Here is a 224813-nt window from a genome sequence, read left to right as displayed (position 1 = left end):
TATTGCAGCGCGTGCCACATACTGCACGCTTTTCCACGCAGGACGAAGTTGGTCAAAAATGCTGAGATACTGACGACTAATCTTAGAGCAAGTGGATTTCGTTGTAGCAATTCATTGTTGAAAACGACATAACATTTAAAAAAAATAAAAAATAAAATAAAATAAAAATGAACCTGAAATCAACAAAGGTAGTGATAAGTCAGTTTTATTTTATTTTATAAATGATTATTATTGAATTAATAAATAAAAAATTATAAAATTGTGTAGTAACGATAAAAAACAGGAAAAAAATAAATTGGGTATAAACTGAACAACAGCTATCAAAGGACTGATCCATAGGATCTGACTAGTTGCATCAGTTTAAATCATAAGAACCCTTTGTCTAATTTTATCCGCTAATTGAAATTTTTTTCGTCCTATTTCAAAGTTTTCTATCAAATATGACCGAAAATATAACACGCTCTGTTTCTGAATTAAAAATTTATTTAAAAAAAGAAAGAAATGGAAAACAGAGTTCGGTGTACAGATAATTTTTCCTGCATAGTGTATATGAAGCAAGGAGGTAATTTTATTATTATTTTTTATTTTTTTATATTTAAGCAATAAATGACTTCAACTTTCATTCGAGATATATTGAAAATAAACTTTTTACACCCCTTTTCCTATTCAAGCTATTATAGATAGAGTATGTAATTTTTTTAAAAAAATGCAAACAATGATAAAAATAAAATAAAATAGGGAAAAAAAAGGTGGTTAAGCATGATAATATCTGTGCATAATTTTTCCTTTTTGGTTGTCACATTGCTGTACTCTTAACAATAACAAAGTTATTTATCACGTGTCTTTCAAAACTGGCTGATGTTTATTTCAGGGACGCACTACAGAATTGATAAGAAGCCTCGCGCAAGAGTCACGCTACACGCGAACCTTAACAATTAAGTTTGTAGCTTGCTTTTTTTTCCCGTTTTTTTTTCTTTTTTTTTTTGGTTGTTGTAATGTACATTCTCGATAGAGTCAACTGTAGGCAAAGCACATAATGTTTATTTCAAGCTATAATTTCGTTAGTTTACTGTTGCAAAGCACGTAACGGATGACAGCATACGCCATCTGCTGGGAATAATATAATAGCGATCAAATTAGAATAAAAAAAAATTGTTGATACTTTAGATCCGTAACTTACAATAAAATACCGATTTATACATACATTTTAGAAGCCATGAGCGACTATAGTGTTAACAGGAAAAGGAATATCAATGAGAAATTATTAATTTTATGAATTGTCAATAAAAAAGATAAGTATAAATAAAGATAATTGCTCGAATATCGTCAGGTATTATGGTTTAATGGTTTCGTAGAAACAATCTATTACATCCAACAATATATATGCGTCGCCCTTCACCTATTTCTTGCTATATCCTAATAGTCACTGGTGAAAGAAATACGATTTCGACGTTGTACAATATGTTTATTTATCCATCCTGGTCGTCATTTCTTTTTGATCTTTGGTCGTTTCAATGAACACTTACTTAAATCCCTATAATTTATCTCCCTAGTGACAGAAATATAATCCCATTAACCCAGGCTTAAATGAGAACGCCGTTTCCGGATTCTTAGCTAGGCTCAGTGACATGCATTTAATGATGTTTATTTATGAGATGCACATAATAGGTTTCAAGCAGAAACTATCTCTGTTACATGTTGCATATAGAAACCACTGTTGGAAAGGTTACTCTACCCTCAACCCCTAGCCATCATTTCTGATATTTCATATTTAAAAAAAAAAAAAAAAAAAAAAAAAAAAAAAAAAAAAAAGGTTATGCCAGCAGCAAAAAATAGCTGAATAGTGTACGGGTTTATATCAAAGGTGGCATGTTTACGACTTTTGGTTCAAATGTAAAGGGTCGTAGGGGGTTTCCATAAGAGGGAGAGGGATTGCGTTTGAGAAATAAACAAAGGGGAATATGGCAGCTAAAAGATTACGTATATGAGCATATTGTTATTTTTTCTGTTTTCTATTTGTAAAAGGGATTCATGGCAATTCTAATCGCGTAGCTGTTAAAAAATTTAAATTTATAAATTTAAAATCAGTGATGCTCAAACTACTGCCCGTGTGGACCAGATCCAGACTAGCCAAACAGCTTTAAAAAATATATATAATAATAATAATGAGTGGTTTCAAATTCGAAGAGAACCCTAACTTTTTTTTTAAATTAATTTTCTACATTTTTCTTTTAATCATCCAGCAATTTCGATCACCCTAGTAAACAGAATTGCAGAGAAGGATTCAAAATCAAAGGCTCCATGACTTTAGACCACTGAAACTGAACAAAAGATCGGTGAAAATAATATTAAAATTATACCGCAATACTCAGGTTATTTTTTGAATGCAGTTGGAAACAGTTTTAAATAAAATAATTGTAAATGTTGTAAACAGTTGTCGTAAATAGTTTAAAGGAAAGATTTATAATTAATTTTGTCAAAATTTCACATCTTTTAGCGCAATAAATTTATTTAATATTTAAGTTCTCGAGGTTAGCCTGGTGGCTATGCGCTTCACAACCATATGCCTGGGAAAGGAGTATCCTGGGTTCGATTCCCGTCGCCAACGTGAGGAGCTTACGGATCTTTCTCAGACATAACCAAGTGGACAGCAGAGTTTTTCTTCCCAGTTTATCTGGGGTTTTTTCCTCCCGCAAGCAGGCAAACCGGCCCAGTGAACACACGCAGCTACAGCCATAGAATATACCGGGAGGCATAGGGCTAATCACCTTATTCTCGGGACAGGTACGACTTAGAAGAGCTGAAGTTTATATCAAAGCTGAAACTTTGATATAAACTCGCTACTACGTATTAGGACCAGTGGTCCTAATACGTAGTAGCGAGAAGAAGAAGAATTTAATATTTTCCTATCAGAATAATACTGAAATATAAGTATTATGGCTGTAGCTCCTTAGACTTATGAAGAGAATGATTTCTTTTCTCTGATAAAAAAAGAAAGAAATAAAAAGTCAAAAGAAATCATTAATAAGAAATATTCATTACGAAATACGTTAGAATCAAATCTGAATTCAGTTAAGCGCCTCCGTAGTTCAGTGGATAGAAGCTCTTTGGTTGGATCGATATGGATTCGTATCTCATCTAGGACGCAAAGAATCTTTATAAGGGACTTTCAAATGAAACTAAGTTAGCTTATCTCATACTGACATGGCGAAGTTTTCCGTCCCGAAAAATCGTTTTTTTTTATCCGAAAACAGACAAACCAGCCATTGAACACACACACACATGTATATAACCATGATTTTCTCCCCTCTTACCACAACGTTTCAATGGCCTTCTTAAGAACTTCTATATTCACCCGTTTATAGTTTTCGTATGGGTTCTGAGCACTATCATTGGGATGACTCTCCAGGGGGCCCACGTAAAGAATTTTTAAGATTTTATATATTTACTGATCCCTCTGGCACATGTAAAACAAAATAATAATAATACAGTAATAATAATAACAACAATAATAATAATAATCTCTTATTTTGTTCTATTCAAAAGACGAACATTGGTAGTGTTAAGTTGGATTTTATCATTTAAGCAGATTTGCCTGTTAACAGTAGCCATAGAACTACGCCACAATCCTATTGTGTTTAAAATATTCCATAGAATAAATTAAAATTTATTTAACCAAAAAATGTATCCATTTAAATTCAATTATGAAATATTTATCAATTACTATTTGCTATTCCAGTTTTGAAATAAATTTCAAAACTGGAATAGTAAAATTGTACTTGATTAGAGATAATAATGAGTATTGCTGAAAGGTATCCGAATAATAAGTGAATTCTTCCTGAAGATGTGTGGATTTCCCTTACTTGACATTAAACTGACGTGGTGTTGAGTAAATCCTCGACACATAACGTTAGTTTAATATCCCACGATGAGTCTTGGACTCCACTGAGATGCTAGAACAGTTCTTGACGCTCTCTCAGAGTAAAAGGGTCCTGTGTTTTAGGAAAAAGCAGCTAGAGTGTGAGAAAGAAGAAACACTCTTACTTTAATATGTAATTTAATGCGTTTAATATGTAATCATTGTGGACTTTGAAATTTGGGTTGAAACTGATAAGTGGTTCCATACGGTAGCATTAAATAGAATGTAAATTTGCCTCCGGTTGATAAGATTCCGGTTTTCTAATCTCATCTAGGACGTGAGAAACTTTTATAGAGGTAAACAAAGTTTTATAGGAAGTAGAAGGTTCTCCCTCTTAGAAATTTGAATTATCCTCATAAAACTGAACAAGCCAGCCGGAGAACACACCTAGATAATAGACGTGATATACTGGCCTAATAGGCTCATTGACCCTCCCATTGTCCCTAACAAAATTGAAAGATTGTGAATAAACTAACCCCCCCCCAAAAAAAGAGGGAAAGTTGCTAAGAGACATGAGAAACTAATAAAAGTATTCTAACAAAAGAGCAACTATTGATTCATATGTTTAACTGTGCGTTATTATTATTATTATTATTATTATTATTATTATTATCCCCAAAACACAATATGGTTTTCAGAAAAATAAGGGAACAACATCTCTCTTGGAAGACTTTACAGACGTAATTAATACCGCCTTAGACAAAAACAAAATTGCAATGGTAGTCTTTATTGATCTAACTAAAGCGTTTGATACACTTACACATCAAACCTTGTTAGAAGAGCTAAGGCATGTTGGAATAGACGGGCTTCTTCACAGGTGGTTTACAAACTACCTTCAAAATAGAAAGCATATCACACGTATCGGGTCAAACCGAAGCAGAGAGCTACCAGTAATCTGTGGAGTACCACAGGGTGCTGTACTCTCCCCAACTCTATTCAACATTTACACGCACGATATTAATCAGCTACCCCTCAAAGGTAAGATATTCCAATACGCAGACGATACAGCAATAATATCCATCCATAATAACGCAAGCATAGCCCAAACAAATATGCAACATGACATAAATCTGATCACAGACTGGCTCACGAAAACCTCCATACACCTAAACTCAGATAAGACAAAATTAATGATATTCAGAGATCCACTGACTCCACCAGTTGATAACAAATATATAACCATCCAACATCCACTCTCCAACATAAAAAAACACACAGAACACCACTATAATCACTCAGATTGATACAATACGATACCTTGGAATTTACTTCGATGCAGATATGAACTGGAATAGCCACATGAATCATCTACACAACAAACTCCGAATAATAACTGGCAAACTCTACAGGTTAAAAGACATAGCTCCCATACGCCTAAAAACACTAATATACAAAGCACTCTGCCAAAATATACTAAGATACGCTATAACAACGTATGCTTTCTGTGCACCCTACAAACTAAATAGATTAATCTCGTTACAGTACAAAATGATAAAACTGATCTTTTGAGAAGAAAGAGACAATAACGACTTCATATACACTGCAATGTCAGAACACAAAATACTGACAGCAAAACATTTATGCCACTATGCAGCCTTGTTAAAACATTATTTCGATGCCAACTACAGGACAGTTAGAAATAAGACCTCAGACAACTAATTATATCACATATAAATACAATAATCACTACGGAAAGGCCACGCGAAACTTCTACATCCCAGACATGATAACCAAATTACCTTTTGAATTTATGCCTAATCAGAAACCTTACAAACTATGATAGCCTGAAAATAGCTCTAAGACCATACTATGAACAAGAAACACGCACCCAAAATACCATACAAACTTAATAAAACACAATATATTCGTTCAGGCTTCCTGTTCAGCGACGTATCAATACATTCCAAGTCATCGTGTGTGTGTGTGTGTGTGTGTGTGTGTGTGTGTGTGTGTGTGTGTGTGTGTGTGTGTGTGTGTGTGTGTGTGTGTGTGTGTGTGTGTGTGTGTGTGTGTGTGTGTGTGTGTGCGTACGCGTGCGTGCATGCACGTGCCGGAATATTTCTCAATTATAGATTTCGTAGCTTGTTAACACACAGCAAACAAACCAGTAAATAATAACCAACTGGTATCGTCCTCATTAGATAAACTTACAAATAAGCTTCGAGGATAAAAGTTGAGAAATTAGATCTCATCCAAGACAAAAAAAAAAAAAAAAAAAATATATATATATATATATATATTATTATTATTATTAGACGACACTCAATGCCTAATCCTTTCTTTTTTCTCTCTTTTTGGGCTGATGAATTTAATAATAATAATAATAATAATAATAAAGACACTATTGGAAAACGAAACAGCAAAAATTCTCTTGGACTTTAGAATACAAACTGATCGGCATTTGGAACACAACAGGACTGACATCACAATTATCGAACATCGACAGGTTTGGATTATCGATATCGCAGTCAGGGCCGCGCCAACCCGATGGCGCAAGGGGTGCACCGCACCCGGGCGACAACATTGATAGGGCGTCATATTAGCTAATATCTAATTTGGATTATACAATGCAGTATTAGGGGCGGCCGATAAAAGTTTGCACCCGGCTGCAAAAGCCCTTGGCGTGCCCCTAATCGCAGACCCAGTGATAACATTAACAACAAAGAACTGGGAAAAATTACTAAATATCGAGATCTGGCAATCGAAGTTGGCCGACTGTGGCTTAAACACACAAAAAACAGCTTTACTTAGAACAATCCATATTTTACGACGCCACCTGACGGACTATTCTTAGATTCTTGGGTGGAATCTGAATTGTTCTGTATCACCAGCCAAAATTGTTGTTTAAATCTTGTTTGACTGTGTATCAATTATGTGAATAAAGTAATAATAATATTTGTGATGGTACCTAATGCATAATTCAAGTACTCTTAAGGTAAGATAATAAAATCTTACCAACATAAGTCTCAAATCAGTTCCTTATTTTCGCAAATGGAATTTTGATTTAAGCTTCCCACTACGGAGTTTAACCTTTGACCTTTGAACCCCATTTGGACCAATACTGGTTCGATCAACGTATAAAACCAGCTCCAAGAGACATGTGAACAAGGTAAAGATTTTGGACTGAAATGTGCCAAATTTGAGTTGATTGGTGATACGTGTAGACCAGAAAGACAAATCCACAAATAGACATTTGTCCTTATTATGTAACTACCAGCGAGGTATCACAGATTCAAAAACAAACAAATGAAGATTTATTTTTCTTGTTGAAAGACTTTTAATGTGAGTGGAAAACTAATTTATCTGTAAACGTCAAATAAATTTTTAAGTATTCGATATTAATGTTGATCACCTCTTGACCTTCAGAACCAGCCATATTGACGATTTTTCATTTTGTAGAACGCTAAAAATAGTTACTTGGAGGAACAACCCTTTTGGTTGAAGAAGCTCATCTTAATGTCATCAGAACAGAGCCGGAAAAAAAAAAAAAAAAAAAAAAAAAAAAAAAAAAGATAAAAAGTGTCACTACAGCGAGGTATCACAGATTCAAAAACAAACAAATAAAATAGACGAAGTCAAGTTTGGAGAAAAACTTCCCCTAAAATTGGAACTGGCAATCCTCCCTCACTATTTACCAAGAATTATTCGGTTTCCTCAGATAATTTAATAAAGTCTCGTGCTTGTCACTGTCACATGAAACACTAAAACGATTATGCTGGCTGAAATTTTTCCACTCTGTCAATTCGGAGCACCACACGGCAATCACACAAACCCACTGCGTGCGTACTTAGGCCTAAATTCTATTTGAAATGCATTAGGATCGAGGCAAAGGATCATTTTAATTTTCTCTTGTCGTCTGCTGGTCTGAGTCAATGACGTAGCAAGAGAGAGGAGACGCCAGCGAGTACATGTATGGAAGGGTGCTGTTCAAGTTCGCTTTGGCAAGCGTTCTTCTTTTTTTTTTTCTTTCATTTTTTTTTTTGTTCGCCAAATTTCAAAAGAACTTCATTTTCTTGCTTTTTTTTTCTTCTTTCGTTTTTAAGAAGGATTACAGATTTACTTGACTCTATTGAAACAGGTGTGCAAAATCACTTATTATTTACTGTGTCATTAACAATACGCCTTTGTTTCGTGTTTTTTTTTTTTTCTTACGTCATTGACATTTGTCGTAATTTGTTGTAAACAGAAGATAAAATGCGAAAGAACCTTTCATATCAAATACTTCAGAGGAAAACCAAGGCGGAATATCAAAAAAAGAATTTAACATCAGGAAAAATACTATGACTGAAATATCGACGTTGTTAGATGTGTCCTATGGGTGTTGCCAGGCCAAACTTATCTGACTATGCCTGATCTATAAGGAAGACCACAGCAGGAGAAAATGTACCAGTCCAAATCAGTTAAACAGTTATTATTATTATTATTATTATTACTTTATTCACATAACTGATACACAGTCAAAACAAGATATCATATAAACAACAATTTAACTATTGATACAGAGCAATTCAGATCCACCCAAGAATCTAAGAATAGTCCGTCAGGTAGCGTCGTAAAATATGGACTGTTCCAAGTAATGCTGTTTTTTGTAGGTCATACGGGGTCACTTCGTTGATGTTTAATTGCTGTAAATATTTGGATAGCCTCTTTGAAGTTGCACCAAGTGCACCGATAACTATTGGGATAACTTTAGTGTGTTTAAGCCACAACCTGCCAACTTCGATTGCCAGATCTCGATATTTAGTAATTTTTTCCCAGTTCTTTGTTGTTAATGTTATCACTGGGTACTGCAATAGCGATAATCCAAACCTGTCGATGTTCGATAATTGTGATGTCAGGTCTATTGTGTTCCAAATGCCGATCAGTTTGTATTCTAAAGTCCCAGAGAATTTTTGCTGTTTCGTTTTCCAATACTGTCTCTATTTTATGCTCCCACCAGTTATCAGAAGTAGGAAAGCTATATTTTTTTGTATACATGCCAATGAATTATTTTGGCCATTTGATCATGGCGGTATTTATAGTCCGTTTGAGCTATTTTGCTACAGGCATTGATTAGATGTTCTACAGTCTCATCTTTCTGATCGCATAATCTGCATTTACTGTTATTATTGATGTTCAAAATTTTGCTTTGATTGCATTAGTTTGTAATGCCTGTTCTTGTGAGACTGGAATAAATCCTTCTATTTCTTTTTTAATATATCTATATTGTAGCCATTGCCACGTCTTATTCACGTCAATTTTCTCCTCAGTATTTTGAAGAAATTGACCATGCAAGAGTTTATTTTTCCAGCTTAGATATCTGTTGTTTTGCTGTTCCTTTTTGTAATCAGATTTGTTTCCTGTTGCTTTTAAAAGGCTCTCTTGTGTAATTGTTTGAAGCATTCGCTCAAAGCTATTGTTGATGTAACTTTTTAATCCAATTTCTTCTTCTTCCACAGTCTGTCTCACTTGCAGTAGACCTCCACTCATTCTCCTTCGTAGGTACAACTGGTCAACATCACTTCGTGAATGTAATGCATGATGCATAGTCTTTAGTTTTCTAGTTTTTCGGTCCAGTTTGTCCAGATCTTCTTTTGCCCAATCTATTATGCCAGCTGTGTATCGCATCGCTGGTGTATAGCCAAAGAATTCATTGCTCTAATTGTGTTTAATCCATTTGGTTTTGTTTTCAGGCTATTTCTAACTCATTGGTGTAAGAGTGGAGCATATCAATGGCTTCTAATATTCCTAGACATTTATAGGGTTCGTCAGCTAAAATTGCTTTTATACATTCCTCTTGATCAAAATTAAAACTGCTAGTGTCATTAATTTTTCCTCGTTTAATAGATAAAATTGCGCATTTATCTAAACCAAATTCAATTTTCATATCCTGACTGAAAATACGAACTGTATTTAATAAAGAGTCTATTTGCTGGGTCGATTTTTCATATAACTTCAAGTCATCCATATACAACAGATAGGAAATTTTAATATTACATTTAGGAATTTCATATCCAAGCTTTGTTTTCTTCAAAATCATTGACAAAGGTATCAAAGAAATGTTGAAGAGCAATGGTGACAAGGAATCACCTTGGAAAATTCCATGTTTAATGCTGATATCTCCGAATCGTTCATTATTCACTATTAATGTTGTTTTCCATGATTTCATAGCAGCAGCCAGAAACGAACATATTTTTGCTAATTCAAAATATGTTTAGTGATTTTAGGATCCAGGAGCGTGGGAGGGAATCGAATGCTTTCTTGTAGTCTTTCCATGCCATGTTTAAATTAGTTTTTCGTCTTTTTGAGTTTCTGAGAATCATTTTATTAATAAAGATCTGGTCTTTTGTTCCACTAGATTTTTGAAAATTGCCCTTTTTGTTCAACCGAATAAATCTGATTATCTGATAAGTAGTGGTATTATGGAATTTGCTATGATTGCAGGGAACAGCTTAAGCATAATTAGTAGGCATATTATTGGACGATTACTTGATCTGCACCTTTATCCTTATCTTTCATGAAGAGAAAAGTGCGCCCAGATATCATCCAGTCTTCCACTGAGCCTGACTGCAACAAATAATTATAAATCCAGTTTTAGAATTTTCTAGCTTGTGCGCTGACCATTTCTTTAGTAATAATGACATTTTGCATTTGTTTTTGTTTCGTTTCTGATTCTATTTCCTTAATCCATAAGGCATCTTTATTATGTTCAATAAGATTATCCCAGATGAACTTCCAAAATTTGAGTGTTTCCTCTTTTTCTGGTGAATGATTGTTTGTATTTGTATTTCTCTGGAGAGACTGAAAGAAATGACGTTGGTTTTGTCGAAATTGCATATTTTGTACATATTGTTTGGTACACATTTATTATATAATATATAAAATGCATTATTATCATTTTTTTATTTTAAAAATTTATTTATTATTATTTTTTTATTATTCCAAACATGATTCAGTATGGGAATATATTGCTATCGCGAAGTACTGGATGAACAAGTAATACGTTATGTGAAGAATCACAAACAAATCCATCACTAGCAATTTAACTCGATATCACAATGACTATTAATACTAATTGTGTACTAATATTAAAATTAGCATTGATTACAAAGGATAAAATTTTAGGGTGACTAGGTGAATGGTATGAAACGTAGAGTATTAGCTCAACCAATTTTATCCATAAAGCGGGCAATACATTATAAATGGAAAAGACAAAATGCCGATAAATTAGTTACAATAAATAAATAAATAACGTATAGTATATATTCATTAACCTAGGTGCAAATTCTGTTTATAAAAGTAATTACTAAATAAAGAGCTAAAAGGCTTCATTTCGGCGATGCAAAATTACATAAACAAAGTGGATATCAAATCCAACATTATTTCAAAGCCGAATGTTTGTAGAGACTATGAAAGTTTCGTAAGTTGACCTGAGAGCTCACGAAAATACAATCCTCGACATCCCCGAGTTACATTAGCTTGCACTACTTAAAAGACAAGGCGATAATATGGACGCTTAGGCAGCGCTCATGTCTTTTAAGCAGTCCAAGCTAAGGCAACTTGGGAACCGATCAGGACAGTCTTGGAGAAGCCTATCATACTGTTTATTACAAACTTCGATTTCTTAAATGTGTCTTTTAATAACAAAAACATCAAGAATTTAAAATAATCACAAGAATTTCAAGCAAAGTCTTGTGTTGATTAACTCATACAGATCACTTTGATATTATTTATCAATTTTTTTTTATTATTCGTATGGGAATTCCTCCCACCCCCGTTCCCGGATTGGTCGAGCCCTCCTAGTGAAGGATTAAGTATGTATTTTATGACTGTAGATCCGTGTGTGTTCACGGGCTGGTTTGTCTGTTCTTATCGTAATAATTTATCAATTATTAAATATGTTTGTTATTGAAGAATTCCAGTTTAATATTTGTTCAGAAAAACATTAAAGTGGATCTCTGATTTCTGTCTTTGCATGCTAAATCTTAATTTGTGATTACCCTGTTTCTTCTGATCTTGACACAGAGAGAAAGATTAAAGAAGAAAGACATTTTCTGAATCTCGACGAAGTTAGAGGATGGATATACTCTTCTACATATTCTCCTCCTGTAACCTCTTATATTTCATATCATAATGTCAGTACTTGCTTCATTTGCAAATGTCAATTCAAACATCATCCAAAAATGCATTACCAAGAAAAAAAGATACTTTAGAAACATATATGTATATAGACTAAGATATCATATAAGAATAAAGAGTACCTTGCTGATGAAATTATGCATTTTTGTTATATTAAAGACTCCTAAGTTAATGTAATGCATTTTTATTCAAGTATATCGAATAACCAGCACCGGCATTAGTGGTTTTTCTTTAAAAAATAACATTAAATTAAAAAGTTATATTACATTTCCATTTAAATGGTTTCCTGTACTCATTACAAATAACTTCAAATTAATTTAGGATATATGTGTTCATGTTATATATAATTTATTTTTATACTAATTGCAAAAAGGTGTATTTACATTTTTCTAAAAAAATATTTAAAACCTTAATTAATATTTAATTAAAATTTTTATACTAAAATAACAATATTTATTAATATATTTTATATAGGAGTCTATTAATTACTTTGAAACTTTATAGTTTATATATAAAAATGAAGCGAGATATATATTTCTACAGCATTTAAATCTCTTGATCAATGTTCATTTGAACACCAGATGGCGATTGTGATTATATATATTATGTTTAGCTGAGTTTGAATAAAGCTTTGGCAGTGATTGTAAAAAAAAAAAAAAAAAAAAATTAAAAAAAAAGCCTAAATAAAAAAACGAAGACAAAGCATTTGATTGACTATTTGTTTCGTTTACTTGGTTTACTTATTAAATTATTGCATTTTTTTTTTTTTTTTGCTGTTGCTATTTGATTTCTATTTCTTGCCGCGGGTTTTTTTTTTTTTTTTTTCACTGATTTTTCTCAGACCGGATCAGCGTCTATCTCTAATCTCTCCCTGCGATCTACCCTACACATTAATACCAGAGGGAGGCTACACAAGGTTTTAATTAGGGGTGTTTAGAAGAAGGCTTCGTGAAATAAATCAGAGAAGTCAAGCTACAGAGGTTGTTCCGAAGAACTATTTCGGAGATTTTTTAAGGATATCGAAGTACCGCGTAAGTGTCAGGGATTAAGAGCGTGACGGGAGGATTACTGAAAACTAGAATCAGAGGTCAAAGGTCGCTACAGGTAGCTATTAATTATCCTACTGGAACATATACAAGAAGAAAGAAGTACGAAGCCAGAACATCATAAACTATTCCCAAGTTGATCCTCATCATCATTGCTTCGATTTCATTAGAACAAAAACTTCATTGCTATAATTAAAAAAAAAAAAAAAAAAATCATGTAAGGCCATGTAGAGGTACAGCAGAATCTAAATATGTCCATAATATCAATTGCTGGAACGTTGCATCGAACGGTTGCGACCCTGTAGCGCCATCTTTCGTCGATAAGTATTATAAATCAAAGAAATTTGTGTTGAGTGGAAAAAATGAATTAAAAATTCCAAGGAAGTGATCATTAATTTTGGATTACGTGGAGTTCCAACATTATTTAAAGTCTTCGCTCCATTTCCCAAAATAATAACTAAAGTAAAAGAACACAGGAATCCCATTTGAGCTTCTTTTTTTTTTATTATTATTTTTTTTTTATGACGGACTCCTGTTTTCTTGTTTCAAAAAATTTTTGTACTTGTTTAAATATCTCTTTGTTTTTTTTTTTAATTAAAAGAGTTGGAGGGAATAGTTTATATATTTTTATTTTCAAAAACTTATTTCAAGGGCACATATAATCAATTTACATCAGAAACATTACATTAAGTTTGGGAACCACTGATCTAAGCTATAGAAAGCAGAATATCATAGCAAGTTTCTTTCTTTTTTTTCTTTTTTTTTTTTTTTTTTTGCATATTCCAGTCATTGCATACGCAGAAGTCGTAAAAATGTTACACCTAGAAAAGTGCGTAAAATTGATTAATAATAAAGACATTAAAAAATGACATCATACAACTTCAATAGTGCGAACAGTTTATTGCATAATACATACGGTAGAGTAGCTAATACTAGTATTAGCTACTCTACCAAAACTGCTTATAAAAAAACACGAAACACAAGCAACGTGTAGTGAAAAACCTTAATTTTAAAAGTGGAATTGAAATGAGAAGAAAAGAACTCTTTTAAAAAGGCACAATTGGAATAAACTTTTGAGATGCAGAAAATATTATTATTAATCAATTTATTGTCATGTGAAAGCGTTAACAGTAATCTGAAGCATCTGTGATTATTGACTTTAGCTTCTTTTCCTAAAGGGAAAAGCTAATTTAGCACATTACAAAAATAAACAAATAATTAATTAATAAAAAAATTAATTATGATTTCTATGTATGATATATTATATATAATATTATATTATGTAATATTATATATATATATATATATATATATATATATTAATTTCAAGGATTTTAAAATGCACAGAACTATTCAGTATTAGCGAAACGTGCAAAAAGTTTTGCAATCCAGCATGAAAAAAGCATGAAAAACTGGAAAACAACGTTGGTTCTGAATAGAGAAGAAATCGGAGATGTAAATATAAAAAGAGGCATCTCTTTCAAGGAGACTCATTATCTCCTCTATTGTTTATCTTGTAATTGACCCCTTAACTAGAATTTTAAATAAAACTGCTCATGGTTAACAAACTGCGCAAAATAGTGCAAAGATATCTCGCCTTTTATACATGGACGATCTGAAGTTGTATGCAAAATCAGAGAATGAAGTCGGATTTGCTAAATACTGTGCACATATTCAGTCAAGATATTTCAATGGATTTTGGCTTAGACAAATGTGCAACTGCTGGAATAACAAGAGGAAAGTTTGAAGACCTGAACAAAATCGAACTGCTCAATGGTGAAATAATCAAGGCAATAAAATTCAAAGATAGCTACAAATATTTGGGAATTTTAGAAGCATCAGAAATTTTGCACAATAAGATCAAAGAAAGAATTAGAGCAGAATACATAAGACGATTAAGAAAACTCCTTAAGTCAATGCTTAATGCTGGAAATTTGATAAAAGCAATTAATACCTGAGCCATACCTGTTCTGAGATATTCAGCAGGTATTGTTGAATGGACCCAGCTAGAGATGGAAGATTTAGATCGAAAAACTCGGCAATTAATGACAATGCACCATGCCCTCAATCCTGGCAGTGATATTGATAGGCTCTATCTATCACGCAAAAAAGGAGGTAGAGGATTATTACAAGTGAAGCAAGTTATTGAAGAAGAAAAACGAAATTTAAATGATTATCTGCAGCAAACAACGGAAAAATTTCTAATTGAGGTAAGGAAAGAGGGTTTATTTAAACCCTAAATAAGACGATACAGTGCACGCATTGAAGAGTACAAGCAAAATTGAATTGCTGCAGGAATGATAATCTTAAAAAAAAATATATAAATATAAATACCAGAGACAAAGAAAATACACTTAAATTTTGGAAAAACCTATGGGACAATCCTAAGAGGCACAATAACAAGGCAAAATGGATTGAACAAATTACGAACGAATCTCAAGAACGAAAAATGGACCAACTGAAAACAACAAACTGAAATGGTTCAAAAGCAAGCAAAAAAGATAAAAAATTGGTCAACACCCGGAAAGAATGAATTACATGGCTACTGGTTGAAATATCTAACAGGCTTACACGAAAGACTTGCTAACCAATTTTATGATGTTTTAGAAGGAAAATGCAAAGAAGAGTGGCTCACAGCAAGGAAAACATTTTTGATCATAAAGGATAAAGAAAAAGGTCCAAACCCAGAAAACTTCCGACCAATAACCTGCATGCCAACAACCTTTAAGCTACTCACAGGCATACTAGCTGATAAAATATACATGATAAAAAAAAAAAAAAAAAAAAAAAAAATATATATATATATATATATATATATTAGGATAGCCAAGTTATTTTATAAACTTGGTTATTTTAACTCTTAATCCCAAGTATGCAAACAATTAAGTTTGCGCCTGAAACAAAGTTCAAGTCTAAAGATGGTACAACACCAGGGCAACTCATTGTAAAGGTACGTAAAGCTCTGATCACTATTCTTAGTATTTTTCCATAATGTAAAGCACATCTCACTAGAAGATGTTTACTGCAATGCATCATGGGTGGGGTCACTACCCAGACCGGTTTCAACCTTTTTTGAGGTCTCCTCAGTGAGTAGCTAGACCCTAAATATACCAAGGTTCTTATAGTTCTTATAAGAACTGGGCGATGGACGATGACGAGATAAAGAGTCCTTGACTCTTTATCTCGTCATCTGAATGAAGTAAATCTGTGTGGATGGAGTGTTATTGAACTAAAAAGCTCTAGTCATGGCTGGGTAACGGCAATAGCCGAGCCTCAGTTAAAACTTCATTGGCTACAGCATTGCCATTTGTTACCCTGGAAGTCCTAAAAATGACTTTTTCACCTCGTTCTTTTCACCCTAAATACCAAGGTGATAGTAATACGGAGCCTTATCAACTTTACCTATAGAAGTTGCAACAAGATGTTTTTATTTTTAATAAAAATCTCTGGAGGAGATTTATTTATTTATTATTTATTTATTATATATATATATATATATATATATATATATATATATATATATATATATATATATATATATATATATATATATATATATAAATAATAAGTAAATTTATTATTAAGGTTTAGAACTTCCGGCATAAATAAAAATTGAAGAAAACATGGTACTAGATGGCACCACGTTTCAGACCGGATATTGCTTTAAAAGAATAAGTAAAGAATATTAAGAATATTACGTTTGAGAACTTCCGGCATAAATAAAAATCGAAGAAAACATGGTACTAGATGGCGCCACGTTTCAGACCGATTGCTTCAGCTTTGATAGTGTGATCGTTGGTGGCTTGCATTCTGATTATCATTCATTCGAATTGTTTTAAATAGCAAATTGTGGATTTCAAAGTATTAATTGCACAGTTTCACTGCAGATATAAATTAAGTTTTTACATGATTTAAGTTCCACTGCTTACAGACATGCATGAAAATACTAAAAAAGAAAGAATAAAAGCGATTTTAAGATAAAATCAAGTATGGAGAAAGTACATTTGGTTCGTAATGATTTAAAATAATAATGATATTTTAACGAATGCATGGTATAGTTAGCGATAGAAACGAAGCAAGATTAAAAAAAAAATAAAATATCTGCTGCTGTAATAGCTATGATCACAAAATATTTTATCCCCATAACAATGAGAAAAGCGTTTTTTGTTTGTTTTTTTCGACACTATTTGTATTTTTTCCCTCTATATTTTTTATTTATTTTTATTTTTATATATATATATTTTTCAATATCCTCATTTATCAGTCGACTGCTGCTAATTTTTAAATTTCTTTTGTGTCATCGTGGCAGTGGAGTAGCTAGAGGTGGTGGTGGTGGTGTGTGTGTGTGGGGGGGGGGGGATCCGCCCCGAGCGGCACTTTGAACCTTTTTGAACTTTTACAGTTAATTCTAAAATACAATCTCGAGAACTCAATTCCAAATATTGTAATACTGCTGCGAATTTTCCTCATAATTGCTGCAAGTGTTGCTAGTTGAGAGGAGTTTTTCTAAATAATATTGATTAAGAATTACCTACATTGCTATGAAATAGTCTTCGCCAATGTCATCGATGATTTTGCTAACAGCAAGCAAGAAATATTATTTGCCGATGATATTATTTGCAAAATATTTGCAAATAATATCATCGCAATGATATTAAATGCAAATAATGGCATTGCAATTATTTGCAGTGGTATTATTTGCAAACTATTTCATTAGGCCCTAACATTCCAAATGAGATGTTAGGGCCTAATAAAAAGAGAAAAGAGAATTTTGAAGTTATTTGATATTTATTAGAATGGAATGAACCTTCTTTTTTGACTATTGCTGTCAATTTTTCATTAATGAGATCATAAAGGTACTACTTGAACAGATACAGATACTTGAACAGTTCATAGAGATACTACATTTCTAACAACTGCTGATATATAGTTTTAAATTAACTAGCAAAAAACTCATTGTTTATTATCAAACGTATAAGTTCAAAACTAAATACAAACAAACGAAGCATAATAATAAAAAAATGAAATAAAAAAACATAATTTCCCTTCCTAACACGAGATGGCAGCAGTTGTCAGCCAAGAAAGATTGTAAATCTCTAGTACAAGGTATCGTAGTGAGTTAAGGATTTTTTCAGTCTTTATTATTAATTTTCTTTTTACATAATTTAGCAACCCCGCTCTAGAGACTAAACATGGAATTTTTAAGGCACTTGAAAAAGTTCCTCCAATAAGGGAAATAATCTGTTGTGCAGGCGATGAAATTCATCTCCCACGTAAAAACAATCACAACCATGCCCATAATCAAAACGAACAATGCAAGGTATTTTATGATGATATCTCTCATCGTATTGAAAATGATTAAGGATTTTTAAGTCTTAATTTTTATATAAATGATTATTATTATTATTATTATTATTATTATTATTATTATTATTACGTGACACCTCCAGGGAGTCCAAGGACTCATCGCGGGACGGCAATCTATTCTACTTCGCTAATACTCAGGGCACTAAAATGTCTTAAGTCTTCATACCTTTGTCAGGAATGAAAATGATCTTTGGTTGGAAAGACTGTAGGGGTTTACGCAATGTTAATTAATGTATTGTGGAATGGTCAGAGGAAGTAGAATAGTGTAGTTGGAGCTGCCTCTCGCGATGAATCCTAGAAGTTTATGTAGGTACCATTTAACAATAACAATATTCAGAAGTACAGTAATTATAAATTAGTAAAATGAATTATAAAAAAAAAAAAAGAGGGAAACTCGATTCAGTATTTTTAAAAAAATATCTTCCATATCCTCCCCCCCCCCCCCCAAAAAAAAAACGTGACACTTAAAAATCATCGAAATTAACGGGTAGAAAGCATTATTTAATTTTCTTTATATAAAGGAAATTAAACTTTATGAAATATTCATTGCCTTTACATTTTAGACAAAATTGAATTAAAAAATTAATTATAATTAATAAAATTCCAAGTGACCTTTCGGTAATGATAAATTTAAATAGCAAACTAAAACTGCTAGTGATCGTGTTCGTCATTTTAGCAGCACCGCATTTGAAACGGCTGAAAATTTAGAAAAATGTATAATTCACTGAATGTGACAAAACGAGGAATACAAGCAAATATGTAGTTAATGAAACAGTCCCACACAAAAGTTAATTTTTGACATTGGCTGTTGCTTTATAGATTTAGAGCTGCACCTCACAGGAATAATATAATATGGTGCTTCTGACATAGCTGGTCTGCCATTGCTACAGATACGTAATAAATATTGCTAATATTAATTTTGGATGACTAATTAGACAGGACAATATATTAAATTGAATATCGATATTTAAAAAAATTATAAGGCTTTTGTTTTTTCAAATTAATTGTGAGTGTTTTATTAAATGGATGTTAGCTTGGAGACACGAGAATGTTATGTGCATATCAAAATAAGCAGAATTCATTCATAATGAAATATTAAGAATAAAAATGAATATTAAATAAAATAAGAATATTTCCAGTTATAAAGCATAGCGTGTAATGGGTTATCAGGAGAGTTATATCCAAGTCCTCGGTAGTATAGTGGTTAGTATCCCCGCCTGTCACGCGGGAGACCGGGGTTCGATTCCCCGCCGGGGAGGATTTTTTTTTTCCCTTTTTATTATTGCATAATTTTTCTCCCTCTCATCTGCTGGATATCTTTGCTAACTTGGACTTTATGTCCAAAAAGAACAACAATTATGAATTAAAAGGCGAAATGTGTTTATTTCCTTTAATAATTATATATAAGTAAATTACGAAACCTTGTGATAATAAATAAAAAGATAAAACAGTATTTATTAAGATTTTGTAATTTGGGTCAGGAATTTAAGTTTAGACGCAATTCCACTCATCCAAGAATGCGCTGGATAAAGAGTGTGTACCAAAAATGTTTCAAAATATTTGTAAAAAATTCTTGATATTGCACACAAATATATATTCATAGAAGATGAAGTATGAATTATGTACAACCAATTCAAGACAAAACTTGACTCCTTTTATAAAAACAGAACTGTTACCCCCAAGGATAGGGGAAAGTTTTGATAAACACCTAGAAAAAAATTAATTAATTTTATTGTCTTCCTTTATCCTAAAAGAAAAGATATTTTATGAAAAATTTTTTTTTGAAAAAATTTTTTGAAATGTTTTTTTTTTTTTCAAAAAACATTTTTGCATTTTTTATATGAAAAAAACATTTTTGTTTTGGTGTTATCAGAACTTTCCAGATCCCCCCCCCATATATATAAGGAATCCCCCCATATATATATATATATATATATATATATAATTCACCTTCTGAAAAATTTGAAAAATTCTATAAATTCAAGGACAAACTGAATGTGTAAAGACAATAAACAACAGGCCAATATTAGGCAGAATACTTTTTATGTTATTATTTTATTTTATTTTATTTTTTGGTAACCTCCATGGAGTCAACAGACTAATTATGGGAGGCCTACACAACCAGCAATATGTCTATCATAATAAGTTTTGAAGTTCTTTACACTACCTGCATTCACAATGCAGGTAGCGTAATTTAAAAAAAAAGTAAACTTTCATTTTCAAATATTTTTTACAAATATTTTATATCAATAATTTGCAACAGAAAAGCATCTAAAGAGTCATAGAAAATAATGTAAAAATACTGATTATGCTGAGAAAAATGGAACAATAATTTTAGAAGACAGAAGTGAAAGAGAAAGAGATGGAAGGACTGATTTAAATAATTAGGTAGAGAGAGAGAGAAGATTCATACAAATGTACGAATCTTCTCTCTCTCGTGAATTCAAAACTTTCTTCAGGTTTTGCACGATATTCTATAATGTCAAACTCTAATTCTTATGCTAATTATTTAGGCTACAGCTAACAATTTTTGTTTAATAGAATCATAAAAATACATTGTAATTACATCCTTGTGGTACTCATTTGACAAAAAAAAAAAAATTATATATATTTTATGTCAATACTACCCATAAAAGCCTTTTAGCTATATAATGTATTGTTATTACGCTGAGTGATAGATAATCTGGAAATTCTGATCTAGAAATCAAACGTAGAACTTTTTTTTTTTTTTTTTTTTCAAGAAGATACTTTAACCTCAAATAACCAGGGTGGTCGTCTTGCACTGGGCAACATCATCTACTTGTGTACAGACCAGCATTTCCCACACTGTGTTCAATAAGATATGAATAAGTGTTCTGTGAAAATTGTAATTAATTTTAATTATTATTAAAAAATAAAAGTAATTTTGCATAGTTGTAACATATGCCACTTTTGTATCATTATAATTATGCCAGCATGGTTGGCCAAGTGGTTAGCGTATTCACTTTCCTGCCAAAAGGTTGTAGGTTTGAATCCTGCATATGGGCATGGATGTTTGTGAGTGTCTGTGAAAATACTAGTGGTGCTGGTGGGTGGATGGTGTCGGTGTAGTTGGTGGATTGAGTGGTGAAGACAGAGAATTGAAGAGTAGGTGCCCTCCCTCGATGAGTCTCTGGATTCCTTGGAGGCGTCATGTAATAATAATAATTAATAATAATTTTAACATTCTCTTTTGGCATATACTAATAATCAAATAGTCAGCAGAATACTTAATTTTCGTAGGGTTTGCATAGAAATAATATAAGCTAACTTTCATGTTGTACTTTAATGGAATAGTTTACAGCACAAAAATAAATAATTAAACAACAAGTTGATTTCAATATTTCATTTCAGTGAAAAAGAGACATCATCAGGAAACCAATGTTAAAATTGTAATAACACACACACAAAAAGCAACAAGTGGAAGAAATGAGATAGAGTAAATAAAGACTAAAATCCTATGAGGGGGAACCCTCTATGGGCATGGTTGTCCGCAGAAAATTTTCCAGGGGGGGGAAGCTTACAGTATTGTAGAATACAGTATTGTTAATACAAAAACACATAATGTATATTATGAGATAAATGCGAGAGAGTAAAAATTGTAGGATTACTATCTAGATATGATAGTACTGAGTTAAGAAGGAGCGATGATAGCAAATGATTTCACGCGCAGGCTATGTAGAAGATATGGACGTGAGTTTTTAGACATGTGGGGTGTGTGTTTGATGGCAGAAAAGATTTGTATAAGAATAATGGCCTGCACCTTGAATTTATTTGGCATCAGAAACCTGGAGAAATTACTTCTTGGTATGAGACTTAATGCAGAGAGTTAGAGAAACTAGATCATCAAGGGAGGAATGGAAAAAATGTGTGTGAAAGTTCAGCTATGGTATACAAACGAGATAAAGAACTAAATGCCTTTGAACATGGTTATGTATGTGGCATAGGAGTGGAAAAATATGCTTTGAGTTCAGACCTTTTAAGTATGTCTGGGGAGGGAAAAGAGAAAATTCTAGAACAAGACCAAATACATTGCATATCTAATTATAAGAATAGGCTAGGTCGTAATTTATTATGTCTATACACAAATGCCAGGAGCATTAGAAACAAAGGGGTTGAATTTGTTGCTTGATTGAATAAGATGTGGCCTAAGATTGTTGGCATTAGTGAAACCTGGCTATCAGAATATTTACCATATCAGAATCAGATATGATAAGTAGGATCAAGTGTAACAGATATACTATTTTTAGGAATGACAGAAGAGGTAGGAGAGGAAGAGGAGTGCTACTAATGATATCAGATGACTTAAGTCCTGTTAGGGTAGAAATACAAGAAAACAATGTCCCATGTAGTGATGAGTTTGAGTCTATTTGGTGTGAAGTGGAGGTTAACAGAGTGAAATATATGGTGGGGTGTTGCTACAGACCTGGCAGCTCAGTTGTAGGGGACGAAGAAATGCATCGCCAATTTAGCCTTATGGGTGCCAAGCGAATGATCATTATGGGTGACTTTAATTTTCCAAACATTGATTGGGGAGAAGAGAAATCTCATGATCAGAAAGAACAGGAATTTATTGAATTGTTGCGGGATAACTTTCTCAAGCAGCATGTGAAAGAAGGAACTCGAGGTCAAAGAGTGTTGGATTTGCTCATAGCGTCAGAAGGGATCTCTGTCAAAAATATAGCTATTTTACCACCAATTGGTGACAGTGATCATGCTGTTCTTTCTTTGGAAGTATCTACTTGTATTGAAGCTCCGATTAAAACAGGCTACATGTTGAACTACAAAGCTGGAAATTATGATCGACTTAGAAGAATACTATCTTTGGTCCTATGGTATCAGTTAATGAATGGAAAAAATGTCAGCTATGCATGGGAATCTTTGAAAAAGTGCTTGAATGAGGCGGTATCTGAATGTATCCCTAGCGTTCGAAGAGTAAATAGGTTGGGTGTGAAATAGATGTGCAGGCTTATTAAGCTAGAAATCCACAAGAAGAAGATGATGTGAAAAGAGTATCGTGAGAATAAGAATGAGAGGAGTTATGAAATATATAAAGCTCAGGCCAGAAAAGTAACGAGTATTGTGAGAAAAGCTAAAATGGAGTATGAAAAGAAATTGACCATGCAAGCTAAAGGCAATCCAAAAGAATTTTATCGTTATGCCGCAAGCAAAAGAAAGAATGAATGTGGAAGAATAACTTTATTGAATGCAGATGGTACACGAGTGTCAGAAGCTAAGGAGATTGTTCAGTTAATGAGTGCTCACTTTTCTAAGATATATCAACCAGGTGTATGTAGTATGGTGCACAGTGCTACTGCTACGTTGGATGAAGAGCTAGAGGTTCATGAAAATGAGGTTGAAGAGCTTTTGTATAAACTGGATAAGAATTTGTCAATAGGGACAGATGGAATATCTGCCTGTTTGTTAAAGGAATGTTCAGCTGAATTGGCTAGGCCTTTCACACATTTGTATAACTTGAGTCTCAGCTCAGGAATGATACCACAGGAATGGAAGGAATGTAATATAGTTCCATTGCACGAGGGTGGTGCAAAAACTGATGTGTCTGACTACCGACCTATTAGTATTTCTGGTGTAGTAGTGAAGATTTTAGAGAAGTTAGTAAGAACTCCCATACAGAAATGAGTAGACAATCATTCTATCCTCTGCAGGGAACAGCATGGGTTTACTAAAGGAAGGTCATGTTTTAGCAATTTGCTCATATTTTATAACAATGTTACGGCTGAGTTGGATAAAGGAAATGGATACACTCTGATAATGTTGGATTTTTCTAAGGCATACCACACGAGAGGCTGTTGCGTAAACTGGAGAATATGGGATTGGAACATAATCTATTGACTTGGATCAGGGAATGGTTAACAGACAGATATCAAAAAGTGGTATACAGTGGGTGTGAATCTGCAAGATTTGAGGTAACCAGTGGTGTACCTCAGGGTTCAGTCCTTGGGCCATTAATGTTCAATCTGTACATTAATGACTTCAAGCAGGGTCTATCATCAGATTTGCAATTGTTTGCTGATGATGCGAAGATAGGCAGGGCAATCAGGGATGCTGCTGATATTCAGCAATTACAAAATGATTTGAATAGACTGGAAATCTGGGCAAACGAAAATGGCTGTCGGTTTAATGTTAGTAAGTGTAAAGTTATGCACTTTGACATGATTAGAGATCCAGCAGCATATTATATTAGTGGGGTTATGCTACAAGAAACTGAAGAGGCAAGGGATCTTGGTGTATTGGTGGATAATAACTTAAAGTTCAACGGTCACATAGCAAAAATTGCAAATACAACTCGGAGGATAATTTCTATGCTGAAGCAAACCTTGACATGTAAGGATAAGGAAGTAATTTTGCCTCTTTATAAGGCTTTGATAAGACCACACTTGGATTACTGTGCGCAGATTTGGTCTCTGGGGTTCCAAGGGGATAAAGAAGCTGTGGAAAGGGTGCAAAGAAGATTTACAAAGATTATATCTGGATTATGGGATTTAGATTATGAGGACAGATTGAGAGTATGTGGATTATAGATTCTGGTTAACAGGAGAAAGAGGGGTGATATGATAGAGGTCTATAAACTTTTGAATGGGTGTTATAGCATTTCAAATGATGAAATTTTTCGTTATATGGAAGGCGGGGAAAGAACACGGGGGCATCCATGGAAGTTAAGGTTGTTCTCAGTCAAGAAAGGGGTAAGAGCTAGGTTTTTCTCTCAGAGAGCAGTGAGTGAGTGGAATAATTTGCTGTTAGGGGTAGTGAGTGCATCTAGTGTAAATGAATTTAAGGGAAGGTATGATAGCTGGGTTGGATAATTTACAGCCTCCCTCGATGAGTCCTTGACTCCCTGGAGGTCTCAGATAATAATAAAAAAATAATAATATAATATAAATTTACAATATAAAGGAAACAAGAATATATATATAGATAATAATAATGTCAATAATCCATATCGTATAAGAATTGAATTCTCTGTCTATTGCTTGCAAACCTATTGATGACATTTTCAATAAATTTCTTCTAGTTTCTTCCTCTGCACACTAATCATACATAAACCTGATAAGCACATTTCTGAGATAGTGGGCCGTAACCATGTTTTCACACACCTCAAGTTGCTGAAGCGTCTTTCAATGGTACAGATAATAGTCTTCCAGGATAATTGTATCTATATTTCTGTATGGAACATTGTCTAAGTATTTGTGTTTTTATTGTTAATTTTTCAGCCATATCTAGTGAAGGTTACATATCTCAATCACTTTTACAATTATAATTTGTGGAATTTTTTTACTTGATCCTAGGGGGAGGCAAGTGCCCCATTACCCCCCCCCCCTCTGCAGACACCCATGTCTATGGGTGCTGTTGGTTAGTTTAGATGTTGTACAGCAGGCCTAAGAATTAAAGTTTCCCAAATTTTGTGATGCTTAATGCAACCATATTTATTAAGATTGAACCTTCCACCCCCTCACATCCCTTTCAACATAGACCAGTAATACCATTACTATTCCCTATTGTCTGGGGCATGTCAGAAAAAATAGCCAGAACTTTGAAGAAATATAATCTCTCCACTGCTTTCAAACTTTATTTGAAGCTGGCTTCCTTTCTCTGCTCTCCTAAGGATACACTTCCTCTCCTCTCTATTCCTGGTGTTTACAAGGCTCCTTGTTCTTGCAAATGATCATATTATGGTCAGACTGGGATATCTGCTAACATCCATAACCCCTAATTGGTCAGTAGGTAAAGCAAACCATGCTTTGGATGCCATACATGGAATCAGATGGAAGAAAACCACTATGCTACATTGAAACAAATACAAACTTGAAAGACTCTTTTTGAATCTGCAGCAGACTTAAAAAAAAAAAAAATTAAAAAAAAGCCTAATCTTAATAAATATGGTTACATTAAACTTCCCAAAATTTGGGAAACTTTAATCCTTAAGCCTCCTGTCAACATCTAAGGCTAGCAAACAGCACCTATAGAGATTGTCATTCATAGAACTTTAGTCTTTATTTATTCTACCTCATTTCTTCCACTTGTTTCTTGTGTGTGTTATTACAATTTTAACATTGTATTCCTGATGATGTCTCTTTGACTGAGATGAAATATTGAAATCAATTAAATTTGTTAATTATTTCTTTTTGTGTTGTAAATTATTCTATTAAAGTGCAGCATGAATGTAAACCAGCATCTAAGCCTAAATTGAACTGTTGCGAAACCACTCATCACAATATTAATTTCTGTGGAATAAAGAAATGTTGCTGTCTGTATTAACAAAAGAGGTTGATAGATGGCGTATATGGGCTGATGTGCCAGTGTCACGTGACTAAACGCAAGCTTGTTTCGGCGTGCCTATGAGCCGCGACCAGTCATCGAAATGGAAGCGTCCTTGGAACAGTGTTATGTGATTAAATTTTGTGTGCATTTGCAAAAATCGGCATCAGACACTTTTAACATGATACGCGAAGCTATCCACGATGAAGCAATGTCAAGGGCAAGTGTTTTTCGCTGGCATAAAACTTTTAAGGGAGGCAAAATGTGGAAGATCTTGAACGTGAGGGAAGACCTTCAACGTCCATCACAGAGACAATGATCAACATGGCAGCGATTATCATCAAGGAGGATCGCAGAATTACAGTACGCTAGCTGCATGTTGTCCTGAATATTTCTGTGGGAAGTGTTCACTCAATCATGGCTGAACATTTGGGACTGAAATGTGTTTGCGCCCGATGGATTCCCAAACTCTTGACACCGGAGCAAATGCAGCATCGAGTGGATGTGTGCACAGAATGGAAAGAAAGACTGGAACAAGAAGGCGACAACTTCTTAAAATGCATTATTACAGCAGATGAAGCTTGGTTGTATCACTATGACCCTACAATGAAACAACAAAGCAGTGAATGGAAGCATCTGTCTTTGCCTCCCCCAAGAAAGCAAAAACTGTAAAATCGGCTGGTAAAGTTATGACCATAATGTTTTTTGACTACAAAGGCATTGTTTACCAACACACTGTAGAACCTGGGAATACTGTAAACGGCTCATACTATGCGGATGTTTTATGGACAATGGTACAGCACGTCAAAAGGAAGCGTCCATTGCTGAAGAATGGCTTCTTATTGCACCACGATAATGCAAGGCCACATATTGCTGGTTGTGTAGTGGACATTTTGCAGAAGAACAACATAGATATCCTACCACACCCTCCATACAGTCCTGATCTTGCGCTGTGCAATTTCTGGCTGTTTCCTCAGCTCAAGAAACCACTAAGAGGCCGCCATTTCGAAAGCAACAAAGCATGTGTAAAAGCTGCGGAGGCAGTTTTGAAAGAACTCTCAAAAAACGGACTTTCACATGTGTTTAAGAAGTGGACGCAACATTGGGACAAATGCATCACGTTTCATGATAGTTACTTCGAAAAAGACCATGTAAATGATGACGATTAAAGGTAATCTGTTTTCTGTATAAATATAGTCTTATAACTTATTGAACAGCCTACGTATAAGTGAACATGTTCCATAAATACACTGTGAGATGAAAAGTGTTCTGTGACTGAAAAGTTTGGGAAATGCTAGCATAAACATTCAGGAAACATTCACACCCCAGTAGAATATTAATTTTTAATAATTTATTTTTATCTGAAAAAGGGTGGGCAATACTTTCATTTATGAAACACATAATAATAATTATTATGTGAAATATTACTGAGAAATTACAATTTCTCTATGACATACTAATTATCATAATTTATAATAATTATTGGTTTTAATTAGTTTTTTTGTATCTATAAGAAGCAGTGCATTAAAAATTGAACTTATATAATATGATTAGATCTACAAAATATCAGAATATATGTGATGTAATAAGTTCATTTGTGAGAAATTATTACTCACTGAGAACACAGAAAGTCAGTGTGAAGTTTATTAGGAAAAGAAGATATTAGCCCAAATGTTTGTTTGAAAGAAACAGTAAAGATTTTCTTTTTGAAGAGTTGCGGATTGGAAATACTTTTTTGCAGTAGGCTGTTCTAGAAGACGGAGATAGATGGAATAAAAGAGGAAGCAGAAAAGCAGGTTTGGTGTGTTTGCAGTTGCACAGTAAACGGTGTTGGGCAGCTACTGCTTTTTCACAACAGAAAGTGGAGGAATAATGGTTACCAGTTGAGTGGAGCAATGGCTATTGAAGTACCTGTAGAATAAGCACAGAGTTGAAACACTGCATCTGTGAGATAGAGGTTGAAGTGAATCTGTAAGAAGGGATTGTCTATGAGCCAAACTGTTCTCCTCTGGACAGCATCAAGAATTTTTTAAAGTTTTAGGTGCTTCCTCCAAATGTAAGCAGTATTCTAAGCATGGGCAGATTGGGATATGTATTTATATTGTTAAGAGTTGGTTGGGTGTAAAATAGCATCTTGAACAAAAAGAATGGCTAGTTTTGGATGCTGAAAAGCTATTGTTGGTGTGTTTGTGCCAGGAGAGGTTTGTGGTGAATGTTAGTCCAAGCAGAAAGACAAACCTGATCTTGCCAGGTGATTTTTGTATTACTGAGATTAAGGGAGAATGAGCTGAGATTCTGAAAGTTTATTTTTCACTTGGTTAGACTATAATAAATTTAGTTTAATCCTTTATCCAAGTGTGAGCAAACAAAGTTTGCGCTTGAAAATATCTTCAGGACTGGGGTAAGGTAGTACAAGGTCTCTTCGGTGGGAGCCAGGCCCAATAGTGGTATCTCCACTATTGGGCCTGGCTCCCACCGAAGAGACCTCAATAAAGGTCAAAACTAGTCTGGGTAGTGGCCCTTCCCTTAATGCATAACATTATACATATCTGCAAGGAGATGTGTATTGCATTATGGGAGATACTGAGATAGGAGGGATGTTAGCTTGGTCCACCTTTGCTACGAGTTGCCTGGTGTTGTACTACCTTACCCCAGTCCTGAAGATATTTTTCAGGTGCAAACTTTGTTTGCTCACACTTGGATAAAGGATTAAACTAAATTTATTATGAGCTCAGATTTCTTTTGCAGAAGTAGTAATACTTATAGGAAATATAATAATTAATAAAATTTTTATCAGTTTTATATATATCATCAATAATAAACCAACAACACACACTGCCACAATCTAGTTCTCTTGAATTAGAAGAGAACAATTAGATTGCCTATTACTTCGTCAACCAGTTGGTAGCCTTCACTTCTCAATATTCAGAAAGAAAGCACATACTAGACTTCTCTTATCCTCTTTCACACCATCATAATTGTCAAAAATCTGGCACCATTAAGATTTTAGTACACCAAGCACACTCTTTTTGCTCCACTGAATTACTGCTTTCCCAAGAAATAGATCACATCAAGTACACCTTTTTTGCTAACGTCTTTACTAAATTGTATGTCAACATTCACCTGATAATAATACAGATAATTCATAACTATAGAGATTCCTTGTCATCTGCCTCTCATTGAGATAGTGATACAGAGGTGGTCCACACATCACCATTCCCTGTGTTAAAGGCACCTCAGAAGGTATAGCCAAAGTACTTAGATTGGTTGGCATCCAAGTGTCTTCCCATCCTGTCAACAAGATCTAAATTTCTAGGCTCAGCTGAAGAGAAACTTCTGCCTTTAGCCCATCCTGGAGTGTATCAAATTCTTTTTTCAGTGTGGATTATCATATTTTGGCTAAACAGGTAGATTTGCAGTCATGTGTTGTGATGAATATTTAGACTGTGCTTCCACAAGCCAGAGCAATTGGAATTTGTCAAGCATGCTGGCACCACCAGACACCAAGTTTTTTAGAAGAAAATTAAGGTTCTCCATAAAAGTAATGATCTCTTGGAACGTTTATACAAAGAAAGTTAGAAAGTTGGTGTATGTGAGACCTTGCTATATTGATCAGATCGAAATAGAAATGATGGATAATGCTCTACAATTAAATGTACTTGCAGTTCTCCCATGTTGCTGTTGAACATACTGGTTTTTTGTTCTTGTTTTTTAATTTGGAGTCATACTGAAGATGCCCTTGATACAAAGATAAAAATTTTTTACTAATAAAAATATATGCACAAGTTAAATCCATTTTATGTTATTTATTAATTATCATGTCTTATGTAACTTTATGTCGTTATGAACATAAATGATAAAGATCAGCATTGTAAAATGGCATCACACATGGAGCAGCATAGTCCTAATCATAGTTCATTCTAGTAACAAAACTTTTTATTTATTAATTACATTTATTTATTTTCGTTATAATGAAATACAGAACCTGGATATATATATATTTTTGTTAATTATGAAAAATCACATCATGTAAATGCTTTCATTTTGTCGGTCTGGTTGGCCGAGTGGTTAGCATATCTGCTCTCTAGCCAAAAGGCTGTGGGTTTGAATCCCGCTGTGAGCATGGATGTTTATGATTGCCTGTGAAAATACTAGTGGTGGTAGATGGCGTTGGAGTTGCAGTTCATTGGAGTTGGTGAATTGAGTTCAGGTGGAGATAGTTGTAGAGTAGGTGCCCTCCCCTCGATGAATCTATGGAGTCCCTGGAGGTGTCAAGTAATAATAATAATTCAATAATAATTGGAAGAGCTATCCTGGAGGAAGTAGGGGAAACAAGAGTTCTGGGGGGGGGGTGATGATTGATAGAAAACTGAAATTCAGGGAGCATGCTGCAAAGGTTTCACCACCTTGGTGAAGGTAACCCAGAGAATTGCTGCAATACTGAGAAGGACGCTGACCTGTAGAGATAAAAGAGTTATCATTCTGTTGTATAAGACCCTGATCAGACCACACTTAGACTATTGTTCTCAAATTTGGTCCCCAGGATTTGAAGGGGATAAATTAATTGTGGAAAGGGTACAGAGGCAGATAACAAAGATGGTTTCAGGACTGTACAATGTCAGTTACAAAGATTGACTGAGGGAATGTGGACTGCAGAGTTTGGTGGATAGAAAAAGGAGAGGTGATATGATCAAGAATTTTAAACTGTTGAGAGGCAGTTACAGGGTAAACATTGGGGAGTTCTTTCACTTGGTGGAATGATGACAAGGGGTCATCCCTGGAAGTTACGAAAGGAAACTGTGAGGAGTGGTTTCTTTGCATGGAGGGTGGTTGAACCATGGAATGCATTACCTGAGAGAGTGGTTAGAGCAAGTATGGTCAATGAGTTCAAAGAGTGGTATGATAGGCTTTGTGTTTCCTAAGAAGGACCTCCCACAATGAGTCTTTTGACTCCATGGAGGCCTGAATAATAATAATTTTCAGCTTCACAAAGACAAGCCCTTTCTATGGCATGTTCCATGACACAGTAGTTAATGTTCTGGCTGGCACCCTAATTTCTGCATGAATGTTCTCCTGTGGGAGAACATTCATGCAAAAATTAGGGCACCTGAAAGAAAGAGTGTATGTGAACAAGTCCCAGACAATCTAACAGCTGGAGGAGAATGTTTGTCTAGAAATTAGGGTGCTGCAGCCAGAAACATGAACTGCTTTCATGAAAGATGCCATAGAAAGGGAAATTTTCTTTGTGAAGCTGAAAATGGAAGGCATTTATGTGTAGTTTTTCATAACTAATAAAAAAAATATATATATCCAGGTTCTGTATTATATTATAACAAAAAAAAGAATAAAAATAAATAAATAAAAAAGTAATTAAATGTTTAAACCCCTTCATGACTTATGGGTCACCCTGTATAATGGAGATATAAGCAGAGTCCATCAGATCTGTTCACATTTGGCAAATGTGATTGTTAATACTAAGATAATTCATAGACATAATTAAATTACTACACGTATAAACTACATAAGAAAAATAATGAATTTAATATAAATATATTAAATATATAGTTTTATATATTTAATATAACTATATTAAATATTAAAACTAATATATAGACTAATATTTCATGATAAGTGTCTCGTTACATCATTAGAGAGAATACACAGAGAATGGACTGCTACATGAAACAAGAAAGGAATCAACAAAAGTTATAGAATGCTTCTATTCTACCACTCTCAAACCCATGGGAATTGAGAATATAGTCATTTACATAGTTGTAGACAAACATAACATAAAGAAATAAAAGGGTTATCATTCTGTTGTATAAGTCTCTGATCAGACCACACTTAGACTATTGTTCTCAGATTTGGTCCCCAGGATTTGAAGGGGATAAATTAACTGTGGAAAGGATACAAAGATGGATGACAAAGATGGTTTCAGGACTGTACAAGCATAGTTATGAGGATTGGCTGAGGGAATGTGGACTGCAGAGTTTGGTGGATAGAAGGAGAGGCGATATGATTGAGACTTAAACTGTTGAGAGGTGGTTACAGGGTTGACACTGGGGAGTTCTTTCGCTTGGTTGAACAGCGGGAGGGAGTGATTACAAGAGGCCATCCCTGGAAGTTATGAAAGGAAACTTTGAGCAAGAGGGTGAGGAGTGGTTTCTTTGCGTGGAGGGTGGCTGAACTGTGGAACGCATTGCCTGATGGAGTGGTGAGAGCGAGAACGGTCAATGGTCAATGAGTTTAAGGAGTGGTATGATAGACTTTGTGTTTCTTAAGGGGGACCTCCCCTCGATGAATCTTGACAGACTTTATGTTCTTAGGAAGGACCTCCCACGATGAGTCTTTTGACTCCATGGAGGCCTGAATAATAATAACCAAAAGGCAAAACTCACAACAAGATGTAAAAGTGTATAGTGCAGAACAAGTTTAAAAAGAAAATAACTAACTTAAAAATAAGATATTTGGATATAGAATTGCAAATAGAGACCTATATAATTAATTAATATTTGTGCAAAGTGAATAGAAAGTGTACATAAGACATGCCGAATAAATCAACCAAAGAATTCATATATTTATATGTAATAACACCCATTTTATGTGTTTTTGGCAGTTCATATAGTCTATGTATTCTGGCATGAAAAATCTTTAACTTTTTTTTTTTTTTTTTTTTTATGGTGTTCAGCATCCAACAAATCGGTATTGTCTAGCAACTGATTTAACTTGTTTACATGTGATGTGGCAGGATCTCTAGTAACAAGTTTGTAAGTAGAAATAATATCAGAGAAGAATGCTAATCTTATGATTATATTAAGTTGAATCCATGATAATGGTGCAATTTCTCTTGTCCACTTTAGAAATCATAATATTGTGGTTACTCTTTAGTGATTGTAAAGCTTTTATTTCACTGGGAATGTTTTAAGGTGGTAATTTTTCCAAACAATACCTAGAACCAAATGATATTAAAGCAACTGATATAACCACAAGAAAGAACATACTAGGAGCAGAGTTATGAAGGTAACTTATGTTCTCATATTCTTATATCCTTGTATGTTTTTTCTTGTGATTAGATCAGTTGCTTTAATCATTTTTGTTCTAGGTGTTTATCAGAACTTTCCAGACCCCCTTGTATATAAAATATGCACTACTTCAAAACATAATTCGTTCACTAAATCAGAAGGCAGATCACATAGATTCCTTTTAATTTGCAGTTCACTACAACTGGTAAAGAGGAAAGTGGATGACTCTCTCAGCTTTTCCATTTATAAGATGCAAAAGTTCACCAGAAGATATTTTTCATCCACATTATATTATAATGCAGCTTGGACAATTATTCTCTAACTTGCCTGCATGTCATATACATCTCTGTTGCACCCTTTGGCCTATATTAGTAACCACCTACAGTAATATCTTAATTACATGCTATACTATAATTACATAGTAACTAATTCAAGGTTTGGTTACTGAATGTTGTATAATTGAGAAATCATGGTGCACACGCACACACACACACAATGCCAAAATATTTTCACTCACATTCCTGATACTTCTGGCTTAGTATACATTAACTGCAATATTCCCTTGAGCCCACATGTATTCTTATGTATTTTAACAAGTGTGTCCCATTTAGATTTCAGATATGAGAAACTATATTCAGGCAATCTTTGATCTTTCTCACTTTCACACACTTGCCTTGAGAATGTCTATGCACATGTTCTCCCCCCCCCCCCCCCCCAAAAAAAGTATCTTTAGTTCCCTGATTTTGCACCTAATTCCAGATCCATTCAAGTGCAATATATCAGTCATATATGAGTCCTTTCATCCTCAAATTAACTTCATATATCTAAATGAGTAATCAAGAATTAGTTTAATCTTTAAAAGGTACCTATAGCATAATGATCAAACAATGAAAATAACATAACCACAGTAATAAACTTTAATAAAAAGCACAGATGTTTCGTACTGAAATTAACCGTACATCAGCAGTGTGTGGAAACAACAAGCGATTCAAGGTAAATACAACAGCCAGTTTGCCAATTAAAAACAGATGCCATGTACTGGAGAAATAATATTTTTTTTAAAAAAAAGAAAAAAGTCATCTAGCACAGCATAATATTCATACTAAACATGGTATCCTGTGAGATGAAGCTTGTCTTCTCCATGGTTTTAAATATGAACACCTTCTTAAAGAAAGTTATGAAGCCCTTTTACACTGGCCTAATCTGAATTAGAATGACTCTCTCTCTCTCTCTCTCACTCCGAAAAGTGTGGGAGATATTCATCTTATGTAAATATCAAAAAGTTGTCTTTTTTCTTTTTAAATATCTTTATTTTTAATTTCTCTAGCATGCGGCAATCATGTTTAATTGGTAAACTGATTGTTGTATTTACCTTGTATTCAGGATCAAAGCCAAATACCTGGGAGGAGACCTACACATTGCCAATCAGGAATGTGGAGAACAAACTGACCTAATGTTTAATCCTCACCTTCATGTGTTGTGCTCTGTTAGTAAGTATCTACTGGGTACTAAACGAATGAGGACAGGATGGCAATTTGAGACTTAGCCAACCAGACTGTACTCTCTTTTCTTAAACCACAAATGCATTTGATGATATTTCCTGTTCTTTGAATTGCTTGTTGTTTCCACACACTGACAATGTATTGTTAATTTCAGTCCAAAATATCCGTGCTTTCATTAAAGTTTATTACTGTGGTTATTGTGTTTTCGTTTCATTGTTTCAAGGGCTTAGTTTACAAAGTTTAGATAGTTTAAAAAGTAAAAACCTCTAGCAGTAAAAGTTTTATAGACCCATAGAAATTTACCACAAACCGGTGGTTAGAAAACAGCTGCCATATAAACTTTTATAAATTTTAACATGCACAGATGTTTTACTGAGAAATGCATAAACCTGTATTTTGTGCATCCCAAAATTAAAGAAATATATTTAGAATTAAAATTATCCATTCATATCTCACTAACAAGAAAGATGTATAACAAAATGAACCACCAAAAAAATATAGACTACACAGACTATTTATTATAAAAACTTTAATAATTTATTTCAGACAATTTTCCAAATATTACAAAAACAAACACTAGAACTACACATTATGTACATTGTGAAAACAGATTATATCTGTTTATGTTAAAGAAGCATGACAGTTACATGAATGATAAACATTTACTTTGATAAATTATGAAGACTAAAGTAATTATTCTTAACACAGTTGTAATTTCCTGATATTTCAACCTTCATGTTAAGGTCATCAAATGGAGTATACATATATATATACATATACACACTCCATTTGATGACCTTAACATGAATGTTGAAATGCAAGGAAATTAAAGTGATTATTCTTAGCATGGTTGTAGTCTCCATGATAAATATGAATGATAAACATTTACTTTGATAAATTATGAAGACTAAAGTAATTATTCTTAACACAGTTGTAATTTCCTAACATTTCAACCTTCATGTTAAGGTCATCAAATGGAGTATACATATATATATATACATATACACACTCCATTTGATGACCTTAACATGATGTTGAAATGTTAGGAAATTAAAGTGATTATTCTTAGCATGGTTGTAGTCGCCATGATAAATATGAATGATGAACATTTACTTTGATAAATTATGAAGACTAAAGTAATTATTCTTAACACAGTTGTAATTTCTTGACATTTCAACCTTCATGTTAAGGTCATCAAATGGAGTATACATATATATATATATATATATATATATATATATATATATATATATATATATATATATATATATATACATATACACACTCCATTTGATGACCTTAACATGAATGTTGAAATGTTAGGAAATTAAAGTGATTATTCTTAGCATGGTTGTAGTCTCCATAATTTATCAAAATGAATTATACTGATTGCTAATTTTTAATATAAAAGTATTGGTGTCAATTTTAAGTTTCTTAAACAAATCCCATTAGACACATTCCATCCATCTGTTTCGTTTGAAACATCTTTAGAAATAACATTGTTTAATCATTTAAAATTAACAATCCATAATTAAAAATTAAAAAATTATTTATTATTTAAGTGCATCTTTTATGACTAATGAGCTAATTTTTTTTTATTATATAAGAAGCATCAACAAAAAAAAAAGTGGAACTAACAGAAGAATTACAGAAATACCACACTGGCATACGAGTAGAAAGGCTCATGTACTGGTAGTGCATGTTAGTTTAACAGTATTGATTACAACACAGAATGATAAGAAATAATTAATATTTATTAACTTATTTGCTGATATTACATCCAGCATCTTCAGAGAACAAGAACAAAATTGTCACACTACGTGAAACAACAACAATTTAGTGTAATAGTGGGACTAGCTTAAAAAAAAAATTGTAACAGACAACGCGAGGAACTAAAGCCCTAACTGGAACCATCTATTGTTGGAAAAAGAGAGAAAACAAGTATTAATTAGATCTTAAAATAATGGTCTCCCATATTTTTGGTAAATTTATTCAGCCATATACTTGAGGTTTGGAGTATGTTTTAAAGTTGCTGTTGATTCCAAAAACAATCTCTCTCTGACTTATAATGACTTCTGTGTAGCACTTTTGTTTTCTTCCATTTGATCCTATGTGAAGGGGGTATCCCAAAGCATGGTCTGCTAGATCCAACTTGCCATAATGATAGTGCTTAATGTATTTTTTATATTCACCAAGGCAGATGTCAACATGTCAACAGTATGGTTTAAATATGGCACATAGCTGATATTTATTAATATCAGCTATGCACTATATTTAAACCATATGTCAAATTGGCAACTCTCATCCATTCACCTAAGGACAAACTCTCTTCTTTATCACATCCAGGAGTTTATGAAGTGCCCTGTTCTTGTGACCTGACTTACTATAGACAGACTATTGGCATCTGCCTTGATGAACATAAAAAATACATTCAGCACTATTGTTATGGAAATTGGGGCTAGCAGATCATGCCTTGGATCAAATGAAAGAAAACAACAAAAGTGCTACACAAGGAAAAGTCCAATTAGGACTTTAGTTCCTTGTGTTGTCTGATACGATTTTTTTAAACTAGTGCTTTGAAGCTGGATATAATACTAGCAAAATATCAGCTAAGTTAATAAATATTAATTCTTTTCTTATCATTCTGTGTTGTAATCAATACCATTAAAATAAACTAACACAGTGGAATAATTGGTCTTACCAAAACAAAGAAGAGAAAAACAGGTAAGATTCTTCTAAATAACAAATACAATAAATAATGTTATATTTGTTATTTAGAAAAATTTCAGATTTGCACTGTAGAATAGCAGTCAGAGAGAAACCAAGACTGAAAACATTGGTCTATCATGGAACAAATAGAAGATGTTATATTTGGACATTAATGATCAGCAAAAGAAAGGAGTTAGTTATATGAAGCACTAAGAGTGATGTGGGCACACATCAAAATGGGGAATTGGAAAATTAGATTTATTTGTGTCTATGATCCCACAGAAGGTTCAACTGAAGAAGAAGAGTAATCTTTTGTGTCATCAAAAAAAGGCAACTAACAAGGAAAATGGAGAAGTTGGTCCTTGTTGGAGATCTAAATAGTAAAATAGGAAATAAGGAAAAAAAGTATATAGAATAAGTGAGAAATTAGAAAGAGGGATTTTCACATGACTAATGGTATATAAGAAAGTGTTCAAGCTAATTTTATCTTATGGATTTAGGAGCTAAGTTAGAAATAACACGTGACTAGAGACCACAGATATGAGTTTTCTGTGAAACGTTTCTGAAAGTGGCATCACTTTCAGAATCATGTGAAAATCCCTCTGGGAGATATAAGCCTAAGTGGATTGATGCAGGTCAGAAGTACCTCAGAAAACCAAAATATAAGATCTCACATTAGTTAGAAGTGCCTTAGAAAACAAAATAAGATCTGACAATACTGGTGTCCTGACAAAAAAAGAGTAATTTGGAGGAAAATTTTTGACAGGAAGTTAGTAATAATGCAAACTTTTTCTATCACAATATCCTGATATCCCTTGAGGATGCATATCAGGAATTTGATCAGGAAGATATGAGAGTTTTGAGGAAAATTAGGGAAGTAAACAGATGATAATGGCAGAGTCACATTAAAAATTAAGATATTAGAAAGAAACTTGACATTAGAAGTAAAACAGAAAAGGTTAGCATAGCTGATGTCAAATGGCAGAAGAAGCCTTAGATGATGACTAAAATATGGAGAGGCAGATATTGGCTAGTAGTGCCTTAGAGGATTGAAATATAAGATGTGATATATTGAATACCTGTAAATAACAGATGAATTTGCTAAAAAAAAATTGCTAATGGGAAGCTAATAAAATAATGTATACTTAATTATGTAATACAATCACAGTACAATCCTTGAAATTACCTATAAGGAAATAATGACAATAGTGATGCAGTATGAAAAAATTAAAGATGGTAATCTCATCATGCAGTAAATATCTTAAAAATCAGAAAAAAAAAATATTTTACAAACCAGCAGTAGTACTAGTATCTAGTACTACAGATATATTATGAAACAAGTGAAACATTTTCTTTGGGTGTTCTATTCATCTTTTCTAATGGTTCTGATATACTTTTCAGTCCTAACATTTTTATAATTTACTTCAACATTTTTTTAAAATTCTTGAAGACTCGATATTTTTTTCAACTGTATAATATTAATTTTCATTTTTTTTCCAATCAAGTTCTTTATATTGTATCTCATCTTCTTCAATAGAGGGAGTACTAATTGTGAAATTGGTTAACAGTTCGGTTACATTATAAGAAGTATCTGTGAGTGCTTCACTGATTCCTGAAAAAGAAAAAAGATGACCAAGAATGGTGTTAAAAAAAATATAAAAAATAACCAAGTATGGTTTCATTTACTAAAAATAGTTATTTTATAAAATAAAAATTATTTAGTAATTAAATACTGCTTAAAATTTATTTTAAATACATTTTTTACTAAATAATTTAAGGAAATTACAACGTCAACTAGGATATACCCTGAAGTTACATGGTAGGTGAGACCAACAAAAAGTGCACAAGTCAAATTCGTGTAACTCTGGGTATAATTTTGCATATAATTTATATATACAAACATACAATTGGGACCAAAGGTTTACAAAAACACCTATATTTTTTAAGAAATATAATCATAATTGTAGTTTTTCGTACATGAAAAAAAGAAAGTTATTTCGATGTCGATGGTTTCATAAAATCTAATAGATTCGTCTGACAGCATAATGTCTTTTTCTTGTCACGCAAAATTTCTTCATAGCATGCTAATGATTTTTTTATTCCTTACCTTGTGGTTACAATTCATTCCTCGTTAGAATCTATGTCCTCCAAAATCTGTAAACCTTTCTTTTATGATTGTTCTTACTGTGGATTCCTGTAGATCGAACTTCTTTGCTAGCTCACAAATTTTCATTCTGCCTTCAAAATCCTTAATAATGTTGAGTTTTATTTCCAAAGTCAATGCTTTTCTTTTCTTGCTAGCAGTAGAAGAATCAGACTTGCTTCTTTTGGATGACATTATTAATTTTTATGTGATAAAATTTTTATCGAGACCATAACATTAAACAATCGCAAGGTTTGTAGACCATAAAAATCGTGTGTGAATGAAGATGGCGTGAAGCACGTCAGTGCATGTTCACAGCATGTGCGACACTGGCGAATGCGGCTGGCGCCTGAAAGATACGACTAGTGGTGAGACGTGAAGCGGGATGGGAATACGTACATATAAGAAACCATATAACTCTGGATTCGCATAAGTCAGGGTATGACTGTACATTAAAATAAATTTTAATATACTTCAATATTTCGGCAACGTCACGTTGCCATTTTCAAGAAACTTAAGAACAAGACACGTGCATGCAGGCACAACAAACAGTAAGTGAGGAAGACGCAGGAAGCTATTATTTCTCCCAAAGTTCTGATGGTACCCCCTAGCGGGCAATGTTGGTATTTTTTGGCGATTGGGCTGAAGGTCTTCTGATATAGGTTTCCCAAATTTCAGGCAGTCTTATGCAGCCAGTTGAGGTTTGGATTGTTTCTTAGGGCTGAAGCTGATTCCATGAAAAGCCTTTCATATTTGTATTTACTATGGTGTATTATCGTGGCTTTCTTCTACTGTATTCTATGGCAGGTAATCTTGGTCAGCACATGGTCAGCAAGACCAGAGTGGCTGTATTGGTGAAACCAGATGTAGTCCTTGTGTTCTGAAATTCTGATATTTGCTGTCCTGCCTGTATGGACAAAATAGGACAGCTTACAGCTGCAAGGGACCTTGCAGCTGTAACTGTAACAGCTGTAACGCGGGATACGACACCTTCCAAACCACGTCGCCAATGATATTAGACTGGATGTGGCTTGTGTTCTGACCAAAGCTAAACCACCAAAAGCCAACATACCCAGTAAGGAAATTAAATCTCTACTAGAATTAAAGAAAATAATAATCACCAAAGCTGATAAAGGGAACGTCACAGTATTGCTTAACCAAAAGGATTACACAGATAATCTGAAAGCTCTATTGTTAGATCGGGCTACTTACCTGCCTATCGAGTACAATCCCACCAACTCACAAATTAGAAAACTCCACAGGCTCCTTAAGAAGATCACTTCTTGGCTTGTGGAAATTGCTAACAAATTAAAACCATTTAACTCCATACCCTCCCCCCACCCCCTTATTTATGGACTCCCAAAAATACATAAGGAAAATGTGCCATTACATCCCATGGCATTGATTTCCCCCCCCACACACACACACACATACAAACTAGCTAAATATTTGGTCAAAGCTCTCTCACATTATACTGGCAACACACCTTCACACATAAAAAACTCAGCCCACTTCAAAGCCAGCATAGAAAACCTTACACTCAAACACACTGACATAATGGTCAGTTTTGATGTCTCCTCCTTATTCACAAATCCCACTCAAAGAATCCTTAGAGCTAATCTAAGCTAAATTTCCTCCCGATATCACAGCCCTATTTCAGTTTACAATGAACTCAGGCTATTTTGTTTGGCAAGGAAAATTCTACAAACAAATAGAGGGGACAGCCATGGGTTCTCAACTCTCCCCACCCTTGGCCAACTTTCATATGGAGACTTTTGAAGAGAAAGCCTTAAACTCTGCCCCACAAAAACCAACCATTTGGCTTCGCTATGTGTATGTTGTGTTTGCTATTTGGCCACATGGCTCCGATGCATCCTCTCCTTCCTAACACACTTAAACAACCAACACCCCAGAATCAAATTCACCCTGGAAGAAGTAAAAAACAACTGCCTTCCTTTCTTAGACACACTAGTCACCCACCAGCCTGATGGAACCTTGGTTTTCTCAGTCTATAGAAAACCCACCCATACAGGCAGATACATTCACCAACAATCCCACCACCCCTCCTTGCAACAATATGGAGTCATTAAGACACTACACAACAGGGCTAAACTTATCTGTTCAAATGACAATGCCCTGACCACAGAACTAAACCACATTCTCAACACTTTCTCAGCCAATGGCTTCCCCCCCCCCAAAAAATATTGAAACCAGTAAACCACAACCCCCCTCCTCCCTCGCAACAAGGATTACTCTAAATCCATCACCATACCCTATATCCGAGGCACCTTGAAAAAAATTACAAAAATCCTAAAAAAAACATGACTTAACTTCTTGTTACAGACCATATAAAAAATTGGCATCCCTTATCTGCTCTACTAAAGACCAACCTCCCTCCCAGACCTACCTGGTGTATACCAGGTCCCTTGCAGCTGTAAGCTGTCCTACTTTGGCCAAACAGGCAGGACAGCAAATATCAGAATTTCAGAACACAAGCACTACATCCGGTTTCACCAATACAGCCACTCTGGTCTTGCTGACCATGCACTGACCAAGATTACCTGCCATAGAATACGGTGGAAGAAAGCCACGATAATACACCGTAGTAAATACAAATATGAAAGGCTTTTCATGGAATCAGCTTCAGCCCTAAGAAACAATCCAAACCTCAACAAATTTGGCTGCATGAGACTGCCTCAAATTTGGGAAACCTACATCAGAAGACCTTCACAGCCCAATCGCTCAAGAATACCAACATTGCCTGCTAGGGGGGGGGGGGGCACCATCAGGACTTTAGGAGAAATAAAAGCTTCCTGCTTCTTCCTCGCTTACTGTTTATTGTGCCTGCGTGTACGTGTCTTGTTCTTAAGTTTCTTGAAAATGGCAACGTGACGTTGCTGAAATATTGAAGTATATTAAAATTTATTTCAATGTATATCCTAGTTGACGTTGTAATTTCCTTAAATTATTTAGTAAAAAATGTATAACCAACGTCTAAGCCTTTCCACGAGTATTTTAAATACAAGTTTAAAAGCATTAATTAGTATAATCACCTTGGAGTCAAAATACCATAAGTTTGTGCTTCTTTTTCCTAATCTGATTTAAGTGGTTCTTTTAAGGACATAACAGACATTGATCATGAGATGACTTTCAACACCTTGCTCATTTTAAGAACACATCTTTAAAATAGATCTGTATGCTAGCTAACAAAGAGCAGACTAGACTGAAGCAAAGTAATTTTTAGTAATTCTATTCATTTTTTGATTAACTAGGAAATAAATGTCTGCAGGAAGTTGGGACAGAATTACTGGTGAAGAAATGGGGTGGGGGGGTGAGCACTATTGAGGTCATATATTGAAGGAGTCAGTACATTTTTTTAAAATATATTAGTGTTATAATTATTTTAGGCCTTCAATAGGCTCAAATGATCATAGCTCTCCATCCCCCTTTCCTACCCTTTCCTATCTTGTGTGTGTCTGTGAAGATTCACAGCACATTCGCCTGTTTTGCCCCCTCCTAATTTTGTTCAGTAAGCTTCTATTTTGCTTTGCTCTTTCAAATACATCTCCCATATACCATTTTTTGATATCAGTCTATCATCCTCTTATCAACACTAATATTTTATACTCTCCATCATATATTCTCCAATTTATATGTCTTCCATGCTGTATTCTGTCCAAAGCCTAATAGTTAGAATAGGTGAACATATCTGTTCCACCTTATGTAACTCAAGGGTAAATTTATTATAGAATGTGAACAAGTTGCTTAAACATGATCTTCCCTCAGTAAACCCATGCTGTTCATTGCAAAGTATAGATTCTCTGTCAACCCATTTTGTATGCAAGTCTTAACCAACTTTTCCAAAATCTTTGTCCACCCACCCCACTCCAGAGATATTGATAGGTCAGTAGTTGGATACATCAGTCTTTGCACAACCCTGTGCAATGGGATTACCATACACATTTCTGTCCATTCCTATGGAATCTTCTCTGTTCCTGGTCAGAGGAATAACCAGTTCAGCTGAACACCCTTTTAATATGTGCTGATATCCTATCAGTCTCTATTGCCAAATTCTTATTCAGTTTGTGCAACAGCTCTAGTACCTCCTCCTCCTCCTCATACACCTGAGTTTCTTTGTCCTGTGAAGAGGTGGCACTGAGCTCAATGTTGATAGCCTTTTAGTAAAATGGACATTCTTCTGCATCTGTCACCTGCATTCAATAATTATTCTTTCATAATCATTCTTTCTTTTACTTGCAGCATAGTGATAGAATTCTTTTGGATTGTCTTTAGCTGGCAGAGCCAGTTTCTTTTTCATACCCAGACTTTGCTTTCTGTACAACAGTTGTAACTCTTTTGATCTGTACTTTATCATTTTCATAACTGACATCATCCTTATGCAATCCTTAACAAGATTATACATTCATCTCACCCTTACCCTATTTATTCTTTTGAAGTATTTAAGTATTTATTTTAAATATAATTTTAAAAATATTATTAAATATCATCATTTAAGTATTTTTTAAACACTTCTCATGCATTGTCGACATCCTTCCCATCCAACAACCAATACCATGGCACAGAACCCTGCATACTACTCCTCAACTGATCATAATTTTCTGCCATGTAGGTCAGCAGCCATTTCGCAAGTCAGTACCACATGATCACTGTCACCAACTCAGAGGCAGAATAGTTATGTTTTTAACTGAAACACTCTCCGACACTATAATCAGATCTAACACTCTTTGACCTCAAGTTCCTTCTGTCACATGCTGCTTGAGGAAATTGTCTTGCAACAGCTCAATAAATTCAGTTTCATTTTTCTCATGAGATTTTACTGCTATGCAATCGACGTTTTGATAATTATTACTCATTTCACAACAATCATTCTTATTTGGTTATGCATTTCTTTGTCACTAGCAACCAATCAGCTAAGTCTGTAACAACCCCCATTCCTGTATTTGATCTTGTTACACTCAACTTCACATCAGAAGGCTTCAAACTCACTGCTGCATGGAAAACTGTTGGTAGAATTGCAATCATAGGTCTCAACTCTAAATGGATTCAAATCATCCAATATCATTAGCAGCACACTCCTTCTCCTAAACTGTCTATCCTTCTTCACACATGCTGCAAACTTATGTCAGGCATTAGCGAGACCTGGCTATCAGAGGCAGATCTCGCTAATGCCTGACATAAGTTACCATGCTAAAATAATAAGTTACCTGCATGCTTTTTTTGCATAATCTTCTGTGTAGTCTGTGACACACAGTTGGAACTTGCAGATCTTTGTTATCTAGTGCCTTACTTATGCAGATATCTTTGCATATGATTAAAAAGTACAAATCATATGAACACAAACTCTTTCTCTCCTCATAATCATTTCCACGATAATGCACATTCCCATCATTAGCAAAGTTGCATAACATTGTTGCGCTTCCACACAAATTCTTAACACAGTAAATTATCACGGATACAGATAGAGATCACAGTAAATTATCACAGAAATGTTGCACTCACCATGACTAAAACTTTTCCAGTGTTTAATTAAACCTTGTACAATCCTTTTAATTGCTGTTGGATTAACTATTCGGAGCGATGCGGTGATCTTTTCTGTAAGAACATATTATAAAGGTTATATTTCATAAGTCATTATGAGATATATTCAACTTTATTAATGCTAATAATGCTATTTAAAAATTTGTTCACATTAAGCCCTTTTTAGAAATCTTAACAAAACAAATGCTCTTCCAGGTTCAGTTTGAAATGTAAGAATTTTGCTATTGCCAATTTGATTAAATTTTACTATTCAATTCAAGCATTCTGAAGCAGCAGCAGTGGTGGTCTTTTTTTTAAGAGGCATGTGATGTGTTATTTTGGTCCAGTTTCAAAAATTTTATATCACAATAGTTTGAGTAAAACTGATATTAAAAATAAGCAAAATTTAACTAGAGTTTGTTAAAATTTAATAAATTCTGACATTTAAATTGATCATTTAGTGTGAAACTTTTTGTTGCATTTTGGATGCGAATCATTATTAGGGTAGTTGCTTTATATTACATAGTTCAATTCATACATGAATCTGTAGCATCTTACGGGTGTTAGGTATAGGTTTCTATGTGGAGGTTGTGGTCTACACAGGTAGATTGATAGAATGAAATAGAAGAAATTAGTTTGCTGAATTGAAGTTAATTCCATTCACAGTACAATTAGCAGTTGCATACAGATTTTTAGGAATAGAGGAAAGTGGAGGAATGATGAAAGCCAGTAAAACAGTGCCCATAGACACTGGCTTACTGAACTGACTTTAGATGATTAGAGAAAGCCTGTAAGAGAGGGCCAAAATAGAAAAATGATTATGATTAGAATATTTTAATTTTTTAAAATAAAATATTAAGCAGTACAATAAAAAAAAAAGTTCATTCTTGAACACATCTGTCAAAAATCTTTGGCTCTTTCATAGGAAAAAATGTTAATTGATTTATAAAAGTAGTTGTTCAGTATAATAGTATATACCTCATAACATACTAATGAAATTTTATTTCATTGTTTCAGCTTATAATGAAAAAATGTATAATACATACCTCTCAATGTTTTTGCCAGTCTCTTTAGAAATTCCTTAAATTTTCTTACCACTATGTGATCTGTAAGAGAAGATTACAATAATTTTAGCCAATATGTAGATATTGGCTAAATAACATGAAATAAGTTTTATCTACTTTCACCATACTTCAAAAACTTCTATGGTACTAAATTCAAAGCATTCTCGATATAAAAATAGCTGATGGTCTCTTTTATATACTTTAAAAAAAACCAAATAGTTTTTGCATATTGCTTTGCATATTTCTGCTCGTATGACATTTTCGAAAAGTGTGAGAGCAGAAATTTCATAATTACCTACAGAAGTTATAAGTAATATGAGAACATATATATATATATATATATATATATAATTGTAAAAGTGGTGCATGCACTGCACCACTTTTATTTCAATGTATGGGAAACACCTTCAAGAAAAAGCAAACTGAAGTTTCTGAAAAAAACAGAAAAAATATTTTTTAGAAAAAAAAACAAAACTAATCAACCATTACAAATGCATTAGAAAATGTGAAATTTGACTTAGTTTGGGTATGCTCAAGTGTTATATGAGAATAAAAATTATGCAATTAACCAGACAAATTTACACTGAAAACATAAAAAGATTTTTTCTTTTTATGCAAATAAGTACATTATGCAATTAAATGTTATACCTACTATATACCACTAGTAGCATGCAAGTTCACCTCTCACCTTTCTGTGGTTATGGCCTGTTTCAACAAATAGGGCTCTTTTCAGACAAGTATTCCATGAGGTGAGTGGGTGTGAAATTGACCAACAAGTGCAGAATCTAGTCTCTCAAGACAAAATATTGAATAGAATAGTCAATTCAGGAAGCAAAGGTGGTTGAGAGCCCAAAGGGATGTTGCAGTTTCTATATATTAATACTAGAAGTATTAGGAACAAGAGGGAGGAGTTTTGGGCACTGCCCAATGCCAAAAACTCCTCCCTCTGTTCCTAATACTTCTAGTATTAGTATATACTAGAAGTATTAGGAGCAAGGATATAGCATTTTCAGGGAGGATAGAGAAGATAAGATGGGAGGGGGGGGTTACTGCTGATGATAGTAGATGAACTGTAGCCAAAAAAAAAAGGAAATAGGTGGAAAGGTGGCTATTCATTTGAAGCAGTCTAGTGTGAGATTAAGGCCAGTAAGACAAAATATACAGCTGGTTGTTGCTATAGGGTAGGGAGTTCCACATATGATCTTGAAGACATGCATTGCCAAATTAGTACAATGAGTGCAGGCTGAGTGATTATTATGGGATACTTTAATTATGGTGCTATAGATTAGAAGGAACAGAGATCACATAGCAGGAAAGAAATGGAATTTATACACCTACTGAGAGATAATTACTTGAGGCAGCATGTGATAAAGGGGACTAGGAGAGTGAGAGTATTGGATCTGGTCCCAGGATCAGAAGAGCTATCCATAATAGCTCTTCTGATTGGTGAAAGTGCCTATGCAGTCTTGAGTTTGTCAAAAATGAGGAACATGCAATTACAAGGCAGATGGTTACGACAACTTTAGGAGGAAGCTTGAAGCTGCACCATGGTATAAAATCCTGCAAGAGAAGAATGTTAGTGGTGCATAGGAGATAGTTAAGAGGTATCTAGAGGAGGCTATACTAAATTGAATACCTAAGGAAAGGAGAGATAATCAGGTAGGAGTTATATAGATGAGTAATATAATTAAGCATGAGCTTCAGAAAAAATAAAATGCTGTGAAAGGTATATAAGGAGAAACGTGATTAGCAAACCCGTGAACAGTACAAGGGTCAGACAAGAAAGGTGACCAGCATGGCAAGGAAGGCAAAATCAGATTACGAGAAGAATCTAGCTGTACAGGTGCCAAAGGAAATCCCAAAGAATTCTTTCATTACGTGGCAAGTAAGAGGAAGAATGACTATGGAAGATTAACCTCAATGAGTGATGATGGTCATGAGGTGACGGAAGCACATGAAATAGTTGGGTTACTGAGTGAGGTACACTTTTGCAAAGGTATATCATCCAAGTGAGGTTACTGCTTTAACATGTGTGACAAACACTAATGTGGAAACACAGGTGGATGAATTGGAGGTTCTTGGGATACTACAGAATCTCAATGTGAATATAGCTATGGGATTAGATGGATATCATCTTGCATTTTGAGGGAATGTGACTACGCCTCTGACTAGGCTGTTTAACTTAAGTCTCAGCTCAAGTAGATTTCCAAGGGAGTGGAAGAAGTGCAAAATAATTCCCTTGCACAAGGGAGGTGCTATGACTGCAGAAGATTTTGCAAATGCAAATACCACATGGAACTCTTTTCAGATTAGAACAAATGATGATGGATATGACACTGGTTATGTGGATAAGAGAGTGTCTGCTGGACAGATATCAAAAAAGTGGTCTATGGAGGGCAGAATCGAGGCAAAAGCTGGTGGTTTGCCACAAGGTTCAGTGCTAGGACACTGAACCACTACTGTTTAATTTGTACATAAATGATATAGAAAATAACCTGAAAGGAAATATACAGTTGTTTGTTGATGATGCAAACTTAGGTAGAGTAATAGTGAATCATAGTGATGTGGAGAGTTTGCAGCATGATGATTGACAGCACGAATAGGCTATCAATATGAACAAAAGGTAACGGGTATCAGTTCAACGTGGAGAAATGTAAATACATATATTTTGGGGGTAAACAGATTAAAAGTTGTGTACCATATATATTGATGGAACTGTACTCCAGGAAATAGATGAAACTAGGGATTTAGGAGTGGTAGTAGTAGACAGAGAGTTGAAGTTTAGAGGACATATTGTTAAGGTTGCTCAAAAGATTATTCAACTATTGAAGAATACATTAACAAGTAGAGATAAGGAAGTTGTTATTCCTCTTTATAACGCCTTGATGCATCCACATCTGGATTACTGTGCTTAGGTCTTTTCTCCTGGGTTTCTAAGGAAGGGGGGGGGGAGAAAGTGGTGGAGAGGATTCAGAGGTGAGAAATCAAGATGGTGAGTAGTCTATGGAACATTCCGTCTGAGGATAGATTGAGTGTGTGAACTGCAGAAGTTGGTTGATAGGCAAAACAGAGGCAATATGATATAAACATTTAACTTACTTGAAGGGTTTTACAGAAATGATGCAGAAAATAATAGGTATCAGTTTAAGATAATGGGTATCAATTTTCATTTTTATCATTTTCCATAGAAATTGTTTCAGCATTTAGCTAGAGGGAGCAGAACAAGTGATCATCCCTGGTAGTTGAGTAAAAGTGTGGTTAGTAAGGGTGTTAGGACTAGATTTTTCACTTGAGTTGCAAATGAATGGAATCAGTTGTTAGCATACTGTCAGTTAATGAGGTCAAGGAGAGGTATGATATATTGTGTGGATAAATTGGGTCTCCTATGATGAGTCTTTGGACTCCATGGTGGTGCCCATAAATAGTAATAATAATGATAAGTATTGGCTGCCTTATAAGTATATATATCCTAGTTGGGGGAAATGCCAACTAGACCTCTAGGTGGTAGATGAATTTCATTTTTAAATAAATTATAATACTGAAATTAACTCACTTAAAATATTATTTATTAGTATAATTTTTGCCTGAATATCAAAGGCATCTTCAGTACAAAGCTAATAGAACAATAACTGACAATTCCAAAAGGTACCACCTAAGTAGCTAATGTAAGATAACTAAAAAAGGTCATTAAATTTCTTAACTTATTAAAAATAAATAAATAAATAAATAACACACACACACGCACACACACGCACGCACGCACGCACACACACACACACGCACACACACACACACACACACACACACACACACACAACACACACAATTAAAAAAAGTTAGGAAAGATTAGCTGATTTAAAAAGTACTACCTCCCACAAAAGGGATAGACGTAGACCATCGGATCTGTTTAAGTTAGGAGAGTGAAGTAAAGTTTCACATGTTTCTTTATAAAGCTGTTCCATGAGGAACCGACTTTTGTGAAGGACTGTCTTGTTCCAGTGAACTCTATGTCTAGTGCTGATGGCATGGTCAGCAAGTCCAGACTGTTCAGGTTCAAGGTATTGAATATAAGACTTGACAGTTCTTCTAGCTAAATAAATAAAGATCTTCCTGTTTGTCAGAAATAAGATAACCCACAAGAGCAAGGAATCTGGTAGACACCTGGATAATTAAGATGTGGAAGCTTGTCCTTTGCAGAAGTGAGAAAGATGGAGATTTTTATGATGGGCAAAAGGCAACAAAAATATTCAGTGGTTTTAAAACTTTTGCTATGTGTTCATTAATGCCTTGCACATAAGGGATAGGAATAAGAGTTATTTCTTCTGTATTCAAAGAGGTAGAGATACCAAAACTACTCAAAGCTTTTTTGATAAAAGAATTCTTATAACCATTAAATAAAAAAGTGGAAATAATTTGTTGCAATTCTTTCTGTAATAGCTCACCTGAAGAACATAAGGAGTGGGCCGGATGAATCAGTGTTTTAATAGTTCTAGCCTTTTGACTGAGATGGTGCTGAGATTCAGCATGGATATAATGACCTGTATGAGTCTTTTTCCTAAAAACTGAGAAATGTAGGTTACCATCTGGTTGGCAAAGAATTAAAAGATGTAAAAAGGCTAACTGCTTATTTACTTCTTCTTCTAGGGTGAATTTGGATCCTTGCATTTAATTTAGAAAGAAACTGTTGTAATTCATAAGAAGAGCCATTCCAGATAGCAAAAATGTCATCTACATATCTGAACCAATGAGTAGGTCTAAGTAGAAATGTTGTCAAAAATACATTGTTCAAAATGCTTTGTAAAGAAGTTGGCGATAGCAGGAGAAATAGGATTGCTCATTGCTGTTCCTTCGATTTGTTGATATAACTTGTTTTTAAAGGAAAAATAACCAGAATTACAAATTCAGAAAGGTTGTCATACTTATAAAATTTGAAAATTTTTATCAAATTTACTCACTTCAACTAGAAGAACTGCTACTTATATAAAAAATACTTTGGAATTTAAAAATAAAATTTCGGATCATTTGAACACTTCTGATATTATGATTAGTTTAGATGTTGTTTCATTATTTACTAATGTTCCTTTATCTGACAGCACTGAATTACTTACTGTCTGCATTACAGACATTGTTAAAATATTATTTTCATGGCTAATGTAGCCTACTTTTGTTTAGGAATGCCCCTTTTTCATAATGCCATTGGCTCGTTACCCAAAATTCCAGGGCATTAATGAAGTGTTATAAAACTAATAAAACTAATATATGAAGAATAAAAAATAGGAGAAATAAAGAGCCAAAAGGCTCTTTATTTCTTTATTTTGGGCATAACTTTTTGGATGTTGTTTTCTATCTCCTTTATTCCAGCGATGTGCCTTCATATGCTGTTAAAGGAAGAGGTTTTTTTTTTTTGGGGGGGGGGGGGGTAAAGCAACGTGTGGGGGGAATTATTTGAAAAAACCTGGGTTTTTTAATATGTATAATATTATTATTATTAAGGATGGAATGGATAAAGAGCATTCGCCCTAGAATAGTGGGGGGGGGGGGGGGGGGGGGGGAAGAGAAGGATCTGAAGATAGAAATCATTGCCTTGTCGATTTGTGAGGTATGTTTTTGTTTAAGGGCATGGACTGCTATCTCAGTTTTTTCTGTACATTAGACATACAAAACAATGAAACAATGCTTAGAATATCGGAAACAATAGCTATAAAATGTGACAAAAACTGAATAAATGTCCACCGACTCTACATAATCTCTAAGAGTTGGAAGCTCCACAACATAAAAATTAGTTCACGACTCCGACCAATAGGAAACAACACAAGTAACCAAAGACAGAAACACCTAACAGACATGACATAGCATCCACTTCTCCCACGTGTTCTGAAGATGACGGTTGTTGAAACGGCTCACCCCATCCCTTCCACCCCTGACTTTTTCCCTTAAATCCCTCCTCTTCCCCAAAAAAATAATTTCTATCTTCAGATCCTTCTCCCAAAGCTCTCTCTACCCACTCTTAATAATAATAATATTATACATATATTAAAACCCAGGTTTTTTGCAAATAATTCCCCCCCCCCACTTCCCCCAAAAAACTCTTCCTTTAACAGTTTAACAGCTTAACTTCAAAAATGCCCTTATGAAGCACATCGCCAGAATAAAGGAGACAGAAAACAACATCCAAAAAGGTATGCCCAAAATTTCTCCTATTTTTTATTCTTCATATATTAGTTTTATAACACTTCATTAATGCCCTAGAATTTTGGGTAACCAGCCAATGACATAGTAAAAAAGGAGCACTCCTAAACAAAAATAGGCTATATATTAGCCATTAAAATAATAGTTTATTTTTAGAGGAGTAACACGGGAATTTTTCCAAAAATAATACCTATTGTTAAAATATTTGATTTTGTAATACATTCTGTAATACATTTTGCAATACATTCATACCAGTGGACCCATACAGTTCAAACATCTCGATCAGTGGTCAACTGTAGTTAAATTTGGACATCCTGATATTTTATTAGCTTTCAGGGACTGTTCTTTTACTTCATCCTGTGTTATTATTCACTTTACATGTTTATTCCCAGGTATTTAAATTATTACTTGTTCTGATTGGTTTTTTTGCAGTTACCATTGTTTTTGATTTCTCTGTTGATATATGCATGTTAAAACTGCTACATATCTGTTGGAGTTTGAATAATTGCTTTTGGAGATCATCTTCATTTTCTGCAAGTAATGATACATCGTTTGCATATCCAACCAAATTTAATTTTTTTTCAAATTTTTATTCTATTTAATTTTTGTTTCTTAAATTCTATTATCATATTGCCCATGCTTATGTTAAATAAACATGGATTTAAAGAATCACTTTGTCTGATCCTTTTCCTTATAGGGATTTTTTTGTGTATTTGCATTCTGATTTCTTATTACACATTCATTTTACATATATATCTTAGACCAGTGGTGTTCAACCTTTTTTTACTACACGAGCTACTTTTCTATAAAAATTTATTCGGCAATCTACTCTCTTATATAGATCACGTTCCCCCAACCTGATATCTGATTATGCACAAATAAACAACTAAAAATAAATAACTAAAAAAAAATACACAACTAAATAAAAATTTATTCGGCAATCTACTCTCTTATATAGATCACGTTCCCCCAACCTGATATCTGATTATGCACAAATAAACAACTAAAAATAAATAACTAAAAAAAAATACACAACTAAAAACTTTATTTGTGTATTTAAAAATCTATTAATCACTTTTAATTATTTTAATACGACAGAACAAACAAACAAATATATTGGAATAAAATATTTATTTCTCTATTTTGGAAAACCAAAGTTAGAAAAAACAAAAGATCGATTATAAACTCACAAGTTACAGGAAATGCTGGTTGATTAAAAAAATAAATAAATAAATAAAAAATAAAATAAAATAATGTGAAATTTGGCATTGTTTGGATCTCGCAATATTTTCATAGTCAAGTTGATATAAAGAAGTGACCAATCGCATACAATCATCCAAATGATCGTTTGTAATTTGGTTTCTTAATTGATTTTTTATGACGGGCATATTTGAAAAAGCGGATTCTGACAAGTATGTCGATCCGAAACACAACAGAATTTTTCGCGCAATATCAGTTAATATTGGAAATTTTTCATGTGCATACTTCCAAATGACTTCATTGTTTATTGATTTTAAATGTAAACTATTCTGAATGTTTATTATCTCAAGTTCTACTTCAACTTGGTTTATATCAAACAGCCCACTAATTTTATTTGAAATTTCTGTGATGTTCAAGTTTTCTTGAAATGGATTATTGATAAAAGATACAATCATTTCAGTTTTATTAAAATCTTTAAATCTTGAATTTATTTCTTCCTCAACTAATTCTATTTCATGAATAAATTCTTTTAAATCATAGCAAAGCATTTCTTGATTTTGTTCAAAAAATTTTAATAAATATGGGAGACGTCTAAATTCGTGGTCATTTATATTTTTCTTTAATAAAAGTAAGTATTGTTGGAAAGTTTTTATTGAACTTAACATGTCAATTAAATTTTTATCTCTACCTTGTAACTCTAAATTTAAATTGCTTAATTTCATACAGAAATCTACTAAAAATGATAAGTGTAACAACATTTTATCACTCAGTGTGGATAAATATCTCCTTTTTCATCAAGAAAAATTTTATATCATTAATTAATACAAGAAATCTTTCTAAAAATTGACTTCTGCTGAGCCAGCGAACATTACTGTACAACAGAAGTTCCCTATCATCTGCCTGTAATTTAAATAACTGCCATTGTAGGGCTTTTCCTCGAACAGAATTTACAATTTTAAATGTAATATCCAAAACATCTTTTGTGTTTAATCTTCTACTACACACTTATTGGTCTATAATATAGTGGTACGTTAAAAAATCTGGATATTTGTCATCATTTTTATATAATGAAATGAAGCCTGATTTATTACCTATCATTGCAGGAGCACCACCCAATGGTAATAGACACAAGTTTAAAAAGCGAAAGTTTGTGTTGTTTCACAAATTCATCAAATGCCGAAAAAATTTCTTCTCCCCTAGTCCTTCCCAATAATGGTATAATTTTCAAAAGTTCTTTACTTGAATAATCTTGAAATACCATGCGAATAAATACCATTAGCTGAGCGATATCAATGAAGTCGTTTGAGTCATCAAATTATAATAAAAATGCAACACACTGGTGAATGTCTGACATTATCTTGGCCTGGAAACTTTTCTCAGGCAATTGGAACTCTTCCTTTCGGCAATTTGAAACCTTGTCTGCAGCCTAGAAGTAGTCTCTCTCTCTCTCTAGTGATGTCTCGAACCGAGAAGCTCCTTTCTGGAAGCTGGAAACTCGTCTCTCAAGCAATGTGGATCCGGGCAGTCTCTCTGACGGTGACTCTGGACCAGGCGACCTCTTCTCTGACAGCAATTCTGGAACCAGGACCCCTTCTGCTTGTTTCAGTCCCTTTTTATTAGGCCTCCTCTGAGACCTCACATGAAGTTTGGCAACCCCCAAAGAATCGGTATGAGTCTTTCATCTTAGGTTTCAAGTGTGGCGTGCCTTTTGTTCTCTTCCGCTTTCTTTTGATTATAAGTTGCCAGCCATCGGAAAGTTGTTTGAACTCTTTCTGACTGACTTCAGAGATGTTTACACTTAGAGCCTGCAAGCCTTTCTCATACATACAAATTTCAATCTTTCAATCTTTTCAATCTTTCTAATGCCGACATGTACAGCTTTGGCGACAAAAACATTGCCTTTGTTTTTAACACTCTAACATATTCTTATTAACGCAGTATATGCAGTTAGCTTCAAAAGAGTTATTTACAAAAACATCTAATACAAACTATACCGAGACAAACAAAGTTTATTTTTTTACAATATTCACATGGGACTTAACCTAAGTAAAAAAATCGATGTAATGTGCTTTGGAATATTTAATATTTATGCTACAATCGAGTTTTTACACTTTGCTTATAATCGTATTCACTTGGCTCACTGTTTGACTTCCACTGCAAATTAAATTTGCATCCAAATTTAATTCATTTACCCGGACTTATAAGAAAATTACTCATATAACAATTTTAACGAAAAATAAATAAACGATAGCAATACACTTAAAGCGAATTAAAAATAATACAAAATAATGATAAATAAAATATTATGTTTTCAGTTTTAATTAAATTTGTAAGTAAATAGGAATACACAAGAGATTGACCAAAAATCGCTCTGCGATCGACGGGTTGAACACCCCTGTCTTAGACTATTTCAATGATTTCCAGTGGCAGTGGCGCACCCATAGGGGGGGGGGGGCAACGGGCCTGGGCACCCCCCAAAGAAAAGGAAAAAACACTAGAAAAATTTCCAAAAATCTTTTCCTAATTAAAATTCATTTTTTTTATTTATGTTGTGTGCTACTTATGAATTAGTGATAACTGCAGATGCTCAGTTATAGGTAGTATGCGATGTGTAGTGCGTATTCACAAAACGTCTACTCAACTCGCCCCCCCCCCCCAAAGGTTAAATCCTGAGTGCACCACTGTCCAGTGGTATCTTTCTTGATGCTAGTACTTTCAGGACATCCTGTCATCTAATTCTATTGAAAGCTTTCTCTAAGTCAGGGCTTTCCAACCTTAGGTAATCTGAGGGCTGCATTAAAAAAAAAAAAAGATTTATCCAAGGGCTCTATCACAATGCATACCTAGTAATTTGGTGAGCAGCATCGACACAACCTTGATAGCTGAACAAACGAACACCACCAATTGCACACTCACATTCCCCATGAGCACCCAGAGCATGCACGTTGAAACAAAACGGAGTAATAACGCTTCTTTGACATGTCTAATATTTGAAAAACATATGGGTTTTATATAGTGATGTAAAAAAACCAAATAAAATTACCAATATCGAGCTTATCGATTAGCAATAGAATTAAAATATATAATATGCATTCGATTCAAATTGTTATTTTATTTTTTCCTCATGAAAATCAAAACCACAGGTGGGCCACACAAAATCACACTGCAGGCAGTGTTTTGGACAGCTCTGCTCTAAGTCAATGAAACAGATAAATATTGGTTTGTAAAAATTCTGTTCCTTTATTTCTTTTCTTTGTACATAAGTACATAATCTTTCTTTACAGAATCCATGTTGTTCAATAAAATAAAAAATAATAAACAATAAAACCATTATCATTTATTCTTTTATGGTCATGTATTGAAAGAACTGTATGTTTTTTTTTTCTTGACTTGGTTGGCTAAGTGCTGATCATTGCACTTTTGTCTTCCTTATAAACTAAACTACTTCTTCCTAACCTGCTTTTTTATATTTATTATATGACCAATTATTGCCTTCCACGCGGAACTGGTTATGTTATTTTTGCAGGCTGAATTCATACAGTGAGCCGGAAGGAGCTTAAGTCATCTTATTGTACTATTCATGAAATTTATAAAACTTTTAGTATCTTCAGAACAGCAAACAAGTATAAATTTATAGCTTACATTTTCTTAGCCTAAAACCATTTTCTTTCTTAGGAATTTCTTGACTGCTTTCAGATAACTGATAATCAGTATTCAGATCAGCTGGGTCAGAGGCATCTGTATTTCAAAAAAAAAAAGTATATCATAATTTCTAGTACGACAACACCAAATGTATGCAGCAAACTGCTTTTTCTGGGTTATACAAACTAACTAATGAAACTTTTTTTAAAATAAAAACAAAAATGTGATGAAGTAATAGATAAGTATTTTATCTATATGTTTGTTGAAGTATTTTAAAATGAACACAACATAAAACTAAGACATACATATATAATCTAAAGAAAAAAAAATACTGATTCAATGATTTATTACATGATAAATCCATACTTTGCTGGTCAGGTTGATTGAGTGGTTACTGTATCCAATCTCCACCAACAGACTGTGGGGATTAGAATCCTGTTGCTGACATGCATGTTTGTGATTGTCTTTAGGTGAAGGAGAATTTCATCACTAGGTGATGAAATTCAAGGCTATTGCTTTGCTTATTGCAGGTTTGAAGAAGTTCCATGTTTGATTTCTAATAGGATGTTTAGCTTATGTGCCAAATAAAAAAATATTTGGCACATAATCTAAACATCCTAATTTATATATATATATATATATATATATATATATATAAATTAATTAATAAAATTAGAAAAAATATACTTAACCTACCCATGGTACTAATATACTATAGATTTACAACCTTTTTGTAAAAGTAAGAATCATAAAAAATAACTCAAAAAATACTTTTCCATGCATATTCTTCCGATGATAAGGTCATCCTCTTTCATAGAATGCCCTTCACTCAACGATTCTCAACTTTAAGTCTTCTGGGATTACACCTGCCCTGTTCTAAAGGAGTTACTGAAATTATCCTCACTGTAATGTAGTCCTTCATTCCCATTCTATTAAAAATTCCCACTCTATCTCAGCCACAATTTAACAAGTGTGCTAAGTCAGTCCAAAAGAAAAAGTCAACATATCATAAGTGATTTAAGACAATAAATACACTGAGAATAAGGGTGTATGGTGAAGTATGCAATAAATGCAAAACAATCATCAATAAATCCAAACTGAACCGAGAATCTAAATATCCAGGAGTCACTTCCTGTACAAACTGTAGTCAGGCCTTCTAGTGGCCCACATAACTTTGGCTTATCCGAGAAAGACTGCACAGAAGCAGAATAATAAGAGGGAGGAGAAGCATGAGAAGGAGGTTGTGAAAGTACTGGGCAAAGTGAAGAATATGAGAGTGGCAATTCGATGAGTGAAGAGGCAGGAAAATTTAACTGATCAGAGTTGAGCAAGAGTAAAATAACCATAATAAATAGAGAGAGAGAGAGAGAGAGAGAGAGAGAGAGAGAGAGAGAGAGAGAGATGATGTGAATGGGGTTATCTTAAATAAAGTGAGATCAGTCATATCCGAAGGTGCATGGAATGGTAGTGATGATATGAAGTTGGTAACATAGACTGGTGATGCAGCAAAAGACAGTAATGTCAGAACATGGCTTTTTAATCTTCCTATGGGAAGATTATATCAATCCTACCCACAAAAGGTCAATAATGTACAGCATATTTAGTATCATGGTGAGGATGCAAGGTTAAATAATCTCAGAACTGTTATAAAACATGTATGGAACGTTTTCATACTTGTTATATAAATAAGCAACCTAAAAGACCACGTTCACATTTTAACTTTCACAAATATCCATGCCACAGTAGAATTTGAAAACTACAGTTGATTGAGCATGCAAATCCTACTATACAGGCAGGAATAGAAATAGATGGATGCATAATATTCTGAGAGGAGAGTACTCTTAATGATAGCCAAGGAATTATGCTCAGTCAGGGTAGAAGACTGCATAATATATTTTAGGTTGCAAGATTAAGATGAATAGAACATCATATCTAAGAGACTGCTATTATAAGATTGGGCATGCAGAGGACATCACCTATGAAATGTTCAGATAAATTGCTTGGAGGATTAAAAGCATAGTGATCTTAATAGAATTTTAATTATGAAAATATGAATTGGAAAGAGGAGTAGCATATGGAAGAAAAGAGTGAAATTTCTGATGTTCCTGCAGAATAATTTATGTTAGTTTTTTTTTTTTTTTTTAAATGTGACTCCTGCAACAAAAAGTCAAAACCTATAGTACAGAGATAGACTAAGGTTTTAATTAGTTTCTATTTTATTTATTTTTAAACTATTTATTTTAATTTGTAAACATAATCTAGAAACTCTGCTCTAGGGACAACATATGGAACTTTTTTTCAAGCCACTTCAAGGCATCATTCTGTATCCAAGACAGGATTCAAATCCACAGCCATTGGCTTGAGAGTTAACAATTAAATTTATTAAATATGCAACATGTTTCATCGGAGTGGCCAACTTCTTCAGGCGTGAGAGAACATAGAAAGCAAATAAAAACACTATAAAGAAGCATTGATCACTATAAAACTATAAATTTGACTATAACACACAGTTAACTTTGAACTGGAGCTACAGTCCACGTTAAAGTTCTATTGTTAGATACCTGTGCGCGTGTGGCTTCATGAGTGCACCAATATCTGACAGCAGAGCTGAATAAGTCCGGTAAATTGTAGCTGAGGTTACTGTTTATATGAAGAGAGTCCATGACAATTTCTCTAAACTTGACTATGCGGCGTTCTACCTCATCGTGGCATATGTGAAGGTTTAAAGTTGTTGTCCAATTTATCTTATGTTGGCGGCCTTCATTATTTGTATTTACTGAAAACAGGACATGGCTTGAGAGGGCACTAGCTGTGGTTCTTTTGTAAGCAATGTCTCTTTGGTGTTCTTTGAGACGTAGCAGGATGGATTTTTCTGTTTGGCCATAGTATGGTTTTCCACAGTCACGTGTGATTTTGTACACACCTGGGAATTGTAGATGGTTGTGAGCTTGTTTGTATTTGCTTAAACTTGATCTTAGTTTGGGAAGAGTAGAGAAGCATGTTTTTATGTTAAACTTTCCCAGAATTCTTCTTAGTTTCTTGGAGAGCATGCTGATGTATGGCAAGGAGATATAACCTTTGGGATCATCTTGTGTTTCTACGTTGTTTCATTGATGGTGGTATAGTTGTTTATTGATAGTTTTTGAAGAATAGCCATTGTTTTTGAAGGTCCTTTTAAGATGTTGTAGTTCTTCATCTGACAGTACAGATCTGGCACGATGCGCTAGAGTTGAGATGATACCCATCTCCTGTGCCGGATAGTGATGTGAGGATGCATGTAGGTGTGTGCGTAAGTTTTCTAAAGATGGAGATTTTTATGGAGTTAGATGTCTTAGTAAGTTTTACGTCCAGAAATCTTTAGAAAACTTACGCACAGATTTTTATGGAGTTAGATGTCTTAGTAAGTTTTACGTCCAGAAAAGGTAGAGATCTATTTTCTTCAATTTCCATGGTTAATTTGATGTCTTGGTGGAAGTTGTTTAAGTGATTTAGAAGAGTGTGAAGATTGTTTATATATATATATATATATATATATATATATATATATAAAATTAACAAAAAAAAAAAATAAAAAATCCTTACCCAGCCCATGGTATGAATGTTGTGTAGGTTTTCAAAAAACCATTTGTGGGTGGGATCAACACATAAAAAAAGTACTTTCACTTCACTAAGAACTTTATCTTTCTTTGTAGCAACTGTAACAATGGTAGTGTAATGCTACAGCAGTAGTGTGAAGTTTAGCCTACAGCATCTCTCAGTGTTCAAGACGCCATCATCACTAAATTTAAGCATTTTAACCTTAGTATCTTAATATCTAAGTTTACATGTCTTATTATTATTATTTTTTTTTACTGGAAACAACAGCACCCTTACTTTGAATTTTACCTGACATTATTAACAAAGAAATAAAATAATAGTTATAAGTTTATAATTCACAGCATCAAAACACACGCACGCACGCACGCACAGAAAGAGAGAGATGTAGTGAGCAATGATGTAAACAAACAGTTCATGAAAACTATCCATTGGTTGATTCAAGGGAGTGTCATGTCACTAAAACTGTTCTATGCACAAATGCAGTTATCATATAAATGGGCACTGGCCCAACTGAGATGCATCTGGAGTGAATGCAGCATTATATTTGCCAGCTTGGTTGACCGAGTGGCTAGCATATCTGATCTCCAGCCAAAAGGCTGTGGGTTCGAATCCTGCAGTGGGCATGGATGTTGGTGATTGTCTGTGAAAATAGTAGTGGTGGCATTGATGGAGATGATGATAATGGTAGTTGCGGTTCATTGTAGTTGGTGGATTGAGTAGTGGAGACGGAGAGTTGTAAAGTAGGTGCCTTCCCTCGATGAGTCTTTGGACTCCCTTGAGATGTCACATAATAATAATAATAATAATAATAATAATAATAATATAAACAGTCATTGATCATAACTTAAAAGTGTCATAAAGTGCCATATGCAGATCATCATAAAGTAGGGTATTACTATGCATGGAATTTAAATTTAATGATACCATTTTGTAGTGCTTACTTGCACAAAAATTGCCTTTTCCACTTATTTCATTTGTAATTGAAAAAAAGTATTTTTTTCTTCCTTTACAAATAAGGAAAATTCACATATAACACATTATTTAGATATAATAATAAACCAATATTAGTTTAGCATTTATTGATAATTATAGCAATTAAAAATTATTAAAAATTTTTAATGTACTGTTTAAAAATATTAAAAAAAAACTATATACAACAATAAACGCAGTTGTCATGTGTAACTATGGCACTGCACATAAAAATCTTTTCCTTAACAGCAGTCTCTCAAAACAATAAAGAAGCATAAATTTATAGTCACTCACACATTTTTTGTTGAAAGCCATCAGCATTTTCCTCAGAATTTCCCTGAATGCCTTCTGACATCTGGTAGTCATTATTAAGAATAGATTCCTCAGAAGCATCTATGAAAGAAAATACTATGAAATGTAATAAGGAAACTATAATAGCAGTTTTAAGTTGTTGTTTTTTTATTAAATTTCAATATGACTTACTTTACATTAATAACTGATACTGTATATATAGCAGAAAGTATTTATAATACATTCTCTCAATTATCCAGTCAGGAGTAAGAAATTAATTTCCTAGTCAGTGCAGCAGTTACAAAGACTAGGTAATATGAGAAATCACCTGATGTGCTATCCAATTCAATAAGATCAAATGTCAGTTAACTGACAGCTATTTGAGGATTGAATAATTTAAAGATCACCATATAGCAAACAAACAAATGAACTGATACCATTTATTCAAAAGTTTCCTGATTTCAATCAATTTATAAGAAAGATGATAATGTTAAGGCTGAGTAATATAAACTTTGGATAAAAATGAAATTCCTAAGATTAGAAAAAATATTTATATAATGATTAAAAATTTAAAAAAAGAGTAAAAAAAATCTTGAAAGTTTTAGTTAACTTTACCATAGTCATCTGTAAAGTTGATGGGAAGGAACATCCTGGACATGTTAAGCTCCATAAGCTGCAAGAACTCTAAACCAAAAAAGAAAAGGGGAAATATATCAAAAAATTGAATATCATCTGAAATTCTCTCCATCAAATGTTTATTGACATATTTATTTATTGGTAATACAAATCAATCTTTATTCAAAGCTACAAAGGTAAGGATTAACATGCAGACACTCCCTGACTTACAAAAACATTCCATTTTGCAAACTTTTTCATAAGTTTATGGTAGTGATGTGGCTATTGGTTTACGTTACTTTAACATTAAAGGGCAATTAGGAATAAACCAGAAACACTGAAAAAAAAATAATTTAATTAACTATTTATTAGTCATCAATCAATAGTTAGAGTAGTGGATGACTTGCAAAGTAGAAGGTTGTTGTGATGTAGCCTGGTTAGATCTTCCTGAAGATCTTATCAAGCGATGACTAGATACTAGCCTTTTTCTTCACTTTATAAATTCTTGATAACAGGCTAACATATCATCTCCCTCCCTCCCTACTTAGGCTGTTCAAGAACCATGTAACTTTGAGATTCATCCTCTGATATGTGATAATATGTGTGGCTTTTCTTGGTTCTTGAGAACCTCAGCTTGAGTGGTTTCTATTAACTTATGTAAATATACAGATGCTCCTGGCATTTGTATATTCACATAAGTTAATATACAAATGCTCTGATGCTCCTGGCATTTTTATATTAACTTATGTGAATATAGAAATACCAGGAGCATCAGGGACAAAGTGAGTGAGTTTGTTGCCTTGGTGAATACATTGTTGGCACATTAGTGAAACCTAGCTCTCAGAGTCAGATGTGGTCAGATTCATGCCTATAACTAACAACCAGAATCAAGTCACAGGTTTAGTATTTTCAGAAAGGACAGAAATAGGAAAAGAAGGGAGCAAGATTACTACTTATGGCATCAGATTATTTGAGTCCAGTTAGAGCAGTGTTTCTCAACGTAGGGCATATGCCCCACAGGGGGGGCAATTAGAAAATGTACATGTACATATTTGTATTATACGTTTTCAGAACTTGGCTGACTATTATGCTAGAGGGGGGGGAGGGGGCATCAAAATCTTTGAGGTGTTGAGGTGGGGCATGATCCAAAAAAGGTTGAGAAACACTGAGTTAGAGTAAAAACTCATGAAAGCAATAATGGTAACAATGTTCCATGCAGCAGTGAGTTTGAGGCTATCTCATGTGGAGGCTAACAGGATCACATACATGGTGGGGTGTTGCTACAGATCTGATGTTCAGTTGCTGAGGATGATGTGGAAATGCACCACCAGATTACTCTTATTGGTACTAATCATTATGGATGACTTAAATTATCCAAATATTGATTGAGTAGCAAAGAAGACCCATAAGAATGAAGGAACATTTATTGAGCTGTTTCAAGTAGCATGTTAAAGAAGAAACTCAAGATCAAAGAGTGCTGGATTTGTTCACAGCATCAGGTGGGGTCTCAGTTAAGAATGTGACAATTTTGTCTCCAGTTAGTGAGCATGATCATGCTCTAATGACCTGAGAAGGATGTTCCAATTTGAACAGGTAATATGCTGAATTACAAAGCTGGAAATCAGGAAAATTTTAGGAGAATACAGTGTTCCATTCTGTGGTGTCAGTTACTGAATGAAAAGAATATCAGTTCATAAGAGGAAGCAAAAAGTTGTTTAAATAATGCAGAATCTGAATGTATTCCAAGAATCAGAAGAAAAAATGGGATTGGAGTGAAATGGATGTGCATCCTTATTAAACAAGAGATCCATAAGAAGATGATAATGCAGAAGAATATTGTGAGAATAAGGATGAGAAGAGTTATGAAATATATACAGAACAGGCCAGAAAAGTTATAAATATTATATGGATATGAAGCTAGAATATAAAAAGAAACTGGTTGAGTAGGCTATGGACAACTGAATAGAATTTTATCATTATGCTGCAAGTAAAAGAAGGACTGAAAGTGGAAGAATAGCTTTATTGAATGCAGATGGTGCACATGTTTGAAGCAAATATGATTGTACACATAAGTGCTTACTTTGCCAAGATCTAGTACAGCACTACTATATTGGATAATGACAGAGGTGCATGAAAAGGAGGCTCTAGAGCTGGTGTATGAACTGGCCAAAAATTTGCTAATAGGAACAGATGGGTTATTAGCATGTATGCTAAAGGGATGTTCAGTTGAAGTGGTTGGGTCCTGGACAACCAGTTATATAGTTTGAACCTTAACTCAGAAAAGAGATCGCAAATGAATGGAAATAATGTATAATAATAATGTTGTAAAAGAGTAGTGCAAAATTTATGTGTAACTACTAATATTTCAATATCTCTGGGATGGTGGTGAAGATTTAGAGAAGTTAGTGAGAACTTACAGAAATGGGTTAACAGACAAGCTATACTTTCCAAGGATCAGGATTTGTTTACTAAAGGGAGGTCATTGTCTGAGTAATTTACTTTATAATATTTTATAATAGTGTTACATCACATCTGAGTTAGAGAAAGAGAATGGATACACTATGATACCATGGGACTTTGCTAAGGCATTTGACAGGATACCACATGAAAGGCTGTTGCGTAATTTGGGTTTTTCATCCCACATTACGCAATGCCTAAAACCGAACATAGTTGGACTGCAGATGGAAATGGTTTGAGGATGGGGGGGAGGAATAAATGGCGAGTCTGCCAGATTTAGGATGGAGTCAGTGGTGTACTCCATGGATCAGTCCCTTGTGTACCTATCCCTTGGACCATTGTTGCACAATCTATACCTTACATTCATGCAGTGCTGCATTTTGTATGTATGCCACATCTAGCAGGAACATACTTGATTGCATAACATGTTTTCAACATCAGACAGGCACATTTTTTATACATTTATCAATATATATGACATGCAAGTTTCAAGTTTTTTTTAGCAGAATTTTTATTTTTGCAAATTAGTTGAGCAAGTGCAAAGTGAGTGATCATTATGGGGAACTTTAATTATAACAACATAAACTGGGCAGAGGAAGCAGCATACAGTAATAAGGGAACTGAATTTTTAGACTAGTGGGGAAACAAATGTCTTAAGCAGCATGGAGTGTAACACCACAATCAAGACTTTGGACTTTGTCATAACATCAGAGGATCTGACTATGACTGAGATGTCATACTTGTCCTTGTGTGGTCAAAGTGACCATGTAATTCTGACTTCGAGGATGAATAGGAATGCAGAAGTATCAAGGCAAGAGAAACCAATTAAGAAAAATGTGTTAACAACAGTCACAGATTGTATTCCTTGAGTGAAAAGACAAAGTAATTAGGAGTAAAATGTATGACCAGGGAACTTAAACAGGAATTGCAGATGTAAAAGAGGTTATGGAAGGCACATAAAGAAGAGAGGTAGAGAGCAGTTGAATGAGGAATATAAAGCTCAGGCTGGGAAAGTGACTAGTATATTAAGGAGAGAAAAATTAGAATATAAAAAGAAACTGGCATTGCGATTCTTTTTCTGTGGCCAGTAGGAAGAAAATGACTCGAAAATGGATGGATAAGCAGTCAGTGACCAAGATAGATGATATAATAGCACTATTTAATGATCACTTTATTAGGGTATGTAGCATATGTGCTCTCCAGCCAAGAGGCTGCAGGTTCAAGTCCCACCATGGGCATAGATGTTTGTGATTGTCTTACTAACTCTGTGTGGAAGAAGTATCTGTGACCCTACCACTTCTAGCAGAAGGCTTCACTTCCAAAACCCTGTGAAGTATGGTAGTGATGATATGGCATCTACTGACACCAATGTGAATAACAAACTAACTTATTAGAATGTTCCAACCTGGTAAAGCAAGCTTTATTCCTAGAGGAATAAGGAAAGGGGAAAGATTAGAAGTGAATAAAGCACTCTAGATGTCAATTAGGCAGTGAAAATAGATGAGAGTTTACATTTTAAGAGAATGTGCTAAGGAAATGAATGTACTATTAACCTGGCTACTTTAGGAAAGTCTTGTAATAGGACAAGTTCCCGAGGAGTGAAAGCAGGAGTAAGATAGTGCTGTTGCACAAGGGTGGTGGTAGAATGCAGGTATTGAAATGTACACATGTTTGCATTTCTTCAGTGATTGTTAAGATTTGGAAAAAATTGGTAAGAACTGGTATACAGAATTGGACAGACAAGGGCAATGTTATTTATGATCAGTATGAATTTGTTAAGGAATGTGCTTTTGTTTTAGTAATCTGATTACTTTTTATAATGGAAAAACAAGAGCAATGGATGAGAATAAGGCATACACTGGTTTTTTTTTTTTTTGTTTGTTTTTGTTTTTGCAAGGGCATTTGATAAGGTGCCACACAACAATTATTTAAAGTGCAATTAAGTTGTATTTAAGTTTCCACATATAATATAACATGTAATGTTGTTGTTGTTGTCAAGTCCACTGAAGAGCTTGTAGATATAACCATGGATCTGTAGAACTGCTTTGGCCATCTGTTGAACTTTGATGGAGTAGAGCTTTTCTCTATGGTTATTGTCAATTTTCTGTAGAGCAGCAGCAATTGCTGGGCAAGAATAAATATGGACAGGTGTTAGTTCAACTCCTGGACAGTTTTTGCATATTTCATAGCTCCTACTACCATCTGGCTGAATTTTCATGCCTTTAAAATGTTCCGTCCTTAGTCTAGTGATGACTGTGGTTATTTCTCTATTTTCATTCTTCTTCTTGATAGTTTGTTTTACCAATCTTATTTTGGTGACAGCGTTAGCATCAGTCAGTGATAATAGGTGTAATTTTTGAGTTAAGTATCTTGCTTCTTTGGTTAGTCTGTCTGCTCTTTCACTGCCTTCAATATTTACATGGGCTGGTATCCATTGCAGTGTGCAGTTCTTATTTTTCAAATTTAAGATAGTTAATAGTCATGAATTTTCTGTGTGTGATTTGTTTTTCCATTTTTTAATGCCTCAAGTGCAGATTTTGAGTCACTGTAGATGGTTATTCCTTCTGTAATGTTTATTACTGGATTTGAGAGATAGAATTTGAGAGCTATTTGTAAAGGTTGGTTGATTGGTAGAGCCTCCTAATGGCTCGCAAAAAGTTAAGCAAGTTAGAGCACGGTTAGGGGATCAATCATTCGATGCTGTTGGCACACTCTCCCTCGATGAGTCTTTGGACTCCCTGGAAGTGTCACATAATAATAAATTCACAAGTGAAGTTTGAAGCTATTTTGCCAGCTGTAGTTTTCATTTGCATTTCTTCACCTCCAGGTAGAGTTAGAAAAACTCTTGAACCTCCTTGGTTGAGTGCTTCATCAGGCGATCCATCAGTGTAGGCAATGACATGGTTTGGATTGTTCAAGTGATAAATAGTGTCAAGTCCTTTCCTTTTATTTTCTTGCTCTGAATCCTTTTTTGAACAAGGTTTCGAGGAGATTTAAGTTTATCATTGTGTTTTTTGTTAGAATAGTGGAAAAGAATGGCTCTTTGCTTATTTCAATGGATAGGTGCTCTAAGTCAATCTGTTTTCTAATTTCATGATCATATTGTAACACAGATGATCTCTTTAGTCTAGAATAAGATGTAATATAATATATAAATAGAACACTTATTTAAGTTGCACCATATGGTCTTGAATATCAAGTTAGTGGATTAGATTGGTAAATGAGTATTAAGTATTTCATCTGTGGATCCCAAATTTCTAAACTTTACATTTATCTATATTAAACTGAATCTTCATTCATTTGCCCACCTTTTCAGCATAATCGAATCATCCTGAATCAGCACTATTACAAATAACTCTCCAAGCTTCATATAATCTGTGAACAACCGAATGTCTCCCAGTAATCCAGTGACAATACTGATGATATAGTAATGATACTGCTCCTCAACATACAACTCTGATCTATCTCTAGCAGACACATAGATAACTTACTGTCTGATATCTGTCAGAGAGTTCTGTATGGGGGAATGGAACAGTATTAGAGAGAAGGAAGGTTACAAGTAGAGTTCCACAGGTATTGTGTCCATTACTTTTCAGTCTTTATCAGTGATATTGTCATTGGATTACAAGGAGATATTCAGTTGTTCATAGATTATATGCAGCTTGGAAGTGTTATTAGTAATAGTACTTTTGTGCCTATTCAGGATGATTTTAATAAGCTGAAAAGGTGGACAAATGAATAGGGATAGTCAGTTTAATACAGATAAATGTAAGGTTTTGAAATTTACGATCCACAAATGAAATACTTCATACTTGGTGAAGTTATAGTGGAAGACGTGGAGAAAAAAGCAAGGGATCTTGGAATGACTGTGGATAGAAATCTGAAATTCAAATGATACTGCAAAAGTTGTGGAGACACCCCAATGGACAGCTGCAATATTGAGGAGAACAATGATCAGCAGAGATAAAAGGTGGTGGTTCCATTGTATAAAGCTGTAATCAGATCAGATTATATCTGAATTACTCTGTTCAGATCTGGTCATTGGTATTTGAATAGAATGAAGTAATCTTGGAGAGGCTGCAGGGGTAGATAATGAAAATGATATCAATACTGTATAAAGTTGGTTATGAGGATAGACTGAGGGCATGCAGACTACATCATTTGTGGATAGAAGACAAAGAGTGGAGTTTGTGATTGAAACATTTAAGATGTTGAGAGGAATTTACTGGATTGGCATTGGGAGTTTTTCATATGGTGGAAGGAAGAAAGAAGGGTAAGGAGCCATTCCTGAAAGTTTCAAAAGGAAATAAAGGGTAAGTTTTTTTTGCATGGAAAGTGGGAGGAGCATGGAATGCATTGCTTAAGAAAATAGTGAGAGTACAACACAACAGTGTCTGAGTTTAAGAGTGGTATGATAGAGTATGTTGTCCAAGGTGGGCCTCCCATCTAGAAACATTCAGAAACATCCATGCAACAGTGGAATTTAAACCCACAGCTTCATTGACAGGAGAGGAGATACTGTTCACTCACATAAAGGCATTCACAAACATTGATGCCAAGTGGAATTTGAACCCAGAACCTAATGAACGGAGATGACACACTGTCCATTCACCTAAAGACATGCACACACATCTCTGGCATACTGGAATTAAAACCCACAGCCAATTAATCAGAGAGAGAGAGAGAGAGCAGCGACACTATCCAGTTGGCCAAACAGGTTGGCAATAGAACTTAAATAATAACTGAAAAACAGACAACAAATAAAGCACAACAATGTAATTTCATTACATGATCATCATCATATATGATAGTATTAGACTGACTAGCATAATAAAATCTTACCAGGCTTATATTCTTCAAGGACTTCAGGTTCTTCATTTAATGCATCCAAAAATAACCGATTATCTATAAAAGAAATGTAAAATATAACTTGTATTATGTTATAATAATTTCTCTAAATCCAGAGTCATTTAATTAATAAGGTGAGACACCTTTTGGCAACTCGTATAGGTAAAGATGACTTCTCCATTGCTTCCACCTTGGTATCACCACCTGTGGGTCTGGCTCCCACTGATGAGACCCCAATAAAGTTCGAAACTAGTCTGGGTAGTGGCCCTTCCCTTAATGCATAGCATTATGGGAGATACTAACACAAGAAGTGATGAGAGTTTGGTCCACCTTTACCATGATTGCCTCAGTCCTGAAGATACTTCAGGCACAAACTTTTTTTTGCTTACACTTGGATAAAGGATTAAACTAAATTTATTATAATAATTATCAGTTGAAACTTGAATAATGATTATTTTTGATCAAAATAAAGTTATGAGAAAATAACAACTAGATATACAGACAAACCTCAACTTATATAAATTCAAATTACACAAATTATCCAGATATGGCCATGGAAAAAATTTGAGTGATAAAAATTTTACTTACCATGCCTACATTACTCGCATGTCACCTAATGGTGGTCTTTTCATATGTGCACTTTTCATGGTCTCATTGTGAACAAAATGAGACCAAGAAAAGTACATGCATGAAAAGATGAACATGGGTGTGCTGTATGCTTGTATTCATACATTAATAATTTCTAGTATTTATATACACTGTGGTAGAGTATAATCATGACAGGAACAGAAATCGAAAAAGTGAATCCATGTGTAAATGCATGAAAACTGATCTAGAGATGAAAAAGAAATTTATAAAGGAATTAAAGAAAGAGAGAAATTATGGAGGAATAAGTTTATTAGATACAGGTTACAAAATTTACAGTAACATCCTGAATAAAAGACAGAAATATTGCAAACAATCTACTTTCAGAAGAATAAAAATGGTTTCGGACATGACAGATCATGTATAGACAATATTTATGTGTTAAAAGAAACTATTGAAAAAAAAAAAAAAAAGACAAAAATTTAATTTAGAGACTCATATGGCCTTTAGAGATTCCAAGAAAGCTTTTGATAAAAATACACAGAGAAAAACTATGTAATATAATGAAAAAACAAGTATATCCATTACATTTGGTACAAGCTATACAAAGTTTATATAAAGATACAAAAATACAGTTACAATTAGGTAATAAATTAACAGAATAAATTAAAAGTCAGGGCGTCAGACTGGGATGTAGCTTATCTCCGACTCTATTCAATATATATATTGATCAGATTATTAAAATATGGAAAACAATAAAACAAGGTATCCAGTTAACCAGAAGAACTTTATCAATATAATGCTGTATGCAGATGATCAGGTTATATTATAAGACAATGAAGATGAACCATTAAACAAAATAAGCCAACAATACAATTTAAAAATTTCACAAAAAGAAATCAAAAGTCATGGCATTTAAAGATGAAGATCATGTTAGATAATTATGATAGTAATGGTGTAACTTTTTCATGTAGTACTGTTGGATTCTGAATGAAGAGAAATTTAAATTATTAATACTCTCTCAGAATCCAACATAATCCACCATGGCAAAGGCTACATTTGTAAATATTATTTAATGTAAATCACTTGTTTATAATTTAATATTCATATAACTACCTTTAATTTTATCTAATATTTAATTATTTAATCAAGAATATATGTATTAATAGTAGAAAAACTCCATGTTAAAATATTATCACGCTATTTAGCTTATTTCTATGTTAATATAGAATTTATATTTGGTAATTTAACTGTGCATTAATTGAAATGTAAATATTCTCTATTTACTCCTGTTTGTAGAAGTTTAACGTTATGTAATAGCTCAATTTTATTATGTTTTGTTTTGTTGTCATGTAGACGCATGTAAGTAAGCGAGTGCGAGTTGGAACACCACGTGAGGAGAATGTTAAAAATTATTGAATAGAGTTTTAGTCAAAGAAATGAGAATAATTTAGGCGGGAAGAATGGATATAAAAAGGGAAGAACGCTGAAAAAATTAGGGAGAGATAGATTAAGAGAGAGAGAAAGGAGAGGATTGGCATTAGGTTGGAATCGGAGCATTCGGCATTCGGGAATCACAGTGCAATAATAGCGAGTCGGCAAGTCACTCAAGCAGCTAAATAAAGTCTACTAGTCGAGAGGCGGTTAGCTAATAAGTTGTATTAGAAAGAGATAGATTAAGAGAGAGAGAGATTATTAAGAGAGAGAGAAAGGAGAGGATTGGCATTAGGTTGGAATCAGAGCATTTGGCATTCGGGAATCAGAGTGCGATAATAGCAAGTCGGCAAGTCACTCAAACAGCTAAATAAAGTCTACTAGTCGAGAGGTGGTTAGCTAATAAGTTGTAGAATAACAATTATAGCTAAGGAAGACAGCTGAGTGACTACTAAATAGACTAGCAATACTTGAGTTGAGATTTAATTTCAGGGCCGACCTGTCAAGGACACACAGAATCTTGAAATAAAGCACGGAGTTACTAGAGAATAGTAGAGCTGTAAAGTTGAAGTTTACCGATAGCTGTGTTTAGAATTGTAGTGTTTAAGAATTAATTGAATGATGGAAGAGTGAACAACTGTGCATATAAAGCCTCAAGTTAAGGAATTATTGTGTGTTGTCTTATTTCATGAGTGATCAGTAGTACTTTATGCAACAACATTTATTTATGTGTATTGTGACCGATGATTAATTCAGTTATTGCTTAGAAGAATTATTTTAATGAGTGCCATTTATTGTTAAAACAGTTTACGGTTATAAAAAGTGTTTATGTATAAGTTGATGAAGATAGAAGATTATCAGTAAGATTATTCCAACCATTAATATTCCTATACAGAGAAGTGTGTGAGTTTCATCCTAGAATTTTCCTATACTAACAGTAACTATTGGTGAAAATTAGCTGAAGTGTAAATTTAAAAGTGTTTGTTTGTGAGGAAGTGTTACTGCAATTTTTGTCATATTTGGAACTTAAAGAACTGTGAGAAGACTGTATTAGAGATAACAGATTTACCATTATCTGAGTTTGTATGACAGTATTATCAGAAAGGCTGAAGTGTTTATAATAACTTATTTAGTATTTTGATCTTAAGTGTATAATTTGTGATTATAAAATTAAATGTTTGTTTTTAGGGGTGTTTAAGGGTCAAAGCTGTATAACTGAGAGGAGACCTCCACATAGCCTTTAAAGGAATGAGGAGAACCGACCAGAGCTTCTGACCTAATGTCCAATCCTCACCTTCTCGTGGTGCACCCTGTTGAGTATCTATTTGGATACTGAACGAACGAGGATGGGCTGGCAATTTGGGATTTAGCTGACGAAATTGTATTCTTATTGGTTAAACCAAAATAAAAAACGATGGTACAACATGACAAAATTTCATGCCGGCTGGGGCGTCGCCCAGTTAAACAAAACCCATTGTTTTCGCCAGGGAACCAGGGCGAACAGCGAAAAGTCAGCTACTGGAACAAATCTGAAAACAAACCCCAACTCATCATCACCAGAGTTAAAGATCGGTACTATAAATGTAAGAAGCCTGAATGGCAAAGAAATGGAGCTAGCTGAGGAATTAGATAAGTACCAGATCAACATAACAGGGATGACTGAAACAAAAAAGACAAAAATTGGTGAGATCTTTCTGAGCAATAAATACAAAATGTTATATTCAGGCAATGACAATCAAGCAAAAGAAGGTGTAGCCATAGTATTCAACACAAAATACGAGGCTAATCTTCTTGAATGGCAGTCAGTCTGAAGTAGAGTAGTGTGGGCAAATATGAGAATGGGGAACTGGACAATGAGACTTATTTTTGCCTATGGTCCCACAGAAGGTTCTACTAAGGTAGAGGTGGAGGAATTTTTTGAGGCTTTAGAAAAAGCAACTGACACAATGAAAAATGAAAAGTTGGTCCTTGTTGGGGATCTAAATAGCAGAGTAGGAAATGATTGTGAGACATGCAAAAATATTTTGGGAAAGTTTGGAGAAAAGACCAAAGCTAATAATAATGGCAAATATCTGTTGGATTTCTGCTCAGGACATGGACTGGTTATTACTAACACCATGTTCCAACATAAAAATGTGCACAAATTTACATCGAGAGAGAAGAGGCTAGGAATAAGAAAACTTTCATTGACTATGTTATTGTTGATAGTGATGCTTTCTCCCTGGTGCAGGACAACAGAGTGTACAGAGGATTTGAAATTGGAAGTGATCACTATTTAGTCTTGAACAGGATAAAATTGAATTTCATATTGAAAAGAATAACATGTAAGAAAGTTTTAAAGCAAATAAAAGTTGAGCAGCTCTCAGATGTGAACTGTAGACTAAAATACACAAAGATTATCGAAGAAAAAATGAAAGAGTTTGAGAACAGGAATCAAACCTTGGAGATTCAGTGGCAAACTCTGAAGAAAACATTGATTGATTCTGCCAGAGAGGCATGTAGTGAGGTTGTCTGTAAGGATAAAAAAATCAGAACTCCCTGGTGGACACAGTAAGTTAAAGAGGCAGTAAAGGAAAAGAAGAAAGCATATCAAAAGTTCCTGTCAAATAAGTCAGCTAGTGCTCTTAGAGAATATAGAGACAAATGCAAGAATGCTAAACACTGTGTAAAACTAGCTAAACAAAAGTCATGGGAGGACTTTGGCAAGAATATAGAAAATAAATATCAAGAAGGTGGCAAAATATTCTGGAGGTTGTTGAAGAAGCTTAGGAATGGAGGAAAGAGTGCTGTAAAAGGAATTAGAGATGATAAAGGTGACATTAAAACGGGAGAAAAAGATATCCTTGAAGTATGGAGTAATTACTTTGAAAAACTGCTAAATGAAACAAGCAGTGATGATAGCACAGTGGTAAAAAACACTGACCAGGCATGCAGTCAGGAATATGTATCCATACTTGAAGTAGAAAAAGCCATCAAAGGCTTGAAATGTGGAAAGGCAGCAGGAGTAGATGATATTCGACCAGAAATGCTGAAGTATGGTGGTATAAGAGTCTTACAGTGGTTGCACTGCATAGTTCAGAGAGCCTGGACAGAGGGACAAATTCCCGATGATTGGAGTAGAGCTCTCATAGTACCCATATATAAAAAGGGAAATAAAACTGAATGTGAGAATTACAGAGGTATTTCCCTACTGAGTGTTCCTGGCAAGATCTATGCAAGTATACTTCAGAAACGGTTGAGAAGAATTGTGGAAGAAAAACTTGTTGAAGAACACGGTGGATTCAGGCCAAATAGAGGCTGTCAGGATCAGATCTTCACTTTATGACAAATAGTCGAGAAAGTATGGGAATATAAGAAAGATCTGTGTTTATGTTTTGTCGATTTGGAAAAGGCATATGACAAGGTGCCAAGAGAGAAGCTATTCAATACGCTGCAGTTATATGGTGTCAATGGGGCATTATATCAAGCAATACTTAGTCTTTATTTGAGTTGTAAGTCAGCAGTTAGAATTGAAGGAAGTACGGGAAGATGGTTTAATGTTGAATCTGGTGTGAGACAAGGATGTACATTATCCCCTCTGTTATTCATTATCTATATGGATCACATTATGAAGGAAAGTGGTATTAAACATGATATCAAAATTGGAGATGTTAATGTCAGCTCTTTTGCTTTATGCGAATGATGTTATACTTCTAAATAAATCTGTTACAAGTCTGCAAGATTCTCTGACTAAATTGAATAGCTGTTGCAATAGATATGGTATGAAGGTCAGCAATAAAAAGACAAAGACAATGAAAATAGTCAGAATCATTGAAAATGTCAACTGTGTTGTGAAATGGAGAACTTGTGGAACAAGTAAAACATTTCAGCTATTTAGGCACGATTTTTACTGAAGATGGTAAATTAAATATAGAAATAGACAACAGAATCAGCAAAGCTGGTATGGTGGGAAGTCAATTGAATAAATTCATATGGAATAAGAGAGAAATTAGTCAGAACACTAAATTAGCTGTATACAAGACGGTATTCAAACCAGTTTTAACTTATGGATCTGAGAGCTGGATCAGAAGTAAAACACTTGACCAAAGACTAGAGACCACAGATATGAGAGTCCTGAGAAAGATTATAGGCATGAACAGATGGCATCAATGGCAATATCATATTAAAAATGAGGATATTAGGAAAGAACTTGACATTGTCAGCATCCAGGAATGTGTTAGCAGAGCTAATCTCAGGTGGTATGGTCACTTAAACAGAATGGGCGAGGAAAGATTAGCAAAACAAGTGTTCTCTGGCAGGTTAGCAGGAAAAAGACCCAGAGGAAGACCAAGATATAGGTGGATTTATACAGTAAAAAGTGCCTTAAAAGATAGAAATATAAGATCTGATAATGTTGGAGTCTTGACAGGTAACAGACTGATTTGGAGGAAAATTGTAGATAGGAAATTAATAATGATGTAATTTTTTTCATGTAGTACTATCATATCCTGTACACCCCTTGAGGGTACATGGCAGGAATTTGATGATGATGATGTTTGTTTTTGTTAATCTAAAGTTGTATTTTGCCTGAATCTCTTTTACTGCACCATTCATAAAATATTCTAACCAAAGTGGGTAAATTAAGTAAGTCAAATATACTTGGCCAGTATATATAATATTAACACCTAAAAGGAGAGATAGTTGCGAGTTGGTTTATCTTCAATTCTTGAACTAATTCAGATATAAACTGGCGTAGCCTTTAAATACAAATTTTCTTTATATTTGCATTAGAAATCAACCAGCAATTATTTTTTTAGGTTAAGAACATTGTAATAACTAAATGTCGGATCCAAAGTATAGATTGAGACGAAGTAGAATCCAACAGTACTAACTTCTGATCAATAACTTTCCTACAAATTAATCTATTATCTGTCAAGACTTCAACGTTATCAGATCTTATATTTCAGTCTTTTAAGACACTTTTTACTGTATCAATCTCTCTATATCTTGGTCTTCTTCCTGCCAACCTAGCAAAGAACACTTATTTTGCTAATCCTTCCTCTCACATTCTATTTAAGTGACCATTCCACATAAGATTAACTCTATTAACACATTCCTGGATGTTAACAATGTCAAGTTCTTTCCTAATATGATATTGCCATTGATGCCATCTGTTCACTCCACTAATCTTTCTCAGAACTCTCATATCAGAGGTCTCCAAGTCTTTGATCAAGTGTTTTATTTCTAACCCAGATCTCAGATCCATAAGTTAAAAATAGTTTGAACGCTGTCCTGTATACAGCTAATTTAGTGTTTTGACTAATTTATAAATTTATTCAGCTGACTTCCTACTATACAAGCTTTACTAATTCTGTTGTCTATTCACATATTTAATTTGCCTTCTTCACTAAAAAAATTGTGCATAAATAGCTGAAATATTTTACTTGCTCTATAGGCTCTTTGTCTTTTTATTGCTGATTTTCATACTAAATAAATAATTTAAATTTATTACAACAGTTTTCAATTTAGTCAGGGAATTTTGCAGACTTGTACTAGATTTATTTATAAGTATAACATCATCAATTTTAATATCAGATTTAATACCATTTTCCTTAATAATGTGATCCATACAGATAATGAATAACAGTGGAGATAATGTGTGCCCTTGTTGCACACCTGATTTAATATCAAACCATCTTCTTGTACCTTCTCCAATACTAACTGCTGACTTACAGCTTAAATAGAGACTATGTATTGCTCGATATAATGTCCCATTTACACCATATAACTGTATCAGTCTGAAGAACTTTTCTCTTGGCACCTTGTCATACGCATTTTCCAGATCAACAGAATATAAATACGAATCCTTGTTGTATTCCCAAGATTTCTCAACTATTTGTTTTAAAGCAAAAATCTGATCCTGACAACTTCTATCTGGGGCTGAATCTGGCTTGTTCTTCACCAAGTTTCCCTTCCATAATTATTCTTAGCTGTTTCTCAAGTATACTTGCATAAATCTTATTAGGGAAACTCAGAAGGGAAATACCTCTGTAATTCTCACATTCAGTTTTATTTCTCTTTTTACACACGACTGCTCTACTCCAATCATCTGGAATTCGATCCTCTGACCAGGCTTTCTGAATTATGCAGTTAGCTCTGTTTTTAAAACTTTTATACCTCCATATTTGAGCATTTCTGGTCGAATTTCATCTACTCCAGCTGTTTTTCCACATTTCACGGTTTTGACGACTTTTTTCTACTTCAAGTATGATATATATTCCTGACTACATTCCTGTTGGGAGTTTTCCACCACTGTGCTGGCACTGCTTGTTTCCTTTAGCAGTCTTTCAAAGTAATTACTCGAAACATCGAGTAATTACTTTGAAACATCAAGATCTTCAGTTTTCATGTCACCTTTATCATCTGATTCCTTTTACAGTAATTTTTCCTCCATTTCTAAGCTTTTTCAATAGCTCCAGAATATTTTGCCACTTTCCTGATATTTATTTTCTATTTTCTTACCAAAGTCTTCCCATGACTTTTGTTTAACCAGTTTTACGCAGTGCTTCACTTTCTTACATTTTTCTCTGTATTCTCTAAGAGCAAAAGCTGACGTACTTGCTAGGAACTTTCTATATGCTTACTTCTTTTCCTTGACAGCCTCTTTATCTTCCTTAGTCCATCATGGAGTTCTGATTTTTTTGTCCTTACAGACAACCTCACCACATCTCTGGCTGAATCAATCAATGTTTTCTTCAGGGTTTGTCATTCAATCTCCAAGGTTTGGTTCTTGTTTTCAAACTCTTTCATTTTTTCTTCAATGATGTTTGTGTATATGAGTCTACAGTTGAACTCTGAAAGTTGCTCAACTTTTATTCATTTTAAAACTTTCTTACACACACACACTCTTCTTTTCAATATGAAATTCAATTTTATCCTCCTAAAAACTGAATAGTAATCACTTCCTATTTCAAATCTTCTATTATACTCTTGTGTCCTCAACCAGTGAGAAAACATTACTGTCGACAATAACACAGTCAATGAGACTTTTCTTATTCCTTGCACCTTCTCTCTATATGAATTGTGCATATTTTATGTTGGAACATAGTGTTAGTAATAACTCATCCATGTCCTTAACAGAAATTCAACAGGCATATACCATTATTATTAGCTTTGAGCTTTTTTCTATATGTCTGGTAATCATTTCTGCTGTTTAGATCTCCAAGGACCAACTTTTCCTTTTTTCATTGTGCCTAGCTACATTCTCTAATGTTTCAAAAAATTCCTCTATTTTTTCCTTGTTAGAACCCTCTGTGGGACCATAATATTTGCCCCCATCACTCACTACTTGATATCACCTTCCATTCAAATTAAAAATTTTTTGAAAAACTTTTCTGTTTGCTCATTCTATTTATACTATATTATATTACTTTGCATTAATAATATAATTACATATTTAAATATAATTTATGTGAGCCATGCAAATGACACTAAACAGAAATAACCTTTAAAGCATGTTAATGATTTAATGCTGATGTAAACAGTAAACCAGGGGTTCCCAACCTTTTTGTTTCCTAGAGCACATTCTAAAATACCGATAGAGTGACAGGCACCGTCTATTTTTTCAAGCAAATTTTTTGAATTCGTTTGTTAAATGAATACATACAAAGTTTACATTATAATCAAATGTTTTATTACTTAAAAGTTTACATTATATAAAAATTTAAATATATATATGTGTGTGTGTGTAAGTTAGTGTGATCTTTGGCATTGCATTTCATTGGCCAGTGCTTCTTAATTAGGAGAATATGATGATATTCCAGTTCTTAAACTGGAATGAACAACTTCGAATGTGCGTCTACTTTACATGTTATGCGTTTAATACTCGTCATGTGTCATTAACGCATGCGTCATATAGCATGCCATGAATTATTGCGTGATTATTTCAAACTATACGGCACACGGTTGAACAGCGGCGGGCACACACAAATTGATTGACGGGCACCATGGTGCCCGCGGGCATAGGGTTGGGAACCCCTGATGTAAGCAATAAGGTGTGATTAGCAGGTACAGGTGGGTTAAATCCAACTTGCATAAAATTTGTGTTAGTAAAGTTTGTGAAACATAACTCTTACATAGACCAAGGTTAGTGTTTTAATCATAATGTGTTTTAATCATAATCCTATATATATGTATATAGTTGACAGATTGAAGAACTATATCGAGAATATATTTGAATACCTTCAGGCCATCATTTTTACAGAAAAAGGAAAGCTTCTAAAGAAAAGAAACAGTGTTTGAAGAGGAAAGTTAGTTCAGTTAGTTTTGAAAACAGAACAAGAATGAATAGCCACTGCTAAAAACAAAAAAGGGGCAAAACTGCAGATATATACAGTGGCTTGGTTTCATGTGCTTCTTTGCAAGAATGGGATGATACAAGGTTATGTGCATATGTTACTGCTATTTAATTACTGTTTGACTTTTATACTGATTCAGCTGTTTGCTGATGATGCAAAGCTAGGCAGAGGAGAGAATAATAGGATTGAAATCTGATGTAGAAAGAAAATTTAAAGACTGGCAATGAGAATGGATCAGTTCAGACAGAGAGAGAGAGAGACTAAATGCACTAACAATGAATGAATTTAAGGAAAAAGTGAACATAGTGACAAAATGGATCTCCTGTGATGAGTCATGGATTCACAAAAATTAATTACATAAGGAGCTGTCCATAATTATGTACTGTTCTTAGGGATGGATAACTGCTACAGTATGTGACAGCAAGACAAGAAGAGATCTAAGAATACGTGTCTAACAAAATGTTACATCTTCAGGTGTAATAGCAACCTAAAGTGTAATAACAATATAGGTGGTAGACACGCTTCAGTGCCCAGTGTGAAACCAGCATCCTACCACCATGCTTGTAGGAAAGTAGCTTGGAAAAAGTCCCCATGTTTGGTATCTAGATCAGAGAAACTGGATTATTCAGTTCATCTGCTCTAGATACCAAGATACCTTAACTCAGCCCAAGATAATAATATACAATAGGTTTACAATGTTTCTAAGATCGATTCACATAAGTTAAAAAAAAAAAAACCTTCTCTCATTTTTTAAGAAATATTCTGGCCAGAAGTGGCTTGAAGAAAAATTTTACATTTGGTTTCTAGAACTAGATTAACTAGCCAGTAATCTTCTGAGTACAGCCAAAACCAGGGATGAAATGTCAAATAACAGAGAAAGGACAACGGCTAGGGCATCCCTCGTAAGCACGTGCAGTTCTGTTGCCCGAGGACTGTGAGAAGTGGGCTTGGGCTACCGAACCAAGGACGGGTTCAGCTAAAGAAGCGAGTCCAACAGAAAGAGAGAGTGTGTAAAGTAAGAATCGGGTCGCTGAATGTGGATACAATGAATGAGAAGAGTAAGGAGATAGTAGACATGATGAGAAGAAGGAAGCTGAAGATCTTGTGCGTGCAGGAGACAAGGTGAAGGGCAATAAAGCAAAGGAGCTGGCAGAAGGATATAAACTGTTTTATAGCAGGGTGAATGAGAATGGAAGAAAGGAGTTGGAATCATTATCGACAAGGAGCTGAAGGGTGGAGTCTGCGAGGTGTGCCGGAAGAACGATCGGATTATGAGTGTTAAACTTGAGATTGGAGGAAGCATGGCTGTGATAGTGTGTCAGTACACTCCACAAGTAGGTTGTGATGAGGAGGAGAAAGAGGCATTCTGGAGAGACCTAGACCGGGTAGTAATGGGAATCCCTGATGGTGAGAGAGTGATCGTCGGAGCAGACCTGAATGGACATGTAGGAAGGCGACAAAGTAGTGAAGAAAGGGTGCACGGGGGTTAGAGTAGTGGTGAAAAAAATGAAGAAGGTAAAAGAATCATAGAGCATGCTGTGGCCTTCGACCTGGCTATAGCTAACACGTGGTTTAAGAAGAGAGTTGGACACCTGATAACTTATAAGAGCGGGGATAGCATGAGTCAGATTGACTATATTATGTGCAGAAGGAAATATCTGAAGGAGGTGAAAAATTGTAAAGTGATTAACGGAGAAAGTTTAGTAGCACAGCACAAGTTGGTTGTGGTAGACTGTGATATAAAAGGGGAAAATAAGAATAGACAGAAGTGGCAGAAAGATAGGAAAATAAAGTGGTGGAAACTTGAAGAGGAAGGTCCAAGGAATGAATTTAAAGGTATTGGAAGGAATGAAGTTACCAGAGGATGTGGAAGAATGGTGGGACATAAATAGTCGGAATATTAGAAAAATTGGAGAAGAGGTGCTCGTATAACATCAGGAAAGGGGCCACCTGAGGATAAAGAGGCATGGCGGTGGAATGAGGAGGTGCAGTTGGAGATCAGGGAAAAGAAAGAGGCAAAGAAAAAATGGGACATGACTGGAACCAGAGCCGACAAGGAGGCATATAGATTAGCCAAGAAAAGTGCAAAGAGAGCTGTGGCAAGGGCGAAGGCGAGGGCAGTTGAAAAGGTTTATGAAGTACTGGAGAGAAACGGTGGTGAAGCTAAGTTGTTGAGAATAGTGAAAGCTAGAGATAAGGCCTCGAAAGACATAACATCAGTTAAGCAGATAAAGGATGCCACAGGAGTAGTACTACAAGAGGATGACAAAATCAGAGGAAGATGGGAAGAATATTTTCGTAATCTACTAAATGAGGAGAATCCAAGAGAGCGGTGTGAGGATGAAGAGGCAAACGAAGGATCGGTGCAGGACATAAGCAGAGAGGAAGTGTACTGGGCACTGAGAAAAACAAAGAATGGAAAGGCTGTGGGGGCAGACCAGATGCCTGGAAAAGTGTGGAGAAGCTTGGGCAGTGAGGGCATAGACATGTTATGGGATCTGATGAGGAAAATAGCCCAACAGGAAAAGATACCAGAGGAATGGAGGAAAAGCATTCTTGTCCCAATCTACAAGGGAAAAGGAGATGTTCAAGATTTTAGCAACTATAGAGGGATCAAGCTGATGTCACACATGTTGAAGATATGGGAAAGAGTAATTGAAGGAAGGATATGGTGGGAAACAAAAATTGGTGAGGAGCAGTTTGGATTTATGCCAGGAAGAGGGACAACGGATGCAATATTTGTGCTAATGCGATTGATGGAGAAATATAGGGAAATGCAGGCAGAGCTACATATGGGGTTTATAGACCTGGAAAAGGCATACGACAGAGTGGCCAGACAGGACAGGTATGGAGGTGTATGAGGAAGAAGGGGGTGTCAGAAAAGTAAGTGAGGTTGGTGAAGGAGACGTATGAGGGAGCGAAAACTCAGGTCAGGTCTAGTGTCAGTGACAGAGGGGTTCCCCATTATCGCAGGGCTCAATCAAGGATCAACTCTGAGCCCCTACCTCTTTGATCTGGTCATGGATGTACTAGTGGAGAACGTCAAGAAGGAGGCGTCAGGGAGCATGATGTTTGCCGATGATATTGTTCTCTGTGAATCATCCCGAGAGAAGCTTAAAAAGACCCTGAAAGAGTGGAGAAAGGTATTGGAGGAGAGAGGCATGAAAATTAGCCGGAAAATTGACATATACCGAATATATGTCAACGGGATTCATCCCGTTGACATATATTCGGGTAAAGACCGAATATATGTCAACGGGGAGTGACAAGGATATGATCATATGACTCCAGGGTGAAAGGTTAACTTTAGGGAAGAAATTCAAATACCTTGGGTCGGTCATCGAGAGGAATGGTGACCTGGATGAGGAAATACAGCACCAAATAACATGCGGCTGGATGAACTGGACGAAGATGAATGGGGTCCTGTGTGACAAGAGAGAATGAGTTGTAAGATGAAAGGAAAGCTGTATAAGATGGTGGTGAGGCTGGCAATGCTCCATGTCATGGAGACGTGGCCTATAACAAAGGCACAGGGGAGGAAAATGGAGGTGGCAGAGATGCAGATGTTGAGATGGATGAGTGGTGTGACAAAGAAGGACAGGATAAGGAATGACTACATCAGAGGAACGATCAAGGTGGGACCGATCGGTAAGAAGGTACAAGAAAGCAGGCTGAGGTGGTTTGGTCATGTAGAGAGAAAGAGTGAGGAGTTTCGGTCATGTAGAGAGAAGGAGTGAGGAGTATGTTGGTAAACAGGTGGAGCATATGGAGATGGAGGGAAGGAGGAAAAGAGGCAGGCCCAAACTCAGATGGAATGATAAGGTGGCAGAGGATCTTAGGGAGAAAGGATGGAGTCAGGAAGATGCCCTGGACCGGAGAATCTGGAAGAAGAAGATTAAAGATGTGAACGCCGACCCCGTTTAACATGGGATAAGGCATAGCGAAAGAAGAAGAATCTTCTGAGTACTGATGTATGGTACATTAGGTTCACAGTCTTTTATTAGTGATATGAATATAATTATGAGTTTTAAAGATAGAAAGAAGTTTTTATCATTCTTTACAATTAAAAATTAAGAAAGATAAATATTTGCATATAATTAATACTTTTTCATTCAGTAAACATAAGAAATGGAAACTAATGGATAATATGGTAACTATTGTTTGGAAGAAAAATCAAGATGTACAATAGCATGGCTAGGATAAATTGGAACTTATTGGTCTGCCTGCATAACATTCAACCAACCAACTGGCCATGACATATTTTAATGTCAGTCAAAACATGAATATGAAGTGTAACATTGAATTTAAAATACCATTGAAATAACATAAATATTATAATAACAGTCAATATACAGTAGAACCTCGGTTGTCGAACAATTCGGTTCCCAAACATATTTTCCAAACAGAATTTCGGTTCCTGAACAGATAAACAGCAACCACGTGCTCCGTGTGCTGAGCTGTAAGGCAGGAAAGCATCAGTTACACAGCAGCTTTCATTCAGTGCAGACACCTGCTCACATTTGCAGTGAGTTTTCTTGATTTTCTTTGTGTTTTGTTGTTTTTTTTCATAAATTATTATTAATTAAGCCACCATGGTGATAGCAGCAAAGCGAAAAGAAAAGTTGTCAGAACCACGATAGAGATGAAAAAAGAAATCATATCCAAACATGAAAATGGTGTTTGTGTCTCAGATCTTGCTATGCAGTTCAGTATGGCGAAATCAACGATCTGTACAATACTCAAAAATAAAGAGGCGATCAATTTTTGTCTATATTTTATCTATTTATTGTGTTTATTCTTTTTATGTAAGATTTTATGCATTTTCATTATGTTTGTATATGTTCTTATGCACAAAGTACTGTTGTAAAGGTTTAAATAAACAATCATCTGGGGTTCAGGAACAGATTAATCCATTTTACATTAATTCTTATGGGAAAATGGTTTCAGTTTTCGAACAATTCGGTTTCTGAACAGCCTTTGGAAACGAATTAGGTTCGACAACCGAGGTTCCACTGTATTTCATCCACCATGACTAGTTTTGCAGTTAAATAATTGTCATTCAGTAAATGAAATGTAGAGTGACATCAGATTCATCTCATAGTTCATCAACAAAGCATAATAAACTAAAGATACCAAATGAAAATTATTAAATAAAATAAATTACTGCTATACTATTAGTATATGTACATCATAAAAAAGCATATCCAATATATAAAAAAGTGAGTCAGGTACTGAGAAAGCAGGAGGCTGGATGAAATTTAGAAGTGGTTATATTAGCATTAATAAAAAAATTACTAGTTGGATTGTTGTTCTACAGTGTATAGCTTGAATTTCAAAAGGTGGTTCTTTTGAAATTTTTGAAATTAGCCAATAAGGTAACTTTTTTTCATCTCCTTTTTTCAAGCTAGTTGATCTTTGGCACAGGCAAATAATTTTATTTTATATTTTTATTTTACATTTTATTTTTGCAGTTAAAAACCAGAAACATGGATTCCACAAATCAGATAAAATGACTCTAGAACTCACACTATTTCAGACAGTAATAGGAACATGATAACAGGGTTTAGGAACATGAGATGGCAGTTATCTGCCATTTCAAAGTCTTCAAAATCATCAGTAGCCATGAATGCAATTATCACTGGTGACTAAGGATGGAGACCACCTGCCTACTGATTTACAAAGTTAGAACTAAAGAGTTCTGCCTCATGCCTTTGGGGTATATATTTGGAAAAAAATCCAAATCAAGCTTTGAAAGGACTAAGTGCAGAAAACTTGCCTCCTACTCAAATAGCAGCTGAACTTTAGGTTCTCTCACTAAGACCATCTGGCATAATTTCTGTCCTTCTAAATTTCCACCTCTTTTTCTCTCTCATCCAGATTGTATAGATAGTTCTATTGTAATATCACCCAAAGTTTAACCTCTTGGCATCATCCCATCAACTCCTTGCATAGATTACAAAGAGAAAGTATTCCCACTTCATTAAATACAGCTCAGTGCAGGTCTCCTCTGGTCTTCTATCGGAAGAACATGAAAGAAAGCTAAATAGCTTGTTATCAACAAGCCTGGAAGTATCTTCTCAAATGTGCTCAAAACTTGTGCTACTCAATTAATTCCCATTCTGTATCATCTGTACAATATCTGTTCTACAGCTTGAAAGCAATATATAAAATAAAAATAAAATAAGTAAAAGGACAAAGATAAAAATAAGTAAAAGATAAAAGTAAGCTATCAAACTATTGCTCCATTGTCCTCACCTTAGTTCTCTCAAAAGTAATGAAGAAACTGATTAGCTGCTTCACCATCTGATGGCACAGAGATTAATCAGTGCTTCTGCTGCTTTCAATGCACAACAGATCTTACCAACACTACCCATCTTTAGAAACAAGCCATAGAAACATATGGAGAAACTCCAGTAGTAATTCTTGACAATGCTTGGAGAAACATGACAGTTGGTTCTTCCAGACATTTGATCATTTTTTTTTTCAACATAGGAAATGATTTGACAGGAAATATTCAGTTATTTGCTGATGATACTAAACTTGAAGGATCAATGATAAATGAAGGTGATGTTGATATCCTGCAGGAAGACTTAATAGACTAGCATTATGGACAAAGGTAAATGGTGCCAGTTTAATGTAGTCAAGTGTAAGGTGATGCACTTTGGAAAGAGATCACAAGCTGTGCTCTATATTGATGGAACTGAACTGTAGGAAACTGATGAAGCCAGGGACTTGGGAGCAATTGTGAACAGGAAGTTGAAGTTTAGAGGTCATATTGTGAAGGAAACTAAAACAGGAAAACTGTACATCAGATTACCTGGTTGTTGAAGAACACACTAACAAGCAGGGATAGAGAGATTACTGTTTCCCTATATAAGGCTTTAACCTTCCTACTGGCCGATGTGGATGAAATAGTGAGACCAAATTGCACTTCTTATCCATGTTATTCAATGGGTGTTAAAGAATCGTATCCAGATTTAGCTGGACGTCTTTGGACATCGTAGCTGGTTTGGGGGGGGGGGGGCGGTAATAAGGCCACATCTGGACACCCAGATTTCATGGGGATAAGAAGTGGTAGAGAGGATCCATAGGTGAGTGGCAAAGATCGTAACAGGTCTATGGAATGCTCTGTATAAGAATAGACTGATGGTCTCTGGGCTTCGGAAACTAGCTGATAAGAGTGTAAAAAAGAGGAGACATACAATGATATACAAAAGGAGACATAACATGCATACAATTATATAGGATTAACACTGAAGATTTTTTTCAGTGCATGACAGGAAGGGAGAGAACAAAGGATCATTAGTGGAAATTCGGTAAGAGTGCAGTTAGCAAGGGTGTTAGGGTTATATTTTTTGCTTTTATTGTGAATTGGTGGAATGGGTTGGCAGAAGTGGTTGTGGGTGCTTCATCAGTAAATGAGTTTAAGGAGAGGTATGACAGGTATTGAGTCTTTTGATTTCATGAGGATGCCTGAAAAATATTTCTCATGACTAATAATGATAATAATAAACATTTACCTCTGCCATATTCCAATAGAGTTAAAACAACCTCATCAACTTCAGATCAGATCTTTCGTGGACTGACTTGCATCTCTAGCCTTCCTGGCATAAACATATATTCACAATCCTCTCACCATCAAAAATACCAAGTGTCCAATTTTTGGTCAAGATTTACAACTTCTAACATTGCTTAAATTCACAATTCATTCTTCTTTAGAATATTACTCTAACATTTGGACAGTGTACCAAAAACCACCTAAAATGCTTGATGCTATTTGGAAGAGGACAATCTGAAATTGGTTAAGTGATGACCTCTCTCTCTCTCAGACTCATCCCTTCACTCCAGCTGCTTTCTCATAGATTTCCTGTTTCTGCCTTATGTCGTCTACCACTATTTTCACATGTTATTCTGTTAAACTGGTTGCCACCATCCTCACTTTCATTCAATCCTGTTAACACACCAGTAGCTGCTAATTGACATCCATTCACTATTTTGTTTCAAACCTGTCAAATCAACTTCATTCCATCTACCTCTGTTTTCTAACAGTTTCTCATACCATTTTCCCCAAGGACTATCTCCAAATTGTTCCAAAACACATACGTATCAATTTTTATTCTTCTTTCACTTGCCCTTGCATGGCACAGATGTGCTATAGTACTTTAAATCTCTCATATGTTGGGTCTGATAATAATAAAACTATTTAAGTATAGTTTTTTAATAATTACACATAATTATAATTTCAATATATTTATAACTATGCTCTCTCTCTCTCTCTCACACACACACATACAAAAATACAAAAGATTGCAAAACATATAGTACAGTATGCTATATGTTTCACAAAGAATTCTTTTGCAAAAATTTTGCCACTTCAGGCTATAAATATCTACCTGATATGTCTAACTTATCAAATACTTATATGTGTGATAAGATAATAAATAAATTCTTTTATTTCTTACACTTATTGTGTTACTGAACATCAATTAATTGATGTTCAGTAACATCAACTTAAAGCTTACTGAAAGTTGAAGCACCACTCCAAGTAGCACTGTATCACAGCAAATGATTTCCAGCCATCTTGGCAAAGAATGCTGGAGAGGAAAAGTTATGCTAATCTTTTCTGTCCAATTCTGCTCAAGTGACCATACCATGTGAGATTATATCTGCTAACACATTCCTGAATGCTAACAATATCAAATTCTTTTATAATATCCTAATTTTTAATATGATACTGCTATTGTTGCACCTGTTCACTCCACCAATCTTTCTCAGAACTCTCATCATATGCAAGAGTTCTGAGAGTCTCCCACCTTTGATCAAGTATTTTAGTTCCAACCCATCTGTCAGATCTGTATGCAAAAATTGGTTTGAACACTGTCTTGTATATAGTTATTATAGTGTTTTGACTAATTTCTCTCTGATTTCATAAAAATTTATTCAGTTGACTTCCTACTATACCAGCTCTGATAATTCTATTGTATATTTCTATATTTAGTGAAAGCTATGGGGGTGCTTAAGGGTCAAAGCTTTATAATTGAGAGGAGACCTCCACATAGCCTTTAAAAGGAATGAGGAGAACTGACTAGGGCTTCTGACCTAATGTCCAATCCTCACCTTCTTGTGGTGCACCCTGTTAGGTATCTACCTGGATACTGAACGAACGAGGATGGGCTGGAAATTTGGGATTAAGGTGACCAAATTGTATTCTTATTGGCTTAAACCAAAATACAAAATGATGGCACAACATGACAAAATTTCATGTCGGCTGGGGCGTCGCCCGGTTAAACAAGACCCCCCCCCTCGTTGTTTTTGCCAGGGAACCAGGGTGAACAGCGTAAAATCAGCTACTGGAACAAATCTGAAAACACACCCCAACTCAACATCACCAAAGTTAAAGTTCGGTACTATCAAAATAAGAATGGCAAAGAAATGGAGCTAGCTAAGGAATTAGATAAGTACCAGATCGACATAATAGGGATGACTGAAACAAAAAAGACAAAAACTGGTGAGATCTTTCTGAGCAATAAATACAAAATGTTATATTCAGGCAATGACAATCAAGGAAAAGAAGGAGTAGCCATAGTATTCAACACAAAATACGAGACTAATCTTCTTGAATGGCAGTCAGTCTCGAGTAGAGTAATGTGGGCAAATATGAGAGAATGAGGAACTGGACAATGAGACTTATTTGTGCCTATGGTCCCACAGAAGGTTCTACTAAGGTAGAAGTGGAGGATTTTTTGAGTCTTTAGAGAAAACAACTGACACAATGAAAAAGGAAAAGTTGGTCCTCTTTGGGGATCTAAATAGTACAGTAGGAAATGATTGTGAGACATACAAAAATATTTTGGGAAAATTTGGAGAAAAGAGCAAAGCTAATAATAATGACAAATATCTGTTGGATTTCTGCTCAGGGGATTGACTGGTTATTACTAACACCATGTTCTAACATAAAAATGTGCACAAATTCACATGGAGAGAAGAAGCAAGGAATAAGAAAAGTCTCAGTGACTACGTTATAGTTGATAGTGATGTTTTCTCCCTGCTGCAGGACACCAGAGTGTATGGAGGATTTGAAATTGGAAGTGATCACTATTTAATCTAGAGCAGGATAAAATTGAATTTCATATTGAAAAGAATAACATGTAAGAAAGTATTAAAACGAATAAAAGTGGAGCAGCTCTCAGATGTGAACTGTAGACTAAAATACACAAAAATTGTTGCAGAAAAAATGAAAGAGTTTGAGAACAGGAATCAAACCTTGGAGCTTCAGTGGCAAACTCTGAAGAAAACCCTGATTGAATCAGTCAGAGAGGCATGTGGTGAGGTTGTCTGCAAGAATAGAAAAATCAGAACTCCATGGTGGACACAGGAAGTTAAAGAGGCGGTGAAGGAAAAGAAGAAAGCATATCAAAAGTTTCTGGCAAATAAATCAGCTTGTGCTCTTAGAGAATACAGAGACAAATGTAAGAATGCTAAACACTGTGTAAAACTAGCTAAACAAAAGTCATGGGAGGACTTTGGCAAGAAAATAGAAAATAAATATCAAGATGGTGGCAAAATATTCTGGGGGTTGTTCAAGAAGCTTAGAAATGGAGGAAAGAGTGCTATAAAAGGAGTCAGAGATGATACAGTGACATGAAAATGGGAGAAAAAGATATCCTTGAAGTATGGAGTAATTACTTCGAAAAATTGCTAAATGAAACAAGCAGTGATAGTACAGTGGTAAATAACACTCAACAGGCATACAGTCAGGAATACATATCCATACTTGAAGTAGAAAAAGCCATCAAAGGCTTGAAATGTGGAAAGGCAGCAGGATAGATGATATTCGACCAGAAATGCTGAAGTATGGAGGTATAAAAGTCTTACAGTATCTACACTGCATAGTTCAGAAAGCCTGGACAGAGGGACAAATTCCTGATGAATGGAGTAGAGCTCTCATAGTACCCATATATAAAAAGGGAAATAAAACTGAATGAGACAATTACAGAAGTATTTCCCTACTGAGTGTTCCTGGTAAGATTTATGCCAGTATACTTGAGAAACAGTTGAGAAGAATTGTTGAAGAAAAGCTTGGTGAAGAACAAGCTGGATTCAGGCGAAATAGAGGCTCTCAGGATCTTCACTTTATGACAAATAGTTGAGAAAACATGGGAATATAACAAAGATCTGTATTTAAGATTTGTTGGAAAAGGCATATGACAAGATGCCAAGAGAGAAGCTATTTAATACGCTACAGTTATATGGTGTCAATGGGATATTATATCAAGCAATACTTAGTCTGTATTTGAGTTGTAACTCAGCAGTTAGAATTGAAGGAAGTACAGGAAAATGGTTTAATGTTAAATCTGGTGTAAGACAATTATGTACATTATCCCTTCTGTTATTCATTATCTATATGGATCACATTATGAAGGAAAGTGGTATTAAACATGATATCAAAATTGGAGATATATTAATGCCAGTTCATTGCTTTATGCGGACGATGTTATACTTCTAAATAAATCCGCTACAAGTCTGCAAGATTCCCTGACTAAATTGAATAACCCTTGTAATAGGTATGGTATGAAGGTCAACAATAAAAATAGTCAGAATCATTGAAAATGTCAACTGTGTTGTGAAATGGAGAATCTGTGGAACAAGTAAAACATTTCAGCTACTTAGGCACGATTTTTAGTGAAGATGGTAAATTAAATATGTTAATAGACAACAGAATCAACAAAGCTGGTATGGTAGGAAGTCAATTGAATAAATTCATATGGAATAAGAGAGAAATTAGTCGGAACACTAAATTAGCTGTATACAAGACAGTGTTCAAGCCAGTTTTAACTTATGGATCTGAGAGCTGTGTAAGAAGTAAAACACTTATCCAAAGACTGGAGACCACAGATACGAGAGTTCTGAGAAAGATTAGGGGCAAGAACAGATAGCATCAATGGCAATATCATATTAAAAATGAAGATATTAGGAAAGAACTTGACATAGTCAGCATCCCGGAATGCGTTAGCAGAGCTAATCTCAGGTGGTATGGTCACTTAAACAGAATGGGCAAAGAAAGATGAGCAAAACAAGTGTTTTCTGCCAGGTTGGCAGGAAAACGAACCAGAGGAAGACTAAGATGTAGGTGGATTGATACGGTACAATGTGCCTTAGACGATATAAATAAGATCTGATAATGTTGGAGTATTGACAAGTAACAGACTGATTTGGAGGAAAACTGTAGATAGGAAGTTAGTGATAATGTAAATGTTTCATGTGGTACTATCATATCCTGTACACCCCTTGAGAGTACATGGCAGGAATTTGATGATGATGATGTGAAAGCTATTTTGCCATCTTCACTATGCCAAAATAGCTAAAATGTTTCATTTGTTTGGTAGGTTCTCCATTCAAGATGCAGTTGATGTTTTCAATGTTTCTGCTTATTTTCATTGTCTTTATCTTTTTAATGCTGATTTTTATACCAAATTTATTACAGCAGTTATTCAGTTTAGTTGAGAAATCTTGCAGATTTTTACTGGTTGCAGATTTCAAAGTATAACATCATCTGCATAAAGTAAACAGCTGAGATTAACATCTCCAATTTTGATATGAAGTTTAATACTACTTTCCTTTATTATGTGATGAATAACAGAAGAGATAATGTGCACAGTTATCTCACACCTGACTTAACATCAAACCACCTTCCTGTATACCTACTTCAATTCTAACTGCTGACTTACAAAACTCAAATATAGATGATGTATGGCTTGACATAATATCCCATTTACATTGTATAACTGTAGCATGTTGAACAGCTTTTCTCTTGACACCTTGTCATATGCCTTTTCTAGATCTACAGAATTTAAATACAGATTCTTATTATATCCTCATGATTTCTCAACGTAAAGTGAAAAGCCGAACTTGAACTCAGCTTGTTCTCCAAGTTTCTCTTCCAAAATTTTTCTTAGCCTTTTCTCGAGTATACTTGCATAAATCTTATTGGGAACACTCAGTAGGGAAATATAATAAGGATTACAACACTAGGAAAGAATAGCTCATTTGAATTATTAAAAAATGTTTGAGGCACATAAAAAATGAAGCTTGCATATTTACCTCGTCCCAAGACTGTCCGAAAAGCTCCAAGCTGTTCATTCATCATTGTTAGTGAAAGAGATAAATCTAAATAAAAAAGAAAAAAAAATCACTTTTTCATGAAATATAAAAATACACATTTAAAAAAAAAAAAACTATATATTTTGATTGGGTTGGCTTGGAGTAGAAAATTCTCCTTCCAGTTATTATTTTGAGCTCTACATCTATCATTTTAAGTTTAAGCTAATACTGTGTATATTTAATTTAGGTGAGATAACGGAGAGTTTATTTAATATATAATTTAAAAAAAAGGTATTGTTTAAGGATCAAAGCTAGATAACTGAGAGGAGACCTCTACATAGACCATTTCTTATGGGCTATGTGGAGACCTCTACATAGCCCATAAGAAATGTGTAAAACCAACCAGGGCTTCTGACCTGATATCAAAACCTCACCTTGTGGTATATCCTGTTATTTTCCACAAGGTATCCACCTGGATAATGAACAAATGAGGATGGGTTGATAATTTGGGACATAGCTGGCTAACTTGCTTTCTGTATTAGCTTAAACCACAAACAAATATAATAGCATAACATGTTATTACTGCTGGGTCATTATCTAGTTAAACAAGGCCCTCACTGTTTTTGTGAAGGAACTAAGGTAAACAGTGAGATCAGAAAAACTCAAAAAAATTGGAGAAGATCAGGATCCATCAATATTAGACGTATCAAGGAAAAAGAGATGATCTAGCAGAGAAATTACAAGAGTACTCCACCATAATTGGTGTTATCAAGAAGTTGACTAAAACAGGTACGATACTGTTGACAATACGATGCTATATTCAGTCAATAATGATAATGATCAGGAAAAGGAAGAAAGGACTAGCTATAATGTTCAACACCAAAACAAAAAGAGATAAATTTCTTGACTAATGAGCAATTTCAAGTAGTCAGTTGAACAGATTTCAAAGTGAGAAATCGGACAATGAACATATATGAAAAGATGTTTTTTCCGGAGGTCTAAACAACAGAGTAGGAAATTAATCCCAGATATATAGAAATATTTGGGGAACTCTCCATCCATCTATTCATTGGACATCAACAGATGCCATATGGTTACTCAGATGTTCAATGATGTGCCACACCAGTCCTTGCTATCTGGCGGTTTCAACTGTCTGAAGATCAGTCACTCCACGCACGCAAGCACGCACGCACGCACGCACACGCACACACACACACACCATCCATCCATCTCACTGATGATCTATCCCTTTCTCTTTTTCCAGGAACTTTTCCTTTTGTTACTGTTCTGAGAAGTCCTCCTTCCATCTTTTCAAGGTGCCCAAAGTATTTCAACTTTCTTCTGTCAACATATGTTAACGCCTCTGTAATGCAATTGGAAGAACGACGGTACATTGCGCCCTTTGATTAGAATAGGCCTAAGTTCGATTCTCATCGTAATGAGAGGAATCTTTATGTAGACTTTTTCAATTGAAGGTGAGTTAGCCAATCTCATATGGAGGTAGCAGGGTTTTTCTCCCGGAAACTTGGGTTTTTCATTCCGCATACAGACAAATCGGCCCTTCAGAACACATGCAATTTACAGACAAAAAATACTAGTTGTGGTGGTGGTGGATGGTGTTGATGGAGATGATTGTTAGTAGAGGTTCGGTGTAGTGGTGGAGATGGTTGTATAGTGGGTGTCCTCCTGCGATGAGTCTTTGGACTCCTTGGAGGTGTCACGATAATAATGATAATAATAATATCCTTAAGGAGTCTTAAAGTTCTACTGATTCTTTCTAGCACCCATCCATTTATCTGCCATTCAATATATGAAATCCTCCAGCCTTCTGTAACACCACATCTCAAAAGCAGCTATCCTTTTCCTATCAGACTTCTTTTTGGGTTCCAAGTCTCATATTCATAAGTCGCTGTTGGTAATACAGCAGCATCCAAAATCCTCAAATTTGTTCCCGTGGAGATAGATCCATCCTTCCAGATATTAGACAAGTGTCTGACTGTTGTTTTAGCCATTCCTTTTCTTTTTCTGACATCTTCTGAACAGAAATTCTTCAAATTAATAATGGATCCCAGGTACTCAAACTTGCTGACTTTCTCAATTCTTTCTCCATTAAGGTACATTTGTTTCTCAGGAGTTTCCCTGTCTGTATTTCCTTTGAGAACCATAATCTTTATCTTGTTAGGATTGAGCTGAAGTTCTCTTACTGTTCTTACTGATCTCATTAACTTTGTCAAGAATTTGTTCTAGTTTTTCCTTGTCATTACAGAAGAGTATCATCAGCATACCATAGATTACTGATCAATCTACCACCCATCCTAATTCCTGTCTTGAGTTCATCCAATACTACATGCATGATGTTCTCAGCATAGATACTAAACAAGTGAGGAGAAAGTAGACATCCTTACCTAACTCCCTTTCCAACCTGAAGCCAATCAGTTAATCTATCACCTGTTCTTACTGTGGATGCCGTTGTACTTGTACCTTCTTGTACAAGTTAACTATCGGGCCTGATAGTGTGTTGAGGAAAACCCATTTTTTCATTACTTTCCATAATTTCACATGCTGAACACAAAAGCTTTAGAGTAATCTGTGAAACACATGATCATTGGGAGTTTAAATTCTTTATACTTTTCTATGACTGTCTAAGGCAAAGGATCTGATCTCTGGTTTACCTTTCCTAAAACTTGCTTATTCCTCTGACATCTCTGCCTCAACTTTGGCCTCAATCCTATTTAGAATGATCTCTTGCTTGCATAAGATATTAAACTAATAATTCTAGAGTTCTTGCAATAATTCACATCTCCCTTCTTATGCAGTGGTGTGAAAACTGACCTTCCAGTCTCTAGGCCATGATGCAGTCTCCCATATCCCTGTAATCAATCTATGAAACAGTCTTATCCCTCCATCCTTTGTAGCCTTAATTAATTCTATGGGATTCCATCTGCACCTGGGGCCTTATTGCTATTAGGCGGTTTAACTGCTCTTTCAACCTCATGCCTAACTGGAGGAGGTTCCAAATTGAATTTTTCCTGGTGAGATGGTTTCTCCAAATTTTCTTTATCCTCTCTGTTGTACAGTTCCTCACAGTATTCTTTCCATCTATATTGGAATCCCTATATGGGCTTTTTCAATTGAAGGTGAGTTAGCCAATCTCATACGGAGGAAGCAGGGTTTCCCCTCCTGGTAACTCAGGTTTTTCATCCTGCATACAGACAAATCAGCCTTCAGAACATACGCAATTTACAGACAAAAAATCTGTCATTGGTGTGTTGATGGTAGTAGTGTTGTAGTAAGAGAATTAAGTAGTAGTGGAGAGGATGAGATGTATTTAGCAAAGTAGAGTAGAGTAGAGTGCCCTCTCTGCAATGAGCCCTTGGACTCCCTTGAGTGTCATGTAATAATAATAATAAATCTGTTTTTGATTTCCAGTTCTGTCAGTATCGTTCCACTCCTGTCTTCGATTGCATTCAATTTGAGCTTAAACTTGTGCTTTAGGTCACAAACTAAACAAAACATCCTTTTATAATTGTGCTTCCTCCTCCTCTGGAACTATCTCTTCACATTTATTAGTATAAAACTTTTCTGTCCTGCCTTCTCTTTCCATCCAGACTTCTGACTTCTCTATGTAATCTCTTACATTCTTCATTCCCTGTGTCTCTTTGTTTTTCCAGCTGCCTTCTTTCAATTAGATCCCATGTTGAATCTGATATTCATGGGTCTCTTGGTCTTCTTATTGGCCCAAGATACTTGGTTGTATTATAATCTTGACTCCTTCCCAAAGCATTTCTGGTGAGTTCTCCTCAGTAGTCTCTAAAAAAATCATCCAACTGAGTTGATATTTCTTCTGCAAATCCACTAGGAATTACTCTAATATCCAGTCTAGTGGGATGTGCCTGACTTGGAAGGTTTCGGAGTCTTATTCTTACTTTGGCTCTTACTATCCAATGGTCTGTACCACAGTCTGCTCCAGGACAAGTATGCACTCTGGAAAGAGAGAAAGAGAAAAGACTACTACTAATAATAATAATGGTTAAGTATCAGCTGGATTTCTATTCAGGGCATGAATTAGATATTAACACAGGAACACTTAGTAGGGAAATATAATAAAGATTACAGCACCAGAAAAGAATAGATCATTTGAATTATTAAAAATTTTGTATATCCTTATGTATTCCAACATATACAAAAATTCACATGTACAGAGAACACAAGAAATAAGAACATCCATTAAGCATTGATGAAAAAGAGATGATCGATAAGAGAGATAGCAGAAAAACTACACACACACACACACACACACACACACACACACACACACACACACACACACACAGATATCATGAGAGAAAAAATAATACAGCTGGGAAGCATTTGGTGAAGCTGTCTTCAAGGGTAGAAAAATCAAAAGTTTATGATGGACTAAAAAGTTAAAAGAGACATTTCTGGAAAGGAAGTAATGAAGTAATCATATCACAAGTTTCTAGCAAGCAAGTCAGCATACTTAGTTTTCTTAATTTTTCTTATAAAGAAAAGCTGTAAGAAAACTACATTATGTGTAAAATAGCTAAACAAATGTCATTGAAGATAAATATCATGAAGCTGGAAAAAATGTACTGGAGGCTATTGAAAAAGCTTAGAAATTGAGGAAAGTATAAGAGATGATAAAGGTGACATAAAAAGTAAAAATATTCTGGATGTATGAAAAAATATATGGCAGAGTGAATTGTGTCTCCACAATCAAACCAATAAATAGGCTGTGGATTTTGAATCCCATGGTATTAATGTATGATAAAGAAAACAGCTTTAGGAAACTGAAATGTGGAAAGGCAGATAGAATACATGATTTTTTTCAAGGTAATTTTTTTTTGTTTAATGTAAATCTCACCAATGAAAGAGTGTAGTTCTAACATACATTAGTACTATGGGATTCAAAATCAACAGCCTATTTGGTTGGATTGTGGAGACATTCTACTAACCAGGCTGGCAAATTACTCATATAATCAGAATATCTTTATCTTTAGTTTTTATGTCACCTTTTTTCATCTCTTATTCCTTTTACAATATTTTCCTCCATTTCTATGCTTTTTCAATAGCCTCCAGTACATTTTGTCAACTTTCTGATATTTATCTTCTGTGATATTTGTTTAGCTACTTTTTTTTACATAAAACTGCTCAAATATTGAGTGAAAAGTTTATAATGGCTACATAACATAATGCAAAAGGCCTTGTTAGAAGTCAGATTCTGAATGATTGGTTTGGAGCTCTCAGTACTACCCATCTATAAAAGGATAAATAAAACAATGTGAGAATACAGAGATGTTTCTTTCCTACTAAGTATTTCATGTATGATTAATGCATGCAGATGGGGCTATGAAAAATTGTGGAAGAGAAACATCCTAGAAGGAAACATCTGCACTGACAACTTTTCTATAAATATGGTTTTGGGGTCAAATTTTTACTTTAAATAATTGAGAAATCATGGTATATAACAAGAAACTATATTTAGGTTTTGTAGATCTGGAAAAGACAATGATATGGTGTGTCAAGAGAAAAAGCTCCTCTAACACTGTAACTTCAGAAATCTACTTACATTTTAAGATAATGTGACAAATGTGTCAGATAAGGAAAATTCATATACGGTAAGTTTCTTGGACTTTGCAAATGCATTTGAGAGACTACCAAATGACAGATTAGTGTATAAGCTGCAGAAGACTGGATAACTGACTGATTAGATAGATTGAAGATTAGCTTTCTGAATGACACCAGCAAGCTGTGTATGCTGAAGCAATGTTTCAAAAGAGGAAAGTGACCAGTAGCATGCCTCAGGGTTCTGTTCTTGGGTCCCTACTGTTTACTTATTTGTTAATGACTTATCAGGAGTATTACTGATGATAAATCCCTACAGGAAGATTTGAATAGCTGGTTATGCAGAGTGGTTGAGGGAATGCAGATTACAGAGTTTGGTCGATAGGATGTAAAGAGGAGACATGATAGAGAGCTTAAAGTTAGTTAAGGGATTCTACAGATTAATACAGAAGAAATTATATTAAAAAAAAGTGGACATTAAGATGAGATATACGAGAGACCATTCCCTGGTATGTTCAATTTTAGTTATAAGTTCATTTTAGTTGTATAGAGATGCCGTAAAGACAGGTGTAAGAAGTAGATGTTTGACATGGAGAGTTGTTGGTGAGTGGAATGCATTGCCAGAGTGCATCGTGAATGCAGTGAGTGTAAATAATCTCAAAGTTCAATATGATAGACATGTTGCTGATTGAGGGGACCTCCCACAATGAGTCTATGACTCCATTATACAAGCAAAATATAGCCTATATATAAGATGTAAATCAACACTTAAACTTGAAGGAGGAACAAGAAGATAGTTTGATGTAAAATTGGGTCTGAAACAATGGTGCATGCTGTCTTCACTGTTATTGTCTACCTGTATCACATTATGAAGGAAAGTGGTCATGTTATAGCTGATATCAAAATTAGAAATATTAACCTCAGCTCTTTACTTTATGCAAATATTATATTCCTCATTAAATCAAGAACAAATTTTCTGGATAACTAAAATGAACAACTGCTGTAAAATCAACAATAAAAAGACAAATACATCAACCATTTTCTCAATGAAAAACCTATTAAACAAGTAGAACATTTCATTATAATTTATGTACAATTTCTATTGAAATGCAAATTAAATGTGGAAATAGATGATACTTTAAGAAAAGTGGTATGACAAGAGTTAGTTGACTAATAATTCAAAATATTGGAAATCACATCTGTAATAAACATGAAAAATTAATTTAAACATATTTTGATATTCCGAGTAGAATTATCTATAAACTGTTTGAAGAGAGAGAGACAGAAGGAATAGGAATAGAAAATTAGCTAATTGTGGATATTTTCTGATATAAATTTAATCATTTGAATGAGAAATTAGTGCATGCTGTGTGTGTGCATGCGTGCGTATGCATGCATATTTAAAAAGTATTTCACTTACCCTCTGAAGGAATAAAAATGCTGTCACTTGATGAACTTGAATGATGTGATGGAAGATTACCTGTAAATCAATAATTATCTAATATTAACTGAAAATTACATTAATTTTATTTCAGAAAAGTAGTGGCAATAAAATGTGTACACACATGTATTTTATTTGTATTTTAAGTATGCATGCATGCATATTTAAAAAGTATTTCACTTACCCTCTGAAGGAATAAAAATGCTGTCACTTGATGAACTTGAATGATGTGATGGAAGACTACCTGTAAATCAATAATTATCTAATATTAACTGAAAATTACATTAATTTTATTTCAGAAAAGTAGTGGCAATAAAATGTATACACACGTATTTTATCTGTATATATATTTACGTGGTATGAAAATTAACACAAAGAAAACAAAAGTGATGAGAGTCTCCAGGAAACCAGGAAGTGTCAAGGTGATGATGAATGGAGAAAGAGTAGAGCAAGTGAGACAATACAAATACCTTCGTAGTATAATACAAGAAAATGGAAAATGTGACATGGAAATAAAAGAAAGAATTAACAAAGGAAAATATGCATTTTATAGCAAGAAAAATTTGTTTATTAATAAAATGAATAAAAATTTAAAGAAAAGGCTTATTAAGTGTTATATTTGGAGTATGACCTTATATGGATCAGAAACATGGACAATTGAGAAGAAAGAGGCTAAAATGTTGAAATGTGGTTATGGAGAAGAATGGAGAAAATAAAGTGGACTAAAAAAATCACCAATGAAGAAGTATTGCAAAGAGTTGAAGAAGAAAGGAATTTACTAAAGACCATAAGATAAAGAAAGCATAACTGGATAGGACATGTTTTAAGAGGAGAGAGCCTACTGAAAAGAATGATAGAAGGGAAAATTGAAGGAAAGTGACCAAGAGGAAGGAGAAGACTAATGATGCTTGATGATATAATGAGCACAAGAGGATATCAAGAAATGAAGGAGGAAGCAAGAGACAGAGGAAATCAAAGGAAGAGAATTTGCTGAGATATACCATTGGACCTGTCAAGAGACAGAACACTAATGATGATGATGATATATTTACAATATTTTATATTTATATTATTATTATCATTATCGGCTACTCTATGTAGTCCTCAGGCTCATCAAGGGAGGCCCTAAACATCATGCCAAACACTGTCCAACATTTGAGCAGTATTTTGTTTTGAACTCATCCACCACCAGACCTATTCTGAAAAACTTCCTCTGTATTAATCTTGTAAAAACCCTTCGTAATTTATATGTCTCAATCATATCACCCCTTTTCTGTCTGTCAATCAATTTCTGTAACCCACAAATCTTCAACCTATCCTCATGAGGTTCATTCCATAGGCCTGCTGCCATCTTAGTCACTTGCCTCTGGATCCTTTTCCACCTCATTTCCATAAAATCCAGATGACCAGATCTGCACAAAGTAGTCAAGATGGGATTTTACCCAAAGCTCTATAAAGAGGTATAATAACCTGCTTGTTAGGGTATTCTTCATACCCACATAATCCGATGGGCTGCTTTAGCCACTTTTGCAATGCCTCTGAACTTTAATTCCCTATCCATTAATCCCCCCCCCCCTCCTGAATCCCTGGTTTCATCAATATCCTGCAGTACAGTTCCATCAATGTGGTACACAGCTGGTAATCTTTTCATCTCAAGATGCATAACCTTACACTTTGCCGCATTAAACTGGCATCCATTCTCCTTTGCCCAGACTTCCAGTTTATCCAAATCATCCTGCAAAATTTTAACATCATCTTTATTAACTATTGATCTAGTCAATTTTGCATCATCAGCAAACAATTGAATAGTTCCTCTCAGATCCTTTCTTATATCATTGACGTATGAATTAAATAGTAGCAGCCCAAGAACAGAGTCCTGTGGCACACCACTAGTTCCAGGTCTTCTACTAAACTTTACTCCTGAAACTAGCTTCTACTCTCTGATATCTCTTCATCAACTTTACACCCATCCCCATGTGCTGAAATTTATTAATTAGAATTCCATATGATATTCTGTCAAAAGCATTTGCAAAGTCCAGCAGTATCACTGTAAACCTCTTATCTTTATCCTATTATAAAGCTTGAGCAAGTTACTGCGGCATGACGTACCCACAAAATCATGTTGCCCACAATACAGTATCCCATTTCTGTCTATCCATTCCTGTATTTTGCTCTTGACCAACTTCTCGAGTACCTTGACAACAACTCCTGATATGCTGATTGGTCAGTAATTTGCTACATCAGTCTTGGTGCCTCCTTTGTGCAGTGGAACTATTTTCCCCTCTTTCTGTCCCCCTTGGGACCAATCCAGAGTTGAGACTTATATTAAACAATGTGGTCAAAAGTACTGCCAATTCCCTAGCACCTTCATGTAAAACTCAAGCTTGTATACCATATAATCCCATAACTGTATGGTTCAAGGTATCAAAGTTCTGTAATATGCTATGCACCTCCAGTTCATTTACCTCAGTTTCATATAAGCCTTTACTTCTCTTATTACTGCAAGAGTATATCACCACCTGGATGATATACTCTTGCAAAGTGTTCACTTAGTATTCTGCTATTTCAACCGATTGAGTTACCTCCCTACCATCAACATTCATTAAAATCATTCTGCCATGGACATTCTTCCTTTTACTTGCAACATACCAAAAGAACAACTTTGGCCTGTACTGCTAATTTCATTTCATACTCTGTTTTTTCCTTTCTTACCATGCTAGTTACCTTTCTGGCCTGTGCTTTGTACTGTTCATGTGCTTGCTGGTCACCTTTCTCTTTGAATTCCCTCTACAATTTTTTTTTTTTTTTTTGTAGTTACAGGTGATGGTATTTGTCCATTTAACTCCCATTGATTTTTTTGCTGACTCTAGGTATGCAGTCTGCTATTACTTCCTTCAAACACTTTACTTCTCATATCCAGCTCCCTTGCAGTTTCATATGCCATGACATTGATCCAAGCAAATGTCCTAAGTTTGTCATACTTACCAGCCTTATAATTCCACATATATACCCCCCCTTCTTAACTAAAAATTCCACACATTTAACCACTTCCCAGGTCAAGACCATATGATCACTCTCACCAATTGGTGGCAATGTGGTCATATTGGTTATGGACAAATTCTTTGATGCAATTACTAGATCCAGAACTATCAAAACCCCTAGTAGTACATTCCATCACATACTACCTCAGGTATTTATTCTTTAGTAACTGCATAAATTCCATTTCCTTCCTCCAGTGTGTCCTTTCCTCCTTCCAATCTATGTTCTCGTAGTTGAAGTCACCCATAATAATTACTTGCCCTCCATTTGCTGATGCATACTATCTCCCCATCATCCTTTCCATTCATGTGTGTATATATATATATATATATAAAATACACTTTACTTCTCACATCCAGCTCCCTTGCAGTTTCATATGCCATGACATTGATCCAAGAATGTCCTAAGTTTGTCATACTTAGGGCATTGTATAAAGTGTATATTAAATATATATAATATAATTGTACATTATATACACACACACACACACACACCTACATACATATTATAGAGGGCATGTTTTATAAAGTAAATAATGGTCAACAGATGTGAAAAACAGATTTATTATCTTGTATTTCATCCTAGTAACCAGGACATTGCTGGAGAGAACAAAAAAGAGAAATGGTAAAACAATATTTAAGCTGATAATTGTTATGCAGTGTGCATTTACTATGCATGTCTTAGTGAATAAAAGTGTGTGTGAATAAATCTGTATGAATAAAAGAACACACTATTAGAGCTCAAAGGAAATAATCAACATCACCTGAATTCAAGATAGTCACCATAAACATAAGCATCAAAAGAAAAGAAGTAGAAGTACCATGTTGACATTGGTGTACTGAAACAAAGAATAATAAACAGATGACATTCTTTTAAAGAACAACTATGAGATACTATATTCAGACAATAATGATTAGGGAAAAGTAGAAGTAGCTATAGTCTTCAAACACTTAAATATCAATTAGAATTATGTGGAGAAACATCAAGGGAATTGTACAAAGGGTTATTTGTGCCTATGGTCCAACAGAAAGTTTGACTAAGGAAGGAATGAAGGAATTTTTTTGTCATTGGAGAAAGAAGCTAATACAGTAAAACTCCTTTTTTTTACACTTTCCAGGGGAACGATGGAAAAAAGTGTAAATAGCAGGAAATGCAAAAAAAAATTAAAAAAAGGGTAAAAGATGGCTTACTGCTAATACATGAGTCTACATACTAGATTTTGTAATAACTGAAAATAAATGAATTTACAATTACTTACATTTATCTATTTTAAAAAAAATCTTTAATTGTTGATTGTTTTTGCTTTTTCTGCACTCCTATAAGTTCCATCTGCTTCTCCTCAGTGTATAAGGCATTAAATGCCCCATCGTCTCCTGATGCACTTGCAATATACTGCCTCAAATCAGAGATAGCTTCCATTTCTTCTTTACTAGTAGGGACGGTAGGTTCTTGATCACAGTCTTCTTCAACCACTTCTTCCTCTTCTTCTTCGCCAAGGTGGTTGGAAAGGATGTCTTCTACACTTGGTACCATTGATGTGATCATACTAGCATCAACATAGTCTTGAAATGAAAAAGACTCATCCATCACATACCAGTTCTTGGGTTCTGACATCTCTTCTTTTTCCTCCTGTAGTTGTTCCTCCTCTTCCACAAACGTAACTCCTGCCTTCCGGAAACAGTTGGATATGGTTTCAGGAGTAACATGCAACCATGCTTTGGCCACATAATGCATGGCATCAAGGATTGATATGATCGTTTGTTTTAGGTCCATACCATTATCATACATAAACACAGTTTTTTCAACAAGCATTTTTCCATATTTCCATTTAAATGCATGGATGATGCCCAGAGCTTATGGCTGAAGCTCACTTGTACAATTAGGGGGAAAGAACACTAATCTAATGTTTTTGAGCTGCCGATCTTCAGGGTGTGCAGGACATTTGTCTAGCAGTAGTAGTAGTATTTTGTGGTGATTTGCCCCCATTTTAGAATCCAGAGCATGCATGGTGGATGTGAAGATGCTGTTGGCATCATACTTAGTAAGCAGATTTTTCACGTTCTTAAAACACCTTGGCTTTTTAAATTTACCAATTACCAGTGGAGGTAATTTTTCTGATCCATCAGCATTGACCATGAGCAAAACAGTTACCAGCTTGCTGAGGGTAACTGTTTAAAGTTACCCTCCTTTAAAACACAATGTTTTACTTGGCAGAATGTTATAAAAGAGCCCAGTTTCATCAACATTGAAAATATTTTTCGGTTTGTAGTCCTGAATAATAATCTTTACTTCCTCCACACACTTGATTATACACAATATTGTGACGAGTCTTGAAACGATCAATCCATCCATTTGACCCAGTAAAACCATTAATCCCCAACCTCGCTGCAAATTCAAGGGCTTTGCTCAGAGTATAGTACCATCGACTGGAATACCCAACGCTCTTGTAGAAACAAACCACTCTGCCACAAGTTTCGTCAATTCATCGTATGTCAATGTCCGGATATATTTTCGTTTTCTTGACATAGCACCAGATTGCTTTGCATTGAGTTCAATGCTTGACCTGTTTTTTACTATTGTGTACAAAGCGGATACGGAGAATCCAAGATCTTTTGCTAAATGAACACGTGTTCCAGCATGCCAATCTACATGTCGCAGAATTGCCATCTTTTCTTCTACCGAAATACATTTTCTGTCTTTTTTCTTCATGTTACTAACATAGATCATCCATCACCGCAATTTGAAAGCAATTATCATACACTAAATTATGTAGCAGAAATTCTGCAATATTAATTCGTACTGTGATTGAAAAATCACGGTATCGCTCATCACTCCATTACTGCTGCAAGCGAGCAAGTCACCGTGATGGTGGATACGGAGAATCCAAGATCTTTTGCTAAATGAACACATGTTCCAGCATGCCAATCTACACGTCACAGAATTGCCATCTTTTCTTCTACCAAAATACATTTTGTCTGTTTTCTCCATGGATCATCCACCACCGCAACTTGAAAGCAACTATCATACGCTAAATTATGCAGCAGAAATTCTGCAATATCAATTCGTACTGTGATTGAAAAATCACAGTATCGCTCATCACTCCATTACTGCTGCAAGCGAGCAAGTCACCGTGATGGTGGAAATGAAACTACAGCCGAAAGCAACGCCATCTGGGAACAGAAATGCGCAGATTTCCACAGAAATCGATTTGAATGAGAGGAAATTCGAAAACCAGTATTGCTACCCGAGAAAAAGCGCAAATCACGGGAAATAACGTCCACATCAAGTTGTTAATGGCGGGAAAACAATATATCGTAAGAATAGGCTTTAAGAACAGGACCAATGGAAAATGACGTAAATGGCAGGAAAACGTAAATTGCAGGAACGTAAAAACGAGGTTTTACTGTATAAAGAAAAAAGATCCCTTAGTCCTTGTTGGAAGTCTAAACAGTAGAGCAGGAAATAAATATCAAACATATAGAAATGTACAGGAATACCTTGTATAGCATGGTTAATTGGTTCCAAGAAGCGTCCGCGCTATGCAAAACCATGTTGTTCGAGGTCTATTTATAAAGGTTTTCAATTTAATTTGTTTATTACAAAAATTTAGGATAATAAACATGTTTAAAAATGAAAAAAAAAAATGTTATTTTTATTAACTAAATAACAAATAAAATCCTTTTAAACTGATATAAAAGTTGTAGAAAACAAAACAAATATTGCTTCAATTTTAGCATACAGTAATTTACTTTTTACTAAAGTAGTCTTTTAGTGTTCGTTGAACCATCCTTGTCTTCTTCAAGTACTAGATCTCTGTAGCATTTGATGGCATTATTGAGACTTTGTCTTACTTTGATGCTTCTTTCCAAATTCAGGTCTGCATTTATGAGAAAGTCGGAAGCTTTGTTGATTTTTCTCACAAAAGTTGAAAGGTCAGGAAAGGAAAATTCTTCAACCATGACATCAGTGGGGTCATCTTCATCTTCTTCTGCTTCATAGGCTCATTGTTGTTGTTCCAACTCCAAAAGGGTTTCATCATCCAGATCATTTGAATGAGAATCAATACATTCGCTCACATTGTTACAATCTAAACTTGTAAAACCAAGATCTTTGCCCATCTGCAAAATTTTTGTTGAGATTTCCTCTTTCTGTGTTGCAAAGGCAACAAATTCCTTTGAACAATGCAACAAGATATTATGCCATACGACTCTCATGTTGCTTTGAGTCACCTCTTGCCAAGATTCATAAATATTTTCAATGGCATCTTTTATGTTAAATTTCTTCCAAAATTCACTCAAAGTCCAAGAATTTCTTCTGCTGCAGCTTTAACAGCTTGAGCAAAAGTTCGTCTTAAATAGTAAGCCTTGAAAGTGGAGATAATGCCTTGATCCATCAGCTGCAGAATTGATGTTGTGTTTGGAGGGAAAAAATGAATCTTGACATTTTCATCTAAGTCAGTCAATAGAGTTGGATGGCCTGGCGCATTGTCTAATAAAAGCAAAATTTTTGAAAGGAATATCATTCTTTTGACAATAGCTTTTAACTTCAGGGCAAAAACAAGTTTTAAACCAGTCTTCGAAAAAAATTGAATAAGTCACCCATGCTTTTTTATTCGAATGTCAATGAACAGATAAATTATTCTTTGTAATGCCCTTAAGAGCTCTTGGGTTTTCCACTCTGTACACTAACAGTGGCTTCAATTTTAAATCACCTGATGCATTACCTCCTAGTAAAAGTGTCAATCGGTCTTTTGACACTTTATACCCAGCTTGTGTTTTTTTCCCTTCTCTGCTAGAAATGTGCGCAATGCCATTCTTTTCCAGAACAAGCCAGTCTCGTCAGCGTTAAAAATTTGATCATCTGTGTAGCCTTCCTTCTCAATAAGCTCCTTCAATTCATTGGGAAATAATTCTGCAGTTTTAGTGCAGAATTATTTCCCAGTGAATAATTCTTTGCACTTGCGCTTTCACCTTGGATTCTTACGTTATGGAGTCCCATATGCTTTTTGAAATTGTAGAACCACCCGCGACTTGCTATAAAAGTTTCGTAAGAAGTAAATGAAGTATACCTCCTTCATTTTCGCTTTCATTTTCTTTTATTTTGTTATATAGACTTGTTGCTTTTGCCTGGATTATCATTTGACTCAAAGGAATATTTTTCTGATTACAATCTTCAATCCAGATCATTAGAACGTTCCATATTTTCCATTGTAGAAGATCGAGTTCTCATGATCACTTTTGACATATAAGAAGTGGTGCTCATTCCATGTTGTTTTCTTTTCTTTGCTCTGAATAATTGTTCATACAGATGACTCATTCATTGAATTCTCATGTGCTATTTCAGCAAACGAAGTGCCATTCTCATGACATTTTATAATTTCAGTTTCTTCTCTAATGTCAACCACTTGCGTTTTTTTGTTACTTCAACAGTGTCTTCTTTGTTTTTGTCTCTTTTCACTCATACTTAAATAATAAAAAAATATTAAATACTAATATTAACGTAAATAATGAAATGCCGCGGGGAAAGAACGTGTCTACGTGAGAGCCAGTCGAATAACTACTGCATAAACGTAGCTCTCGAATGTCACTTGCAGCGCCCGGGAGTCACCAGTCAGTGTTGACAATGTTAGTGTAATAATGATAAGTGTAATAATAAAAACCACGTTAGTCCAAAACCCGCATTGTTCAAAGCCGCGCTATACAAGGTATTCGTGTATTTAGAAAAATTTGGAGAAAAGGGCAAAGTTAATAATAATGATAAGTTATCTGTTCAGAACATGGACTAGTCATCTCCAAAGCTATGCTCTAACATAAAGATGTGTATAAATTTTCATGAAGATACAAGGAATAAGAAAGGTTTCAAGTGCTATGTTATTGTGAATAGCTGTATTGTGGGAAGAGAAAGAACTGGAAAATGAGGAACTTTTTTTACATTACATTAGTATTATTATTTGAGACCTCCAGGGAGTCAAGGACTCATCGAGGGAAGCTATAAATCACTCAAACCAGCTGTCATATCTTCCTTTAAATTCATTGACACTAGATGCACTCACTACCCCTAAAGGCAAACTATTCCACTCACTCTTCTGTGAGAGAAAAACCTAGTTCTTACTCCCTTTCTCGACTGTGAACTGAGACAAGGAGTCATGAGAGCTTGGTCCACCTTTGCTCGGAACTGCCTGGTATTGCACTACCTTACCTCAGTCCTGAAGATATTTTCGGGTGCAAACTTTGTTTGCTTACACTTGGATTAAGGATTAAACTAAATTTATTATAGTCTAACCAAATGAAAAATAAACTTCCATCATCAGACGATATGCTATAACACCCATTTAAAATTTTAGAGACCTCTATCATATCACCACTCTTTCTGTTGTTAACCAGAGTCTGCATTCAACATACTCTTAATCGTCTATCCTCATAATCTAAATCCCATAATCCGGATATAATCTTTGTAACTCTTCTTTGCACCCTTTCCACGGCTTCTTTATTCCCTTGGAATCCGGGAAACCAAATTTGCACATGATAATCTAGGTCAGCTAAATTTTATCAAAGCTTTATGAAGAGGCAAAATGACTTAGTAATGAATTATTGTTGTTATTATTTCGTGACTCTCAAAGAAGTCTTAAAGTCATCGAGGGAGGGCACCTACTCTACAACTCTCCATCTTCACCACTTAATCCACCAACTAAAGCCACTACCATCATCACTACACCAATGCCATCTACTGCTCACCACCACCACTAGTACTTTTTGTCTGTAAATTACGTGTGTTCTGAAAGCTGATTTGTCTGTATGCAGAAGAAAAAACCCTGCTACTACTTCCATATGTGATCAGCTAACTCACCTTCAACTGAAAAAAAAATTACATAAAGATTCTTCTTGTCACGAGAATCAAACTTAGGCCTTTTCCAATTGAAGGCTGCAATGTACTAATGTTCTTCTAATTGTGCTATGGAGGTTATTTGAAGAACTGTGCATTCTATTCCTAGGAAGTGATCACTGTTTAGTTTCTGAGCAAAATAAAACTGAGTATCATATTAGGAGGGAGGGAGATGTAAGAAGAAGAAAAAAAATCAAAGGTAAGAATCTTTCACAGGTGAACTGTAGACTTATGTATACAAATATTATTGGAAGAAAACTGATGGAGTTTGAAAATAATAATCAAAACAGACTCAATGGCAGACACTGAAGAAAAACATTGGTTAATTCAACCAGAAAGATATGTGTTGAAGCTGTCAAGGACAGAATATTCAGAACTCCATGGTGGAAGTAAGTGAAAGAGGTAGTTCTGAAAAAGAAGAAAGCATATCAAAAATCCCTGGCAAGTAAATCAGCAGATATCTGAAAAGAGTGTTTCTCAAACTTACAGTACCCACATACAACTTTTGAATTGTTAGTAACATTAACAAATCCCCTCTTAAGTGGCAATTTGGGAAAAGTTATAATATTTAATTCAAACACAAATAATTATAAAGATATTTATTTTTTAACATTTGCATTATAATAAATCACACATATGAAATTTTAAAAAATTATTAAATACATTTTTAATTATATGAATCCAATATATTACAATCAAAGCAAATAGTATGAAATGTAAATTTTCAATAATAACAGAAGTTTAATCAGATTAATAAAATTTAGTGGAGGGTTCCGACCCATGGGATTTGAACTATCTGAATTTAAACTTTAATGCAAACAGTTCAAACCACGTAGTTAAAACATGATCATGCCAATAACCAGACACAGCCCTAACAGAAGTCAACTGATACTTGCCACGATAAAAATTTTTTAAAACTTCCTTTAGGTTTTTTAGTTATTGAAAAATTAATTATAGAATAGACCCACTTATCTGCAGCAATATGCAGACAAAAATAAAAAATATAAAAGTAAAAAAAATGGGTAACAAGAATTTTTTAAAACATGCCACATTTCTTGCATATTCCCTAGAACAGCGCTTCTCAAACTATGGGCCGTGGCTCCCTTGGGGGCCATCAGGTTTGTTGAGGGGTTTCAAGTTTTAAACACATTTGTTTATATGTGTTTAAAACTTGGAAAACAAATTTTAAACACATTTAAAATTTGTTTTCATGAAATAATGAAAACAAATTTTAAATGTTTTAATACTAAGTGTGCCATGTCAAATGTGTATGTAAGATGCTAAAAATTAATATTTGCATTTGATTTTTGCAATATTCGCTGTGTATGTTTTGTATTGAATATAATTACAATAAATATTACGATCATATATATATATATATCTGTATTATGATTTTTTTTTTCGATGGGGGCCGTGAAATATTTTAATTTTTCCAAGGGGGCCTTTACATCCATAAGTTTAGGAAGCACTGCCCTAGAGGTATGTGTACTATACTATGAAAAATGCTACCATAAAAAAATACAGACAAAAATGTAAGAAACCAAATCAGTGGGCAAAGGTAGCAAAACTAAAGTTTGAGAAGACTTCAAAATCTAAAATAAATATCAGAAAGGCAGCAAAATGTGCTGGAGACCAAAAAAGCTTACAAATTTTAAAATTAACCCAAGATGATAAAGGTGACAAAAATGGAAGATATATCCCAGATGCTGTATTTGGAATAATAATAATAATCATCATCATCAAATTCCTGATATATACCCTCAAAGGGTGTACAGTATATAATAGTACCACATAAAAAATTACATCATTACAAACTTCCTATCTACAATTTTCCTCCAAATCAGGCTATTACCTGTCAAGACTCCAACATTATCAGATCTTATATTTCTATCTTTTAAGGCACTTTTTACTGTATAAATCCACCTATATCTTGGTCTTCCTCTGAGTCTTTTTCCTGCTAACCTGGCAGAGAACACTTGTTTTGCTAATCTTTCCTCTTCCATTCTGTTTTAAGTGACTTTAAAACCTGAGATTAGCTGCTGACGCATTCCTTGATGCTGATCATGTCAAGTTCTTTCCTAATATCCTTGTTTTTAATATGATATTGCCATTGATGCTATCTGTTCCTGCTCCCTAATCTTTCTCAGAACTCTCATATATGCTGTCTCTAGTCTTTGGATAAGTGTTTTACTTCTTACACAGCTCTCAGATCCTTAAGTTAAAATTGGCTTGAACACTGTCTTGTATACAGCTAATTTAGTGTTCCGACTAATTTCTCTCTTATTTCATATGAATTTATTCAACTGACTTCCTACCATACCAGCTTTGTTGATTCTGTTGTCTATTTCCATATTTAGTTTACCATCTTCACTAAAAATCGTGCCTAAGTAGCTAAAATGTTTTACTTGTTCCACAGGTTTTCCGTTCACAGTGTAGTTGATATTTTCAATGCCTGTGTTCATTGACTTTGTCTTTTTAATGCTGACGTTCATACCATATCCATTACAACAGTAATTCACTTTAGTCAGGGAATCTTGCAGACTTATAGCAGATTTATTTAGAAATATAACATCATCCGCATAAAGCAAAGAGCTGTGACCAGATTTAACATTAAACCACCTTCCTGTACTTCCTTCAATTCTAATTGGTGAATTAGAATTGAATATAAATGTAGCATATTGAATAGCTTCTCTCTTGGCAACTTGTCATATGCCTTTTCCAGATGTACAAAACTTAAATACAGATCTTTTCTCATGATTTCTCAACTATCTGTCGTAAAGTGAAAATCTGATCCTAACAGCCTCTATTTGGCCTGAATCCAGCTTGTTCTTCACCAAGCTTCTCTTCCACAATCCTTCTCAACCATTTCTCAAGAAGTATATTTGCATAAATCTTACAGGAGCACTCAGGGAAATATCTCTGAATGTAATTCTCACATTCAGTTTTATTTCCCTTTTTATATATGGATACTATGAGAGCTACTCCAATCACCTGGAGTTCGTCCCTCTGAACTATGCAGTGCAGCCACTGTAAGACTTTTATACCTCCATACTTGAGCATTTCTGATCGAATATCATCTACTCCTGCTACCTTTCCACATCTCAGGCTTTTAATGACTTTTTCTACTTCAAGTATGGATATATATTCCTGACTGATGCCTGGTCAGTGTTTTTTACCACTGTGCTGTCATCACTGCTTGTTTCATTTAGCCATTTTTCGAAGTAATTACTTCAAGGATATCTTTTGCTCCTGTTTTCATGTCACCTTTATCATCTCTAATTCCTTTTACAGCACTCATTCCTCCATTTCTGAGCTTCTTCAATAACCTCCAGAATATAATAATAATAATAATAATAATATATCTTGCCACTTTCTTGATATTTATTTTCTATGTTCTTACCAAAGTCGTCCCATGACTTTTGTTTAGCTAGTTTTACACAGTGTTAGCTTGTGCTCTTAGAGCATAAGCTGACTTATTTACTAGGAACTTTTGATATGCTCTCCTCTTTTCTTTTACTGCCTCTTTAACTTCCTGTGTCCACCATGGAGCTCTGATTTTTCTATCCTTACAGACAACCTCACCACATGCATCGCTTGCTGAATCAATCAGTGTTTTCTTCAGGATTTGCCACTGAATCTCCAAGGTTTGGTTCCTGTAATCAAACTCTTTCATTTTTTCTTCAATTATGTTTGTGTATTTTAGTCTGCAGAGCACATCTGAGAGCTGCTCAATTTTTATATGCTTTAAAACTTTCTTACGTGTTCTTCTTTTCAATTTTATCCTGCTCAAGACTAAATGGTATTCACTTCCGATTTCAAATCCTCTGTACACTCTGGTGTCCTGCACCAATGAGAAAACATCACTTTCAACAATAACATACTCAATGAGACTTTTCTTATTCCTTGCCTCTTCTCTCCATGTGAATTTGTGCACATTTTTATGTTGGAACATTGTGTTAGTAATAACCAGTCCATGTTCTGAATAGAAATCCAACAGGTATTCCATTATTATTAGCTTTGCTCTTTTCTCCAAATTTCCCCAATATATTTTTGTATATCTGACAATCACTTCCTACTGTACTATTTAGATCCCCAAAGAGGACCAACTTTTCCTTTTTCATTGTGTCAGTTGTTTTCTCTAAAGACTCAAAAAAATCCTCCACTTCTACTTTAGTAGAACCTTCTGTGGGACCATAGGCACAAATAATTCTCATTGTCCAGTTCCTCATTTTGATATTTGCCCACATCACTCTATTTGAGACTGGCTGCCATTCAAGAAGATTAGCCTCGTATTTAGTGTTGCATACTATGGCTACTCCTTTTTTCTTGATTATTAATGCCTGAATATAACATTTTGTATTTATTGCTCACAAAGATCTCACCAGTTTTTGCCTTTTTTGATTTCGTTCACCCCTATTATGTTGTTCTGGTACTTATGCAATTCCTCAGCTAGCTCCTGTTTGCCATTCAGGCTTCTTATGTTGATAGTACCAATCTTGAACTCTGGTGATGTTGAGTTAGGGTGGGTTTTAGGATTTGTTCCAGTAGCTGACTTTTCGATGTTTCACTGGCGAAAACAATGGGTTTTGTTTAACTGGGCGATGCCCCAGCTGGCATGAAATTTTACCATCATTTTTTATTTTGGTTTAAGCCAATAAGAATACAATTTGGTTGGCTAAATTCCAAATTGCCAGCCCATCCTCATTCGTTCAGTATCCAGGTAACAAGGTGAACCATGAGAAGGTGAGGACTAGACATTTGGTCAGAAGCCCTGATCAGTTCTATGCATTCCTTTAAAGGCTATGTGGAGGTCTCCTTTCAGTTATATAGCTTTGAGCCTTAAGCACCCCGTATATTTGGAATAATTACTTTGAAAAACTGGTTAAATAAAAAGTGGAAAATTATTCAAGATGAATGCAGCCATGAGTATATATCAGTACTTTTTTTTTTTCATTATGTTGGGCTCACAAACGAAGTTGGTTGGTCAACCTACAGTTTGTTAGTACTGTGTATAGGAAGAGAATTGGAAAATGATGAACTTGTTCACATTAGATGTGAAGAGCTGTCCATTGTATTCCTAGGGAAACTATTTTTATTTAAGTTGTAAGTTTATAAGTCAACAGTTAGAATTAATATGATGTAAATCAGGTTTGAGACAAGTGCACAACTATGACCACTCTTATTTATCATCTATATGGATTGCATTATAGATATTACTATGGTAAATGTTCATCAGAACTATCATCAATAATCCCCCCCCCCCCTCTTTCTCTACCAAATCCATTGAAACACAAGTAGCTACCACCCAACATCTCTTCACAGTCAAACTCCATACTCAGAGAACAAGTTTCTCTTCCTTCTTCATTCCTATGTTCCTATGCTGTGGAAAAGTGGGGGGGACGAAGAGAATCTTCCTCTCAAGAGGATGAGAAATCCCAAGAAACTTGTTCTGTGAGTATGGAGGCCAATTGTGAAGGGGTGTTGAGGGTTAGCTGCATGTGTTTCAGTGGATTTGGTAGGGAGAGAGACAGAGGGTAGGGAGAGAGACAGAATCCATATAGATGAATTATTGATGATAGTTCTGATGAATATTAACTATGGAAATATCTATAGAAGATGCATTCAGTAGGTACAAGATGCCTGTGTGAGGGTGGTTGGAGAGAACTGGTAAGAGATGAGTCATTAATCAGTCTGACTGCTCTCTTCTGCATTGCATTGAGTATTTTTAGAGAGCTTTTAGGCCCCTCCTCAAATGTGTGTGTGTGAGCAGCACTCAACGGATGGGAAATTTGTGATTTATACAGGTTAATAGTTGTTTGGGGGTAAAGTAATGTCTTGAATGAAAGAGGAATCCTAAATTTTAGACAACAGTTGTTATGTCAAGAGTCTTGATGTCAAGGTAATCCCAAGGAGAGAAAGAGATGTCATCTTGCCTAGCAATTTGGGTGTTGTCAAAGGTAAGGCTGGGATAATATGGCTCTTTTTTTGTGGGAAATAAGGCAGAACTGTGTTTTGCAGGTGTTGAAATTGACAAGGTTATCCGAGTCACGTCAAAGAATGATTTGGAGATCATTTGTTGCTCTGTGAGTTGTGGTGGTTTGTTTACTTAGCAATCAAACACCTGAAATGTGGGAAGGGAGGGAGGTGGAGTAGATGATATTTGACCAGAAATGCTCAAGTATTGAAGTAAACAAAAAAATGAGAGTGACTGCATTGCATAATTCAGTAGGTGGTCGGAAGGTTGAATTTCAAAGGATTGGAGTAGAGCTTTCATATTATCTATAAAAATGGAAATAAAAATAAATGTAAGAATTGCAGAGAATTTCCCTCAATGTTCCTAGTAAGATTTATGCAAGTATGTTTGAGAACAGGCTTATAATAATTTGATGATAGTTGACAAGAAATCTGGAGAAGAACAAGACAAGCTAGGTTTTGACAGATAGTTAGGAAATCATGGGAATATAACAAGAATCTTCACTAAATCATTTGTGCCTAAATAGCTGAAATGTTTTACTTGAATGGAAAATGCTTGTTTTTATTTTAAATTAAAAACATAGAATGCAGTTGAAATTTTCTATATTCCTCACTATTTTCATGTTTTTTTTTTCTGCTTTCCATGCCTTAAGGATAATCAATAACTGCTGTTAACAGTTTATTTAATTTAATTGATAACAGCAGTTATCAATTTAGTTAAGCAATCCTGCAATTTTGTACTGGATTTATTTAGGAGTATAACATCACCTGCATAAATTTAGAACACAGATTAAAATCTCCAATTTTAATATCAGGTTTAATGCCACTTTCCTTCATAATGCAATCCATATAGATGATAAATAAGAACAGTGATAGTTGTGCACTTGTCTAACACCTGATTTTACATCAAATTAATTTTAACTGCTGACTTACAACTTAAATAAAAACTGTATAGGTACAATGGTCCATTTATACCATATTGTCACATTGTTTTGAACAACTTTTCTCTTGGAAAATTTGTCCAAAACAATGTGACAATTAGCGAATAAATAGAGTAGGAGTGAGATGGATGAATTGCAAAATCAAGCAAGCAGTGTTACAAAAGAAGTTGTTATGGAGGAAATACAATATAGTTTGTATTATACCTCTCCACAGATGCATGAAGAAATAAAGTGCAGGCCAGAAAAGTGACAAGCATGGTTAAAAAAGAAAGTAGAATATAAGAGGAGATTGGCCAGTCAGATCAAAGCTAATCCAAGAGAATTTTTCTGCTATCTGACAAGCAAGAGGAAAAATAATTATGGCACACTGATACTGGTGGATAGTTATGGTTGCAGAGTAACTGTAGCAAATGATATAGTGAAATTATTTAATGAACACTTCATCAGTGTATTTCATAGCAGTGTGAATGATGCTATGCAACATGTAGACGAGAGGCAAGAATTACGAGAATTAAAGGTGAAAGAATCAGAGGTATATTAAATGTTGCTTTGGGTTAGATGTTAATAAGACTTTTGGAATGGATGACATATCACCATGTATTTTTAAAGAATGTGCAAAAGAGTTAGCTTTGCCCTAGTCCTGGTTATTTAATGAAAGTCTTGCAGTGGGAAGGTTTCTAAGGAACGGAAAGAAGGGCAAAATAATACCTCTCCACAAGCATGGATTGAGAACAGAAGTTTCCAATTACAGACCAGTCAATATATCTGCAGTTGTGATCAAAGTGTTGGTAAAATTGGTTAGAAATAGAATGCAAGACTGAGTTGATGGGAATAAGATTCTCTATGATAGTCAGCATGGGTTTATGAAGGGCAGTTCTAGTTTTAACAATCTGCTTATGTTTTATGATAAGGTGACAAATGCATTGGATAAAGGAGCATCATATACAGTGATATTCTTGGACTTTGCAAAAGCATTTGATAGATTACCACATAGTTGTACCACACCAACTGTGGTACAAGCTACAGAGGATAGAAATAGATAGTATGTTGGTTAGATGGATCACAGACTGGCTCTCTGAATAATACTAGCAAATTGTGTATAATGAAGCAGTGTCTCAAAAAAGGAAAGTGATTAATGGTGTGCCTCAGGGTTCTGTTCTTTGGACCTACTGTTTAACTTATTTCTCAATGATATTTCAATATGGATTGACTGGATATCCTCAAATATTTGCTAATGATGGAAAGCCTAGGTAGAATTATTAGAAATAGTGCTGATGTTAATTATCTACAGGAAGATTTGAATAGACTTTTAGTTTGGACAAATGAATGGGGTTACAGTTGTAATATTAATAAATGCAAGCTATTAGGAGTTTCGGGATCTTGAAGCAATGGTTCCATGTTCTGAGGGCACATTGCATGTGTTGCAAAGACTGTGCATTGTATTGCTGCAATGATAAAAAGTACACCGACATGTAGGAATAAGGAGGTGGTGGTGCCTTTATATAAGGCATTGGTCAGACCACATATGGACTATGCTCAGATTTGGTCATCTGAGCACAATATGATTTGGTCATTATGGAAACACTAGAGAATACCCAAAGATGAATGATCAGAGTGATATCAGGACTCTGGAGTTGTGGCAATGAAGAGTGTCTGAGGAAATGTGGATTACAGAGGTTGGTGGATAGGAGAAAAAGAGGAGATATGATTGAGACCTTCAAGTTAGTTAATGGATTTCATCACATTAATACAGAAGGAATTATAAAACGAGTGGCTATTAAGATGGGAAAAATGAGAGGCCATCCCTGGAAGTTTGTTTAAAGATGTGGTGAAGAAGGGTGTGATGGGCTTTGAATGGAGTGGAATGCATTATTGGAGTACATTGTGAATGCAGGTAGTATAAATAACTTTAACGCTCATTATGATAGACATGTTGCTGGTTGAGTGGACCTCCCATGAGTCTGTTGACTCCATGGAGATTACCAAAAATAATAATAAATATATCAATATTGGCACATGGCTTCATATTTTGGAATGAACCACTAGCAAATCCACCACTGCTGTTGCTAGTAGTTCTCCTAACTGAGAGCGGAGCGCAGTATTATGAACAACAACTGAACTACACTATCAAGTTATTTTTACTCCTTGATATTTTATGGTATGGATGTGTATGCTTAGGAGTATTTCTAGTTACTCCAGCTGCCTTTACACATCTAGATATCTTTATCTTCAGTTTTCATATCATCTTTATCATTATATATAATTTTACTCTTTCCTCTATTTCTAAACTTTTTCAACAGTCTCCAGAATATTTTGCTATCTATCTGATATTTATTTTCTATGTTCTTACCAAAGTCTTCCCACAACTTTAGTTTATTAGTTTTACACAGCACTTTTGATCTCACACTTTTTTTTAAATATTTTGCTTTTTTTTTTTTCTGTATTCTCTAAGAGCATCAGCATACAAATGACTGGAGTAGAGGCAAAGAAAATGCTCTTGGATATATCACGCTTTCCATGGAGTCTGCATAGTAGTACTGCATACTTACTGTGGAAGATTCATTCAACTTACAAATCATATTGAACCTTAAAATCCTTAACACTCCCTGCATTAACAATATATTCTTTAAGCCTTCTTCACCAACAACACCTTCTACTTGTTTTCTAATTCCCTCTGCATTAATCTTCTGTAAAATCCCCTCCCTAACTTAAGCTTCTCTATCATATCACCTTTTCTTCCTATTTATTAAATGCTGTAATTTATATTCCTTTAACCTTTCTCCACAGCCAACATTCCAGATTCTGATGTTGTCTTAGTCACTCATCTCTGGACCTTCAATGTTTTCACATCAAAATGAAAACTAAGTAACCATATCTGAGCACAATGGTGCAAGTGTGGCTGGCCAGTGCTTTATACAGTGTCACAACCACTTCCTTATCCCAACATATCAGTGCACTTCCTTTCATAACAGATATACGATCTGCAACACTTGCAATATGCTCTCTGAACTTCAGTCTACTGTCAACTATCACTTCTAGATCTTGAATTTCATCCACTTCCTGTGGTATAGTTCCATCAGTATAGTATACAACCTTACGTGTCTGCATTCCAAAATACAATATCTTGCATTTATTAATATTGAAACTACTACCCTGCTCATTTGTCCAAGTTAATATTTTCTATTAAAATCTTTCTGAAAGGAATTAGCATCAGCAATGCTCCTTATAATTCTCCCCAACTTTACATCATCAACAACTGAAGATCCCCAATCAATCCACATGAAATATCATTAACAAATAAGTTAAATGGCAAGGGACCCCCAAGAAGAATCCCAGGACAATGAGAAGTGATACCAAAGGGAAGAAAACAATATTAGGCAGGTTTAGAGAACAGAAAAGGAAAGGAAAGTAATCTTATATCATTAAAAATGGTATAAGATTACTTAATATCTTCAAACAATTAAGATATTAAGGTTGGTAATTCATTACCAACATTGTCAACATTGAAATATACATAACTTTGTGTAGTTTGAAGAAGCAAGGCAAAAATCCAATATGAATTACATTATTACAAGACAGATTAGCACTGCTCACTTCGATGATGTCAGATTATATAGAGAAGCAGAATATGGTTCTGATCCCTATCTGCTTAAAATTGAACTGTCATGAACATGACCAGAGCGGGAGCAGTAGAAGGAATCAAATACATGGGGAAGAACTGACTGAATGTAAAAGAAGTCAATTTGCTACAGGATGACAGTATCTAAATGGGCTTGATCAAGCATTAAATGTAACATTTGAGAAGTCAACTGTTACAATATATTCTGTAAAGTAAAAAATGTACTCCTTTAAGCCTTCTTCACCAACAACACCTTCTACTTGTTTTCTAATTCCCTCTGCATTAATCTTCTGTAAAATCCCCTCCCTAACTTAGCTTCTCTATCATATCACCTTTTCTTCCTATTTATTAAATGCTGTAATTTATATTCCTTTAATCTTTCTCCACAGCCAACATTCCAGATGCTGATGTTGTCTTAGTCACTCATCTCTGGACCTTCAATGTTTTCACATCAAAATGAAAACTAATATATATAACATTTGAGAATCAACTGTGTGTGTGTGTGTGTGTGTCACAGATATGGTATATTGTAATGTCACTGTAATATGTTCATAGTTGTTGGAGGAAGGAGACAACACTATCCACTTGACCAACCAGCACTTCTATTTTTAGTTCTACCCTGATTTGTCATGACACCCTTCCTGAATTTTGATGACACCATTTCCAATCACTTTTCACTTGAAATCCCTCCTACACCTGAAAAGGTTAGATGCCACTATCATTTTAAGCATAAAATGAGAAAGATATTGCATTGGTTAGTAGTTTTACCACCTAGCACTTGACTGTGAAAGAGACTTGCATTTAGATACTGTGATGGAAAATTTTGTTAAGCCTTTGCTAGGCAGAATTAGCAGCACTCCCCATCCCCCCACACACCAAATGCATTAGGTGTTTGCTACCAGCTACGAAACAAATAACTGAAAGGCAGTAGACAATATGGAAAGGATATCATAATAAAATTTAGTTGATGAAAGCCAATTTACTTTTAAACATTAATCATTTCAAACATTTATGTCAGGTCCAATGGCAATAAGAAGTGAATGTGCCTAATATATAAATGAAAGATATTAAAAAAAAAGAATATCGTAAGTGAAGTAATGAACATAGCATGTGTTTTCTTTACTTATAAACAGTTGAAAAAAAATTAGAATGAATGCATTTTATAATTGAACTGAACAATTTCCTATGAAAATTAAAATATGGACTCACTGGTTGTTCTTGGTGTAGGATTATTCATTCTAGGTGTTGGATTGCCATCTATCTTGGTCATCCTTGTTACAGGGCTACTGCTTACCCCAGCCGCTCTTGGCATCGGACTGCTGCTTACCCCAGCCGCTCTTGGCATCGGACTGCTGCTTACCCCAGCCGCTCTTGGCATCGGACTGCTGCTTACCCCAGCCGCTCTTGGCATCGGACTGCTGCTTATCCCAGCCGCTCTTGGCATCGGACTGCTGCTTATCCTAGCTGCTCTTGGCATCGGACTGCTGCTTATCCCAGCCACTCTTGGCTTTGGAGTGCTGTTTATCCGAGCTGCTCTTAGCACTGGACTGTTGTTTATCCCAGCCACTCTTAGCAGGCTGCTGTTTGTTTTAGTCATTTTGACAGATTCCGATTTCTCTTTCAGAACTTCGAAATTTTCATGATTTACTCTACCTGTAAAAAAGTTCAGTATTATGAAGATATTCCATTTTAAAAGATCCTAGTGATAATAAAAGCATCTGAAGAAATTTACTAAAAAGGTTGCCTATAAAACTCAAAATATTAAGACCCAGAATGATCTTAAATCATTCTTCTTGACTAACAATCCTTAGACTTCGAAAAAAATTTATTAAATGAAATGATAAGTACCTGGTATTATTTTACATTCAGTATGTAAATAATATTTGTCTTTGAAACTTTAAACATTTCAAAGGTGATTGATTGATTGATTGTACAAAAGTACAGACCTTCAGCATGAGCACTTAATTAACAAACTGGAAAGGCACAAACGTTTCCCAACAGCCTATTTGCTTTTAATTAATGCTTTTTGATTAAGGGTTTCACTACTCTGAGAAGTGCTGGGCAGATATTGTACTTCTTTTGTAATGCAAGATAAATGCAGCTCATGATGAAGGATTGTATTTTCATAAGATCTAAATCTCTTGTTTTTAAAGTTTCGAAGGTAATTATTGATTATTTGCTTAGCTGGTTATAAAAAAATTATTTTTTCATAGGTTTCGATGCTAAAATGAAATTTTTTAGGTTCTTTCCCTCAATAACTATAATGTATTCACTAACTAAACTAAGAATTAATTTATGAAAAACAAATGGCTTTCAAACATAAGTTACTATGATATTCAAAAGACTTCTTACCCTAGTCTCTGATGTTCGTTTGTAAAAAACATATCTTGGATCAGTGAAATTCTTAATTAAAAGCATTAATAAAGACAAATATGCAGACATATATTTTAAGTATTACAATACCAGCCTTGATAAGACTCCATCTAGACTACTGTGCCCAGATATGGGTGCCAGAGTTTCTTCTTGATGGGGAGGAGGTGGAGAGGATCCAGAGACGAGTGACCAAGATGATAGCAGGTCTGTGGAATGAACCTTATGAGAACAGGGTGAAGATTTGTGGGTTGCAAAAATTGGTGAAGGGTTTCTATAGGATTAATCCAGAAGATATTTTTGAGAATAGGATTGGTGGTGGGAGGACTAGGGGCCATACATGGAAGTTGGGTAAGAGTGTGGTTAGCAGGGGTGTTAGAACTAGGTTTTTTTACTTGGAGAGTGGTAAATGAGTGGAATAAGTTGCCAGAGTCTGTTGTGGTTGCTATGACCGTGAATGAGTTCAAGGCGAGGTATGATAGATACTGTGTGAATGTCGAATAGTTGCTCTTGACATGATGTTAGGGCCTCCCTTGATGAGTCTATTGACTCCTTGGAGTTGCCCGAAATAATAATAATAATACCAGCATGGTTCAATCTAAAGAATTCTATTTTCATAAGCTCAACTTTCAAAATTTTAACATTTAAAACAAACATTGTTTGCTCATTATATGCTCAGAGGGTACAAGATACTATGATAATGCTACATCTATACCTTAGCATGATTACTACTATTAATAAGTCTTCTTAGGTACCACTACTGCAACAATCAACCTAGATCTTATGCTTCCTCTAGGTCTATGTTGAAGTTTCTGGAACAGAAATCTACATAAACATTGGAATACAAATAAATAATTTACTGACTAAAATTAATTATTTACAAGCCAATGTTTCACTAGCTCAAGCTGCCATTATCAGAGGCACCTTAACAATGTGTAATCAGTGAAGAAACAAAACAAAATGACTGGATAACAAGAACAGTCACATGCATGGAGGGAGACAATGGACTCTTTGTGGTGAATTCCTGTTATTAATAGTGCCAGGTAGATAAGGTGGAGCAAAATCTATCTAAAATCATACTGTCGGTTCTGTAAAACTTGTGCCGCTTCCAGGAAATTACCGAAGTAAATAATATTTATCCTGATGGTGATGATGATGATGACAGAGAAGTCATCAATAGACTTCGCAAACAACTGAACATGCAGAGAGAGAGAGAGAGAGTCAAAAATAATATAATAGAATTAATGGATTCTATTTTGATAATCCCATCAAAAGTTGATATGGTTATAAATTGGAAATAATTATATATATATATATATATATATATATATATATATATATATATACATGCATACATACATACATACTTGTTATAACTGTGTGCATATATCATCATCAAATTCCTGTCATGTACCTTCAAGGGGTGTACAGGATATGATAGTACTATATGAAAAATTTAAATCATTACTAACTTCCTATCCACAATTTTCCTCCAAATCGGTCTGTTACTTATCAAGACTCCTCCAACATTATCAGATTTTATATTTCTATCGTCTAAGGCACTTTGTACCGTATCAATCCACTTATATCTTGGTCTTCCTCTGCGTTGTTTTCCTACCACACTGGCAGAGAATACTTGTTTTGCTAATCTTTCCTCGCCCATTCTGTTTAAGTGACCATAACACCTGAGATTAGCTCTGCTAACGCATTCCTGGATGCTGACAATGTCAAGTTCTTTCCTAATATCCTCGTTTTTAATATGATATTGCCATTGATGCCATCTGCTCACACCTCTAATCTTTCTCAGAACTCTCATATCTGCGGTCTCTAGTCTTTGGATAAGTGTTTTACTTCTTACACAGCTCTCAGATCCATAAGTTAAAATTGGCTTGAACACTGTCTTGTATACAGCTAATTTAGTGTTCTGACTAATTTCTCTCTTATTCTATATGAATTATTCAATTGACTTCCTACCATATCAGCTTTGTTGATTCTTTTTTCTCTATTTCCATATTTAATTTTCCATCTTCACTAAAAATTGTGCCTAAATAGCTGAAATGTTTTGCTTGTTCCACAGGTTCTCCGTTCACAATGCAGTCGACATTTTCAACGATTCTACCTATTTTCATTGACTTTGTCTTTTTATTGCTGACCTTCATACCATATCTATTACAACAGTTATTCAATTTAATCAGAGAATCATACAGACTTGTAACAGATTTATTTAGAAGTGTAACATCGTCCGCATAAAGCATAGAGCTGATATTAACATCTCCAATTTTTATATCATGTTTAATACCACTTTCCTTCATAATGTGATCCATATAGATAATGAATAAGAAAGGTAATGTACATCCTTGTCTGACACCAGAGTTAACATTAAACCATCTTCCTGTATAAAATTAATAACGGAAAACTCACGTACAAAGATTATTTAATAGTCTTTGTACGTGAGTTTTCCATTATTAATTTTGTATCGATATGTCTACTCACGGTATACCTCTTTTAAAACTCATCTTCCTGTACTTCCTTCAGTTCTATGTTGACTTACAACTCAAATAAAGACTAAGCATTGCTTGATATAATGTCCGATTGACATCATATAACTGTAGCTAATTGAATAGCTTCTGTCTTGGCATCTTGTCATATGCCATTTCCGACAAAACTTAAATATAGATCTTTGTTATATTCCCATGCTTTCTCAATGTTCTTCACCAAGCTTTTCTTCCACAATTCTTAACCGTTTCTCAAGTATACTGGCATAAATCTTACCAGGAACACTCAGTAGGGAAATACTTCTGTAATTCACACATTCAGTTTTATTTTCCTTTTTATATATGGGTACTATGAGAGCTCTACTCCAATCATCGAGAATTTGTCCCTCTGTCCAGGCTTTCTGAACTATGCAATGCAGCCACTGTAAGACTTTTATACCATTATACTTCAGCATTTCTCGTCGAATATCATCTATTCCTGCTGCCTTTCCACATTTCAAGCCTTTGAAGGCTTTTTCTACTTCAAGTATGGATATGTATTCCTGACTGTATGCCTGTTGAGACTGTGCTATCACTGCTTGTTTCATTTAGCAATTTTTTGAAGTAATTACACCATACTTCAAGGATATCTTTTTTTCCCATTTTCATGTGTGTGTGTACACACACACACACACACACACACACACACACACACACACACACACACACACACACACAGAACCTACCACAGGAATAACCACTCAGCCAGCCAGGCTGGCTGGCTGAGTAGTTAGCGTATCTGCTCTCCAGCTAAAAAGTCTGCGGGTTCGAATCCTGCCGTGGGCATGGATGTTTGTGATTGTCTTTGGAAATACTAGTGGCGGTGATCGGCGGTAGATGGCGTTGGCGTGGTTGCGGTTGCTAGATTGAGTGGCTGTGACAGAATTGTAGAGGAAAAAAAAACCTTCCTTCGCTCAATGAGTCTTTGGACTACCTGAAGGTGTCTAATAATAATAATAATAATAATAATAATAATATATATATATATATATATTATATGAACCATAAGAATATGTTATTAGTTAATGTTCTTGAATACTAAAATGTGCACTTCTGCATTGTTATGATTTTAGCAAATTTCACTTTTTGTGTTTATAGTGAAATAATAAAAAAAGGAACAAATTCTAACATAAAATTACTGTACTGTACCTAATAAAGAGTGTACAGTACATACAAAATGAAAAGTTTTGCAAATGAAATCCAAAAGCACAATATGTGTATAGTAAAGAGGTCCTTATTTTCTATGCAACTGATGCTGGGGATCCATATGTTCTCTCATCCACCCTTTCCCTTCTATATATCAGTGACATACTACAGTTGACCATCAATTCAATTCAATAAACAGTTTTGTTGATGACAGTACATTACTCTTCCTCTGACAAACCTTGCACAACACAAATCACCACTACAAATGCCAGAGCATCAACCCCTATTATCCTAAATTCTGACCATCCTCAATGAGATTCAAATCTTTTCAGTTTCAAAACAGTTTTGCCTTATCCCTCACAAAAAATAATCACTTTCTTCCAGTCTTACTCTTAATAACATCCACATCTCTAGACAAGATGAGATCTCTCTCTCTCTCTTTATAGGCTCACTAATACCTCTCTTGGCATAAACCATTATAACTATTGCCTCCTTGGCATCCAAAAATAACGAGGATTTCTATTTCACTCAAGGCATTACTTTACCTCTGAATAGCTTAACCATATACAAATCACAAATCTGTCACCAACTAAATACTCTTCTTACATTTGTGGTGGTGTCTCTAAGAGCTCCCTAATAATACTTGACTCAATACAGAAAAGAGCTTCTCACTAATTCATTCCACCCATTCTCAGAATAAGCATAAGCCACAAATACTTCCCTGGTCACTGTTCATCTGAACTGGTATTAATAATTCCTCCACCTCATTAAATCCATTGAAATATGTGCAGCAACAGCAAAACACTTTTTTGCAGTTCAACACCAAATCACAGAAGAACAAATTTCCCCTCTTTGTTCATCCCTTTTACAGCTACTCTCTAAAACAGTCTCTCTCTCTCTCTCTCCCTTATGTGTTTCTTGAGGAATACAACCCACAACTCTTCAAATCAAATATGAATAAGTTCCTTCTTGCCCATTCACTGTACAATAGGTTGACTAATCTCTTGTGTATGAGGTTTTCATAAAAAATAAATAAAATAAAAAACTCAAATAAAACAATCCTACAGATGCTTTTACAATGAAGAGAGAGATCTCTGTAGTCTGCAAGCTTCCTTTGTTAACAACAATAAATTGTTGCCTTAATTTGCAATTCATTTTTACTAACAAAGACTCACACAGTACTAAATGCGTGACAGATTATCAACTATTTGTGGATGGGGTAGACATTAAAAAAAAAAAAAGATCTTTGACATAGGGCAAGCTACAACACTTGGAGCATTGGAAGTCAGTTTTGCAGAGACTTAAGTTTTGATACACATTTTTCCAGTTCTGAGGGATATGTTTGATTAACGAGGAAGTGCCCAAAGAAAGCTTTGTACCAGAGTGTGTATCCTAATGATAAAAACTGAGGCAGTGATGATGTGGAGAATTCTCAAATGAGTGAAAACGCTTATGTGCTGGTAGTGCATGTTAGTTTATTTTAACGTTATTGATTACAACGTAGAATGATAAGAAAATATTTAATATTTATTAACTTATTAGCTAATAACTTAATAAACTTATTAACTTATCAATACTGTTGTAATCAATACTGTTAAAATAAACTAACAAGTCATGATGTGGAGTTCCTTATCTTGTCATGGTTTGGACCTGCTCTTTGCAGTCCATGGGATCACCACTAGATGCTCTGGATAACTGCGTATGTCCTACATTTGCACTGATTATAAGCAATGATTATAAAATATTCAGTTTAAAGAAAATAACAGCAGAACATTGCAACAAGACTACAATCTGGACCTGATAAAACATCTATGGAACTGCATTTCTGGACTTAGAGAGTGGGCTTAGATCATCGCACTCTTCATTAACCTTACTAATTTAAATTTGAAATTACTAATTTGAAAGAATTTGTCTCTTTAAAATCAACAATAATAACAAAAAAGCATTCTAGCACTATTTATGACATGGAAAAACTATGTGGACATTGTTTACTATGTGGATGGAAGACCAAATCAAAAATACATTCTGCTAATAAGCTTGATGACAATTTAGATGAATGCAAGTCTTCATAAAATTAAAATATCCAGACAGTTCTCAATCTTTTATGGCAAATAGTGGTTGGTTCACCATTCAATCACCTCTTAATAATTTTATAAGGAAGATTGGAACAACCAAATTAGATTTTTCTGTTTTCTTGTACTATTTATACTGTATTATATTGCTTTGCATTAATGATTACATATTAAAATTAAATTTGTGTATGCATCCTGTGAATCTAACAGCAATAACCTTTAAAACATTATTGTGTTACTGTATGCACATACTGTAGCACAATATATATAACCAATACAATGATTAATAGGTGAGGTGTTTTAAATTTGAAGATGGATTAAATTCTGAAGATTTTCTTTTGGTTTAAGAAAGCCATCAGAATTGCAATTCCAGATCAAGGTCTGTGTGGAATAATGCAGTTTATAGTGGCTTAGAAAACTGAAATGTAAAATTTGACAATACTAGAGACTTTAACAAATTAATCAGGAAGAAATATTGTTTAACTGAGTTAAACTGCTTGCAAAGATGAAAGAATATATTAGTGAGGAAGCATTTCAGTTTAAGCTCATGAATTATTTCTATGATTGGATCAGCTGAATGAGGTTAGGCATTATCATGATGCACAAAAAAATATCATTTAATAGCAATTCTCTCTATTTTTCTTTCTGTCACTTTTGAACTTTTCCATTCATTTATACAAATCTTAGATGGCTTGATCATTTTTGTGTGTAAACAGTATGTTGCTCACTAATTACAATAAATAACAGAAATGTTTTCACCACAAGTATATTGAGACAAAAATGAGTACTGGCTACTGGAAAATCATTTCATTAACCACAAAATAAGTATAATGATCTTAACAGAAAGTTCTGACATTCTGTATTATTCTTATATTTTTTTTTAATTCTACAAGTAATAATAATAAATAATATATTAAGAGGAGGAAGAGAAATGCTACAAAACATTTATTTTCTGCAAGACCACTTTATTCTTTAAAGATACAGTGCCATAATTATGAAATAATGAAAATAGCATTCTTTATTAAATACAGTAATAAACTTTAATGAAAAGCACAGATATTTCATATTTTGATTTTCCAATTAAAAAAAAAAAAATTTTTTTTTTTTTTTCGTTAGAGGGTGCCAAAAAATAGGACTTTAGATCTTTTGTCTTTTGCAATTATATTGTTTCACTCACTCACTGTTGCGTTTACATGTGTGTTGTGCTCTGATGATGCTGAGTTGAAAATCAGTGAAATATAAGCGTTAATAAAACATCTTTGTTGTTAAAAGTGTTTGTGGTGTTGTTAATACCGTGAAAAATAAGTCATGAATAACCATCAACACCTAAGCTTATTTGTTAGATTCAATTCAAAATGGTTGTAATGTGCTAGGAAAATAATATTAAAAAAAAAAAACCATGAATGCCTTTTCAAAGAAGGTTGCAAAGTCCTTTTACGCTGGCCTAACCTAACCTGAAAAAATCCCCCCCCCCAAAAAAAAAAAGTTTGGAGACTGTCATTTTATGTAAATATCAAAACTTTTTTTTATTATTTTTTTTTATATATTATTTTTCTAGCAGGTGGCAACTGATTTTTAATTGGTAAATTGATTGTTGTACTTATCTTATGTTATATTCCTGTTTTTTTGAATTGTTTGTTGTTCTTACACACTGATGATGTATTGTTATTTTCAGGATGAAATATCTTGATTTTCATTAAAGTTTATTATTGAATTAATTTTTATTGTTTTAAGAACAGTCTATAGTAATTAGTTCACAAGCTGATTTGCATCAGAAGTATTATCATGGACTGAACATAGAAAGTACATTATTTCAAATATCTAAACTTCCTTCAAATTGAAAAAATGCACTGTTATTCTAATTTGTAATGAAAATATTAAATCAAAATGACAACGACAAAATTCTGGGAACATTCTAAGATATGGACTTACTCATTCTTGATGATGGAAAGCCACTTCTGAGCAATCTGCTGGACTTTGTAACATGCATCCCAACATTTTGTTTATTTTCAAAATTTATCACTCTACCTGAAAAAAAAAATGAAAAAAAACTGATTAACAGTCTTTAACTCCATGGAGTCTTGGGTAATAAATAATTAAAGTTCACATTTTGAAAGGCTGTGAGTGGGTAACTACTCAGCAGAACGATTTAATATTTAACATGGTGTGTGTGTGACAATAGAATTTTATATTGTGCAAAAACCAATGTTAACTCTAAAAGTTGCCACTTGGGTAATACATGGCACTGCAATGCTATAGTGGGTAATTCAAAATGTCACAAAATGTAGGATACACGTGGCAGGTTGTGTGGTTACACAACATGTTGTTGGCAATATTACAACATTGCCAACAACATCGTAATGTTGTTGGCATTACAACATTGTCAGCAATCTGCTAAAATCACATTCTCAGTCACAGAACATAGTTTCACTTGAAATGTTGTGGATATAGCATGTAATGCTGGTCCACAATAGACAACATCTTTGCGATGTTCCCCCCCCCCCTCCCACAGCCAAAAGTCACAGGGGTTCAGATTTGGCAAGCATGCTGGCAACGTTGTAAAATGTTGCCAGCATGCAATATTCTCCTTGGTAAAATGTGTCTGAAGCAATCACTTGACAGGGGTAGCAATGTAAGGAAGGGCACCATCCTGCATAAAAACTGTTGAATCCAGGCGCTCATGCTGTTGATGTCTTGGAATCACCTGATTGGCTAAGACAGATGCATATCGCTGGCCATTAACAATCCAGGTAACAAGACCAGAAGGACCAAGCTCCTCAAAAAGAAAGGTCTGATAATGAATTTTACTATAAAATCAGACCAAAGGAATCTTTGGTCTGGTTTTATAATAAAATTTATAACCTTTGAGGAATCTGTCATGATGTACAGGTATGTGGTTGCCCCAATTCTGCAGTTGTGCATACTCACAGCACCATCCAGATGGAAGTGAGCTTCGTCGGTCCAGAAAATGTTCCATGGCTTTGTGGTCCAGTTCAATCCGAGAAAGAAACTGTGAGGCAAATGTTTCTCATATATCCTGGTCAGGATTAAGCAAATGCTGAAAGGATAAGCACAGAAATTGTCTTATGACTTCGTGAAAAGTGTGCTTACGGGTTTGTCTAAAGACCGTGCAATACACTGTGTGCTGCTGCTGCTTCCTACGACATTTGCCATCCTTTCTTCCTTTAATGCTGTGGCTACTTCCTCCACTGTATGCCATTCGATGGGCTTCCATCCTCTGCCAGGGTCAAATTTCTGGATCATTTTGTGTAAACCATTTGCAATCATCGGGCCAATTTTTAATCCCTTTAATGTTCTTAACTTTTGCAATGCTGACAAGGCAAAGCTCATATTTTGGTAAAAGAACTTCATGAGAAGTGAGCGAGCCTTCGGACATTGCGCTTTAACACTTTTGCTCACAGGCAATGAACTGAATGCATTCCACAGCTACCCACTTTTATAGAAGCTTCTTTCAAATCATATGCCATCGGGGACATTTGTCACTTGCATAAATGGTACAGTCACAATGTTTCACTGCATACCAGGAGTATCATGTGTAATTTACATGTATTGCAGCACCATGTATCACCCTAGTGGCTACTTTTAGAACTAACGTTGGTTTTTGCAGAAATAAAATTCCATTGCTGCACACATCATCGTGTTAAATATTAAAGTGTTCTGAGGAGTAGTTACCCAATTACAGCTTTTCGAAATGTGAACTATAATTATAATCACCCTGTTTATATAGTAAACCATAATATCTGCTTAAATTAAGGGGATATTAAATCCCACATAGTTTTAAAACCGAATAAGAAATTCAAAGATTGGAATCAGAGAGTTTCTTGCCGAATATAGTGAACTATAAAGTATCAGCGACACTAGCGTTAGCAAATGCAAGTGATCCTAGTACGTAGTACAATACCGGGGCAGCTCGTTGCAAAGGTGGAGGAGTTCAGATCGCTATTCTTAGGTATTTTCCATAATGTAAAAACACATTTCCTAGGAAATGTATGCTGTTATTACATTATGGAGGGAGGTCACTACCTAGACCAGTTTCAGCCTTTTTTGAGGCTTCATCAGTGAGTAGCTAGACCTAATACCAAAATATATGTGTATAGCGAAAAGAACTTATATACTCTGCGAACGAGTTATCCAAACAGGTGCAACCATTAAGTTACTTAAATATAAAGAGCTAATAAGCTTCATTTCGGCAATGAAAACATTACTTAAATTAAGGGGATATTAAATCCCACATAGTTTTAAAACCGAATAAGAAACTCAAAGATTGGAATCAGAGAGTTTCTTGCCGAATATAGTGAACTATAAAGTATCGGCGACACTAGTGTTAGCAAATACAAGTGATCCTAGTACATAGTACAATACCGGGGCAGCTCGTTGCAAAGGTGGAGGAGTTCAGATCGCTATTCTTAAGTATTTTCCATAATGTAAAAACACATTTCCTAGGAAATGTATGCTGTTATTACATTATGGAGGGAGGTCACTACCCAGACCGGTTTCAGCCTTTTTTGAGGCTTCATCAGTGAGTAGCTAGACCTAATACCAAAGTGTATAGCGAAAAGAACTTATATACTATTATCCTATATCAATCAATTATCAAGACTATATCAAGCAATTATCCCCTTAATTTAAGTAATGTTTTCATTGCCGAAATGAAGCTTATTAGCTCTTTATACTTAAGTAACTTAATGGTTGCACTGTTTGGAAAACTCGTTCACGGAGTATATAAGTTCTTTTCGCTATACACTTTGGTATTAGGTCTAGCTACTCACTGATGAAGCCTCAAAAAAGGCTGAAACCAGTCTGGGTAGTGACCTCCCTCCATAATGTAATAACAGCATACATTTCCTAGGAAATGTGTTTTTACATTATGGAAAATACCTAAGAATAGCGATCTGAATTCCTCCACCTTTGCAACGAGCTGCCCCGGTATTGTACTATGTACTAGGATCACTTGCATTTGCTAACGCTAGTGTCGCCGATACTTTATAGTTCACTATATTCGGCAAGAAACTCTCTGATTCCAATCTTTGAGTTTCTTATTCGGTTTTAAAACTATGTGGGATTTAATATCCCCTTAATTTAAGTAATGTTTTCATTGCCGAAATGAAGCTTATTAGCTCTTTATATTTATATTTAAGTAACATAATATCTGTGTTATCAATAACTGCATTATAAACTTAGCCAAACAGATATCTGAAATATTTTTTAGATCATAAAAAGATAAACTGTATACTGCAAGGTCTATTCAAAAAAAAGTGTCTGGATTGATGTCATAGTACAAAGGAAAAAAAAAGGATTGGATTTATAATTTGCCTCGTCAAAATACACCCTTTCAGCAGCAATGTTCTGCATAATTGTTTCTGTCAATACAGGAAACATTAATTAAAATCTATTTTTGGAAAATGTCCAAAGTCTATTTGTCAAAATTCATTTAATGGCTTTGATGTCATCAGACAAACAAGAAATAAGATGTCAGGTTATTATTATCTTCACACTGGTTCAGAATGCAAGTGCACAGAAACAATTTCACATATGACATGACTAAATTTAACACACGTGAACCATAGTAGTAGGTTTTTTATTATGTAAATATTTTATCCTAGGTATCTTAGGACATCATCAGTACAGTAGAACAATACTAGGAATGACACAAAGGATGGAGTGTATATGTACAATGGAAATGGAATCTAAATTGCATGCAGTGGTGCATTGCAGCCTGAACTTAGATTAAATTGAATTAAATTAAATAAAAATTAAATTACAGTCAAGTTTTTACACAATTTTGTATGACAATTTCCGATACTTTAGGGATGGCAAGAACATCATTGTGGTTTAGATTTGGTCTGTGAAGTAGAGCTTCAGCACTTTCTTTATATAAGCGTCCATATTTATATGAAGATCTGTGTAGGAGTTTTGTCTTTTCCCAGTGTCTTTTCCCTTATATAAAGAAAGTACTGAAGCCCTACTTCACAGACCAAATCTAAACCGCAATGATGTTCTTGCCATCCCTAAAGTATGGGAAATTGTCATACAAAATTGTGTAAAAATAACTTAACTGTAATTTAATTTTAATTTAATTTAATTCAATTTAATCTAATTTAAGTTCAGGCTGCAACGCACCATTGCACGCAATTTGGATTCCATTGTACGTACGCACTCCATCTTTTGTGTCATTCCTAGCATCGTTCTACTGTAACTGATGATGTCCTAAGATACTAGGAAGAAATATTTACGTCATAAAAAAAACCTACTACTGTGGTTCACGTGTGTCAATTTTAGTCATGAATTCTTCACATGTTTCTCTATATAATCACATATGACATGGTTACTGCTTAGTTTGAGCAGGACAATAAAGAGTACTATATTAAAAAGAAAAATATGTATAAAATTTTTAAAAAAGAATAAAAGGTAAACAGCATTAAGAATGGAACTGTAGACTCAAATATACAAACATTATTGTAGAAAAATTAAAGAGAAGTCAGCATGTTCCCTGAGAGAACATAGAAAAAAATGTAAGACAACTAAACTAAATGTAAAGCAAAACAAGTAATAGGAAGCTGTTGGCAAGAAAACATCAAATGGATATTGTGAAAAGGGAAAAATGTTCTAGAAGCTATTGAAAAGTTAAAAAAAAAAAAAATCAAGGAACATGTAAGTACTGTAAAAGGAATCAGGCATGATAAATGTGGAATAAAAACTAAAGATATGCTGGACGTGTGGAGTAATTACTTTGATATCTAAGAAATGAAAGACTGTTAAATGGGATAAGAAATGATAGAACAGTGGTATAAAATATTCAATAAAAATGCAATTATGAGTACATATCAAATGATGGGTAGAAAAACCCATAAGAAATTCTGAAATATGGAAAGACAGCTGGAAAAGATAATATTTAATTAGAAATGTTCACAATGGAGATAATAAAAGTTTTAAAGTATTCAGAAGAACTGATCAGAAAGTCAAATTTCAGATGATTGGTATAGAGTTCTCATAGTATCCATCATGTTTTTTTTTGTTTTTTTAACAGAACAAAACAAAAAAAACAAAAAAAAAGACAAATAAAATGAATATGAGAAATTTCATACTAAATTCTTAAATGTTCCAGGTAAGGCTAATGCAAGCATTCAGAACAAGTAAAGGCTATGGAAGTGAAGTGAAACTTAATAGAGAAAGAACAAGCTGGGTTAAGATGAAATTGGGATTGTCATGATAAGAATTTTGACTTCAAGAAAAATAGTAAAGAAAACATGACATATAACAAGGATTTGTATTTATGGTTTGGGGATCTAGGAAGGGCATGATAGGTGCCAAGAAAAACTGCTTTCAAAATGCCAAAATTACATGGTCTACATGAGATATTATACAGAGCAATATATATATATATATATATATATAAGGGTTGTTTGAAAAGTTTGGTAAATTTCCAATAGATGGCAACACAGTCTGTTAATTCACACCAGTGTCGGTACGTATCATCTTTTTCATGACCCGTGGCAAAATTTTAGCCACATGCAGCGCGTAGTTCTCATTTGGCAAACGTTTAAAATGACCGTGTTTGCATTTTTCCTCAAAATGGAGAAAAACGAGTAGCAATAAAACATAAAACACTTTCGTGCAGTAATAAAACACTTTTATTTGAAGAAGTGGACAGCTGCACAGATCAAAGCCAAGTTAGATGCAGTTCATGAGGGGCCTCTGCACCAACATTAAAGACTATTTAGCTTTGGATAAATTAGTTAAAAGGTTATCGTAAGTCCATCGAAGATGAAGCAAGTTCTGAACGCCCAACTGAGGTCACTACGAAGGAAATGATTGAAAGCTGTGTGCGCAATAAGTGCCGCGATTGTTGACTGTCGATCAAAATGCATGAATGATATTATACTCCTAAATAAATTCATTACACTTCTTCAGGACTCAAAGGCCATAACAAATTTGGCATGAAAATCAGCAAAAAGAAGATACAAATAGGAAGAAAATGGACATCACCTATATTCTCAATAAAAAAAAAAAACTATCAAACAAGTAAAGCAAGTTAAATAGAGAAATAGATAACTTAATAAGAAAAGCTGGTATGTTGTGTAGCCAGTTGAATAAATTAATAGAAATATGGGAGAAATCGGAGCCTCCATAGCTCATTCGGTATAGATGAAGCCCTTTGGTCGGAAAGATGTGGGTTCGATTCTCGTCAGTAACATGAGGAACCTTTATTTGGTCTCCTTCGACTAAATGTGAGTTAACCAGTCTCCTACAGAGGTGGAGGGTTTTTTCCCTCCCGATAACTTGGATTCTTCATCCCTCAAAAGGCAAACCAGTCCCATGAACACACATGGCTACAGCCATAAGATATACTACGGCAAGGAAGGCAATGGGAAATTACCTTACTCATAATCATCTCCCTAGTATGGTAGCATATATCCCCCCCCACACACACACACCAGCCATATGGCTGAGGGAATAGGATAGGATAGAAGAGAGAAATTAGACAAAGTGAGTTTTAACTTATGTTTCTGAAAATTGGGTTAGAAATAAGAGTTAATTAGGGCTACAGACTATGGATATGAGCATTCTGAGATGGCAGAATAATATTAAAAATAAAGATATTAGGAAGGAACTTGGCATTGTTAGCAGTGCCATAACCAGGCAGGTACAAAGGTGCACAGAAGAAAAGGGGCCCTGAAATGGGCCTCCTATGTATCAAAAAAAAAAAAATCAGTATTATATTTTCAAATTTTACTGCCATGGGAGAGCCGATTCATAAGCATATATCATAATAATATTTATAAACAAAATTTCTATTGTATTTGTTTTTTTTATTTTTTTTTTCCAAAAAAAAAAGGGGGGGTGCAAAAAATAAAGTCTTGCACAGGGCTCATGAAAAGCTAGTTTACAGCAATAATTGTTAGCATTCAACAGTGTTTTGAACAGAGCTAATCTAAGGTAGTATGGTCAATTATTATTATCTTTACATTACACCTTCAAAGAGTCTAAGGACTCGTCATGGGAGGGCACTGTACTTTGGCACAATTTCACCATCTCCATTAATACTTTTAAGAAATTTTAATTCTCCAATGACATGCAACTACAGTACTACCATCAATGCCTTCTGCTGCCACCATCACCACAACAACAGTATTTTTTGCATGTAAATTGTGTTTTTTCTCATGGCAAATTTGCCTGTATGTGAAAAACACCATTTTCTGGGAGAATAAACCCTGCTAAACAGAATGGGAGAGGAAAAGTTAGCAAAACAGGTGAGTGATTCCAGATAGCAATTAGATAGCAAGAAAAAGACGAAGATCTAGGCAGAGTAAATACAGTAACTAAACAGTGGCTTAGAAGACCAAAAGGTAAGATCTGAAAATGTTGAGAATTCAGACAGATAACAGAATAATTAGAAAGAAAATTACTCATACTACTATCACATTATCCTTGAATTTTCCTTGCAGTACATTAGGAATTGGACAAAGATGAAGTCATGAAATCTGTAGCCTTTCAAATATTTCTGGAACTTGAATTGCAATAATAAAGTTTTTCCAAAACAAATTTGATATAGAGGTTCATTCTTTATTTGCAGTTTATTTTATTTTATTATTATTGTTATTTTTTTTTTTTTGGCCAAAGAATGTTTTCTTCTCTGTTATGTAGCAAAACTTGAGGTTTTCCTAACTTAAGAAAGAAATCCACACAGTGAAACATTAAAAAATTAATTAACTAAACAACAACAACAAAAAAAAAATACTTAACCATATTTAAGTATCTCATTACATTATTAAGTCAAGAGCTAAGAAAATCATGGGAAATTCCAACAAACTTGATTCTAGCTATGTTTCAAGCATATACTATGTTAAAACTATGACACACTACTAAGGAACTATGAGACTAAAAACATTTAAAAAAGGTATTGAGAATGAAAGTAGGTTTTAATAGTTGTTAAAATATACTAGAGGTTAATCAAATACCAACTAATTTCCCAGTAAAATGGCTAGTTGCTTCTTAAGAGTTAAAATTATGAACATCGTTTACAGATTAAAACATATCTCACAAACTGTAGAGAGAGATCTTTTGCTTAGTTACAAAGTGTATTAATTCACAAGAAATTATATTATTGTTTTAATCTTTTACCCAAGCATAAGCAAACAAAGTTTGTGCATGAAGTATCTTCACGGCCAATCTACTTGTATATAGAAACTGCTGACTTCACATTACCTCAGTATACCATAATGTAAAAACATTATGGGAAGGGTCACTAATCAAGACTGGTTTCAATCATTATTGAGGTCCCATCAGTGAGAACTAGACCCAGAAGGTACCAATGTAGACGTCAAACATATTGCATCTACATATATTAAAGTGGTACATCATCATATTATTAAATACTGTGGATCAAAGATAGTTGCAGAACGTTTTTCCATTTGGTTACAAAATATATATCATAGTTGACAAGAAATTATATCTTCCTGAGTCTAGCTACCACTGATGAGACCTCAATAAAGGTCAACTGATCAGGGTTAATAACCTTCCCATAATATTTTTGCATTATGGGATATTGAGGCAACTGATATGTGAATAATCTCTATATACAGAACAACCCATAAGTAATGAAGGAGTTTAATAAGTTTTTTATTTATTAATTCTTCTTCTACAGCTTCTCCCACTTAAGTGGGGTCACTGTTTGTTATGCGTCTCCTCCACACCTTCCTGTCTTGGGCTGTCACCACATCCAAGTTCTTCATCTTCAAGTCCTCTTCTACCAGCTCCCTCCATCTCTTCTTTGGCCGACAACGCTTCTGCCTTCCTTGCACATCCATCTGCATGACCCTTCTTCCCACATATTAATTAATAAATAAAAATCAAACTATGATTTTTATTTATTAATTATTTTTGTTTTTTTATAACCTGGAGATTTTTTTATTAGTTATGAAAAACCACATCATATAAATGGCTTCCATTTTTGGCTTCACAAAGAAGGGCCCTTTCAGTGGCATGTTCCATGAAAGCTGCTAATGTTTCTGTCCACAGTGCCCTAATTTCTGCACAAATGTTCTGCTTCAGCAGTTGAATTATCTGGGAGTTGTTCACATACACCTTTTCCTTCAGATAATCCCACAGAAGTTGCGAGCCATCAGATCTGGGGAATGTGATGACCAATTAATTGCAGATCTTCGCAAAATTATTCACTCACAAAAATGTGCCTTAGGAGTTCCGTTGTGGCTCTAGAGGTGTGGGCAGCGGCTCTATCTTACCAATACCACATCTTAGGTCTGTCCTCTACTACAGGGAGTACAAAAATTTTTGATCATGGCCTGATATTGCTCCCTCGTGACTGTCATCATCTTGAAAGAAGTAAGGCCAAAAAAAAAAAAGAGGAAAACGTTGAATGTTTCCTCTGCTCTGGAACGTTGAATGTTTCCTCTGAATAAGGGTCTCTGGGATCATAGGAAGTCACTTACGGAACCCTCTTGCTGGAAACTCTCAATCAAGTGACAAATCATCATTTCCAAGGATTACATTAAAATGATAGTGATATGCTCTTTGCATTAGAATAATTGAATGCTGACTTTCAAAATAAAATTGAATGATTTTAGTTCGTTTTTGTGTAAACTTTTCCATGCTTAATTTCCCAAATTCTACTTAGAATACCTGAAAAAAAAAAATAAAATGAAAAAGTTAATAATCAAAAAACTTATTCACATTTTAAACCCCATTGTGACTTATGAACCAACCTGTACAAGTAGACTAGTTATGAAGATACCCCTCCCACACACACACAGACTTTGTATAATTATGCTTGGGCGAAGGAGTAAAGCAAGAATATAAATTGTTTTAAGGAAACGTGTACGGGACATATTTAGAGATACTTATAAGGCTTATTAAACCTCCGTAGCTTAGTCAGTATAGATGAAGCCCTTTGGTTGGAAACATCCTGGTTCGATTCCTGTCCATGATGTGAGGAACCATTATCTGGTCTCTCTCAACTAAAGAATTAGCCAGTCTCATACAAAGGTAGAAGGTTTTTTCACCTGGAAACTCAGGTTTTCATCCCTCAGAACAGGCAAACTGGCCCCATGAACACACAGAGGTCTACGGTCATGAATACTTACAAAAATGTGGAAGATAGGGTCCTCACCATATTATCCTTACACCCAAAGTCAACCATGAGTCACATCATGGTAGTCAACCTCCTGGATGGAGATGATACATGATGATGATGATGATGATGATGATATGGTTTATACATGTAGAAAAATAATAACATGGACATCAGGGAGAAAGACATTGAAAAGATGAATTTTAAGAATGAACCATGTTGCATGTGCATACTAGCTCATATCTTGGTCATGGTTGATTTGACAGGATAACACTATTAGAGTTCAAAAGAACAACTGTAAAAGTTTATGCAGATTAAAAATAAAAAATAAAAATTATAAACAGCTAATAGTAATCACTTCCCAAAACTTAGAGATTAGTATACAGTCAGATCAATTAAGGTTCAGCTGATTTTGTAGTATTTTACATATTTCAAGGAAAAGGTGATCAAATTTGAACCTGCTGGAGTGAGAAATCTTTGTATAGTTCCATAGAACTCTGGACTAAGTGTCAATAGTATGAGTTTATGAATAAAATTCTATTTTCTATATTTGTAAGCCATAAGTATAAATAAAAATATAAATTCTTATCAGTTATTATATATTCTCGGATAAATTGTTAGAATGGCAAACAATGAGAATAAGGCCCAAAGAATGCATATCATCTGTTCTCCAAGAAGACTTTTGAGCTGATTATTGAAAAAGGAAATCAAGTATGTTAAGGGATCATATTAATAACTTCCAGACATCACTTAAGAAAAATCCCTGATTTTTCAAGGATTTGTATGAGAGGAGGTTATCTTCCAGAAATGAGGGCTGTGTTGTCTATGTTGTGCTCTGCGATGAGTGAATTAATGATATGAAAGATCAGATTTTCTTTTCTTTTGTGTGCCACATTGCGGATATAATATTTCTTTCTTATTTCAAAACTTCTACTAGTCTAACCTACATATGGTAGACCATATAAACAAATTTTATAGAAATACTTTTAAAGGTATTTCCACTGTCCAGCAGTTCCTCATAATCCCCTTCTCCATTGCAAAAGTCATTCCAGGAACCTTCTTGCAACTCTCTGGCTCACACTGCCTCTACAACCTCTTTCTCTCCATGTAAGTTGAGGCCATCCTCTCTTCCGTCTTCCTGGCAGTGACCAATTCATCACTCTCTTGTTTTCAAGACACCAGGATATTTATAGAAGGGGTTACTATCTTTTGGAAATCTTAGGAGGCTTCAGACAGTTTAGATGGGCTTGCAAACAACTCCTGTATTGTTTTATTCAGTAGTGCAGCAATCTTGATGGAGTTGTTGATGTATGGAATGGAAACAGAATTTCTGTATTGAATGTTAGGGCCTTGGTAGGGAAGATTATCAGAGAAGAACAGATTTGAAATAAGAAACAAACATCTCAGTGACATGGCACACAAAAGAAAAGAAAAATCTAGTCTTTCATATCATGCATTTACTCACTCACTTACCCACCATAAATCATAACATAGATTGGATACTGACACCCTGCTTTATCTGGAAAACATCTTCTTCTCGTGTATTAAGGACTCCACTGCTCATACTCACTAATATGGTTTCATCATATAAGATAAACCAGCAATTTATCTTAAATCATATCTGAAAGTCAAAGTGTCAAAAGAAGAGAGAACAAATGATGATGATGATGATGATGTGTGCTACTTAAGCACCACTTGTATCTTGTTTTCATTGCTGTGATTCTAATGGCTTATCCCAGTTATGTTTTAATTTGTAATCTACACTCATCATTTTAATCATTAAGAAATAACTAGCCATTTTGTTGCAAAACTAGTTGGTATTTGATTAACTTCTAGTATTTTAACTATTAAAGTTATGAAAAAGCCGGCAAAGGTTGGTCGATTGGTAGAGCCTCTGCTACTAATGGCTCAGTTAAGTAAGTTTGAGCGCGGTTAGTAGTTGGAAGGGGCCAATCGTTCGATGCTGTTGGCACACTCTCCCTCGATGAGTCTTTGGACTCCCTGGAGGTGTCAAATAATAATAATAATAATAAAAACCTCAAGTTCTGTCACATAACAGAGAGGAAAACATTCTTTGGCCAAAAATAAATAAATAAATAAATAATAATAATCATAACATAAAATAAACCAAATAAAGAATGAACTTCTATATCAAATTTGGCTTGGAAAAACTTTATTATTGCAATTCAAGGTCCAGAAATTTTTGAAAGGCTACAGATTTCATGACATCATCTTTGTCTTGGTATATATATTTTATACCAAGATCCAACTCTTTTTTTAAATAACTTTTTTTCCCTTTGAAATTTAGTGAATTGTGATCTACCACCTGTTAAATAGACTAGTCTTTAGCTCAACTTTAGCTTGAATTCTCTGAATTAACTTCATGTTTTATCCAGCTGCTCGAGGGTATCCTGATATGATAATTATTTCTTTTCAGTTACAATTTAAATTGTTTTTGCAATGATCTAATTGAGTGCTGTTTTATGGAAAGAGAAATTGAAAAACAAGAAACCTGTTCACATTGGATTTGAAAATCTGTGCACTTATTCCTTGGGAAATGCATAGGAGGGAAGACTATTCCACAATACAGCAGCAATGGGGATGAAGGAAGAGGAATTTGTTCTATGAGTTTGGAGTTTGATTGTGAAAGGATGTTGGGTCATAGCTGTACGTGTTATGATGGATTTGATACAGAGAGGAGGAATTACTGATGATAGTTCTAATGAACATTTACCATGGAAATATCTACAGAAGATGCATGCAGTAGACACCAGATGCCTGTGATGATGGTTGGATTGAGTTGGTAAGAAATGAGTCATTAATCAGTATGACTGCTCTCTTCTGCACTGTATTGAGTATTTTTAGGGAGCTCTTAGGGGCACTTATTTAGTGTCTTACCAGAGTTGTAATTTGTGTTCAGAAGATGCTGGTGTGAAATCAAGCAAAATATTAAAAAACAATAAATTATTTATTTATTTTGCTCTTCTGGTGTCATTATACTGTAAGACACTATTATGAATAAACACCAATCACTAAATATATCATTACAATGATAGCCATAATTTTATCACATCAGCAAACAAGTGAATATCAGTTTTAAGATATTAAAACATCATCATTACGTATTTCAATAAGAACAGACCAGAAATTGAAATTTGTAGCAACATCATTTCTTACCCCTCTTTCCTCTGATGTTTCCTCCATAAACAACCATGTGATGTCAATTAGACAGCTATTCTTCCAACAGTACACAAACATCATGTCTTTTCTGCTTTACTCTGCTTTATATCAAAATTAAGTGACAATAACTAGGAAAATGTCCTTTAAACTTGTATGTGAAATTTTATTAAATATGTAAGATTACTGGCAGTGATCTTTTATAGGCAAAAAAAAAAAAATAAATAAATAAAATAATACTGTCAATTTTTATTTTTAAGAAGCATTAAAATCACATATAAACAAAATATCCAAAATATTCATAGAAATATTCCATACCAATATTTTTATATAGTACATACATTTCAAAAATTACTCAGTATCTAAAAAAATGAAACATTCTGAATTTTAATTCTTTAAATTAGCTTCTGCTATTTTATGTGTTTTTAACCTATTAGTCATAAATTTATGATATTTTCTCTTTCAATGTAAAGAGTATATAATACATACTATGAATAATCTCCAGTGTTCGCCTTTCTAGTGTATGTTAGCTGTCATTAAAATCATTGTTTTAATGTACAATAATTATTTTTGGTTTACATATCCTAATGATTACTTCCACAACTGTGTACAAGTGGGATGGATATGATCTATTCAGTAATTAAGTTTAAACTTAAGTTTGGTCATTTTTAATTGTTCACAATTTTTTCGTGAGAGCAGGATCATAATAGACTGTGCTGTCATTGAAATAATCATTGAAATATCATTGAAAGTAAAAATATTCATTTGTAAAAAATTAATTAAAATATTTAAAAAAATAATAAAGAATGAAAAACAACCCTTAGTCCACCCATAAGTATACTATGTTTTATAGGTTTACACCTTTTATAGGTGGAAATGACATTAAAGAGTTTATCAGAAATAAATATTTATTTGCAATTCACATAAAAAGAATAAAATAGGTAGAAATTTTCTTTTCTATTTATTAAACATTTCAACTAATGATCGAATAAAAAATATCTATTAGTATATTGCTAAACATGTCAGAGGCTTAATGGAGTGAAAGAGCACTGAGAAAGGATTAAAAATAATCCTTCTTTTCAGAAGGATTTTAATAATGCTATCATCATCCCCTATGTCTGAGGCACTTCAGCTAAAATAGCCAGAAATACGATCTCTGCACAGCTTTCTAACTCCTACTTGAAACTAGCTAAGTTTATCTGCTCTGCTAAGGACTAAATCCCCCCTCACTCTCTTTTTCTCAGTTCCTGGTATGTATAGAGATCGCCTCTTCTTCCAAGCTGGCCTACTATGGACAGGCAGGAAGGTCAGCCACCATCCACATGAAAGAACATAAAAAATACATCAGCAGTCAAGAGCAAAATACAGGAATGGATAGATAAAAATGGGATACTGTACGGGGGAAGCATGGTTTTGTGAAGGGTATATCATGCCTCAGTAACTCGCTCACGTTTTATAATACAGTGACGGATGAACTGGATAAAGGTAATGGATTTACAGTGATACTGCTGAACTTTGCTAAGACCTTTGACAGGGTACCACATGGAATTCTAATCAGTAAACTTCAGCACATGGGAATGATGTGCTGAAGTTTATGCTGAATGATATAGGGTTGGTGAGATGGATAGGAGGGTGGTTGATGGAGAGATATCAGAGAGTAGTTTATTCAAGAGTGGAGTCCAAAAGAAAGCCTGTTACTAGTGGTGTGCCGCAGGGTTCTATTCTTCGACGACTGCTATTTAATTTGTTCATTAATGATACAGGAAAGGATCTGAGAGGAACTGTTCATTTATTTGCTGGTGATGCAAAGCTTGGTAGAGCAATAGTGAATGCACATGATGTCAAAATTTTGCAGGATGATTTCGATAGATTGGCAGTCTGGGCTAATGAGAATGGATGTCAGTTTAATAGCAAAGTGTAAGGTTATGCATTTTGGGGTGAAAAAATTAGCAGTAGTATATCACGTTGGTGGAACTGTACTCCAGGAGATTGATGAGGCCAGGAATTTTGGAGTATTGGTGGACAAGGAGTTGAAGTTTAGGGGGGGGGCACATTGCAAAAGTGGCTAAATCAGCTCATCAGATCACTTGGTTACTGAAGAATACTTTGACAAGTCGAGATAGGCAAGTTATTTTTCCTCTTTATCGAGCCATGATAAAACCCCATCTTGACTACTGTGCCCAGATCTGGGCCCCTGGGTTTCTTCGTGATGTGTTGGAGGTAGAGAAGATCCAGAGGCGAGTGATCAAGATGATAGCTGGTCTATGGAATGAACCTTACGAGAATAGGTTGAAGATCTGTGGGTTACAGAAATTGGTTGATAGGCAGAAAAGCGGTGATATGATTGAGACATTCAAATTACTGAGGGGTTTTTACAAGATTAATTCAGAGGAAATTTTTCAGAATAGGTCTGGTGATGGGAGAACTAGGGGCCATCCATGGAAACTGAGCAAGAGTGTAGTTAGCAAGGGTGTTAGAGCTAGGTTTTTACTTGGAGAGCGGGAATGAGTGGAATAAGCTGCTAAAGTTTTTTTGTATGCACCATGACTGTAAATGAGTTCAAAGAAAAGTATGATAGATACTGTGCGAATGCTGAATAGTTGTTCTTGATATGATGTTTGGGGCCTCTCTCATAATAATAATAATAATAATAATATCACAAATAATAAAGTAACATGACTGGTCTCAAAATAATGTAATTTAATAAAAAGTAGAACCCTTGAGTTCCCTGAAACACAGTTTAAGAAACACTGGTTTAGCTTACGACAAAGAAAATAAACTTAATAATGCTAATGCATTATCTGTCAGTTACATGTATTCTTTTTATTGGTCTGCCTATGTACAGCATGAAAAACCTGGGAGAAAAAAAAAATTTTTTTTTCACCTTCAATCGAAAAGTCTTCCGAAGAGTTGCGAGTTCTAGAGAAGTCCAATATTGTACTCCTGATGATGTCTCAGTGATGGAAGTTTATTTTCCACTTGGTTAGACTACATATAATAAATTTAGTTTAATCTTTTATCCAAGTGTATGCAAACAAAGTTTACGCCTGAAGTATCTTACTACGAGTTGTGTCAGTCCTGAAGATACTTCAGGCGCAAACTTTGTTTGCTTACACTTGGATAAAGGATTAAACTAAATTTATTATAGTCTAACCAAGGGAAAATAAACTTCCAACATCTTTCTCTAAATCAGTGTTTCTCAAACTTCGGATATCCACGTACCCCTTCTTAAATTTTCATCATTACCAAGTACCCCTAATTAATTAAACTTAATAAATTAATTTAAAATATTAATTAAAATTAAATATCTATTTTATTTGAATTTATATGTTCATGTAAACAAAAAATATGATTTATTTTTAAATTTTGGTTCGCTAGAGATGTCAGATGACACACTCATCAATTTCATTTGATCCAGATGCAATATCAATGTTTTCTTGTTGCTTACAGCTACTTGTATTTGCTATATCGCTCTCTTTTGGGGGTTTTATAAATCCAATCTTTTACCAATGATCCATACGTAAGAATTTGAAAGCTAAAAAAAAAATACTGTATTTATTTGAATATAACTCTAACTTTTTCCCCAAAATTGAAGCTAAAAAATCGTGTTGCAAGATATGTGCGGGAATTTTCGGAATCTAAAGTTTTCAGAAAAAAACTGAAAATGGTGCGACTTACCAATAAGCTCCTACTCGCTATCACTACTTTTGGCATCTAGAACAGTTTCTTTGTGTGCATCGTCAAAGTCATCTACCCAAATAGCATCATCTTCTTTCCCATTATTTCAAGCAAAAATTACCAGTAATTTACAAGACTTGAGATACGTAGAGCAGCGAAGAACTGCATATGATTGGTGCGGTATTAACAAAAGATCGCGTGAACCAAAGACAAATTAGCATTTCAACAGTTGAGTTGAAATGCTAATTCCCTTCAACCGAATTCCATAATATCTGAAGCACATTCACTATATATTTCTTAGTTTTAACACATTAACGACAGGGGTGGTGTCAAGCAAAACCATATGTTCCACCGGCAACATATGGTTTTGCTTGGTCTATACAGCAGTTTCTGTTGGAGAGGGGATGTGATTCATTAGTTAGTGCCGTTTTATCCTGGTTGTCTCTAATTGTACTGTTTGTTGAAAAATATAATGACTCATATGACTCATTATGCATAGCCAAAAATTGCTATGTACCCCCTAACGACCTTTCACGTACCCCCCAGGGGTACGCATATCACACTTTGAGAAACACTGCTCTAAATCCAGAGTTATTTTATAATAAGGTGGTACACCTTTTGGCAACTTGTATAAGTAAATATGACCTCTCCACTGCTTCTGCCTTAGTATCACCACTTCTGGGTTTGGCCCCCACTGATAAGACCTCAATAAAGGTCAAAACAGGTCTGGGTAGTGGCCCTTAATGCATAGCATTATACATATCCGCAAGGAGATGTGCTTTGCATTATGAGAGATACTGAGACAAGGAGTGATGAGAGCTTGATCCACCTTTACTACGAGTTGCCTCATTCCTTAAGATACTTCAGGAGCAAACTTTGTTTGCTTACACTTGGATAAAGGATTAAACTAAATTTATTATAGTCTAACCAAGTGGAAAATAAACTTCCAACATCTTCCTCTAAATCCAGAGTAATAATAAAGTGGTACGACTTTTGGAAACTCGTATAAGTAAATATGACCTCTCCATTGCCTTCTGCCTTAGTATCACCACTTCTTGTTCTGGCTCCCACTGACGAGACCTCAATAAAGGTTGAAATCGGTTTGGGTAGTGGCCCTTCACTTAATGCATAGCATTATACATATCCACAAGGAAATGTGCTTTGTATTATGGGAGATACTGAGACAAGGAGTTATGAGAGCTTGGTCCTCATTTACTACGAGTTGTCTCAGTCCTGAAGATATTTCAGGCACAAATTTTAATTGCTTACACTTGGATAAAGGATTAAACTAAATTTATTATTGATGTCTCAGTGATTGAGATGAAATGTGGAAGAATTAAATATTATTTTTAATCCCTTCTCAGTGCTGTTTCACTCCATTAAACCTCTAACATGAGTTGCTCTGAGCACTTAAGCCTTAACACATGGATTACTGATAATCAGTACAAAATATACTCACATAGCATTTCCTTTATTTTTAGAAATTTGTAAAGTCTCAAAATAAACATTATAACAATCTGCATAAAATGAGTATTGAGACATATAGAAAGGGATATAACAATTTCAATATTAATAAATTAAAACAACTTACGTTGTTTCCATGACATTTCCTGCTGACTTTGACTCATCATCACGTGTCTTCTATGTCCTGTAATCATGGACATAACCTTAAAGTAACATAACATATTTTGTAGTTTTATTATGTTTTGCTGCTATGAAATTCATCCTGTGACCAAAAATAAAAGTAGGATATGTATCAGCCTATTAAAGAGAAAGTACCAACTTTATCTGTTGTAGTGTCCAGACTGCACTATTAAGTAGTAGAGTGAGTTATATGTCATTTAATCTCCTACTGACTGATTTTCTAAATGGGGCTCTCTGCCTTTATAGTGGACTGCAATCTTCTATGTTTGATTTCATATACCAGTAGGTATCAGAAGCATGGTTATTATTATTATTTGACACCTCCAGGGAGTCCAAAGACTCATCGAGGGAGGGCACATATTTTACAACTGTCTCCACCACTCATTCACTAATTATCCACCAAATGACTGCAAATACCTCACTACCACCGACCACCACCACTAGTTTACTCATAGACAATCAAAAACATCCATGCCCACAGCAGGATTCGAACTAGCAGCCTTTTGGCTGGAAAGCAGATATGCTAACCACTTGGCCGGCTATTTGTCATTGTTCATCTTTTGTTTCTGGCTGCTTAAGAGATTTAATACCTAAATAAGGCTTTAATATAATTTAACTAAAAAGCACCTTACACCTTACTTTATTTCCATATTTTTTTAATCATGGAAATAAAGGTATATAATACAGGATACAGAATGTATTCCCTTGGTTTTAACATACTGTAATTCATTTTTAATTATCTTTATTTGTAAAAGATATCCTCTTATCAGTAATTTAAACACAACAATCAAAATAGATAAGACTGACTTCTGCCTTTGATCTTGTAGAAAAGCATACAGGTGGCTATGTAGAGGACTATGTTCTCATCCCCCCCTCGCCGCTCCTTCCATTCCAAATGTCACTTCCCTAAAAAACCTGAAGAGCAAGCTGAAATTACTAAAAAAAAAAAAACTATGATTGTGAAAAAAAAAGGTCATAGTTCTGTGATCTCAACTCAGGACTGTGTAAGGTGTGCTGTCAAGAAATGCCTTTTCTTTTTCTTTTTTTTTAAACTAAAGTTAAAATTAAGTTTGTACATTTGGGCAACCTTGGTTGGTGCTATTCCCTTTGTCTCAGAAGTTATGATATAGCCACTGTTAATCATCAGTGACAATTATAAAATGGGTAATACTACTTTGTCTTAAAAAGTCATGACATGACTATCAACATTCCTGAAAACAACAACAACATCCATGGTAATAGTGGCAAATATGAAGGTGTCTGTGTGAGATAGTCATCATATGTGGAACCTACAGTTAGTGCAGAAGTGGTTTTCTCAGGAAATTTATGGCTAAATGGTATCATTGGAAAAGACTGCTAGCAATGGATTTATTTCCATTGTGCAGTTTAAATATTTAATTCAATATGCCAAACACATTTCAAAATTAGTATCATATTGAAAAAAAAAAATGCAGAAAATTTATAAAAAGAATCAAAGTTGAGCAGCAGTGAACTATAGACTCAAATATACAAATATTGGAGTCCTAGTGGCAAAACCTGAACAAAACATTGGTTGATTAACATGGAGGTAGGCAGTAAAAAAGATTGATAAAATCAGAATTTAATGATAGTGCCAGTCCTAGAAATAAATCATTAGAGTCTAGTAAAAGAATGTAAGCATGTGACCTGAGGAATATAGTTTAACTTTCTTACATTTTTCTCTAAATATAAAACTAGTGAAACAAACAGGGAGGCCTCCAGTAGAATATAGAAAATACAGAAAGAGAAGAATATAGAAAACAGAGAAAGAGAAGAATATAGAATAAAAGAATATAGAAGGATTATTTTCTCAAACACATCCATAGAGTCAAAGGATGTGGGAGGTCTAAACTAACTATTACCTGTTATACTTCTCCTTGAATTCCTTCAACAATCAAACACTCATGATAACTCTGGTAATCTATTTCAACCATTCATCAGTCTCCTTAAGTCATTTTTATAACTATTTTTGGTTATCAGCCTCCCTCATTTGTCTCCATCTTTCTCTGTCGAAGACTTCATGATGCTGCATTCTCCAACCATCTCTACTAGATCATCCTTCCATCTTCTCTCTGGTCATCTAGCATTTATCTTCCTTAATATGGATGCCACTGGATGATTCTCTTTGTCTACTAAATGGGCAGGATATATCACATATCCATGTGATATGGCCTGTTCCCATTTCCATTTTAATTTTAAAATATCTTTCCCTATATGCAACATTTTTGTTTCTTTTCTTATATTTTCATTCTTCATTTTCTTTTGTAGACTGATGTTTAGAATGACTGACTCAGTTTTCCTCATTCTGTCCAGTATTTGTTTGGTTATTAGACATGTCTCTGATCTGCATGTCATAACTGGGATGACACATTACTTGAAAAGTTTGGCTTTATTTTCAGTTTTATTTTACTACATAGGAATTTTTTTTTCAGTTTGCCAAAAGCTGCACAGCCTACCTGAATCCTTTTTATTTCTTCATAAATGCTTCTTTTTTCTAATGTAAAAGCTGTTCTAAGGTACACATATTTTTGTACTTGCTCTATTTACATTTTAATTTTAAAATATATTTGCCTATATCCAATATCACCAACCCAAAAGTTATAGGCATTAACGAGACTTGGCTAACAGCAGATGATGTAGTTATAGGGATATAATGTGAAGGATTTAGTATTTTCGGGGAAGATAGAGAAGATAGGATGGAGGGGGGGGGGGGGATTACTGATGACAGCAGATGAATTCCAGCCAAAAAGAATAAGAGACAGGCAAGAGGGCAGCTGTTCATTGGAAGCAGTCTGGTGTGAGATCAAGAACAGTAAGACAAAATATACAGTTCATTGTTATTATAGGAGAGGGTTCCATGGATGATCTGGAAGATGTGCATCAGCAAATTAGTACAATGAGTACAGGCGAGTGATTATTATGGGGGCTTCAACTATGGAGACATAGACTGGAAGAAAGAAACATTACATGGCAGGAAGGAAATGGAATTTATACACCTACCGAGAGATAATTACTTGAGGCATCATGTGATGGAGGGGACTAGGTGTGTGAGAGTATTGGACCTGGTCATGTGATCGGAAGAGCTATCCATAACCAAAGTGGCCACGTTGCCTCTGATTTGCAAAAGTGACTGTGTGGTCCTGGGAGATTGTAAAACATGAGGAATATTATGTCAAGAAAGGGTATAGGTGGAACTACAAGGCAGATGATTATGACATGCTTAAGAGGAAGCTTAAATTTGTGCAATGGCATAAAACACTGCAAGGGAAGGATGTTAGTAGTGCATGGGAAATAGTTAAGGGTCATCTAGAGGAAGCAATATTAAATTGTATACTTAAGGTAAGGAGGGTTAAATCAGGTAGGAGTTGGATGAGCAATATCATTAAGCATGAGCTGCAGAAGAAGACAATGCTGTGGATGATATATAAGGAGAAAGCTGAACAGCAAACTCATGAGCAGTACAAGGCTCAGGAAAGAAAGGTGACCAGCAATGGAAGGAAGGCAAAATCAGATGAGAAGAATCTTGCCCTGCACTCCAAAGGAAATCCCAAAGAGTTCTTTCATTACGTAGCAAGTAAGAGGAAGATTAACCTCAGTGAGTGATAATGGTCACAAAGTGACAGAAACAGATAAAATAGTTGAGTTACAGAGTGACCACTTTGCAAGGGTATATTGTTCAAGTGAGTGTCAAAAATATGTGACAGACACTGATCTGGGAACAGAGGTGGATGAATTGGAGGTTCTTAGGATGTTGCAAAATCTCAATGTAAATGCAGCTGTGGGATTAGATGGGATATCATCTTGTGTTTTGTGGGAATTTGTAATGGAACTGGCAATTGCCTCTGACTAGACTCTCTAGTTTTAAGTCTGAAAAATACTCCTAAGCCCTTGCTACTATGCCTTTTTTATGTCTGATATCTCATCCATTTTCATATATTATTATTATTATTAGAGTAGCCTCCATAGGGTCAGAAGACTCATTCTGAGAGACCTAATTAGAATGTGTCTAATCATATAAAACCTTGAAATCATTTACACTACCTGCATTCAGAGTGTATTCTGACATTGGATTCTGCTCACCGACTACTCTTCTTCTTTAGAAACACTGTTCTGACAAAAGCTGTCAGATCAGGCAAATCAGATCTCTCCATTTCTTTCTGTCCTCCCAAATTCTTCATTCATGAATACTGTGCCAGTTCAGATCTCTTTTCTGGATCTCTTATTTGGTCTCTCCACCTTTTCTGTGGTCTTCCTCTTCATCTCTTCCACTCAAATTTCATTACATTCTTCTTGGTATTCTTTCTAAGTTCACTCTAATTTAATACAGTTAAAATAAGTTATGAATCTTTCTAAGTTCATTCTCAATAGATGTCCAAATCACTTCAAGCGAGAGTTCAAAGTATTTCTTCAACACATTTTAGCCCTAAACTATTCCTAATGTCCACATTTCTTATTCTGTTTTTCCTTGTTTTATCCAATGTTGTCCTTAATGTTTTCATTTCCATTGCTTGTATTCTATTCATTTCTCTTTTTGTTAGTCTCCACATCTCTGCTGCAAGTCAAAATGGGCAAAAAGTAACTTTTGTTAATCAAAAGCTAGTGCTTAAGTGGAACCTCACTGTCTCAAAGAAGGCTACTTACACTGTTAAAAAAAAGTTTGGCCTAGTGAAATCCTTCCTATTATCTCCTGGACTAAACTTCCATCACTAAACAGTATATATTTCTCAGATATTTGAAGTTTTCACTGCTCTTCAAATCTTACCTATTGAGCCTAGCACCATTAATGTTTACATTTCCATTATGATTTAAAACCATGCTCTTTCTATTTAGAAACTTCTCCCACTATAAGACTTTTTATTAAATATCCAAGTCTAAGCATAGCCAACTCTTTTGCACATTCCTTAAAATATATGGTGATATCATCCCTTTCCACAGTGTCATTAACATCGAACCAAAGCAATGCTTGATATACTTCTGATTCTTTCACTTCTAATTCCTCTATTTGCCACCCTTCCACAGATGCACGGTCATTAATACTAGCAGGATAACACTGAAAAAGTGCTCGTTAAACAACTCCACCTGTATTCTTGCTATAGTCACTTTGGTACCACAGCCATCGACCAGTGTCACCCTTCCATAATTATTCTTCCTCTTTTTTGCTCACAGAAGGTAGAAGAATTCCTTGTAACTACTCTTCAGCTGACTGACAAATCTCCTCCCATTGCACTTTAATTTCTTTATTATTCCTGTCACTTTTCTAGCTTGCACTTTATAATCCTCATACATCTAATTGCTACCAACTATCTTGTATCTCTTCCATAATAATAATAATTATTATTATTGCACGAGTACCTCCATGGAGTCATAAGACTGATTGTGGGAGACTCAAACTATCAATACAATATCTATCATACCTCTCCTTGAAACTGTTAACAGATAAAGAACTCACAAATGACTCAGGCAACCCATTCCATTCATTCGCCACTCTCCAAATGAAAAATCTAGTTCTTATGCCCTTGCTAATCACACTCTTTCTCAACTTCCATAGTGCTCAACTGTTTCCCCTACATCAATTCTATAAGTAATTTAAATGTTTCTATCATATCTCCCCTTTTTCACCCATCAACTAACTTTTGCAATTCACAACCTCTGAATCTATCCTCATAGGAAGCATTCTACAGACCAGTCACAATCTTGATCACCTGCTCTGGATCCTCTCCAAAACTTCCTCATCCCCAAGAAACCCATGTGACCAGACCTGATCAAAGTCATCCAGATGTGGTCATATCAATGCTTCATAAAGAGAAATGATAACTCCCTTATCTCTGCCTTTTAGTGTGTGTGTGTGTGTTCTTCAATAACAAAGTAATTTTGTAAACTACCATGGTTACTTTAGCAACATGCATTTCAAACTTCAACTCTGTCCATTAACCCAAAATCTGTGGCTTCATTTATTTTTTGGAGTACAGTTCTGTCAATGTGGTATACAGTTTGTATCCCAAAATGCATAAATTTACACTTTTCCACATTAAATAGACATTATGTTTTGCATATACTGGCAGCCTATTTAAATCATCCTTGGTTAACCCTACCCAACTTTGCATCACTAGCAAACAACTGAATATCTACCTTCTTAAATAATTTCCTATATCATTTATGTGCAAATTAAACAGCACTGGTACAAGCACAGAGCATTGCAGCACACTACTAGTCACATGCCTTCTCCTGGATTCTGCTCCTCCATATACTACTTTTTTTGGTATCTGTTAATCAACCACCCTTTTATCCATATCACCACTTTCATATCTATCCCCTTGTTGATTGGATTTTAACAGTAAATAATTATTTTCTTATCAATCTGTGTTCGCATCTATACCATTAAAATCCAATCAATATGTGTGACCAACACATAAGCCTTTCCACACACGATTAAATATCTATCCCCATTTGTTGCAGTTTGCATAATGGAGTTCTATGTAGTATCCAATCAAATACCCTTACAAAATCAAGCAGTATCATTGTATAGCCATTCCTTTATTCATCTCAGCTGTCACTCTATTATAAAACAGTTAGTAGATTTCTAAGGCATGACCAATTCTTCATAAAGCCATGCTGTCTGTCCCTCAGAGAGTATCATATTCTTATCCACCCATTCCAATATTCTCTTTTTGACCAACTTTTCCAGTACTTTTATCTCCACTCCTGAGACAGTGATTGGTCTATAATTTGCTGCCACAGACTTAGACCCTCCATTATGCAAAGGAATTATTTTGTCCTCCTTCCACTCTCTTGGGACTTTGCCAGAGCTGTAACTTAAATTAAATAGCCTAGCCAAAGGTATTGCCAGTTCCCCTGCATGTTCTCTTAAAATGCGAGATGATAGCCCATCCAATTCCATAGCTATATTTGCATTTAGATTCTGCTATATCTTAAGTACCTCCAATTCATCAACCTCTGTTCTCACATCAGTCCCTGTCATAACAATATCTTCACTTGGTTGATATACTCTTGCAAAATGGTCACTCAGTAGTTCAACAATTTCATCTGTCTCTGCTATCCCTCTACCATCTTCACTCATTAAAGTTCCATACACATTCCTCCTCCTACTTGCCACATTAAAAAAAAAAACTCTTTGTGATATCCTTGCACCTGCTTGGGTAATTTCTTCTCAGAATCTGATTTTGCTTTCCTTACCATGGTAGTCATTTTCTTGCTCGTTTCTCATACTTTACGAGTTAACTGGTCATCTTTCTCCTTATATACCCTCCACAACATCCTTTTCTTTTTCTGCTCTTGCTTAATGATAGTACTCATCCATCTAACTTCTACCCAATTTACCCTCCTGACCTTGAGTATACAGTGTGATATTGCTTCCTCCAGATACCCCTTAATTATCCCCTATGCACCACGAACATCCTTCCTTTGCAGATCATTATCATCTGCCATGTAGTTCCACATATACCCCTTCTTAACAGGAATTTTCACAACTGCTGACCCCCCAAATTCAAGACCATGTGATCACTTTTTCCAATTGGAAGCGATGTTATGGAGATGACTTCTGATTCCATAACCAAATCCAACACTCTTGAACCCTGAATCCCCTCTATTACATTCTTTTACAAGTAATTATATCTCAGTAAGTGTATAAATTGCATTTCTTTCTTGCCGTGTAATTTTTTCCTCCATCCAGTCTTCCAAAGTCTAAATCCCCTCCTCCCCATAATAATTACTCAACTTGCAATCGTACTACTCTGCTGATTCATGTGTTCCACATCATCCTGAATCCTGTGGCCTAGAGCAACAACCAATTTTATATTTTTTCCCATTGGCCTCAACAACTCCCACCATACTGACTCAAAAGAACTGCCATCTGCCATTCATCTGCTATCATCAGCGGTGCCCCTCCACCTACTTATCCTCTCTTTCTTTCCTGAAAATGCTAAACCTTTCACATTCCGTCTCTGTAACTACATCTGCTCTTAGCCAAGTCTCACTAATGCCACTAACTAATGCCAAACAATCCTCTATCTTATTCCTGATGATTTAGCATCAGTATATATAAACTGTAGCATCCCCTTAGGCCCCAACCACCTTTACATCCTGAATTGACTATCCCATTCAATACTGCTGCTTCAGAGATTAGATTCCATATCTTTTGTTCATTCAAACACTCATTTACTTCATGGGTACTTCCACACACTCATCTGCATCTCCTAATTTCTTTAGTTTTCCTGACTTTGCATTTGCACACTCTCAGTGAACAAAGCACTTGCTAGACACCTAACTTTGAATCCTTTTAAGTGGTCCATCAGCACCGTATACAAATATTTTTGTCCATCAAACTCAGTGCTAACAGTCCACAAACACTACATCATTCCTTCTGCACAACCTACATATTGATTCATTAATTATTACCGCCTTTCTTCTCAGGTCACCTCTATCATAGCATGACAGCAGGCTCACAAACTTCATCCTTGCTCTTCTTTTTTGCTTCTTCCAATAACTCTTTCACATCCTCTCTGTTGCGATACTTCTCCTCTCAGGTCATTGGTTCCAACAAAAACAATCCTTTCACCTTTCCTTTCTGCATTCTAACAGTATTACTAATATTTGCACCAAAGAAACAAGATTCTGTGGCACTTTCATGAACTACTTCCTTAATCACAGTAAAAAAAAATATCTGATTATGCTCTTTCTCTTGTTATTCTTACGATTTTTTTTTGGCTTCAGACCTCTTGCATTTTTCTGTTCTCAGTTCAGCTAAGACAATTTTTATAATATAAAAATATAATCTAAAACATGATGAGGATATCTCACAAATTTTGCACTGGACAAACTCATGCAAATTTAGCTTGCCCAACAAAGACATCCTGGCTGCCATTGTTCTGCTATGCATAAGTGCCATAACAACAATATATAGTCGAAAGAAATACACATGTTATACTTATGACTAAATAACAGTCTATCTCACACACTTAGAAAACAAATAAATACAATAAATTAACTCATCATTATTAGCAAAAATTTGAGAAAAATTACTTATCTTTCCACAGCATTACAAATTGACAACATTCATTAATATCCTCGAACCTGAAGCAAAAATGACTAATTTCACTATTCGTTCATTTCATTCCTAGTCTATTTATTTGCTTAACTCTTGGTATATAGTTATGCATTGCTCATGTCAGATACTGCCTTATCAATTCCATGCACTGTGAACATCTTTTCTGCACAGCTCATTAACCTAATGCATTGATGCTAGTGGATTATGGAGCTTCTCATAATTCACCTTAATTCCACATATATGCTTCTTGACAAAAAAAAAGCTCTTTTCCTGTTTGACTAGCTTCCAAACCAGTACCTCATGATCACTCTTACTAACAGGTCGCAGTGTTGATACCTTATTCACAATCACATCATGTGAGGATATCACCAAATCCAACACCCGAAAATCTTGCATTGCTTCCATCACATGCTGCTTAAGATATTTATTTCTTAAGTAGCATACAATGTTATTTCTTTGATTTATCAACTAATCTTTGATCACTTCCTTTGTCTATTTGATTGATGACTGAAACATATTTCATTTTTTGTTTGTCCATTCTGATTTATCCATATCCATTTTTGGTTTGGTCTTATAAAATGTGCTCATAGCATTCAACTGGTACCTCATTATAATGCTTAACATCATATTTCTTATACGATGGTAACATTATTGATATCTTTCATTATGTTCTCCTATTCCATTTTTTCTTATATACTTGACACGTTCATTTTTATTTTTCCAAAGTTATGAATAAAAATTCCCTAACACTATTGTGTAGGCTGTAGGATCCCATTGTGCTGTGTTGTGTGTAATGTATTCTATCGAATACCATTACAGAATTCTCCAAGTTCTTCACCTTCATAACTGCTGGTTGGTGCATATATTTGTAGGATTTCAATAATTTTCTTTTGCGATGTTTGTACTATGATATATGCTACCCTGATCTGACATTTGTGCATATTTAGTCATCTTCTTTTCCATGCTTTTGTTCATACGACTCTCTCTCTCATATCATTTGATCCTTTCCAATAAAGCACATTTCTTGATGTTAGTGTTACACATACTTCTGATTTTCCTTTCACCCCACTTAGTCCTATTACATCTCATTTCATTTTATTTATTTCATATAAATAAATTTATTATTATTTTATTATTATTATAAATTATGAATATATATATATATATATATATATATACATATATATATAAATATTTTTATTTATATAAATTATATAATTATATAAATATTTATATAAATAAATTTATATAAATATAAATATAAACTTGAATATATATATATCATCATCATCAAATTCCTGGCATGTACCCAGAAGGGGTGTACAGGATATGATAGTACTACATGAAAAAATTATATCATTACTAACCTCCTATTTACAATTTTCCTCCAAATCTGTCTGTTACTTGTCAAGACTCCAACATTATCAGATCTTATATTTCTATCGTCTAAGGCACTTTGTACCGTATTAATCCACCTATATATTGGTCTTCCTCTGGGTCATTTTCCTGCCAACCTGGCAGAAAACACTTGTTTTGCTAATCTTTCCTCGCCCATTCTGTTTAGGTGACCATACCACCTGAGATTAGCTCTGCTAACGCATTCCTGGATGCTGACAATGTCAAGTTCTTTCCTAATATCCTCGTTTTTAATATGATATTGCCATTGATGCCATCTGTTCACGCCTATAATCTTTCTCAGGACTCACATATCTGTGGTCTCTAGTCTGTGGTCAATTGTTTTACTTCTGACCCAGCTCTCAGATCCATAAGTTAAAACTGGTTTGAACACTGTCTTGTATACAGCTAATTTAGTGTTCCGACTAATTTCTCTCTTATTCCATATGAATTTATTCAATTGGCTTCCCACCATACCAGCTTTGCTGATTCTGTTGTCTATTTCTATATTTAATTTACCATCTTCAGTAAAAATCGTGCCTAAGTCGCTGAAATGTTTTACTTGTTCCACAGGTTTTCCATTCAAAACACAGTTGACATTTTCAATAATTCTATCTATTTTCATTGTCTTTATCTTTTTATTGCTGACCTTCATACCATATCTATTACAACAGCTATTCAATTTAGTCAGAGAATCTTGCAGACTTGTAGCAGATTTAATTAGAAGTATAACATCATCCTCATAAAGCAAAGAGCTGATAATAACCTCTCCAATTTTGATATCATGTTTAATACCACTTTCCTTCATAATGTGATCCATATAGATAATGAGTAACAGAGGGGATAATGTACATCCTTGTCTCACACCAGATTTAACATTAAACCATCTTCCTGTACTTCCTTCAATTCTAACTGCTGACTTACAACTCAAATAAAGACTAAGTATTGCTTGATATAATGCCCCATTGACACCATAAAACTGCAGCGTATTGAATAGTTTCTCTCTTGGCACCTGGTCATATGCCTTTTCCAAATCAACAAAACTTAAATACAGATCTTTGTTATATTCCCATGCTTTCTCGACTATTTGTCGTAAAGTGAAGATCTGATCCTGACAGCCTGTATTTGGCCTGAATCCAGCTTGTTCTTCACCAAGCTTTTCTTCCACAATTCTTCTCAACCGTTTCTCAAGTATACTTGCGTAGATCTTGCCAGGAACACTCAGTAGGGAAATACCTCTGTAATTCTCACATTCAGTTTTATTTCCATTTTTATATATGGGTACTATGAGAGCTCTACTCCAATCATCAGGAATTCGTCCCTCTGTCCAGGCTTTCTGAACTATGCAGTGCAGCCACTGTAAGACTCTTATACCACCATACTTCAGCATTTCTGGTTGAATAGCATCTACTCCAGCTGCCTTTCCACATGTCAAGCCTTTGATGGCTTTTACTACTTCAAGTATGGATACGTATTCCTGACTGCATGCCTGGTCAGTGTTTTTTACCAGTGTGCTGTCATCACTGCTTGTTTCATTTAGCAGTTTTTCAAAGTAATTACTCCATACTTCAAGGATATCTTTTTCTCCAGTTTTCATGTCACCTTTATCATCTCTAACTCCTTTTACAGCACTCTTTCCTCCATTCCTAAGCTTCTTCAACAACCTCCAGAATATTTTGCCACCTTCTTGATATTTATTTTCTATATTCTTGCCAAAGTCCTCCCATGACTTTTATTTAGCTAGTTTTACACAGTGTTTAGCATTCTTGCATTTGTCTCTATATTCTCTAAGAGCACAAGCTGACTTATTTGACAAGAACTTTTGATATGCTTTCTTCTTTTCCTTCACTGCCTCTTTAACTTCCTGTGTCTACCAGTGAGTTCTGATTTTTTTATCCTTGCAGACAACCTCACCACATGCTCTCTGGCAGAATCAATTAATGTTTTCTTCAGAGTTTGCCACTGAATCTACAAGGTTTGATTCCTGTTCTCAAACTCTTTCATTTTTTCTTCGATAATCTTTGTGTATATTAGTCTACAGTTCACATCTGAGAGCTGTTCAACTTTTATTCGCTTTAAAACTTTCTTACATGTTATTATTTTCAATATGAAATTCAATTTTGTCCTGTTCAAGACTAAAAGTGATCACTTCCAATTTCAAATCCTCTGTACACTCTGGTGTCCTGCACCAGGGAGAAAACATCACTATCAACAATAACATAGTCAATGAGACTTTTCTTATTCCTAGCCTCTTCTCTCCATGTGAATTTGTGCACATTTTTATGTTGGAACATGGTGTTAGTAATAACCAGTCCATGTCCTGAGCAGAAATCCAACAGATATTTGCCATTATTATTAGCTTTGCTCTTTTCTCCAAATTTTCCCAAAATATTTTTGTATGTCTCACAATCATTTCCTACTCTGCTATTTAGATCCCCAACAAGGACCAACTTTTCCTTTTTCATTGTGTCAGTTGCTTTTTCTAAAGCCTCAAAAAATTCATCCACTTCTACCTTAGTAGAACCTTCTGTGGGACCATAGGCACAAATAAGTCTTATTGTCCAGTTCCCCATTCTCATATTTGCCCACATTACTCTACTTGAGACTGGCTGCCATTCAAGAAGATTAGCCTCGTATTTTGTGTTGAATACTATGGCTACTTCTTCTTTTCCTTGATTGGCATTGCCTGAATATAACATTTTGTATTTATTGCTCAGAAACATCTCACTAGTTTTTGTCTTTTTTGTTTCAGTCACCCCTATTATGTCGATCTGATACTTATCTAATTCCTCAGCTAGCTCCATTTCTTTGCCATTCAGGCTTCTTATGTTGATAGTACCAATCTTTAACTCTGGTGATGTTGAGTTGGGGTTTGTTTTCAGATTTGTTCCAGTAGCTAACTTTTCGCTGTTCGCCCTGGTTCCCTGGCGAAAACAATGGGGGTGTTGTTTAACCGGGCGACGCCCCAGCCGGCATGAAATTTTGTCATGTTGTACCATCATTTTTATATGCATATTATTTTTTTCAGGTAAATTTGTTAAGTGGCTAAGTATTTTTTTAATGTTTCCAATGTGCTGCTGCTGCTATCCTTCCCATCCAGCAATTGATACCATGGACTAACCTAGTATTCCCCTTGGATGGTCATAATTTCCAGCTTTGTAATTCAACATGTACATTTTCTGAATGGAACATCTACAGCATATGCTCAGCCACTTCCCAGGTCATGTGGCATGATCACTATAACCAAATAGAGCCAGGAGAGTCACATCTTTAATTAAAATCCCCTTTGCCACTATAATGAGATTCTAATATGCTTTGACTTCAAGTTCCTTCTGGTACATACTGATTGAGAAAATTGTCTTAAAACAGCTCAGTAAATGTGGCTTATGAGATTTCATGCTATTCAATCAGTGTTTAGATAATTAAAGTCATTCATGATGAGTAATCATCATGGATGAAGGCTTGGTCAGAAGACTATAGTAAAGCTCTCATAGTATCCATCTAAAAAAAAAAAGAAAAAGAAAAGAAAACTGAATGTGAGAATTGCAGAGCAAGTTCCCTACTGGGTGTTCCAGGTGAGATTTACACAAGCATATTTAAAGAAAAGCTAAAAAAAAAAAAAAATGTACAAGAGAAACTCTAAAAACAACAAGCTGGGCTCAAACCAAATAGGCATTTTCAGAATAAGTTTTTCACTTGAAGACAAATAGTTAAGAGAAGAATTTGTATTGAAGTTTTGTAGATTAGAAAAAGGTCACATGACAAGGTGCCAAGAGTAAAGTTATTCAAAATGCTTTGGTTAAATGGTGTAAAATGGGAAATTATATCAAGCAATATATAGTTTATACTGAATCTGATGTGAGGCAAATGTGCATGTTAGCTCGTCTGTTATTCATCATCTATATTTATCATATTATGAAGGAAAGTAGAATTAGGTCAGATATCAAAACTGGAGATGTTAATCTCAGCTCTTTACTTAATGAAAATGATAGATATTATCATGCTCCTAAATGCATCCAGTACAAGTCTGCAGAATAACTGCTATAATTCCCTAACAGAATAACTGCTATAACAAATTTTGCATGAGAATTAACACTAAAAAGACTATGAAAATAAAAAAAATAAAAACCATTAAAAAAAGACGATGAAAATTTTAAAAAAATAAAAATCATAAAAAAAAAAGACTATGAAAATAGGTAGGCACATCAACTACATTCTGAATGAAGAACTACCTAGAGAACAAGTAAGCATTTAGGCACAATTTTTAGTAAAGATAGCAAATTAAAAACTGGAGATAGACAAGTAGAGAGCTAGTTGAATAAATGTATATGGATTAAGATAGAAATACTGAGTTAACTGCAAGATAGTGTTCAAATTAAATTTAACTTATGGATCTAAGAATTGGGTCAGAAATAAAACAGCTGATCAAAGAGTGGAAACTACAAATATGACAATTTTGAGAAAAAATAGGGGAGTAAGGAGACAGCGTCAATGATAAAATCATATTAAAAATGATGATATTAGTAAGGAAACTGACATCATTAGTGTTTATGAGTATGCAGAGTTAATCTCAGATGGAATGGTCATTTAAACAGAATAAGAAAAGAAAGGTTGATGAAACTAGTGTTTGATATAAGGAAAAAAGACTCAGATATAGGAGGACCCAGATCTAGGTGGATTAGATGTAGTTCAAAGTGCCATAGAAAAATGCAGCATCAATCCAAATAGATCTTGGTCTGCTGTTAAATAATTTTTAAAATCCATTATTGAAGTTCATTATAATCAATTACAATGCTTAATAAAATCCATTAGAAGCCCATTATAATCATAATTCACAAACAGTTTAGGTAAAAAAACATTTTCATGATGAATACTCAGTACAGTTAATTTTCCATTCTCTAACATATAAAACAGTGTTTCCCAAACTTTACACAGTTGGAAACTTTTTTCTTTTACATACATAGATGTGATGGGAGGAATCTTTATATGGGCTTTTTCATTTGAAGGCGAGTTAGCCAATCTCATATAGAAGTAGCAAGATTTCTCTTGGAAACTCAGGTTTGTCATTATGCATCGGCCATGAGAACACAGAGAACTTTGTTGTGGTAGTAATAGCTGGAGGATTAAGTGGTGGAGATGGTGAGTTGTGTATAGTGGAGTAGAGTGCCCTCCCGCAATGAGCGCTTGGACTTCTTGGAAGTGTCACGTAATAATAATAATAATACCAGTTGTTGAAATATCTAATATTTTTACTGATATCTGATAAGATAATTGGCCTGAATTAAGTATGTATTTTCTATGTGTGATTATGAACATGTTATTAAATTTGAATAAATAATAGTTACATATGGATTTAGAAAAGGACAATCATGTATAGACCCGGCCTTTTGCCTAAAATTAATAATAGAGAAAAGAAGAGAATACAATTTAGAAACACATATTGCATTTATTGACTTTGAAAAAGCATTTAACAAAGTTAAAAGAAACATGTTATTTAACATATCAAAAGAAAGACAAATACCAAATAATATCCTAAAAGCTATCACAAGTATATATGAAAATAATCAAATACAAATAAGATTAAATCACGAGCTATCATATACGAGAGAGATAAACCAAGGGGCCCGACAGGGATGTCCCCTCTCAGCAACTCTTTTAATATCTACTTAAATGAAATAATAATAAAATGGAATAAAAATTTACATCAGGGAATTAAACTTTCTTCTACAGTGAACTTAAACACTCTCCTTTTTGCCAACGACCAAATAATAATTACAAATTCTGAAGATAACTTACAGAAAGCTATTTTAGATCTAAATGAGATAGCCAAAGATTATGGTATGATAATATCAACAGAAAAATCAAAAACTATGGCCTTTAAAGGACAAGATCTTAGAACAGGTGAATTCATCTAACTACCTAGGATGTATGATCACATATGAAAATGAAAAAGATATAAACACAAGATGCAAAATATTTAAAAATAACAGGTGTAATTAACTCTATATAGGTTTCTAGGTTTGAACCAAACCTAGTTCAAAAACAAACCAGACTAAAAGTATACAATACATTAGCCCTACTAGTCTTAATGTATGGAAGCAAAATCTGGACAATAAAACAAAAAGACAAACAAAGATTAATAACAGCAGAAATGAAGTTTATGAGAAAAACTGCAAAGTATACCCTATTTGATCACAAAAGAAACGAAGAAATTATGAAAGAATTAAACCAAGAACCAGTAATAGAAAAAATTAAAAAATATAAACACAAATGGATGGAACACGTTCAAAGAATGAAAACAGAAAGATTACCAAAACAAGCATTAAAGTACAAGCCATTAGGAAAACGAAAACCAGGACATCCTCTTAAACGATGACTTCTAAGGCCGGAACAGACCATGCTAGGCCTAAATCCTTGATACGGATGATGATGATGATGATAGTTACATACTTTTATCCTTCAATTTTATTTTCTGTCATTTATATCTTGGTTTTCTCTGTCAACAAGTTCATATGCCATAATTGAATTTTTATATTTTCTGAGGACCAGTAAGTATTTACTAAAAACTAGCATTAAGCTGCAAACCACACTTTGGGAAATGCTGCTCAGAACATTAATTCAGAAGTTCAGAATGAATAAATTATTATTATTGCACAGGCATCTCTATGGAGTCTAAAGACTCATCCTGGGAGACCCAAACTATCCACATCTGTTCCATATCCTCCATCGATTCCAATCTGCACAACCGAGTTCCATGTCACATTCCATCAAATGCGCCTGCAAAATCCAGCAGAATCACTGTGCAGCCTATCCAACTCAGTTGTCACTCCATTATAAGAAGTTAGCAAATCACCAACTAGGAAATACACTGATGAAGTGTTCATTAAATAATTTCACTATATCATTTGCTATGGTTACTCTGCAACCATAACTATCCACCAGTATCAACCTACTATAATTATTTTTCCTCTTGCTTACCACATAGCAGAAGAATTCCTTCAGATTAGCATTGATCTGACTGGCCAATCTGCTCTCATATTCTACATTTTCTTTCTTTTTTAACCATAATTGTCACTTTTCTGGCCTGCACTTTATATTCTTCATGCATCCATTCACTGCAAATTGTCTTGTACTTTCTCCTTTGCAACTTCTTCTTGTAACACTGCTTGCTTGATTTCACTGTTCATCCATCTCACTCCTACTCTATTTAATCGCTACTCTTGGTATGCAGTTATGCATTACTCATGTCAGATAGTACCTTATCAATTCCCATGCACTCTCAGCATCTTTTTTACACAATTCATCAATCCAATATATTGATGCTAGCTGACTACAGAGCTTCTCATAATCACCCACCTTATAGTTTCACATACAGAACTTGATAACAACTTTTTCCTGGTTGACTACCTCCCAAACCAATACCTTATGATCACTTTCACCGACAGGTGGCAGTGTTGATACCTCATTCACAATCATCCTGCGAGGATATCATGAAATATAACACAGATGAAAATCATGTTGCTTCCATCGCATGCTGCTTTAGAGAGTTATCCCGTAGAAAAACTCAACCTGTATTCACTCTCCTTGTTACTATACACTATCTTCTTTCCAATTCGCATAATTAAAATCTCCCATTAGGTTCATCTTCCTTTTACTTGCTCTACAGTGTAATACAGTGTAAAAATATTCTTTGTTTTTCTGATCAAATTACTATATCAACAAATTAAGAAAATGAAATTTTTGATCAAAAGAATTAATTGTGCATACCTAAACTTGGTGCAATTACATGTTTATGCTGTGTTTCATAAATTAATTATGAGAAGCAAGGACAAATGAGATTACTAAATCTTTAATAACTAGTAAGTTTCCAGCATTCTGACCTCACTGATAAGGAAATGAAAATTTATTAGCTGAACAGATAAATGGTCTTAAAACACTGATAAATCATGTGCACAGAAAGAGAGATATCATGTTGGAGGCTTAATGGATTTTTTACAACACTCAAAAAGAATTAAAATAGAATTTAATACTTCCTATATTTCGTCCTAGTCACTAGGACATCTACGGGGATTACAAAAACAATTAATGGCATCTACTATAGGCCTGAGTGGGGAATTGGGATAGTCTATAGCAAGGTGCACCAATGCACCTTGCTAGAGACTATCCAAACAGCTGGCCAACTCTCTGATCCCCCTCACCAGAAGGTCCCCTTCCTATATAAAAAAACTCGACCCACTTTAAAGCCCTCACAGAAAATTTAACCTTGAATAAGACAGACATATTGGTAAGCTTTGATATCTCCTCTTTGTTTACCAATATTCCCTTAACTGACATCTTATCTCTCTTAGAAAACGTTTTTCCCTCTAACATCTTGGATCTCTTTTCCTTTGCCATTAACTCTGGGTATTTCTCTTGGAACAACAAAATCTACAAGCAGATAGAGGGAACTGCCATGGGTTCCCCCCTCTCACCCCCCCCTTGCCAATTTCTATATGGAAGATTTCGAAAAACGAGCCATAGACTCAGCCCCACTCAAACCTTCTATCTGGCTAAGATATGTTGATGATGTGTTCTCTATTTGGCCTCATGGCCCAGACACGTTAGACTCCTTCCTTAGTCATCTCAATAGTCTACATCCAAGAATCCAGTTCACTATGGAAAAGGAAAAGAACAAGTGTTTACCCTTCCTAGACACCTTAGTTACACACCTGCCTAATGATACACTTACCTTCACCGTATACAGAAAACCCACACACACAGGCAGATACATTCACAAACTCTCCCACCACCACCCCTCTCAACAATATGGCATTATTAAAACCCTTACCAAGAGAGCCCACAATCTTTGTTCCAGTGGAACCGCCCTCACTACTGAGCTTAACCACATACACAGCACTTTCCTCTCCAATGGCTACAGCAATCACAGTATCAAAAAAATAATCAACTCCTCCCCCATTCCCCGTCCTTCTCGTCAACAAGATTTTAAAAATGCCATCACCATACCCTACATCCGTGGCACATCCGAAAAAATAGCCAAGATACTAAAAAAGTACAACCTACACACAGCATATAAGCCCCACCGCAAACTTGCTACCCTTATCCGTTCTACGAAAGATCAGCTCCCTCCTCTCTCTCTCTGCCTGGAGTTTACAAAGTACCCTGTTCCTGTAAGCTGGCGTACTTTGGACAGACAGGCAGATCAGCATCCATCCGTCTAGAGGAACACAAGTCGTACATCTTCAAACACAACTATGGCCATTCAGGCTTGGCTGACCATGTTTTGGACACCACCCACAGGGTATCGTGGAAGAAAACCACCATGCTCCACCACAGCAAATTCAAGAAAGAGAGACTTTTCTTAGAAACAGCAGCAGCTCTCAAAAACCAACCAAATCTCAATAAATACGGTTGCATTAAGCTTCCGAAGATTTGGGAAACACTCATCACCAGAGTTCCCACCTTACATTCCAGGCCACCTACTACTGCCCTTAGAGGGCGCTCTACCTAGATAGGACTTTAGTGTCACCCACGTGGTTGGGCTTAGTATTGTTTGTTATTTCTGTATATGTTACATTAATTGTTTTTGTAATCCCCGTAGATGTCCTAGTGACTAGGACGAAATATAGGAAGTATTAAATTCTATTTTAATTCTTTTTGAGTGTTGTAAAAAATCCATTAAGCCTCCAACATGATGTCCTCACAGCACTTAAGCCTCTACACACGTAGAAAGAGAGATAGTGCATTCCTAACCTTTTCCCACCCCTCTCCACATGTAAAAACAACATGTAGATCTGTCACGTGAACTTCCAAAATAGTAGGAAGTTCATAAGAAACTTGTCGATAGAAACCATTCTGAAATATTGTGTCAGACTCTACTTCATCTTGTACATCCCTTGATGATACAAATGATGAATATGAAGGTGCTAGTTGTCATCTAATAGGACACTCTTAGGAAATTCTTTGTACATAATTGTTCTCTCTAATGTGTTTGTGATAGTCACAAATAATCAGAGTTAAATTATTTTATTAAATAATTCTTTTTGTCTAGTGCTTTTCATGTTTTAAATAATTTCTCCAGTATAAATCCTTATCTGTTGTATTATTACTTTATTAAGTAAATATAAATTTCTAACAAATGTTTTGATATTCCAATTACCATTTAATAAAGTATGGTCACCCATCTGCACCTTTGGAGCACTCCTAGGACGTGATGCTATAACAAAAAATCATACTTTAGTAGAAAAGATTTATAAAACTATGCACATCATCAAAATAAAATAAAAAGTGATATAAAATATTGTTATTATGATTATTAACACCAGACCTCCATGGAGTCAAAAGACTCATCGTGGGAGGCACACAATGTTCACACAAAGCCCATCAAACTCAATGTATCTGCATTCATCACAATGTCAGGCACTGCATTCCACTCACCAACACTCTCTGCAAAGAACTTTCTCATTGTGCCCCTTCTCACACCCTCCATATATAGCTTCCAGGTATATGTCCCCTTGTTTTATCCCTTCTTCTATTCTATGAAAAATTTCTTCCACGATCCAGTAACAACCCTTTACTAGCATAAATGTCTCAATCATATTCCCTCTCTTCCTCCTATTCACAAGACTGCAAACTGCATTCCCTCAATCTGTCCTCATATCCTACAGCCCAAAGAACAGTTACAATCTTAGTCAGTCTTCTCTGCACCCTTTCTAATCTATCCTCTTCATCATGATAATCAGGGGACTAAAGGTAATCAACACAAGGCTTGATCAAGGCATAGAATGGAACCAGAACCTCTTTATTTCTGCAAGTTACAGTCCTCTGCATCACTGCCATAATCTGATGTGATGTCCACAACTTATGCAATGTGACCTCTGAACTTTAAATCCTTGTCCATTGCCACTCCAAAGTCTCTTATCTTTCTCAATTTCCTTCAAAATTTCCCCACCAAGTGTATAATACTTTGCATTCCAATTGTTGCCTATCAAATTTCAGAACTTTATACTTTGCAACACTGAATTAATAGTTCCATACTGCTGTCCACTCATATACTCTATTCAAGGCCTCCTATAAGGCCACAACCTGTGCTGGATTTCTCATTACTCTCTTCCCAGTTTTGCATCATCTGCAAAGTTGTGCATCACCAGTTAAAACTATTCTAATATCACTAATATACAATTAAATAACAATGGTCCCAATACAGACCCCCCTGTGACACACTACTAGTGACTTTCTTCTTTCGAGATAGGTATCAGCATATTATGCAATCGCATCTGCTTCAGTTTAGTGACCAACTCGTACTGTGGCAATCTATAAAAAGCCTTTGCAAAATCTAAGTCTACCCCCCCCCTGTATATGCATCTCCTTTGTCCAATACATTTGTTACTTTGTTATATAAGCAAGTTGGTAAAACGAGACCTCGCTTTATATATCAATGATTATGATATCCACACATCCATAATCACAAAGAAACTCCAAAGGCATTCTGTAGCTACATTTTTTTTATAGCTACAGTTTTTCCTTGTAGTCAGTGACCTTATTATGCGAAAGATTCAACCTAATTTGGCTTATAGCTATCAGACAGAATACTGATTCCACCAGTCAAGATCTACAGCAGATCTCCTTGCCTAAACTTCAGTGTATGTTGTATATATGTGTGTATATTTCTCAGCAAATACCCAGAAGTGTATTTGCTGAGAAACATCTGCATGGAAAGGTTTAACCTTTCCATGCAGGTGTTTCTCAGCAAATTACTGTCTTATGGTCTGCTGTCTTCAACCTTTTGTAAATGGATTGCCAGTTTATCCTCAGATCACTTCACTTAGTTATGATAAAGGGTGTTCTCTCTTCAGATTTTTCTTACTAATACAGGTATTCCTCAGGGCTCTGATATTTCACCCATTTTCTTTCTCATATATATAAATGACCTCTTGCTGACTCAAAAGTACCTAATCGATAATCAGTACCCTAAACTCTGATCTTCGTACCATCCTTCAACAGAGTGATGACAGCCTAGTCACCTTCTTCACTTCCAAAACATAATTTTTTTTTCTTCTTGCAAAAAAGATCTAGTTCTCCTTCCTTTATTTTTGATAATACCAAGTGAACAGTCAAGATCACACTCTTCTTAACAGAATCTGTCTTACCTCTAACTTTTACTTGCAAAAAACATAATTTCTATAGCATCCTTGGCCTCCAAAAATCTTGACATCCATTTTTGCTCAAAATGTTACTTTTTCATCTGTCTGGCTATTAATTTGTATAAATCTCAAATCTGCCCAACCTTTGAATAATATGATGAATACGAAAAAATTCTTTATGCTGTCCAGAAAAGGGTAGCCCCATTTTTTATTATAGTTCATCATTTAGTACTGAAAAGATTCAGCACTAAATGATGACCCTTCTGTCAAACAATCTCTCTCTCTCATACCACTGTCTTACAGACCATTAGTTTCTGCATTATGTCTCTTTTAAAAATATTTCCATAGGAACTATTCAGCAGAACTGACATCCATCATGTCCCCCCATTTCTGTTAAACCTACAATAATACAAGTAACAGTTCTACATTCTTTTACAATTTAACTGGTGATTCACCAAATTCACTGCTCCCACTCATCTTTCATTCCATCTACCTTGGTTCTGTGGCACAGCCTTCCACATGAAGTAATTCTTAACAACCTTCAGCTCTTCAAAAAGAATATCAGATTTCTTTTCTCTTGACCCCTGCCCACATGGTATTGATTTGCAGCTTTGTGGGGGTGGGGGTTAAAAAAACAAACTTTTGAAAGAATTAAGCCCTTTTGCTGCCCAGTACATTCTAAAAATATCTTCTTATTAGGAGGTGAGACTCTTCAAGAAAGGTTTATATTAAGAATGTTGTTAAGTGGTGTTATTGAAAAGTGATTCTGTTCACTAAATGCTTATTATATATATATATATATATATATATATATATATATATATATATATATATATATAGGACAAGAGGAATCTTTATATGGGCTTTTTCAATTGAAAGTGAATTAGTCAATCTAATACAGAGGTAGAAGGGTGGTTTTTTTTTTGCTCCCAAAAACTCAGGTTTTTCATCCCACATACAGGCAAATCATCCAATAGGACACACACAATTCACAGATAGAAAATACTATTAGTGGCAGGTGGGTGGGTGGTAAATAGTGTTATGTGTTGATGGTAGCAATGTCATAGCATGTAGCAGTAGGAGGATTAAGTAGAGCAAATGGTGATGTTAAATTTGATATCGGCTGCGCCTTTGTAAAATATTCTTAATTATTCTATAATCAGTATTCTATCATCAACTTTATATTGCTATCAACCGTACCTTTTATTCCTTTTGCATGTGCACTTTAGGCCTAACTTATTTCTTCTACTTTACTCAAATAAAACTATAATCTGCTTAATACAGACCTTGCTATTAATCCTTTATAATCTTTTTTTATGTCCACACTGCTAGTGAACGACCTTTGTTATTAGTCTATCCATAATAAACAGGTTACCAACTCTCAAACTATGCAATTTAAAAAAATTTATTTGTTTAACGACTGTGTCATTCTAACTTATATATATAGCTTGAGAATTTAAGTATGGAACATATGCAAGATCAAATTTAGCATACACAATCCTTTATAGCTAGTCGTAACAATTCTTAATTAAACACGCTCACAGGTTCGCTAATTTTTTTGGAGACAGTGCATTGGCAAATAAATCAGGCAAGATAGTTACACAAACGAAACATTTTATTTTAACTTAGTAAAATAGTATAACGCACAACCAAATAGGAAACATTAACTCTCTAAGGCCTATTACAGTCACAGTAAACAAAATATGCGACTGAACACTATATACACAACACTTAGTTAACCCTGTAACAATGTTTAGGTATCTAAATTAGACATGCAGGTGCTTCTTATGTTACACTTAGGCTAAACTTCATTCACCACACACATATAGGTTAATATTTGTTTTCCCTTTGAAAAAAAAATGCTAGTAGTTTACTATCCTTGGACATCCTTCTTACTCGCACAGTCTCTGGTACTTTGTCAACCAGTGTTTATCGGAAACCTACCTTTACTGGCAGATACAATCATAAAAACTCTGATAATCACAACTCTTAAAAAATTGGTGTTATCAAGTCATTAATTAATAGAGAACATAATGTGTGCTCCTCTCCATCAAACTTATAACAAGAGCTTCTTACTATCAAAACTTTAATGGAATTAAATGATTATTATAATCATCATCAAATCCAACAGATAGTTGACTCCTAAGTTCCAACATCTGAAAATTCGTCAACAGACTGCAGGGTTCCAATCCCTTATATCTCTGAACCAATTGGAAGAATTCTGAAAAAAAAAAAAAACTTTAATCCCACATATTTTCCTATCAACAAGATTTCTCATCTTTAGCTGGTGTTTACCAAATCACTTGTAAATGTCATTTGACATATTTTAAACAAACAGGCCATTCTGCAGAAAAAAGAGCTAATGAACATCAATACTACAATTAAATACAGTACACCTCAAATGTCTGGTCTGGCACAGCATAGCATTGACACTAAACACAGCATCCTGTGAGATGCAGCTTGTCCTCCATAGAAGCAGTTAAATATGAATGCTTTTGAAAGAAAGCTATGAAGCCCTTTTACACTGACCTAACCTGAATCAAAATGATTCTCTCTCTCTCAAAAGTTTGGGGAGTCTCATTTTATGTAAACATCAAAAATAGTTTTAATATTATTTATTAATATTACTATTAATATCCAGCATGTGGCATCCATTTTTAATTGGTAAACTGATTGTTGAATGTACATAGTATTTCTGTTCTTTGATTTGCTTGTTATTTCTACACACTGATGTACTGTTATTTTCAGCCAAATATCTGTACTTTCATTAAAATTTATTATTGTGGTTATCATGTAATTTTGTTGTTTTATAGTTATGCCACAGGTACATTCAAAGATTACATCATCCTCTCATAATCATTCTTTCTTCTGCTGGCAGATATTGAAAGAACCTAGTGGACTATTCTTGGCCTGATTGACTCATATTGATGCTGCTCATACTACACTTTCTTCAAACATATCATCTTCCTAGCCTGCTCTTTACATCCTACATTTAACTAATTATTACTCCTGCATTATACTACCTTCTATCAGACCTCACTTTTTTTTTTTTTTTTTTTTAATACCTACCTGTTACATCTGAAATAAATCCAGACATTACTGCTCTGATAATACATAGCAATAATGCACCATTGATTTGGCAATCTATTGTATGGGAGACTGTTATATTTAATTTATTTATTAACCATTCATAAGCAGCACTGATCTCCATTTCAATAATTCTTCATTCCGTACTATGACAGTAAGTATATAATCACAATTCATTTAAGGTGATGTTTATTACATCATATAAACAACAATAAACGGGGTGCTTAAGGGTCAAAGCTGTATAACTGAGAGGAGACCTCCACATAGCCTTTAAAGGAATGTGGAGAACCGACCAGGGCATCTGTCCTAATGTCCGATCCTCACCTTCTCGTGGTGAACCCTGTTGGGTATCTATTTGGAGAATGAACGAACGAGGATGAGCTGGCAATTTGGGATTTAGCAGACCAAATTGTATTCTTATTGGTTAAACCAAAATAAAAAATGATGGTACAACATGACAAAATTTCATGCCGGCTGGGGCGTCGCCCAGTTAAACAAGGCCCCCATTGTTTTCGCCAGGGAACCAGGGCGAACAGCGAAAAGTCAGCTACTGGAACAAATCTGTCAACTAAACCCAACTCAACATCACCAGAGTTAAAGATTGGTACTATCAACATAAGAAGCCTGAATGGAAGAAATGGAGCTAGTTGAGGAATTAGATAAGTACCAGATCGACATAATAGGAGTGACTGAAACAAAAAAGACAAAAATTGGTGAGATCTTTCTGAGCAATAAATACAAAATGTTATATTCAGGCAATGACAATCAAGGAAAAGAAGGAGTAGCCATAGTATTCAACACAAAATATGACGATAATCTTCTTGAATGGCAGTCAGTCTCAAGTAGAGTAATGTGGGCAAATATGAGAATAAGGAACTGGACAATGAGACTTATTTGTGCCTATGGTCCCACAGAAGGTTCTACTAAGGTAGAAGTGGAGGAATTTTTTGAGGCTTTAGAAAAAGCAACTGACACAATGAAAAAGGAAAAGTTGGTCCTTGTTGGGGATCTAAATAGCAGAGTAGGAAATGATTGTGAGACATACAAAAATATTTTGGGAAAATTTGGAGAAAAGAGCAAAGCTAATAATCATGGCAAATATCTGTTGGATTTCTGCTCAGGACATGGACTGGTTATTACTAACACCATGTTCCAACATAAAAATGTGCACAAATTCACATGGAGAGAAGAGGCTAGGAATAAGAAAAGTCTCATTGACTATGTTATTGTTGATAGTGATGTTTTCTCCCTGGTGCAGGACACCAGAGTGTACAGAGGATTTGAAATTGGAAGTGATCACTATTTAGTTTTGAGCAGGACAAAATTGAATTTCATATTGAAAAGAATAACATATAAGAAAGTTTTAAAGCGATTAAAAGTTGAGCAGCTCTCAGATGTGAACTGTAGACTAAAATATACAAAGATTATTGAAGAAAAAATGAAAGAGTTGGAGAACAGGAATCAAACCTTGGAGATTCAGTGGCAAACTCTGAAGAAAACATTGATTGATTCTGCCAGAAAGGCATGTGGTGAGGTTATCTGCAAGGATAAAAAAATCAGAACTCCCTGGTGGACACAGGAAGTTAAAGAGGCAGTGAAGGAAAAGAAGAAAGCATATCAAATGTTCCTGTCAAATAAGTCCGCTTGTGCTCTTAGAGAATATAGAGACAAATGCAAGAATGCTAAACACTGTGTAAAACTAGCTAAACAAAAGTCATGGGAGGAGTTTGGCAAAAATATAGAAAATAAATATCAAGAAGGTGGCAAAATATTCTGGAGGTTGTTGAAGAAGCTTAGGAATGGAGGAAGGAGTGCTGTAGAAGGAGTTAAAGATGATAAAGGTGACATTAAAACGGGAGAAAAAGATATCCTTGAAGTATGGAGTAATTACTTTGAAAAACTGATAAATGAAACAAGCAGTGATGACAGCACAGTGGTAAAAAACACCGACCAGGCATGCAGTCAGGAATACATATCCATACTTGATGTAGAAAAAGCCATCAAAGGATTGAAATGTGGAAAAGCAGTAGGGGTAGATGATATTCGACCAGAAATGCTGAAGTATGGTGGTATAAGAGTCTTACAGTGGCTGCAATGCATAGTTCAGAAAGCCTGGTCAGAGGGACGAATTCCCGATGATTGGAGTAGAGCTCTCATAGTACCCATATATAAAAAGGGAAATAAAACTGAATGTGAGAATTACAGAGGTATTTCCCTACTGAGTGTTCCTGGCAAGATCTACGCAAGTATACTTGAGAAACGGTTGAGAAGAATTGTGAAAGAAAAGCTTGGTGAAGAACAAGCTGGATTCAGGCCAAATAGAGGCTGTCAGGATCAGATCTTCACTTTACGACAAATAGTCGAGAAAGCATGGGAATATAACAAAGATCTGTATTTAAGTTTTGTTGATTTGGAAAAGGCATATGACCAGGTGCCAAGAGAGAAGCTATTCAATACGCTGCAGTTTTATGGTGTCAATGGGGCATTATATCAAGCAATACTTAGTCTTTATTTGAGTTGTAAGTCAGCAGTTAGAATTGAAGGAAGTACAGGAAGATGGTTTAATGTTAAATCTTGTGTTAGACAAGGATGTACGTTATCCCCTCTGTTATTCATTATCTATATGGATCACATTATGAAGGGAAGTGGTATTAAACATGATATCAAAATTGGAGATGTTAATGTCAGCTCTTTGCTTTATGCGGATGATGTTATACTTCTAAATAAATCTGCTACAAGTCTGCAAGATTCTCTGACGAAATTGAATAGCTGTTGTAATAGATATGGTATGAAGGTCAGCAATAAAAAGACAAAGACAATGAAAATAGGCAGAATCATTGAAAATGTCAACTGTGTTGTGAATGGGGAACCTGTGGAACAAGTGAAACATTTCAGCTACTTAGGCACAGTTTTTACTGAAGATGGTAAATTAAATATAGAAATAGACAACAGAATCAGCAAAGCTGGTATGGTAGGAAGTCAATTGAATAAATTCATATGGAATAAGAGAGAAATTAGTCGGAACTAAATTAGCTGTATACAAGACAGTGTTCAAACCAGTTTTAACTTATGGATCTGAGAGCTGGGTCAGAAGTAAAACACTTAACCGAAGACTGGAAACCGCAGATATGAGAGTCCTGAGAAAGATTATAGGCGTGAACAGATGGCATCAATGGCAATATTATATTAAAAACGAGGATATTAGGAAAGAACTTGACATTGTCAACATCCAGGAATGCGTTAGCAGAGCTAATCTCAGGTGGTATGGTCACTTAAACAGAATGGGCGAAGAAAGATTAGCAAAACAAGTGTTCTCTGCCAGGTTGGCAGCAAAATGACTCAGAGGAAGACCAAGATATAGGTGGATTGATACAGTACAAAGTGCCTTAGACGATAGAAATATAAGATCTGATAATGTTGGAGTCTTGACAAGTAACAGACTGATTTGGAGGAAAATTGTAGATAGGAAGTTAGCAATGATGTAATTTTTTTCATGTAGTACTGTCATATCCTGTATACCCCTTGAGGGTACATGGCAGGAATTTGATGATGATGATGATGATGAACAACAATAAACAAAAGTTTATTTTTCACTTGGTTAGACTATAATAAATTTAGTTTAATCCTTTATCCAAGAGTAAGCTAACAAAGTTTGTGCCTGAAAATATCTTCAGGACTGGGGTAGGGTAGTACAACACCGGGCAACTTGTAGCAAAGGTGGACCAAGCTAACATCACTCCTATAGTTGTTTTTTCGGTTATTAACATGATTCTTCAAGTCCTTGAATAGAATTCTGTGAAAAGTAACCAAGTGAAAAATAAACTTTCAACATCTTTCTCTAAATCCAGAGTAATTCAATAAAAAGGTGGCACACCTTTTAGCAACTCCTATAGGTAACGATGATCTCGCTATTGCTTCTGCCTGGTATCTCCACTGATTGATTGAGCAAGATGGCGTCTCGCATGTTAGTGTTTTGTGTTGTGTATTTTTGATGGTGAATTATATGATATATATAGAGGTAAGCGTTCTTCATTTTCTGAAATTTCATATGCTATTGATTTGTACATCTAGTTAATCGCTCGATATTGCTGGCAATCCTTTCCATCTGCAATATCCTCTACAAAATTTCTGCTGGCAGGTCTCAAGACCTGCGGGATTTCTAATTGCGATCATAAGCAATTTTCCAATCACTACCTACTAGATATAACAACAAATAAAGCAGACATGGATAATATTACTGATCTGCTAGAGCATCTAAACAAAGAACAAGCATTAAAATTGTTTAAATTACTGCTTAAAAAATTTGACACTGAATGGCCAGGTTTCCTAAACCTGTACACACAACCGGAAGAATCCGATGGTATGGACGGCGAAGTGGAAGAGATCAATGACACATCCATCTCCCTGCCCGAGAGCCCCAGTCAGACGGTCTTCACAGGAGAACAGACGGGCAAGAGACGGCGAATCGAGGAAGATCATGTGGAAAACGAAACTACCTCACAAACAGTCCCGGAAAAAAGGGAAAAGGTCCCTCCGGTAATTCTCCGTGAAAAGGAAAAATGGACCACAGTTGCAAGAAACCTAAGAGAACATCAAATTGGATACTCCTGGGCCAAAAACACCGACGAAGGTGTAAAAATTCAACCAACAACAGTGACAGACTACAGAGGAATAACAAAAATGATGGATAACAACAAACTACAGTACCACACCTTCGCACTAAGCAGCGAAAGAAATCTGAAGGTTGTACTGCGAGGTGTCACAGAAGGCATTACCTCCGAGGAGATCGCGGCTGACCTTACCCAGCAGGGCCTATCACCTATCAAAGTCAGCCGGATGTACAGATCCGATAAACAACCAATGCCATTAGTATTGGTTGAGATACAGAACACTCAAAGACAAATTTATGACATAACTGCAGTCTGTGGACTTAAAATATCAACAGAGCCACTCAGGAAAAGGGCATCAGCAGGGCAATGCCATCGTTGCCAAAAGTTTGGCCATGCCCAAAGACTGTGTAAAGCTGAGTTCAGATGCCTGAAGTGTGGTGAGAAGCATCAAACCATTACATGCACAAAAGCAAGAACCACACCAGCCAAATGTGCCAACTGTGGAGGTCCCCACCCAGCAAACTATAAAGGATGCAGCCACCATCCCAGAAATCACGGAACTACAAGACCCGTCCAACCTCCCCCTATCTGGACCACCAATCAAAGCATCTCTGCTGCACAGTCATCAAACCATCAAAACCCAAGCCATAAAAGTCAGGAAAGGGCTCAACCTTCCACCAAGACCTATGCTGAAGCAGCCCGCCCAAAAGACACAATACAAAGCAATCAAATAGGCTCCAACATCACAGCAATACTGACTTCTTCGCTAGCCACTATGCTCCAGGAATTCAGCAGAACAAACCCAACTCCATCCTCCACAAAGAGATTCCTGCAAGGAACCCATTCCATACTCACAGCACTCAACTATGAATAAAACAAAAGTAAAACCTAACTCGCTTCTAATTGCAGCCTGGAATGCCAATGGCCTCACCAACAAAACATTAGAACTACAGGAATTCGCACAAAGACACAATCCGGACATAATGCTGATCAACGAGACCCACCTAAGACCTGCCAACAACCCAAAAGTGAGAGGATACACAATATACCGAACGGATAGACTCAGCTCCAGAGGGGGAGGCACTGCCATCTACATCAAACCATACCTCCACCACAATGCCATATCCAACCCACAGACTACAAACCTGGAAACCACAGGAATACAAGTCCACACAAACAATGCTGGAAGCCTCAAGATATTTGCTGCCTACAACTCACCAAGCAATCCTCTACTGACAACAGACCTGGATGCAGTCCTCGGCACCACAGACCCCACCATCATAGTAGGTGACTTGAACGCCAAACACACAGCATGGTTCAGCACCACCAACAACAGAAGTGGTCGCATACTACACAACTATTCAACACTTAACTCAGTTGTGATAGCAGGACCCACTGAGCACACTCATTACAGCCTGCATGGTAGATCAGATGTACTTGACATAGCTATCCTTAGAAACATCAGTTATCAATATAAACTAGAGACGCTCAATGAACTATCATCCGACCACAACCCAGTACTGATCAAACTTGGCACGCAAGATCAACTAGCCCACCAGCACACCTTCATATCGTGGGATAGGCTAGCTAAAATCCTACCAGAATACATTGGTCCTGTACCAATCATCCACAAAAAAGAAGACATAGATGAAGCAATAAGCAATTTAACAAGCCAAATTAAAAAAGCACTAGAAACAGTCACCAAAACCGCAACCAACCACCCATCCGGTCGGCTCCCAGAAAACATAATGGACCTCATCAGAACAAAAAACAAAGCCAGGAAAAGATACCACAACACAAGAGCCCCACAGGACAAGAAGACTCTGAACAAGTTGAACAACCAAGTCAGAAAAGCACTTCAACTCCACAGGAACCAGGATTGGGACAATAAACTATCATCACTCAACCCAGAAGATCACACAATATGGAAATTTCTAAAGATTCTGCGCACTAAACACAATCCCCTACCGCCCATGCAAACTGCTCAAGGAACGGCGCACACGGATAAAGAAAAAGCAGAAGCAATAGCAGAAAACCTAGAAAAACAATGCAGCCCGTCATATGATAATATAAACATCACCCACATATATAAAGTCCACCAGCAGGTCAAGCGTACCTTAAATCAGTCCGAAGACAAACCAGCCAGCATCACCCCCACTACTCCAGTTGAAATGACCAACATCATAAAACATCTAAACAACAAAAAAGCTCCAGGGCCAGATGGAATTACTAACAGAATCATCAAATTACTTCCTAGAAAGGCTATTATGCACCTGGTTAACATAACCAATGCAATATTGAGGATACAACACTTCCCCTCTGCATGGAAAACAGCAGACATCATACCAATAAAAAAGCCAGGAAACAATCCGCAACTCCCGCAAAGCTACCGTCCAATAAGCCTACTCTCCAACCTGGGAAAGATTGCTGAAAAAATTATCCTTTCAAGACTACAAGAAAAATCAGACCAATTAGGAATAATCCCAAACGAACAATTCGGCTTCCGCCGTATGCACAGCACAGTGCAACAAATACACAGAATAGTGGAGCATATCACTCAAGGATACAACTGGAACCTTCACACAGCTGCAGTTTTTCTGGATATTGCCAAGGCCTTTGATAAGGTATGGCATCAAGGATTACTCTATAAACTCATTCAGGCCAACATACCAACAAACCTTACCCGTCTAATAAAATCATACCTCACTGACAGATCCATGCAGATAAAAATAAATGGCACCATCTCAACTAGGCGCAAAATCCTGGCAGGAGTACCTCAGGGATCTCTTTTGGCTCCTTTACTTTTCACAATCTACGTGGCTGACATTCCACAGAACCTGAGGACTACCATCACAGCCCTATATGCAGACGACACAGCCATAATGACAAGATCTCTCCGCCCACACCTGGCCATCAGTCGTCTCCAGGATACTATCACAAAGCTAGAGAAATGGTTCTCCGACTGGAGGATACAAGTAAACCCCGTCAAAAGCTCAGCTATACTGTTCACCAGACGCAAAGCCTTCATCCAAGATGATATTGAACTTCTCGGAAAAAAGATACCATGGCAGACAGAAGCCAAATACCTTGGAGTACAGCTAGACAAAAAGCTAAATTTCAACAGCCATATCAAGCTCATAGGCACAAAGACATCCAGAACCATAGCCCAACTCTATCCCCTGATCAATCGCAACAGCAAATTGGATAAACGCAACAAGCTGTTATTATATAAGATGGTAATTCGACCAGTAATCACATATGCATCCCCGGCATGGAGTCACACATCCAAATCTAACATCCAGAAACTACAGAGGATACAAAACAAATGCCTGCGGATGATCTTAGATGCCCCATGGTTCGTCAGAAACACGCAGATCCACAGAGAAACCGGAACCCCTAACATCCGTTCTCTCCTTCATGACCATGCCGAAAAGTTCTTCAGCAAGGCACATTCTCATCCTAATCCGCTAATCAGACAAGCTTCCAGTTATAGTGAACATGACTATCAAAAACACAAAAGACCCAAGGCAATCCTGCTTTCAGCAGAACAGAGCTAACTCCATAATTCACAAAGTGCGAGCATAAGTCTCACAACCTCCCCCATCAAGCTTCTCCACACAGATAAAGGGGAAAATAAAAAGCATTTTATGCTTCACCCAGCAAGCCAGTAACGTTGTTGTTGTTGTTGGTATCTCCACTTCTGGGCCTGGCTCCCACTGAAGAGACCTCAATAAAGGTCAAAACTAGTCTGGGTAGTGGCCCTTCCCTTAATGCATAACATTATACGTATCCACAAGGAGATGTGTTTTGCATTATAGGAGATACTAGGATAGGAGTGATGTTAGCTTGGTCCACCAAGCTAACAGTTGCCAGGTGTTGTATTACCTTACCCCAGTCCTGAAGATATTTTCAGGCGCAAACTTTGTTTGCTCACACTTGGATAAAGGATTAAACTAAATTTATTATAACAATAAACAAAATGGCAAAAGAAAGATTATCAAAAGAGACATTTGACACAATTATGGCATGAAAAAAATGATTTTTTTTTTTACTTAGAAGATCAAGATATGAACTGATGCAGTTAGCAGTACCTTTTCTTCTTCTTTCCCAGATTCCATCAGGAATATCAGGAGTCTGTCAATGCTTTCCATCAGTTCCTTATACTTGCTATTGGTCTTACTTCAGCAAAACTCTTCTTCTCACATTCTATTAAAGTCGATCTCCTTCATATATTTTTAGTACAGCCATGCTTACTCCTTCCTTGTGGATTCCATTCTAGGGCTGTGTGACAGATTTCTTTGTGATCTTTCCTAAATGTATGTCCAATCCATCTAAATTTTCGTTTTCTGATTTCAAGGTTGACTTTTTGCTGATTTGTTCTTTTCCAGAAGTCTTCGTTAGCAATAATTTGTGGCCATCAAATTCAAAGTATGCTCCACAGACATCAGTTTATGAATGTTTGTAGTTTTCTTTGTATTTCCTTTGAAACCAGTCATGTTTCGCATCCATATAAAAGAAATGATTTAATACATGCATTAAATATTTTTAATTTTGTATCTGTGTGAATATTTTTCATTTTCCATACTCTACTAAGTTTAGCATATAGCAGCAACTTAGAAGACCTAACCAATAACAGATTAATGTGGAGGGAAAATTGTTGACAGTAGTCATAATGAAAATTTAATTGTGTTAGACTATCATAAAAGCAGCGGTACATCCTTGAATGTATTCACTGAGGCTACATATCAAGAAATGATGTTGCTTGAAGCAGATTTTCAATTCTGCAGAGAGGGATTTTTTTTTTTTTTTAAGTTTTCCTTCTGTTTGTTGAGTTCAGAAGTAGACATTTTGTGAATTTATGTTAAAAGATCTAGATCTATCTATTATTTGGGGTATGTTTTTCTGTTTGCTAATAGGGAAAAAAACATCAGCTTACAATCTTCCAGTGGCAAATTCTCCATGCTTGCTGCACAAGCTCATTAATTGAGAAAGAAGTAATATTTATTTGTTAATAAATGTATGCATTTATAAGCATTCCATTTAGGCTTTTATTTTTGTAGACAGAAGACATCTTAAGCTTGCACAGCAGTAATTGAGCTTTGCATTGTGTATTGAAGGCCAATGCTTGCTTGGTTGTCGGAGCTTCCAGGTCCTCGCAACAGCACTGTGATTTCATGCGTGCACATAGCTATTTCACGTAGTCTCACTCTGTTGCTTAAACAGGTCATATGCAGTCAATGTAGCTCTAGCCAGTGAGCTTCAGCCAGCCTTTACAAGTGTGCATGTTGCTTGGAAAATTAAGTTGCAACCAACTTTTTATGACGATGTTATTGACCAGTTCATAAAGAAGAACTGTAGGGTAGAATTTGTATTCAAATAGCTAAATTGAAAAAGATAGAATATCATTTGTAAAATAAATGTATTTGTATGATTGAATGCACATAAATTTCTAAATATATAGTTTTAAATGATCACTAATTCATTATTCCGCTAATCAGACTTCAATCACACCTCTCACTCCCTGAATGATAACAAGAGCAAGTGTGAATTTCAAGACCAGCATTCACCCCTGCAATCTTCCCATGAGTAAGCTCTTTCCGAGACCTACTAACTTGTCATAAAGCCATTAAGGACTAAAATATGTTCTTTGCATCTAGGATTCAATACATAAATCCCTTTGGCAAATAAATTAAATAAATAAAAACTAATAGAAATTTTCTGAATTTACTGTAAAATGAACTGCTTAAAATACTTACAGTTCAAATTAAACTCTTGAATTCTTGAACTCTTGAAATTTAACTCCTCTCGTTTACGAACAGGAGACATCTGAAGTCCTGTTAAAAAACTAAAATAACTGTACTATTGTTGCTAAAGTATTAATATATGCATATTGATGAAAAAAGACAGATTATTTGCAGTGTAGAAACAATTGCATGAAAAGCACTAGATATAATTATTAAATAGAATAACTGCTTTCGTGTGGGTGTCATTCAAGTATACACTTCAGAGAAAGGGAAAGTAATATATACAAAGAATTCTTCTTCTCTACAAGGAATTATCCAAGAATAAGATACTAAGACTGTTAAGTGGTGAAACAAATGACTTAAAAATCACTGGAAAAAAAAATCACACACACACACACACACACACACACACACACACACACACACACACACACACACACACACACACACACACACACACACACACGTGCAATTTAATTAAAAGGGACTACTTCTTGACAGCCTATTATAAGAAGGAATAATCGAAAATAATGCTAGGTCTTGCCAACGTGTGTCTGATTAAAAAAAAAACTCATGACATAAAAGAAATGTATAGTGAATATAATTAAATACTGTTGCTTAATTTGTTAAACAAGATTTTGATGTCTCGTAACAAAAATTTCATCTCTGTCACTGAGAGACCACCGGAGGTTACAATATAAAACTGCAATTTGCATACAGGCTTCTTTGGAATTACACTGAAGCAACTGAGGCTACGATGTCAGTGTATTATGTCTGTTAAATGCATGGTGTTCTGGTAAGTTTGCCTCTTTTATGGGATGAAAAATCCAAGTTAACTGAAGTTAACACAAGAGAAATAAAAATTATTAGATTTAAAGTAAAGCCCAGGAATTGCATTCTCGATGGGTATTAGAAGATATCCTTAGTTGCTGTTGTTGTATGGGAAATCTTAAAATAAAAATTTCCCATATCATAGGAAGTTAAATGCAATCCATATTTATTTAGGTTTTTATGAGTAGCTGCAGAGCACAAAAAAAAAAGTCTTTTATGTTTGCAGTTTTCCTGTGATGAAGCACATTAGCTTTTATTCCATTTAATTTTGTGGATATTGTTTATGGCATGGTCTGCTAGACATCCATCCATAATTTCATCAGATGTCAACAGATATCATGTGGTCTCTCCACAACTTGGTGATGTGTCACTTAAATTCTCACCAGGTGGTCCTACAGTAACTTTTCTTGGTGCTTCAACTTTCTGAAGACCAGTCACTCTTGACACCATCCATCCATTTCACTCATGGTGTACCCCTCTCAATGAACTAGTGAATGGTTTGTCCCTTCTTCTACATAATCCATCCTCTGTTATTACTTCTCAAAATAGCAATCAGGATAAAGTATCCTTTATTACTGTTTTGAGAAGTACCTCTTCCATTCTTTTTTTTGTCAATCCTCTTAAGGATACTTAAAAGTTCTCTCCAGAATTCATCTGTTTGTCCACCAATGTATGAAAAAAAGAAATGACTCTCAACAACCTTCTGTAACATCACATCTGAAAAACAGCTATCCCTTTCCTATCAGACTTCTTTAGGCTCCACATTTCACATCAATATGTTGATACTGAAAAAACAACTCCATCCTCAGTCTTGATCCCGTAATAATGGATTTCTTTCTCATTCCAGACTTTAAGTCTTTGTCTGCTGAAATGACTGCTCGATATGACTTATGGCAGCAGGTGGATTTTTTATATTCTTCCTGACACAAGTTCCAGTCAGTTCAGAATAGACAATTGGAAGTTTTTTCCACTTGATTATACTATAATAAATTTACTTTAATCCTTTATCCAAGTGTCAGCAAACAAAGTTTACACCTGAAGTATCTTCAGGACTGAAGCAACTCGTGGCAAAGATGGACCAAGGCTTTCATCACTCCTTGTCTTAGTATCTCCCATAATGCAAAGCACATCTTGCAGACATGTATAATGCTATGCATTAAGGGAAGGGCCACTACCAGATCAGTTTCAACCTTTATTGAGGTCTCGTCAGTGGGAGCCAGACCCAGAGTTAGTAATACTAACATGAATGCAATGGACAAGTCATATTTACCTATACAAGTTGCCAAAAAGTGTCTCCACCTTTACCACAAGTTGCCTCAGTCCTGAAGATACTTCAGGTGCAAACGTTGTTTGCTTACACTTGGATAAAGGATTAAACTAAATTTATTATAGTCTAACCAAGTGGAAAAAACTTTCAACATCTTTCTCTAAATCCAGAGTAATTTAATAATAAGGTGAGACACCTTTTGGCAACTTGTATAGGTAAAGATGACTTCTCCATTGTTTCTCCACCTTGGTATCACCACCTCTGTGTCTGGTTCTCTACTACACATTCAGTGAAATTGGATAGATCAGAAATCTTTTATAGATACTACAATAAGTTCAAAAGAAAAATATTGGAATCTACAGAAATCATTCTTATCCTGTTTGCCTTAATGTAAACCTCAAATGACAGCAATCCATTTTAAATATAATAACAATTATATTCTTGTAATGTAGAGGTTTTCAAACTGCAGGACATGTCCCACTGGGGGATGAGGAATGAGATCCTTTCTGGAGGAACACGTAGCAACAGTCAATATCACTTTTTTATATAATGAAACATGTGGGATATCCATAACTATAGAATAACACGCATGCCACAGTGAATAACTTTTTTTATTAATTATGTAAATATCAGATATCATCAATACAACTAACTAACAACAATAGGAATTGAATTGAAAAAACAGTAGTGCGCATGCTTAAATTGGAATCCCTCTACATATACAGTCACGTGTTCATGGATTAAAAACTACTGGGCTGAAATTAAAATTACTTAAATTAAATTAAAATATAATAGATAAATTATTGAATACAACAGAGGATAACAATTTCCCAAACTTTTGGAATAGTGATACATAGATCCACATATAAACATGGACGTTTATATAAAGAAAGTGCTGAAGCCCTACTTCACAGATCTAATCTTAATCAAAATGATTCTCACTATTTATTTTTTATTATACTCTTTCTATATATAGAACTCTATGTATACTCTATTATTTATCCATGTTTAACTATTTATCCATAATTCAAAGCTGATTTTATATATCCATCCATAACTATTTAGCCATGTTTGATCTCTAGAGCAAGGTTTCTGGACTTGTAGAAAAAGAAAATACAAAACATATACAATATACAAAATTGATAAAATAGAGAAAAAAAATCCCTAGCCCACCCACAATACAAAATGTACTCTAGGTTTGCAAATAACCTTTCGTAGGTGGGTGCAACAAAAATGCACAGCTAATTTCATTCTTCAAAAGAGAAATACAAAAAAATATATATGTTGCAAGAGAGCAACACTATACATTAAGTCACAAATGTATTGCTGACATTTGAAGATATTCTAAATGCCATAGTATTGTTGAGCATGTTTATGTTGGCATGATCCCATATATGCTAGAGAGTGACAATCAGGGAGGTTATAACTGACATTAATATTAAAGTGGACCACATTGAGGACAGTTTCTACTGATGCAATAATTCTTCTCTCAAGCTCATCATAGCATCTAAAAATATACAAGTAGTGAAAAGGTGCAACACTTTATTATTAAAATACTCTGGATTAGAGCTAGTCGAACATTTTTTTCACTTGGTTATAAAGGATTAAACAAGAATATAATTTCTTGGCATCTTTAATTCTCTCTCTCTCTCTCTCTTTCTTTCTTTCTCTCTCTCTCTCTCTCGCATGCATGTACACACACCCACACACACTCATCTTTGTATCTAATTTCTACTTGTCCTTCGTTAATCTGCTTCTCACTCTCTGATTCTTATCTACACTTCTTATCATACCTCTGTACATTCTCTCACTGAACAGCATTTGCTCCAAATATCCAAACAACAAATCCATCAGCTCATTTATTTTACGCCATTCCAATGGCCTTTCTAAATCACTCTATACATACACTGCATACATACATAGATTCATAAATTTCACACCTTTTCCTTTACACAGCTCAACTCAGCTGTCATGCTGTTCATTATCTCTGCTTGACTTCTCAACTCACTATCATACCTGAGCTACACACCAACCACTTTCCAATTATGCTATTATCTTTCAAATTCTGGAACAACTTCTTCAAATCCCATTCAGTATTATTTTTCTTACCATTTATACTCACAGTCACAACTAAGTGTTACACCCATTCATATTTACGAATGTAGGGACACAAAATACACATGTCGAAATGATTATTTTACTTATTAATAAAATAACACTTGATATTTCAACCCCTGTATTGAGGTCATCATCAGAAAAATACATGTGTATATTAAGACAAGCAACATGCTCTTGCTCTCTACAAAGGTGAATGAATCTATGTTGCTAATTGATCTTTTACTTAGCCTGATCTCTAGTGGTAAAAAAAACAACATAATAAACCCTGCTAAAGTCCTCCCATACTAAGCTTTTCTTCAGGGCTTGTACCATTCAGGTTGCTATTGAATGTTTAAAAAAAAAAAAAAACTTCACCAAGTCTTCTTGTATGGAGATTTTTCTTTGGCTTGTTCTGGTTACCATAATGATTGTAAATGGGTCCTTCACATTCTTGGAATGGTTAGACTGTCATTTTTGTTCAGATTAGGATTGTGTCTGAGCATTTCACATGCTTTTTTCAATTTCTTCTCGAACCAGGTTTTGGTGTGGTGTAGGGACTTGGCACCTTTAAAATCAATTCTGTGGCATGTCTGGAGTGCTTGGTCCGAAAGGCTGGTTTTCCCAAAATGGAGATATTTAATGTGTAGTTTGTGTTCATCCTTCCTAATTGGGATGGTTCGCCCTGTTTCACCTATGTATGGTAAGGTACATGTGCATTGTATTTTGTAAACCCCTGGGTGGGTTAAGTGTGGAAGAGGATCTTTGGAAGAATTGAGTAGGTGTCTTAATTTTGTCGGGGGTTTAAAGGTGGTTTTGATGTATTTGTGTAGTGTTCTCTCTCTATTTTTCTGAAATGTCTCTAACATAAGGAATGGCAATAGCAATGGCATTCTTGAAATCTTTTTTGTTTTTAGTGGTGTCCCTGCTGGCCCAGAATTTATGGCCTGCCAAAAATACACAAAACAACCATGCCATTACATCCGATTGTTGAAGGAATTGACAGCCCGAATTACCACTTAACCAAAAAATTAGCAGCCACACTCAAGGAATTGGTAGGTCATTCCCCTTCCTACATAAAAAAATATACAACAATTCATAAGCAAAATTAAAAACATTACACTTAATGATCAAGATTTATTAGTCAGTTTTGACATAATTGCCCTTATCACCAATGAAATGGCCAGTTATGTCATGGCCCTCTTTGCCCACGTACTCTGCTCCAGATATTTCGTTTGGCAAAACAATTTTTACCTTCAAAAAGAAGGTACAGCCATGGGCTCACCGCTCCCCCCCCCATAACTTTTATATGGAAGACTTTGAGCAACGAGATTTAGAGTCAGCATGCCTAAAGTCCAAAATTTGGCTCAGATACATTGATGATATTTTCATTTGGCCCCATGGCCACAAAGCTAAATACGTTCCTTAGCCACCTAAACACAAACGCAATGAACACAAACGACACATTAAATACCTCCATTTTGGAAAAACTGGCCTTTCAAACCATGCACTCCAGATGCCACAGAATTGATTGGAAAGGTGCCAAGTCCCTACACCGCACCAAAACCTGGTTTGAGGAAATTGAAAAAAGCATGTGAAATGCTCAGACACAATCCTAATCTTAACAAAAATGACAGTCTAACCATTCCAAGAATGTGAAGGACCCATTTACAACCATTATAGTAACCAGAACAAGCCAAAGAAAAATCTCCATACAAGAAGACTTGGTGAAGTGTTTTTTTTTTTTTTAAACATTCAATAGCAATCTGAATGGTACAAGTCCAGAAGAAAATCTTAGTATAACAACCTGAACTGTACAAGTACTGAAGAAATGCTTAGTAGGAGAGGACTTTAGTAGGGTTTATTATGTTTTTTTGTTTTTTTTACCACTAGAGGTCAGGCTAAGTAAAAGATCAGTTAACAGGGTAGATTCAATTTACCTTTACAGAGAGACCTCAATACAGGGGTCAAAACATCAAGTGTTATTTTATTAATAATAAGTAAAATAATCATTTCACCATGTGTGTCCCTAAATTCGTAAATATGAATGCTGATACTGTGTAACCTTAAAAGAAAGAGTTACACCCATTCATTTCCTTTACGTAAAATCTCACTATTCAGTTTTAATTGTCTGTAATCTAGAAGTATTGGTATTTTTTACTGAAGGCTGAAATAAATATAGTACTATATTATTTAAATTGAATATAATCAACTATTAAACAAAAAAAAAAAAAAAATATATATATATATATATATATACATATATATATACAAACATCATTCTACTCACGTGCTCGTGCTGGTAATCGCATGTATCTCTTATGTGGCCAAGCAACGATGACATATGCTGATATCATGAGCAGGAAGCAATTGATACACATATGAAACATCATATCTATAGGAAATTAAAAAATGCTACAATGTAACTTATACAAGCATATATTTGATAGCTCTCTTCAACAGCATGGCTATATGAACACTGATGACTAATTAATTCTACAGAGTACATTCTTAGCAAAATATTTTTATCATTAAAACGTGTCCATGATCACATAATATTGCAAGCATTAATTAGATACTTGTAAGCAGCATTAAAAGTGTCAAATAATAAACAATTATGTACAAAAGAAAAATATGAAAACAATTCTTTATAGTACAAAATGTTTGCACATAAACCAATGTTCTGTGCATCTCTTTTCTTGAAGCAGATGTTAGTTCATTCAAAATCCCCAAATCATTTTGCAGTTATCGTGGGCTGTAGCATAAGCTAAACAAGAGGCCGGAATTTTTACTTAAGTTGAAGTTTTAGCTTGGAAGGCTTAAGCACAACTGTTAAAGAACCAGGATTTAGATAAGGGTCAAGGATTCTGAGTGGAATGGGGAACAAAAACATTCATGCAGGCAAGAATAATCAGAGCAGATGCTCGGATCCAAAAAGCAGAAGCATAATCTGCCTGTGGAAATGAAACATAAAAGTCCCAAAGATCATCCTAGTTGACACCACTGTGTGTCACTGTATTTAAGGCTGAGAATTTCTGTAAGAATGATCTGCAGAAAAAGAGACCTGTGCAAGGTAATAGTCAGATTTTCCAAATGGAGAGCTAACATCAGTGGTTTATTTGGAGGGAGAGCTGATTAAGAAAGTCCAGGGTGTTGGGAGAATGATGAGAATTATCTGGAATTCTGATAGGATAGTGAACATTTTATGTTAAGTCGTTACTGTTAGCAAACAGTTTGGATTCTTTATCAGCTGAATCTACAAAGCTGGAGAATGAAAGCCAGTCAGAATTGTGAATGTTGAAATCACCAAGTAGAATTATCTCACTGTTAGGGTAATCAGACTGCATGTGACACTTTCAGAGTCAAATAGCTCAGTAAAGCCATTGAAATTTGAAGAGCAGAAACAGCAAATGATGGCAACAAAGTGAGATAAGGAAATCTAAGTCAAAGCAGACTAAAAAAAGAGATTCCAGATTCAAAATGATTTGACATGGGGTAGCAGACCTGACAAATGTGCAAGCCCCACTCTTCTTACAAAATGCATGGAATATATAATGAGGAAAATTGAAGTGAGATGATATTACAGAAGATTCCAGTTGAGGTTCAGATGCTTGGATGTCTGTAAGCTGTGGTGTACATCATAGACATTAGAATGAAGACTTTGAATTGTAAAGTTAATCAGGATTTTTTTTTTTTACTGCATGGAATTCTGACAATGTGTTAAATTTATTAGGGATTTTTTTTTTTTTCAATTTTTGGGGAGAATATTTTTGTTTTGTTTTTTCATTTTTTTGGAACATTTTTAATATTCTTATAGATTTTTTGTTAACTGCAGCAACTCTGGAATCTATATTGTCAATCATGATTGCTAGTAAAATAATGGGAAAATTTAAGGAGCAAGGGCATTCAGCAAGGATGAAGGACTCAGAGATCACCACTCAGGTTCTATTCACAATGCAAAACATCTCTTACACCTCTGTTGCCCCTGTACTCTATGAAAAATCTCTTCTACATCCAGTCAATACAGCACAAACTGTTTACCAACTTATATGTTTCAGACATATGCAGTGTGACCATTTAAGTAATGAGATTCGTTTTTTTTTTACAGAACAGTCTTTGAATAAAAGTAACGTGTTTATAGTTTTGACCACTAGAGTGAGTTGTAATTACAAGTGCAACTTTTGAGTCGGATGACACAGCAGTTTTCATGTGGCAACATTGAAGTATGAGTGAAGCATGTCAGAAGTTGTATCATGGAGCAAAGAGTGGTAATGGAAGTTTTTTTTTTTTCAGTTTAACCAAGTGGGAAAAAAAAAAAAACTTCCAACATCTTTCTCTAAATCCAGAGTAATTTAATAATAAGGTGAGACACCTTTTAGCAAATAGGTAAATATGACTTCTCCATTACTTCCACCTTAGTATCACCACCTATGGGTCTGGTTCCCACTGACAAGACCTCAATAAAGGTTGAAACTGGTCCGGGTAGTGGCCCTTCCCTTTGTTAAATCTGGAATGAACACTTAAATTGTCTTTGAATATTTCATTCAGGATTTAACTGAAGTGCAAAGAAATCTTCTAAAAAGAATTACTTGTAAACAGATAATAATAGAAATCCTTGTATATATAGTAATAATAGTCCATTCATGTAATTTCTCTATGAATTTATTTTGTAAATGGTCCTTGAATAACTGACAAGAATTAAGGTAATGTAGAGGTGACATTGTAACAAGGTCAGAGTAAACTATTGTAATCCGATTATAAACATGACCGCAGGCAGTTGCTATATGAACCCAAGGCACGTGCAAGCTGCCCATGAGGAAGCACAATGAGAGGAGAAGGTGCGGTGTGCAAGGAAAATTAGGTGGCATCTGCAAATCTATAACATATTAGGGAGAACAGACACAGAGCATATAAAGTCTTAGCGACGTGAGTTCGCGGTCTTTTTTTTTTTTTTGCCTTTTCATTCCTAGTTCAAGTTTTGGTGTTTTCTTTCCACCTGCGGTTTTCCGTATGGTGGGTCATAGCTTCGAGGAGACAGAGTCGAGTGGAAATCATTCAGCAGTGGTAATATGGTCAAAACAGCGTGCTTGTCCTAGCATAGTCATCCATGCGACGGGACGAACAGCATACGCCGAAACTTCATAGAGCTCCAGCCGTATCGTTCTACCAGACCGATTCTTGGACATAAGGTAAAGAAGTGATCCATGATTGAAATCACCAAGAAGTCAAGGCAAGGAACAAAAGCTCGATGAATAGGGTGATGACTGGAAAGAAACCTACAAGAAGACACGATGAGAAGTATCTCCTAATAAATTCGTCTGGTTGGTAAAGTAAAGCTTTATTTCTTATTGTATTGTGTAATTCTTAGGCCAGAGTGAGCTACAGTGTAAAATTTCCTGTGGATCGGACTTGTTAAGACAAATTTTAGGACTTTAGTACCTATTCCTCTAACAATGATATTTATAGTTATAGAAGTGTAGAATTACAGGAATTGACATTAGTTTAAGGTTAGTTTGAAATCTATGTGTTGTATGTGCATTAATTGAGGAAGAAATAGGGCATTCATCCATATATATTTGTGTTAAGTAATCGGGTTTAAGGACAGTTTGAATTTGTTAATATCACCTAATGAGAGATACCAATTGTGAACTACATCTTGTTTGTAAATTTTTTCATAATTAATTTTAGGGACCTTCATTTAGCTTAGTTTTGATTAACATGTATTGTATTTTAAAATGAATAAATGTCTTTGTTTCTTAACCCAAAATACGTGTATGATTTTCCAAGCCAATGCACCACCTGCAAAAAAAAATATCGAACCTGTATAAGTAAAAACGAGGGGAAACGGTCACGACTGCTATTGAGAAATATTAGTAAGGGCATGTTTAACCTTGATAACCTTTTGGAATCGTGATAATCTGTAGCTCAAATCCCTGACAAGAAGTTCTCTCTTGCATAGGAATCAAGATGGCGCAGCTAAACAAATAAATTTTCTTGATTCCAAAAAGGACTTGACCCGAGAATTTATAGATCATGGAGAATTCTCCTTGTTTGAAGATTCTCCACATGATTTAAGATTGAAGGAAGGGCCACAAAGGATTACAACAAAGGTGCAACAGACAAGGGTTATAGTTGAGGGTTAAACAAGACAAGACATCTTTGAAAGAGTTTTAAGAGAAAGTCAACAAAAATAAAATAAAATAATAACAATATTAAGCATAACATAGCAAACAACAATAAGTATAACACCTTAATGCATAGCATTATACATGTCTGCAAGGAGATGTGCTTTGGGAGATACTAAGACAAGTAATGAGAGTTTAGTCCACCTTTACCACGAGTTGCCTCGATTGTGAAGATACTCCAGGTGCAAACTTTGTTTGCTTACACTTGGATAATGGATTAAACTAAATTTATTAAAAAGCTGTGATAAAATTTTAATGTTAATTAAGAAAACTGCTAAATGAGTGTACCAAGACCTAAAAAAAAGTTTACAGTGATGACTGTCTGAGCTGTGCAGCACAGGTGTTCTGCTGAGCCATGCACAGGTGTTCTACTGGTTTTCTATGTTTAAAGAGGAGGGGGGGGTGGAATCCCTGGAGGATGAGCCACACTGTAAACAGCCAATTTTTGCATGGACAAATGAAAATGTGATGAAAGCTAGGGAAATTGTTTTTCCAGTAAGATAATTGTTGTCTGTGACATGTGAATAACCACTAAACTACTCTCTGTGCAGCTTGGTGTCAGTAACGGAATGGCCAGATTAATCTTAGAAAGGAAGATTTCTTCGAGGTTTGTGCCACACATGCTGACACAGAAACAGAGAGAGAGCACCGGGTTGCATGTTGTCAAAATTTCATCCATATTTAATCAAGATAGTGATGTGCTACAAAGAATTGTCACCAGTGACAAAAGTTGGTGTTTTCAGTTTGATCCAGTAATGAAATGCCAGCACATGGAATGGTGTGAAACATCTTCTCCCTGGCAGAAGAAAGTCAAGTTGCAAAAATCATGTGACAAGACAATGGTCATCATTTTTTTTTTTTTTTTTTTGACACTACTGGAATTATTCACTATGAATTTGTTCCTGAGGGCACCACAGTGAATGGTCAGTATTATATAGGAGTAATGCAATGTCTCTATGCCTACATGCAACATGTCAGGAAAGAACTGTTCCACAACAACAATTGTTTTCTGTTGCATGACAACACACATGTGCACGGCCTGTGAAGCAGTTTCTGGCTTTGAAGTCTATCTGTGTGATCGAACATCCTTTTTTTAACCAGATTTGGTTCCCTCAGACTTTTTTCTTCTTCCCAAAAGATGAAGTATGCCTTGAAAGGGGAAGTGCTTTTGCTACATTAAGGACATCCAACACAGTGTTGCCCAAAGACTGAAGTAGGTTCAGGTTCAAGACTTCCACCATGCCTTCAAACACCTGTTGACAGATGTAAGCATTATGTGGAGTTGGAGGGAGATTATTTTGAATCTGTGTAATTGACAATTCTAAATATAATTATTTGTTTTGATATAATAATTGTTGTCTATACACACTGTGTATAGACAACACCGTGTATCACCTCCTATACACTAGGCTCTGCAAAATGGCATCAAACTGCATTCATACCCAGGGGCGAATGCTGGTCTTGAAATTCACGCTTGCTCTTGTTATCATTCAGGGAGTGAGAGGTGTGATTGAAGTCTGATTAGCGGAATAATGAATTACTGACCATTTAAAGCTATATATTTAGAAATTTATGTACATTTAATCACACATATACAACATTTATTTTGCAAATGATATTCTATCTTTTTCAATTTAACTACTTGAATACAAATTCTACGGACAGTTCTTCATGAACTGGTCAATAACATCGTCATAAAAAGTTGGTTGTAACTTAATTTTCCCAAGCAACATACACACTTGTAAAGGCTGGCTGAAGCTCATTGGCTAGAGCTACGTTGACTGCATATCGCCTGTGTATAAGCAACAGAGTGAGATGATGTGAAATGGCTATGGGTGCACATGAAATCACAGTGCTGCTGCAAGGACCTGGAAGCTCCTAAAACCGAGCAAGCCAAGATAACTTTGACTAGACGAGCAAGCATTGGCATTCGATACACAACGCAAAGCTCAATTATTGCCGCGCAAGCTTTAAGACGTCTTCTGTCTACAAAAATAAAAATCTAAATGGAATGCTTATAAATGCATACATTTATTAAAAAATAAATATTACTTCTTTCTCAAAATGCACAGCAAGCATGGAGAATTCGCCCCTGTTCACACCAAAAAATTCCAGAGACACTCAAAAATACGTTAGTTACTGCTATTCTTTGAATCCTTTCAAAATATCATCCCCCATCCCCTTGAAAACTAGGTGACCAAATCTGCACACAATAGCCCATGTTCAGGCTTTATACCAAAACTATAGCCTCTTTACATTCATTATGCCCTCCTCATCCTCATCATTGTTTTGTCCTCACAATTCTAGGAATGTATCCATCAAATTTCAGGTCCTTTATTCCCTAACTTTCAAGATATCTTCAATAAGATGCATTATTGTATATAAGGCATTCCATGCTTGTCCTCCAAATGTCAAACTTTATACTTCAGAATAATGAATTTGTAGTCCCACTTGTGCCACATAGCCAGTCTATTTCATTCTTCCTGTAGAGTAGCCACAACATACATATCACTCCTCATAGCTCTCCTCCAGCTTTCCATTATCTACAAACAACTGTATATCCTATTTAAATCTCCCCAAAATATCATAAACATATAAGCTAAACAATAACATTTCTAAACCATAACTTTCCTCTTCTGAAAAACTGCTTCCCTACATATAAATGTATGGAAGCAGTTAATTTATTATCTAACATCATCTGTCCTAATTTCAATATCAACTTGTAATGGGACACTATCAAAGGCCTTCACAAATCAAGATGTACTATAGTGTCATATATAAACTCCCCCATCACATAATTATATTGCTATAACATAACCTCCCCCTTTACAAACCAATGCCAACCCTCATAGTAGCAAATCTTGCTACTATCAATTCATTGCTGAATCATAGCCCCTCACCAACTTCAACACCTTTATCACCACTCCTGATATACAGATTGGTCTGTAATTTGCAGCCTCAGTCTTGGCACCCTATCTACATTGTGAACTGGAACAATCCTCTCCTGCTTCTGCTCCTTTGTGTCCCTTTTTGCTGCAAAGCTTTTGTTAAACGAGCATAAACAAATACGTCAAGGCTACAATTATTCTGGAACCATTCCTTTTAATACATACAATGATGATATATCAAGTCCCATTACCACATTAACTTGATTCCTCATATACTGTCCAATTACCCACCACTAGTCCTTCCTCCATATTTGTTAGCTGTAGAAGTTGCATATGCTAAACTTCAGTCTTCTGTTATTATAGATTATGTAACAAGAAATAAAATAAAATAAAATAAAATGAAATGAAAAAGAAATATAAATAATGGCAGCCTACACTTCTCCTAGAAGAGAATCAAATTAGGATTTTTTCTAACTAAAAGGTCTCCTCCTCACCAACGGATTTACAGAAGCTTATAATAAATGCTTTTTTGTAAAATAAAATTCTGTTTAATGTATAGAAATTTAATTTTAAACAGTTATAATAAATTCTCTTTATAAAATATATAAAAAAGTTACACCACTTAGAAAATCATTATTTTTATAATTTCATTAAAAATAATTAGCCTGGATTACATAATTTAATAATAATTTTAGCATAATGAATTATTAAAATACGAATTTCCATTGCTTTGTTTGCTTCTGTGCTAGACAGCCAGAGTTTAAAATTCGGTGGGGTAGGGATAAGTGAAAACCGTCATTTAGCTAAATGAGGAAGCAGTAAGAAGCGTTGTTAAACAGATTAAGGACGCATCAGAAAACAGTAACGCAAGTTATCAACAAGCATCTCTACAATGCTCCAGACTAGATAATAAACATGTCTAGTGGTTTGGACAATGAACTGTTTGCCTTCCTTTATTTGGAGAAGTCATTTGATTGTCATGAAATAATTGTCTGCACTGTGTAAGGGTTAACATTACATGATGTTACACTTTCCGTGGGGGGGGGGAGGTATGGAAAGGCAGATTTTGCCCCTTTTCCAGATCGCGTGAACTTCATAGTATCTATTCATAAACTTTTTTAAATTTTTCTCAACAGAAACAGTCTTTAACATATTTAAAAACCATTGATAAAAATCTATAACAGATTCAGTTATAAAAGTTTGTCGCACGGTTTCAAAATTTGGTAGCGGATATTATCTGCACTTATTTAGTTAAAAAAAAATGCACTGGTTTAATAAATTCAGGTTCAATAAATTAAAGAAAAAAAAAGGAAATCATGATAACCAAAATCTGCATGAATTTTTATGCAATTCGGTAAAATTAAAGAAACGCCCACAAAAATTATAAATAGTTTGATTCAGTTAAAAAAGGGTACATAAAGACAATGGTCAAAATGAGATTGTCAAAGTGCCTCGATGGTCACCCTCTCACAGCAATACAGAGCTCACAACGATGTTTCATACCAATTTAATGGCGTCCGGGAGCTCAGTTGATAATAACAACCGTGACTCCTGCAACCCTCTCCTGAGTTCCTCGAACGAATTTGGGGGGGGAGGGGTCATACGTACAATGGACTCTTCTTGAAGATATTGTTCCGATGAGGAAGAACATTATCGTCTTGTGGGATATGCGTCTTCCCTATCGCACTCCCATATGGGCATTGGGATCCAGGACTTCGTCTCTATAAGTTGCAGCATTCATCCAACGAGATGCCTTCCCAAAACCACCATAAGTATCCCTTTCACGGATATTAGAGGGATGATAACGTGTTCATAGTTGTCTCCAGATCAGATTCTGCTATCGTTTTGCAGAAAAAAAAGAGAAAAATAATAAAAATATATCAAGAATGACTGAATTAATTAGTATTGCACACGTCTCGGACAGTCTATTGATGGCTTGGTAATGTTTGGATGAGTAATAAAATAAAGACATACATAAACAATTCCTGTTAGCGTAGCATGTGCGGAAAGAAGTTTTTCCAAGCTTAAACTGGTTAAAAATTATTTGCGAACAGCAATGACCCAAGAAAGAATTTTTGTCTTATAATCCATTAGGGGCGATATTTAATTGTTTACCTCAAGGCGCGATCTAATCTGGCGACGCCCCTTCCAGATCAAACCTACCAAGTCCACCACTGCAGCTTTTATAGATTTTAGCAAGGCCTTTGACTTTTAACAATGCCTTTCTGTGAAGACAGAAACTCTTTTCCAAGCTTTATCATATTGGAATAGAGGGAAAAGTTCTAAACTGTATTTTTGACTTTCTAAGAAACAGAACAATTGGAGTTAGAATAAATAACGCTTTTTCCAACAAAGTGAAAATCAGACCGAGACTCCCTCAAGGCAGTATTTTAAGCCGACTTCGTTTTTCCATATACTTGAACGACTTAGATAAAAATAAAGAAACAAAGGTAGCTATATTTGCTGATGATTTGGTCCTATTCTCAGCTCATAACAACTTAGAAACAGCAGAAAGTCAATTAAACAAAAACCATTGAAAGTTTATCTATTGTACATACTGTCAAAACTAAAATTAACCCGTTGCTGGTGAGGTGGGAAAATGTAACAAAAGTGATAAGGTTGGGTCCCACAGACCCGCCCAAATAATGGTGTATTATAGAAATCCATATCTTTTAATCAATATTAGTGGATTCTTCCTCATAGTCTTGTTCTGTATCAGACTCATGGTTACTGACTAATTCTAAGTCAATTTCACTATCATTATCTCCGTTAAATGGCTCCTCGTCTCTGTCAAAGCGTCATCTAAGTTGACGTAACCTCTGTTCTTCCTGCTCGTAACTCATCTGGTGAAAAAAAAAAAAAAAAGATACTATTCTCAAAATACCCTCTAAATATTTACGAAAACGTATTTGCTTATAGTTAAAAAAAAAAAAAAATCAGCTAACGCCTTTTTATTTCCGTATACGGGAGTAGGCGAGGCCATTTAGCCCTTTCTAGCTTATAGTTTGTATGCAAAAATATAGAAGACACAGCAGTAACGATATTTTAGTAGAATATACATGAAAACAACTTACGTTTCAGAAGTAAATATAGCCATTTTTTTTAGTAAGGTGAGGTCTGATGGGCCCCAGCACACTTTACACTGCACACCAAACTTGCTTGAGCGCAACAATCTGTCGTCTATGGCGTCGAGTAGCGGGCTAGGGGAGGGGAAGCTATACTGAGGCATGACTCACTGCCACGCGTTAAAAAGTTATAGTCAATTTAAAATCTTTGGGGTTTGTGACACTCCCCACCTTACTAACGCCAGGTTAACCTTCTAAATCAGAAATTTTTGTATTTACTATTAATAATCACCTCAGAAAGTGGTGAGGTAAGCTAAACAATAAACTAATTACATTTAATGAAAACTCCAGTTATGAGTTACTCCATCATTAAGCTTTAATAAACATATCGACAGTGTTGCAGTCAGAGCAAAAAGAAGACTAAACATCATGAAAAGTATCTCTGGTAGAGAGTGGGGAGCTGATGCTAAACCTTAAAAGTCAAGTGCACCTCTATTATCCGACCCACAATGGAATATGCTTTCGCCTATCTAGATGCAAACATCACAAACCAGTTGAGACAAGCTTATAAAAATTCAGAAAAATGCAGCTAGAATCATATGTGGACTAAGGAATACAACCCCTGGAAAAATGGCAGAATTCGAATCCAACTTTGTTCCTTTGAAAATTAGGAGGTAAGAAAATCTTACTAAATTTGTAGAAAAAAGAGCCAACCTTGCACATCATAGAACAAGTGAACTTTTTAAAACGTGGTAAACAACAAACAGAATAAAGGAAAAAAAATCGCCAATGCATAAAATCATGGAAACTAAAATTCCCTTCGACTGTCGAAATAAAATAATCAGCTACCCAGCTATTCTTCCAAATCAAGACAGGAAAAATAATTTTGAAACAGAGAAACACGAGAAAAAAAGGGCCTAGAAAATCCTGAAATTTTGAGATCATTAGCTGTCTCAAATTTGATATCATTAGCTGAAATATGGATCTGATTCAATAAAGGCCTACACAGATAGCTCCAAAAATCCAAATGGCAATTCTGGAGTGGAGTACTCATCTATGGCTCTCAAAATATAAATCTAAAAACAATCAACAGTATAGGTGCAATACTATACAGCACTGCAGCATTTGGATAAACAAAACCAAAGAAATGTATATTTTTCCACAGATTCCTTAGCAGCCCTTCAAGTTGTTAAGAACTGCTACACTAGCCATCTGCAATTTCATTTCCCTTTAATCCCACATGAGATGAAATCCATTGGAAAATTATTTCAGAATCTTTATGTAGTTTGTTTATGTTTTTTGCTGTCTCTAAGTATTTCTTGATGGCTGCTGTAGCAAAAATTGCTGCAACATCAAGTGATACCACAGATTTGGATCTTTTAAAAAAGAAAACGTAAAAAGAATGATTCTCCAGGACATGACTCATCACTGGTATTGTACGCCCACACTTCATAGAACCGAGCTTGGCAATGTGCCAAGAATAGTCCATTCATGCTGAAGGGGAGAAAGAAATAAAGGATGCATGAATTGGTCATCAACACTCGAAATCAAGTGCTTTATACGTAAATTTGCCAACTGTTGTACAAGCAAAATAGTTACCAGTTTAAGAACTAGAATTTTCGCAAAAGAAAAGCTCATTTTCCGACGTGTAATAATAAATACTCATCCCACGAAACGCATTGACTACCCTAATATCGGAATGGATTCTCCTTCTGACATGCGCAGAAGTGTCGAAGGTCTCGCATCTGTGGGAGTACAGTATTCAGCAGAAAAACCAGGAGCTACCATCAACTCCAAGCTTAATTGCTGTGCCACTACCAGGTCCGGCCACACCAGACCAATCAAGTTTAGCAATGGCATAAAAGTCTTCCCCCATCTGCAAAATCTGTAACATCGAGGAAGCCTTATCATTGCATTTACTAACTTGTATGAATATTTCTAAATGTGAACTTTATAACAATACAGAAAAGATACTGTATAAAAAAAAAAAAAAAATGAATTTGACCTCTATAATCTGGTGTAATGATACCATTGGATAATAAATAAATTTAAAAAAAAGTTTTATTATTATTTAGCTTTTTTAAAACAATAAATACGTAAACTTGAAAAAACACAGCCTGTAAATCATTTTGCTTTCCAAGGCGGTGTAGTATGAATAGATATTCTGTGGCTGGTTATTATTTTCTCTTGGAAAATAATTTTGCTTCCAAGAAAGTGTTATATCGATATAGATGTACTATAGTGGATTGCAGGCGTGAGAACAATTCCTATCCTCACTCCCATATCCCTATCGAAGCTTTTGTATTGTTTATTTATTAATCAGTATTTGCAACCTACGTATTTATAAATTCACAGAGTCCGTTATTTATTTTGATTAGAGGACGGGGACAACACGTGTTTGTAAACTTCACGTGAGGTTAGATTTACACTTAGATAGTTAATCGGGTTTCGCAAAAGGAAAAGAAAATACACTTTGAAAGAAAATAAAGATATACATGCGACTGAACAATAAACTACCTCAAAGTAAGAAATCAGTGGAGTATTTATGCGAAATTCCTGGGAGAACGAATGTACTATTTGTTACGAGAAACCATAACAAATAGTACATTTGGTGTTCTTTTATCAGTTTATATGGTCATCAGTTTACAATTGATAATCGTGCACTACGAAGTTGTGCTTTGTTCAACCTTTTTCACAAAGGTTGGCAAAATTATCAAAAAGTTTTAATTTCAGCATAAAAGAACCCGGAATTTTACAGATTTTCTATGCAATTAAACATTCACAAATATTCATGTCTGGATCCTACAACGTGTTGGTTTTAGACTGGATACGATATTAACTGGTTGAAGCTGTAAAATTCCAGGTTCCAGTTATAACAAATGTATGTGACATCACAGTTTCAATTTCCATCAATTTTTGGAGTGTCCATAAAAATTAGCAGACAAATAAACTACAGCAATCCCTCAATTAGTGCACCTAATGCGTTCTTTAAAACAGGCGCATTAATCGAAAATGCACTAATCGAATATAATAACCTATTGGAGAAAGTATAATTCGTTCCTCAGATTTCTTTTTTGAACCTTAATTTTTTTTTTTATAAAAGAATTAAGGTATGTCTCAGGGCCTAGTTAAAGGAAAACCATGAAGCTGAAAGACAATAAAACAGAATTCAGAATATAAATTTTATTATATTCTACTTCTTAACAAAGAATTGAGCTAACGTAGTTTGGCGGACATTTTTTTTTTTTTTTTTTCATACAACCGACGGTATGGACCTATTGCCTCTTCCTCTTCTGCAAATTTTACTGCTTCTCTCTTCATCAGGGTCAGCCTCGAAGCATTGCTGCTTAAAAACTTCGATTGTACAAAAAAATTTTCAAATTGTTTCTGTGAAATCTCTTTTCGCCGACTATCAGTGGTTAAATTTTCTTCATATTCTTCGGGATCTTCCCGCTGCATCTAAGTTTAGCAGGTCGGAATCACTCAATTCATCAGAATGAGATTTAATTAACTCTTGGACGTTATCATTGAAGGGGAGATGAAGGATGTACGAATTGGTCGCCAACAAGCGAAATCACGAAATTTTATAGATAAAATTTCCCAACTATTATACAAGCAAAATAGTTACCACTTTAAAAACTACAATGATCATAAAAGAGAACTTAATTTTCCGACGTGTAATAAAAAACATCTCATCCCAGAAGACGGATTGTCGGATCCCTATTGTCGGAATGGATTCTCCTTTTTGTGACATGCGTAGAAGTGTCGAAGGGTCTCGAATCTGCGTACTATAGCAGACAACATAAATTTTGGTGGTAAAAATCTGGAACCTAGTGTATATGGAAGTAGTGTAGTATACCATTACAAATAACTTTGTAAAATGTTTTAAATCGGTAACTAAATTATTTCATTCTAGTGAGTGATTTTTTAAAATAGTTAGCCATAAAAATGTATAGATAGAAAATTTTTAAAATCTGTAATATTTATTTTTAAGATGTATATAGGCGCAGTAATCGAATTTGGGTATCGAAAAAAAAAATCAAAACGCACTAATCGAGGGATTACTGTATTTACTTATTTTTTATTGAATGCTCTATCTTCTATCCCCCCCCCCCCACGTTGAGAAACATTGGTCTCGACTTTAGAGCAGGATCTAGAGTAGCGTAGCAAGTGCGGAAAGAAGTTTTTCTAAGCTTAAACTGATTAAAAATTATTTGCGAATAGCAATGACCAAAGAAAGATTGCTTGGTCTAGCAACCATGTCGATAGAGGCGGACACGGCTTGTATTTTAAATTTAAAAGAGTTTATAAACAGTTTTATTGTGCGATATCCCCGTAGAGCAAACATTTAATTAATATTAAATGTCTGCTCTAAGGCCTACTTGTCGCAGATATCTTGCCTACTTGTCGCAGATATCCGCCTGTGCTTGAATGGAGCCAACTTGCAAGCTGAGCTGCAGTGGTACGTCGAGTACGCTTTGCTATTATAATCAAAAATCTGCCTTCATGCTACATGGTAGAGCGAGGACGACTTCTTAGTAAACGTCTGGGACACATTCCATTGGTTGGAAATGCTGCCCAGAGCCTGGACACAACACTATCACAACTGTGATAGCGTTGTAAGATTCCAGAATATCTGGCAATATCAGTAATTCTGCGGCCTTGAAGCTTTCCAGCAATTCTTCCCCTCGTGAAATCATCTAGATAACACTTTGAGACATTACAAGACATCCAAGTTTATAACTTTATTCTTTTACGAAAAAAAAAAAGTTTCCTTCAAACACATTTCTTAACGCAGCTTTTTATCCTGTTAAGTGCTACCACGTTACCCTTTTGCGCGTGATTCGAAAATTTGAATGTGTAGTCGAAGAAATCGTCCGTTATACAAATTGCCGCAAGTTGATTCGTCTGAATTTGCGGTTATAATCTTAAGAAATAGTGTTCGTCCTTAGGTTTTGAACCCTAAGGATTAAATGGTAAGTTATGATTCTTGTCGTCTGTCATCTAGTACATGGCAGATATCTTCTCAGTTGTTAGGGCTAAAAGACTGTCACCTATTCCTTCTGAGGGAAAAATTTGACACAGCTGATCTCTCACTTCCTGTCTAAGACAAACTTGTTATGAAGTGTAAAAGATATTCAGTTATTCTATAATATTAAACAATAAAAAATATAATAAACATTGAAAGAATTTTATATTCTGGCAAATGCATTGCATTTTGCAAACTGGCAGTAAAAAAGTAAAGATAAATTCACCCGTTTGGTTGTCCAAGTGCTTCTCTTTCTTACCTGATAGGTGGTGAGTTTCGAATCTCACTACAGGTATGGTGTTTGAGAATGCCTTTACGTAGTTATGATTTATCTCAAGATGTGATACTACCACCATGTTTACTGGAGGCCTGGAGTCTTTCAAAAAGTTTCACGTTCGGTCTCCAGAACTGTATTTCCGTATTATCTGCTATTCCTTAATCCACACAGTACTGATACATGAAGTTGTATACGATGTTTTCGAGGGTTTGTTTTATATATTTTACTGACCATTCCTCACTCATTCTGTTTCAGTGACCATACCACTTAGATTAACTCTGCTCACATAATCTTGAATGATCTTCTTCCTTTACGTATTAGGCCTGATGGCCTGTTATGATTCGAAACCGGAAATCCCACGGGATAAGTTGGTCAATCCTTATTCCCAGATTGTCCTATGTCTGTAGATGCGTGTGTTCAAGGGGCCGATTTGCCTGTTCTGGGGGAACCAAAAACCCGAGTATCCGGGTGAAAAAAAATCCCCTACCGCCGTATGAGACCGGCTAACTCACCTTTCGTCGAAAGAGCCCAAATAAAAAGTTCCTCACGTCACGGACGGGAATCGAACCCAGGTATTTCTGACCAAAGGGCATCTGTATAAATAAAAGTGATTTCATGCACCATTTTCTTACTTCTGATTTTACTCTAATCAACTTAACTTTCATGTACCTCCGTCAAGTCGAACTGCTGACTGACAGTATTAGGCTATATATATATATATATATATATATATATATATATATGGCTTTCTATAATGTCCCACTCCCGCTGTTTTTTCCGAAAAGCTATTTTGCCACCCTTTGGAATTTGTGCGGTGATGCCCTATATCCAGTTAAGTTATCCAAGACAGGATCGATAATACTAGTAGCATAACGGGGGGGGGGGGGGGGGGAAACCGGATCAAGATCGAATTTATTCCGATTTTTAAGTTCCATTGAACGCAAACTTCGAAGCAAAAGGAAGGAAAAAAACTGGAAAAAAATACAATAAAATTGCTGTTTTACCAAACTCTGGTACAAACACACAGTTTTTTTTTTTTTTTTTTTCCTTTTTGGTAAAATTAATAATAGGTACCGATACTCTGCAAGCAGGAGAAGTTGACAGTAGTAAAAATATCAGCAAACTTATATTTTTACTTCATAGTGTGATAATGTTTTTGAAATAAGAACAACATATTTATTAAGTACAGTAATTCGTTACAACAGTAAAAGCATAAATTTATTGTTTAAGTATATATAAAAATATATATTCATATTTTTATATATTTGTATATACAAATATGAATATATTTGTATATACTCACTATAACCGAGACTAGAATAACAATTAAATTTATTCAAAACGCAACATGTTTCATTAGATTGACCGACTTCTTCAGGCGTGGGAACATAGAAAGCAAATAAACACTATAAGAAACATCGTATCACTATAAAAACAACTAATATAAAATTCAGTTAGCTTTGAACTGTAGCTACAGTCCGTGTTGAAGTTCTATTGTTAGACAGCTGCGTGTGTCTGATTTGACGAGTGTGCCAATATCGGATAGCAGAGCTGAGTCCGGTAGATTATAGCTGAGGTTATTATTTATGTGATGAGGATCCATAACAATTTCCTTAGACTCGACTATGCGGCGCTCCACCTCGTCACGGCATATATGAAGGTTTGAAATTGTTGTCCAATTTATCTCATGTTGACGGCCTTCATCATTTGTGTTTACCTACATGGCTTGACAGGTCACTTGCTCTAGTTCTTTTGTAGGCAATGTCCCTCTGGTGTTCTTCCAGACATAGGAGGGTGGATTTTTCAGTTTGGCCATAGTATTGCTTCCCGCAGTCACACGTGATTTTGTATCTTCTTCTTCTACGCGTTATTCCCGCTTCTTATGCAGGGTCCGCGTGTTACTTAGATGCGACTACTTGTTAGTACTACTCCCAACCGACCTGCCTGGTCTGCCGCTGGGGGGGAATATATTTTTGACTGTAGAGGCGTATGTTCACGAGGCCGGTTTGCCTGTTTGCGGGATGAAAAACGCCAGATAAACTGGCGGAAAAAACCCTACTGACCGCGCCCAAGACCGGCTAACTTGGCTATGCCTGAGGAAGATCCTCAAATTCCTCACGTCTACAACGGGAATCGAACCTGGGACACTCCTTCCCCAGACATATGGTTGCGAAGCGCAAAGACACTAGGCTAACCGCGCGGTTCACACGTGATTTTGTATACTCCTGGGAATTATAGATGGTTGTGAGCTTGTTTATTTGCTTAAAATCGATCTTAGTTTAGGAAGAGTAGAGAAACAGGTTTTTATGTTGAACTTTCGTAAAATTCTTCTTAGTTTCGTGGAGAGCGAGCTGATGTATGGTAAGGAGATATAACCTTTGGGGTTGTCTTGTGTTTCTGAGTTGTTTTGATGGCAGTGGTATAGATGCTTATTAATAGTTTTCGACGAGTAACCATTACTTGTAAAGGTTCTTTGTAGATGTTGTAGTTCATTTTTTAGCTCTTCATCATCTGACAGTATAGATCTGGCATGATGTGCTAGGGTTGAGATGATATACCCACTTTCTGTGCAGGATAGTGATGTGAGAACGCATGCAGGTATCTATCTGTGTGAGTAGATTTTCTAAAGATTGAGATTTTAATAGAATCAGATGTCTTAGTAAGTCTTACGTCCAGGAAGGGAAAAAATACACACACACACACACACACACACACACACACACACACACACACACACACACACACACACACGCACACGCACACACACACACACACACACACAAGAAAAGCAAATATCTTAACAATAGACATAGTGAAAATGCAAATAACGTCTTTTTCTCATTTGCATACTACGTAAACGTGTAAAAAGTTATTGTATATTACGAATTTCTAAATATACCGCATACATGTCACTTAAAACAGGTGGCGTTAAGCATTACCGTTGTGTACCGTTCCAAATACTGTATATATGTATATAAACCTTCATCTGTGAATGAGTTTAAGGGGAAGTATGACAGGTATTGTTGTGAATAACGCTTAGTATGTCAATGTTGGGTCTCCCGCGATGAGTCTTTTGACTCCATGGAGGCACCTTATATAATAATAATAATAATAGTATATTTCTTTACGGGTAAATAAGAATTTAGCTGTAACAATTACTAAATTTTAGAAAATCAGATTCACAGCTTTTCGGAATCTTAAGAGATGAGAGCTTAATGCAATGCATCAGCTAAACCTGCCCTTCGCCAACAAGATTGGTCTAAAGTTTAGAGCCAATTACATACAATTCTTTGCAATAAAGAGCCGGATTCCCTCGTAAACACTTTCTTAGGTGATCACAGTATATAGTAATGTTTATATCGGCGAGAAAACATGTACGCCACAAGTGACCTATCTTTACTTTCGGGATTAAGTTATTGGATTTTCGTAATGTTTGGGGGGGAGGGGTGAATTACGAAAATCCAATAACTTAATCCCGAAAATAAAGGTAGTTTTTTTTTTTTTTACTTATTATTTCAGTTTCGTGTTTCTTGTTATGATTTTATAAAAATCCATAAATGGCTAATAAAATTATTATAATTTTAATACAAAAAATAAACACTGAACCTACCAATAATATTTACATACTACTATATACAACATCGCATTATTATTCAAAAGCTTCGTACAAACGAACTGCAGCACGAATTTGTCCATTTTAAATAAACCACCTTGGTTAACCGGATGTTGATATTCATACAAATCACGCGATTTACATAAAGAAATGAACTGAGGTTATTTTCATTAACAGGAGGAACAAAGAATCAAATATATCGATTACATATATAATGATCAAATCGATACACAAATATAAGTCCCTGAAATGAATCAAAACAAAAATAGATTACATACTTTTTGTTGTGTTTTGGTTTTCCTTCTCCGACAGGCAGTCTGGGACTTATCTCTCTATTACACAGTAGTAGCTGCGCTAATGAAAGTTGTAACACACAGGACAACGTCTATTTCCTTCTTTATATCTTCCCTCCAATTGAAATACTACAGCAACAAGGTCATAGGCCAAGTGACAGTTCTCTACAATTCAACGTAAAATCACGAGGTGCTATGGGCGAGTCGTGAGAAAGCCCAAGGGCTACCGCTGAGAAGAAAGGAATAACAAGGTGTCGTAGATAAGGTTTGGAGTTAAAGAAACACCGCCAACTGAACCCCTAGAGTGTAAGGGTAATTTCACGGGATATTCAAGGGCACATTCAGCTTAAATTAATTAGTGTGGATTGACAATTGTTTTTTCACGTTAGTAATGATATTAGCTTATCTTCGATCTTATTTCTTATGAATTATAGATTCATTTACTGAATGCATCTGTTTACTAATGTTATTTATGAGATTAAATTATTTAAGTTTTAACTATACAGTTATTAAACACGAGAAGCAGATTTAACAGAAAGAACAAACAAAAAAAATTTGTCGATCTTATTTCTAATGAATTATAGATTCATTTACTGAATGCATCTGTTTACTAATGTTATTTATGAGATTAAATTATTTAAGTTTTAACTATACAGTTATTAAACACGAGAAGCAGATTTAACAGAAAGAACAAACAAACAAAAAAAGTGTTTTAATTCGTTTTTTACGTTAGTGTGCATTTTAACGCAGGTGGCGCAATATATAACTTTATTCCTACAAATATCCAATTGTTTAATGGATTCCGGAAATGATCAGTTCTTTTCACGTAATGACAAGAATTGAAAATCTTTGCTCTAAACGTTTTCGATGTGTTACTAAATCACTGAATCTAAACTTTTAGAAAACAAAACTATTAAAGATCAGCTGAATTCATAAGCCAAATAATTTGTGTATTTATGTTGGCATCATATGAAGCTATTATTAGGATGGTTATATATAGATATTGCGCCGAAGCAAGTACTGTTTTGCCTCCCCGTAAATTCAGGTAAATATGTTAAAAATAATAATAATAAGCAAACACTATTTTCATGATTGAGATACGATCTTGTCGGTTTTTGCTGCCTTCCAAACTTACCACTTTTACATAGTGAGTTACGATGGCCCTGGTGATTATTATTATTATCACGCGTATAAGTGTCTGTGGGTTCCGCGCATAAGCTTTAAACACAAGCTTTCGGGGAAAATAATGTTACCTCATCAGGAACAAATATTAAAATATGAAAACGATTTCATTTCTTCTAACTACAGTACTGTAAATACATATGCAAGTAATCATAATCAAAATGAGTACAAAAGTTGTAAAAAGTAACATTAGAATTTTTATCTAAATTTTCATTGTACATGGCGTGTATGCACATGTATACACTAGCGCATGTAATGTAAATAGTATGTATGAATAAAAAATTAATTTCTTCCCATTTTTCCCATTGTGTGTTACGCTTAATGGCCTGTCATGTCCAAGTAACTTGGCCTCTTGAAGCCAAAGTAATGTTCTGATATGGCGATTAATTCTACCTGTAGAGTGCGTTATAGTTGTCAAGTTCGTGTTTTCTGGCCAAACTAGCTAACTCCTTTCAGTTAAAAAAAAAAAAAAAAGACCTGGTGAATAATCTTTGCATCCTAGACAGAATTAGAAACCAATAAATTTAACTACACATGCTGTTGATAATTAGAGCAATATCACTATTCAGACACAAAATATTTTTTGGTTCCATCAGATTCTACAGACAGACTAGGACACAGTATCTCAAAAATTAATGATAAAGTTTCCTAGATTAAGCAAATGCGATCTGGAAATATCAAACCCGATAAGAACTGGGATAAGAAATCCCAATTCTTATCGGCAATCATGCTCCAACTGTTAAACCTAATTTTCTAGCAATGCAAATAATCACGTAATCCAAACCGCATTATGGTAAACCAGTTCCACCATCTCGTGGTCCAAATCATTACATATATATTAGATCTCATTAATGGATTATACGGTCGATATTTTTAAGCTACCAGATTAAAATCCCAGTTTCTGGGAAGAACAACCTTATTTCACTGTGCCAAAAATTGACTAACTAGATAAGTGACCAAAGAAAGGTCTAGAAAAAGGTCCTCTAGTCGGCGACTAGAATTACACATACACTATCTACCAATAACTGTACGGACACTCCTTGTTATTTGAAGTTATTAACAAACCTGGAACATTCCAGGTTTGTTAACAACATAAAAACTGGTGTACATATAGTAGGAAGCAGTATTTCATCGTAGCAGTTGAATAGAGGTGGTATGGCAACACGACGTGAACTCAGTGACTTCGAGAGAGGTGTCATCGTGGGCTGTCACATTGGTGTCATGTACATGCGTGCCATTGCCGCTCATCTGGAGCATCCAAAATCAACGGTTAATGATGTGATCAACAAAGGGAGACGTACTGGCATCACTAGTACAGGAAAACAAAAATCGTCTGCAATCGGCACAGACCATTCGTGATGAGTTCCACAGCGCCTGTAACACCATAGTGAGCACTAATACTGTACGAAAAGCACTCCATTTAGGGTTTCCACAGAAGAGCAGCAGCACACAAGCCAAACAGCGCAACAAAGAACAAGGGGGGAGGCTCATCTGCCTGGTGCAAAGAGTGTGTGAACTGGACAATTGAACAGCGGAAAAATGGTACTCTGGAACGATGAATCAAGGTTCACCTCTTTCCAGTCTGATGGCAGCCTGGTGAACGCTTGTTCGTTGTTGTGATGTTTGGCTTGTGTGCTGCTGCTGCTTTTCTGTGGAAACCCAGTAAATGGAGTGCTTTTCGTACAGTATTAGTGCTCACCATGGTGTTACAGTCGCTGTGGAACTCATCACGAATGGTCTGTGACGATTGCAGACGATTTTTGCGTGCCACCCGGTTTAATACCCTTCTGTCCCTATCGGTCATTTGCGGCGGCCACCCTGGGTGTTTTCCTGTATTAGTGATGCCAGAATGTCTCCATTTGTTGATCACATCATTAACCGTTGATTTTGGATGCTCCAGATGAGCGGCAATGGCACGCATGTACATGACACCAATGTGAAAGCCCACGATGATACCTCTCTCCTTCTAAGTCATTGAGTTCACGTAAAGTTTGTTGGTGGAGGAGTACTGGTGTGGGGTGCATTCAGCTGGTTTGGAGTGGGACCACTGGTCGTTGTCCGTTGTTCCATGAAGGCAGCTCAGTACCTGGATAATCAGGTACTGCCTACACCGTGGAGTTTCTATGGAACGGACCCGTGTTACTATAAAGACGACAATGTAGCTGTTATGGAATGGTATGAAGAGATGGATGTTAAACTGCCCTGGCCTGCACAGACCTCAACTCAATGGAACACCTGTGAGACGAACTGGAACGGCGATTGAGGTTCAGAGTAGAATGTCCTCGATTCTGTCACTCAACTGTGCTGCTTTGATGCAGAAGTGGGGACACCTTCCACCTGATGACTGCTGCATATTGGTGGAAAGCTTCCTTCAAAGGGTGGAGGAGGTAATCAAAGCCAAAAGTGGACATACTAACCGATATCAGGGTTCGCTTGCTGGTATCAATTGTAAATTGCTAAAGTGTCCGGACAATTGTTGGTAGATAGAAGTAGACATACACACTACTTCTTTAGGCACATTAGCACTATGGAGACATATGCTATTTTTCACGGGACTACGAAAGATGCCTTATAAGTAAAATATGTCCAAAATCAGAAAGTAAACATCGTATATTTCAAGTCCGAAACATAATAATATGCGATATGGCAAATTCACATTAATTATACACACGAAAAGATGTTGCACATTACTGCTTAATATGCATTATCTGTAAGATATATTATCAAAAAAAAAAAAAAAAAATCTTCCACTATAGCAGTTCTTACTCTGCCGGTGCAAAAACATCCACTATTTAAAAAAGAAAAATACCAAAGCACAATAAGTACTCCATACTAAATCAGACCTAAGCTTTTGTATACTGTATGCTCATCAATAATTGTACTAATTAATATGATGAAGCAAATAAACAATTCTTCTACGTCCCAGACCAACTTTGCAAATATCCATATAGTAAAAAACACATGAGCATCCCATGTGGCGCCGAAACGCAGCTTTGGCTCTCATGTTCAACCGCTGGTAATAATAATGATGGCTTACAACTATTAAACTATTCTACTACTCGTAACATTGCCTGAATCTTAATATTGAAAACTCAGTACATCATTAGTGAGCTTCCCACGCTTTCAGGACTTTGAGCGTGCTAATGTAATAATAATAATAATAACTATATTAAGATGTTAAAATGAAACTTAAAATATATACAGAATCATAAATGATTAAGTGCTTCCAGTTCAGATGTTAAAATGTGATATCATTAATAATAAATCGCCTTATATTCCACAAAGAGTGTAGACGGGATGCTTTTAACCTTCGGAAATTGATGCGCAACTGGCTTATACCTTTTACTGTCACGACTGGTCGAGTTCATGACAATGGTCTTGACGACTTTGGGAAGAGAGTGTAACCTGGCATTCTCTCTAGAGCTTCCGTAGCTCAGTCAGTATAAACGACATCCTTTGTTCGGAAAGACCGGGGTTCGATTACCATCCATGACGGGAGGAACCTTTATCTGGTCCCTTTTGGACGAAAGGTGAGTTAGCCAGTCTTACAGGGAGGTAGGGGTTTTCACCGGAAATTCGGATTTTTCGTTCCCTAGAACAGGCAAACAGGCCCCAGGAATACTTAAGAAAGGGTCCCTCCCAGCCATAGGCCTGATATGTCAGCAATGTCGGTCCCGAGCCGGGATAAAAGGGGGGAATTGAGATAGTGCCGTACCTCCACCTAAAAGTGGCTCACGACCGTTGTATCATCATACGAAATAAATAAATATGTTCTCTAAAAATTGTGTATATCAGCATTGTATTAACCAAAAGTGTAATCATTTGTCACAAATTCTTATTATTTTAATTAGGGAGCATTATGTATCTCAATGGTACTACTTTCAGTATCTTCATACAGTAAGCCAAAACATTGCCTGCAAAAGATTATGCTGTTAAATGTAATTAATATTGCAATACTCAATATTAATTACATTTCTACTGTTAACATTCTCCTTATTGTTGTATAGTGTACAAAAGATGAATACTCAGCGTTTTGTGTTGAATTAAAAAATGTAATACACTGCTTTTCTCTCTCTCTCTCTCTCTCTCTCTCTCTCTCTCTCTGTCTCTCGCTGTTTGTCTCTGTGTGTGTCTTATTGTTTTTTTATTGTGCAAATACTTCAAATGTCATATACTACGCCAGGACACAGGTCACAGGCAGTAGATATTGGCAATTAGTTGTAGGACAATCACAAACATCCATGACCATAGCAGGATTCGAACACGCAGCCTTTTTTGGCTGAAGAACCCGCAGCCTTTTTCGGCTGGTGTGTGTGAGAGAGAGAGAGCGAGATTAAGGAGAAAATGTAGCCTGTTGATATATTTTTTAAAGAGTGGGAGGCTGTACTCAGTAGGAAAAACAGTGTGGGAAGATTGTTCCAAAGAATAGAGGTGGATGGAATTATGGAAGCTGATGAGAAGTTAGTTTGGTGTGCGAATCTGGACAGTGTATGGGTGTTGACGTGGCTGCTCTAGTTCTATAGTCTACTACTCAGCGATAAACCAGTATATCCGTAAATCTAGCTCCGAGCATATATAATATTAAACAGAATAGTCCGTAAATTATGTTTAATATACAATTTGGATAGGAAATGAATTTCAATCCGATGTGAGACCAACAACCCGCTGATTGGAAGTCTGAAGTAGCTTCCAAACGATGTTTGCTCTAATATTAAAACCTCTGATTAAAAAATGTTTATTTTTTTGTGGGGGGGGGGGCATGTAATCAAAAATAACCACCCAATATAGAAGCTGTAAGGGGGAAAAAAAGTATATTAGCTGATTAAATCAACAAGCAGATTAAATTAAAATTCATTTGGGGAGGGGGGGGTGAACTAGGAACATCGCAGACACTAAATAAAAGCTCGAAAACTAAGTTGTTTACTACATATCTGCTGTTATGGCCTTGAAATCAACATTTGAGAAAAAAAGCGAAAGCAGAGAATGTACGTAAACAGGTATTGCAACCACCAGCATCATAATAAATTACTAACAGCTGCTTATCGGATTGATGGAGGGAATTTCGAATTAATATATCTTGTAAGCTGATAAAAAACTATCAAAATACCTGTTCTTTCAGCGGTGTGAGTTTACAATAATATGAAGCAATTATTCAACATTATTTCGTTCACATTATAGCTGAAGCTTAAGTGTTCTTCCTTTCGGAATACATATGCGAAGGTCTTTACTGATACTTACCCTGGAGCAGGCAACCCTCATGGGAGAAACAGCAGGGTTTTAAAGCAATGCCTGTATCGAAACACAGGAAATGTGTTACTTGCAACTTGTTAGTCATCAGGAAGCATACGCCTAATTGGAAACTGGAGGCGTTAAAATTCAAAGGGATAGTTGGATTGAATTAAGGAACGTCTGGAGATGAAAGCACTAGCGTTTTCCACAGCCGGTTAGTAACACCTCTTCTGTATCGCTTATATGGAAGGTTTCTCGCCAGTAACCGTGTACCGTTGCATATAGTTGGCGCCCTCAAGTTTTACATCAGCATGGTTCCTATCAATTTTTAGGTTGATTTTATACGCAGGTATCCTGGAAGCAGTGACAGAATTTAAATATTCTATCGGGTAATTTACTGTTTTATCCTAATTTACATAGACAAGATGCAATATTGTTATGGATTTGTGGATCATTACCTAGGCTTCAAAAGTTACTTAGTGCAGTGTAATCGATTATTTGCGCCTGGTCATTATGGCGTGCTTACAAAGTCACAGATTCAGTTCATTTGAAATATGGAAATCCTTGAACGAAATGCCAGACGAACTTAATCAAGTAGCCTGAAACATATCCACGACCACCATAAACATATTTCCTCCCCCAGTAGCGCACTCAGGATTAAATCTTGTGGTGTGTGTGTGGGGGGGGGGGGTTGAGTAGAAGATTTGAGAATACACACTACGCATCGCATGCGACTTATGACTGAGCATCTGCAATGATCGCTAATTCATAAGTAATATAGAAATAGAAGACATGACACAACATAATTATTAAAAAAATGAATTTTAATTACGAAAAGATTTTTGGAAAATTTTCTAAAGTTTTTTTCATTTTTCTTTGGGGGGAAAGGCCACTTACCATCCCCCTTGCACAAAGATGGTTCAGCCTTTTCTGCGAGGTTTGAATAAACAGACATTTCAGTTTTATTTATATAACTATACTTCAATATTACAAGATATTTCTTAAGCAGAAGAAATATCGTATTTTCTACTTTAAAAAAATCAGGTCAGTAGTTTGAGTAAGTCTCGAATTACACCCAAAATAAGATAAAACGTTTTCGAATATAAAAAAAGAAAATAATAGTTTTCCGATAATTCCATGTTCAAATAATAATAATAATAACAACAATAACATAGACGGTTATTTCTAGAAGTGTGAACAAAAAATTTCACGAAGATTTAAACATTGAGGCAACCGATACCGCATGCATGCAGAGTGCACCTGGAAGTATTAATCGATCAGACGGTTACCAATTAACATTTATAATGCTTGTTTGATACTTTGAAACTTAGCATTGATTTATGAGAAGACATTTTAAGACTTAAAGGATGGTTGATCTTGTATTGAAACTAAGATCACTCTTTATTTTCTCATTGGTTATCTGATTAAAAAAAAAAAAGAAAAGAAAAGTTAGTACTGTATATAAATGTATCGATTCCTCTTTTTCAAAATAATAAATAACAAAAAAATGGACGGTATACACTGAAAAAAATAATATAAGCCTTTTATAAAATAGTGATCTTATTCTATTCTCTCATTCTTGCCTGTTTCCAAATCACTTGAAATATCTTTAGGTGATTTGGAAAATTTTCATGCCTGTGGACAATACCGTAACTAGTTTTTCACGAGCCCTGTGTAAGATTTTATTCTTTGGCCCCCTTTCTTTGAAAAAAAAAAAAAAAAAAACGATAGAAATAGATCGGTTATATGGAATAGGCCCCCACGGCAGCAAAATTTTAAATTTGAAAATGAATATATAACATTGATTATTTTTGATACTTAATTTCAGCCCACTCCCTTTGTCCTGGGCCTTGCCTGTGCATCCGTTGTACCTGCCTAGTTACGGCACTCCCTGTGGATAGTTTAATCGCTAGCTGAAAGAGTGTTTGTCAAATTAGCTATGGTTTGAATTCCCATTGTTAACATCCAGATTTACAGCTTTTGTTTAGGACATGCCAGTGCATGCTATTTACGTAGTGCACAGTGGAAAAACATAGATTGGGGCGAGGATATTCAGACAATGTGATAATATCCAGGTGAGTTTATTAGGCTTTTCAAAATCCTCTGCAGGTTTTCTTTGTGGCTATTTCAGGTACATTATTTAAAGCAGAGGATAATTTTCAATTAGCATTCATGAATTTCAAAGGCTTTGTCCTAAGATACAGATTAAAAATCACTCAATGTGTATGCAAGAACGCTCGATAAGAAAGAGACATAGAGATGTTTTTACATCGTTTATATATTGTCCAATAACAAATGATTAAACTGTAGCCATTTTCAAATTCCAAGTTTAAGTTACTACGAAATCATACAATATTTTCTTGTCTTTTCAAATCAAGTTTTGTGTTTACTTACTTGGCACGAATTTTCAGAGAACCTCAACCGCCCAAATATTATTTTAATACCAGAATAGCGTGTGCTAATTTATTGCAAAAACATTCTTTTTGATGTTTAATGTTCGGGTAGAATCTGTTCTTCAACAACAGGTGGCTGTTGTTAGAGGACGAATAATAATAATAATAATAATAATAATAATAATAATAATAATAATAATAATAATAATAATAATGGGGTGGAAGTGATATTATCAAACGAAGTTGCTATAAAGTATTGATCGCTATAATAATAATAATTATAATTATAACTATTATTATTCACACAGAAATTCACCTAAGTTCTGTTCACGGATGCGAATGATACCTTGTTTTATGTTAGGCTTTCGAGTTGCCATATTGCTTCGGGTCAGCTATTGGATTGAATATTGTTCGGAAGGCAAAATAATAAACACTACTGGAGGCTTGAAAAAAAAAAAAAAAAAAATTCTAAGATGGTCATCACTCGTAAATTTGATAACAGTGACTTTCTAATAAACACGAGTTAAAATGTTTGTCATTTTAAGACACTAGGAAAGATTCGAAAAACGTCGCTATCGGCCTTCACAATTTCAGAATCATTACAAAAATGAAGTAATTTCGACTACTCATTTGTAGAGTGGGTAGTCGAAAATATATTTTAGTTTATCTAAAACTTAAAAACAATCTCGGTTTAAGTTGGTGATATTAAAAAGTTGACCATTGCTACATTTAATAGTAAACCTGATTTCATCTATGTTATGAACATTCTGTGTTATTTCTTAAAAGTATCAGTCTAACGCAGCCTTATTTATTAATTACAACTAAAGCCCTCTCTCCCCCTATTTCTTTAAACAAAATCATTCAAAATAAAAATTAAAAAAAAATTCTTCCTTTTCGTGAAGTTTTCTGTACCACGAGTAGTCGGTATTTCACACCGTCAATTTTGTCATACCATATACACTGCTTGGAAAGAAGTCATCGGACACCCCCATGGGCAAAATGCATCGTTCCATGTAACGAGTAACGTGTTTGTAGCCGGCATAAATTGGAAGCATATGATGCTCTCGAGTCCCACCACACTCACCGAGAGTGACCGTAACTACGAAGGATAATATATGTAAAAACTATTCATGGGACGTTCAGAGCCACGGTTCATAACAAGGGATTCCATGGTAGGACAGCAATATGCAAGTCTCACATTACCCGAACCAACATGCAGCGTCATCTTCAGGGGATCAAAGAGCGTTTACAGTGGGACGTGGAAGCTTGGAAGGTTGTATAATGGAGTACGAATCACAATACATCCTCTATCCAGCAGATGAATGAGCGTAGCGGATGCCCGGCAAATATCTCTTACCAGAGTGCGTGCTCCTATGAAATTTGAAGTGGTGGTGTGAGGGTATGGTCCTGTTTTTCATGGTTTGAAACCGGACCTCTGTCATACAGTGAACTCCGAGATGTATCTGAACATTCTGGACAATTCAATGTTTCCTTCTTTGTGGAGTTTCTACAGAACTGACCATAATCTCTTTCAGCAAGACAAAATGCATTGCGTCATAAGGCTGCTGCTGTAACTGTGTGATTTGTGTAAACAGTGTTTACACAAATGTTTAGAGTTTAGTAAACAGTGTTTACTAAACACTTTGTGCTTCTCACATAAATGGCGCGCTTGAAGCATAGCAATTCTTCATTTGATTTTGATGCTTTCCAGATTTAAAATTATATTTGTTGATTCAAGTATTGAAAGTTATCTTACAATAAAATCCATGGAACCGATTAAGATGAGCGCTGATGCACTCTTACAACTTTCATACATCAATAAAAATGCAATCATATGGTCAAATTGATGTGAATCTTGTAGTGCGTTTTTTGTAGAGGTTTCTTCTTTTTAAATAAACAACATGTATAATTCTGGTGTGATATTTACATTATATTATTATGCTAATATATACTGGCATACAAATCAAGAGAATAATCGGACGAAGTGAAATAATAGCATAACCAGTCATTCTAAGTACTTTGAAGTGCTTCGATTAAGTCTGGATGATCTTTTCGAGTGGAAGAGCTCAATCTTCGAGCAAGTCAATGTATCGTTTGAGACAGTGGGGGAGTGGAAGTACTTGAATATCCTCTGGAAGCTGCTAGTTATCATACAGACATCTTCGGATTGTGCACCTGCATAAATGGCTGAGTTCTGATGGATTAAAACATCGCTCTTTCAGCAGTGGTAACCACGGAAAAGTAATATCCAGGAACCGTCTAGCAAAGAAATAACCCAAATCTTTTGAAATTCTTGATAGATCAAGAGATTGTTGTCGATTGACTTTTGAATGGATTAGATTGAGAGTTGAGGAATCGAACGACAAACAATTTGAGCTCGTTTATGATCATTTTGATTATTTCCTCTTCGGCATTGTTAAATTCGCCGGTAATGAGCGGAGACATGTAAATGTATATAACGTGTATATAAAGTAGACCGATACCTTGGACGAGTAAACTTTTTTTTTTTTTTTTTTGGCTAGTAGATTCCAGTTATATCTGGAGCATGTGTGTGTGTGTGTGTGTGTGTGTAAATTTATATAACGGATCCCTGAGGAGTGCCTCAGGGATGTGTTATATCATCTACCCTCTACTCCAACCTGCTCTCAATCACCACCAATTCTATCCAAGCTTTGCCTACAACAGCACATTCTATTCATCTTGCTCCTTCAACAAACTAATTCTCAGACATTCCAAGCATAAACATCATCTGCAACTAGCGCATTAAACACGGATCTAGATACATTCTTCAGTGGGACATGGATAACATGGTCACCTTCAATGCCATGAAAACGCAGTTCTGTCCTTGCAAAAGGGATCTCATCTTACCTCCTGTTATTCTCAGTAATACATACATCATTACACGAAATCAGATTCTCTCTCTCTCTCTCTCTCTCTCTCTGCTTGGACCGACGTTTACCTCCATCCTCTTCTGAAAAAAAAAAAACAAGAAAACATTACATCGATAGTTTCCTCAGCCGCTCAAGAAGCTACTTTATACTAACCTGGCTACTAACTTTCTATCAATCCCAAATCCATCTCTCAGAATACTATTCACACATTTGAGGTGCTGTGCCTAAAATATCCCAAAAAATTATTGCTGTCCAGAAGAAAGCAATGCGACTCATAGATGAACCTCCTTCACTTAAAGGCTCATTTCAACCTCTATTTGATAGCTGCAATGCTTCTGCTCTGTGTGTCTTCTACAAATACTTCCATGGTCCTTGCTCCAGTAAATGGCAACCATCAGTCCTCCTCTTCCTGTTGGTCACTTTGACCAATGACCAAAGATGGAAAATGTAAATCACATGTTTAACCTCTTAATTTTTACGACTCCTCGGATTTCCAGGAAGACCACATTGTAATTCAATGTTTCTCAAGGTGTGAAGTCTGATTTTCTACCTATGCCACAGATACCTGTGTTCTATGCTGCTTATATATAAGGCTGAATATAATCAGTATAGATTTAATTGTATGTCTCATTTTTGTAATGAAGATACTATGCCTCTACAAAAAATGAAGTAAATGCACAGACATGAACATTTTTCACCTCAGAATATTGATCTTCAAGTGCGTAGTCGAAAATATATTTTAGTTTATCTAAAATTAAAAACAAAAATCGCGATTTCTGTTAGTGATATCATTAAAACTTGCCCAATTGCTGCATTTAATAGTAAACCCTGATTTCACTGTGTTATGACAATTCTGTGTTACCTGTTGAAAGTTTCAGTCTAAATATGCTTATTATTATTATTATTATTATTATTATTAGGTGACAACGCTACGGAGTCCAAGGACTCATCGCGGGAAGGCACTGTACGCTGCACATCCTAGAATCTGCACTGCTTGATCCACCATTTACACACCATGCCCTCTAACGCCCATTAATGACATTTTGGTCTATTAATTGCGTGTGTTCTGTGGAGGATTTGCTTGTATGCTGGATGAAAATCCCCTATTCCTGGAGAGAAAAGTGATCCCTACGAAAATTTTCCATTCGACAAGCTCATTGTCCCTTTGCCAACTGAGTTACGGAATCACATAATCTAATCAGAAGAATGAATGAGTATTGATTGTTCTATATGTTACACAAGTATGGTATAAAATGAGTGTAAATCGGATGTGTGACGCGACTGCGAGTTATATCCCACGCATTAAACTGATAAAGA

General features: G+C 35.0%; 1 protein-coding gene and 1 non-coding gene across 2 annotated transcripts; one reads left to right on the top strand and one right to left on the bottom strand.

Moving 5' to 3' along the window:
- The first annotated feature begins 19636 nt into the window (after positions 1–19636).
- Positions 19637–19708, top strand: TRNAD-GUC (transfer RNA aspartic acid (anticodon GUC)). The gene has a single exon. It is a non-coding gene; the product is annotated as a tRNA-Asp (tRNA).
- Positions 19709–36612: 16904 nt separating this feature from the next.
- Positions 36613–220615, bottom strand: LOC150096813 (uncharacterized). The gene is made up of 17 exons (XM_090408185.1): positions 220607–220615; positions 192742–192846; positions 186272–186349; positions 170835–170891; positions 150149–150205; positions 131526–131621; positions 122681–123124; positions 101202–101261; positions 100997–101056; positions 93991–94056; positions 70529–70591; positions 63230–63298; positions 62618–62716; positions 57758–57853; positions 46709–46768; positions 45645–45737; positions 36613–39593 (listed from the first exon to the last, which is right to left on the bottom strand). Exons 2-17 carry the CDS (start codon positions 192842–192844, stop codon positions 39460–39462), a joined length of 1635 nt encoding a protein of 544 aa, XP_090264311.1. The 5' UTR covers positions 192845–192846; positions 220607–220615; the 3' UTR covers positions 36613–39459.
- Positions 220616–224813: the final 4198 nt, after the last annotated feature.

Source organism: Typopeltis vanoorti, chromosome 18, assembly GCF_054136105.1.
Source record: "Typopeltis vanoorti isolate ZY-2024b chromosome 18, IOZ_Tvanoo_1.0, whole genome shotgun sequence".
In the NCBI taxonomy this organism is placed as follows: Eukaryota; Metazoa; Arthropoda; class Arachnida; order Uropygi; family Thelyphonidae; genus Typopeltis; species Typopeltis vanoorti.
The sequence above is the reverse complement of the archived record's forward strand: the minus strand, read 5'-3'. Positions and strand labels throughout refer to the sequence as shown.

Coding starts and splice junctions, on each gene's coding strand:
- LOC150096813 (XM_090408185.1), bottom strand. CDS start 192,844: ATGATGTTTCATATGTGTATCAATTGCTTCCTGCTCATGATATCAGCA. Junction 186,350..192,741: donor GCGATTACCAGCACGAGCAC/GTGAGTAGAATG, acceptor GTTTTTTAACAG/GACTTCAGATGTCTCCTGTT. Junction 94,057..100,996: donor CATTTTTATTCCTTCAGAGG/GTAAGTGAAATA, acceptor TTTTTTATTTAG/ATTTATCTCTTTCACTAACA.